Source organism: Eubalaena glacialis, chromosome 3, assembly GCF_028564815.1.
Source record: "Eubalaena glacialis isolate mEubGla1 chromosome 3, mEubGla1.1.hap2.+ XY, whole genome shotgun sequence".
NCBI lineage: Eukaryota > Metazoa > Chordata > Mammalia > Artiodactyla > Balaenidae > Eubalaena > Eubalaena glacialis.
This window is the reverse complement of record NC_083718.1, coordinates 93,351,354-93,586,375: the sequence shown is the minus strand read 5'-3', so window position 1 is coordinate 93,586,375 and position 235,022 is coordinate 93,351,354. Positions and strand designations below refer to the sequence as shown.

At 34.8% G+C, this 235,022-nt stretch overlaps 2 protein-coding genes across 3 annotated transcripts; both read left to right on the top strand.

The window, feature by feature from the left end:
• The first annotated feature begins 27,564 nt into the window (after positions 1-27,564).
• Positions 27,565-41,545, top strand: LOC133087097 (bile acid receptor-like). The gene is made up of 11 exons (XM_061183864.1): positions 27,565-27,628; positions 29,237-29,599; positions 31,600-31,740; positions 32,415-32,557; positions 32,652-32,756; positions 32,893-32,992; positions 33,642-33,773; positions 34,460-34,573; positions 37,701-37,764; positions 40,741-40,990; positions 41,336-41,545. Exons 1-11 carry the CDS (start codon positions 27,565-27,567, stop codon positions 41,543-41,545), a joined length of 1,686 nt encoding a protein of 561 aa, XP_061039847.1.
• A 477-nt stretch (positions 41,546-42,022) lies between these two features.
• On the top strand, positions 42,023-206,689 carry SYCP1 (synaptonemal complex protein 1). 2 transcript variants are annotated; one of them, XM_061186136.1, is made up of 31 exons: positions 42,023-42,130; positions 43,239-43,323; positions 43,500-43,543; positions 43,723-43,779; positions 44,916-45,080; positions 45,806-45,873; positions 50,974-51,047; positions 62,193-62,251; positions 63,499-63,568; positions 64,183-64,256; positions 66,991-67,099; positions 96,062-96,156; positions 96,661-96,845; positions 98,080-98,147; positions 108,439-108,500; positions 136,764-136,868; positions 137,676-137,779; positions 139,498-139,615; positions 140,330-140,400; positions 143,004-143,085; positions 148,961-149,023; positions 149,200-149,262; positions 175,972-176,088; positions 176,514-176,624; positions 177,769-177,861; positions 178,386-178,460; positions 187,667-187,726; positions 191,188-191,367; positions 198,249-198,392; positions 206,355-206,444; positions 206,552-206,689. In XM_061186136.1, the coding sequence occupies exons 1-31, from the start codon at positions 42,023-42,025 to the stop codon at positions 206,687-206,689; spliced, it is 2,937 nt and encodes a 978-aa protein (XP_061042119.1). The 2 variants fall into 2 exon arrangements, with proteins under 2 accessions (XP_061042119.1, XP_061042120.1); XM_061186137.1 differs by lacking the exon at positions 178,386-178,460.
• The last annotated feature ends 28,333 nt before the right edge of the window (positions 206,690-235,022 follow it).

Genomic DNA, 235,022 nt, shown 5'->3' with positions numbered 1-235,022 from the left:
AGCTGGACATTAAAGATAAAGGTGATCACCTCAATTCTGGAGAACTTGGGGAGAATTTGAAGGTTATACTTGTAAACCAAGGAACCTTGACTAAAGCTTACCAGGATATGTTAGGACCTTTTTAGAGGACAGAAATCTGGGGCAATCCTGGCTTTGTCAGCCTTCACAGGGTAGGTCTGACTGTGGGGAGTGAGAAGCTTCACCTAATGCTACACCTTTAAGTCAGTCTGGCATACATGATAATGTTAGCTGGAGACAGTCTGGTGCTGTTTGTGTCTAAGTATTAAACCTCGTTTCCTCTCCAACCCTATTTCTATCTGACTCTGATTCTTGGCTTCACTTCTTGTTTACAGTTCTGCTCCTACTCATTGGACTGTCATCAGTATTTGGTCTTCCCTGTTGGACTCTTGGCCCTTCCTTAAGGATTTGGATCAGAGCCACCTTAGTTTTTCAGGCCTCAGAAATCAAGCTTTGTTTTGGGGTGATGAGAGTACTCTAAAATTAGATTGTGGTGATGGTTGCACTACTCCATGAATATACTAAAAACCATTGAAATGTACACTTTAAATACATGAATTTTATGGGATATGAATAAATAAATATGTGAATAAAGCTGTTAACAATCAAGTTCTGGATCACTGGCTAGTCACAATAAAAATAATAATAGCTTGTATTTTTAGAACATTCACTATGCGCAGTGAAATGATCTTAAGGCTTTATTCATAATTCTCACAACAACCTTATGAAGTAGGTATTATCATTATCCCTACTTTAACAGAGAAGGAACGTGTAATGTTCTCTAGGTCATACTGCTTATATGTTCCAGAGCCAAGGTAAGAGTTGGGGGTCTGGCTTCAGAATCAGTACTCTTTACCACTACACTGTAGTGTGGTGTTAGGGCAGGGTGGGAGTTAAGTATGTTCGTTTTTCTCATTAAAGAAGGAGGTAAAATCAGGTGCTGAGAATGGTGGTAGGGGTGGTTATTAAATGGTGCAAGGGTTTGGAATAAAGTAATTACTGAAGTGAATCAGAGGGTATATCATTTATTTATTGCTGCATAAAAAACTACCCCAGAACTTAGTGGCTTAAAACAATAATCATTTATTTTGTTCATGAGTCTTCTGGGTAGTCCTTCTGGTCTGGGTCAGGCCTGGCTGATTCTAGTTTGTGATTGGTTGGTTGGCAGGAGGCTAGCTGGTCCGGGATATGTTCACTCACATGTCTGGTGGTAGGCCAGCTGTCAGCTGGAGTGATGGGGGTGACTGGTCATGTGTCTCTCATCCTTTAGTAGGCTAGCCATGGCTTGTTCATGTGGCTATGGGATAACAAGATCATTACAAGCCCAAATGTGCAAGTGTTTTTTCACCTCTGCTTATTCATGTATACTGCAGTGTCTCACCGGTCAAAGCAAATCATGTGGCCAGCCCACATTCAAGGGATGGAGAAACAGACTCCACTTCTTTCTGGGAGGGAAAGAATGTGTGTCATTTTTGCAATCCATCATAGGAGATTTTCGATCTCTCATAGAAGGAGAAGTACCAATGTTTAAAGATAAATGAGTGGTGTTAGGGGTCTGACTAAAATTAGAAATTATACTTTTGTGGTGGCACAGTCTCCATGATTTTACAATTTTCTGTAGTGTGGTTCAACTTCTTAGAGACAAACTGTAGTACTAGCAGTGGAAGAGAGTGAGGTCTTTGGGAATCTGTAATGAGGCCCAGCTGAAGAAGAAGGCAGTGGGCATGGGGGATGGTACTTGGTGGATGGACTGATATGCAACTGAGGGGGCAGTGGTGCTTGATAGAGGCAGAACCATGCAGTAGAGAGAACCTAGTAGAGACTACTGCTTTTAGTGGGATAAGAGGGGCAAAGCAACATGGATTCCAGATAGTCTTTGACTGGTCCTGTCTGTTACCATATGTAATACATTCTTTAGGACATCCATAAATATGAATGAATTTTGCTAGAAGACAGGTGTCTTAAAAGAGCAAGTGGAGCAAAGCTGGTGATACATTAGGTTTTTAAATTTCATACACAATATAAACCACAATTCCCAAGAAGATAGTGGCTTTAATTTTTGATATATTGGAAAGTTGGATTAAGTAGGCATGCTTGCTTTATTTTTCTTTTCTTGTTTTCTACTTGTGAATGGTATGTGTATGTGTGGGGAGTACTGGCAGGGTTATAACTTTAGCTTTGTTACTCCCAAATGGCGTAGTAGTGATTATGTAGTTGACTTCCTCCACTGGACTGATGCCAAAGTTTCAGCTTTTCCACTTATAAGTTTGTATATGCTTTTAATAAAGGTTTGGGATTGTAATGTTGAATTTCTAAACAATGTGAACATTTTTCAGATATCATTAGACATCTTCATTTCCCTTTAAAAAGTGCTATAGGAATTCTTTGGTGAATTTGATTTAATGGAACATCTTGTTAGAAAGTAAGTAGCAACAAAACCCAAATATATCCACCAAAAAGCACAAAAATATCTTTATAGTAATAGTCACAACAATAATAAACATTTATTGAGCACATTTTATGTTTTAAGCCTGTAATAAACATTTACAGATATTAGAACATTTACTCTTCACAACATCCCAGAGTTCTGAGGGTAGAATAGTGGAGAGAGAAAAAAAAAGCCTGAGAGAGGAAGAGAGAGAGAGAGAGAGAGAGAAATGAAAGAGTACTCTGGAGATGTGGAAATGACTGGGACTAGGGTGAGGCAAGAGATAAGTCCAGACCACAGACTTCAAGGAGGTACTTATTCTTAGGCTTTTGCTTGAGCCTGAGAGTGAAGGCCTCCTTAAATTTTGTTCCTGGGCACCTCTCTTGCCTTACCCTAGTCCCAGGCCTGGATCTGCAAAGTGTCATCCTAAATTCTTCAACCAAGTACTGATTAGCACAAGAATATTAGGAAACTGCCTGTGGCGGGGGAAAGAACCACCTAAAAGACTAGACAGAGGGAACCATGCTCAAAATTCCTGGATCAGAGATGAAGGGCAGTTTATTACTCTCTGCAATAACAGTAAGCAGAGCATCAGGACTTTCATGTTGGTTCCGCTATCTTCACTTCCCACAAAGTGATGTAAAGGGGGCAGGATGACACCTGCACATGTAGTGGGTTGATATAGGAGAACCTGGAGCTTAGGGAACATGAATCTTTTATAAAGGGTAGTAAGCATGCCTCCCTTTTGGTCTGGAGGGAGACACTATCTTATCCTTAAAGATTGTTTTCTAGTCAAACACCTTTGAAAAGACAGTATGAATAAAGGGAAAATGTGCATCAGTTGCAAGATGTGCATAAATGTTAGAGACCCTTGGAGAATTGACTCTCAACAACTACCTCCTAGTATTATTCCAAACACATACTATACCTTTATAGGAGTTGTAAACTCAAAGCCCAAGAGGGGCCATACAGGAATAGTAAATGAGTTAACTGAGCTAAGTGCTAATAATAGGGAGTGGAAGGCTCTGTGGTGAAGAATTCAAGAGAGTATGCCTCCCCCCCAACCCTACCTAAATACATTCAGGTTAAAAAAATTTTTAAATATAGTGCTTGCCAAATAAAACTATGGTCACTGCTCACACTCACTTAAAGATGAGCACAACCCTTTCCTTATACATTTGTGTTAGTAAAGTCTCTACAAGAATTTTGAAAAAAATATCAACCTACTTACCATTTTTAAGTTGTTTGTGATTTTTCACCATAAATATAAATATACTTTTTTATGACTTTTTTGAATTTTTAATTTTTTATAAAATGTTTAAAGGTTATACTCCAGTTACAGTTATTACAAAATATTGGCTATATTCCCTGTGTTGAACAATACATCCTTGTAGCCTACCTTACACCCTGTAGTGTTTACCTCCCACTCCCTCACCCCTACCTACCTTGCCCCTCCCCCCTCTCCCCACTGGTAACCACTGGTTTGTTCTCTATATCTGAATACACTTATTTTTTGATAAAATTAGGTAGGAAATAGTAAACATTTATAAGATGAGAATTAACTAACAGAAATATTTAATTATATGATTTGACAAATTTGGTTTTAATACTTAATTGAATAAAACACATCATTTATCTGTAGGTTTCAGTCAGTGTATCTCAAAAAATTTGGGAGTCTCCCAAATATTCCATTATACATAAATATATAACATATATTAAATATGTATTCTATTTATATTGAAAAGAAAAATCCTCACTAATTTATATTGATTCATCTGTTCTGAATTCAGAATATCCTAATGCGGGCCAAAATATCCAATATCTAATGCTAAGTCTTACTAAGCAAGATAGGAAGCCCTATGGGTTAGTGTGCTTTGATTTATTGTTAAAGGAGATTTCTCCCAAACTAGCATTTTCATTTATGCTCTTGTATGATACTCTGGAAATATAACCCAGGGGAAAATATCGTGCTAATATTTGGGTTGGATGAGGAATATGTACTTCTTTTGTAAAGTAGGATAATTATAATTATGAACATAAGCTCATTCTTACACAGATCAATTGTGAAAAAGGCTTCTTGAGATTCTTGAAATTGACTTCTCAAAAAATCCTTCAATGATGTAAGGATGTTTTCATGCATTTCCAGGGGTACTGGTATTCTAGTTTAGACACTGCTGGGGTATGAGTGAAATGGGTAAATGTGGACAAAGGGTAAACTTCCAGTTATAAAATAAATGAGTCTTGCAGATGTAATGACAGCATGATAACTGTAGTTAATAGTACTGTATTGTATATTTGAAGGTTGCTAGGAGAGTAGATCTTAAGGGCTCTAATCACAAGGGAAAAAAATTGTAATTATGTGTGGTAATGGGTGTTGACTGGACTTAGTTTGGTGATCATTTCACAATATATACATGTATCGAATCATTATGTTGTACACCTAAAACTGAAAATGTTGTATGTCAATATTTCTCAATAATAACAACAAAAAAGAACCATCAAAAAATAAATAAATAAAAAGAGGTCTCTTGGTCTCCAACCCTCTCAAAGTTCCAGGATATATGGCATCTAATCTAATCACTGATCTGACACTTTCATTCTTGCATATTTGCCTGAGATCCTTCAAGGCCTAAATCAAATGCCTTTAATTCTTCAGATCTCAACTCAATCTTTCATCTGGGAAGCTTTCTGAAATCTCTCGGTTTTTGTTTGGTTCTTTTATTATATACTGTCATAAAATTATGTTCTTTCACACATTTATTTATAGTGATGTTTCATCAGTATGATTATGAGATTATTTTGTTTCCCCACAAGACAGTAATTTCCACTAGAGTTGAGATAATGTTTGTTCTTGCTATCATTGATCCCTAGCACCTGCAGAGTGCCTGAAAAATAGTAGGTATTCAATAAATATTGTGGAACGAATGAATGATGCCATCAGGTCCTCCCGATCAAGTTCCATTAGCTTGAATTTGAAAGCTCCTCAGTTTGATTCCGATGGTTAGGCAGACTTGAGGACCATTGCATTACATATACTAGAAGGTCCTGTTTAACATCCTGGACTGGGTCAGCAGATAGAAATATGACACAAGAAAAGCATGCTACCATTTATTAAGTGCTGTGTCCACCAACATTCTTACATGCTAGCTATAGAATAAAATTATGGTCGGTTTGAATGGAGAATCATTTATTTTAAGGATATTGTGTTGCCTAAAGATCCACTAGGAAGACTGGAAAATTAGGTTCACCGTTGTGCAATCAGGAACAATGTTCAAAATCATGCTGAAGAACTTGTGTAGTGAGAACATTGCAACTACCATCTTTATCACTAGATGCTTCAGTTTGCTCTGCAGAGAGTTTTCAAATATCTCTACTGTAGTTGCTCCAGGAACTTTTCTTTCTTTCTTTCTTTTTCTTTCTTTCTCTCTCTTTCTGGCTGTGCGGGGTCTTTGTTGCTGCTCGCACGCTTTCTCTAGTTGCGGTGAGCGGGGGCTACTCTTCGTGGCGGTGCGCGGGTTTCTCATTGAGGTGGCTTCTCTTGTTGCAGAGCACATGGGCTCTAGGCGCGCGGGCTTCAGTAGTTGTGGCACTCGGGCTCAGTAGTTGTGGCTCACGGGCTCTAGAGCGCAGGCTCAGTAGTTGTGGCGCACGGGCTTAGTTGCTCCGTGGCACGTGGGATCTTCCCGGACCAGGGCTCGAACCCATGTCTCCTGCATTGGCAGGTGGATTCTTAACCACTGTGCCACCAGGGAAGTCTCTCATGTAATGTTTAATAAACCACGTCCTGATACTATCAAATCTGTAATCTTGAAATTCTGAAGATTAAATGATAATTATAATGATAATTGTTTCTTGAACAATTCCCTCTCCGACACTTCAGTTTCACCAGTCATAGATAACTAAAATTATATTAATTAACACTAAAACAACAATTTACGCTGTGTCTTCCTTCTAATGCTTTTACTTTCTGTCACATTTATTCTTTCTAGGCTGAAAAGGATAGATTAGTTGTTCACTCTAATTTTTAGTGTTTAACTTCAGTTTGATAAAATACTTAAACGAGGGTAGCAAGTGAAAAATGAGGTTGCTAAAGGTTAATGTTTTAATGCTTTTAATAACTATTAGCGCCACCTCTGCATCTTGTCAAAATGATACAAATTCATTCTGGCAGGACTCAGAAGAGCTGCTAACAAAGAATTACTCGATTTAGTTAAAAAAACAAGGAAGAGCAACTATCCTCCTCCATAGATAATTTTAAAAATTAATATAAGAGGAGGTGCCAAGTATTCATAAACACTGCATAAAAAATGTGACTAATATTTTATCCTAACAATAAGAGCCTGAGCTGATCTGTCAATGCCCCATTAAATAAAACAGTCTGATAAGGCCCCCCCCGCAAAAAAAGGCCTGCACAAATCATGTGCATTTCTGTAACATTATGCCAAACATGATATTGATTACGGAAAAGGGGAAGTAGAATGAAAAGAAGTCTTAGAAGATTTAATTCTATATTTTAAGGTGCATTTACACAAAATATCTGACAGTCTAAAACCAATGGTTAAATTTCCAGGTAAAGCGTGTCAGTATCGTAAAATGGTGACTCTCAAATTCTCTCTGATATTATTCAGCTTTTTAATTCATATAAAGGAGATTCACCTGGCTATTTAAACCAGGTGACTTTTTTTTTTTTCTCAAAATAAGAACCCTTAACAGGTGGTCCTATACCTTTGCCACTTTGGAGAAAAAATAATACTTTTCCCCTGCAGATTTTCACTAGTATTATGGGAAAATATTGAGCAGTATTATTTTACAAATTCTCTAGATGGGAAAGTTGTAACTAGAATACTTTAGAAAAATTTCCCACCCTTGAAATTGAGATTGTTGTAAGATTTAATTTTTCATTGGTTATTTTATTAAAATGATATTTAAAAATGTATAATATTCTGCAAAAGCGGAGTGAAGAAATTTCATAAATTATTATTTAACGTTAATTAGAAGCCATATATTTTTGGCGCTGTTTCTTCATAAACCAGTGCTAATCAATAAGATTTTAAAACTATATTAAGTATAAATTATAAATAGATAGAAATGTCCCTGCCATTATCTACAGTTTCTGTATTCTGAAAGGTCTGTACTACATTAATATACTAGAAACAAAATAAAAATGCAGAAGAAAATATTTTAGAGAAAGTATCAACTTTGGGTTCAACAAGCATTTATTGATTATCTCTTATGTGCAAGTGACTGTATTAAGCACTGGGGAAATAAAAATAAACATGGTCTCTGCTTATAAGGTATACATGATTAATTCATTAGGATAAATATGAATAAAAACAATTATAGCCCAGGGAGATAAAGCACTAATAGATTCATAAACAAAGTGTCAACTGCTAGTGCTCAGTTTTCCTCCCACAAAATGAGCATAAATAAATCTTGAATTATTCAAAACAGGAGGTATAAGATAATGAAGTCCTTAATAGAGTATTTTGACTTTCTTGAATGCCAGAGCCGTTACTTTATTACATCTTTACTTTCCCTCCCTGGATAGTTAGCTCGGCTGGTTAGCATAGCAGCCATTCATTCTTCATGCATTTATTCGTTTATTCAATCAAGAAATACTTATTGAGCATTTATTATGAGCCAAGCCCTGTGATGGGCACTGGGAACACAATAGTGAAGAAGATAGCCACAGACCAAGAGTCTAACAGAATAGTAATGAAAAAAGATCATTGACTGAATCACCCTAAGAACCTTTCCTGCTCTATAGCTACAGATTGACCCCCTTAGTCAGAAAAGTGAACTAGAAAAGAAGCTCAAACAACATGCTCAATTGATGATCAGCCAATAGCATCATTTATATATATAAAGTTTGCATCTCATCATTATCCCTTATATTTTGAAGTAGCATTCTAGTTTTTTGCCTTATTTTTCTAACATTCTCAACTCTACAAAATATGAAGACTTGAGGAGAAATGATTACAGGAGTGGAGCATATTTAACTGTAAACCACTTAAAACTTTGTGGCATTCTCATTAAATTCCAGTAGAACAGTCTTTTGGAATTGAATATTTAAATCTAATTTTGTTTTTGGATACACAAACTGATAATTTTGCTTGTGCAATCTCATAAGCATATCATAAACTAAGAAATGTGTTTTAAACTGTCTCCCACGCTCTTTTGTACTCAATCAACTGAAAACTAAGTAGACTAGAAAATGATGTCTCTAAAGGTGGTTTGATTAAATAGGAATCTGATTTTTATAGCTTATAGACATAAATAAGCAGCTGAAAACTCTGCTTTTCATATCAGTGAAAAGTATTGTTAAAATAATTACTCTTGTATAAAAGAATTCAGATAACTTTGCCAAGAGAAATGCTGTAGGTCTTCAAGATTCTTTCATAATAAATGGAAAACAACAACAAAATAACTTGGAACACTCCTATAATTAGTTGCAGTAGCTTTTAAAGAGATGTTACTTTGCCCAGATCCTATTCTTTGTTTAAATTTTGTTTGACAAGCATTTTTATAAATGATTAGAGGAGGTGGTTTCTGTTTCATTAATGAAGCTGATAATGGTTAAATACTAAAGTGGGGTAAACAGTTCAAAACCAGATCAAGAATGAAAAGCCAATTATGTAGAAATGATCCAGCTGTACTAAATATGATTTCCTTTTACTATTAAAAACCTCAAAAATGTTTTAAAGCACTTGAGGAAAAAAACCCAACCAAACCACCTACCTTGTAACTTTATTTCTTACTGTTTTGTTTAGAATTGAAAGCCACATCTAGTTTAGTTTTCAAATCCAATGAAACAGCTCCAAAAACACAAAATGGAATTTACTTGATCTTACCATAAAATGAAAATCAGTGCAACTTTAAGAGACAACCTTTCTGTTTGCTTAATATGAACCTCAACTATAGAGCCAGGCCTTTCTTGTTATTAAACAAGGTGAGGTGTGGTTCATGTGAGGTGAGGTTCATGTAACATAAAATTAACCATTTTAAAGTGAACATTCCAGTTGTATTTAGTACATTCAGTGCTGTGCAGCTACCACCTCTACCTAGTTCCAAATCATTTTCCTCACCCCAAAAGGAAAGCCCATGGCCATTAAACTATTACTTCCCATTCACCCCACCCCCAGCTGCTGGCAACTACCAATGTGTGTTCTTTCTCTATGGATTTACCTATTCTGGATATTTCATACAAATGGAAACATACAATATGTGACCTTTTGTGTTTACTTTCATTCACTTAATAATGTTTTTGAGGTTCATCTATGTTGTAGCATATATCAGTATTTCATTTCTTTTTATGGCTTAATATTTCATTGCATGTTTATTTTTAATTATTTATTAATTTGTTTGTTTGTTTGTTTATTTTGCGCACCAGGCAGCATGCGGAACTCCCCCAACCAGGGATGGAACCCATGCCGCCTGCAGTGGAAGTGCAGAGCCTTAACTACTGGACCACCAGGGAAGTCCTCATTGCATGTTTACACCACGATTTATTTATCCATTCAACTATTGATGGACATTTACATTGTTTACATTTTTGGCTCAAATGAATAGTGATGATATGAACACGTATTTATTTGAGTATTTGTTTTCAATTCTTTTGGTTATGTACTTAGGAGTAGAATTACTTGGTCATGTAGTAATGCTATGTTTAACTTTTTGAGGAATCACCAAATGATTTTCCACAACACTGAATCATTTTACATTCCCATCAGCAATGTAGGAGGGTTCTGGTTTCTCCACCTGCTTGCCAGCACTTATTTTCTGTTTTTTAAAAAAATCATTATAGCTACCCTAGGGGTTGTGATGAGGTACCTCATTATGGTTTTGATTTGCATTTCCATGGTGATTAATGAAGTTCAGTATCCTTTCATGTGTTTGTTGGCCATTTGTACATCTTCTTTGGGGAAATGTCTAATCAAGTCCTTTGCCCATTTTTTAATTGAATTTTTTCTTTTTGTTATTGATTTGTAAGAGTTCTTTATATATTCTGGATACTAGACCATTATCAGATATACGATTTGCAAATGTTTTCTACTATTCCATAGATTTTCTTTTCACTTTCTTGGTAATTTTCTTTGATGCACAAAAGTCTTTAATTCTGGTGAAGTCCAATTTATCTATATTTCTTTTGTTATGCATATTTTTGGTGTCATATCTAAGAAACCATTTTAAAATCCAAGATCATGACAGTTTACTCCTATGTTTTCTTGTAAGAGTTTTATGGTTTAGCTCTTGATATTTAGATCATGGGCCCATTCTGAGTTAATTTTTTGATATGGTGTGAGGTAGGGGTCCAACTTCATACTTTTGCAGGTGGATATTGAGATGTCCCAGCACTATTTGTTGAAGAGACTATTCTATCACCATTGAATGGTATTGGCACCCTGTCAAAAATCATAGATGTATGGCTTAAAGACTGGCTTTTAAATTCCTTCAAAACCAAGTGGACATTTCCATCTTACCACAGTGATTCTTAAAAATTTGATTCCAGACTAATGGGAGTGTGAGGATTTTCCAGGTGTTGTTAGATATTCTGGACTCCAGGTTTAGTCCTTATAGTAGAATGCGGTAGTGAAGAATTCTATAGTGGAAAGAGCATTCACTCTAGGCTGCCTAGTGTTTGATCACACCTCTGCCTTTACTTGTCATTGACCTCAGGCAAATACTATTATCTGCTTTTACAGGACAATGTCTAGAAGTTCCTTAGTTGAATTAATCATTTTGGTGGTCATCATTGGTATGTTGCCAAAAAAATGCAGTTATGCTTCTGAGCATTGTTCTTTTACTGCTATGACAACTGGTGGGGAAGGGGGTCCACTGGATCTTTTCTCCATGATAAAGGGTCTTGTACAAGAAAGAAGTTTGGTGTTTACTTTTTGATTGTACATGCTGTTCCCACCCTATACCTTCTACTTAATGGTGTGGACTCATACTAACTTATGAAAGCCAATTGTGTGCATCTCTTTCTAAATCTGCGTTCGTGGTGACATCATGTTGAGAGCTTAAAATTGGCCATGCTAGGAGTATATACACCAGGGAAATTACTGAATGCTACAAATCAAGTTTGTTTGTTTTTTTTCTAGTGAGCTGGCTCACTAGCTCATTGCTGCTTCCACTCCTGCCTTGCCTTATTAATTTTTAATAACTCTTCAAGACTCAGGTTAAGTGAAATCTCACTCCAGAAGTCTTCACTTGCTTCCTCAGGTCAAGTGTACCTCCTCTCTTCTTTCATAGAAACTAGTGCATAATTTTATTGCCTTTTCAAGGACTTTTGTGAGAATCAAATTCTACATCAGGATTCAATCCTAGAAGCAGAAGCAGGGATTTTAAGGGATTTATTACAGGGAATAAGTTGATACAATTGTGGAAGCTGGCTAGGCGAGTCTAAAGTCCAGGTGATCAGGAAGGGAAGATCACAAGCAGGCTAGAACCTATGGGCATGAGTTTTTTAGAGTCTTCCTTTTCATTCTCTTTCCTCCCTGCATCATTAGTCTCGCCCCTCCTCACAATGATCATTCTCATCATCTTACAAACATAGCCTACTACTTCATGTTAAAAACAATGACAATAAAATAAAACAAAAATTATCCCTGGACCTTATAACCCAATCTAGATACCATCCTACTTCTCTACTCCTCTTCGCAGCTAAACTTCTGGCCAAATGAATAGAAAATGTTTCTATTCATTGCATTTTGCTACCTCACCTCCCATTCACTCTTCAGTCCCCTGTAATCTGGTTTCAGTCTCACCACACCATTAAAGCTGTTGTTGTCGAGGTCATCATGGCAGGCACTTTTGATTGCTTAAACCATCCATTCTCAACCCCTCTTTCTTTTGTCCATTTTCACTGTAGAGGCTAGAAAACTTAAATTCTCACCTTCCCGGAGTTTCCCTTGCAGTTCAGGATGGCTGTGTTACATAGTTCTGACTAATGAGATGCAAAATAATTCCGGGGGAAGGGAAAGTTTTTCTACTCTTGATAAAGGGGCATATGTTGCTGGCACCACACCTTTGCTTTCTTTTCCCCCTGTCTTGTACATGAGTCCAGAACAATGACACCCACTTTCCAGCCATGAGAGACAGTCCAAGGGAATCACAAAGCAGCAAGCTCTGAGAATTGGCTCCCTAATGCCTTTAGCTGCTTATATCCAGGCTTTTTGTTGTGTGGGAAAAATAGCAGATTCCTATTTGGGGTTTAAATGGATTTTTTGTTTCTTGACTCTGAAATCAGTTCTAATTAATTCAATCATCAATTACTTTCATGCTGCTAAATTCAGTGGAAAATTTTTTTTCTTTATCTTATTTAGCTTCTCTCAGTAGCATTCTACACTATAGAATACCTTCTCCATGAAACACATATCTCCCTTTATTTCTTTGATGCCTCTTTCTTGGTTTCTCTCTTACCTTTTTAGCTACTCAATCTATTTTGTGAGTTCACTTTTCCCAAAGCAATACTTAAATATTGGAGTTCCTCAAGGCTGTGTCCAACTACTTTTTTTCTTCCTAGGTGATCTTATATAGTTCAACAGCTTTAAATGCTATCAATATCTTGACAACTTCCAGATTATTACCTCCAGAACTGACTTCTCTAAATTCCAGCCTCATGTATCTAATTCTTTGCTTGACATTCTAGATACTTCACAAACATTTTAATCTCACCATGTCCAAAGTTGAACTATCGCTTTCCCTTAAAAATCCATGTCTCTTCCGCTCTTACACATCCTAGCAAACTGTAATATGATTTGTCAACCAGAAACATGGGAGTAATCCATTATTCCTTATTCTCCATCATCCCTAATGTGGCAGGTACTCTGGGTTGGCTCACTTAGCGCCCATTGCAATAAACTTCTCCCTGCTTTTCTGTACTTTAGAGACTGGAAAATAAAATATTCATTTCCTAGCCTCCCTTGCAGCTGAGTGGCCAGTAACAGTTTTAATCAAGGAGATATAGATGGATGTTTCTGGAAGTGCTTAACTTTCTGAATAAAGTCTCACTAAAGGAAAATTTTTGCAATTCTATCTTTCTTACTGGAACTCATCTGTGATACCTAGAAGTACAACATCCATTTGTGACCATATGGTTCAAAGTCATATGTTAATGATGAAGGAGCAAAGAATAGAAGGATCTTGAGACATTGATGACATCAGTAGAACTGCTAACACTCAGACTTATTTTTGTATGGGGGAAGAAAACCTCTACTTAAGTCATTGTAGTAGGGTTTTCTGCTATTTGTAGCCAAATGCAATTTCTGACTAACCGTCCAATCCATTAGCAAGTCCTACAGATTATACAGCAAAATATATCTTGAATCTGCCCTCTTATCTCCTAGTCCATATCACTACCATCATCTTAGTCTAGGCTACCATCACCTCTCACCTGGAGTACTGTGATAGTCACCTTACTGGTTACCTCATTTATTTTCTTGCTCTCCTCCCATGTACCATCAAAATTATATGAAAATAAAATTCACTCATACAGTAGTTTAGTTAGGAATAGAGAATTACCTCCACTTGATAAAGAGCATCTATAAAAATCTTAATGATGAAAAACTGAATGCTTTCTCCCTTAGATTGGAACAAAGGTAAGGATGTCTGCTTTCACCACTCTTATTGAACATAGTACTGGAAGTTCTAGACATTTAAATAAGTGAAGAAAAAGAAATAAAAGGCATACAGATGGGAAAGGAAGAAATAAAACTATTTCTACTTGTAGATGACATGATTGTCTACATAGAAAATTCCAAGGAATAGAAAAATCACTTTAGAACTAATAAGTAAGTTCAGCAAGGTTGCAAGATACAAGATCAACAGAAAAATGCAATTATATTTCTATAAACCAGCAATGAAATAACTAAAATGAAAAACAATACCATTTAAAATCACTCCAAAGAAAATGAAGTACTTAGGTATTTACTTAGCAAAACATGTACAGGATTTGTATGCTGAAATTTATGATGAAAGAAATCAAAGACCACCTAAATAAATGAAGAGATATACCATGCTCATGGGTTGGAAGGCTCAACATAGTAAAGATGTCAATTCTCTTCAAACTGATCAATAAGTTTAATACAATTCTTATAAAAATCCCAGCAATTTTTTTTGGTAGAAATAGACAAGCTTATTTTGAAATTTATATGAAAAAGCACAGGTCCTAGAATAACTAAGACAATCTTGACAAAGAAGGATAAAGTGGGAAGATCACTCCACTAAACATTAAGTCTTTCTAGTTAGCTACAGCAGTCAAAACGGTGTGGTATGGTAGTTGTGGAGAGATAGACACATAAATCAATTGACAGAACAGAGAACCCAAAAATATACCCACACAGGTATGCCCAACTGAATTTTGACAAGGTGCAAAAGCAATTCAACAGAGGAAGGATCACTTTTTCAACAAACAGTGCTGGAGCAATTGAACATCCATAAACAAAAACAAAACAAAACAAAAGCTTAACTTAAACTTCACATCTTACAAAAATATTAACTAACAATGAATCCTAGACTTAAATGTAAAACTTAAAATATGAAACTTTTAGAAAACTACATAGAAGAAAATCTTTGGGATCTAGAGCTAGGTGAAGAGTTCTTAGACTTAACACTATAAGTACAATCTGTAAAAGGATAAATTGATAAATTATCCTTCATCAAAATTAAAAACTTTTGCTCTGCAAAACTGGACAGCTACATGTAAAAGAATGAAATTAGAACACTTCCTAACACCGCACACAAAAATAAACTCAAAATGGATTAAAGGCCTAAATCTAAAGCCAGACACTATAAAATTTTTAAAGGAAAACATAGGAGGAACACTCTTTGACATAAATCACAACAAGATCCTTTTTAACCCACCTCCTAGAGAAATGGAAATAAAAACAAAAATAAACAAATGGGACCTAATGAAACTTAAAAGCTTTTGCACAGCAAAGGAAACCATAAACAAGATGAAAAGACAACCCTCAGAATGGCAGAAAATATTTGCAAACGAAGCTACTGACAAAGGATTAATCTCCAAAATATACAAGCAGCTCATGCAGCTCAATATCAAAAAAACAAACAACCCAATCCAAAAATGGGCAGAAGACCTAAATAGACATTTCTCCAAAGAAGATATACAGATTGCCAACAAACACATGAAAGGATGCTCAACATCACTAATCCTTAGAGAAATGCAAATCAGAACTACAATGAGGTATCACCTCACACTAATCAGAATGGCCATCATCAAAAATCTACAAACAACAAATGCTGGAGAGGGTGTGGAGAAAACGGAACCCTCTTGCACTGCCGGTGGGAATGTAAATTGATACAGCCACTATGGAGCACAGTATGGAGGTTCCTTAAAAAACTAAAAATAGAACTACCATACGACCCAGCAATCCCACTACCGGGCATATACCCTGAGAAAACCATAATTCAAAAAGAGTCATGTACCACAATGTTCACTGCAGCAATATTTACAATAGCCAGGACATGGAAGCAACCTAAGTGTCCATTGACAGATGAATGGATAAAGAAGATGTGGCACATATATACAATGGAATATTACTCAGCCATAAAAAGAAATGAAATTGAGTTATTTGTAGTGAGGTGGATGGACCTAGAGTCTGTCATACAGAGTGAAGTAAGTCAGAAAGAGAAAAACAAATATCATATGCTAACACATATATATGGAATCTAAAAAAAAAAAAAGGTTCTGAAGAACCTAGGGACAGGACAGGAATAAAGACACAGACTTAGAGAACGGACTTGAGGACACGGGGAGGGGGAAGGGTAAGCTGGAACGAAGTGAGAGAGTGGCATGGACATATATACACTGACAAATGTAAAATAGATAGCCAGTGGGAAGCAGCCACATAGCACAGGGACATCAGCTTGGTGCTTTGTGACCACTAGAGGGGTGGAATAGGGAGGGTGGGAGGGAGACGCAAGAGGGAGGGGATATGGGGATATATGTATACCTATAGCTGATTCACTTTGTTATACAGCAGAAACTAACACAACAATGTAAAGCAATTATACTGCAATAAAGATGTCAAATAAACAAAACAAAACAAAACAAAACAAAAAAAAGGCCAAAAAAACTTTTGCTCTGCAAAAGACCCTGTAAAGAGGATGCAAAGACACACTACAGGTTAGGAGAAATGTTTGCAAACCACATATGCAACAAAAGACTGGTGTCTAAAATATATAAACAACCCTGAAAACTCAACAATAAGAAGATAAACAATTCAATTAGAAAATGGGGAAAAGACATGAACAGACATTTCCCCAAAGAGGATATACAGATGGCAAAAAAAAAAAATGTGAAAAGATGTTCAGGGGACTTCCCTGGTCGTCCAGTGGTAAAGAATCCGCCTTCCAATGCAAGGGACGCAGGTTCGATCCCTGGTTGGGAAACTAAGATCCCACATGCCGTGGGGCAAGTAAGCCCACGTGCCACAACTACTGAGCTTGCGTGCCTCAACGACAGAGCCCGCATGCCGCAAACTACAGAGCCCACGTGCCACGACTACAGAGAAGACTGAGTGCCGCAACTATAGAGAAACCTGAGCGCTGCAATGAAGAGACCACGTGCTGTAACGAAAAGATCCTGCATGCCTCAACAAAGATCCCGTGTGCCACAACTAAGACCCAACGCAGCCAAAAAAAAAAAAAAAGGAAAATAAATAAATAAAGTAAATAAATATTAAAAAAAAGATGTTCAGTATGATTAGCCACGAGGGAAACACAAATGAAAACCACAAGATATCACTACACATGTATCAGAAAGGCTGAAATTAAAAATAGTGGCAATATCAAATTCTGGAAGAGATGGAGAGAAATTGATTCACTCATACATTGCTAGTAGAAATATAAAATTATACAGTTATTTGGGAAAAGTTTGGCAGTTTCTGATAAAATACACAATTATCATAAAACTAGAAATTATACTTTTGGGCATTTACTCCAGAGAAATGAAAACTTATGTTCACACATAAATCTGTACATGAGTGTTCATAGCAACTTTATTTGCAATAGCAGAAAATTGAATTAACCCATGTGCCCTTCCAAGGGTATTTAATACTTAAACTGTGGTCTGCCCATAACCATAGACTACTACTCAGCAATGAAAATGAGTGGTTTGTTGATATACACAACAACTTGGATTAACCTCCAGGGAATTATGCTGAGGAAAAAAAGCCAATCATAAAAGGTTACACAATGTATGATCAATTGTATAACATTTTGAAAAGGCAAATTTTTAGAAATGGAGGACAAATTAGTGGTCGCCAGAGGTTAAGAGTGGGGAGAGGGAAGAAGGAGGTGAGTGTGGTTAAAACAGGGTGACATGAGGGATTCTGATATGGGAACTATTCAGTATCTTGACTCTGTGATGGCTACATGAACCTACAGGTGATAAAATTGTACAGAATTTAATTCACATACATAAATAAGCAGAGGTAAAATTGGGGAACTCTGAATAAGGTGGTTTTTATCAATGTCCATATACTGGTTGTGATATTGTACCACAATTTTGCAAAATGTTACCATTGGGGGAAACTAGATTAAGCACATGATCTCTCTGTATTATTTCTTAAAACTGCAAGTTAATCTACAATGATCTCAATAAAAATGTCAATTAAAAAAAATAACAGAATAAAACAAAACAAGAAATATACTTCAGATTATGTGTCTTTTCTGCTTAAAATCCTTTAATGATTTCCTGTTATACCCAGAATAAAATTCAGACCTCTCTAAGGCTCTTACAATCTGGTTTTATTTTCTCTCCAGTCTCATCTTGTTCTATTCCTGTCTTCTGTCACCATTCACCACACTGACCTTCTTTTGGTGTTACAGAAGCCAACACAGAACAGTGTGCTGTTCCTTCTAAAACATTCATCCCTCAGCTCTTCCTGTGGCTGGCTTTTTGTCATCCTTTAGGTCTAGTCTTGGATGTCACTTTCTCATAGAGCCTTCCCTAATGATGCTCCTAATTATACAGCAAACAAGTGGGTTAGATTTGTAACTCTTTAGATTATTTGTTACTGATAATGTAATGATAATATTTATTTTAAATGACATGTATCTATAAATATAGGCCGCCTGTGTATTGAGTGACAGTATAAAAAGAATAAATTTCAAGAAATTTCCTCATTTATGCATATTAAGGGGTATCAGTGAACCATGTGATTACAAGTAGAATGCTCGCTTGACAGTAGCCTGTGTAAAATTTGAAAAATATAAATCTGCTTTCCTTATTTTAAAATATCAGGATATATTTGCACATATCTTTAAGTACCTTGGAATGAGCACTATGCTAATGCCACTGTAAGTCTAGAGTATTATTATAAACCGGGCAAGAACATGTAAAAATTTGTAGCTGTAAAGTTCTGGATGAATCCTTTTTTTTTTTTTTTTTTTTTTGGCTGTGGCCACACAGCTTGCAGGATCTTAGTTCCCGACCAGGGATTGAACCCGGTTCACCACAGTGAAAGCGTCAAGTTCTAACCACTAGACCACCAGGGAATTCCCAAATCATTTTTTTTTTTTTAAAGGGATTGATAGATCCCTTCTTCTTCTTCTTCTTATTTAGTTATTTATTTGTGGCTGTGTTGGGTCTTCGTTTCTGTGCGAGGGCTTTCTCTAGTTGCGGCAAGTGGGGGCCACTCTTCATCGCGGTGCGCGGCCCTCTCACTATCGCGGCCTCTCTTGTTGCGGAGCACAGGCTCCAGACGCGCAGGCTCAGTAGTTGTGGCTCACGGGCCTAGTTGCTCCGCGGCATGTGGGATCTTCCCAGACCAGGGCTCGAACCCGTGTGCCCTGCATTGGCAGGCAGATTCTCAACCACTACGCCACCAGGGAAACCCCCAAATCATTTTTTGTAAAACTAAACAAGGAAGCTGATTGCCAATGAATTGTAATATCTCAGATATAATTGGGATGGGATTGAGGGTATGCGTGGTCAGGATGATATGAATAAGTGAAAAGTTTGAATCATTGAGCATTCAAAATTGTATTTTTTAAATACAGAAGCTAATAATTCTGCTTATAAACAGAGGTTAAAATTGGGAATTATCTAAGCAATAAAATTGTATACATTATCCCTGATGTTTGAATCCTAATAGTGAAAGGATTAAAGTTCTTTAAAAAATATGTTCTCTTAAGAAACAAATGTTCCGGATAAATATTTAGAAGTTAAGCATTGCTTTTAAAAAATATCAAGTACTATATGTTTGTTTTGCTATTTTTCTTTCTTTCTTTTCTTTTCTTTTTTTTTTTTACTTATTCTATCATTTATTGAGGAAAAAGTTTTACATATTAGGGTGAAGCAGTAGAAATTGACATAGAACCTCATCATTTCCAGGCTCATGTAGTTGTTTTGCTATTTTTCAATGTAAGGTTGCTAGTAGAGAGTACCTCTTTTAAGACATAATCTGGAGCCTATTTTTGGAATATTTTAGAATCAACACAAATGAATTATAATGGCATGATTGTTATTCTTTGGTTAACCAATTAAAATTCACAGATACAGAGCCTCTTATTTTAAAAAGTAAACAAAACTCCATGTGACATGCCTTGCAGATTTTATCATGAATTCTGCTCTGTAGTAGATGAAGACCCTTGAAGAATTCATCATCAGTATTATAGTTTGAAGTCAGAAACTGGAGGTGGACAAGATCAGATACCAGGAAAGGTAGAGGTGCATACTGAGGCTATGCCATGTTTACATGCAAGTGGAACTGGGCAGGACTGAGACAAGAGCGTAGAGTCAGATTAAAAAAGTCAGTCATCAGGTCAGAGATGGTGTGACCAGGAGAATGGAGTTTAGTGGTAGAAAACACATTTGTAAACTTGCCTCTGTAGAAATGCCTTAAAGGAATAAGACTCTGAGCCTGGAATAAGACTCTGAGCCTGGTATCTAACAGACTTTATTTATGTGACATTAAAAAAATCATAATGAAATTATTTATATATCCTGTTCAACTGCTTGGATTTTCATTGAGTTTCATCTCTGCTACTAACTAGCTATGAGAACTTGAACAAGGAGTAGTATCTATTTGTGTTGCAGTTTTTCTTAGCCAAAAACATGAGAGAGTTGGATTAGATGATTTGTACACATCTAACATTGCAGCAATCTATGAATTATTATTACACATTACTAATTGGTTTAACAAATTCCCTTTTTTATAGGTAATGAAAAGATAAACTTCAAGTTGACTTGTTATAGCACTGTATTAGTGGAGTTTGAATTTAATGAAGGGTTTTTTTCCTTCCTGTATATATTACTCAGTAGTTTGTAGAGACCCAATGTTTTGTAATCAGAATGGAAGAATGTCAAATTCAATCATGAAAACAAAGTATGTATTAAATAAACAATAAGGAACTCTGGGAGAGTGTGACCTCAAGGTCCCAAAGGCTTCTATCCCTGATGATCTGGTTATTATTTGATTTATGTCAGCTTGTAACTGCCCTTGCTTTGACCCGAGAGGATTGTGTGGGAAGTTTGTCTCTGAGATAGAGCTGAAGCATTGCTCTGCAGAGTGTCTAGAGTGTAAATGTATGCAGAGTGCCCTTATTTCCACTCCTTGATAAATAGGGAAAAGGCTCAGTTGCTCCAGATGGAAAGTTAAAGTCATTGCTAAATCTATCTATACTCATTCTGTGAGGAAAAGGACAATCTCTAGTAATATCTTTGAACTGTGAGTATTTTGTTCTCTCTAAAATAAGAACAATGTATTTTATACTGTCTAAATTAAATATGAATGCTAATTTTGTTGACAACTCACTTCATTATTAAACTGTAAGATATTAATAAATTAGAGGGTATTTTTTGAGATCTTTAGTTTCCACTAACATTAACTTAATTTTTGCAAGGTAAGACAATTGTTGTTACTATGATAGTCAAGCTATAAAGAGCATTTTCCTTTTGAAAATAAGAAATTTAATTAAGTAGATTATACAATAATTTGGTTCTTTCCTGAAGACTGAAAAGATAATTTTAGACTATGGTTGGACTTGACATTTGATGTGATAAGTCACTTCACAGTAATGTTTATTGTTATATTTTAAAAATTAAACTTGTTTTTAAATCAAGAACTTATGGATAAAATATTTTATTTTTTGAAGCAATAGGTTATATGTAAATTCAAACCACTTGAAATAAATTCTGATAAAGATATATTCAGGGAATTATACTTTTGTTGAAAATTTTATGATGATATAATTATGAAAATTATGTCAGATTGTGGAAATAAACACACAAATATTTCTATACTTCTGAAGTATATAAAATATTACTTTCATAGTCATGAATTTTCTAAATATTTAATCTATTTTCTTTCTGTCTTATGCTGTGAAAATTACTTAACATATTAATTAATACTTTTTTCATATAAAACTATGTATGGATTATATGATTAGATTTATATGAAATGTCTAGAATAGGCATATCCATAAAAACAGAAAGTTGCTTAGTGGTTGTCAGGGATTGGGGGGAGGATGGAATGAGGTGCCATGCTTACAGGTATGGGGTGATCATTTTGGGGTGATGAAAATGCTCTGGAATTAGATGATGGTAATAGCTTCACACTCTGAATATTCTAAAAACCACTGAACTGTACAGTGAATTTAAGAGGATGAATATGATGTTATGTAAATTACATCTTGATAAAGCTGTATGATAAAAGCATGAGAAGACTTCACAGTATAAAATCCTCCCTGTATTCAAAAGTTAAAGGACAGATACTTATGGAGGAATCAAGAAGCCTTAATTTGTGTTATTATTCAAATATATTCTTTTCATTTTTCCTGGTTCCAATAAGCTCAGAGAATTCTGGCTCAAAGAAGCACTACCATAAAAAACCTTTTTATAATTATGTGTCATATAGCACTATCACTCATTTTTTAGTAGATGCTACTAGGAAAACTAAAATGTTTTTTTGCGAAGCAATATACTTTTCAATTATGTCAATTATGTCAATAAGCAATGCATTATTCATGATTCAAATGACATATATTGCAAGAGTAAAAATGTGAAAACTGTAAAATTCTTTAACATATAGATATAGTTCTCAGTAATCAATATGTTTTTCCTGTTAAGGTTTTAGACATGAAGATTTACTAAGAACAATTTATGGTTAAAGCAGAGGAGATGCAAATTCGTTTGTGGGATTACTCATCTTTTCAGTAAAATAGCTATCATAATCTGTGAAAAATATGGTTTTTGATAAAGTTACATTTGTTAAAGAAAAAAATAGACTTTACGCAGGCCAAATTGATCCTCTTGATAAAATCTCCTCTCTTAACTAAGTTATTTTCTCTTTAAATAAATATTTACTAGGAAGGTAATGAAACAGAATCATTCCAAGCCCACTGTAATTTTTCTCTTTACTTTAATAGGATACGAAGTTTTTGATTACATACCTCTCTCTCTGTTATTAATAATTTGTTTTTAAACTAATTTTATAAGCATATTATTTCTGAAAGTTTTGTTTTACCATGCATACATATTATAATACTTCTATTAGACATTTAGAAATCTGAAGAAAAATTTAATTAGTGAACATTTTATGTAGAAAATAATGCAACTATTACTATAAGCATATAAAAGAGAAAAATAGTTCATATTTTAAAAGGCATATTTTAATCAATGGCCTATTTACGTTTATGTCCCACATATGCCCTGGATTATAACTACAAGCATACCTCATTTTACTCACTTTGCTTTGTTGCGCTTTGCAGATACTGGGTTTTTTACCACTTGAAGTTTTTTGGCGACCCTGCACTGAGCTAGTCTACTGGCACCATTTTTTCCAGCAGCAGTTAGCTCACTTTGTGTCTCTGTGTCACATTTTGGTAATTCTCTTAATATTTCAAACTTTTTCATTATTATTATATTTGTTATGTGATCTGTGATCATTGATTTCTGATGTTACCATTGTAATTGTTTTGGGGCACCATGAACTCACACCCATATAAAGTGAACTTAATCGATAAATGCTGCGTGTTCTGACTGCTCCACTAACTGCCTGGTTCCCGTCTGCCCGCTTCTCCTTAGGCCTCCCTATTCTCTGAGGCACAACTATATTGAAATTAGGCCACTGAATAACCCTACAATGACCTCTAAGTGTTCAAGTGAAAGGAAGAGTCTCATGTCTCTCACTTTAAATCAAAAGCTAGAAATGATTATGCATAGTGAGGAAGGCATGTTAAAAGCTGTGATAGGTCAAAAGCCAGGCCTCTTGTGCCAAACAGTTAGCCAAACTGTGAGTGCAAAGGAAAAGTTCTTGAAGGAAATTAAAGGTGATTCCCCAGTGAACACACAAACGATAAGAAAGTGGAACAGCCCTATTGCTGATATGGAGAAAGTTTTAGTGGTCTGGATGGAAGATCAAACCAGCCACAACATTCCTTCAAGCCAAAGCCTAATCCAGAGCAAGGCCCTAACTCTCTTCAATTCTATGAAGGCTGAGATTGATGAGGAAGCTTCAGGAGAAAAGTTTGAAGCTAGCAGAGGTGGGTTAATGATGTTTAAGGAAAGAAGCCATCTCCATAACATAAAAGTGCAAGGTGAAGCAGCAAGTGCTGATGAAGAAGCTGCAGCAAGTTATCCAGAAGACGTACCTAAGTAATGAATGAAGGTGGCTACACTAAACAACAGATGTACATGAAATAACCTTACATTGGAAGAAAATGCCATCTAGGACTTCCATAGCTAGAGAGGAGAAGTCAATGCCTGGCTTCAAAGCTTCAAAGGAAAGGCTGACTCTCCTGTTAAGGGCTAATACAGCTGGTGACTGGAAGTTGTAGCCAATGTTTAGTTACTATTCCGAAAATCCTAGGGCCCTAAAGAATTATGCTAAATCTACTCTGCCTGTGCTCTATAAATGGAAAAACAAAGTCTGGATGACAGCACATCTCTTTACAACATGGTTTACTGAATATTTTAAGTCCACTGTTGAAATGTACTGCTCAGAAAAAAGATTCTTTTTAAAATATTACCGCTCATTGACAATGCACCTGGTCACCCAAGAGTTCTAATGGAGATGTATAGTAAGTTTAATGTTGTTTTTATGCCTGCTAACACAACAGCCATTCTACAGCCCATGGCTTTTGACTTTCAAGTCTTATTATTTAAGAAATATATTTTGTAAGGCTATAGCTGCCGCAGCTAGTGATTCCTCTGATGTAACTGGACCAAGTAACTTGAAAATCTTCTGGTAAGGATTCACCATTTTAGATGCCATTAAGAACATTCAGGGACTTCCCTAGCGGTCCAGTGGTTAAAACTCCACGCTTCCACTGCAGGGGGCACAGGTTCGATACCTACTTGGGGAACAAAGATCCCACATGCTATGCGTTGAGGCCAAAAACAAAAAAACACAAAAACACACACACACCTTAAAAAAAAAAGAACATTCGTGATTCATAGGAAGAGGTAAAAATATCAACATTAACAGGAGTTTGGAAGAAGTTGATCCCAACCCTTATAGATGACTTTGAGGAGTTCAAGACTTCAGTGGAGGAAGTAACTGCAGTTGTGGTGGAAATAGCAAGAGAATTAGAATTAGAAGTCAAGCGTGAATGTGACTGAATTGCTGCAATCTCATGATAAAACGTGAATGGATGAGGAGTTGCCTCTTATGGATGAGAAAAGAAAGTGGTTTCTTGAGATGGAATCTACTCCTGGTGAAGATGCTATGAAGGTTGTTGAAATGACAACAAAGGATTTAGAATATTAAATAAACTTAGTTGATAAAACACAGGCAGGGTTTGAAAGACTGATTTCAATTTTGAAAGAGTTCTACTGTGGGTAAACTGCTATGAAACAGCAGTGCATGCTACAGAGAAATTGTTCATGAAAGGAAGAGTCGATTGATGAGGGAAACTTCATAGTTATTTTAAGAAATTGCCACAGCCATCCCAGTCTTCAGCAGCCACCACCCTGATCAGTCAGCAGCCGACAACACTGAGGCAAGACCCTCCACCAGCAAAAAGATTATGACTTGCTAAAGGCTCAGATAATGATTACTTTTTTTAGCAATAAAGTATTTTTAACAAGGTATTTTTTTTAAAGACATAATGCTCTTGCACACTTAGTAGACTACAGGATAAAATAAACGTAACTTTTAATATGCACTGGGAAATAAAAAAATGTATGTGACTTGCTTTATTGTGATATTTGCCTAATTTTGGTGGTCTGGAACCAATCCCGCAGTATCTCTGAGGTATGCCTGTAGTCCATAAACTGATAAAGACATTTCTGCTTTAGACAATATTTTGGGGCATTTATTTATCAGTATTGGAAGGACTTGGTTTGAGAACATTGTTATTTATGATATGAACCCTGACAGCAGCATTGTTGTAAGATAATTCTGTGTGTATTTGCCAGGATATTACCAGTTTTGTTTTAATGTGCTACCTCTAATTTATTCTATAATATTTCTTAAAAGAAATCTTGCTCAGCAAAATAAAGGAGTACCAAATACTTTTTAATTTTCAGATATTTATTTAATATTATATGAAGCCTAATGCTAAAAGCAGGAATTTTGAAGGAAGGGTGAGTAACAACCTCAAGTTTTCACATTCATTTGGAATTTTGTAAAATCAAATGGAGACTCAAAAGAGAAGTTTGGAAAGAACTAAACAGGATTATTGCTAAAGAGTATGACACAAATTAAACCGATAGCACTTAGAATTCTTTTCATATGGAGAGCTAATTAACCTGTTGTAATACTGATCCTATTGATTTTAGTCTTTACTTTTCAAGGAAAACTTCATTTTGAAAGTGCACTTATTTGGGGGCACCACTTTTGCTTCATCTGTTCCATTCAGCACTTCTTCTACATGACTGCTGCTATGCTGTCAGAGAGTGGGAGATTTAAGTACTTTTAAAGGAACCTAGAGCCTATTAAATAACACAGGAGACAAATTGCAGAGATATTACTATTTTAATCATCTTCACGAATGTAGAAACCTTTGCCACTACCCCATCACATGAGAAATAAATCTAAGTAAAAGATTTTTCAATATAATCTCAGAAGCTGTCTCAGAAGTTTGTCATGTATATCTTTTGGTATGTTTTAAAACCCATTTTCTTCTTTTTTGGTTCTTTTAAAAGGTGAAAACAGTCTTTACCTTCGAATAGAGAGGATAAAGCTATAAAATTTCATGGACTCTAGAGTGACCTTTATTTTCTTTTAATAATTTCCAATTTCTTTAACTGTGATTTCCTGTTTAAGTCTATTCAAAGATGCAGTATTCCTACCTAGGAAATAACAAAAATAGTTTTTTTTCCCATAAGGGATCATCTTAGATTTTGAATAATTCTCCCTCATAATAGCTTATGATTTTTAGTCCTTACTATTAAAAATAAAACACTTTTTCAGTAATCAAAAAACTATTTTCATTAGTCACATAGAACCAAAATTAATGTTTTAATGCTTAGCATATCATAGTGCTATGAAAAATATTTACAAAGGACTTAGAAGATTAAATAAAGTGCTATGAAAGCCATTCTTTTCCTACTCTTTAATTTCCTTCATGAAAAAGTGTATTTTTTCTTCCTAATTCATCTAAATTTAGAACACTGAGATCTAGCGAAACTATTAGAATAATGATTATAGGACTCAGTTATTAAGTCAAGAACTGTGCTGGATTTTAAACACATTAATTAAACTCTCCCAATAACTTGGCTAGGTGTGTTTCATTCTTTCTCTTCTACAAATGAGGAAACTAAGGTTCAGGGAGGTGTAAAAATGACCCATAAATAAGTGGTAAAGGCGGTGTATGAAGTCTAACTCCAAAGCTTGGTACCCTTTCAAGAGCCATAATGATTATTATCAAGATTTAAGTTATTTTAAAGAACTGAGCAATAAGAAATTGTCAAAATTAAATAATTTGGTATGTAGAGATATGAAAAATCAATATTCTTCCAGTTAAAGTGTAAATATAAATGTCTTGTATAAAGTCTGCTAAATTCTTTATTTTTCAAAAACAGTATTATACTTTTATAAAATCATACTGATTTGATAATCATACTTTCAAAAAGTCTACAAAATTTTTGTTTCCTTCAGGTTCTATTTTAGCACCTACTAATGAAGAAGTGAAAATTGGACCAGATAATGGCCAATACTTATGTCACTGCATCTGATGGGTATTGCCTTGCTGAACCAGTGCAGTACTACGGTGTGTAACAAAAAACTACCGTATAATAGTTAATAAAACTTTTTTTTTTTGGTGGGAATTATGGTTAATCAGAGGTTTTTTTAAAAAGAAATTAACAAATGAACCAAAGACTTTCAATTACTCCCTACCAGAGAATATAATTACTTTCAAAAATCAGAAATACCAAAATGCTGTAAGCCAGACTCAAATGTAAAGAAGAAAAACCACAGTAGTCTAAAATTGTATTCAATTTTAAAAAATAGAATTAGCATGCAAATTATAAGTTATTTTTAGGGGTTAGCTGAAGCTAATTCACATGCAATTTAGAAAATGTAGTTCAGAGTAGTTATTCAATGTACTTGAAACTTTAATCTTAATATAAGATTTTTATCAAAGGGAAAGAAATAGAAAACAGAGTGCAAGAGACAATAGGATTTTTCTCCAAAAAGACCAAGATTATAATCTGAATTGAATTTTAAATGCAGTTTTCTTTTATATTATACTTTGAACTCTGATTTCAATGCCAATGGAACATCAGCCAGTATTCTGCAGTCTTTTGATACTCAGCCAAGAAGGGCCCTCTTCTTTAAATAAAAGTTACATTGTTTTTACTGATAACTTTTCTTCTTATATCAGGCTGTTATTGTTATTTATTCAACACTTTGCATTGGATTGGATGCTATAAGATTGCAAATAATTTATGTGATTTAATAGAAATTATACTGTTTACCAATCTTGGGGGTAGAATTTTGAGGGTAAGAGTAGGTCTAATCACCTTGTGATTCAGCACCAGGAAAAGTACAAATATTACTAGATACAGACATAGAGCAACTAAGTATTCCTGGGTCTCTTTGGAGCCAATTTTCTGGATTGATTTCAGTAATCCTCCTGAAAACAGAAAGTAAGTTGGTGTTTGGGAGCTTCTGATAATAACAATAAAGATACTCATTAAGTATCATTTTGTATTTTATACATGCTTTTGCATATCACATTTTATTTCATTCTTACAGTCACCCTCCGAGGTAGGTGAGTTTATCACCAGATAATTGAATTGCTAGACAATAAAACAGAAAAGAAACTAGTAATTTAAATCAGGTCTACAAATGGCGAAGGAGAGTGTTAAGGTATGTTAAAAGGGGAGTTTAAAGAATTTTTTTTTTGCTTGAAATAACCAGGTAACTGGTATAATTGTATTTTAGTTTGATTTTTTTTTGGTGGGGGGGGTGGGATAATTTATTAATTCATCTCTTTACTGATCTGATTGCACTGAAAACAATTTTATTCACAACAAAGAAAATACAGAAGCTGGGGAAAAGCTTTCATTTCAAACTCTGGGAAATATTCATTTCTACTTAAGGAAATAGACTGCATTGGTATGTAAGCCATTAACAACGCTTTCTCCCAGCTCCTGAGCAACCTCTGCATACTTCTGCGGTGGCAGCATTTATCATGCATTGCAATTCAGTTTACTGTCTGCCTCTCATGCTGGAGAGCAAGTCCCTGGGATGTAGTGGACATTTTGAACTAACTCTGTTCTTTGAGTGTAAAACTCTTTGAAATTTGAAAAATAACTTGACTCTCACCATTTTTTTTTTTTTGTGTGTGTGTGTGTGTGTTAAAAAAAACTAGACATTTTGCCAGAACAAATCAATTATCAGCTGTATGACATTGATTTTCAAGAATCACCTTATTGCCAGTATTCTGCTGTCCAGTTTCCTCCAGCTCTACAGTCCCAATCTTTACAAAGTCATCTCAACACTTATAGTTTGGATCCACAGTTCAGTGGTGGAGAGTATGGACTTTTTTCCTGTGAATTAAATAAATCCACTTACGTGGTTGCCCACGATGCTGAAGATGGTTACCCTGGAATAAAGAGGTCCAGAATAACTCATTCTTCCATTCGTATTAAGGGACAGGAAGAACTCTGTGTAGTTTGTGGTGATAAAGCATCAGGATATCATTACAATGCACTTACTTGTGAAGGTTGCAAAGGTAAGGATAAAGTAAAAACTTTAATCCTAGTGTTCACTGAAGAGTCATGAAATTTTAAGCATGTAAGAGTACTCTCTTTAAAATGTGAAAAATAAAATCAAGGAGAGCCATTGATATGTTTAAAGGTGATCAATCTGTGGGATCAAAGATGTGAAAATGGAATTTAACGAAGTTTTGATTTGGTTTTCTTTTTAATTTTGATGAAGACTTTTACATTTAAATATAAAATTCAAAATATTTATGTGACAGAAAGTTTCCATGTTCCTAGGTGAATCTGATGTTGGAATAAAAAATGTCTTTTAAAAAAGATCTGAATGTTAACTATTACATCTCATATGGCTGGTATAATTCGTGAATTAGGAAGAAATTTCAATTAAATGACTTCTAAGATTCTATCTAAGTCTATTTGTTGGAAATGCTTTTTAAAAAATATTTATTTATTTTATTTTATTTTTTAATTTTTGGCTGTCTGGAGTCGTAGTTGTGGCACGAGGGATCTCCATTGCGGCATGCAGGACTTTTGTTGCGTTGCACGAGCTATTTGTTGTGGTGCATGGGCTTCTCTCTAGTTGTGGCGTGCGGGTTTTCTCTCTCTAGTTATGGTGCTTGGGCTCCAGAGCACGTGGACCCTGTAGTTCGAGGCACGCGGCCTCTCTAGTTGAGGCGGGAGGGCTTAGTTGCCCCGCAGCATGCGGGATCTTAGTTCCCCAACCAGGGATCGAACCCGCGTTCCCTGCATTGGAAGGTGGATTCTTTATCACTGGACCACCAGGGAAGTCCCAGGAATGCTTTTTTGAAAACATATGGGAGGTCTGCCACTGAAGATCATCATTGATATTGGCATTTTCGAAGAGTAAAATAGTCCTTGATGAAGTTTTGAGGTTTTGAAACACTTCTGCATTTTTAAAATTCACAAATGAAATATTGGAGCAGAACCAGGAAATGATTAGATCAATACAGCACTAGGTAAACGTGTCTAGAAGTTCAAGGTGAAGTCTTATTGTCAGAATCTCACACTCACCCCACACATAGAATAGCCAAACGAAGACTAAGGGAAAGGAGGTACCAGCTTTATGAGTAGAATAGCTGGGCCAGCATTTGCTTACTCTTAAAATGCAGGGCCTTGCTGTTAAAACTAAGTTGAAGAATGAGGCATAGTTCTGAAACCTAAGCTGAGCTTTCTATTCCCTTTGCTGAATCTAAGTCATGAAACTCCCACTCTCAAGCACGTCTACAGAAAGAGTATGGCAGGCTTCTAATTGGGGTATTGACTAACTTTGTCAACTTCACTTGGAATGGAATAAGAGGAAGATAGCAGGGATTATTGCATAGGAATGGGAAATGAAACAGGAAATGGGAAGAGACTGCTATGCATGGATTTAGGAAAATGTAGAATCTCCACACCTCTCCCCAGCACGCACGCACGCACACACACACACACACAAAACGGCCCATTCAACGTCTTGGACTAAATAAATTAGCAATATGTTCTCATCTGGGGAAGTGCTAAAAAGGAAGAAGGACAGAGGAGTAAGTTTGGAAGAATTATCTCTTCCTTTATGAGTTGAGGTAGAAATGTGAGGCGAGAAAAAGAGAGGCTTTCTTTATAGTTTTATTTTACATGAGCACATATTCCTTCTAGGGAACCTTGAGAGATGTGTCATGGAATCGTGATATTCTGTAAAATATAGTTTTAAAATGCTTTTAGATGGTATATTATAACCATAGAAAATAGAGAGTTGTTTTAATGTGTTGGGGTTATTTAGTTTAATTTCCAGATAGATTATTGACAGGAACAACCATGGAATAAGATATATCAAATAGGAGAGGATTAAAACAATTATCCAGATAAATGTATATTAAACCAAACCTTCTTACTGAGGGAAAAAACATTTTATTGAAATAATTTAGTTAACTTGATTACTTTTACTATGAAGGTTAAAAACAAGTAGCTAAGAATACCTAATAGTAAAATTTTAAAAACTCTGCTTTGTTATTAGGGTTTTTTCGACGTAGCATCACCAAAAATGCAGTATATAGTTGCAAGAATGGTGGTCACTGTGAAATGGACATGTACATGCGTAGAAAATGTCAAGAGTGCAGACTAAAAAAGTGTAAGGCAGTAGGAATGCTGGAAGAATGTAAGTGCCATTGTGGTTTTTTTTTTTTAGGGGGATTTTAGTTTTTCTTACCTTACTAGGAACTTACGTTCTCCAAGTTATTTTGAACATATGTGAACATAACATATTTGTCTGGATTTAAGCTATTTCTCCAGCAACTGCTAAATTAGGATAGCCAGTTACCAATCCAGGTAATTATTTCCATAAAATCTGTTCTACACTATATTGCTCTAACTTTGGTAATAATCATATTTTCTTCTTAACTGGAAATCCTTGTATTTTTATATTACTTAACCTAAAGTTATATAATTCATCTACAAAAAACAGAATTTTAAATTAGTGGTTTCCCTTCAATGTACCAATTCACATTCTGTTGCTTCCAAGATATAATTAATGTGGAAATTTCTCTAACATAAAAATGTCTAAATTTATAATTTGGAGATGCAAAATTAATTTTTAATTTATGTCTAGGATGACTGTGTAGTTTTAAGTAGACAGGTAGTTGTGGAAGGAAAAGAAGTAAGTAATGTAGCAAATTTAACTGCTGTTGTTCATGCTTACCAAAAAAGAAAGGTTCTTTGTGAAAAGGCAAGTTCATGATCACATATGTGTACAATGTAAGACAATTTTCATCAAATCCTATAATGTTATTTGTTGTACCCAAAATATTTTATGTGAATTTTGTAATATCACAGGTTTGCTCACAGAAATCCAGTGCAGGTCAAAGAGACTTCGAAAGAACTTTAAGCAGAAGAATAATTTTTACTCTAACATCAAAGTGGAAGAGGAAGGGGTAAACAACAAGCTTGTGTCACCTACCACTAGATCTGGAAAAGTGGCAAGACTCTCCTTAAAAAATTTCTTGTTTCTTTAATGCTGATGTCTTATTTAATAGGTATGCATTATAGTTTTCCCTCTATATTTTCTTACAGATTCAGGAGAGCATGGAACTAACTCAAGAGGAACATCAGCTCATTAACAACATTGTGGCCGCTCATCAAAAATATACAATTCCATTAGAAGAAACAGAAAGATTTGTATGTGTTCATTACTGGCAAGAAATAATTTGTAATTCATTATGTTAGAAAATAACAGCCTAATCAGAAAAGTTTAAAATTTAAACAGTTATTTGAAAGAAAAAAATTATTAATCTTATTTCTTTTTGTTGGTTAGCTGCAGGGATATGCAAATCCTGAACTGATCTTCTTGCGACTCTCAGAGACAGTTGTCCTACATATACAGAGGTTAATGGATTTCACCAAGAGACTCCCAGGTAATCACTTTATCTTTGGAAAAAATTAAAGTAATTTAATACGTAATTTTTAAAAAGTTCCTTGTTTTAAAAGAAGGTGGCATTTTAAGAAAACAAAACCCTCTATTTTTCTACCAAAACTGCTTCTAAATTTAAAAACATGTTTACTTTGTTTGCTTTAATCAATCAGTTGGATGAAAATATAAATATTTTAAAATATTATTCAAGTGACTTCAAAGACTTAGAGTTAAGACAAACTATGATTGGTTGTATGTTTTATTTTATTTTTATTTTGGGAAATAAATTGTTTTTGTTTTTTAGATAAAACATGAAACAAAATTCCCTGTACCATACCAAAAAAAAAAAAAAAAAAAAAAAAAGGTGAAGCCACTGTTGGCCAAAACTTAGCTATCTAGTTACGTGCACAGATAACTCTCTGTGAAAATAAATTCTTCAAGGCTCTATGTATAATTTGCTCTTGCCATAGGAAATTATTATTATCTGGTTCTGATGAAAGTGCCCCAAAATATTACCATGTGGAATCATAATTATTCTAAGGGAACAGTTAGGATTCATATCATAAGTAAATAATATAAAAATGTTAAATCCTATACCTGAAAATTATCTTTTCATTATTTATTTCAAACAATTATGTGATCTTTTCATAAAGGATTTGAAAATTTGACCAGTGAGGATCAGACTGCATTACAGAAGGGATCAAAAACTGAAGTGATGTTCCTTCATGTGGCCCAAATTTACAGTCAAAAAGAATATCTTTCATCAACTTCTGAAAGTGAAAAAGGTCAACTAACTCAATCTTAATGTTAATAGTTACTATTAAATTTAGCAACAGATTATATAACATTGAGCTATTTTTTATTATATTTTTATTGTACTAGTTAGTGTACAAATAAGTACTTCATAATAGTGGTTTATAGTTTTCCAATTCATTGTTCTAGCTTTTGTTTTTCTTTTAAAGAAAGCCATTCTTCTTATATAGCATCATAGAAAACACATTTTTGGAGGGTCTTCTATATAATGTTTATATAAAGCGTGAACTATTATTCTAGATTCATGTTTCAGTAATAAAAATTATAAAGATACCATTTGTTGGGAATGTTTCCTGTTTAACAGAGATTAGAGAGATTGACTTTACTATCCGAATAAAGATTTTTAAAAATCAGACTTTATATTTTTTCCCTTAACTGGGTACTATGAAAATATCAGATCATTCAGATCATTCACTGAATTGTCATGATCAAAGTGGTGATAGAAGTGCTATTTATCCCATGGAAACATTTTGCAATGAAGATTGTCCTTCTGCTATGCTGACTGGTAATATTATATATAATACAAAATATTGTATTGGATGGAAAAAATTTGTCAGACATGTTTCATTTTCTTATACTGCTTTGAGAAAATATGATAATGGCAATATGAGTCTGCACTGTGTTCTGATGAAAATACATTTGATATTAATCTTTTTAGGTATTGCTGAAGAATTTATTACCACACTGTATTACTTCTGTAGAAGAATGAGTGAGCTTAGTATTACTAATACTGAATATGCTCTGCTTGCAGCCACAACAGTGTTTTTTTCAGGTAAAAAACTATTTAGCAGTAAAAGTTTGGATTAAGTTTGGCAATGAAATCATGAAGATTGTGGTTATTTTATTACTCATTGATTCCAAATGTACCAATTTTCATCAAAATAGCCTTCTCTATAAGCGCATTCCCTTCAGCTTACAAACATGCTGTAATTTCTTGCATCTTAAAAAAATGCCTTTTTTGTAAAACATCTTTATTGGAGTATAATTGCTTTACAATGGTGTGTTAGTTTCTGCTTTATAACAAAGTGAATCAGCTATACATATACATATATCCCCATATCCCCTCCCTCTTGCGTCTCCCTCCCACCCTCCCTCTCCCACTGCTCTAGGTGGTCACAAAGCACCGAGCTGATCTCCCTGTGCTATGCGGCTGCTTCCCACTAGCTATCTATTTTACATTTGGTAGTGTATATATGTCCATGCCACTCTCTCACTTAGTCCCAGCTTACCCTTCCCCCTCCCCGTGTCCTCAAGTCTGTTCTCTACGTCTGTATCTTTATTCCTGTCCTGTCCCTAGGTTCTTCAGAACCATTTATTTTTTTAGTTTCCATATATATGTGTTAGCATACGGTATTTGTTTTTCTCTTTCTGACTTACTTCACTCTGTATGACAGACTCTATGTCCATCCACCTCACTACAAATAACTCAATTTCGTTTCTTTTTATGGCTGAGTAATATTCCATTGTATTATGTGCCACATCTTCTTTATCCATTCATCTGTTGATGGACATTTAGGTTGCTTCCATGCCCTGGCTATTGTAAATATTGCTGCAGTGGACATTGTGGTACATGACTCTTTTTGAACTATGGTTTTCTCAGGGTACATGCCCGGTAGTGGGATTGCTGGGTCGTATGGTAGTTCTATTTTTAGTTTTTTAAGGAACCTCCATACTGTGCTCCATAGTGGCTGTATCAATTTACATTCCCACCAGCAGTGCAAGAGGGTTCCCTTTTCTCCACACCCTCTCCAGCATTTGTTGTTTGTAGATTTTTGATGATGGCCATTCTGATTAGTGTGAGGTGATACCTCATTGTAGTTTTGATTTGCATTTCTCTAATGATTAGTGATGTTGAGCATCCTTTCATGTGTTTGTTGGCAATCTGTATATCTTCTTTGGAGAAATGTCTATTTAGGTCTTCTGCCCATTTTTGGATTGGGTTGTTTGTTTTTTTGGTATTGAGCTGCATGAGCTGCTTGTATATTTTGGAGATTAATCCTTTGTCAGTAGCTTCGTTTGCAAATATTTTCTGCCATTCTGAGGGTTGTCTTTTCATCATGTTTATGGTTTCCTTTGCTGTGCAAAAGCTTTTATGTTTCATTAGGTCCCATTTGCTTATTTTTGTTTTTATTTCCATTTCTCTAGGAGGTGGGTCAAAAAGGATCTTGCTGTGATTTATGTCATAGAGTGTTCTGCCTATGCTTTCCTCGAAGAGTTTTATAGTGTCTGCCCTTACCTCAAATCCCCTTTCAGCTATTCTCCTATTTCTCTGTTCTACATTACAGCAAAAAAAAAAATTTAAGAGTTGTCTATACTCCTGCCTCCATTTCTCTCTTCTCATTTACTTCTGAACCCAGTACAGTCAGATTTTGTCCCCTCCTTTCCCTTCCACCATAACTTATCAAAATCTTCAGTAATTTGGCATTGCAGATTCCAGTGGTCAATTCTTAGTCTTCATCTTACTTGACACGTCAGCTACATTTGACAGAGCAGATCGCTCCCTCTTTCTTAGAACACTTAACATTTGGCTTCAGTTGATCACTCCCTCCTTCTTGACATGATTTTTTTCCACTTGATTTCCAGGACATTACACTCTCTTGGTTTTCCTCCTCAGTTGCTGCTCTTTCTGTCTCCTTTGTTAATTCCCCCTCATCTCCCACACTGATAAATGTTAAAATGTCCCAGGACTCAGTTCTCTTTTTTCCTATGTACATTCCTTTGAAATTTCATCCTATCTCATGGCTTTAAATGCCATCTAGAGGCTGACAACTCCCAAATTATATACCAACCTGGACTGCTACCCTAAGCTCCATTAAATAGCCTACTCAAGATTTCAATTTGGATGTTTAGTAGGCATATACAATTTAACATGTCTGAATGTGAACTCCTGATTGCCCCCTGATTCTCCTATATTCTTCCTCCATCTCTACTAAATGGCATCTCCATCCTTCAAGTTGTATAAGCCAAAATTCTTGAAGTCATCCTTCACTTCTTTTTCTCTCATACCCATTATCAAATATGCAAAAAGTCTAGTTGGCTATAGCCTCAAAATAGATCCAGAACTCACCCACTTCTTACTGTCTCTGTCCCTGCCATCCTAATAAAACTACTAACGCACTTTCCTGTTTCTGCCCTTGCCTCCCTAGGGTCTATTCTTTATACAGTAGCCAGAGTGATTCTTTGACAACATAAGCCAGATTATGTCATTCCTCTGCTCATAACCCTTTAATGGCTTTCTATTTTACACAGTTTAAAGCCAAAGTTCTTTCTATCAGTGTCTATTACTATTCCTTTTGCTAATACCACCACAGCCACACTGCTTTCGATGCATATGTTCCCTGTAAATTTCAAGCAGGCTCCTTCCACAGCTTCTACTGTACTTGACAAATCTTCTGCTTGGAAAGCTCTTTCCTGGATAGTTTCATGGCTCCCTCTTCACCATCCTGGATCTCTGTTAAATGTCATCTTATCTCTGATTACCCTTTTAAAAATAGCTACTGCCCCCCCAAATCCTTATCCCGTACTCTCACTTATTGTTGTCATATATTTTTATTTAAAAAATGTGTATATGTCTCTTTCCTCCCCTACTCCTCCCAGACCCAAAATATAAGCTCAATGAGGGCAGGAAGCTTAGTCTCTGTTCACTGCTGTATCTCCAGCACAATGACTGGATGAGTGAATGCTGTCTAATCATTAAGAAATAACTCTTCATAGAATATTATGAAGATTAAATAAAACATTGCATAGAAGCAAGTTACCTGGCATAAAATCTGGCATATATTAAAGGTTCAGTAAATATTTGCTATTTTTATTATTTAAAACTGTATTGTTTTAAATTAATTCATTATCTTCTACCATTTTCCAATATTCATTAAGATATATGTGATAATGTTTTTCAGATCGTCCATGCGTTAAAAATAAGCAACATGTGGAAAATTTACAAGAACCAGTTTTACAAATTTTGTACAAATATTCAAAAATTTATCATCCAGAAGACCTACAGCATTTTGCTCGTCTCATAGGGAGGCTCACTGAACTGAGAACACTGAATCACAACTACTTAGAAATACTTAGCATTTGGAAAACAAAGGACTCCAAATTGGCTAGTTTACTCTCTGAGAAATGGAATTTGTGTTCACTTTGCTGAAATTTTAGAATGTTGTGGTTTGTCTTAAACTTCCTAAATCTAGATTGTTTACGCTATGATCACAGGATACTGATTTGAAAAACATGAACAGAACTGCTGTTACAAATATATCGCCATAAAATGGACATCATCAAGGGCTCATCAAATTTTGTGGAATATAGGACCACCACTAGACGGACATCTAGTATTCTTTTCAAGATTCGTCCCCAAAGAAGCAATGGTTATTGTTACTGTATGGTTCGTTCAGAAGGGAGTAGTACTAAATAGAGTTCTTACCTGAAGAAACTCTCCTTTTTTTCATTTAGTAGAAAATTGAATGAAAATATATAGATTATTTGAAGACATAAAAGAGATTATTTAGTGGAAAGAGTTGTAATCAGAATAAAAGCAGTTGTGAACCTCTTTAAGGCTAGATTGATGGATAAGGAACTAACATTTTAAACTTATTTCTGTTATAGCATTTTATAAATTATTAAAGAGGAACAAAGCTTCGTTCAACTCTTACTTTTTCTTAATGTCTTTTTTTTTAAGATTTTTTTTTTGATGTGGACCATTTTTAAAGTCTTTATTGAGTTTGTTACAATATTGCTTCTGTTTTATGGTTTTTTGGTTTTTTGGCCCCGAGGCATGTGGGATCTTAGCTCCCCGACCGGTGATCAAACCCGCACCCCCTGCATTGGAAGGTGAAGTCTTAACCACTGGACTGCCTGGGAAGTCCCTTAATGTCTTTAAAAAAGAGATCTTTTATAAGCCCCAATTAAAAATTTTGTCATGGCAAGATACTGAAAAAATTAAAATGACAAAATATGTTAACATATATTGGGAAATTCAGCACAATTTAATGCTCACTCTGGTAGACAATATTTTGACATTTTTGCCAACACCTTTTGCAGAAAAAATAAAGTTCTTTTTTTTTTTTTTTTTAATTGATGACATATCTGTCCTCCTTACTGGTCTATGAGCTCCTTGAAGGCTGAGAAAGAACTTGATCATCATTTTATCACCAGTGCCATGCACAGTCCTTAACCAACTAAGAGCTCAGCAAATACTCTGTGAACAAGTGAGTGAGTGACCAAATGAATAATTATATTTGTAAGCCTGAGTTGAACTGCCTGGCCAGCATCATTCTCCATATCATCGAAACTTTGATGTCATGTCAGGAACTCTGAGATGCTGTTGTTGGTGAAGCAAGCAAAAGCGGATTGGGTCATCTTGAAACTCCAGCCAAAACAGTTGGGGAAAGTTTTGATCTTAAGTGTAAGGCATCTCAGTTTTTATTCTTTTTCTGAAATGACACCCTCTTCGTAGTTCATGCATTTCCTACAAAAATATTTAAATAAACTTTTTTTTACTGAAGAATAGCATGCATACATAAGTGGACAGCATGATGAATTTTAACATAGCCAGGAAATCAGCACTCAGGCTGTAACAGACATCACTGATGTTCTGCATTGTGTCCCTTTAGTCCATCTACTTTCACCTGCACATGGGGAAGACAGTGCCTTGCACACTGACTGTTTTTCTTGCACATGGAAACTTGTCCACGAGAGGGCAAGCCTCAAACCCTCCTGGGCATGGGAGTCTGGTCATAAATGGCTCAGCCTCCCCATCTTCCAGAGGGACAATCTTGAGGCGTGTTCCATGTGGGTTCTCATACAGTGATTAGGTATTTCATGTATTTAGCTCAAGAAATTTCCCACATAAATTTTTGCTAAAAACATTGTGTTAAGTTTTGTGTACAAACACACAAAAATTTTGTTCTACATAAGCATCACACAAAACCATTTTACTGAGAGGTAAATATGGCTTATGAATTTTGGAAGAAAAACCTTTTGCAGAAAAAATAAAGTTCTTAAAACCTGAAATCTTACCACAAATATTTTAATCCTTGTAAGAATAAGATTAACGTTAAAAATTTTTCATGTGAAATACATGAAAATGAGAAATTCTATGGACGCACAATTGTTTTGAAAGACTGGATCTGATTAAATAAAATACTGTGATTTTAAGTTAATTTAATACTAGGAATAGCATTTTGTTTTCAATACAGAAAAAAGACCATAGTTGAATATTTCACTGTTGTAAAACTTAAAAAAATTGGAATATTGAATTTATACCCTCAACTTATAAAATATATTAATTAAATGTATCAATTATTCCCCCCAGGGGTTATCTTGTGCATTTATTCTTGGTATCATCTCTTGAAGGGAGTATTTTATCTTTTTTAGGGTATCTAGACTGTTTCATGTAAAATGAAAGCCTTACACTGGATCATCCTTTCTAGCTCAAAATGTAATTTTATCAGAAACTGTTCCGTCTGATAGGTTAAATTTATACAAAACAAAATGAGTTACTTAAAAATATTACTAAAGTCCTTTGGAAAAGCATCAATTATATTGTAGTACATGGAGAAAGTTAGAAAACAAAGTCAATATGTTGAAAACAGAACTCATTGTCTTATTGCTCAAACCTAGGTACCTAGCACCCACAATATTTATTGTGTCTAGTAGCCCAAGTCTGAAACCAGGGGGTCATCTTAGACTTCTCTCTTTTGCTGCTCACTTTTAAAAAGCCATCAAATCCTATTAATTTTTCTTCCTAAATATCTTTTACATTTGACACATTTTCTTCATCTTTACTGGCACTGTCATAGCTCAGGTCTCATACCTTACTCACCCAGGCTATTAAAACTGTCTCCCTAACTCCAGTCTCATAAACCTAAACCATTTTTCATACTAAAAATTTTCTTCTGAACTTGATCATGCCTCCTTTTCCGCTCAAACTTCCTCAAGATTCCCATCCATAAAGGCTAAAATCCAAAAGCCTTCGAGATGCCTTCACATCTGCTACGTCTCCAGTCTCATCATTTTCCCATTTGCGTACCCACACACCTACACCGCATTGCCTGGACTCACTCACTCTTGGACTCATCTCTGTCACGACTCCAGCGCCTTTGCCTACCGTCCCTCAGCCGGGAACACCCCTTCCCGCATTCACTATCTAGCCAACGCTCTATTCACCCTTCAGTTTTCTACGGAAGCAGTAACAAAAGTGTACCACATCCGTGAAGCTCTCTCCTGACTCCCAAGCCACTGTAAAGGCCACTGTCCCTTTCTAAGGGTCCCAACAACCCTTAGAAAATTACTACCATTAAATGATTACTGGGGGTTATAATTATGTTTGCACTTGTTTCTTCCCTAAGACTGTGAGCTCTTCTTAGAGGACAGAAATAGATTTTTCACTCTCAGCTCCATTCTATCACAGCACCTGATAGTTTTCCTCACATTCTCTAACAATAGGAGAAGCTTAAACAAGGCCAATTCTAAGGAGAAACAGTATCCAGGGAAGAATTGCTACTAAGGTAAAGGGAAATCTCGCGAGATGTAGGTCTTGCGCCCCCGGCCAACGGAGGCCGCCGACCGTTATTTAGCCGTTAAACCACCAACCGCCCGGCACCTCCCTCCTGGCCGCTCGGCTGGAGTGATTTCCCGCTTTTTCCGAGGTTCGGAGGCAGAAGTTCGTGTTGGTTCTTTCTGCTGCCCGAATAGACAGCAGGTGGCGGTTCGCGTGAGCACCGAGCCCGCGGTTTCCCGCTAGTTTTTTAAAGGTAAGCGCAGGTGTGCCGAGTTCCCTCCCTGAGAATCTAACCCAGAGCTGGGCGACGTTTTGTTACTGGCCCTGCCTCACGCAGGCAGCCCCCGGCGCCTTCTCCGTAGTCGTCTAAGCACTTCAACTAGTTCTTCCCGGCGAGGTGATGCAATTTAACAGGGCTGGGGGAGGTAACGGGCTTCTTCTCAGGCTGTCCCGGCGATGATGCCTAGTTCGAGTTTCTCGATTATCCATCGACGTCGCCAGCGTGGCCATTGGTGGTGGGGGTATGGTGGGGACAAATAGGGGATGTTTCTGCTTTGAACACCCCGGCAGTAAGGGACACCGTAGGCTTCCATGGTAACAAACGTTCCACGCATTCCTTTATATACCCATTTACTATAGAATAAGTAGTGCATTAATGAAACAATATAAAACACTTTCTCCCCCATCTTGAGCAATAGATAATTACGACTGGAAGAGAAAATGGAAAAGCAGAAGCCCTTTAAATTGTTTGTACCACCGAGATTAAGTAGCAGTCAAGTATCTGCAGTGAAACCTCAGACTTTGGGAGGAGATTCTAATTTCTTCAAGGTAAATTTGCATTTACTCATTAGGTAAATGAGGCAAAGTGAACTTTCTTACTGGTGATATCTTATAATTTTTTTCAGTAAATATGGTCTGACTTACCCAAGAATTTTGAATAGCATTGCTTTGAATGAATAATGAGCACACTTAATGTGTTTAGGCATCATTCATTTAAAGAAATAATCACTGGTGCTTTGGAATTCTGCGTACATAATGGGACCTGCTTAGTTTAATCCTCTTTCTTTAAATGATTTAAGGCAACTTATGAACATATACAATGAAATAGTAAAATATAAATTAGAAGAATATTAGGATCAAGGAAAATTAAGAAAATTTGGACAAATATGTTGACATACTGGTAAAAATCAGTGTTTGAGGTTAAAATTTGACTCTGAGCTTCCGGGTTGACAGGATAAAAGGGAAATTCGTACGTGTAGTAGGTTCTTATTGGAAAGGAGGAATAGAGCTTTTTTTAGTAATTTATTTAAATTTCTCATGTGGGGACTTTCCTGGCGGTCCAGTGGTTAAGACTCCGCACTTTCACTACAGGGGGCATGCGTTCAGTCCCTGGTCAGGGAACTAAGAACCCGCATTATGCACAGCGTGGCCAAAAAAAAAAAAAAAAAAAAAATTACATTAAAAAAATAAATTTCTTATGTGGAACTTTATGTTGGAAATAGGATGAAGCAATGAATATTTTAATTTTCTATGTTGTAGAAAAATTCTTATGTCTCTATAGCCAAAGAGTATAACATTAAAATGCTATTCAGTGAAGGAAATTCTCAATTCTACCAGGGGAAAGATCATAATGAAATTGAAGAAAACTAATATTCTAAGCTACTAATTAAAATCACTAAAATTATTCCTGAGTACTTACAAAGCATGTATCATGTAATTTTAGTTTAGCTTTCTCTTATAAGTGAAAATTAAAAATTTTTGCTTTGTTTACAGAGCAAAATCATTTGATATTTTTAACACTATGTATACATTAAAGGATTTACAATTATAGTCACTTTTTTAAGCAGATGTATACTGTATATGTAATTACATATTACACTGCTAGTTATTAGAGTGGTATGGGACAGTGTGTTTAAGAACTTCTTTGTGTTTCTAGGGTTTCAACAAGTGTGTTGAAGATGATTTTGGTTTTCCATTTGCAATGACTAATCTCTCCAAAAATGGGAAAAACATTGATTCAGGTAGGAGACTAGAAAAACAATGTATCACCTTACATAGAAACATTTTTAAAATACACATTGCTAGATATCAAATAAGAGTATTATATTGATAGCCTTGACATTAAAGCTAGCTATGATACTTAATATATAAAACAGGATGTTGGCATATTTAATTCCAGTTGTCTTTTGTCTTGCAGATCCTGCTTTACAAAAAGTTGACTTTCTGCCCATGCTTGAACAGGTCAGTTAAGTATAGTGTATATGGATATAACCTGTTTAGTTAGATATTGAATTGCTTGCTTGAAAAAGAAAAAAAAAATCTTTAGTTGTTGGATTACTAGTCTTCAGTATTTAATTGCTGCTATTTGGAAACTATCATCAGAAATATTTTCTCATAGGAAAAATTTATTCATTTTTTAGGTTGATAATTCTGACAGTTGTCATTACCAGGAGGGACTAAAAGACACTGATTTTGAGGTCAGAAGATTTCCTGTCCATATTAAATTTCTTGTAATTGGAGTATCATTTATTATTACTTGTATTTATCTTTCTTTTGAAGCTTCAAAAGGATTAATATTTAGTTAAGGTGTTAAGTTATATTCTTTAAAACCTTTTCGCCACTTTGCTTTTCTTTAGAATTTGCTGAAACACTAGGCCTCTGTATTTTCCTGAGTTATAAAAGCATGAATTCTTAAGGGGCAATTTAACTTTAAACCATAAAAATCAAGAATGGAAAAGGGGAGATGAATGCAATGTGTGAAAAGGTTGAGAATTAGGCCAGTATTTTACAAACAATTCTTGAATTAATAGGTATGATTGTTTGGCTGGTTTACTGTCTAAGGAATTTGTAGGATATACTGTACTTTTGATTTTAGTTATAAAAATCATTCTTTCTTATGGCACATAGATGTCTTTAAAACAAAGAGAAATTCCATGGCCTGGTAAAGTGCTATCTGTTTGTTGCTGGGATTATGGTATCACCAATTTAGAAATACGGAATTTATTCATGTATTTTGATAACAGAGCTACCAGCAAGGAGAAAATAGCATGATTTAAAAAAAAAAAAGAAAACCTCTGACATTTACCTTATAATGTGGAAAGGGATGATGCAGGAAATCCAAATAAAATCCAAATAAAAACTCAGGCTAAATGAAAGATCTTGTGTTCATTATTATTTTTCTTGTCATTGTACCTTAAACTTCATATCCTTTGGTTAATCCTTAAGCTGTTTGTATAACCAAAATATTTCAAGACCATTGCTAAAATTGACACATTTCATGTAGAGTGATTTATTTTAGCTTTTAACCAGCCAGATTCTCTCATTGACTTAAAGATTTCTAACTTCTGGCTTAGGCACATTTTGAAGTTATTTGATATTATTCATCAAGGAATAACTTAGTCAGGTGACCAGTAACCTTAGTGAAGTAGCTAATATTGCCTTAGTAGTTAGAAAAAAGTTAATATAGCTTTCAGCATGGTATTAGGGCATAAATTGAGGAGAGATTTGGTCTCAACTATTAAGATACTCATGGATGTTTTCAATAGGCAGCTGTAGTTTGGTTATACTAAAATTTTGAACTATTAACAGTCTTTGAAAACCTATTTTATAATAGAATTCAGAGCCAATGAGCAGACTATATTCAAAACTGTATAAGGAGGCTGAAAAGATCAAGAAGTGGAAAGTGAATGTAGAATCTGAACTGAAGCAGAAAGAAAACAAGTTGCAAGAAAATAGAAAAATAATTGAAGCACAGCGGAAAGCCATTCAAGAACTACAGGTATAATGAAATTTGTAATTGAAAATATAGTGTAGTAAATCTTATAATACTATTAAAACTAGAGTATTATTTCAGAGTAAGTTGGGTTTATCTTGTTTCTGTGATGTGGATTTTAAGAATGGTGTTTTTTGAAGTTTCATTAATATTAGTTGCATTTCAACTTTGGGATGAGCAGAAGACAGGCTGCATGAAACTTAATGCAAATGACTAGGGAAATAGTAATTTACTTTAGATAAAGATTGATTTAATGATTCTAATTATAGAATTTTAATTTTTATTAGTTCCTGTTACTGATGATGTTTTGTTTGATATGTCTTTTTTATTATATTAGAAAATGACATTGCAGATAAAACTTTAAATTTAAAACTGTTTCGCTTCAATTTTATGGCATAGTGAAAGAAAAATTTTGAGAAAATGCAACATTGGGTTAGGAGAAAGATAAAATATCATTTCAAAACGTTTAGGGAAGATAATATCACATTAAAATATTGTTGGATACATTTTGGAGATAATTCAGCAAACCTAATTTTAGACTGATGAAGGTGAGACCCATATTCTTATAGGATATCCATAAGTGTGACAAAAAAGTTCTTTTTTGTGTTCAAAGAAAATAATTCTTATAGACCATCATAGCATGTTAGCAAAGAAATGCTGCTTAATGAATATACTTATGTTTATTTTGCTAAGTAAAATGTGATGAACTGTTCTTCTGTCTTGTAAATTAGTTTGAAAATGAAAAAGTAAGTTTGAAATTAGAAGAAGGAATTCAAGAAAATAAAGATTTAATAAAAGAGTAAGTAATAATTTAATGAATTTGTTCTTTACAAATTTATTTTTTATTCCAAACTAATTATTAAAATAATTTCCAAAAATTGAATGAGCTCTTTCTGTTGTATAATATTAATTGATATATAGAATTCTATCTGGGTGCTGTGGAGAAAAGGAAGACATACCTATTTTACATTCTTGCATTTGGCAAACTGTGGTCACTGACTAATAACTTCTCACTTTTTAAAATGACAGGCAGGGGAAGCCATTACTTAGTGTTGAAAAAGGTACCTGATAATCCTATATCTACAACTGCCTATGTATATTGTATACCTTTTTGTTTGACTATTGTTTTAGGTGAAACCCTTGCAGAAGAGGGCTCAACTTAGTTCCAAGCTAATTCTCACTGTCAAATTCCTGTTTTTGCCAGTGGCCCAATCATTCTTCCATTAACTTTGGCTTAAAACTTTAGTATCATCCTTTTTTTTTTATTAATTAATTTATTTTATTGATTTATTTTTGGCTATGTTGGGTCTTTGTTGCTGCGCGCGGGCTTTCTCTAGTTGCGGTGAGCGGGGGCTACTCTTCATTGCGGTGCGCGGGCTTCTCATTGCGGTGGCTTCTCTTGTTGCAGAGCATGGGCTCTAGGCACACGGGCTTCAGTAGTTGTGGCTTGCGGGTTCTAGAGCGCAGGGTCAGTAGTTGTGGCACACAGGCTTAGTTGCTCCACAGCATGTGGGATCTTCCCGGACCAGGGCTCCAACCCGTGTTACCTGCATTGGCAGGCAGATTCTTAACCACTGTGCCACCAGGGAAGTCCAAGAATTAGGTTTGTAGTTACCTGTTTTGATTTTAAAAAACCAGTGACAATAAAAAGTTCCTCTCTCTAGAACAGTGGTTCTTAAGCTTTAGCAAGCTTCAGAATTACCTGCAGAGCTTGTTAAAACACATGTCGTTGGCCTCTCCTCCCCTGCCAGAGTTTCTGATTCAGTGGAGTAGACATAAGAATTTGTACTTCTAACAAGTGATGTGGATGCTGCTGGTGCAAGGATCATACTTTGAGAACTACTGATTTGTGGTAGAGAATAGTCACAGGCTTTGAAAACAAAACAAAACCACCTTTGATTTCAGTGACTTCTTAACCTTTTCATTTATTAGATTATTGAAAATGTTAAAGGATGTAGTTTATGTAATATTACAGCTTTTGCTCTTCATTAAACTAATATTTAGACTTAAAAATTATTATAAAATGTTAATCTGTAACAATTCATTTCTGCAGAAAAATTATACATTGGAAAATTGAAACTGGTGTATATGTTAGCACCTTCAAGACACCCAGAGGTCTTTTTTTTTTTAAAATTTCAATACCATTTAATGATATTTGGAAGATATGACTACGTTATATTGACCTTTAAAATTTTTTTTGGTTGAGATATAATTGACATATAACATTATATTATTTTTAAGTGTACAATGTAATGATTGATATATGTATATGTTGCAAAATGATCACCACAATGTCTAGTTAATATCCATTACCACATATAATTACAGATTTTTTGTTTTGACAAGAACCCTCAAGATCTACTCTCTTAGCAACTTTCAAATATACAATATTACTAACTATATTCATCATGCAGTATATTGCATCCCTAGGATTTATTTTATGACTGGAAGTTTGTACCTTTTAACTCCCTTCACTCATTTTGCCCACCTCCCACCTCTGTCTCTGGCCACCATCAATCTGTTGTCTGTATCTATAAGTTTGTTTTTAATTTTTTTTTTTTAAGATTTCACATATAAATGAGACCATATGGTATTTGTCTTTCTTCGTCTGAGTTATTTCATATAGCATAATGCTCTCAAGTTCCATTCATAATGTTGTAAATGACAGGATTTCCTTCATTTTTATGGCTGTATATATATTCCACACTTTATTTATCCATTGATAGTTAGGTTGTTTCCATGTCTTGACTGTTGTAAATAATGCTGCATTGAACATGGGGATGCATATGCCTTTTCAAGTTAGTATTCTTGTTTCCTTTGGATAAATCCCAAGAAGTAGAATTGCTAGATCATATGGTTTTATTTTTAATTTTTTGAGGAACCACCAAACTGTTTTTCATAGTGGCTGAACCAATTTATATTCCCACCAGTAGTGCACAAGGGTTCCCTTTTCTCCACATCCTCCCAACACTTGTTATCGCATCTTTTTAATAATAGTCATTCTAATAGGTGTGAGGTAGTATCTCATTGTGATTTTGATTTGCATTTCCCTGGGGGTTAGTGATGTTGGGCACCTTTTCATGTACCTGTTGACCATCTGTATGTCTTCTCTGGAAAAATCTCTGTCCAGATCCTCTGCCCACATTAAAATCAGATTGTTTTTTGCTATTGAGTTGCATGACTTCTTTATATACTTTGGATATTAACCCCTTATCAGATGTATGATTTGCAAATATTTTCTCTCATTTAGTAGGTTGCCTTTTAATTTTGTTTATGGTTTCCTTTGCTGTGCAGAAGCTTTTTAATTTGATGTAGCCCACTTGTTTATTTTTCCTTTTGTTACCTTTGCTTTTGGTGTTAAATCCAGAAAATCATCACCTATGTCAAGGAGCTTACTGCCTATGTTTTCTTCTAGGAGTTTTATGATTTCAGATCTTAGGTTCAAGTCTTTAATCCCTTTTGACTTTATTTTTGTGTATGGTGTAAGGTAGTGGTCCAGTTTTGTTCTTTTGCATGTGGCTGTCTAGTTTCTCCAACACCATGTATTGAAGAGACTGTCCTTTCCCCATTCTATATGTTTTTGGTTTCTTCATCATGAATTAATTGACTGTATATCTGTGGGTTTATTTCTGGGCTGTCTATTCTGTTCCATTGATTTATGTGTCTGTTTTTATGCCAGTACCCTACCATTTTGATTACTATAGCTTTACAATATAGTTTCAAATCAGGAAGTGTGATGCCTCCAGCTTTGGTCTCCTTTCTCAAGATTACTTTGGCTAATTGGGGTTTTTGGTGATGCCATACAAATTTTGGTATTGTGTGTTCTGTTTCTGTGAAAAATGCCATTGGAAATTTGAGTGGGATTGCATTGAATTTGTAGATTGCTTTCAGTAGTGTGGTATTGTGATTTATAAGAAAAAAATGTATATTTGGTCATTCAGATGACCAAGATATATTTCACATATATATTTAGTTTTCATCCATCTTTCCTGACTCACAACTCCTCAAACCCTTGGAATTTCCTAAATGTTGAGAGTGAAAAGGTTTCTTGTTATGCTAATGAGGTGACTTTTGGACCCCACCTAAGGATAGGGGCCGGCTGCCTGGAGAGCCAACCAAGTGGTTAGAAGATTGGAACTTCCAACCTCTGGGGACAGGCGAGGGCCTGGAGGTTGAATCAGTTGCCAATGGCTAAAGATTTAATCAGTCATGACTATCTAATGAAGCCTCTGTAAAAACCTGAGAGGTCAGGGTTCGAGAGGTTCCTGGTTGGTGAACATGTGGCGATTTGGGGAGAATGATGAGCTCGGAGAGACCATGAAAGATTCTCACCCTTTCCTCATACCTTGCCCTGTGCATCTTTCGCACTTGGCTGTTCTGAGTTATATCCTTTTATGATAAACCAGTACTCTAGTAAGTAAATTGTTTCTCTGAGTTCTCCGAGTCATTCTAGCAAATTAATAGAACCCAAGGAGGAGGTCATGGGAACCTCTGATTTATAGCCAGTTGGACAGAACCACAGGTAATGACCTGGGCTTGCAACTAGCATCTGAAGTTGGTGGGATAAGGGGAGGGTAGCAGTCTTTTTTTAATTTTTTAATTTTTTATTTTTTTTAACATCTTTATTGGAATATAATTGCTTTACAATGGGTAGCAGTCTTATAGGACTGAACCCTTAACTTATGAAGTCTGATGCTATCTCCAGGTAGATGGTGTCAGAATTGAATTGTAGGACACTCAGCTGTGGTGCCCAGAATTGCTTGTTGGTGTGGGGAACCCCCTTCCAAATTTGGAATTGGTACCAGACTCCATTTAGGTAGTGTGGACATTTTAACAATATTAATTCTTCTAATTCTTGGACACAGAAGATTTTTCCATTTATTTGTGTCTTCTTCAATTTCTTTCATCAGTGTGTTATAGTTTTCAGTGTGCAGGTCTTTTACCTCCTTGGTTAAATTTATTCCTAAGGGTGTTATTCTTTTTGATGCAATTGTAAATGGAATTATATTCTTAATTTCTCTTCTGATAGTTCGTTATTAGTGTACAGAAATACAACTGATTTTTGTATGTTGGTTTTGTATCCTGTAACTTTACTGAATTTGTTTATTAGTTCTAACAGTTTTTTGGTGGAGGCTTTAGGGTTTTCTATATATAATAACATGTCATCTGCAAATAGTGACAGTTTTACTTTGTTCTTTCTGATTCAAGTGCCTTTTATTTTCTTGTCTATTGCTGTGGCTAGGACTTCCAATACTATGTTGAATATCAGTGGCAAGAATGGGCATTCTTGTCTTGTTCCTGATCTTAGAGGACAAACTTTCAGCTTTTCAGGGTTGAGTATGATGTTAGCTGTGGGCTTGTTATATATGGCTTTTATTATGTTGATGTAGGTTCCCTCTGTACCCACTCTGTTGAGAATTTTTATCATAAATGGATTTTGAATTTTGTTGAAAGCTTTTTCTGCATCTGTGAGATGATCAGAGGTCTTATTCACATAATTAATGACTCTTCAGAAAATTACTTATTTTATGTTTTGAAGGTAAGATAGCTAGAATATTTCTGGGGTAATTAGTAATGAAAATCCCAATCCTCTCTTCTCATTTTATTTCTTAGGTGAATGTGGAACTGTTTACTAAAAGGTTATTGAAAGCTACTTGGGTAGAAACTTTTTAAGAGCTTTTCACTTTAAAAGGAGGCAGTTATTAAATCACCTTTGCTAATAGTACAGTCAGCCAATTTTTCCTTCATATAGTCACTTATGAACGATATGTGATATATATTAAATATTATGATGTTTTAAGAATTTCTTTAAAGTTGTAACAGTAATGTTTCATAACTTTTATATATGATTTTGCTTTGAGATAGATTACACTTATGCAAACTCTTTCCTCTGTTTCAGGAATAATGCTACAAGGCATTTATGTAATCTACTCAAAGAAACTTGTGCCAGATCTGCGGAAAAGACAAAGAAATGTAAATATCTTTCTCATTTTATATGATTTTATCAATTTATTGTTATTACTTTAATGGTGGGGGGTGGAGAGGGGAACAAATTGTCTTCATTTTTTGGAACCAATTAAAAAATTTTTTTTAAATTTTAAAATTTTTATTTATTTATTTATTTGGCTGCGTTGGGTCTTAGTTGTGGCACGTGGGATCTTCATTGCAGCATGCAAGGTCTTTTGGTTGTTGCATGCGGGGTCTTTTCGTTGTGGCATGTGGGGTCTTTTTGTTGCAGCACGCGGGCTTCTCTCTACTTGTGGCGCATGGGCTCCAGAGCACGCGGGCTAGGTAGTTGTGGTGCATGGGCTGTCTAGTTGCGGCACGTGGGCTCCAGAGTGTGCAGGCTCAGTAGTTGCGGCACGTGGGCCCTCTAGTTGTGGTGCGTGGGCTCTAGAGCATGCAGGCTCAGTAGTTGTGGCACGGCCTTAGTTGCCCTGCAGCATGTGGGATCCTAGTTTCCCGACCAGGGATTGAACCCGTATCCCCTGCATTGGAAGGTGGATTCTTAACCACTGGACCACCAGGGAAGTCCCAGGAGCCATTTTTTATTTGAACAAGTTATATGTGTCTCATACCATTTCTTTATATAAGTAGTAACTAGATTCTCAGTTCTTTGAGCTTTGAAAAGTTCTTCAAGCTTTTTGAAAGATAATATATTTTAAAAGATACATATTTACTTGGCATTTATGGTTAATTCTCATTTCAGTTAAAGTGTGATCTTGAGACTAACCTTCTCTTCTGTTTGGAACAACCAGGAAATTGAATCAAGAATGATATATAGCCATGTTCATAATAGAAAATACTGATGGAGGGCTATGCTGAAAGCATAGTGCTTAAGAATAGCAGTGTAGTATTTATTTATAAATAGAATTCTCAAATTTGTTCTAAAGAAACATTAGTTTAAAGCATTCTATTAAGGTTGTGGTATATATGTGAAAGTGCATGTTTTTATTTTATGCATATTTTGATGTTAATTGTAAAGTAGGAATTTTTTTCGTTTTGATGAAAAACAATCTGATTTTCAAAAATAATTGTTTTTGTCTTTGTCATTAATCTGCCACTAGGTCTACTTTGTTGTTTGTTTGTTTGTTTCTGCCAAGAATCTATTGGGAAATACTGTCTACCTGCTTTTTCGGGATAGCCTCTATTTTTCAAATTTTAATTGATACCACACAGCTTAAGAGCTTGGACTGAAGAGATAGATAGCCCTGTGCTCAAATTCAAACTTTCAGTTGTTATCTGCTTGACCTTGAATAATTTGAATGATTTATGTAATCTCTGACCCTCTGTTTATTAGTTAATAAAGTACCTCTTAGTGTTGTTTTGAGAATTAAATTAGTTAATAAATATAAAATGCTTAGAACAGTGCAAAGTGCTCAATAAATGTTAGCCGTTATTATTATTTCTAGTATGCAGTATTGCTAGTTATTTTATTCTTGGTCTCTGCCTAAAGTACTTTGCTTTTGTAACTATATATACCTTCCAGAATGTACTGCACCACTATCAGCTCTTACACGATACCCTGTTTATTCAACTTGCAAGATTAACTTTTCTGTCTAAATATAAAAAGTGGTGAAAAGTATTTGGATGGGGTAGAGAGATAGTATATGGACTGCATTGTAGACAGTCACCTGGGCTAGAGAGACAAGGCTGCTAGTTCTTTCTTCCATTTAGTTTTAAGCTAAGTCAGATATCAGATGGTGGGAGAGGTTTGAAGAACCTTTTAAACATTTTTAGGTGATCTCTTAAATGAACTAAAGAGTATATCTTTTTTTTTTCATATTTCAGTTTATTTATTTATTTATTTATTTATCGCGATGCCACATGGCTCGCAGGATCTTAGTTCTCCAGCCAGGGATTGAACCCGTGCCCTTGGCAGTGAAAGCACAGAGTCCTAACCACTGGACCACCACAGAATTCCCCTAAAGAGTATATCTTGATGTGACATGTAGATTCTTTTTTTCCTAAAACATCTTTTATTTATTCTATTATTATTATGATTATTATTATTTTTTAAATTTTTAATGGAGTATACTTGATTTACAATGTTGTGTTAGTTTCAGGTGTACAGCAAAGTGAATCAGTTACACATATACATATAGCCAGTCTTTTTTAGATTCTTTTCCCATATAGGCCATTACAGAGTATTGAGTAGAGTTCCCTGTGCTATGTAGTAGGTCCTTATTAGTTATCTATTTTATATATAGTAGTCTGTATATGTCAGTCCCAATGTCCCATTTTATCCCTTCCTCCCACCTTACCTCCTGGTAACCATAAGTTTGTTTTCTACATCTGTAACTCTATTTCTGTTTTGTAGATAAGTTCATTTGTACCTTTTTTTAGATTCCACATGTAAGCAATATCATACGATATTTGTCTTTCTCTGTTTGACTTACTTCACTCAGTATGATAATCTCTAGGTCCATCCATGTTGCTGCAAATGGCATTAGTTCATTCTTTTTTCTGGCTGAGTAATATTCTGTTGTATATATGTACCACATTTTCTTTATCCATTCCTCTGTGGATAGACATTTAGGTTGCTTCCATGTCCTGGCTATTGTAAATAGTGCTGCAGTGAACATTGGGGTGCATGTATCTTTTTGAATTATGGTTTTCTCCGGATATATGCCCAGGAGTGGTGGATCATATGGTAGCTCTATTTTTAGTTTTGTAAAGAACCTCTGTACTGTTTTCCATAGTGGCTGTACCAATTTACATTCCCACCAACAGTGTAGGAGGGTTCCTTTTTCTGCACACCCTCTCCAGCATTTACTGTTTGTAGATTTTTTGTTGATGGCCATTCTGACCAGTGTGAGGTGATACCTCATGGTAGGTTTTTTCTTTTTTCTTTCAGATGGTAAAATTTTTATTGGAAATACCTGATCTATATTTAGAACTCATAAACGTACAGTTGAAAAAAATAGATTCACATACCCAAGTTGTTCCAAACACACTTAAAAGTTTTCCAATCACTGAATCAAGAAATGAGTTTTAAATTTAATTAAAATGAAATAAAATGAAAAATCAGCCCCTCCATCTCATCAGCCACATTTCCAAAGGTCTGTTGCTCACCTTTGGGGGCATTGGAGGTCTAGATAATACTGTTAAGCCTAAGTCTGATTGTACTGTTGCTGTGCTCCTAATTCTCCAGCAGTTTCCCATCACACTCAACGGAAAAGTCAAAGTCCTGACAATGGTCCACAAGGCCTTTCATGTCTGCCCCTGCCTACTCTTCCATCCTCATCTCTTGCTTCTCTCCTCCTCATTGACTCCACTCTGGCCACCTCAGACTCTCCAGACCTACTCCCACTTCAAGTTCTTTGTCCCTGCTGGTCCCTCTGCCTGGGATGCTCCCACCCCTCCCCAACATCATCATGTGCTGCTCCCTCACTTCCTTCAGGTCTTTATTCAAATACCATCTTACCCTAGGTTCTAGCCTAGCCACTCTATTGTACATTGATGACCCCAACCCCTACTGACACTTCAAGTCCTTCTTCCCTGAATTGTTTCACTCCTGGGCAGTCAATCGCTATCTGACAAACTCTAGATTTTACTTTTTTGAGATGTTTATTATCTTACCTCCTCCCGCAATGGAATGTAAGCTCTATGAGATTAAAATTGTTGTCTGTTTATTCACTGCTGGATCCCTGGCCCTGAGCATATCACTTGTTGAATGAATGTACCTCATGGTAGTTTTGATTTGCATTTCTCTTATAATTAGTGATGTTGAACTTCTTTTCATGTGCTTTTTAGCCATGTGTATGTCTTCTTTGGAGAAAAGACTTTTTAGGTCTTCCACCCATTTTTTGACTGGGTTGTTTGCTTTTTTCATATTGAGTTGCATGAGCTGTTTGTATATTTTGGAGATTAATCCCTTGTCGATTGCTTCATTTGCAAATATTTTCTCCCATTCTGAGGGTTGTCTTTTTGTTTTGTTTATGGTTTCCTTTGCTGTGCAAAAGCTTTTAAGTTTAATTAGGTCCCATTTGTTTATTTTTGTTTTTATTTTCATTGCTCTAGGAGGTGGATCAAAAAAGATCTTGCTGTGATTTATGTCAGTGTTCTGCCTATGTTTTCCTCTAAGAGTTTTATAGTCTGCGGCCTTACATTTAGGTCTTTAATCCATTTTGAGTTTATTTTTGTGTATTAGGGAATGTTCTAATTTCATTCATTTACATGTAGCTGTCCAGTTTTCCAAACACCACTTATTGAACAGACTTTTCTCCATTGTATATTCTTGCCCTAAAAACATCTTAATACTTGCCTTATATTTACTGTAAAGTCCATCTGTATTCTTGCCGTAAGCCTTTATTTTTGCTATTGTGATTTTCTCTGTCTTTTATTTATTCATTCAACATTTTAAAAAGTGCCTACTATGTGCCATGAAATGTTCTAGATGCTGAGGGAAAACAGTAGTAAACAGACAAAATTTCTGCTATTATGGAGTATGCACTCTTGTAAAGGGACACATACCATAAATGAATAAATAAAATACATGTTGGGTGATGACAACTGCTTAAAAAGAGAATATTTTGGGATAGGGTATTTGGGGAAGTTTTTTTCTGATTAAGTGGTATTTGATTAGAGACCTGAATAAATGAGGGAATGTATCATGTAGCTATTTTGGGAATGAATATTTCAGGCAGAGGAAACAGCAAATGCAAAATCCCTTAGATGAGAGCCTGTTGAATCTTTTCAAGTCATAACAGTGAGGTCACTGTGCTGTTCCTTCCATATTTCTTACCTTTTTTGTATCTTTCATCTTCTTTTCTCATTGTGCTCCCTTCAGGATAATTTCTTCTGCTTTCTTCCAGTTCACTAATTCTCTATTTAGGTGTTTCTAAACTGTTTTTAAATTCATCTGTTAGGCCTTAATTTCTGCTCTTGTATTCTCTGGTTCTGTTCTTTAAAAAATATCTGTAGTGTTACTTTTTAGAGTTTCAAATTCCTTGCAGAAATTTTTAAACTCGTTTTTTTTTTTGTCTCCATGAGCATGGTAAGCTTAGTTTTATTAAATTTTTTGTCCAGCAATGCCAATATCTGGAATCCCTTGGGATCTGTTTCTGTGGTTTGTTGTTTTGTAGATTCTAGTTCTTGTTGTTTATCTCATTGTGTACTTCATTATCTTTGATTGTTTGCTTGAGACTTAGAATGATGTGACATTTTCCTAGTTCTTTGAATGCTGAGAAATTTTAGATTATATCCTGGACATGTTGTGAGATTCTGGGTCCTGTTAAAAATCCCCTGGAGAATGTTTGTTTGTTTGTTTGTATTTTAGCAGATAGGCAACTCAAGTTTAGATCACAAGTTCTGTCTTACCTTTTGTGTGCTGGGGTTCCATTATCAGTTCAGTTTTCAAAGCTTTTGCCATGTTACTCTGCGTCTGTTTCATGTACGCTCCACTCAAGATTAGATTAGTTCTGGGACTTGGATAGTGATTTCAGAGCCTTTGCTATATTTGCCTTGGGTCTATCTTGTACATGCACATCCTCCCTTTTCCCTATGGGACTTGTGCCAAGTCATACAAATAATTAGGGAATCCCCTTCTCCAGCTCTCTCTAGCATCGCCCCTTCACCCTCAGCCTTACAGGGGTTCCGTCCTCCTGTCCTTTGGTGAGAGACATGGAGTTTCTCCTGGGGTTTTATATGTCCTTGCTGCCATGGCTGCTGTAGCTCCACTACTGGAGCCACCCTTGGGGCAGAGCTGGAAGAGAAAAAAAAAAAGAAAAAAAAATCAGGATTTCCTTTTGCTTTTACAGTTCTGCTGGGCCCTTACACTTTAGTAATGCTAGGAGAGAAGGTAGGAAAAAAACTAAAGAAACAGGAAACTCACCTTCACATGAGTCACTTCTTCAAGATTTTATTTTTCTTCCCAATCTACCTGCTTTTGCTTACTTTTCAGATTCCTCGAGTAGTTGCTTTATGGATTTCATCCAGAGTTTTCAGTTGTAATCAATGGGAGAGAAAGGCTATAGTGGGCTTATTCCATCTTGACTGACACTGGAAGTTGGTTTAGGTTTTCTGAGTTATAATCCTCAACCTATTCTTGGCCTGATGATTCATCATTATCTTTTTAGATCTTTGATTCTTTCAATAATTCAAAAAATTCCTCCAGATTTTTGTCTTTAGGAGGAAGGTTGGTCAGAATTATTTAGTCATTACCATAAAACAGAGTCCTGGATGCTTTTTCAAAATACAGATCAAATAATGTCACTGTCTAATTTTTTCAGTGACTTTCCATAATTTTCAGGATAGCATGGTGTTTGCCACTTCCCTTCACCTTGCCAAATGTTTTCACATGTCCCACATACACAAGCTCATGGAGAACTACTTGTTAACCCCTAAACAGATTATACTTCTGAGTTTTTGCATATGTTTATTGGCTGATCCTCCTTCCTTCTTTATCTTGTTAATTCATATTTGTCCTTCAAAACTCAGAGTAATTACTATCACCCTTGGGAAATATTCCCTAATTTTTCACTCTGACTTAGATGCTCCTCTTCTTTTACTTAGTACCCTTAGTATACCTTTACCATGTATTTATGAATTCCTTCAACAAATATTGAGTACCTACTACATCTAGCTGTAAGCTTGCAGGCAAGGGATCATGTCTTATTTGACTCAGTATATTCAACACTTTGCACAGTGTCTGTGAAGATAGCAGGCAATAAATAAATTCATGAATGAATAAATAAAGAATAAATTTGTTCTTAGATGTACCTTAAAAAAAAAAACCCTTTAAATGGGTGTCTATTGCTCACATTAAGTACATTGGAATTCTTTAGCCTGCCATTTGAAGTACTGCATTACATTTTTTTTTTTTTCTGTAGCCTTATTCCTTAATCTAAATTACTTAGTGTTGAAAAGGACTTTAAAGCTTTTTGGTCTATTTACATATCCATTGCTTTAATTCTTTTATAGGAAATTAATAATTTCCTTTGTGACTACCAAGTGGTAGTCTTTCCTGGGTTTGAACATATTCAGTGTTGGAAACCCACTAACCGCGAGGCTGTCATTTAAGCACAGCTCTTATTTTTATGTTGAAATCTCTCTCTCTCTCTCTTTTTGTTTTTTTGGCCACACCACGCAGCTTGAGGGATCTTAGTTCCCCACCAGGGATGGAACCTGGGCCCCCTGCAGTGAAAGTGTGGGCCGCCAGGGAATTCCCTGTTGAAATCTCTTATACTGAAATCTCTTTGTAATTTCTCTCTTCTTATTGTAATTCTTCTCCTTAAGGCATACAGAAAAAGTCTAAGCACTTTTTTATCTCTTTAGATTTTTAAAGGTGGTTACTTGTCCTTTTTGAATCTTGTCTTCTTCAGCCTAGATGTTTCAAGATTCTTTGTACTTTTGTTATTTTGGTTGATCTGTTTGAATATTGTTGTTATATTTAGGAGTCCAGATCTGTATGAGGTAATCTAATGTGTAACTTGACCCGTATAAAGGACTATTTCTTGTCTAATTGTAGGTGTCATTAATGAACTCTAAAGTCAGCTTATTTGATAGTCACATTGTATTATAGGCTTTAGTGACTTCACTAGTAATTAAAATCTTTCACTTTTTTTTTTTTACGTCATTCTTTGCAAGTGCATTTAGATTTTTGGATCCAAATAACATTCTTTGCATTTATCTCTACTGGATTTCATTAGGCAGACCTGTGTTTTAATCATGTACCACCACTTATTATTTTGGGATCCTAGCAAATAACATAATTTTTCTGTGTCACACTTTTGTTATCTGTGAAATGGGGATAATCATAGTTCCATTTATCTATACCTAGATTTCTACCTAAATATATAGTATATGTATTTATGCGTATATTTTCCCCCTTGCCGGGACTCTGGCATTTTCTTGATCCTTATAATTTACAGTTTTGTCAGTGCAATCATTTGAATCTATGTGCACCAGTCTATTTCTTTAGACCAGGAAAGCCTTATGATATCTTTGGTCACTTATTCTGATTTCTGTTTGGGCATACTTATTATTTGTTTGTTGGCCCTCTGTTCATCATTTCTCTAATTGTTTTAATATTTGTTCCCCCACCCCTTCTATTTACGTTTGTTTCCTGTATTAGGAAACAATTTGACTTCTGAAGTATCAGTTCTTTCCTGTCCTGCCTCTAATCTCTAGTTCCTTTGAGTCTCTCATTATCTAATCCATTGCCCCTTTCCTCCTTATTTATTTTTTCTATTTAATTCACCCCATTTCTTGAATTTCTAACGTGGCCTGTTCTTTCTTTATGACTGTATCTTCCTCTTTCACTGAGACCATATTTTCTTGGTTCTGTTGAGAATACCAAATAGTTTTCTGAAATCTTCATCTGAATTCTCTAGAGTTCATTTTCAGAGATGGGCTGTTCCTTTTAACATCTTTCATGTTCCCTTTTCTTTGTTTGACAGTATTTTTTCATAGGCCTCGTGTAGGTTTTCTAACCATATACATCATTGAAAAAAGCAAGAACTATCTAGACTAAATAAACAAACTAGGTGATAAACTGAGCTTGGTCCTAGTATAGTGGTTGAATCCTCTTTTTATATTTATAGTTGTACGGCAGGTCACTGAGCAATTTCTAATGTTTTCACCTTGCATGGCTCTACTTATGGTAGCTGAATCTCTTTTCTGTCCCTTCTGTGTGGTTTTCTCGTACTCTGATAAATTTTGTAGAATATATGATTCTGAGTGATTTTAGTCAACAAACTCAAGTATGCACAAGATTTTTATGTCTTAAAATGTTAAAAAAATCTTAATTTTTAAGATTTTTTTATATCTTTATTTATATTTATATTTTATGTTTATTTTTTTTATATTTTTATATCTTTTTTATATCTTTATATCTTAAAGCCTTCATTCTGCTAGCGTGGAAGAAATTATCTCAGTAAATTTGGGAATTTTTCTTCTTTCCCTGGGATTGTATGTAAATTGGGGGGTGCCCATATAGTACCATGTGGTAGAGAGGGACGTTTGTTTCTCAGTCATCTATCCTCTGAGACTTTCATCATTTCGATTGGTATTCAGTTATTGGTCCACATAGATAGTTGGTGAGCTGTTCCTCATACCAGTCCTCAGGGCCTATTCAGGTATGCTGGTTCTCTGTGCTTTATCCCACCATGCTCAGTTGCACAACGTGTTGGAACAAGGGAAATTGTGAAGCTGTTTAAGGCCCTACCTGTCTATATATATTTCACAGGCATTTCGTCTCAGGTTTTGTCATCTTCCTAGAGTTATACTGAAGAAAAAAAAAAGCACAGCCCCACTCTACTCTTGGTTTGCCCTAACTCTCTGGGATTTCTGTGTTCCCCAACCCTGAGGCTTAGCTTGGTGAGGGTAGAGGGCTACAGAACCCTTTCTTAAGTACCTGCCAGAATCTAATAAGCTCTCTCAGCTTCCCCTTTTAAAGGCTTCTTCCTTACAAACTGGTAAATATTTCTTAGGTCTAGAGGATGGAAGCTTTGCTCTGACTTATATATTTTGAAAATCTATTACTTGTTTATACCTTGAATCTTTCCCCTAATCCCAACACTGGGCTTTTGAAACTCAAAGACATTTTCTTTGCTTTTGGTTGAATCATTTCTTATTTAAGATGATGAGTGCAGCAAGATCTAGTTGGCCAAATTAGGGCAAAGTAAGTGTGTGTGTGTGTGTGTGTGTGTGTGTGTGTGTGTGTATGAGAGAGAGAGGAGGGAGAGGGGAGAGAGAGGGAAGGGAGGAGGGAATAAGGGAGTGAGGTGGGGGTGGGGAGTTAGATAGATAGATACCAGGAAAACCAAAAAGGTAGGCTTGTATTGTTACAGTATTATGTCAGTACATTAGAACACTCTGCTACGAAAGTCCCTTCTCTATGCCACCTGTAGCAACTTGCTCCTGACAACTGTAAAGTACATCTATACCAATTTATTTTCTTTTTTGTAGTTTTATTTATTTGCTTTTTAGTACTTACCTATTGGAAGAATGACTGGAGGGTATTTTGGAAGTACTGGTGGTAGTGGTAATGGGAAGCTTGGAGGTGTTGGCAATAGAATGCAGTTCTTTGGCGCAAATAATTTCTGTGGAATAGAGAAGGTTTGTTGCTAAATGTGTTTGTTAGTGAATATGAGACAGTGAATAGATGGAGTGAGAAGGATGAACCATCTTTCTATTGAAATGCTGATGTGTTCTGTCTTTATTTCTTTAAATTTTCCAGCCCTTTAATATTCAAATAAAAGTGGTTTGGCTCCTGTTCCATGTGCTGTGATAAGTCTAGAGCTCTCTCCAGTATTTTTGAGGGGTTTAGGATACTTGTATTCTTCTAAAGTCAGTTCATTTGGCTCTTCATTGACATTTGAGTCTATCGTAGCTGCCGTTCTCTTGTTTTGCAGCTTGTTACTGAGAATATAGGACTAATACCCTCCCTTTAGTCTAATGTGGTTTCTGTGATGCTTGGCCTTACCTGGGGGAATGATGATGGGACAGCTGCATTTCTTTTCCTGCCTCGTGCCTTAATTCTCTACAGCACCACCTATCAACTCTAAGTTTTACTAACTTTACTCAAGGCTTGAGTATAGTTAGAGGGAATCATTGCTCAGGTTAAAAAAAAAAACAAACAAAAAAAAACCCTAAAAAATATTATAGAGGATTTACAGGAGATTTGTCCTTGGGGCTACACCTATTCTTAACTTGTTCCTCTGGTCTTGAGATTTATCCTCTTTCCTGCCTCCTCAGAGATAGAGCAGAAACAGGAGTGAGCTTTGCCTTTCACATGTACTTCATGAATCTTAAATATACAAAGGAAAAATACTTCATAGACTAATGGTTAAATCCCTACTTATTGTAAAGGCTAAAACTGTAAATATATTTTACAAAGTTTGAATAAATTAATGAATAGTAGTAATTCTATAAAAGGAAATTAGAGATAATTGAACAGCACCTAGCATTTGAGGTTATGTCATGAAGTATGACCATACCTTACTGTGAAGCTGCTTTTGATACTACTTTAAAAGACTCAGAAGATATACCAGTGCCCTTTACTAACACAGATTCTTAAATATTTTAATGTTTACCGGAGACATTTGAGTATTATCTTATTGGAAGTGTAATTGTTTTAAAATTTACTTTTGAAATATTTTATATTTATAATAGATGAATATGAGCGGGAAGAAACTAGGCAAGTTTATGTGGACCTAAATAGTAACATTGAGGTAAGTGGTATTGAAAATTTGAATATTTTAAGCAGAGGCACTTCTAAGCAAATTAGAGTGATAGCTACAAAGATATGAACACTTGTTCTTGCTAAAGGGATTATTATTTATCTTTTGATATATGATTATATCCAATAAAATTCCCAGGGTTCTATACCATGAGTATTAATGTTCTGTTTTTAGTATTTTTTGAATTTACATGTTGGTGACACCATTTAACTTAATTTATTAGATATTAACTCTGTGTCAGAGACTAGCACATTGTGACACTTAACCATTAATTTGAAAAACATACCAGTATTATCAATCTGTGTCTGGTGCCTGTTTACCTTTTTTACCCCATCCCCTGTCATTTTCCACTTTGCTTCTCTTCTATAGTTGTTCCTTTCTTTTTTGTTTCTCAAACTTGCTAAGCTCTTTCTGATCTTGCTTCTTTGAATTTGTTCCTTCTCTCTAGAACTTTTGTATCCAAGATCTTATGCAAACTCATAAGCTTCATTCTGCTTTTTTATTATCCCCTTTACTACTTTACCTAAAATGTCTTTCTATTCAATTATCCTCTATCTCCTCACCTTCTCTAACTTTTCTGAAGAGCACTTAAAACTACATGATATTTATTTGATATACGTGTGTGTGTGTATGTGTGTGTGTATTTGTGTGTGTATATATTCTTTCTTACACTGGAATATAAGTTAGTACCAATAGGGTAAGGACTTTGTCTTATATCCTAAGTGCTTAAAACAGTGCCTGGCACATAATTGACTCTCAGTAACTATTTATTAAATGAATAAATGAATTCATCCAATTTTACAAATCAGGATTTGTTGAATGTTGAATGAACTCATGCTGCCAGGTAATGGAAGTATAATTTGAACTCTTATGGGGAGAGACCTCACAGAGGTTACACTTTAGTGAAGACAGAAATACGTAAGCAAAAATCAACAGAAAATTACAGATTTTGATATGGGCTATTAAGTAAATGACTAGAGTACCAACAATTGTTTTGCTGCTGTTTGGTAATATATAACCTGTCTTCAGTGCCTTTAAGCGCCTGGGAAGCTACCTTAATAGGCACTCTTAATATTTTAGTAAATTATTTAATTGTTAAAAGTTATGGAATTTTTATTATTCAGAGTTGTATAGTTTTAAATATAATGATCACATGATACAAATTTATTATTTTCATTGTTTGAGGAAAGCTATTTAAAAAGTCTAAGTATGATTCTTAAAAGTTAAATATATTTCAGAAAATGATAATAGCTTTTGAGGAACTTCGTGTGCAAGCTGAGAATTCCAGACTGGAAATCCATTTTAAGTGTAGGAATACTTATTTTTTATATTACTCTTTTGCTGTTTATATTTTTATTAGATTCTGCTAATGTTTTCATACCTTCAGCTTGATGCCTAAACTATTGAAAATTTCTGTATTGTATATGGTTTTATAAGCCCTTCAAAATCTTGTGGAATGTGGCAGGGAATTGGTATATGTTAAAAATACCCTTTTGGCTTCAAAAGCTACATTCTCCCTGAAATCAAATTATGGTTTATATAATGGTGTGATTTGGTGACTTGAAGTGTGATTTGGTCTTATTTTTACATTTCTTGGTCAAGTTGCATGTTAAAATAATAATATACATACACATTTAAAATCTGTTATTTCAGACTAGTGTGTTATAAAGAAAAAACTTTTATATATCTGCTATTATAAGAATGATAGAATTTTTAAAAGTTATTGTAACTTTGACATTATTTAAATTCTTTATTTTACTAAACAGAAAGCAGCAAGAAAATAGCAGTTTTAACTTGTTAGAAACCTTTGGGGTTTAATATCTAGATAAATAAGGAAGTGAAATAAAATATCAGAAACTAAAAATTTTGTTTGTTATACAATTATGTTAAGATATTAAAGTATATTTGTTTTATTTTTAAAGTAAAGGAAGATTATGAAAAAATCCAACGTCTTGACGAACAATACAAGAAGGAAGTAAATAACAAGGAAAAGCAGGTATTTTTTAAAAATCAACTTTCTGTATTCTTTATATTCGCTAATTCATGAGATACTTAAAATTTCAAGAGAAATTTGTACTTGCTGCCTGCTTGATAAATTTCTGAGAGAATTTTAATATTATACATATTTAAATATATTTTCCATTTGCCTTAATTTCCATTGACTCAAATTTATACATACTAAATGCTAGCCCTTTTTTAAAATCAGTGAATCTTCTGCAGTATATTAGTGGGTTTTAGGACATTGCTGTAAAAATATATTATTTTGTGAGAAGTTTTGTTCAGACAAAAACCTCATAAAATACAAAGATGATGATGATTGACCACTCAACCCACATTTTGCAGTTTATTTTGAAATACACTATTTATGACACCAATGAAGGGGAACTAAAACATTCTTTTGCTTCTTTCTATTAATGACACATAGTGCGAGACTTGAAAATGGTGAGTCTGTGTGCTTTTGCAGTCACAAGAATGTTGATTTCAGATGATTATTATGCCAACTTTAACAGTTTCAAGCCTTCTGAATCCAGAATGGAAAATGAAATATAGAAAGGAGTCCTCATCTCTCTACTTCCCCCTATTTTTCCTGAGTTTTTATCTGACTTGCCACAGATACCTTGTAATTATAGATAATAAGGATATCTACTTGAACAATAATGGCAAATGTTAATTGAAAGTACAGAGAAGATTCTTAGAGTTTTCTTTAAGTTCTGGTTAAATGATAGAATTCTGATTTATGTGTTATACTTCGATCTTTTGAAAGAGTTAACAATTTTTTCTGTATTTTAACTGTATTTTTTAAACCAGATTTCTGAAAGAAGGAGGTCTTCTTAAAATTTAAAATTGTGCTTATTACTACAGAACACAAAAATAGAATAAAGTGCTAAGAAGCTTGTTGGAATCCTGGGTACATGAGCAGAGCTTACAGATTTGGGGGGTTCCCTGTAAAATTATGCTGTGGCCAGCTAGTGTTTTTGTTGGGGACTCCTAAATGTCATTATTTGTAAGGCTTTTTTTTTCTGGAGTTCTCCAAATTCCTGCCGGGGAATGTAAACTTTGCTGATGGCATTTTGGGGCTGGGTTGGCAGGGTAGGAAGGACAAGCTGAGTCTCATCATTCCATATGCTGACTTCTCAATTATATCCTTTGTCTCCACCCCTTCCTGTGCCTGGAATACCCAGGTTTAGAGATTCTGTTTTTCAATTTGATCATGCCAGTGTCTCTTATAAAGATGGAGTAGGTTAATTCTCTGACTACATTGGCTTTCAGGGAGTAGAGTCCAGGGAAGGAGGGTTAAGAGGGCCTAGGGAGGTCTTACTACTCTTTGCAGACTTCCAGTCTCCTTATACTTAGTCTCCTGTTTCATACCTACCTTCCACAGTGTCTGTTGCTTCTAATTCTTGAAACATTCTGTTTCTTTGGGATTGAATTATCTTGCTTCTCTTTTGTAATCTTCCCTGTGTAGACTCTTAGTTTTTTTTTTTTTAATTTTTTTTTAAAAATTTATATTTATTTATTTATTTATTTGGCTGCGCTGGGTCTTTGTTGCTGCGCGTGGGCTTTCTCTAGTTGCGGTGAGCGGGGGCAACTCTTTGTTGCAGTGCGCAGGCTTCTCATTGCGGTGGCTTCTCTTGTTTTGGAGCACGGGCTCTAGGTGCGTGGGCTTCAGTAGTTGTGGCACATGGGCTCAGTAGTTGTGGCTCATAGGCTCTAGAGCGCAGGCTCTGTAGCTGCAGCGCATGGGCTTAGTTGCTCCACGGCATGTGGGATCTTCCGGGACCAGGGCGCGAACCCGTGTCCCCTGCATTGGCAGGCAGATTCTTAACCACTGCGCCACTAGGGAAGCCCCTAGACTCTTAGTTTTGACCTTGCTTTTCTATGCTAAATCATTTTCTGTTCCTTCTAACTGCTTTCCTTTTTTACATGTTGTGGTTTGGATTATAGAAGTCTCGTGGTTTCATGGAAGATGAAGTCCATCTTTGTTGTTTTCCTGGTTATTTTTTGGGTGATTTGAAGATGAAAATAGGGCAGAGAGGTCTTTCTGCCATGTTGAATCTGCAAGTCTTCAGTCTATCTTTATGAGTTTATCTTTCACCTTTTCTTTACATGCACTCTGTATTCTAGCCATCTGAATATTTTCAGTTCTCTGAATAGAAGCATGATCTCTTGATCCTTTGTGTTCTCATACAAGTCTAGAATGTTCATTTCCCCCACAGCCTGATTAATTTGTACTTGTCTATCGAGACTCAGTTCAGTTCTCTGAGAAGGATTAATTTTTGATTACCTCCCCCAGGACTGATTTAGGTGTTCCTTTCTTGATTCCTATAACATTTTTGTCCTATTACTAATAATATTCAAGTATAGTTGTTTGTTTCCTGGTCTAGGCTGTGAGTTTCTTGAAGGTGAGTTCCATCATCTCTGTATATTCAGTGCATATTATGGTTTCTGGAACAGATTAGGTGCTCAATAATATTTATGGAATAAATGAACGAGTAGATTTCAATATATAATCTTCTAAGTGATAACTGTAATATTGGGTATATTGCATTAGTTTGTTCATTCCTTCATTCAATAAATGTTTATTGTGCAGGCACATACTAAATGCCAGGCACAGACAGCTGAAAAGCATATAAGCAAGTACATAAAATAATCACAGATAATGATAAATGCTAAGGTGTCATATTTAATTTTTCATATCTATGATGTATTATTTAAATATTTCATTTTAGGTATCACTGCTATTGATCCAAAGTACTGAGAAAGAAAATAAAATGAAAGAGTTAACATTTCTGCTAGAGGAGTCCAGAGATAAAGTTAATCAATTAGAGGAAAAGACAAGTAAGAATTTATATAAGAAAATATAACAATGTCTTTTGTATTGCTCTTGTTATGTTTTAAATTTAGCTTTCATTACAATTTTTTTGTAATGCTTTCTAATGCTGTAATTCTCCACCTAGGTTAGAACAGTTGGAGGAGGGAATAATAGTCACTTAAGAAGATTTTTCAAAGTATATGTGCTCCTCTTTTCCCTTTTCATACTGTCACCTTCTTCAGAGTTTCAATGAGGTGCTCCATGAAAACAGGGATCTTTGTCTTTTTTTGTTCATTGATGCATTCCAAGTGCCTGGCATATATTAGGCACTCAAACATCTTATAAATAAATGAATACTCTGGGAGCACTATGGAGGGAATTATTAATTATTCTTGGAGCAAGGCATTTGGAAAGGCATTAAGGAAAAATTGTTAAACTAAACCTTAGATGATTAAAAGTTCACTAGACAATGAATTGGAGGAGGGAGTGTAGGCAGAAGAAATGGCTTGTGCAGGTCATGGAAGTGTGAAAATTAGGGTATATTTGAAACACTGATTGGTGTGTCTGTATATTTGAAACACTGATTGGTGTGTCTGTATCTTAAAGAACTCAGGTAAATGAGACTGGAAAAAAAAAGTTTGGATCAGATTATGAAGGATCTTTAGTGTCATGTAGTGTTTAGACTATCTTATTATTGAGTATTTTTCAAACTTGTTCAACTAGTAAGGCACTTGAAAGGCATACACTTTGTGAAATACTATGTCCCTTTCAGAACATCATAGAGATCTTGTGACATTTTTCACCTTTCTCTTAAAAATGTGGCAAATAATTATCTAGTTCCTGCTAACCTATGCCTGCTCATTTCACCTTACTGTCACTACTATATCCTATACTCCAGATATACTGAAATTGTTTAACTTCCTTACCTTTTATGTTCTTCCTATCTCACCATCATGCTTTTGGCTACTTACTCTGTCCAAAATGAACCTCCTACCTCCTCTCCAAATCTACTGGCTAAATTCTAGTGCACTCCTTATTGTTAAGAGTGGCTTAAGCATTACTTGTGTGTCTCCTGTGACCATGAGTGTCTTGAGGGCAGGCACTGTGTCTCACTAAATATCTTTGTAACTCTAGTGCCCAGCATATTGCTATGTATATATAATAGGAGTTTAATAGGTGTTAGGATGAATGAATGAATATTTAATCTTATATAAACTGGAAACAACTTATTGGTAATAAATAACTAATACAATGTGATTCTGCAGACTCATAACCACTGAAATATATTCATTTAAGTTACTTTTCATTGTTTCCCATATGTATGTATCTTCCATTTGTTTTTCTCTTTGTTTCAACTTAGAGATCTTCTATTGACCTGTTACCTAACCCTGCCTTCTGCTGTGTCTAATTTGGTTTTAAACTCATTTACTGAATTCTTAACTTTAATCATATTTTTTCCTTCTAAATTTCCATTCAATTATTTTTCTTAAGATTCCAATTCTTTGGTTAATTCTCCTCTTTTACAAATGACATTTCATCCCTTTTGAGTATATTAATCATTGATATTTTATAGCTATTCTCTTTTTATTTCAATATCTGGCTCACCTGTTGGTCTGTTTCTTTTTTAAAAATGTGATAAAATACATATAACATAAAATTTACCATCTTAATCATTTTTAAGTGTACAGCTCAGTGGTATAGATACAGTCACATTGTTATGCAGTCATCACTAGTATTTATCTCCAGAACTCTTGCAACTCTTTTCATGTTGCAAAACTGAAACTCTGTACCCATTAAGCAGTAACTCCCCTTCCCTCCTCCCCTCAGCCCATTCTACTTTCTATTCCTTTACAGTCTTACTTTTTATTTCTATTCCTTTACAGTCTTACTTTTTAGTGATTTGTCCTTATCTTTTGGTGTGCCCAGTAATTTTTTGATTGAATTCCATACATTGTTATAAGAAAAGTTAGAGGCTCCGGATGATATTGTCTTCTGTTTGCTAGGGAGAAATTGGGAGTGTGGTGGGCTGATTACTATAATGCAATTAGAGGCTGAGCTGAATGAAGGGAAATAGTCAAGTTTATGAGGTCTTTTGAGTCTTCAGTTTTGTTTCTTCAGCTCTTTGAGACCCAATAAAACTATGCTCTTTTTTTTATCCCCTGGCATTGGCCCTCTGCTGGGACCAAGCCAGCATTTAGACCTCTTGCTCATAGCCAGAATCAGCAGATGTCAGCTGCACTTTGTCAGTTCAGTTATCAGGAGTTCTTTCTTAGGAATTCTTAGCCTCTTTAGTCCTTTCTGTTTTGGTTTGTTTCGTGTTTTCTAGTTATTTTCAGCATGAGAGTTGTTCTGTTACAGACTACTTCATTCTGCCTGGAACTATCCATTTAAATGAATTATGATCAGCTAATTTTTATTTTTAATATTTTCTTGCTATTACCTAATTTTTGTCACTTGCCAATACTTTTTGCCTGCTAAAGAGTATCAGTGATCAGAGATTTAAGAAATAAATTTAAGGGGAGAAAATTTTGATTATTTTCTTTCTGTGTATTAAGAGTACTATACTTTTAAATAGGATTCTGTTTGGAGGGGGCTTGGGTTTTTTCATGAGGCCACATATCAGTCATCCTTGATTAAAACCCATTACTTTTTTTCATTCTCTTATCAACGCTGGCTTTTCTCCCTGTCTTAACCTCCTATTGTTCCTCTACTTTCCAAACTTTGTCTTTGAAACCCTTGCTCTTCTTATGTAGCATATAAAAATTTTTTTCCCTCAAAACCTATTAATGCAAGTTTTCTTTACCTTCTGGCTTTAACAAATTTGAGGTCTCTGCTTCCTCTGCTATCCTTTTGAATGGAAGCTGCACATTGTCCTACATTCCATGTATAATGCAGTTGGAAGGCAGTTGGAAACTTTCTTTTGGATGTATATTACCACTTTCAAACCATTACTCATTCTTTCATCCGTTCAACTTTTATTAACCTCCTTTCTATTCTGTGTCAGGCACAAAGCTAATTATGGGGAATGCAATTATTTATTATTGCATCCCTGCTTTCTGGAAGAGAATTACTGTCTGTTTCTAATATGTCAAAGAGTTTTATAATGGATATTGACTTATCAAATGTGCTTTTTTTGGGCATATATTGAGATTGTCATATGGTTTTTTTCCTTTAATTTATTAGTGATTATTTTCTAATGTTAAACCTAATTTTCTAATGTTAACTTTTTACCCCTGGTTATGAATCTACTTTTATTATTATTTTTATATGTTGTTTTATTCAATTTTACATATTATTTGATTAAGGTTATTTTTAGGACTTTTTTGGCATCCACATTCATAAATTAGATTGGTTTGTAATTTTTTTTCTCATACTTTCTTTACCAGATGTTAATATTGAGTATATCGTAGCCTAAAAATGAGTATAGAAGTGTTTTCTTATTTTGTATATTCTGAAAGAGGTTAAGTATGGTTTGGGTTATTTATTCCCTGAATGTTTGGTAGAATTCACTGGTCAAGTAATCTGTCCTAGATTTATTAATTTTAGGGGGAGTGATTTTTAAATTTCTGGTTTCATTCCTCTAATGGTTTGGAAATATACAGATTTTCTATATCTTCTGGAATCAGTTTTGTTCCATTAGTTTTTTCCTAGGGGTTTTTACTTTTCTTATAAATTTTCTAAATTTTTTTGCATAAATTTGTTTTTGGTTTCTCTTTAGTCTTTTTAATATTTTGGCTTTGTAATCTTCTCTAGTGTATGTTTGATTTCTATTTCATTATATTTGTAATCTTATCATCATTATTTCCTTCCTTCTACCTACTTTGTGTTTATTTTTCTAACTTCTTCAGATAAATTTTTAGCTTATTTATGCTTATTTTAATATATGCATTTAAGTCTGCAATATTTTCTCTAAATACTATGTTTTAGGTGCATACACATTTAAAAATGTTATATGTCCTTGGTGAATTGTACTTTTTTTATCATTATGAAGTGAATCTATGTATCTTTGTAATGCTATTTGTTGTAAAATTTTTTTCCTTATATTAAAATAACTCAGCATGTTTTATTTCTGACTTCGTAGCTCTGGGATGAATACCCAGGAGTGCAATTGCTCAGTTGTATGGTAATTGCATATTTAGTTTCAAAAGATACTGACAAAGTTTTCCAGAGTGGCTATAACATTTTATAGTTTTATCAGCTATGTGTGTGCCATCCTGTGAGAATTTGGTGTTGTCAATTTTATTTTAACTATTCTAATAACTGTGTAGAGATATCATGTGGCTTTAATTCGCACTTCCCTGATGGCTGATGATCTTGAACATCTTTTTGGTGCTTATTTGCCAGTTAATATCTTCTTCAGTAAAATCTCTCTTTGTGTCTTTTACCCATATTCTAATTGGATTATTTGCTTTTTTATTGTTGAGTTTTCTTTATATATTCTAGATAATAGTCCTTTGTTAGAATTGTGGTTTGCAAATATTGTCTCCCAGTCTGTAGGTTGTCTTTTCATCCTCTTTTAAAACTATGCATATTTTTAATATCTTTCCAGTATAAGATCAAGGTCTATATCATTTGGTAAGTGTTACACCTTATGCTATAATTTCCTAATTGACTTACACATTTATTTATTTATTTATTTATTTATTTTTGTCTGCATTGGGTCTTCGCTGATGCGCGCGGGCTTTTCTCTAGTTGTGGTGAGTGGGGGCTACTCTTCATTGCGGTGCGTGGGCTTCTCATTGTGGTGGCTTCTCTTGTTGTGGAGCATGGGCTCTAGGCGCCACGGGCTTCAGTAGTTGTGCCACATGGGCTCAGTAGTTGTGGCTCGCGGGCTCTAGAGTGCAGGCTCAGTAGTTGTGGTGCATGGGCTTAGTTGCTCTGCGGCATGTGGGATCTTCCCAGAGCAGGCTCGAATCCGTGTCCCCTGCATTGGCAGGTGGATTCTTAACCACTGCGCCACCAGAGAAGTCCCTACACATGTACTTTTAATAAATAATCAATTCCAATGTTTTCAAACAAACTATACATTAAAATGCCTGTTTTACTGCACACTTGCTAAAACTGAATGTAGTAATTAGTTTGTACAAATGTGATGGGTGAAATATATATTATAGTAGGTTTTAATTTGCAAATATATGATTTGTAATGAAATTGTGCATCCTTACCTATTATTACAGGTATTTCATTTCTGTTTTGGGAATTATATTTCTCCTGGTATTTATAATAAATTGTCTTTTTATTGAGTTGTAGAGGCTTTCTATATATGTATGGTATTAATCTTTTCATTTTTTAACTGCCTTTATTGTTAACTTTATTGTTTAACTTTCAAACTGCCTATATTATTAAATGTGAAGTGAGTTTCTTATAGCCAGCTTGTAGTTAAAGAAAAAATTCTGTCAATCTCTTTTAATTGATGTATTTTAGACCATTTAAATTTAATGTAATATGGGGATATATGTATACATATATAGCTGATTCACTTTGTTGTACAGCAGAAACTAACACAACATTGTAAAGCAGTTATACTCCAATAAAGATATTAGAAAAAATTAAAAAAGAAATTAAATTTAATGTAATTATTGATATGTTAAGGCTTAAGTCTGCCTTTTTCTTTTCTTTGATTTTTGTTTCTGTTTTCTATTTTCTGCCTTCTTGTGTGTTACTTGAAAATTTTTTAGAATCCCATTTTGACTTATGTATATGTTTTTATATGTATTTCTCTGTAGATTTTTTTAGTGACTGCTCTAGGTATTTTATATATTTTATATACATATATATTAATGCAGTCTACTGGTGTTGTCATTTTACCAGTTCCAGTGAAGTAGGGAGCTTTCCTCCCTTTTATGCTTTTACTCTCCCCATTTATGATATAATTGCCTTAAATATTTCCTTTACATACATATAGAACCACCTGAGGCAGTGTTATATATATTTTTTAACATCTTTATTGGAGTATAATTGATTTACAATGGTGTGTTAGTTTCTGCTTTATAACAAAGTGAATCAGTTATACATATACATATGTCCCCATATCTCTTCCCTCTTGCATCCCCCTCCCTCCCACCCTCCCTATCCCACCCCTCTAGGTGGTCACAAAGCACCGAGCTGATCTCCCTGTGCTGTGCAGCTGCTTCCCACTAGCTATCTATTTTACATTTGGTAGTGTATATATGTCCATGCCACTCTCTCACTTTGTCCCAGCTTACCCTTCCCCCTCCCTGTATCCTCAAGTCCATTCTGTAGTAGGCCTGCATCTTTATTCCCATCTTGCCCCTAGGTTCTTCATGACCATTTTTTTTTTTTTTTAGATTCCATATATATGTGTTAGCATATGGTATTTGTTTTTCTCTTTCTGACTTACTTCACTCTGTATGACAGTCTCTAGGTCCATCCACCTCACTACAAATAACTCAGTTTCGTTCCTTTTTATGGCCGAGTAATAGTCCATTGTATATATGTGCCACATCTTCTTTATCCATTCATCTGTTGATGGACACTTTGGTTGCTTCCATGTCCTGGCTATTGTAAATAGAGCTGCAATGAACATTTTGGTACATGACTCTTTTTGAATTATGGTTTTCTCAGGGTATATGCCCAGTACTGGGATTGCTGGGTTGTATGGTGGTTCTGTTTTTAGTATTTTAAGGAACGTCCATACTGTTCTCCATAGTAGCTCTATCAATTTACATTCCCACCAACAATGCAAGAGGGTTCCCTTTTCTCCACACCCTCTCCAGCATTTATCATTTGTAGATTTTTTGGTGATGGCCATTCTGACCGGTGTGAGGTGATACCTCATTATAGTTTTGATTTGCATTTCTCTAATGATTAATGATGTTGATATAATATTTTGCTTCAACCATCAAATGCAATTTAGAAAACTCAAGAGAAGGAAAGCTCATTGTATTTACCCATATTTTTGTTTACCATGTTCTTCCTTCCTTCTTGATGTTCCAAGTCTCCTCTTTTCATTGTTTCCTTTCTGTTTAGAGGACTTCTTTAGACATTCTTTTACCGTAAGTTGGCTTGCAACAAACTCTCTTAGTTTTCCTTCATCTGAGAATGTCTTGATTTCCTGAATGTCTTTTTTTCTGAAAGATATTTTTGCTGGTTAGAATTCTGGTTGACAGTTCTTTTCTTTTATAACTTGAAAAATATTGTGCCACTTCCCTCTGGCTTCCATGATTTCTGATAAGAATTCCATTGTTATTCTGATTGTTTTACCCTGTATTTAAGATACCTTTAAGACATCTTTTTTCTCTGGCTTCTTTCAAGATTTTTTCTTTGTCTTTAGATTTTAGAAGTGTAAATATAATGTGTCTTGGAATGTATTCTTTTGGTTTATTCTCTTTGAGGTTCGCTGAGCTTCTTGCAACTGTAGCTTGCAAATGTGTTTTGCCAAACTGGGAAAATTTTAGCCATTATTTCTTTGAGTACTTTTTCAGCCTCATCCTTTTACTCTTCTTCAGGTACTTCGATTACATGAATCTTAGATCTTTTGTTATACTCACACAGGTCCCTGAGGCTCTGTTAATTTTTTAAAAGAGCATTTTTAGGCTCACAACAAAATTGAGAGGAGGGTACAGAGAATTCCCATATATCCCCTTGTTCCAACATATGCATAATCTCCCCCATTATCAACATCCCCCACCAGAATGGTACATTTGTTGTAACTAATGAATCTATTGATACATTGAGATGTCATTAGCACCCAAAGTCCACAGTTTACATTAGGGTTCACTACTGGCGTTGTACATTTTATAGGTTTGGTTAAATGTATAATGACATATATCCACCATTACAGTATAATACAGAGTATTTTCACTGCCCTAAAAGTCCTCTGTGTTTGGCCTGTTCATCCCTCCCTCCCTGCTAACCCCTGGCAAGCACTGATCTTATTGTCTTCGTAGTTTTGTCCTTTTTGTAATGTCATATAGTTGGAATTGTACAATATGTAGCCTTTTTATATTGGCTTCTTTCACTTAGTAATATGCATTTAACTTTCCTCCATGTCTTTTCACACCTTACTAGCTCATTTCCTTTTAGCTCTGGTTAATATACCATTATCTGGATGTATACCATAGTTTATTTCTCCTTTTACCTACTGAAAGACATCTTGGTTGCTTCCAAGTTTTGGCAACTATGAATAAAGCTGCTATAAACATGTGTGTGTAGGTTTTTGTGTAGACATAGTTGTGAACTCCTTTGGGTAAATACCAATGAGCACATTTTCTGGATTGTATGGTAAGAATATGTTTAATTTTGTGAGAAACTGCCAAACTGTCTTCCAAAGTGGCTGTGTCATTTTCCATTCCCACCAGCAATGAATGAGAGCTCCTGTGCTCCACATCTTCACCAGCATTTGATTTTGTCAGTGTTCTGAATTTTGGCCATTCTAAGAGGTGTATAATGGTATCTATTGTTGTCTTAATTTATATTCCCTGATGACATATGATGTGGAGCATCATTTCATATGCTTACTTGCCATCTGTGTCTTCTTTGGTGAGATGTCCCTTAAGGTCTTTGTCCCATTTTTATATTGCATTGTTCGTTTTCTTACTGTGAGTTTTAAGAGTTCTTTGTATATTTTTAATAATAGTCCTTTATCAGATATGTCTTTGCAAATATTTTCTCCCATTCTGTGAATTTTATTTTTATTCTCTTGACAGCATCTTTTTCAGAGCAGAAATTTTTAATTTTAATAAAGTCTGGGTTACAGTTCTTTCTCTCATGGATTGTGCCTTCGGAGTTGTATCTAAAAGGTCATCGCCAAACCTAAGGTCGTCTCGATTTGCTGCTATGCTATTTTCTAGGAGTTTTATAGTTTTACATTTTACATTTACATCTGTGATCCATTTTGAGGTAATTTTTTGTGATGAATGTAAGGTCTGTGTCTAGATTAATTTTTTTGTATGTGCATATTGTTCCAGCACCATTTGTTGAAAAGGCTATCTTTTTTTTTGTTGATTGCCTTTTCTCCTTTGTCAGAGATCACTTGACTATATTTATGTGGGTCCATTTCTGGGTTCTCTATTCTGTTCTATTGATCTGTTTGTTCTTTTTCCAATACCACATAGTCTTGATTACTGTAGCTTTATAATAAGTCTTGAGGTCAGGTAGTGTCAACCTTCCAGCTTTGTTCTTCTCCTTCAATATTGCATTGGCTATTCGGTTTTTTTTTGCCTCTCCATATAAACTTTAAAATCAGTTCTTTTTAATTGAAGTATAGTTAATTTACAATGCTGTGTTAGTTTCAACTGTACAGCAAAGTGATTCAGTTATACATACATATATACTTTTCCAGATTCTTTTCTATCATAGGTTATTACAAGATATTGCATATAGTTCCCTGTACTATACAGTAGGTCCTGTTGTTTACCTATTTTATATATAATTGTGTGTATATGTTAATCCCAAATTCCTAATTTCTCTTGCCCCCCCTAAAATCAGTTTTTTAATATTCACAAAATAAATTGCTGGGATTTTGATTGGGATTGTATTGAATTTGTAGATCAAGTTGGGAAGAACTGACATCTTGACAATATTGAGTCTTCCTATTCATTAACGTGGAATAACTCTTCATTTATTTAGTTGTTTGATTTCTTTAATCAGAGTTTTGTAGTTTTCCTCATATAGATATTGTACATATTTTGTTAGATTTATACCTAAGTATTTCAGTTTTTTAGGTGCTGATATGAATGATACTGTATTTTAAATTTCCAGTTGTTCATTGCTGGTATATAAGAAAGCAGTTGACTTTTGTATATTAACCTTGTATCCTGCAACCTTGCTGTAATTTCTTATTAGTTCCAGTTTTTTGGGTTGATTCTTTTGGAATTTCTACATGGACAGTTATGTCATCTGTGAACAAAGATAGCTTTATTTCTTCTTTTGCAATCCGTATACCTTTTATTTCTTTTTCTTATCTTATTGCATTACCTAGGACATTGAGTACGGCGTTGAAAAGAAATGGTGAGAAGGGCTTCCTTACCTTGTTCCTGATCTTAGTGGGAAAGCTTCTGGTTTCTCCCCATTAAATATGATGTTAGCTGTAATTTTTTGGTAGATATTCTTTGTCAACTTTAGGAAGTTCCCCTCTATTCCTAGTTTACTGAGAGTTTCTAACATGAATGGGTGTTAAGATTTTGTCAAATGTTTTTTATGCATCTATTAATATGACCATGTGATTTTTCTTCTTTATCCTGTTGATGTGATAGATTACATTAATTGATTTACAAGTGTTGAACTATCCTTGCATACTTGGGATAAATACCTATTGGTTGTGTATAATTCTTTTTATACATTATCGGATTAAATTTGCTACTTTTTGTTGAGGATTGTTGCATCTATGTTTGTGATAGATATTGGTCTGTAATTTTCTTTTCTTGTAATGTCTTTATGTTGTTTGCGTATTAGGGTAGGGCTGGCCTCATGAGTTAGGAAGTATTCTTTCTGTTTTTTGGGTTTTTTTCTTCTGAAAGATACAGCTTTCTTTTGATTAGTGTTAACATGGTATATATTTCTCCATTCATTTTCTTTTAATCTACTGTGTCTTTATATTTAAAGTGGATTTCTTGTACATAACATAGAGTTGGGTCTTGTTTTTTGCATCCATTCTGACACTCTCTTTTGATTGATTTATTTAGACCATTGATGGTTAAAGTGATTGTTGATACAGTTGGATTAATATCTGCCATATTTGTTACTGTTTCTATTTGTTTCCCTTGTTCTTTGTTTTCTGCCTTTTGTAGTTTTAATTGAGCATTTTATGTGATTCTGTTTTTCTCCTTACTTAGCATATCAGTTACACTGCTTTTTTTTTTCACCTTTTTTTAGTGGTTGCTCTAGATTTTGTGATACACATTTGCAGCTAATCTAAGTCCACTTTCAGTTATCACTGTACCAAAATGATCCTAATTTCTCCCTCCTGTACCTTGTATCATTTCTGTCATTCATTTTTCTTATATATAAGCATACACACAACGACATATATATAACTGAATACATTGTTGCTCTTCTTATTTCAAACAAAACTATCTGTTGAATCAATTAAGAAGAATAAAAGTTTTATTTTGCCTTCACTATTCCTTTTTCTATGCTCTTCCTTTTTTAATGTAGAACCAAGTTTCCAACCTATATTATTTTCCTTCTGTATAAGAACTTCCTTTAAAATTTCTTGAAAGAGAGATCTGTGGCAATAAATTCCCTCAATTATTGTTTATTTGAGAAAGGCTTTATTTCACCTTCACTTTTGAAGGATAATTTTGCAGGTACAGAATTCTAGGTTGTGGCTTTTTTCTCTCAACACTTTAAATATTTCACTCCACTCTTTTCTTGCTCACGTGGTTGCTGTGGAAAAGTTAGATGTAGTTCTTATCTTTGTTTCTCCACAGGGAAAGTGTTTTTTACCTCTAGCTTCCTTCAGGATTTTTTCTTTATCTTTGATTTTCTGTAGCTTGAGTATGATTGCCTAGGTACAGTTGCTTTTTACATTTATCCTGCCTGCTGTTCTCTGAGTTTCCTGGATCTGTGGTTGTTGTGTGACATTGATTTGGGGGAAATTATTGTTTCAGATATTTCTTTTGATCCTTTCTTCTCTTTCTGGTATTTCCGTTATGTGTATGTTACACCTTTTGTGGTTGTCTGTAGTTCTTGGATAGTCTATTCTGTTTTTGGTTTTTTTTTAATCCTGTTTCTCTTGGCTTTTTAGTTTTGCAGGTTTCTATTGATACATCCTCAAGCTCAGAGATTCTTTCTTCAGCCATGTCCAGTCTACTAATAAATCCATCAAAGACGTTCTTCATTTCTTTTTAAAAAATTTTTAAAATTAAAAAAAAATTTTTATTTTATATTGGAGTCTAGTTGATTAACAATGTTGTGTTAGTTTCAGGTGTATAGCAAAGTGATTTAGTTATACATATACATGTATGTATACCTTTTCAAATTCTTTTCCCATTTAGGTTATTACAGAGTGTTGAGTAGAATTCCCTGAGCTATTTGTGTCTTCTTCAATTTCTTTCATTAATGTCTTTTTTTTAACCTTGATTTGTTAAAAAAAATTTTTATTGGAGTATAGTTGATTTACAATTTTGTGTTACTTTCTGATGTACAGCAAAGTGAACCAGTTATAAATATATATATATCTCCACTCTTTTTTAGATTCTTTTCCCATATAGGCCATTACAGAATATTGAGTAGAGTTCCCTGTGCTATAGAGTAGGCCCTTATTAGTTGTCTATTTTATATATAGTAGTGTGTATATGGCAGTCCCACTCTCCCAATTTTACCATCCTCTCCTTCCCCCACCTCCCTGGTAACTATAAGATTGTTTTCTACATCTGTGATTCTATTTCTGTTTTGTAAATAAGTTTATTTGTACCCTTTTTTTAGACTCCACATATAAGTGATATCATACGATATTTGTCCTTCTCTGTCTGACTTACTTCACTCAGTATGACAATCTGTAGGTCCATCCGTGTTGCTGCAAGTGGCATTATTCGTTCTTTTTTCTGGCTGAGTAATACTCTGTTGTATATATGTACCAGATCTTCTTTATCCATTCCTCTGTCAATGGACATTTAGGTTGTTTCCATGTCCTGGATATTGTAAATAGTGCACAATGAACACTGGGGTGCATGTATCTTTTCGAATTATGGTTTTCTCTGGATATATGCCCAGGAGTGGGATTGCTAGATCATATGGTAGCTCTATTTTTAGTTTAGTAAGGAACCTCTATACTGTTCTTCACAGTGGCTTGTACCAATTTACATTCCCACCAACAGTGTAGGAGGGTTCCCTTTTCTTCACACCCTCGCCAACATTTATTGTTTGTAGATTTTTTGATGATGGCCATTCTGACCGGTGTGAGGTGATACCTCATTATAGTTTTAATTTGCATTTCTGTAATAATTAGCAATGTTGAGCATCTTTTCTTGTGCTTTTTGGCCATCTTTATGTCTTCTTTGGAGAAATGTCTATTTAGACCTTCCACCCATATTTTGATTGGGTTGTTTGTTTTTTTGTTATTGAGCTGCATGAGCTGTTTGTATATTTTTGGAGATTAATCCCTTGTCAGTTGCTTCATTTGCAAATATTTTCTCCCAATCTGTGCATTGTCTTTTTGTTTTGCTTATGGTTTCCTTTGCTGTGCAAAAGCTTTTAAGTTTATTTAGGTCCCACTTGTTTAGTTTTGTTTTTATTTGCATTTCTCTAGGAGGTGGATCCAAAAAGATACTGCTGCGATTTACGTCAGAGGGTGTTCTACCTATATTTTCCTCTAAGAGTTTTGTAGTATGCGGCCTTACATTTAGGTCTTTAATCCATTTTGAGTTTATTTTTGTGTATGGTGTTAAAGAATGTTGTAATTTCATTTTTTTATATGTAGCTGTTCAGTTTTCTCAGCACCATTTATTGAAGAGACTGTTTTTTCTCCATTGTATAGTCTTGCCTACTTTGTCATAGATTAATTGATCATAGGTACGTGGGTTTATTTCTGGGCTTTCTATCCTGTTCCATTGATCTATGTTTCTGTTTTGTGCCAGTATTATACTGTTTTGATTATTATAGCTTTGTAGTATAGTCTGAAGTCAAGTAGCCTGATTCCTCCAGCTCCGTTTTGCTCTCTCAAGATTGCTCTGACTACTAGGGGTGTTTTGTGTTCTCAAACAAATTTTAAGATTTTTTTGTTCTAGTTCTGTGAAAAATGCCATTGGTAATTTGATAAGGATTACATTGAATCTGTAGATTGCCTTGGGCAGTATAGCCATTTTGACAATATTGATTCTTCCCATCCAAGAACATGATATATCTCTCCATCTGTTTGTGTCATCTTTGATTTCTTTCATCAGCGTCTTATAGTTTTCAGAGTATAGTAAGACCCCTACATATGAATGAGTTCCTTTCCAAGAGCATATTCATAAGTTCGATTTATTCGTAAGTCCAACAAAGTTACCCTCGGTACCCAACTAACACAATTACTGTACTGTAATAGGTTTACAATACTTTTCACACAAATAATACATAAAAAACAAACACCAAAAACAAAATATTTTTAATCTTACAGTACAGTACCTTGAAAAGTACAGTAGTACTGTAGAACAGCTGGCATACAGGGGCTGGCATCGAGTGAACAGGCAAGATGAGTTACTGACTGGAGGAGGAAGAGGAGGTGGGAGATGGTAGAGCTGAAGGATCGTCAGCAATAGGAGATGGAGGACAAGCTGCAAGTTCACTCATGCCTGACATTGTTGGAATGCACATTCACATCTTTGAAAGTTCACAACTTGAAGGTTCATATGTAGGGGACTTACTGTACAGGTCTTTTGCCTCCTTAGGTAGGTTTATTCCTAGATATTTTATTCTTTTTGATGTGATGGTAAATGGGATTGTTTCCTTAATTTCTCTTTCTGATCTTTCGTTGTTAATGTATAGGAATGCAACAGATTTCTGCGTATTAATTTTGTATCCTGCAACTTTACCAAATTCATCGATGAGCTCTAGTCGTTTTCTGGTAGCATCTTTAGGATTTTCCATGTATAGTATCATGTCATCTGCAAACAGTGACAGCTTTACTTCTTCTTTTCCAGTTTGGATTCCTCTTTTTTCTTTTTCTTCTCTGATTGCTGTGGCTAGGACTTCCAAAACTATGTTGAATAAAAGTGGCAAGAGTGGACATCCTTGTCTTGTTCCTGATCTTGGAGGAAATGCTTTCAGTTTTTCACCATTGAGAATAATGTTTGCTCTGGGTTTGTCATATATGGTCTTTATTATGTTGAGGTATGTTTTCTCTGTGCCCACTTCCTGGAGAGTTTTTCTCATAAATGGGTGTTGAATTTTGTCAAAAGCTTTTTCTGCAGCTATTGAGATGATCATGTGGTTTTTATTCTTCAATTTGTTAATATGGTGTATCACGTTGATTGATTTGCGTATATTGAAGAATCCTTGCATCCCTGGGATAAGTCCCACTTGAACATAGTGTATGATCCTTTTAATGTTGGATTCAGTTTGCTAGTATTTTGTTGAGGATTTTTGCATCTATATTCATCAGTGATATTGACCTGTAATTTTCTTTTTTTTTGTGGTATCTTTGCCTGGTTTTGGTATCAAGGTGATGATGGCCTCATAGAATGAGTTTGGGAGCGTTCCTTCCTCTGCGATTTTTTTGGAAGAGTTTCAGAAGGATAAGCGTTAACTCTTCTCTGAATGTTTGCTAGAATTTGCCTGTGAAGCCATCTGGTCCTGGATTTTTGTTTGTTGGGAGTTTTTAAATTGCAGTTTTAATTTCAGTACTTGTGATTGGTCTGTTCATATTTTCTGTTTTTTCCTGGTTCAGTTTTGGGAGATTGTACTTTCTGAGAATTTGTCCATTCCTTCTAGGTTGTCCATTTTATTGGTGTATAGTTGCTTGTTGTAATGTCTTATGATCCTTTGTATTTCTGTTGTGTCAGTTGTAACTTCTTTTTCATTTCTAATTTTATTGATTTGAGCCCTTTCCCTTTTTTTCTTGATGAGTCTGGCTAAAGGTTTATCAATGTTGTTTATCTTTTCAAAGAACCAGATTTTAGTTTCAATGATCTTCTCTATTGTTTCTTTTGTCTCTGTTTCATTTATTTTCACTCTGATCTTTATGATTTCTTTCCTTGTACTAATTTTGGGTTTTGTTTATTCTTCTTTCTCTAGTTGCTTTAGGTTAGGTTAGGTTGTTTGAGATTTTTCTTGTTTCCTGAGGTAAGGTTGTATTGCTATAAACTTCCCTCTTAGAACTGCTTTTGCTGCACCCCATAGGTTTTGGATCATTGTGTTACTTCTTCTATTTTAGCTGGCTTCCTTTTACATTTATCTGGCAGGGAAGAGGAGGATGTTGTCTTGTTACTGCTTGGTAGAGGTTGAAGTTCAGGTTTCCCACTTGACCTTGGTTGACACCTGAATGCACTGGGTGGGGGGGCAGTCCTTGTTAGTGCTTGTTGGGTTGGGAGTTCTGGCTACCTGTGTAGCCTTCAGTGACATCATGCATGGATGGCCTTATTACTGTGGGTTTAGTGAAAGTTGTTGCTCTTTACTAGGCCTCCTGTGACACTACCCCAGTGTGGAGTGGGATGAGTGCCTTATTATTACTGGGATGGAGGTGGATATCCAGGCTCCCTATGTCATCTCTGCTGCCACTGCTGGAGTTGGTGGGCTCACTACTGGTTGGTGGGGATGAAAGATGGCTCCCTATTTGACCTTCTCTGACACCACTTTGACGGGGGTGTTAAAGTGCCTCATCACAGCATCATTAGGTTGGAAACCTAGGATCACCACTTGGCCTTTGTTGGCATGGGTAGGGTGGAGGCCACAGGCTTTTCTGTGGTGTTTGGCTGGGGTAGAGTCTTGTTAGGCTGTCCCTTTCCTTTTCCTTTTGCTGGAGAGGGCAGACGTTTTGGGGAGCTTTTTTGTCTGTGCCTATTGGTGTTTCCAGTTGCTGGCTTTGTCAGCTCTGAGTCCTGGGATATGTGAGGCAAACAAACAATCACAAGACAAAACAAAACTCCATCCCCACCCCCACCCCCCACCAAATCCAAACAACTCCCTACCCCCAGGTCTTACCCCACTATGTTGTTACCCCACTTTTTCCTGGGGTATTTAAGGACTTTGAACATTAATTCCATTTAGTTCCATCCCCTTCTGCTTTTGTTGTGTATTTTAATTCTATAAACGAGACATTATTATTACTGGTTTATGTAAACAATGTTTATTTGGTTTTACCTATATATTAACCTCTTGCTTTGGTTTTAATTCTTTTTTTAAATTGAGGTTTAGTTGATATACGATATTTGTTTCAGGTATACAACATCTTGATTCAATATTGTAGATCACACTCCATTTAAAGTTATTATAAAATAATGGCTATATTTCCCTGTGCTGTACAATATATGATTGTTCCTTATTTATTTTATACATAGCAGTTTGCATCTCTTAATCCCCTACCTATATCCTTGCCCCTCCCCCTTCCCTCTCCACACTGTTAACCACTAGTTTGTTCTCTATATCTGTGAGTCTGTGAGTCTGTTTCTGTTTTATTATGTTCCTTTGTATGTTTAATTTTTTTAATATTCCACATATATGTGATAACATAAAGTATTTGTTTTTCTCTGTCTGACTTATTTCATTAAGCATAATACATTCTAGGGCCCTCCACATTATTGCAAATGGCAGAATTTCATTCTTTTTTATGGCTGAGTAATATTCCATTGTATATAAATGTATCACATCTTGTTTATTCATTCATCTGTTGATGGACAATTTTTTTATAGTGTCTTTGGTTTTGATATCAGGGTAGTGGTGGCCTCATAGTATGAATTTGAGAGTGCTCCCGCCTCTTCATTTTTTGGGAATAGTTTGAGAAAGATAGGTACTAGCTCTTCTTTATATGTTTAGTAGAATCCCCCTGTGAAGCTATCCAGTCCTGGACTTTTGTTTGCTGGGATTTTTTTTTTTAAACATCTTTATTGAAGTATAAATGCTTTACAATGGTGTGTTAGTTTCTGCTTTATAACAAAGTGAATCAGTTATACATATACATATGTTCCCATATCTCTTCCCTCTTGCATCTCCCTCCCTCCCACCCTCCCCATCCCACCCCTCTAGGTGGTCACAAAGCACTGAGCTGATCTCCCTGTGCTATGCGGCTGCTTCCCACTAGCTATCTATTGTACATTTGGTAGTGTATATATGTCCATGACACTCTCTCACCCTGTCACATCTCACCCTTCCCCCTCCCCATATCCTCAAGTCCATTCTCTAGTAGGTCTGTGTCTTTATTCCCGTCTTGCCACTAGGTTCTTCATGGCCTTTTTTTTTTTTTCCTTAGATTCCATATATATGTGTTAGCATACTGTATTTGTTTTTCTCTTTCTGACTTACTTCACTCTGTATGACAGACTCTAAGTCCATCCACCTCACTACAAATACCTCCATTTCATTTCTTTTTATGGCTGAGTAATATTCCATTGTATATATGTGCCACATCTTCTTTATCCATTCATCCGATGATGGACACTTTGGTTGCTTCCATGTCCTGGCTATTGTAAATAGAGCTGCTATGAACATTTTGGTACATGACTCTTTCTGAATTATGGTTTTCTCAGGGTATATGCCCAGTAGTGGGATTGCTGGGTCATATGGTAGTTCTATTTTTAGTTTTTTAAGGAACCTCCATACTGTGCTCCATAGTGGCTGTATCAATTTACATTCCCACCAACAGTGCAGGAGTGTTCCCTTTTCTCCACACCCTCTCCAGCATTTATTGTTTCTAGATTTTTTGATGATGGCCATTCTGACCGGTGTGAGATGATATCTCATTGTAGTTTTGATTTGCATTTTTCTAATGATTAATGATGTTGAGCATTCTTTCATGTGTCTGTTGGCCATCTGTATATCTTCTTTGGAGAAATGTCTATTTAGGTCTTCTGCCCATTTTTGGATTGGGTTTTTCGTTTTTTTGTTATTGAGCTGCATGAGCTGCTTGTAAATCTTGGCGATTAATCCTTTGTCAGTTGCTTCATTTGCAAATATTTTCTCCCATTCTGAGGGTTGTCTTTTGGTCTTGTTTATGGTTTCCTTTGCTGTGCAAAAGCTTTTAAGTTTCATTAGGTACCATTTGTTTATTTGTGTTTTTATTTCCATTTCTCTAGGAGCTGGGTCAAAAAGAATCTTGCTGTGATTTATGTCATAGAGTGTTCTGCCTATGTTTTCCTCTAAGAGTTTGATAGTGTCTGGCCTTACACTTAGGTCTTTAATTCATTTTGAGTTTATTTTTGTGTATGGTGTCAGGGAGTGTTCTAATTTCATACTTTTACATGTATCTGTCCAATTTTCCCAGCACCACTTATTGAAGAGGCTGTCTTTTCTCCACTGTATATGCTTGCCTCCTTTATCAAAGATAAGGTGACCATATGTGCGTGGGTTTATCTCTGGGCTTTCTATCCTGTTCCATTGATCTATATTTCTGTTTTTGTGCCAGTACCAAACTGTCTTGATTACTGTAGCTTTGTAATATAGTCTGAAGTCAGGGAGCCTGATTCCTCCAGCTCCATTTTTCGTTCTCAAGATTGCTTTGGCTATTCGGGGTCTTTTGTGTTTCCATACAAATTGTGAAATTTTTTGTTCTAGTTCTATGAAAAATGCCAGTGGTAGTTTGATAGGGATTGCATTGAATCTGTAGATTGCTTTGGGTAGTAGAGTCATTTTCACAATGTTGATTCTTCCAATCCAAGAACATGGTATATCTCTCCATCTATTTGTATCATCTTTAATCTCTTTCATCAGTGTCTTATAATTTTCTGCATACAGGTCTTTTGTCTCCTTAGGTAGGTTTATTCCTAGATATTTTATTCTTTTTGTTGCAGTGGTAAATGGGAGTGTTTTCTTAATTTCACTTTCAGATTTTTCATCGTTAGTGTATAGAAATGCAAGAGATTTCTGTGCATTAATTTTGTATCCTGCTACTTTACCAGATTCATTGATTAGCTCTAGTAGTTTTCTGGTAGCATCTTTAGGATTCTCTATGTATAGTATCATGTCATCTGCAAACAGTGACAGCTTTACTTCTTCTTTTCCGATTTGGATTCCTTTTATTTCTTTTTCTTCTCTGATTGCTGTGGCTAACACTTCCAAAACTATGTTGACTAATAGTGGTGAGAGTGGGCAACCTTGTCTTGTTCCTGATCTTAGTGGAAATGGTTTCAGTTTTTCACCATTGAGGACAATATTGGCTGTGGGTTTGTCATATATGGCCTTTATTATGTTGAGGAAAGTTCCCTCTATGCCTACTTTCTGCAGGGCTTTTATCATAAATGGGTGTTGAATTTTGTCGAAAGCTTTCTCTGCATCTATTGAGATGATCATATGGTTTTTCTGCTTCAATTTGTTAATATGGTGTATCACGTTGAGTGATTTGCATATATTGAAGAATCCTTGCATTCCTGGGATAAACCCCACTTGATCATGGTGTATGATCCTTTTAATGTGCTGTTGGATTCTGTTTGCTAGTATTTTGTTGAGGATTTTTGCATCTATGTTCATCAGTGATATTGGCCTGTAGTTTTCTTTCTTTGTGACATCTTTGTCTGGTTTTGGTATCAGGGTGATGGTGGCCTCGTAGAATGAGTTTGGGAGTGTTCCTCCCTCTGCAATATTTTGGAAGAGTTTGAGAAGGATAGGTGTTAGCTCTTCTCTAAATGTTTGATAGAATTCGCCTGTGAAGCCATCTGGTCCTGGGCTTTTGTTTGTTGGAAGATTTTTAATCACAGTTTCAATTTCAGTGCTTGTGATTGGCCTGTTCATATTTTCTATTTCTTCCTGGTTCAGTCTCGGCAGGTTGTGCATTTCTAAGAATCTGTCCATTTCTTCCAGGTTGTCCATTTTATTGGCATAGAGTTGCTTGTAGTAATCTCTTATGATCGTTTGTATTTCTGCAGTGTCAGTGGTTACTTCTCCTTTTTCATTTCTAATTCTGTTGATTTGAGTCTTCTCCCTTTTTTTCTTGATGAGTCTGGCTAATGGTTTATCAATTTTGTTTATCTTCTCAAAGAACCAGCTTTTAGTTTCATTGATTTTTGCTATTGTTTCCTTCATTTCTTTTTCATTTATTTCTGATCTGATCTTTACGATTTCTTTCCTTCTGCTAGCTTTGGGTTTTTTTTGTTCTTCTTTCTCTAATTGCTTCAGGTGCAAGGTTAGGTTGTTTATTCAAGATGTTTCCTGTTTCTTGAGGTAGGCTTGTATTGCTATAAACTTCCCTCTTAGCACTGCTTTTGCTGCGTCCCATAGGTTTTGGGTCATCGTGTCTCCATTGTCATTTGTTTCTAGGTATTTTTTGATTTCCCCTTTGATTTCTTCAGTGATCACTTCGTTATTAAGTAGTGTATTGTGTAGCCTTCATGTGTTTGTATTTTTTACAGATCTTTTCCTGTAATTGATATCTAGTCTCATAGCGTTGTGGTCGGAAAAGATACTTGATACGATTTCAATTGCTGAGATTTTTAAATTACAAATTTTATTTCACTAGTAGTGATCAGTCTGTTTAGATTGTCTATTTCTTCCTGACTCAGCTGTGGCAGGCTGTATATTTTTAGACACTTGTCCATTCCTTCTAGATTGTCCAAATTTTGGCATATAACTGTTCATAGTATTCTCTTATGATCTTTTTTGTATCTGTGTGGTATCAGTTGTTATTTCTCCTCTTTCATTTCCCTTTTTGTTGTTTTGGGTCCTCTCTTTTTTCTTTATGAGCCTGGCTAAAGGTTTATCAATTTTTAAAATCTTTTAAAAAAATTCAGCCTTTGGTTTCATTGATCTTTTTCATTGTTTTTTTGATTTATTTATTTCCTCTCTGATCTTTATTATTTCCTTCCTTCTGCTTAATTGGGCTTTGCTAGTTCTTTTTTTTTTTTTCTAAATCCTTTAAATGGTAGGTTAGGTTGTTTATTTGAGATTTTTCTTATTTCTTGAGGTAGGCCTATATCACTGTAAACTTCTCTCTTAGAACTTCTTTTGCCATATCCTGTAGATTTTGGAAAGTTTTGTTTCCATTTTCATTTGTCTCGAGGTATTTTCTGATTTCCTCTTTGATTTCTTCATTGACCCATTGGTTTTTTAGTAGCATGTTTTTTAGTTTCATGTGTTTGTGTTTTCCCCATTTTTCTTCCTTTAATTGATTTCCAGTATCAATTGTGGTTAGAAAAAATGCTTGATATAATTTCTGTCTTCTTAAATTTGTTGAGACTTGTGACTTAGCATGTGGTCTATCATGGAGAATGTTCCACGTGCCCTTGAAAAGAATGTATATTCTGCTGTTCTTGGATGGAATGTTCTGTATATATCTATTAAGTCCACTGGGTCTAATGCATCATTTAAGACCACTGTTTCCTTATCGATTTTATGTCTGGATGATCTGTCCATTGGTGTAAGTGGGTTGTTAAAGTCGCATACCATTATTGTATGATTGTTAATTTCTCCCTTTATGTATGCTAATATTTTTGTCATATATTTAGGCACTTCTGTATGAGGTACATATATGTTAACAAATGTATCATATTCTTGTATTGATCCCTTTATCATTATATAATGCCCTTTGTCTTTCGTTATAGACTTTGTTTTAAAGTCGATTTTGTCTGAGTATTACTACCCTTGCTTTCTTGTCATTTCCATTTGCATGAAATGTCTTTTTCTATCCCCTCAATTTCAGTTTGTGTGTGTCTTTAGCTCCGAAGTGAGTCTCTTTTAAGCAGCATATAGATGGGTCTTGTTTTTTGTCTGATCTGTCTTTTGATTGGAGCATTTAGTCAACTGACATTTAAAGTGATTATTGGTAGGTACACACTTATTGTCATTTTAAAATTTGTTTTCTGGTTATTTTTGTAGTTCTTCTGTGTTCTTTTAGTTTCTTCCTTTGTGATTTGATAATTCTCTTAATGATATGCTCGTGTTCCTTTCTTTTTAGTTTTTGTGTATTGTAGGTTTTTTTAATTAATTTTTTTATTGGCATATAGTTGATTTACAATGTTGTGTTAGTTTCTGCTGTACAGCAAAGTGAATCAGCCATACATATACATATATCCACTCTCTTCTAGACTCCATTCCCATATAGGTCATTATAGAGCACTGAATAGAGTTCCCTGTGCTATACAGTAGGTTCTTATTAGTTATCTTTTATGTGTAGTAGTGTGAATATGTCAATCCCAATCTCCCAATTTCTTCCCCTCACCCATTGTAGGTTTTTGATTTGTTGTTACTATGGGGTTCATACACGTTGACCTATAACTATAGCTAATTCTTTTAAACTGGTAGTCGTTTAAGTCCAAACATATTCTAAAATGTCTACTTTTTATTACTCCCCTCACCCATATTTTATTTTTGATATCTTATTTTACATCTTCATATTTATCCCTGTACTGTTTATTGTAGTTATAGTTGATTTTACAATTTTTTGTTTTTTAATAATCATACTAGCATATTTGAGTGGTTGAATCTTAGCCTTTACTATATATTTGCCTTTACTCTTGGGATTTCTTTTCCTTCCTGTCAATACTTCTTGTTGTAGCCTTTTCTCTTCCACTTGATGAAGACCCTTTAACATTTCTTTTAGGGTAAGTTTAGTATTGGTTAATTATTTTAGTTTTTGCTTGTCTTAGAAGTTCTTTATCTCTCCTTTAATTCTAAGTGATAATCTTGCTGGGTAGAGTATCTTAGGTTGTAGATTTATCCCTTTTAGCACTTTAAATATATCATGCCACTTTCTTCTGGCCTGCAAAATTTCTGCAGAAAAATTAGTTGGTAGCCTTATGGGGGTTCCCTTGTATGTGACTCTTTGTTTTTCTCTTGCTACCTTTAGAATTCTCTCTTTATTTTTAAATTTTGCCATTTTAATTATGATATGTCTTGCTTTGTGTCTGTTTAGGTTCATCTTGTTTGGGACCCTCTGTGCTTCTGTACCTGGATATTTCCTTCTTTAGGTTTGGGAAGTTTTTAGCTATAATTTCATCAAATACATTTTTGACTCTTTTGTCTCTCTTCTCCTTCCTGGACCCCTATATGTGAATGTTGGTTCACTTGATGTTGTCTCAGAGGTCCCTTAAACTGTTCTCATTTTAAAAAATTTGTTGTCTTTTTGCTGATTGGGCGATTTACATTTTTCTATCTTTCAGATCATTTATGCATTCTTCTATATCACTTAGTCACCTGTTAATTCCCTGTAGTGTGTTTTTCATTTAATTATTATATTATTCAGTTCTTACTGTTTCTTTTTTATATTTTCTTGTTTCTTGTTAAAATTCTCACTGTGTTCATCTGTTCTTTTCCCTAATTCAGTTAGCATTCTTATTACTAATGCTTTAAATTCTTTATTTGGTAAATTATTTATTAGTTTCATCAGTTGTTTTTAGAGTTTTTCTCTTGTTCTGTTGATTGAAACAAATTCATCTGTCTTCTCATTTTGCTTAACTTTCTCTGTTTTGATGAAATTAGGTGAAAAAGTTACCCATTGAGGTCCTGAAGGGGTATTCTTGTATGGGAGAGTCTGAGTGTGCCCACTGGCTGTGGTGGGAGAGTGGAATCTGATGTGAGCATGAGTCATGTTTTTTCCCAGCATGTGCTGGCAGCTATCACCTTGGTAAGAGGTTGGGCTGGAGATGGAGGGACTAGAGCCAGAGCCAGGTGTGAGCCGGGGTTTCTTTTCTCAGAGGCCAACACCACCCTACTAGGGGCAGGGTCAGGTCTCAAGTTGCTCAAGCAGAGAGCCTAAGGGTTTGGTCTGATCTGTCTTTGTTCCTTCTAAGTGTGTGCTCTTCCCTCCCAGCACTGGCACCCTTACCCCATGCAGAGCAGTGCTGGAGCAAGAGGGGCCAGTGCAGGTGCTCAGCGTGGGTCTGGGTACGGTCTGTGGCATCCCTGGTCACAGTCAGAGTCTGGACTGCTTATGATGTGCTGCATCTGTAAGCACCATTAATAGCTGTCCCTGCCCCATTCAGATGGGTCTAAAATGCCTTTGCAACCCTCACTCTAGTTTGGAGTTGGACTGCAGAGTAGGCAGGGCTGGTGTGAGTGCTCTGTGTGGGTCTGGGTGCAGGCTGTGGTGGTGTCAGCTGTAGTCAGAGCCTGGGACCACTTCTGATGTACTGCTGCTTTAAGCGCTGATAATGGATGCCCCTCCCTCTTCCGATGCTGTTTTGTGTTTGGGCTGGCATAGTCCCTCACAACTGAGCACTCCCCTCAGCCACAGCAGCCCTTTCCCTAGTGTGGAGTTGCACTGTAAAGCCAGCAAGGCCTGAGCAGGCACTTGGCTCAGGCTGGGTAGCACACCGTGGAAGTTGTGGGAAATGGGACAGAATACAGTGCAGTTTCAGTTTGCTTTCTCTGCCTTGTTTCAGGAGTAAGCAAGTGTTGCACTTCTTCACATGTTGAGTTTAGGTTTCTTACAGCCCCCTTGTTAGTCTCACTGGTTTTCTAACCAGCTTAGGGGACTTGTCTTCCTGCTTTTGGACTTGAGAGCTGGGGTGCCCAATACGTGGTTTGAACTGCTCACTCCCCAAGGAGGATTCCCCTCCTCTTCCGTGTCCCTTCACAGGGGCACAGGTCCCGATCTGATTGCTTCTCTTTCCTTTCTACTGGATTCCATGTAGATCTTTCTTACAGCCTTGGATGTACAAGAGTTTTTCTGACATTCTTCAGTTAGTTTTCAGTGAGAATTGTTCCACGTATAAATGTGTTTTTGATGTGTTCCTGGTGGGGAGGTGAGTTTCGTGTCCTCCTACTCTGCCATCTTGATTTTGATCCCTCCTCTTAATTCTCAGATCTTTTGTTTGGATCATATTCTTTCTACCTTGAAGAGTAATACTTAGAATATGCTTTAGTGAGAATATTCTTGTGATGATTTTGTCTGAACGTTTGTTTATCCATTCTCATCTGGAAAGGATTTTTTTGTTATGTATTTCTAGTTGGCACACTATATGTTAAAACTATATGTTTTAGAACACTGAAGGTAGCATCTTGCTTTCTTTTGGCTTCCTTTGTGTCATTTTTCAACCTTACTGTTGAACCTTTGAAGATAAGTTATCTTTTCCCTCTGTTGTGACTTTTTAGATTTTCTTTGCCTTTGATATTTTAGCATTTTCAGTATGATATGTTAAGATATATGCTTAATCTTATTTTACAGCTTCTTGAATCTGTAAATTAATGTCCTTTATTATTGCTTTCCTTCAAACATTATATTTGCTGTATTCTCTGTTTCCTCTCATTCTGGAACTTTGAATAAAAATCATGTTAATTTTCTCTATCTTCTGTGACTCTTAATTTCTTTTCCATCTTTTCACAGTTTTGCCTTTCTGTGCCTTATTCTGGACGATTTCTTTTCACCTATCTTGTCATTCACTAATTCTCTCTTCATTTGTTTCTCACCCACTATGAACTCTTCCAATTTTATTTTCAGTTATTAAGATGTTTAAGATGTTATTCTTACTTATTTTTCAAATCTGCTATTCTACTTTATGTAATTTTCTGTTTCTTATTATTTTCAAGGTTTTTATTCTTTAAATATACTAAGAATAGCTATTTTATAGTTTCTTTCTGATAATTCTTTATCTTAAATGTTTGTGGGCCTCATACTGTCTTTTGTTTCTGATATATTTTAGTCCAGATTTTGTTTTATTTATTTAGCCTTGTTTTATTGGGTGCCTTGTTGTCTTTGACTACATGTTTATTATTTTTCTTGAAAAAATTTGTAAGTATTGTAAGGCCTGCCTAGTATGTAAGTAATTTAACTTCCTCTTTGGAGGATTCCTATTTACTTTTACCATGTGCATGGTGGCTCTACCCACCTTAAGTCCGTTTCATGGCTTGGGATTAACTGGACCACTCAGGTGATGTGAACCTGTGCTGCAGATTTGCTTGAGGGCTTGTTTACTTTTGCTTCCTCCACATATAATGATTGTTCTAGCTTATTGTACAAAGGTTTAATTCTTGGGCTTCTTACCTTATATAGTCTTCGGATTTTCATATGTCTTTTTCTCATTTCATCATAACTTCAAATCAAAAGTCCAGCTTTGCCAGGACCTGCAAATTCCCCTGGGGCAAAAGCAGGTTTTGTGCTTATCTTACTTCTCTAAGTTTCTAGTTTCCCTTCACTTTGTACCTGGTAATTTCTTATTATTTTGTTGGGAGTTTAATGATTTTAATGTTCTTAATATTTGATCCTGAATTTTTATTCCTTTTTAGAGGAATGTTTGTTTGAATGACATACCTCACTATTTCCCCAATGGAATTTTCAGTTTCAATTTTATATGTCATTTCTAGATAGTTTTAGTTTATGGACATCTTCCTTATTTCTTTTAGTATTTTTGTTTTTTTAAAATTTTTTGTCTGCACCGCACAGCATGTGGGATCTTAGTTCCCTGACCAGGGATCAAACCCGTGCCCCCTGCATTGGAAGCATGGAGTCTTAATCACTGGACTGACAGGGAAGTCCCTTCTTTTAGTTTTTAAAAATGATATAATACTTATTTTTTTAATTCTACAGCCAGTAATTCTAACATCTGAAATCTTGCAGTCAGGTCAAAGTCTGTCTTTTGTTCATTCTGCTGACTTTGCTCATAGTGCTTTGTTTGCTCTTGTGATTTTTGATTGTGAGGTCATGTAATTTCAGCTGTGGAAATTCTTTAAGGCCTGAACTGGAAGTATATTTTTACAGAGGAAATTTACATTTGCAGCTTCTGGAATCCTGGGGGAACTTAGGGGAACTTCAAATTAAGTTTTGGCTTGGAGCTTTTTAGGATATTCAAGCAGCATATATTCTGTTCCCACACAGGCCTAAGTACTAGTTTGTGATTATGATTTCTCAGAGGAGACACTTATTGACAGACCATTATAAATAGTATTATAATAGACAGTGTTTAGTTATCATTGCCCTCTCTCCAGATCTACTTTTCCTATTCTTTTCTGAGAGTTGGAGCACTAGCCCCTTCATTTCTACACAGATTTTGAGATTGGAATTTAAAAAAAATATAAACCTGGAACATTATTCTGTTGTTTAACATCCTTCATTGTTTTTCATGACTTAGGAAGCGTACACCTCTGAGCAAGTTATATGAATCCTGCTATGATTTTGTCCTTATTATTTTTCCAATCATATCTGCTATGATTTCTCCCTCGTACTTTAAGTTTCATGCTATTGAAATATATTTCCTTTAGACTTCAGAATGTGTCATCCTGTCTCTTCCATTTTTGCCTTTGTATATGCTCTTTCACATCTCTTGTGATTTTCCCCCAACTCCCATTACTCTTGTTAATTGTTACTGGCTTTCAGATGTTTCAACTCAGCTGTCATTTTCTGGAACTTTCCCTGTCTATGTCTGTCTCCCCTTACCTCTAACCGTTACTGGTCCTATTAAACTTTGGTGTCCCCTCTATGTATTGATATATTCCCAGAATTTCTAGTGAGTACCCATCAGCGCTTATCTTTGATTATTTGTCTGCCTGCCCAGTTGTACTGTAAATACCTTGAATTTTAAGGTCCAGTTTCTGTATACACTATACCATCATTACCATCATCATAATAGTATTTAACATTTGTTGACTATATGCTAGAAAACACTGTGGTTAAATGTTTTAAGTGCATTATCGTGTGTAATCCTAACAGGAACTCTTCAAGATATGAATAACTATCATTTTACATGTGGGAAAAGTAGAGAGAGATTGGTTAAGTATCATGCCCAAGTGTAGGTAACTAGTAAAAGGAAATAGAATAATTTGAACCCAGAGAAGGGCATGAACTTTTTTCTCTTAGTGTTTTTTATGAGGTTGAAAAGTGAATGCATACGTATAAAGCATATAAATTAGCACCTGGCACTTAGGATTTAGTAAATATTTAGCTATCAAGTGGAGTCAGTAGCTTTTTTTCATAATATTTAAATAAGTAAATGCAATTATTTAGAAAAATATAAAAATCAAGATAGGGAATAATGAAAATCATGAATAATTTCACCATTAGGAGAAAAATTACTTTTGAGATTTTTATGTGTATTCTTTCCTTTCACATGCACTATTTATATAAATACTGTTTTTAACTTGACCTTTTTATTCTATGAGTTTTATGAATATCCAAATTAGTAATAAATAAATAAACATCTGTATCATCATTTACAGTGGCTGGCTACATGATATACCATTGTATCACCATAATTTAATCTGTCTCCTTTTGGATATTTAGGTTGTTTCCAATGTTTAGCTACTACTAAAAAATGTAGCACAAAATGTCCCTATATATTCACCTTTGAGTCCTTGGGCAATAACAATCTTGAAAGGTCAGTAAAAGGTGATCATATCAGTGCATCTGTATATGCATAATTCTCTCTCATTTTGGAGTATGTAATAGAGGAAAAAGTAATTGTTACAAATAATTTGTTTCCTTGGTATGTGTTTTTTATTAAGTATTACCTATCTACAACTTTCTCTTTTAGAATTACAGAATGAAAACTTAAAAGAATCAAATGAGAAGCAGGATCATTTGACATCAGAACTAGAAGATATTAAAATGTCTTTGCAAAGAAGTGTGGTATGATTTAAAAACTGATTAGTGTGTGATAATTCTCACACCATCAGTCAGTCAACAAATATTTATTGAATGCTAATACTATGTACAAGGACCTGAAGCTTCAAATAGAGAAGATACAATCTCTGTCTACAAATGCTTATAGTTTAGAGACATTTGATAAAAACATATCAAAAGTATAACAAATACAAGACTATGCTAGATACCAACATGATTCAGGCAAAAATTCTACAATATTTCTAAGAATTGAAAGAACATTATGGGGTGGATTGGTTAGGAAGACTCCATGGAGAGGTTGGGAGTATAGGTGGGCTTTGGAGGAATGGTGAATTGAAATAAGAGTAGTGGGTGTGGCACTCCAGATTGGCCAGGGTGGAGTAGAGGAGGGGTGAAAGGATAAGGAGAGAGGGAGGGAGAGGCAGTGAATTACAGAAAGCAGATGAATTCAGCCTTTTTTCTTAAGGCCCTTGGTTCATAGGGGTTTTTTTTATACTTTATTTCATTTAGAGTACTCAAAAGGCTTTAGAGGAAGATTTACAAATAGCAACAACAAAAATATATCAGCTCACTGGAGAAAAAGAAGCGCAAATGGAAGAATTTAATGAAGCTAAAGCTGCCCATTCATTTGTGGTTACTGAACTTAAAACTACTACCTGCAACTTGAAAGAATTATTGACAACAGAACAGCAAAGGTAAAAATACTTCTTATTTAGCTGAATAAAAGCAATTTACTTCTAATATTCAGTGCCATTTTCTATTCATTGACAACTGATTTGTAATTCCTATAACAACTATAACCAAGTCTCTTTTTTATATATAAAGTGGGAACACATTTTAAGAGTTTGTATTGCATAGGCAGGTATACCAGGAAAAGATAGCAGGTATTCTCTAGGATAGTTCCCATGCATGCTTTTCATAGAGTTAAGCAATATAGACAAGCTCATAAGGGCTGATGCAGTGATATCACATATTTAATTAAACTGTGGGTTATTATATAGAAATAACTTCCTAGGTTGTTGGTTTGTTTTACTGGGGTCTGTAACCTTCTTTCTGATTTATAAATTTAGCAGCTAGCCTGGTACAGAGTAGGTACTCAAACATTTTTAATAAATCAATGGATTAATGAATATGGTTAGGTATATATAAAATATTCATCTGCATTTCATCTAAATAGTTTTTCTAAAACTTGAGTTAAAAACTTCCTCTGTTTTCCACTACTTTGTATTAAGGAAATGTTCATATAAAGTTGTGTTATGAGGCCTAGGTAATTATTTTTGTCCCATTAGTATAAGGGTTAATTAAGTCTGGAAGATGAAAGAGAGGAATAAGCTTCTCTCTGAAGTCATGACCTGGGCCTAGTAGAGTTTCTTCTCTACTGCTTGTGTATAGTGAAGGAAGGAAAACTAGATATTCTAGCTCAGCTAATCTTGTATATTCTTGATTGACCTATCCAGGTGATTTTCAGATTTTCAAATTTTAAGTGACCTTGGATGTCATCTGTTCCAATTACCTCAGTTTTATAGATGAGGAAATGGAAAGCCAGTGGAGTTAAGTGAATTGGGTAATTCTCATATTTATATTTTTCCTAAGGCAGAATTCAGTATAATAGTAGTTATATACTCAATCTCTTTCAAAGTTCTAGGATGCATTAATTTGATTATCATCGATAGCTAAGAGATAAATCATGACAATAAGTTTGAGGTTTTATGTAGATGTAATTAATATACAACTGTGTATGTATAATAGTAATATCTTGTTTTGAAATGTTACACTATCTGGCACAAAGTAGGTTGTCAAGAAATGTGCAATAATTGAATGAGTGAATCTATGATAAGATATACTGTTGCTAAATTGCACCAGTTTTAGTTACTAGATGAATTCTGACTAAAAGAATATTTTACATTATGAACTAATATATTTTACAAGATTGGAAAGAAGTGAAGATCAATTGAAAGTACTTACCATGGAGCTTCAGAAGAAATCAAGTGATCTGGGTAAGTTTTAGAGAATAACATATATACATGATAATATTAGCCAATTATAAAACCATCAACATTATTTCAGAATAAAATATAGTTTCTCCTCCATCATTTACCAATAGTGATTATTTGATAACTATTAATTTGATTTTTCAAAGATAGAAAATTTAAATCTTAAGAAAGACTTTTCAGTTTCATTATGCAGCTCATAGATACCTAGAAGTGTAAGGAGCCTAAGAGATGTTTTTGTAGTCTTTTTTTTTTTATATATATATTTTTATACAGCAGTTTCTTATTAGTCATCAGTTTTATCCACATCAGTGTATACATGTCAATCCCAATCCGCCAGTTCATCCCACCCACAGCCCCACCCCCCGCCGCTTTCCCCCCTTGGTGTGCATACATTTGTTCTCTACATCTGTGTCTCAACTTCTGCCCTGCAAACCGGTTCATCTGTACCATTTTTCTAGGTTCCACATATATGCGTTAATATACGATATTTCTTTTTCTCTTTCTGACTTCACTCTGTATGACAGTCTCTAGATCCATCCACGTCTCAACAAATGACCCAATTTCATTCCTTTTTATGGCTGAGTAATATTCCATTGTATATATGTACCACATCTTCTTTATCCAGTCGTCTGTTGTTAGGTTGCTTCCATGACCTGGCTATTGTAAATAGTGCTGCAATGAACATTGGGGTGCATGTGTCTTTTTGAATTACGGTTTTCTCTGGGTATATGCCCAGTAGTGGGATTGCTGGGTCAGATGGTAATTCTATTTTTAGTTTTTTAAGGAACCTCCATACTGTTCTCCATAGTGGCTGCATCAATTTACATTCCCACCAAGAGTGCAAGAGGGTTCCCTTTTCTCCACACCCTCTCCAGCATTTGCTGTTTGTAGGTTTTCTGATGATGCCCATTCTAACTGGTGTGAGGTGATACCTCAGTGTAGTTTTGATTTGCATTTCTCTAACAATTAGTGATGTTGAGCAGCTTTTCATGTGCTTCTTGGCCATCTGTATGTCTTCTTTGGAGAAATGTCTATTTAGGTCTTCTTCGCATTTTTGGATTGGGTTTTTTTTTTTTAATATTGAGCTGCATGAGCTGTTTATATATTTTGGAGATTAACCCTTTGTCTGCTGATTTGTTTGCAAATATTTTCTCCCACTCTGAGGGTTGTCTTTTCATCTTGTTCATGGTTTCCTTTGCTGTGCAAAAGCTTTTAAGTTTCATTAGGTCCCATTGTTTATTTTTGTTTTTATTTCCATTACTCTAGGAGGTGGATCAAAAAAGATCTTGCTGTGATTTATGTCAAAGCGTGTTCTTCCTATGTTTTCCTCTAAGAGTTTTATAGTGTCTGGTCTTACATTTAGATTTTGAATCCATTTTGAGTTTATTTTTGTGTATGGTGTTAGGGAGTGTTCTAATTTCATTCTTTTACATGTAGCTGTCCAGTTTTCCCAGCACCACTTATTGAAGAGACTGTCTTTTCTCCATTGTATATCCTTGCCGCCTTTGTCATAGATTAGTTGACCATAGGTGCATGGGTTTATCTCTGGGCTTTCTATCTTGTTCTGTTGATCTATATTTCTGTTTTTGTGCCAGGACCATATTGTCTTGATTACTGTAGCTTTGTAGTATAGTCTGAAGTGAGGGAGTCTGATTCCTCCAGCTCTGTTTTTCTCCCTCAAGACTGCTTTGGCTATTCGGGGTCTTTTGTGTCTCCATACAAATTTTAAGATTTTTTGTTCTAATTCTGTAAAAACTGCCATTGGTAATTTGATAGGGATTGCGTTGAATCTGTAGATTGCTTTGGGTAGTATAGTCATTTTCACAATACTGATTCTTCCAATCCAAGAACATGGCATATCTCTCCATCTGTTGGTATCATCTTTAATTTCTTTCATCAGTGTCTTATAGATTTCTGCATACAGGTCTTTTGTCTCCCTAGGTAGGTTTATTCCTAGGTATTTTCTTTTTGTTGCAATGGTAAATGACAGTGTTTCCTTAATTTCTCCTTCAGGTTTTTCATCATTAGTATATAGGAATGCAAGAGATTTCTGTGCATTAATTTTGTATCCTGCAACTTTACCAAATTCATTGATTAGCTCTAGTAGTTTTCTGGTGGCATTTTTAGGATTCTGTATGTATAGTATCATGTCATCTGCAAACAGTGACAGTTTCACTTCTTCATTTCCAATTTGTATTCCTTTTATTTCTTTGTCTTCTCTGATTGCTGTGGCTAGGACTTCCAAAACTATGTTGAATAACAGTGGTGAGAGTGGACATCCTTGTCCTGTTCCTGATCTTAGAGGAAATGCTTTCAGTTTTTCACCATTGAGAATGATGTTTGCTGTGGGTTTGTCATATATGGCCTTTATTATGTTGAGGTAGGTTCCCTCTATGCCCACTTTCTGGATAGTTTTTATCATAAATGGGTGTTGAATTTTGTCAAAAGCTTTTTCTGCATCTATTGAGATGATCGTATGGTTTTTATTCTTCAGTTTGTTAATATGGTGTATCACATTGATTGATTTGCGTATATTGAAGAATCCTTGCATCTCTGGGATAAATCCCACTTGATCATGGTGTATGATCCTTTTAACGTGTTGTTGGATTTTGTTTGCTAGTATTTTGTTGAGGATTTTTGCATCTATGTTCATCAGTAATAATTGGTCTGTAATTTTCTTTTTTTGTAGTATCTTTGTCTGGTTTTGGTATCAGGGTGATGGTGGCCTCGTAGACTGAGTTTGGGAGTGTTCCTTCCTCTGCAATTGTTTGGAAGAGTTTGAGAAGGATGGGTGTTAGCTCTTCTCTAAATGTTTGATAGAATTCACCTGTGAAGCCATCTGGTCCTGGACTTTTGTTTGTTGGAAGATTTTTAATCACAGTTTCTATTTCATTACTTGTGATTGGTCTGTTCATATTATTTTCTATTTCTTCCTGGTTCAGTCTTGGAAGGTTATACCTTTCTAAGAATTTGTCCATTTCTTCCAGGTTGTCCATTTTATTGGCATAGAGTTGCTTGTAGTAGTCTCTTAGGATGCTTTGTATTTCTGCAGTGTCTGTTGTAACTTCTCCTTTTTCATTTCTAATTTTATTGATTTGAGTCCTCTCCCTCTTTTTCTTGATGAGTCTGGCTAATGGCTTATCAATTTTGTTTATCTTCTCAAAGAACCAGCTTTTAGTTTTATTGATCTTTGCTATTGTTTTCTTTGTTTCTATTTCATTTATTTCTGCTGTGATCTTTAGGATTTCTTTCCTTCTGCTAACTTTGGGTTTTGTTTGTTCTTCTTTCTCTAGTTCCTTTAGGTGTAAGGTTAGATTGTTTATTTGAGTTTTTTTTGTTTCTTTAGGTAGGCTTGTATAGCTGTAAACTTCCCTCTTAGAACTGCTTTTGCTGCATCCCGTAGGTTTTGGATCATCGTGTTTTCATTGTCATTTGTCTCTAGGTATTTTTTGATTTCCTCTTTGATTTCTTCAGTGATCTCTTGGTTATTTAGTAACGTATTGTTTAGCCTCCATGCGTTTGTGTTTTTTACGATTTTTCCCTGTAATTCATTTCTAATCTCATAGCATTGTGGTCAGAAAAGATGGTTCATATGATTTCAATTTTCTTAAATTTACTGTGGCTTGATTTGTGACCCAAGATGTGATCTATCCTGGAGAATATTCCATGTGCACTTGAGAAGAAAGTGTAGTCTGCTGTTTTTGGATGGAATGTCCTATAAATATCAGTTAAATCTATCTGGTCTAGTGTGTCATTTAAAGCTTGTGTTTCCTTATTAATTTTCTGTTTGGATGATGTGTCCATTGGTGTAAGTGAGGTGTTAAAGTCCCCCACTATTATGGTGTTACTGTCGATTTCCTCTTTTATAGCTGTTAGCAGTTGCCTTATGTATTGAGGTGCTCCTATGTTGGGTGCATATATATTTATAATTGCTATATCTTCTTCTTGGATTGATCCCTTGATCATTATGTAGTGTCCTTCCTTGTCTCTTGTAACATTCTTTATTTTAAAGTATATTTTATCTGATATGAGTATTGCTACTCCAGCTTTCTTTTGATTTCCATTTGCATGGAATATCTTTTTCCATGCCCTCACTTTCAGTCTGTATGTGTCCCTAGGCCTAAAGTGGGTCTCTTGTAGACAGCATATATATGCGTCTTGTTTTTATGTCCATTCAGCAAGCCTGTGTCTTTTGGTTGGAGCATTTAATCCATTCACGTTTAAGGTAATTATTGATATGTATGTTCCTATGACCATTTTCTTAATTGTTTTGGGTTTGTTTTTGTAGATCCTTTTCTTCTCTTGTGTTTCCCACTTAGCAAAGTTCCTTTAGCATTTGTTGTAGAGCTGGTTTGGTGGTGCTGAATTCTCTTAGCTTTTGCTTGTCTGTAAAGCTTTTGATTTCTCCATCGAATCTGAATGAGATCCTTGCCAGGTAGAGTAATCTTAGTTGTAGGTTCTTCCCTTTCATCACTTTAAGTATATCACGCCACTCCCTTCTGGCTTGTAGAGTTTCTGCTAGAAAATCAGCTGTTAACCTTATGAGAGTTCCCTTGTATGTTATTTGTCATTTTTCCCTTGCTGCTTTCAGTAATTTTTCTTTGTCTTTAATTTTTGCCAATTTGATTACTATGTGTCTTGGCGTGTTTCTCTTTGGGTTTATCCTGTATGGGACTCTCTGCGCTTTCTGGAGTTGGGTGGCTATTTCCTTTCCCATGTTAGGGAAGTTTTCGACTATAATCTCTTCAAATATTTTCTTGGGTCATTTCTCTCTGTCTTCTCTTTCTGGCACCCCTATAATGCGAATGTTGTTGCATTTAAATGTTGTCCCAGAGGTCTCTTAGGATGTCTTCATTTCTTTTCATTCTTTTTCTTTATTCTGTTCTGCAGCAGTGAATTCCACCATTCTGTCTTCCAGGTCACTAATCCGTTTTTCTGCCTCAGTTATTCTTCTGTTGATTCCTTCTAGTGTAGTTTTCATTTCAGTTATTGTACTGTTCATCTCTGTTTGTTCTTTAATTCTTCTAGGTCTTTGTTAAACATTTCTTGCACCTTCTCGATCTTTGCCTCCATTCTTTTTCTGAGGTCCTGGATCATCTTCACTATCATTATTCTGAATTCTTTTTCTGGAAGGTTGCCTATCTCCACTTCATTTAGTTGTTTTTCTGGGGTTTTATCTTGTTCCTTCATGTGGTACATAGCTCTCTGCCTTTTCATCTTGTCTATCTTTCTGTGAATGTGGTTTTCATTCCACAGGTTGCAGGATTGTAATTCTTCTTGCTTCTGCTCTCTGCCCACTGGTGGATGAGGGTATCTAAGAGGCTTGTGCCTGAAACTGCCTTTTACCCCTTGCTCTCTTTCTAGACAGTTGCCATGGGTTTTTAGGCTCTGCATATGGGAAGAGAAGATTCCTTCCATAGTGTTACAAACGTGCGCTTGATGCATTCTCAAGATTGTAGTGGCTGGCTAGGGAAGTCTGAAATGTGTAGGGTAGGTTGGAACTCTGGAGCATGGCCTGAAGCTGCTGCCCACGGGTGGAATGTCTTCCTCCTGTAGTCTTTTTGTTCTTAATTTAGGATTCAGAGGCCTTAATAGTAATTCTTAGTGGGAAATGTCTTATATTTTGATTGAATTTTGAAATTTCATTTATTAGCCATGTTGGATTATGAACTATTTACAGGAAAATGTGACCCTATTTTATCATGTGGTGTTTTTAATACTCAACTTTCATGGCTAAAAGAGAGAGAAGTTTGTAGTTATTTTGTGAACTTATGACCATTTAGTTAGCTAATTCTAATAAGTCTATGCTTCATATTTATAAAGCTTCATATTTACAATTGTGGAGAATTATAAACATTTTTTTCCAATTTTGGTGAAAAGCATTATTTTATAAATTAAGATAATTCATGGATTGGCAGGCATTTTTCTGGAAATCTCTATAAGTTTCTATAATCTTTATTATTAACTTTGAATACTAATATAATTAAAATAATTGTAAGCAGTAGTGCCTGTTAGGATGTTTGGTTGAACTTTGAAACCCTATTTATGATTTTCCTTTTGCAATGCTTACTTTTCCATTATAGACTAGACTCACAGTTTTGAACATCCAAAATTGTACTATCCAATGGTAAATAATATTTTTAGTTATTATTTTACATTAGAATGATTGTGAATGCATTTTTCACCCATTTTTTAAATCTTCCTTTAGAGCATAACATACTGTCTTAAATCACTGCATATACCTATGTTCTTTAGAATTGGTCAATTGAATGTTGTAGACTAAGGAATAATTCAATCTGATATTGAATATAAGTGGCTGTTATTGTCATATTGAAAGATCGAATGCATAATATGATTTTTCTCTTAGTAGAGCAATATATTATGAGAAGTTTGGTTAAGGAATTCCAGAACTGTGAAATAGTTCTATGTGTGTTTCTTAGCACTATCTTAGGTGGAAACATATACAAGAAGTGAAATACCATGTTCTTGAGAAATCTCTAATTATTGTAGGAGAAAGTTTGAATTCATAAAATCATTAGAACCATGTTTCAAAAATTAAAGGAGTGAGAGAGACTTCGATTTAGGATTAGGGAAGGAAGTATTAGAACTTCTATTTCTATTTATTTTTAATGCTTTATATATGTTTTATAATGAATAATATAGTATATGTATTTTATGTAAATTTATAAAATATAAATATGTATTTGTATTGTATAAATATTTATATATTTGGAGTGAATGCTCACAGATTTCTTATTGATGGAAATGTGTTAATGCTGTTAACAAGAGGAAGCCAAAGGTATCAATGTGGACTGCAGAGTTGGAAAAGGCTTTATAGAAGAGGTAGATTTAAAAAACAAAGTAGAGTTTAAGGTATAGAGAGGATTTGGATAGTTGTAGAGAATGATGGAGTGTGCAAAGTATTATGTTTAGGAGAGTATCATTAACAATGATGTAAGTACTCAACATTAGTTTGTTTCCTTCTTTGGTTGATCGTATAATTCTCAAAACCAAAAAATCTTCTTTCTCCCTTATCTTTCACTTCTAATTGGTTATCTAATGCTGTTGTTTCTAACTCTTAATATCTAGCTCTTAAAATCTAACTAATTTAAGAATTTTTAACTCTTAAATATCTTTTGAATCTTCCCCCTTTTCTTCATCTCCACAGACCTAGAACAGTTCAAGTCCTCATTTCCTCTTTCCTGGTTTTTAGAGTTTCAAGCACATTCTCTTAGCCTAGGAGAGGGATGCATGTGAGTAACATAATGGAACACAAATTGTATCTGGGACATTATCATCAAACCATGCTTCATATTACCCTCATTTGTCCTCATCTTTGTTCATCTCTTTTTGTGTTTACTAGGCTTCTATTTGCTTTGGCCTTTATTCATAACCTTCTTTCTTACCGCAATAGCCCTCATTCTTACTGCATTGTTTCCTGGCTACACTTTGCATTCTTCCTTAATGATATTTTCATAGGCTTACATCTTGGTTAGTGTATGCCTCCATTGTCCCCTCAGGAGTTACAATCATTGACCTATCCTAAGACCACTGTTATTCTGTGCACTCCTCAGATACAGCCTACTCTACCCCTTATATCTTGACATTAGATTGGAACCAGACATCTCTGACCAGAACTAATTGCAGTATCTTTAGAATCAATCTTTTTGTTTCCAGTCTTGTCTACCTTTTGTTCATTCTCTGCATTTATGCTAGAGTGTTCCTTTAAAAATACAAATCTGACTATTCTGTGTTGCAGATTTAAGAGCCATCTAATTGCCTAAGTTCAAACTCTTTGTCTCTTCATTGTTCATTTAAAGAATGAGGTAGTGCATACCAAGTAAGCTAAAGGCAACTGTAAATTCAGGATCTTTGTCAAATAGTTTTTTGTGTTTCTTTACTTGGTACAGTTTTCTTTGCTTCTTCATGTGTCTCCCATCTTCAGTTCAGTCTAATATAGCTCTAAACAGGTTTTACTCCTGTGGTCAGTTTTCTATCTCTGTGCCCACATTTATTTTCACTCTGGTTGTATAATAGATTCTCCCTCTAGTTTTTTCTATTGCTTCTTCTTTGTTTATTAGATACTACAATAACTATTGAAATTAGACTTAGATGTTTCTCATTTAGCTTTGGATATTAATTAGGAACATAACAGACATGGTCTTTGTTCTCATGAGATTTTGCACTCTACTTGGAGACACATAAAATGAATAATTACAAATAAATATTTAATTACAAATTGGGATAAGTGCTATGAAGGAAATGAAAATGACAAAATATAAGAAAATAATAAGGCCTAATCTAGATTTGGTGATCAAGGATGGCCTTAAACTGAGACCTAAATAAGTGAGATTTAGTTAAGGGAAAGCATGTGAGTTGGAGAGAGCTTTTCAGTCAGGAGGAAAAGCATGTAGAAATGCCCTGAGGTGTGAAGGAGCTTGGTTAATACATGTGAGTGAATGAAAACCTTTGTGACTAAGTGTAAGAAGAAATATGGAAAGGGGAATGAAGTGAGTATGGGGTGATAAGGACCAAATCAGGTAGGGCCAAGGAAAGGAATTTTGATTTTATTCTGCTGGCAAAGGAACACCACTGAAAGATTTTAATTAGATGAATGACATGATCTTGTTTGCATTTTTAAAGGATCATTGTCACTTCTGTATGGAAGGTAAATTTGATGTTGGGTGGGGAGTGTTGGTAGTGAGGAATAGAAGTGGAGAAATCAGATTGGAGGCTATTCAAATGGTACAGCTATGAAAGAATGTCTTTTAAAAATGGAATCATCACACTTCTCCTAGCATTTGGTGAGCCCATTAATCTGAGGACATTTTGTCTGTCTTCAGCTCCGAAAAATTTTCTTCCCTTTTTTTTTCTCTTCTCGTGTCATTGTTCTCTCTCTCCCTCTCCCTCTCTCTCCGTAAGTCCCGATAAGTAGATTTTGCAACTTCTGGATCTATCCTTCATGTTTTAAAGTTTTTCCCTTACACTTTCTACCTTCTAGTTCTTTTTCTGCAGAACTTGGGGAAAAATTTTTTTTTTGCATCCTCCTCCTAATTCAATCTTCAGGTATGTTTGTTTTGCTATTTTAAGAATCTTAGTTGTCTAATTTAAATTTTTAAAGAGCTCTAGGTAATTTATTTCATGGCTATAGTATCCTGTTGGAACTTAACTATACTTAGCAATTATAAAATTTTTTCTCCTTGGATTTTATTTTAGTTCTCTTAATTGAATTTGTACCTCGCTTTCATGGTTTTGCTCTTCTTCACTAATTGTTGATTCTTGATTGTTTACTCATCTAAGTATTTGAGAGTCCATATTCACCCACGTGTGTGTTACAATCTGATTCTTCTGATTATGGGGAGAGATGGGAGGTGCTATAAGGAAGGGTGGGCTTGGTAGCCTGTCTTTTGGTTATAGGGAATGCTTATTCTGCTTAGAGTTTATGAGCTGGGAATTAGTCCCTTTGGGTCTAACTCCCAGAATCCTTGATTTAACCTGAGATGGGCTGTGTGGTGGGGGGTGTGGTCACCTGGTATAGTTGTTCACATAACCTGATTGAATTAATATGAGTTCTCCCCCCTCAGCCTCCAAGGATTCTTCAACGTTTTGGTTTGTTAACATTAGGCTGTCTTGTTTTGTTAATATGTGTGTGTGTGTGTGTGTGTGTATATATATATAAAATTTTTTTTTTTAATTTATGGGATTGGGGGTGAGAGAGAGTGGACACATGCTCAGTCCACTGTCTTTATTTTATTTTATTAAAAAAAATTTACTTATTTATTTTGGTTGTGCGGGTCTTGGTTGTGGCATGTGGGAACTTTTAGTTGCGGTGTGTGGACTTCTTAGTTGCGGCATGCATGTGGGATCTAGTTCCTTGACCAGGGATCGAACCCGGGACCCCTGCATTGGGAGCATGGAGTCTTACCCACTGGACCACCAGGGAAGTCCCAATCAGTCCACTATCTTTAACCAATCCTTGAGTTTTAAAAAATTAACTATTTTTACCTAAGCTGTGTGACTTCATTTTATATAGATCCATTGCTTATTTTGTTTAATGAAGTTTGGGCTCATTTGGTTGTGGAATTAATTTTATAGAAACAGTACTATTAATATTTATCCATTATTATTTAGCATAGTTCCATTTGGACTTCCTCTATGCTTTACAGCACTCTAGTTGCATTAACCCATCTCTTTTGGTTTTTCCCTTTCAAATGGAATTCTTATTTCTTGTCTCTCCTTTCCCATTTTTTAAAATCCAGCTTTTAACGCGTTTATATTCTTTTGATTTTTTTAGAAGAGATGACTAAGCTTAAAAATAACAAAGAAGTAGAACTTGAAGAATTGAAAAAAATCTTGGTAAGTGTATGGTTTCCCTTATTAATATGTAGCAATTATTTTTCAAAATAGTATTAAATCCAGTGACTTAGACTCTCATCCTATAGATGTCTTATGGTAGTTTTTCAACTAAAATATAAAAAAACTACATTTGGTTTTAGTGAAGCCACATTTCTTATCTCTATCAATTTTTATAGTATATTTTGATAACTGTCAGTGTAGGTGTTTATATTACTTAAGCATGTGTTGACAGTACATTTAAGTGAGATCAAATATGCCTATTATGTAGCTGATTGTAAATTTGGTGTGCGTTTGATAACTTTGAGCCACAAAGCTGCAATTTTGAGAAAGATATGTATGATATCTATTCAGTACCTATGTTTAGTATTCAAATAGAATCATATTTAATGAATTTGTTAGGGTAAGGCTTCATTATGTTTTACTTGATTATAGTGTGTAGAGCATGGGTTGGTAAACATTTTTGTAAAGGACTAGATAGTAAGTATTTTAGGCTTTGTGGCTATATACAGAATGTTAATTTTCTCCTCCCCCTCCATTTTTTTTTCTTTTATTTTTAACAATCTTATAAAAATGTAAGAACCATTCTTAGTTCAAGGGCCTACAAAAGAAGGTTGTGGGCTGATTTTGTCTCAGAGGCTGTAGTTTGCCAACCGTTGCTTATAGAAGACAATATTGTTTATGATTACAGATCTTTGATTTTGGGTTTAACCAATCACATCTCTACCTGATTTTGCAACTCCTAATTCTTCCATCTCTTGGGAAGCACTATTTCCAATGCTTATCCTTTCTTCAGTGAATTGCTTTTGCACAAATTCTTGCAAATAATAATATTTACATTTCTTTCAAATTTGATAATGTAAACTTATACTTCAGGTCTAAGCTTAAATATCAGTTCTTTAGAAATCTCTCTTGACATTCCTAGCTAGTTTAGGTCTCTATATAGCTTGTTCCTATAGCACCCTGAATTTTTCCTTTATAGCACTTATCACAAATGAAATTTAATTTATTTTTGGTATAATTATTTAAGGCTTTATTCGCCCTTTAGAGTCTCCTTTACTTAGCACAGTAGATGGCACATAGTAGGTGGTCAATAAATAAATAGTGGAATGCTCCAATAAGGGCTAAGAACCTTTGTCCTGTTTGCCCTGTAACCTCACTACTTAGCACAGTAACTGACACTTTGTAAGCACTTTATAAATATTTGTTGAATGAATTAATACTAAAGTATTATTTTTACAATCCTACATGGACAAGGATTGGTTTAGGTTTTGTTATATTTGAATAGCCGGTAGAGCATAATTAATATCTTGGTCCTTAGAATCATAATGCTTTGATGGTATCCAGCTTTTTACTTCTTAACTGTATGACCTAGAGCAATTTACCTAAATTCTTGATGCCTTGGTTTTTCCATGAAAATGGTTTTTCCATTTCTATGAAATGGGGGAAATAATTGTACATATCTCATAGGGTGGTTGTGAGGGATGAATAAGATACATTTATTCATTTAACAAACATTTGTTGAGTTCCTTTTATGGTATACTCTGGGGATGCACTGGGGAGCAAATGAATGCATATCCTGTTTTCATGGAGCTAGTCATGAAATAATCACACTTAAATACAAGCAGTCATTCAAAGGTAATAATACAATGGTGTCAAGGGCAATAAAGGATTAGTTCACAGTGTAATAAAGGGATTTGAACTATTTAGAGAGTTTAGGAGACGTTTTTTGAAAAAGTAAAGATTGAACTGGAATCCAGAGAAGGAAGGGAAGTGCTTATCAGGTGGAGAAAATATGTGCAAAGGTTCTTTGATAGGAAGGAGTATGGTGAATACAACATGGAGTGAAAGAAAGAGTGTGGTGCAAAATGAGGCTAGAGAGGTAGTAGGAGCCTGTTAATTCATGGCCCTTTAAAATCATATCAACAGAATTTTATGTTTATCCTAAGAGGAATGACAAGCTCTGAAGAATTTCAGCAGGGAGTGAATTGGTCAGATTTGCAATTTGAAGAGCTCATTTGGTTTGCAGTACGGAGAACACAATATATTAAGATAGAACAGTTAAGAATAGACAGACAATCACAGGAGCCAGAGAAGAGAACTTAGGCTGGGAGATGATGGTAGTAGTGAGATACTACTTTGAGAGATATTTAAGATTTAAATACTTTGGATTGATGTAGGGTATTGGTAATACCATTTGTTGAAAAGACTCTCCTTTTTCTTTATGTATGTATGTGTGTATGTATGTATTTATTTTTTTGGCTGCACCAAGTGGCTTGCGGGATCTAAGTTCCTCGACCAGGGATTGAACCTGAGCTCTCGGCAGTGAAAGTGCGGAGTCCTAACCATTGGACCGCCAGGGAATTCCCAAGACTCTCCTTTTTCTATTGAGTTACTTTTGCACATTTATAAAAAAAATCAATTGACCATATTTGTGTGGGTCTACTTCTGGGCTATTTCTGTTTCATTGACTTTTGTGGTCTATCCATTCACCAGTGTTTTGTTTATTGTAGCTTTATAGTGAGTCTTAGATTTGGGTAGTGTGATTCCTCCAGCTTTATTATTCTTTTGCATATAAATTTTATTTTTTAAATGTATTTATTTTTTGAATCTAATTGTATTTTATTTTATTTTTTCTTCCGGTTTTCTTGAGATATAATTGTCATACAGCACTGTATAAGTTTAAGGTCTACAGCATAATGATTTGACTTACATACATTACAATAAGTCTACATCCATCATATATAGATACAAAATGAAAGAAATAGAAAAAAAATTTTCCTTGTGATGAGAACTGTTAAGATTTACTGTCTTAACAACTTTCATAAATAACATACAGCAGTGTGAATTATATCACATTGTACGTTACATCCCTAGTACTGTTTATCTTATAACTGGAAGTTTGTGCCTTTTGGCAGCCTTCATCCAACTCCTTGTCCTCCCTTATTTTCCCCACCCCCATAACCATAAATCTCATCTCTGTTTTATGACTTTGTCTGTTTGTTTTGAAGTATAATTGACCTAAAACAGTATGCTAGTTCCTGTTGCACACCAGTGATTTGATATTTCTGTACATTTTGAAATGTTCACTGTGATAAGTCTAGTTACAGTATGTCACCATACAAAGATATTACATGGGTATTGACTATATTCCCCACACTGTACATTTCATACGTGTGACTCATTTATTTTGCAACTGGAAGTTTGTACCTCTTAGTCTTCTTTGCCTATTTCTTTCCTACCCTCACCTCTCTCCCCTCTGGCAACCACCTGTTTTTCCACTGTATCTATAACTCTGTTTCTGTTTTGTTGTGTCTGTTCATTTGTTTTGTTTTTTAGATTTCACATATAAGTGAAATCATACAGTATTTGCCTTTCTCTGTATGACTTATTTCAACATAATACCCTCTGGGTCCACCTATTTGTTGCAAATGACAAGATTTCATTTTTTTTATGGCTGTTATATATCTATCTATCTTTCTCACATATTCTTTATCTGTTCATCAATTGATAGGCATTTATGTTGCTTCCATATCTTAGCTATTGTAAATAATGCTGCAGTGCACATAAGGGTGCATATATCTTTTTGAGTTAGTGTTTTTGTTTCCTTCAGATAAATTCTCAGAAGTGAAATTGCTAGATCATATGGCAATTGTATTTTAAAATTTTTGAGAAACCTCCATCCTGTTTACCATAGTGGCTGCACCAATTTACATTCCCACCAACAATGCATGAGGGTTCCCTTTGTTCCACATCCTCACCAACACTTGTTATCTCTTATCTTTTGATAATAGCCATTCTGACAGATGGGAGGTGGTATCTCATTGTGGTTTTGATTTGCCTTTCCCTGATTAGTGGTGATGAGCATCTTTCATGTGCTGGTTGGACATCTTTATGTCTTTGGAAAAATCTCTCTTCAGATCCTTTTCCCTGTCCTATTTTATAATGGGGTTGTTTGTTTTTTTTGATGTTGAGTTGTATGAGTTCTTTGTTCCTTTGTATATTGTGGATATTAACCCCTTTTGGATGTATCATTTGCAAATATTTTCTCCCATTCAGTAGGTGGCCTTTTCATTTTTTTGATAGTTTCCTTTTCTATGCAAAAGTTTTTTAGTTTGATGTAGTCCAATTTGTTTATTTTGCTTTTGTTTCCCTTGCCTGAGGAAACATATCCAAAAAAAATATTGCTAACACTGATGTCAAATAGTGTACTGCCTATGTTTTCTCCTAGGAATTTTATGGTTTCAGGTCTTGCATTTAAGTCTTCAGTCTATTTTGAATTTATTTTTGTGCATGGTGTGAGAGAGTAGTCCAGTTTGATTCTTTTGCATGTAGCTGTCCAGTGTTCCCAATACCATTTATTAAAGAGGCTGTCTTTTCTGCATTGTATTTCTTGCTCTTTTGTTGTAGGTTAATTGATTATATAAGCATGGGCTTAGTTCTGCGCTCTCTGTTCTGTTCCATTGATCTATGTGTCTGTTTTGGTGCCAGTACCATACTGTTTTGATGACTGTAGCTTTGTGGTAGAGTTTGAAATCAGGGAGCATGATACCTCCTGCTTTGTTCTTTCTCAAGATCGTTTTGGCAATCTGAGGTCTTTTGTGTTTCCATACAAATTTTAGAATTATTGTAGTATAGTGAAAAATGCCATTGTTATTTTGATAGGGAATGCATTGAATTTATAGATTGCCTTGGGTAGTGTGGTTGTTTTAATGACATTAATTCTTTGAGTCCATGAATATGGTATATCTTTTCATCTTTTTTTTGTTTGTTTTCAATTTCTTTCATCAGTGTCTTATAGTTTTCCAGGTAGAGATCTTTACTTCCTTACTTAGAGTTATTCATAGGTATTTTATTCTCCTTGATGTGATTGTAAATGGGATTGCTTTCTTAATTTCTCTTTCTGATAGTTTGTTGTTAGTATATAGAACTGCAGCAGATTTCTGTGTATTAATTTGGTATCCTGTAACTTTACCGAATTCATGGATGAGTTCTAGTGGTTTTTTGGTGGTGTCTTTAGGATTTTCTGTTTACAGTATCATGTCATATGCACACAGTGACAGTTTTACTTCTTCCTTTCCGATTTGGATTCCTCTTATTTCTTTTTCTTGTATGATAGATGTGGCTAGGATTTCCAATTCTTTGTTAGGTAGAAGTGGCGAGTGTGGGCATCCTTGTCTTGCTCCTGATTTTAAAGGAAGTACTTTTGACTGTTGAGTATGATGTTAGCTGTGGGCTTGTCATATATGACCTTTATTATGTTGAGATATGTTCCCTCTATACTCACTTTCTGGAGAGTTTTTAACATAAATGGATATTGAATTTTGTCAAAAACTTTTTCCACATCTATTGAGATGATCATATAATTTTTATTCTTCAACTGGTTAATGTGGTGTATCACATTAATTTGCAGATATTGAGCCATCCTTGCATCCCTGGGATAAATCCCACTTGATCATGGTGTATGATCCTTTTAATGTATTGTTGAATTTGGTTTCCTAATATTTTGTTGAGGATTTTTGTATCTATGTTCGTCAACGATATTGGCCTGTAATCTTTTGTTTTTGTGATATCTTTGACTGGTTTTGCTAATAGGATAATACTGGCCTGGCAGGATTAGTTTGGAAGAGTTCCTACCTCTGCAGTTTTTTGGAATAGTTTGAGAAGGATAGGTGTTAATTCCCCTTTAAATGTTTGGTAGAATTCACCTATGAAGCCATCTGGTCCTGGCCTTTTGTTTGTTGGAAATTTTTTAAATTACTGATTCAATTTCATTACTGGTAATTGGTCTGTTTATTCTTTCTGTGTCTTCCTGGTTCAGTCTTGGAAAATGTACAATTCTAGGAATTTGTCCTTTTCTTCTAGGCTGTCCATTTTATTGGTGTAAAATTGTTCATAGTAATCTCTCATGATCCTTTGTATTTCTGTGGTATTGGTTGTATTTATCCTTTTTTATTTCTGATTTTATTGATTTGGGCCCTGTTTTTCTCTTGATGAGTCTCTTATTAAAGTTTATCAATTTTGTCTATTTTTTCAAATAACCAGCTCTTAGTTTTGTTGATCTTTTCTATTGTTTTCTTAGTCTCTCTTTTTAAAAATTTAGTTCTGATTTTTATGATTTTCTTCCTTCTACTAACTTTGGGTTTTGTGTGTTCTTTTTCTACTTCCTTTGGGTGTAAGTTTAAGCTATTTATTTGAGATTTTTCTTGTTTCCTGAGAGGTAGACTTGTATCACTATAAACCTCCCTCTTAGAACTACTTTTGCTGCATTGCTTAGATTTTGGATTGTTGTGTTTTCATTTTCATTTGTCACCACGTATTTTCTGATTTATTCTTTGATTTCTTCAGTGATCCACTGGTTGTTTAGTAGCATATTGTTTAGCCTTCACATGTTTGGGATTTTTTTTCCTTGTAGTTTTTTTCTTTGTAGTTGATTTCTAGTCTCATAGTGTTGTGGTCAGAAAAGATGCTTGATATGAATTGAATTTTCTTAAATTTACTGATTTTTTTTGTGGCCTAGCATGTGGTCTATCCTGGAAAAGGTTCCATGTATACTTGAAAAGAATGTCTATTCTGCTTTTGGATGGAATGTTCTGTATAGATATATTGAGTTCTTTTGGTCTAATGTGTCATTAAAGGCCAGTGTTTTATTGATTTTCTGTCTGGATAATCTGTCTATTGATGTAAGTGGGATGTTAAAGTTCCCTGCTATTATTGTGTTACTGTCAATTACTCCCTTTATGTCTGTTAATGTTTGCACTATGTATTTAGGTACTTCTATATGTTGGGTGCATATATATTTATAATTATTATATCATCCTTTTGATTAATCCCTTGATCATTATGTAATGTACTTCTTTGTCTCTTGTAACAGTCTTTGTTTTACTTTGTCTGATATAAGTATTGTTACCCTGGCTTTCTTCTGATTTACATTTGCATGGAATACCTTTTTCCATGCCCTCACTTTTAGTCTGTGTCTTTAGATCTGAAGTGAGTCTCTTGTAAGCAGCATATATATGGATCTTGTTTTTTTGCCCATTCAGGCACTCTGTGTCTTTTGTTGGGAGAATTTAGTCCATTAGTCCATTTCTTTTAAAGTAATTATTGATAGGTATGTTCTTATTGCTGTTTTTAAATTGGTTTTGTTGTATTTTTCAAAGTTAGACAGGTTTATTTTTTTGTAAGACCTGTCAGAACTTTCTTTCTTCCTCTTTTTTTTGTTGAACTATAGTTGATTTACAATATTGTGTTATTTTCAGGTGTATAGCATAGTGATTCGGTTTTTTGCAGATTATATTCCATTATAGGTTATCAAAAGATATTGGGTGTAATTCTGTGTGCTATACAGTATATTCTTGTTGCATATCTATTTTATTTATAGTAGTTTGTATTTGTTAACAGCATACCCCTAATTTGCCCCTCCCCACTTCCCTCTCCCCTTTGGTAACTACAAGTTTGTTTTCTACATCTGTGATTCTGTTTCTGTTTTGCATATACATTCATTTGTATTATTTTTTAGATTCCACATGTGATATAATATAGTATTTGTATTTCTCTCTCTGACTTATTTTACTAAGCATAATATTCTCTAGGTCTGTCCATGTTGCTGCAAATGGCAGTATTTCATTCTTTTTTATGGCTGAGTAATATTCCATTTTGTGTGTGTTGTGTGTGTGTGTGTGTGTGTGTGTGTGTGTGTGTGTGTGTGTGTGTGTATACATCTTAATCCAGTCATCTGTTGATGGGTACTTGGGTAGCTTCTGTGTTTCTGTGTCTTGGCTGTTGTAAATAGTGCTCCTGTGAACATTGCGGTGCATATATCTTTTTGAATTAGTGTTTTAGGTTTTTTGGATATGTGCCCAGGAGTGGAATTGCTTCATCATATGGTAATTCTGTTTTTAGTTTTTTAAAGGAACCTCTGTACTGTTTTCCATAGTGGCTGCACCAATTTACATTCCCACCAACAGTGTACCAGGGTTCCCTTTTCTCCACATCCTCTCCAATGTTTGTTATTTGTAGACTTTTGATGAGAGCCATTCTCAGAGGTGTGAGGTGATATTTAATTGTGGTTTTGATTTGCATTTCTCTAATAATTAGTGATGTTGAGCATCTTTTCATGTGCCTGTTAGCCATTTGTGTATCTTCTTTGGAGAAATGTCTATACAAGTCTTCTGTCCATTTTCTGATTGGATTGGTTGTTTTTGATATTGAGTTGTATGAGCTGTTTGTATATTTTGAATATTAAAACTCCTTGTCAGTCATATCATTTGCAAATATTTTTTCCTATTTTGTAGGTTGTCTTTTTGTTTTGTCGATGGTTTCCTTTACTGTGCAAAAGATTTTAAGTTTAATAGGGTCCCATGTATTTATTTTTGCTTTTATTTCTTTTGCCTTAGGAGACTGATCCAAGAAAATATTGCTATGATTTATGTTAAAGAGTGTTCTGCCTATGTTTTCCTCTAGGACTTTTATGGTTTCCAGTCTTAAATTTAGGTTTTTAATCCATTTTGTGTTATTTTTATATATGGTGTTAGAGAATGTTCTGATTTCATTCTTTTACATGTAGCTGTCCAGTTTTCCCAGCACCAAAGAGACTGTCTTTTCTCCATTGTACATTCTTGCCCCCTTTGTCGTAGATTAATTGACAATAGGTGTGTGGATTTATTTCTGGGCTCTATTTTGTTCCATTCATTTTTGTGTCTGGTTTTGTACCAGTACCATACTGTCTTGATTACTGTAGCTTTGTAGTATAGTCTGAAGTCTCTGAGGATTATACCTCCAGCTTTGTTGTTTTGTTTTTCAGGATTGCTTTGGCAACTCATGGTCTTTTGTGGTTCTATATGTATTTTAGGATTATTTGTCCTAGTTCTGTGAAAAATGTCATGGGTATTTTGACAGGGATTGCATTAAATTTGTAGATTGCTTTGGGTGGTATGGCCATGTTAATAATATTAATTATTCCAATCCAAGAGCACAGGATATCTTTCCATTTCTTTGAATCATCTCCTATTTCCTTCATCAGTGTTTTATAGTTTGCAGAGTTTTCACCTCCTTGTTTAAGGTTATTCCTAGGTATTTTATTATTCTGATGAAATTTTAAATGGGATTTTTTTTTTACTTTCTCTTTTTGATATTTCATTATTAGTGTATAGAAATGCAACAGATTTCTGTGTATTAATTTTGTGTCCTGCAACTTTACCGAATTCATTGATGAGCTCAAGTAGTTTTTGGTAGCATCTTTAGTACATCTGAATCTTGTATTCTGCAGTCTTGTTGAATTCATCTCTTAGTTCTAATAGTTTTTGGGTGGAGGCTTTAGGGTACTTTGTATAGAGTATCATGTAATCTGCAAATAGTAACAGTTTTACCCCTTTCTTTCCAATTTTGATACTTGTTTTTCCTTCTTGTCTGATTGCTGTGAGTAGGACTTTCAATACTATGTTAAATAGATGTGGTGAGAGTGGGCATTCTTGTCTAGTTCCTGAATTTGGTGGGAAGTCTTTCAGCTTTTCACTGTTGAATATTACTTTGGCTGTGGGTTTTTCATATATGGCCTTTATTATGTTAAGATATGTTTACTCTATACCAACTTCGATGAGAGCTTTTATTGCGAATGGATGTTGAATTTTGTCAAACATTTTTTTCTGCATCTGTTGGAATGATCATGGGGTTTTTTTGTCTTTCCTTCTGTTAATGTGGTGTATCACATTGATTGACTTGCATATGTTGAACCAGCCTTGTGGCCCTGGAATAAATCCAACTTGATCATGGTGCATGATCTTTTTATGTATTGTTGATTTTGGTTTGCTAATATTTTGTTGAGGATTTTTACATATATATTCATAAAATATATTTTCTTTTTTTTGTAGTGTCTTTGTCTGATTTTGGTATCAGGGTAACAGTGGCCTTGTGGAATGAATTTGGGAGTGTTTCCTCTTCAATTTGGGGGAATAGTTTGAGAAGGATAGGTCTTAGCTCTTCTCTATATGTTTAGTAGAATTATCCTGTGAAGTTATCTGTTCTGGACTTTTGTTTGCTGGGAGTTTTATTACAGATTCAATTTTGCTTTTAGTGAGCAGTCTGTTTCAACTGTCTGTTTCTTCTTGACTCAGTCTTGGCAGGCTGTATGTTTCTAGGAATGTGTCCATTTCTTCTAGGTTGTTCAGTTTATTGGCATATAATTGTTGATAATATTCTCATGACTTTTTGTATCTCTGTGGTATTGGCTGTTATTTTTCCTCTTCATTTCTTATTTTGTTTGTTTGGGTCCTCTTTTTTTTCTTCTTGGTGAGTCTGGCTAAAGGTTTATCAATTTTGTCAAAAAATCAGCTCTTGTTTTTATTGATATTTTCTTTTATTTTTGGTCTCTTATTTATTTCCTCTCTGATCTTTATTGTTTCCTTCCTTCTGCTGACTTTTGTCTTTGTTTTTCTTTTTCTAATTCTTTTAGGTGATAGGCTAGGTTGTTTGTGATTTTCTTTGTTTCTTGAGGAAAGCCTGTATCACTATAAACGTCTCTCTTAGAACTGCTTTTGCTGCATCCTATAGATTTTGGAAAGTTGTGTTTTCATTTTCCTCAAGGTATTTTGATTTCCCCTTTGATTTCATTGGTGACCCTTTTTTTTTTTTAGTAGCATGTTGTTTAGTTGCCACATGGTTGTTCTTTTCCCATTTTTCTTTCTGTAGTTGATTTCTAGTTTCATACAATTATCAGAAATGATGCTTGATGAAATTTCTGTCCTCCTAAATTTGTTGAGGCTTGTTTTGTGATGTAGTATGTGATCTATCCTGGAGAATGTTCTATGCCAACTTGAAAAGAATGTGTATTCTGCTTTTTTTTGGGTGTAGCATCCTGTACATAGCAATTAAGTCCAACTGGTCTACTGTGTCATATGGGACCTCTGTTGCCTTATAGATTTTCTGTCTGGATGATCTGTCCATTGATGTCAGTCAAGTGTTAAAGTCTCCTATTATCATTGTATTATTTTCAGTTTCTCCCTTTATGTATGTTAGTATTTAAATGTTTAGTGCTCCTGTATTGGGTGCGTATATGTTAACGAGCGTAAAATCCTCTTCTTGTACTGATACCTTTATCATTGTATGATGCTCTTCTTTATCTTTTGTTATAGCCTTTGTTTTAAAACATATTTGGTCTGATATGAGTATTGCTACCCCCACTTTCTTGTTTCTGTGTGCATGAAATCTTTTTCCATCTGCTTACTTTCAGTCTGTGTATTTCACTCTGAAGTGAATCTCTTGTAGTTAGCATATTGAAGGCTCTTGGTTTTTTTTAATCCAATCACCCACCATATATTTTGATGGGAGCATTTAGTCTATTAAAATTGAGCATAATTGACCAGAGGGCAGACAGCAGAAGCAAGAAAAACTACAATCCTGCAGCCTGTGGAACAAAAACCACATTCACAGAAAGATAGACAAGATGAAAAGGCAGAGAGCTATGTACCACATGAAGGAACAAGATAAAACCCCAGAAAAACAACTAAATGAAGTGGAGATAGGCAACCTTCCAGAAAAAGAATTCAGAAAAATGATAGTGAAGCTGATCTAGGACCTCAGAATAAGAATGGAGGCAAAGATCGAGAAGATGCAAGAAGTGTTTAACAAAGACCTAGAAGAATTAAAGAACAAACAAACAGAGATGACCAATACAATAACTGAAATGAAAACTACACTAGAAGGAATCAATAGCAGAATAACTGAGGCAGAAGAACGGATAAGTGACCTGGAAGACAGAATGGTGGAATTCACTTCTGCGGAACAGACTAAAGAAAAAAGAATGAAAAGAAATGAAGACAGCCTAAGAGACCTCTGGGACAACATTAAACACAGCAACATTCACATAATAGGGGTCCCAGAAGGAGAAGAGAGAGAGAAAGGACCAGAGAAAATATTTGAAGAGATTATAGTCGAAAACTTCCCTAACATGGGAAAGGAAATAGCCACCCAAGTCCAGAAAGCGCAGAGAGTCCCATACAGGATAAACCCAAAGAGAAACACGCCGAGACACATAGTAGTCAAATTGGCAAAAATTAAAGACAAAGGAAAATTATTGAAAGCAGCAAGGGAAAAACGACAAATAACATACAAGGGAACTCCCATAAGGTTAACAACTGATTTCTCAGCAGAAACTCTACAAGCCAGAAGGGAGTGGCATGATATACTTAAAGTGATGAAAGGGAAGAACCTACAGCCAAGATTACTCTACCCGGCAAGGATCTCATTTAGATTCGATGGAGAAATCAAAAGCTTTACAGACAAGCAAAAGCTAAGAGAATTCAGCACCACCAAACCAACTCTACAACAAATGCTAAAGGAACTTTGCTAAGTGGGAAACACAAGAGAAGAAAAGGATCTACAAAAACAAACCCAAAACAATTAAGAAAATGGTCATAGGAACATACATATCGATAATTACCTTAAACGTGAATGGATTAAATGCTCCAACCAAAAGACACAGGCTTGCTGAATGGATACAAAAACAAGACGCATATATATGCTGTCTACAAGAGACCCACTTCAGACCTAGGGACACATACAGACTGAAAGTGAGGGCATGGAAAAAGATATTCCATGCAAATGGAAATCAAAAGAAAGCTGGAGTAGCAATACTCATATCGGATAAAATAGACTTTAAAATAAAGAATGTTACAAGAGACAAGGAAGGACACTACATAATGATCAAGGGATCAATCCAAGAAGAAGATATAACAATTATAAATATATATGCACCCAGCATAGGAGCACCTCAATACATAAGGCAACTGCTAACAGCTATAAAAGAGGAAATCGACAGTAACACCATAATAGTGGGGGACTTTAACACCTCACTTACACCAATGGACAGATCATCCAAAATGAAAATAAATAAGGAAACAGAAGCTTTAAATGACACAATAGACCAGATCGATTTAATTATTTATAGGACATTTTATCCAAAAACAGCAGATTACACTTTCTTCTCAAGTGCGCACAGAACATTCTCCAGGATAGATCACATCTTGGGTCACAAATCAAGCCTCAATAAATTTAAAAATATTGAAATCATATCAAGCATCTTTTCTGACCACAACGCTATGAGATTAGAAATGAATCACAGGGAAAAAAATGTAAAAAACACAAACACATGGAGGCTAAACAATATGTTAATAAATAACCAAGAGATCACTGAAGAAATCAAGGAGGAAATCAGAAAATACCTAGAGACAAATGACAATGAAAACACGATGATCCAAAACCTATGGGATGCAGCAAAAGCAGTTCTAAGAGGGAAGTTTATAGCTATACAAGCCTACCTCAGGAAACAAGAAAAATCTCAAATAAACAATCTAACCTTACACCTAAAGGAACTTGAGAAAGAAGAACAAACAAAACCCAAAGTTAGCAGAAGGGAAGAAATCATAAAGATCAGAGCAGAAATAAATGAAATAGAAACAAAGAAAACAATAGCAAAGATCAATAAAACTAAAAGCTGGTTCTTTGAGAAGATAAACAAAACTGATAAACCATTAGCCAGACTCATCAAGAAAAAGAGGGAGGGACTCAAATCAATAAAATTAGAAATGAAAAAGGAGAAGTTACAACAGACACTGCAGAAATACAAAGCATCCTAAGAGACTACTACAAGCAACTCTATGCCAATAAAATGGACAACCTGGAAGAAATGGACAAATTCTTAGAAAGGTATAACCTTCCAAGACTGAACCAGGAAGAAACAGAAAATATGAACAGACCAATCACAAGTAATGAATTTGAAACTGTGATTAAAAACATTCCAACAAACAAAAGTCCAGGACCAGATGGCTGCACAGGTGAATTCTATCAAACATTTAGAGAAGAGCTAACACCCATCCTTCTCAAACTCTTCCAAAAAATTGCAGAGGAAGGAACACTCCCAAACTCAGTCTACGAGGCCACCATCACCCTGATACCAAAACCAGACAAAGATACTACAAAAAAAGAAAATTACAGACCAATATCACTGATGAATATAGATGCAAAAATCCTCAACAAAATACTAGCAAACAGAATCCAACAACACATTAAAAGGATCATACAGCACGATCAAGTGGGATTTATCCCAGGGATGCAAGGATTCTTCAATGTATGCAAATCAATCAATGTGATACACCATATTAACAAATTGAAGAATAAAAACCATATGATCATCTCAATAGATGCAGAAAAAACTTTTGACAAAATTCAGCACTGATTTATGATAAAAACTCTCCAGAAAGTGGGCATAGAGGGAACCTACCTCAACATAATAATGGCCATATACGACAAACCCACAGCAAACATCATTCTCAATGGTGAAAAACTGAAAGCATTTTCTCTAAGATCAGGAGGGAGACAAGGATGTCCACTCTCACCACTATTATTCAACATAGTTTTGTAAGTCCTAGCCACGGCAATCAGAGAAGAAAAGGAAATAAAAGGAATACAAATTGGAAAAGAAGACGTAAAACTGTCACTGTTTGCAGATGACATGATACTATACATAGAGAATCCTAAAAATGCCACCAGAAAACTACTAGAGCTAATCGATGAATTTGGTAGAGTTGCAGGATAGAAAATTAATGCACAGAAATCTCTTGCATTCCTATACACTAATGACGAAAAATCTGAAAGAGAAATTATGGAAACTCTCCCATTTACCATTGCAACAAAAAGAATAAAATATCTAGGAATAAACCTACCTAGGGAGACAAAAGACCTGTATGCAGGAAACTATAAGACACTGATGAAAGAAATTAAAGATGATACCAACAGATGGAGAGATATACCATGTTCTTGGATTGGAAGAATCAATATTGTGAAAATGACTATACTACCCAAAGCAATCTACAGATTCAATGCAATCCCTATCAAATTACCAATGGCATTTTTTACGGAACTAGAACAAATCATCTTAAAATTTGTATGGAGACACAAAAGACCCCGAATAGCCAAAGCAGTCTTGAGGGAAAAAAACGGAGCTGGAGGAATCAGACTCCCTGACTTCAGACTATACTACAAAGCTACAGTAATCAAGACAATATGGTACTGGCACAAAAACAGAAACATAGATCAATGGAACAAGATAGAAAGCCCAGAGATAAACCCACGCACCTATGGTCAACTAATCTATGACAAAGGAGGCAAAGATATACAATGGAGAAAAGACAGCCTCTTCAATAAGTGGTGCTGGGAAAACTGGACAGCTACATGTAAAAGAATGAAATTAGAATACTCCCTAACACCATACACAAAAATAAACTCAAAATGGATTTGAGACCTAAATGTAAGACCGGAAACTATAAAACTCTTAGAGGAAAACATAGGAAGAACACTCTTTGACATAAATCACAGGAAGATCTTTTTTGATCCACCTCCTAGAGTAATGGAAATAAAAACAAAAATAAACAAATGGGACCTAATGAAACTTCAAAGCTTTTGCACAGCAAAGGAAACCATAAACAAGACGAAAAGACAACCCTCAGAATGGGAGAAAATATTTGCAAACGAATCAGCGGACAAAGGATTAATCTCCAAAATATATAAACAGCTCATTCAGCTCAATATTAAAGAAACAAACAACCCAATCCAAAAATGGACAGAAGACCTAAATAGACATTTCTCCAAAGAAGACATACAGATGGCCAAGAAGCACATGAAAAGCTACTCAACATCACTAATTATTAGAGAAATGCAAATCAAAACTACAATGAGGTGTCACCTCACACCAGTTAGAATGGGCATCATCAGAAAATCTACAAACAACAAATGCTGGAGAGGGTGTGGAGAAAAGGGAACCCTCTTGCACTGTTGGTGGGAATGCAAATTGATACAGCCACTATGGAGAACAATATGGAGGGTCCTTAAAAAACTAAGAATAGAATTACCATCTGACCCAGCAATCGCACTACAGGGCATATACCCAGAGAAAACCGTAATTCAAAAAGACACATGCACCCCAATGTTCATTGCAGCACTATTTACAATAGCCAGGTCATGGAAGCCAGCTAAATGCCCATCGACAGACGACTGGATAAAGAAGATGTGGTACATATATACAGTGGAATATTACTCAGCCATAAAAAGGAACGAAATTGAGTCATTTGTTGAGACATGGATGGATGTAGAGACTGTCATACAGAGTGAAGTAAGTCAGAAAGAGAAAAACAAATATCGTATATTAACGCATGTATGTGGAACCTAGAAAAATGGTACAGATGAACTGGTTTGCAGGGCAGAAGTTGAGACACAGATGTAGAGAACAAACGTATGGACACCAAGGGGGGAAAACCACGGTGGGGTGGGGATGGTGGTGTGCTGAATTGGGTGATTGGGACTGACATGTATACACTGATGTGTATAAAATTGATGACTGATAAGAACCTGCAGTACAAACAAACAAACAAAACAACTAATCCTAAAAAAAAAAAAAAAAGGAATGAAATACTGACACACACTACAGCATGGCTGAACCTTGAAAGCATGGTCTCACTGAAAGAAGCCAGACATGACAGGCCACATATTGAATGATTCCATTTCTATGAAATGACCCAAAGAGGTAAATCCATGGAGACAGAAAGCAGAGCAGTGGTGACCAGGGACTGGGATGACAGGAATGAGGAATGACTGCTTATGAGGGGGTGGGATTATCTCTTGTGTTGATGAAAATGTTCTAAAATTGGTTCTGGTGTTGGTTGCACAAGTCTGTGAATATACTAAAAACCACTGAATTGTGTACTTTAAAAAAAAAAATTGAGCGTAATTATTTATATGCATGTACTTATTGTTATTTTTTTCCTTGTTTTCCAGTTGTTTTTGTAGTTCTTTTTTTTTTTTAAAGATTTATTTTATTATTGATTGATTGATTGATTGATTGATTGCTATGTTGGGTCTTTGTTTCTGTGCTAGGGCTTTCTCTAGCTGCAGCAAGTGGGGGCCACTCCTCATCGCGGTGCGCAGGCCTCTTACTATCTTGACCTCTTTTGTTGTGGAGCACAGGCTCCAGACATGCAGGCTCAGTAGCTGTGGCTCATGGGCCTAGTCACTCCGCGGCATGTGGGATCCTCTCAGACCAGGGCTTGAACCCATGTCCCCTGCATTAGCAGGCAGACTCTCAACCACTGTGCCACCAGGGAAGCCCTGTAGGTCTTCTTTTTTTATTTCTTCTTTTTGTTTTTCCCATTGTGGTTTGATGATTTTCTTTTGTAATATTCTTAAGTTTCTCTCTCTCTCTTTTTTTTTTTTTTTGGTTTTTGTGTATCTATTGTAGGTTTTCGATTTGTGGTTACCATTGGGTTCATCTGTGTTGACCGTAATCATATCTACTTGCTTTAAACTGATAGTTATTTAAGTTCAAGCACATTCTAAAAGATCTACATTTTTTTTACTCCCCTCCCCCAAATTTTGTGATTTTGATGTCCTATTTTACATTTTCATGCTTATCCCTTTACTGTTTATTGTAGTTATAGTTGCTTTTACAATTTTTGTTTGTTTTTTATTATGTGTACTAGCTCATTTAAGTGATCTTCAATCCTTGTTATTTATCTGCCTTTCCTGTTGGGATTTTCCCTTTCCTGTAGATTCTTACTTCTTTTTCATTTAGAGAAGTCCCTTCAACATTTCTTTTAGGATAGGTTTAGTATTGCTGAATTCTTCTAGTTTTGCTTGTCTGTGAAATTCTTTATCTCTTCTATTGAAGAGATAATGATATACAATGACTATTCAATAGATAATGATATTCAAGACTATTCAATGATAGTCTTGCTGGGTAGAGTATCCTAGTTTGCAGGTTTTTCCTTTTCAAGACTTTGAATATATCATGCCAGTCCCTTTTGGTCTGCAATGTTAGTGTAGAGAAATCGGCTGATAGCCTTATGGGGGTTCCTTTATACGTGACTCTCTTTTTCTCTTGCTGCCTTTAGAATTCTCTCTTTAACTTTTCCTGTTTTAATTATGATATATCTTGGTGTGTGTCTGTTTGGGTTTACCTTGTTTGGGACTGTCTGTGCTTCCTGTACCTGAATATCTGTTTCCTTCTTTAGGTTAGGGAAGTTTTCAGCTGTAATTTCATCAAGTACATTTTTGACCTTTTTCTCTCTCTCTTCTCCCTTCTGGGACCCCTATAATGTGGAAGTTGACATGTTTTATATTATCCCATAGACCTTGTATGTTGCTTTCATCATTAATTTTCATTTGTCTTTGTCTGCCGTTCTGATTGGGTGATTTATATTTTTCTGTCTTCCAGATCACTTAAGAATTCTTTTGTGTCATTTAGTGTGTGAGTCATTACCTCTAGAGTGCTTTTTATCAGAAATTGAATTGTCTATTTTTGATTAGGTCTTCTGTATAATTTCTAGTTCCTTGTTAACATGTTTAGATCTATTCTCTTTCTTAATTTAGTGTTTCATTACCAACATTTTGAACTTGTGTGTTGTACTGATTATCTCTGTTTCATTATTTTTCAGGGGATTTCTCTTGCTCTTTCAATTACGAGTTGTTCCTCTGCCTTTTCATTTTACTTAACTTTTTCTGTCTCTATGAATTTAGGTGAAACAGTTATCTGTTGTGGTCTTGAAGGGGTGTTTTTATGTGGGAGCATCCCTGTGTAGACTGCGTGTGCCCAGTGTTTTTGGTGTGAGGGCTGGATTTTGTGCGGAGACCAGTCACATCTTTCCCCAGGGTGTGCCGGCCACTATCACCTTGATAGGGGATGTGGCTGGTGTTTGAGGAGCTAAAGCCTGCACAGGGTGTGAGGTGTGACTTCTTCTCTGCTCAGTGGCAATCCCCACCCTTTCAGTTCCTAAGTTGCAGGAGTGGATGCCCTGAGGGTTGGGATAGAGCTGGCTGTGTTCCCTTAAGTGTGTATTTTTTACTTCTCCTCATGCTGGAGCCTTTGCTCCAAAGGAGGGGAATGCTGTATAGAAAGTGGGGCTCGTGGGCTAACAGAGGTCCAGTCCGCTACCTGCATATGTGTCTGTGGCTCCACTCACTCAGCCCAAGGTCACGTCTTTTCCCCTGTTGTCACTGTCCCAGATCTAGTGCAAGGTATGGCATGGAGTGGGCAGGGCTGGAGCATTAACTTGATTGACACTGGAGATCGTGGCGTTATGGTTGCAGGAATTGAAGTGGCTGTGCTGCCATCAGAAGCCTGGGCTACTTCTGTGGCGCTGTTTGAGTAAGCACCAACAATGGCTGCCGCCACCCTACCCGGACCACACCCCAGGCTCCTGGACTGCCTCTGCATTCCTAGATCGAGTCTTTTCCCAGGACCTGGCTTTCCTAGATCCAGTGCCAAGATGTTGCATGGAGTGAGTGGGGCCAAGGTGTTCACTCAGCTTGGACTGGGGAGTGCTCAAGGTGCCAGCCTCTAGGGCAGACCTCTCCCTGCCCTGCCTGGTGGCAAGCCAGCACCCACTCACTCCTCACAAGTAGAGTCTAGGCACCTCCAGCCTTTCTCTCTGTCCCAGCAGTTCTCCAAATAGCCAAAGGGGCTTGTCTCCTCTATGTAATACCTCAGGACTGGGATGCCCAGTCTGTGGCTCAACCCACTTACTCCCCACAGCGAGTGTCCCCCCATGCAATTTCCCTTTTCTTCTTAGTCCCCTCCCAGGGGCACAGGTCCCAACTTGATGCTTTTCTTCCTGTCCTACCTGATTACATGGGACTCTTTCTTGCATCCTTGGTTGTATAGGAGTTCCTCTGTCAGTTTCCAGTTTTCCATGAGAATTGTTCCATGTATAGATGTATTTTTAATGTATTTGTGGGGAGAGGTAAGTTCCATATCCTCCTACTCCACCATCTTGGTCCCCTCCTTGAGTTGTTTTTGTAGTTCTTTTTTGCTCTCTTCCATTATGATTTGATGGCTATCTTTAGTGTTATGTTTGGTTTTTTTTTCTATTTTGTGTGTATGTATCTATAATAGATTTTTGGCTTGTGGTTACTATGAGGTTTATATATAGCAGTCTATCTATCTATCTATCTGATTAACTTTTTAATATCTTAAGTTCAAATGCATTTTAACAACCCTACATTTTTACTCCCCTTTCCCCATGATTACTATTTTTGACATCATACTTTTCATCTTTTTGTTTTGTGTATCCCTTAACTACTTATGGCAGATAAAGTTGATTTTATTACTTTTGTCTTTTAACCTTTCTACTAGCTTTGTACATGGGCTGGTTTGGTGGTGCTGAACTCTTTTAGCTTTTCTTTTCTGTAAAACTTTTGATCTCTTTATCAAATCTGAGTGAAAGCCTTGCCAGGTAGAGTATTCTCGGTTGTTAAGTTTTTCCCTTTCACCAGTTTAAATATATCATGCCACTCCCTTCTGAGCTGTGGAGTTTCTGCAGAAAAGTCAGCTGATAGCCTTTTGGGAGTTCTCATGTGCATAACTTCTTTTCCATTGCTGCTTTTAATATTCTCTCTTTATCTTTAATTTTTGCTATTTAAGTTACAGTGTGTCTTGGTGTGGCCCTGTTTGGGACTCTCTGTTCTTTCTGAACCTTGATGTCTGTTTCCTTTCCCAGGTTAGGGAAGTTTTCTGCTGTTATGTCTTCAAATATGTCCTCTGGCCTTTTCTCTCTCTGTTCTCCTTCTGGGACCTCTATAATGCAGATGTTAATACTCTTGATGTTGTCATGGAAGTCTCTTAACTGTCCTCATTTCTTCTTATTCTTTTTTCTGTTCATCTTCAGTAATTTCCACTACTCTGTCTTCCAGCTCACTGATCCATTCCTCTGTATCGTCTAATCTACTGTTGATTTCTTCTAGTGTATTTTTAAAATTTCAGTTATTGTATTCTTCATCTCTGTTTGGGTCTTCTTTATATTTTCTAACTTTTGGTTAAAAACTTCTAACTTCTCCCCCTGTTCATCCAATTTTCTCCCCCGTCCTTCGAGCATTTTTCAGTCATTACCCTGAACTCTTTTGGGTAGATTCTTATCTCCACTTCACTTTGTTGTTCCTACATTTAGAACATATTCCTCTGTTGCCTCATTTCGCCTAATTTGCTGTTTTTATTTCTATGTATTTAGAAGGTTGGTTATATTTCCTGACCTTGGAGATGTGGCCTTTTATAGGAGACATCCTATGTGTCCCAGCCACATATTCTCCTCTGGTCATCAGAACTATATGCTTTAGGGGTGCCCCCTATGTGGGCCATGTTTTTGCTTCTGTTGTGGTGGGCTGCCTACTTTGGGTGGTCTTACAGGTGTGGGTGGCCCTGGTCCAGTTGGTTGCCAGGCCCTGCCTTGTGTGGAGGCTGCTGCCCACTGATGGGTGGGGCTGGGTCACAAGGTGGCTGGCTGTGGAGCCTCAGGAGATCCTAGGGCTAGTGCTGACTTACTGGTGGGAAGAGCTGGGTTCTGGGATGAGTAGTTGTATTGCTGGGGTCTTGCATCTAGTGTCGGCCTGCTGGTGGGCATGGCTGGTTCCTGACACTACTGGCTCTGGGGTCCGGGGTATCCCAGAGCTGATGTCAGCCTGAAGGTTGGTGGGGCTGGATCCTTGGATGGCTGGCTGAGGGGGTCCAAGGCATCTCAGAACTGGTATTGGCCTGCAGGTGGGCAGGGTCAGGGCCCAGGGGGTCCTGGGACTGGTGCCAGCCTGCTGGTACGTGGGCTGGTTTTTGACAAGGCAGGCTGTGTGGCTGCAGTGGTCCTGTGCCTGGTGTTCGCCCACTGGTGGGCAGGGTGGGAGCCCAAGGGATCCTGGGGTTTGTGCTCACCAACTGGTGGGTGAGGCTGGGTCCTCGTGTTTGTGCTGGCTCACTGGTGGGTAGAGCTGGTTCATGAGATCTCTGATTGCAGGGCCCTGGTGGTTCCTGGGCTAGTGCTGGTGCACTGATGTGTGGGGCTGAGTCCTCTGCCTTCTTGTGGATAGGGCCATGTCTTGGGGTGGCTGTGGGCTTTGGGGCTCTTAAGGAAGTTGGCCTGTTGGTGGGTGGGGCTGTATCTGGCTAGTTGCTTGGCTTGAGGTTCCCAGTATTAGAGTCTTCAGACTGTTGACGTGGACTAGGTCCTGGCACTAATAAGCTAGAGGGAGGATTCCAGAATGTTGCTTGCCAGCACAAGTGTCCTCGTAGTAGAACGAGCTCCCAAAATTGGCTGCTGCCAGTGTCTGTGTTCCCCGGGTGGGCTCCACTTGCCTCATGCCTCTCTAGGAGGCTCTCTGGTGTCAGCATGTGGGTCTGATGCAGGCTCCTTTCAAATTACTGTTTCTTTCCCTGGGTCCCAGAGCATGTGAGATTTTGTGTGCACCCTTTAAGAGTGGAATCTCTATTTCCCATAGCCCTTTGGCTCTCCTGAAAGTAAATCCCACTGGCCTTCAAAGGCAAATGTTTTGGGGACTCATCTTCTGGTGCAGGGCCCCTAGCCTGGGAGCCCAGTGTGGGGCTTGGACCCCGTGCTCTTTGGGGAGAATCTCTGCAATTTCAATTATTCTCCCGTTTGTGGCTTGCCCACCCTGGGGGTATGGGTCTTGACTATACCACATATCTGCCTCTCCTATCCATCTCATTGTGGTTCCTTTTTTATTTCTTTAGTTGTAGAAGATCTTTTCTCTAGTCTTCTGGTCTTTCTCATCAACAGTTTCTGTGTAAATAGTTTAACTTTGGTGTGCTGATAGGCGGAGGTGAGCGCAAGGTCTTCCTACTGTGCCATCTTGGCCACACCCCCAACCTTTTCCACAAAATATTTATTTATTTATTTATTAAAGATGAATTATTTTGTGTATTTTTTAATTCTTCCATACTTGCAGTGTGATATTGAATAAGAGTGATGATTTTGTACATCTTTGATGTCCTGATTTTAAGGGAAAAACATTTAGTGTTTAACTATTAACTATGATGTTAATTATAGGTTTTTTGTAGACTTTTCCATGTATTCCTAGTTTGTTGAGAATTTTTACTATGAATCTGTGTTGAATTTTGTCAAATTATTTTTACATGTCATTTGATATGATCATGTGGTTTTTCTTCTTTAGACTATTAATATGGTGTTTTACATTGATTAATTTCCAAACATTGAACCAGCCTTGTATTCCTGGGAAAAATCTCACTTGGTGTGGTGTATAGGCATACTTTGTCTTATTGTACTTCACAGCAGATAATTGCATTTTCTGTAAATTGAAGGTTTGTGGCAACGCTGCCTCAAGCAAGTATATTGTGGCGCTATTTTTCCAACAGCATTTGCTCACTCTGTGTCTTGGTGTCACTTTTTGGTAATTCTCATGGTATTTTCAAACTTTTTCATTATTATTATATTTGTTACAGTGATCTGTGATCAGTGATCTTTGTTACTAGTGCAAAAAGATTACAAATAATGTAATGATGGTTAGATTTTTTTAGCAATGAAGTATTTTTTTTTCCCTCTCCCACCCACCTACCCCTGGCAACCACCAGTCTATTCTCTATATCCATGACTCTGTTTTTGTTTCTTAGGTAGGTTCATTGGTGTCATATTTTAGATTCCACATATAAGTGATATCATATGGTATTTGTTTTTCTCTTTCTGACTTACTTTACTTCGTATGGTAATCTCTAGGTTCATCCATGTTGCTGCAAATGGCATTATTTTGTTCTGTTTTATGCCTGAGTAGTATTCCATTGTATATATGTACCACATCTTCTTTATCCATCTATCTGTCGAGGGACATTTAGGTTGTTTCCATGTCTTGGCTATTGTGAATAGTGCTGCTATTAACATAGGGGTACATGTATCTTTTTGAATTATAGTTTTGTCTGGATAGATGCCCAGGAGTGGGATTGCTGGATCCTATGGTAATTCTATTTTTAGTTTTCTGAGAAAACCTCCATACTGTTTTCCACAGTGGCTGCACCAACTTACATTCCCACCAACAGTGTAGGAGGGTTCCCTTTTCTCCACACTCTCTCCAGCATTTGTTATCTGTAGACATTTTTAAAAATTAATTAATTAATTTATTTATTTTAGACTGTGTTGGGTCTTCGTTTCTGTGCGAGGGCTTTCTCTAGTTTCGGCGAGTCGGGGCCACTCTTCATCGCGGTGCGCGGGCCTCTCACTGTTGTGGCCTCTCTTGTTGCGGAGCACAGGCTCCAGACGCGCAGGCTCAGTAGTTGTGGCTCACGGGCCTAGTTGCTCTGCGGCATGTGGGATCTTCCCAGACCCGTGTCCACTGCGTTGGCAGGCGGATTCTCAACCACTGTGCCACCAGGGAAGCCCTGTAGACTTTTTAATGATGCCATTCTGACAGGCGTGAGGTGGTACCTCATTATAGCTTTGATTTGCATTTCTCTAATAATTAGCGATGTTGAGCATCTTTTCATGTGTCTATTGGCCGTCTGTATATCTTCTTTGGAGAAATGTCTCTTTAAGTCTTCTGCCCATTTTTCGATTGGGTTTGTTTCTTTATTGTTGTTGTATGAGCTGTTTGTATATTTTGGAAATTAAGCCCTTGTTGGTCACATCGTTTGCAATTATTTTTTCCATTTCTGTAGGTTGTCTTTTTGTTTTGTTTATGGTTTCCTTTGCTGTGCAAAAGCTTGTAAGTTTGATTAGGTCCCACTTATTTATTTTTGTTTTCATTTCTATTACCTTGGGAGACTGACCTAAGAAAAAGTTTGTATGATTTATGTCAGAGAATGTTTTGCCTATGATCTCTTATAGGAGTTTTGTGGTGTCATGTCTTATGTTTAAGTCTTTAAGCCATTTTGAGTTTATTTTTGAGTATGGTGAGAGGGTATATTCTAACTTCACTGATTTACATGAAGCTGTCCAACTTTCCCAACACCACTTGCTGAAGAGACTTTTCCCATTGTATATTCTTGCCTCCTTAGTCGAAGGTTAATTGACCGTAGGTGTGTGGGTTTATTTAGCAATGAAGTATTTTTAAAAATCTTTATTTATTTATTTATTTTTGGCTGCATTGCATCTTCATTGCTGTGCACGGGCTTTCTCTAGTTGCAGCGAGTGGGGGCTACTCTTTGTTGTGGTGCACGGGCTTCTCATTGAGGTGGCTTCTCTTGTTGCAGAGCACGGGCTCTAGGTGTGCGGGTTTCTGTAGTTGTGGCACGTGGGCTCAGTAGTTGTGGCTCGTGAGCTCTAGAGCGCAGACTCAGTAGTTGTGGCATACGGGCTTAGTTTCTCCGCGGCATGTGGGATCTTCCCGGACCAGGGCTCGAACCCATGTCCCCTGCTTTGGCAGGTGGATTCTTAACCACTGCTCCACCAGGGAAGTCCTGAAGTATTTTTAAATTAAAGTATGTACATTGTTGTTTTTAGACATAATGCTGTTGAACACTTAATAAACTAAGAATAGTGTAAACATAAATTTTATGTGCACAGAAAGTTCCTGTGCCTTGCTTTATTGTGATATTTGCTTTATTGCAGTATTCTGGAATGAACCCGCAATATCTCTGAGATATGCCCGTATTATTCTTTTTCTGTATTGTTGAATTTGTTTTGTTAATATTTTGTTGAGGATTTTTGTTTTTGTGTTCATGAGAGTTATTGACCTATAGTTTTCTTGGATTGTCTTTCACTGGTTTTGGAACCAGGCTAACACTGGCCTCATAAAATGAGTCGGGAATCATTTCTTTCATTTCCATTTTCTGGAAGAGATTATATAGAATTAGTATTATTTCTTTTTTAAATGTTTGGTAGAATTCTCCAGAGAAATCATGTGGACCTAGAGATTGCTTTTTGGCAAGATTTTTAACTATGAATTTTATTTATTTTTGCTATAGAATTATTCAAGTTACTTGCTTTATCTTGGGTGATTTTGGTAGTTTGTGGTTTTTAAGGAATTAACCCATTTCATTAACTTTGTCAACTGTCTGTGCATAGAGTTGTTTGTAGCACTCCCTGCAATTATCTTTTTAATGTCTTTGGAGTCTGTAGTGCTACCCTTGTTTTCATTGCTAATATTGGTGATTTATGTCTTCTCTCTTTTTTCTTTGTCAGTCTTGATAGAGTTTTATTACTTTATCAGTCTTTTCAAATAACCAGCTTTCTATTTCATTGATTTTCTCTGTTGGTTTTTGATTTTCAGTCTCACTGATTTCTTCTCTTTATGTCCTTCCTTCTGTTTGCTTTGTGTGTATTTGCTCTTTTTCTAGGTTTTTAAGGTGGAAACTTAGATTGCTGTTTTGAGACTTTTCTAATGTAAACATTTAATGTTATAAATTTCCTCTAATCACCTCTTTAGCTGTAGCCCACAAATTTTGATATGTTGTATTTTCATTTTCATTTATTTTCTGATTTCTCTTGAGATTTATTCTTTGACCCTGGGGTTATTTATAAGTGTGTTATTTAATTTCTGTGTATTTGGAGATTTTGCTGTTATATTTCTGTTATTCATTTCTAGCTTAATTCCATTATGGTCAAAGAATATACTTTATTACTTAAATTTGTTATGGTTTGTTTTAGAAATCATGATATGGTATATCTGAGTGAATGCTCCATGTGCACTTGAAAAGAATATTTTCCCTGCTATTGTTAGGTGGAACATTCTATAAATGTCAATTAGGTACAGTTGGTTGATGGTATTGTGAAAAATCTTTTGGTTTTGATTGATTTTTGTCCAGTTCTATTGTTTACTGAAAGATGGGTATTAAAATCTCTTACTTTGATTTTGTAATTGTCTGTTTCTCTCTAATTCTGTCAATGTTTGCCTTGTGTATTTTGAATTTTGGTTAAAGGTTTTACATTTATATATAACTATTATATCTTCCAGCTGAATTGACTCTTTGGTCATGATTAAATGCCTGTCTTTATCTCTGATAATACTCTCTCATTTTGAAGTCTGTTTTAACTGATATTATTATAGCCATTAGTTTTCTTATGTTTATTGTTTATGTGGCATATCTTTGAGTCTTTATATTTGTAGATATTTGTACATATCTATATAGGTAGCCTGATTATAATTGGGTCTTCCTATGTACTATTTCTATAGTTATCTTTTTTAAATCACAAATATGATCATGTTATATTGCTGTATCAAAACTTTCAATAGCTCTACATTGCTTATAGATAAAATTCAAACTCTATAACTGCAATTAGTAGATTTTATAGTTTTTAATCTTGGACCTCTTATGGGCAAGGCTTTAATAAAATTATTATAATCTCATGCTTGAGTAAACAAAATAAAAATTGAATTCATAAACTTATGCTCTGTTGGATAACAGGAGGAAGTAATAGAAATTAAGCACCCATAACTAAAGAGTTAATGGTTAGATTATAGTTTGTTTTGCTCAGTAGCTAGAGCTATGCTAACCAGTATGGTAGCCACTGGCCAAATGTGTTATATTTAAATTATTTAAAATAAATCAAATTAAAAAGTCAGTTTCTCAGCTCCAGTAGCCCACATTTGAAGGACTAATAGCTACCATATTGGACAGGATGGAAAATGTTCCTATTGTTGCAGAAAGTTTTGTTGTATAGGACTTGTCTAGAGCAGAGGTTGACAAAATTTTTATGTGAAAGGCCAATAGTAAGTTTTTAGGCTTTGTGGGCCATATGGTCTCTGCTGCAGCTATTCAACTTTGCTGTTACAGGGCAAGACAGGCATAGATAATATGTAAACAACTAGGTTGGCTATATTATGGTAAAGAATTATTAAAAACAGGCAGTGGCTGGATTTGATCTGTGAGCTGTAGTTTGCTGACCCATGGTTGTCTAGAACATTGAATTAAATTCTTGACACCTCATTTAGAATGGTATGTTGACAAAGTGAGCCCATCCTGAAGGAATGAGGCAATATAAAACCATTCCATAGGAATATATAATTAAAATAATTAGAAATTTTAGAATAGTTAAGAGAAAAGTTCAGGAGTGATGATAACTCTTCAAATATTTCTCAGCTATCATGTGAAAAGAGGAATTAGACTTCTTTGTGATTAAGGAACACAGAACAATGACCATTGCATGAAAGTTACAGGAAGAGCCTTTTAGTAAAATGTAAGTACAAACTGGGTTGTTAGAATAGTGAGTTAAGTAATAAGTGCTAATAAATTAAAGTGATTTATGCATAAGGTGAGGTTTGAATTCAGTGACCTGTATGACTTTTTTTTTAAATAAAAAATTCCAGGGCTCTGCCCATTAAATCCTCAGTTATCATATTTAGTTTGGGAATTTACTTAATGACTTGTTTTCTCTTTTTAAAAAATTTTAGCCAAAGGGAAATTCATAATTCTCTTCACAACTCTATTTGAGCAGTTTGATTACTTTGAATGTGTGTGTGCTTTGATTGTCATGATTTGTTTATGTCCTTAAATAGGCAGAAAACCAAAAGCTTTTAGATGAGAAGAAACAATTTGAGAAGATTGCTGAAGAATTAAAAGGAGCAGAACAAGAACTAACTGGGCTTCTCAAAACCAGAGAGGTTTGTTTAAAAAGGATACATTTTTTTCTTTCAAGTGTTTTGTTAGTAGGCTACAGATTTACATTGTAGATTATGGTGTGGCTATTACATTTGTGCAAGATTGCTTCACAAAATTCCTCTGGAAGATGTGTTCCTGCTACATTTAGTATGCTAACAATTGATTTAAAGCACATTTAAAGAACCTGCATATTATAATGAGGAAGAGAAAGGTCAACATTTTAGATACCAATAGTATACCTAATGCCATGGCTTATAACAATTACATTTCTTGATGTCTTGAGTATTTCTTAATTGATACATTTAAATTTTAGCCTTTATTAAGTTCTTAGCTTACAGTAGTTTTTATAGTGCTCATGTTATAATTTTAGAATGTCTTTTATTTTTAAAAGGTATGTTTTCAGTCTATTACAGTATTACATTGTAATTGTCTTTCTAATATAGTAAGAACAGCTTAGTTTTTCAAGTACTGCCTGATTTCATTAACTAATGCATTTCTTCTTAATAATGTGACATTTTAATTGAAATTAATTACTTGGTAGTATAAAATTGACAATAGTATTTTGTAATATGTAAATATAATTTTACTGGTTGAGCTTCAAAATATCAAGATGGAATTTACTTATAGTATTGCATTTGTCATTGCTCATTGTTTTAAAATTATAATGACTATGGCATTAAATCAATTTAAATTTTAAAAATTTGACATATTTTTGCCAAAGATATAACTTGCTTACATAAAGTGACCGTACTTTTTAAGTGAGAAAATTGTAAAAACATTTGCTGTGATAATACATGTTTATTTTCCAGAAAAAAGTACATGATTTGGAAATACAGTTAACTGCCATTGCAACAAGTGAACAGCATTATTCAGAACAGGTTAAAGAGCTGAAAACTGAGCTTGAAAATGAGAAGTATGTTTTCTTTTTTTTTTTTTTAATTTATTTATTTACTTATGGCTGTGTTGGGTCTTTGTTTCTGTGCGAGGGCTTTCTCTAGTTGCGGCAAGTGGGGGCCACTCTTCATCGCGGTGCGCGGGCCTCTCACTATCGTGGCCTCTCTTGTTGCGGAGCACAGGCTCCAGACGCGCAGGCTCAGTAATTGTGGCTCACGGGCCTAGTTGCTCCGCGGCATGTGGGATCTTCCCAGACCAGGGCTCGAACCCGTGTCCCCTGCATTGGCAGGCAGACTCTCAACCACTGCGCCACCAGGGAAGCCCGAAAAGTATGTTTTCTATCTATAAAGTAGCTTATGTATTCAATTCCTAAGCTTTCTGTAATACTGTAAAGTATTAACTACTTTCCGAAGTAGGTAATACTAAATTAGTAAATTATGTGTAATACTTTTTTGAATAGGCTTAAAATTGTGTTTTATTTCTGATTAAAGATCAAAATAATGTGTCAATTTCATTGTTAAAGGAAGTATATATTATTGACATAAGAAGAGTATATCACAAACTTGAGAACTGCATGAGAAGAGCGATATGTTCTTTTCTTGGAGATTATTTAGTTCCTCATAAAAATAATCATTTGTAGTTGTAACTAGTTATTTTGATTGTTTTACTAAATTACTACGTAAGTTTGTATTGATGAAATGACAAAATATAAATTCATTTCTCACATTGTCCAAACATAATATTTAGTTGTTTCACCTACTTAGTAAATTTAATTTCTAGAGAAAGTGGGAGGAAATGATTGTTGTGTTGTTACTCAGGGAGAACTAAACTGAAGTAGGCAATCTAGTGGTGAGCATGATTTTTGCTTTCTGGTTGCTTCTCAACTCTAGATAAAAATGAGAAATAAGTAATTTACTCAGCATCTTGTCACTTCTCTTTCAACTCCCATTCTCAGCTTTCTGGTACCTTTGCAACAGTACTTTTGTAGGGGCTCTGGGTAAAATTCATCTATTAACCAAAATTCCTTTTAATGAATGAACTGATTAATATAAATTTGTGTTATCCTTGGTATATTTGCTTTTTCAACTTTTCATTTTTTAATTAAAACTCTTTGATGGGTTTCCAGTAACAGTAAGTAGGAGATAATAGGTGCTTCTGAAATCATTCCATAGAGCCATACACTCCCCTTCCCTCATTTAAAATTGATCCTGGCTGCAACCAGTAACAGCAGTAATCTCTCTTCCAATGTAGAATATTTGAGACCTTGTAAGAGCAGTTTAAGTGTTGTGCATGTGCACAAAGTTTTATTTATTTTAATAAAAATATTTTGGTTAAAAATAGTTAAGGTCTCATGTACTATTAAATCACGAGAAATTTGAAACAGTTTCTAAGAGACAGTCTACTAGAAAGAAAATATTATATGAAAAAAATAAATACTTTTCAAAATTTGTGGAAAGATAAACGGGGAAGTGGTATGGAGAATATGCAAGGAAATATGTAATATCTTGAAAAACTTACTATAGAAAATTTTCAAATATATACAACGTTGAGGGAATATTGTAATGAACCAGCATATACCTATCACCCAGCTTCAAAAATTTTTAACTAATGGCCAATCCTATTTCATTTGTAACCCCAGCCCTTCCCTTCTTTCCCCTAAGATTATTTTGGATAAAATTCCACATCATATAATTTTATATGTAAATATTTTGGTATGACATGTTTTTTAAAATACAGGCTTAAGAATACTGAACTAACTGCAAGCTGCAAAAGGCTTTCACTGGAAAACAAAGAACTAGCACAAGAAACAAGGGATATGGCCCTAGAACTCAAGAAACAGCAAGAAGATATTAATGTGAGTAGGAAAAGAAAGTCCCAGTGACTTAGTTTTCTTACTGTAGAGTTAAGGGGTTAGAATAGATTACCTCTAAAGTTTCTTCCAGCTTTAAAAGTCTGATTATTTTAGATTATCTGATTATCTTTTTCTTCTAAATACTTTGTTTTAGAAGAAAAATATGCATATTGAGGTAGTAATAATATGCATACAATGATGAATAAAATATCATTCCTCTTTAGTTTATGACTCAATAAAAAAATAAATGCTCAAATAACTTAAAATAGTATATCATATGTATTGTTTGGGGGACAAAGTGTTATCAGAGTTCACAGGATCACTTCTGCCTTGGGGAAAGAGAAAGAGAAGGCTTCAGAGAGAATACAGCATTGATTTTTGCCTTAAAAAAATGAATAATTATCAGTTCAGTCGGTAGCAATGAGTGGAAAAGCATTCCTTGAAGCCATAGCAATATGAACAAAGGACACAAGTCTCAAAGTATCACTGGGAAACAGCAAGTAAGACTTGTTTTTTTAGCTACTATATAGAGATTATTAGGGGAATAGAGTAAGGCTGGAAAACTAGTGTGGAACTATATAAGTTAAATAACCCATTCTCTTGCTTTATATATAACTAAATGAATTTTAAGACAGATAAAGGTCTTGAATATTAATTTCAATTTTATTTTTGTTGAAACAAAATAATTAATATAAACCACACTGATTATTTCTTTAGAACAGCAAAAAGCAAGAAGAAAGGATGTTGAAACAAATAGAAAATCTGGAAGAGACAGAAACACAGTTAAGGCAAGACTAATGCATTGGCCTTTTTTGACTGGCCCAAAATAGTATTTCTTTTCTATTAACTTATTGTAGTTAATTTAGATTAATCTTATGTTGACTATAGTATAAAATAAAAAATTAGACTTAAATCATTGCTTTGGAATCCTGCTTAAAAATAAAATTGTAATAATGTCTATTTTATACTTAGTTTGAAATAGTGATATTAGATGTAGAAATTAATTTTAAAGTATCATAAACTTTCTAATATTTAATATTTATTTAAGAAAGTATACTAGTCATATGCCAGAAAATTTAGAAGAGATATTTTAAAAATTTAATATTACTTTAAGCATTATCTGTGTTTCTAGTTGTTTTCACAATCATCTATTTTAATGCTTGTATGCCAGTCAGTCATGTGGATATAACAATATTTTAGTTTGGATATTTACATTTTCCAGTTTTTCACTATCATAAAGAATACTGTAGTAAACATTTTGGGACATACAGATTTTTTTCTTATAGGATAAATTTCCAGTGTGAATTTATTGAGTCATAGGAATAATTATTTCAATTACTTTTTATAGACCAATGGTTTCTAATAGGTTTTATCGGTTGTAAACCATGCAATACAACCAATATTTTATGAAAACGCTGGTTCCAAATGTTTTAATTACTTTTGGGTATTATCATTAATTTATTCGATAATATAACAGGTAGAAACAACTCATAGTTCTTATGATTTATAATTTTCATGTTTTTGGTAAGCTTTGGAATTTTTCGTGTGTGTTTGCTAGAGTTTCTTCTCTGTAAATTGCTTATACCTGTTGCCCACTAATATTTTGATATCTTGATTATTTTCTTACTCATTTATTTAAGCTTTAAAAACCATATTAATCCTTTATCTTATTTTATTTAAAGCACATATTTTCCCTAACCTGTTGTTTTCCTTTCACTTTGGGTAATTTTTTTGTTATACAGAAGTTTTAAAAAAAAATTTTGTATTAAATCTAATTCTTTCCTTTTGAAATTTTTTCCCATTGCTTTTATACTTACGAATCTTTTTCCTGCCTGCAATCAAATATTAATATTTTCTTTAGTTACTTTAAAAATTGATATATTTAAAAATCAATATATTGATATTTGGTTTATCTTTCTCTTTTTCAAATAATGAAAAACATTTCAAGGTATCAATTTACTTTCTAACACTACTGTAGATCTGTGACCTGGTTTTTGATATGCAGTGTTTTCATGTTTATTCTTTTCTAAATAATCTGTTTTTGTATTTTAAGTTTCCTTTTAATCCATTAGTAATTTAGACGATTTCCAAATATTTGGGGGATCTTGTTTGTACTTACATTCTGATGTATTAAGTTTTGATTTGTTTGATTAAAGAATGTGGTCATTAAAACTTAGCTATTGTAAATTATTTGATATTTCCTTAGACCTAATATATCTCCCTCATAGGACTGTCTGGGGATTACATGAGGAAATGTGAATAAAGTGCTGAGCACAGTGCCTGGCACTTCACTGTTACTATTTCCCATATTTGGAAAGTCATCTTTTACTATGCTTCTAAAGATTACTTATGTCCTTTATGCTTACTTTTCTTCTTCAGAAGTAACTGTTATTTATAGATTAAATCTGTGATTAAGCCGCTGTACATTTTGGGGATAAAAAGTGAAGATATTTTTTAGGGAAAGGCTGCTTTTAATTTAAGAGAATTCAAGTTGTTTGGAAAATATCTTTTTGTACATCTGCCTACTCTATGGACTTACAGAACTGTAAATAAAAATATATTTAGGAAAAGTAAGAATATGCCAATTAAAAATTTTAAACTCAGTTGAAGAGTAAACATCCTAGATTCAGTTTTTACAAGGCCAAGTTATTCCACGTGATTGAATACTATTCCATGCATTTACATTAGACCCAGTAACATATCAGTTGTAGTAACAAGAGAGTCTACAATTAGAAATAGCTTTAAATATCCTTCTGAGACAAAACACCATTGTTCTCATGTGCAACAGACAGATTTTAAATTGAAAAAAATTTGAAAGGATAATACATGCATGTGGTGTAAAAATCAAAAGGACAAAGGGACATGGGGAAAGAAAACTGTTTTGCTTGCCTTTTGTCTTCCTGATACCTAGTTTCCCTCCCCAGAGGTATCATGGTTTCTTGTGTATGTTTCCAGAGATACTCTGTACGTATATAAGGATACAGGTATATGCAAATATCTCAGTCATGTAGTTCTTCTTTAAAATCACTGGTATGTATGTCCCTAATTTATCTGTACAACATTATGACTATGTCTTAGAATGATGACTAATTTATGACTAAGAAAACAGTAAAGTGAAATTTTGACTTAAATAAGAAATAAGTTGTCCTATCTAGGAGTTTCTTTTTTTATGGAAAAATGGCTATGAAGATCTAAGTAATTTCAAAATAAATGTATAAATTAATTTAAATGTAGAAGTGTGCTTATTGACATTAATGCATGAAAAATTATCAAACAAAATGAAAATATAAACCAACAAAAAATTAAATAGTCAACCATTTTAGAAATTCCAGAAAGGGAATAAAATGAAAATATAGATTTTATTACAATGTCACTCTTCCATTTCTTTAAGGAATGAACTGGAATCTGTGAAAGAAGAACTAAAACAGAAAGGAGATGAAGTTAAATGTAAATTGGACAAGAGTGAAGAAAATGTATGTTGTATTTAATAAAAGGTTCTATCACAAAATTTTAAATCATAAAAGCAATACCACGTGTCAAAAAAAAGTATACTATTGTATAAATAATTAGTGGGCCAAGGGCTGTTGTAAGCTATTGACCTTAAAAATATGGGCCATGTTGGGTTATTTTGCTTATGTGGTTTATATCTAGAAGAAATAGTGGCATGATTCTAAATTTCTTTAAATAGTGAGCATTTATAAATGTTGATTTATATTTTAGGCTAAATAAAAGGCTCATGCTTTAGTAATATGAAATATACTGATAAATTGATTAATAAATTTGTGTTGTGCATTGGTGGAAATGATTTCAAAGAGTTGAGATAGGAAGAAGGCTTTTAGGGAAGATTATCACAAAAGTGGAATAGTATAAAGTATGTGATGTGATTATAGTATATAACATACGTAGAGGGAGAAAAGGGTGCCAAAATAGATTGTGCTGATCAACCTAGATTGTGAAAGCCTTGACTGTGTTTTTTCACTCATTCCACAAATATTATTGACTACCTACGATGTGCCAGGCACTGTTCTGGGTGCTAAGTTTGGTTTTAATTTGTTTTGGTGGACAATAGTGATCTAATTAAGTTTTTTTTATTAGACGAGTAACATCTTTAATTTTTAAGAATGGAATAGGGAGAGGTGAAAGGCACTGGAATAAGTTGGAAGGCTATAAAAAATAGTCTTGAAAGCTCTGAAAAAAATCTTAGAGAGGACTCTGGCCTAGTTTAGCTCACTTATACCTGAGCCATTCATTGCAATTAGGGGATAGAGTAATCTGTCTAAGCCTGACCTGCATTGCCATCCTTGGAGACATATCAGTCTCCATCAAGCTTTATGAACTAAGCAGGATTACTGTGAAATTTACACTGAAAGAGTCTTTGCAGGGAAGGATGCTGGCCAGACCAAAACATAGATCTTCTATGTAATTGCTGTTGGAGCCCATGGAAAGGGCATCTATCTAAACTTGAGTCAGGACAAGCTTCCTGGAAGAAGCAACATTCATTTTGAAACCTCTGATTAATAGGAATTAGTGGAAGGCAGAGGTGTGGGCACAAGTATATCAGGGAGAAGAAGAGTATTCCAAGTTACAAACACACACACACACACACACACACACACACACATACACACATTGTATATGAAGTATGAGAGAGCCCATCATATTTAAGCAACTAGACAAAGTTTATCTTGGCTGAAAGGTGGAGTTTAAGATAGTGGTGAGAGTGGAGAGAGGAGGGAAAGATGAGAGACGAGGAGATGAGAGTGGAGAGATGAAGATGGGGAAAAATGAGGGTGGGGAAAAATGAGGGTAGATCATTTAAGGCCACATAGCTATATTTAGGAGTTTGAGGTTATTGAAGAGTTTTCACCTGAGAAGTGTCATAATTTTATTTATACGTTGGAGAGTTTTAAGACTATTGGAATAGTCTAAGGCTGAGATGAACTATATTTTTAAGGGCTTGCAATGAGCAGGAACATTCTAGATTATGTATGCTATCTTAAACTGGAAGTCATTTTTGTCCTCATTTTATGAATTAGGAAGTCGGGCCTTCAAAGGGTAAAAACTTGAAAAGCTACCTGACTAAGAAGTGGTAGAGCTGCCTCTCTAACATTCTTTAGACTATATCACATTTTTTTCTCAAAAAGCTATTTTTTCTTTCAGTTTCATATTTATTAGTTAAATTCAACCCGAAAAAAATGAATTTAATCTCCTAAAGACTTGGTATGTAATTCACTACTTTAAAATTTGTATCAGAGGCTGCTTCAAAACACTAATTTTGTTGGTGTAGGGAAAAACATGAATTTGATGTTTAATGTAAAATAAAAATCTTCCACTAAGAACTTAAATTTATTTTACCAAAGTAGAAAATATTAATGATGAGTTAAGGAAAAAAAAAACGAAATGCAAGACAAATTGATAGCATGTTTCAGCTTTCCATGGTTGGATTTCAATTTACCTACTGAAACAGTTTCCTGGAAAGAATTCAAATTGCAAATATTTCTTGGATATTTTGCCTGACATTGAAATTCATTACACTCTTCTTTTATCCCAATCCACTACATTAGTTCAGACATTTATTATTTCATACGTAGTTTATCTGAGCCTTTGTTTTCTCATCTCTAAAGTGGGGATAATAATACCTACTTTTCTATATCATTGGATTGTTACAAAGTTCAGTTTAACAAATGTTTGTGAAAGACATATTTAACAGATTATAAACATTTATATATAGTTTTAAAAAATTCAGTATAAACTGGGAAAGCTAATAAAATATTGTAAAGTGATACTACGCTAAGATAAGAATAATGAACATTGACATATAGACACAAAAAGAGTTTCTTTTTTAAAAAAGGTTACTGAACTAAACTGGGAGAGCTGATAACTGTTTTTGTAGAAATATAAGACTAAGCTTTATAATTCCATGTCTAAAAGATACTCAGAAAATAGAAATTCTGTTAACATTTTTTTAAAATCTGATGTCAAATAATATTTTTTAGGCTCGAAGCATTGAATGTGAAGTCGTAAAAAAAGATAAACAAATGAAGATATTAGAAAACAAGGTATTATCAAATGTGAAAAATATTTAGCAATAGAGACTTTGTAACAAAATATGTATGGCTAGATTCTTTAGGGCCAACCTTTACATTGTCCTGTACAAAGAAATCTCAATTCCACTTTGAAGGCTTTCAGGAATAGTATAGGATTTTTTTTTTTAACATCTTTATTGGAGTATAATTGCTTTACAATGGTGTGTTAGTTTCTGCTTTATAACAAAGTGAATTAGCTATACATATACATATATCCCCATATCTCCTCCCTCTTGTGTCTCCCTCCCAACCTCCCTATCCCACCTCTCTAGGTGGTCACAAAGCACTGAGCTGATCGCCCTGTGCTATGCGGCTGCTTCCTACTAGCTATCTATTTTACATTTGGTAGTATATATAAGTTCATGCCACTCTCTCACTTTGTCCCAGCTTACCCTTCCCCCTCCCAGAGGAATAGTATAGGATTTTTACTGCAGGTTTCTTTGAAGAGGCTCTGGGATTAGGAGTTTTTGCATAATGCTTCAAAGAGCAAAGCTTCATTAAACTGCTCTTTAGCTATCTCTTCCCTTTCCCCAAATTTCATTCTCTCATCAGCTGCATTTGTTGTGGTTATCTTTAGAGTGGCAAGATGCTTTTAAAAATCATTCTTAGATATCTCTCCAATTCTTACAATCAAGGGAGCTGCAGAAAAATTTCTGCTTTCTTTATGTGAAATGTTTTTACTGCCTGGCTGGCAATACCAATTCACTTTTCCCTTCTCTGCCCTTCACCACACACTTGTCTTAAACTTGACCTTCTGTATAGTGAGTCAGTGAGTAGTCCTTTGGAAAGCATAGTTCACTTTCTGAAGCTCCGACCTCTAATAATTAACACTATTTTCTTCTACCTAGAATTCTGGTGAATAAAATTCTTTGATTTTTTGTACATGAATTATTTGACTTAAAAATAACTGTAATAGTTTAAAATCTTTTCAAGAATTTCTGGGTATTCCACCAAATATATTAATTAGTCCTAAATTTGGATATTATTTAAATTTAAAAGGATTGAAAACTTAAGTTACTTTAATTTTCATTAGTTTATTCAGAAATAGGGGACACTGAGATGGGCCAGTCAAAATGACAAAGTTGATAGATCTGATGTCATTATCCTTTTAGTAAAATATACATATTTTTTTGAACTGTCATAATTACAGTTATAAAGATGGTTTTTATAATATGTAGTAATGTCAGTTATAAAGATAGTTTTTTAGGAAAAGCTGAGTAGCAGAAAAATATGATCATCAATATTAACTCTCAAGGGAATAAGTTTTGATGGTCTGAAGAACGGAGAAATACATAAAACATGTGCTTTTTTGGGCAAAGTTAATAATCTGGTGATACTTCAAACTGATATTTTAAAAATTTGTTCAGCATTCATGTGGTAAGGCCAAGAAGTAACCTATTTTCCTGTCTATTGAGTTTTAAATTTTAATTACATTTTTCATTACTGAAGTTTTAATTAGTTCTTTTTAAAATCTGCTCAATTGTCTTTTATGGTCTCTCATTTCTTTTTCATAGTTTCAAGTCTTTAATTTTAAAAAATATTTAATATATTTTAATATGATATTCTTTGTCTGATAATATCAATATCTGAAGTCTTTTTCAGGTCTGATTTTGCTCTTTGTTCTTTCTGCTGACTTTTTATTCTTTGAGCCTTATTTATGTTTTTTGATTCCTTGGTTTTTTACCTGTGGTAATTCTTTGAGGCTTGTGTTGAAATTGGTATCCTCCCAGAAAGATTTTCTTGGGGACACTACTAACGAGGAGCCCATTTTAAAGTAAATTCTCCATTTGAAGTTTTTTGAGATTATAGAGATAGCATGAATCCAGCTATAAATGACCGCCCCGCTCCCCTCCCCAGTATAAGGCCACTTCATGGCTACAAATTTTCAGGACAGTTTTCATACCGTTCACTCAGTGCCAGGATCAAGACAGACAAGTTTCCTTACTGTACCCTTCTGTGTGGCAGATTTATTTCTTGTTTACGCTTTCACTGAGTAGGTAGTCCTTTGGGTTTGTGACTCTATGCAGGGTTCTCTTATTGGATTCTCTACCTTTAGTGAGCCCTGAGTTTTATTTCCTATCTCTTTTACCCTAGGTAGGTTCAGCAGATACCCGTAGGCCAAATGCTGGCTTTGATGCTAGCCCCAAACCTACTGTTACTACACTTCAAAGTTGTAATTTCAAGTAGGCAGATACCTTATGTTTTAGACATTTACTTTTAAATAATTTTTATCAGGAAAGTTGTTCAGAGTATCTAGGTGATTTTTCTGTCAAAAATGGAAGTCTTTGATTTTTTTAATAAATAAAAATTGTATACACAAACAGTTTCACCTAATATGTTTATACCTGCCAATTGGCACGATAATGAGTAAAATGTTTCTCACTTTTCTATGGCTTTTCTTCTTCAGTTTTCTTTTGAGTTTTCTGAAATAGACCATTGAGGGGGATGGTGCACATTAAAATTTAGATAAATCACTTGTAAACCTCAGTATCATACCTTATTCAGTTTCAGAATAGTTGCTGACTATGACTACATATGACTGTTTCAAGAAAAATATTTAACACAGCATTTTGTGCTAATGGTGGATATTAAAATTTTTTTCCGTTGGATTTTCTTTCTACTTTGATGGAAATTAGAACAGCTTATATATCTGTGATGTTTTAGGACCCTTTAGAAATCTGTGCTGCTTTTATGGTACTCCATATATTTCTTGGGCTAGTACCTCTTAATCCAATTCTATACGTGTAGCCAGGTGAAATAGTCCCTCAAAGTGAGATATTAAAAAAAATTGATTTAGATGGTATTTCTGTAAGAGGAATTAGAATATATTTAGGAGGAGATAGAGTATTATATTATTCCCCTTCCCCAAATATAATAAGTAAAAGAGATCTCATAAATGATAAATGGGGAATAATGAATAAGAAAGAAGACAAATTATAGTTAATCCTCTGGCTGGTTTTCCAAAATCCAATTAATTATATAATTCAGCCCTCTGTATGGGATTACGTAAAAGGTACTTTTCCCTTAAAGTAATTGAATTCATGTGTTCTTTAAGTAGATTAAGACATTTTAAGAATTTCAAATTTGTACTGAGATAATCTATTGAAATTTGTACTTGTTCACATAATTTTTGACATTAATGGAATTATTTAACGACATGATTTTTGAAGTGATCTCTATGCTAATATTTTTGTTAGTTTGAAATTATTTATTTTGACTGGAATATTGAATAAAATATTTTAAATTTCTCTTGATTTTTTAGTGTAACAATTTAAGGAAACAAGTTGAAAATAAAAGTAAGTTTATTGAAGAACTCCAGCAGGAGGTATGTACTGATTCTCAAAATAAAACTATTAAAAAAAAAAACAAACCTATGTTTTCACTACAGTTTTAGAGAATAATGCTTTCCTTTACTTTAGTAATTTTAGTCTAAGTCAGTGACAGTGCAAGTTTGAATCACTTTGATATTAAACATAATTCTTTATTTTTAACTTTTAACAGAATAAGGCCTTAAAAAAAAAAAGTACAGCAGAAAGCAAGCAACTGAATGTTTATGAGATAAAGGTATTTGGAATCCTTATTTTTATTTTAAAAATACTAGCACATAGATGAGAATTTAGGAATTTTAAGCCCTTTATTTATATTGTAGCAATTATTTTTAATCATTATCTTTTGAGATTGTGGGGATCAATCCTTTTAGTTGTAGTAGAGTGCACGTCTTTGGTTTATCTATGTTAAAATCATCTAAGCAGCTTAGAATATATGTACGTGTGTGTATATATATGTCTTCATATTCCTTACCCATACATTGAAAATTGAGCTTGAGTAGGTTTGGGGTGGAGCCTTGGAATTGTTAGTCTGGATAAAAAAGTCAAGGCCACACTATATGCTCCCTGCAAGAGACACACTTTATTTAATATAAAGATAAAAGGAAGTTGAAGTAAAAATATGGAAAAAGATATATCATATACCATACAAACAGTAAGCATAGAAAAGCTGGGATGACAATATTTATAACACATAAAATAGATTGAAATACAAGGAGTATTATCAGAGATCCTAAGGAGCATTTGGTAATGATAAAGGTATCAGTTCATCAGGAAGATATAACAGTCATGAATGTATTTGTTCTTAATAGCAGAGCTTCAATATACGTGAAGCAAAAACTTAAAAAACTAAAATGAGAAATAGATAATTTCATTATTATATTTGTGGGTTGTAATAACCCTCTTTCAGCAACTGATGCAACTAGAAGAAAATTGGTAAGAATATACAAAATTTGAACAACATTATTAACTACCTTGACTTAATTGACATTTGTAGAACATTATAGCTACAACTGTAAATTCTTTTGAAGTGCACTTAGGTTGTTTACCAAGATAGACCATATGCTGGGCCATACATTTAAAAATATTAAAGTCTTATAGAGTATATTCTCTCACTACAACAGAATTAAATTACAAATAAGTAACCATAGGATATCTGGAAAAGCCTAAATATTTGGAAATTAAGCATTATACTAGTAAATAACTCATAGGCCAAAGAAGGAATCACAAGGAAAATTAGAAATTATTTTAAACTGAATGATCATAAAAATACAATATGCCAAAATTTGTGGGATGCAACTAAAGCAGTTCTTGTAGGGAAATTTATAAATAATGTTTATTTTAGAAAAGGAGAAATGACCTAGGTTTTCATCCAGATACTGAAAAGAGGTGAGCAAATGAAACCCATAGAAAGTAGACTAAAGGAAATAATAAAAATGAAAAGAGAGATCAAAGAAATAAGAGAGACAAAGACAAAAATTAATGAAATCAGAAGTTGGTTCTTTGAAAATATTAATAAAATTGATAAGCCCCTAGCAGGGTTGATTACAAAAGGAGAGAGAGTAAAATTCACTGAAGGCAGGAATAAAATAGGACATTACCATATAGATACTGTAAATATTAAAAGGATAACAAAGGAATGTCATGGACAATATTATATCAATAAATTTGAAACTTAGATGAAATGGGCAAATTTCTTTTTTTTTAAATTTAATTAAATTTAACTTTTTTATACAGCAGGTTCTTATTAGTTATCGATTTTATACATATTAGTGTATATATTTATCACCCAATTCTTCCCACCGCCACCACCACCCCCACCCCCGCTTTTCCCCCTTGCTGTCCATACGTTTGTTCTCTACATCTGTGTCTCTGTTTCAGCCTTGCAAACCAGTTCATCTGTACCATTTTTTTCTAGATTCCACATATATGCGTTAATATATGATACTTGTTTTTCTCTTTCTGACTTACTTCACTCTGTATGACAGTCTTTAGGTCCATCCGCATCTTTGCAAATGACCCAATTTCGTTCCTTTTTATGGCTGAGTAATATTCCATTGTATATATGGGCAAATTTCTTGGAAAACCTAACTTCCTAAAAACTGACACAAGATGAAACAGTACATCTGAAGAGCCATATATCAGGGAAATTGAATTTGTCATCAAAAATCTCCTAGAGAAGAGATATACCATGTTCTTGGATTGGAAGAATCAATATTGTGAAAATGACTATGCTATGCAAAGCAATCTACAGATTCAGTGCAATCCCTATCAAACTACCAATGGCATTTTTCACAGAACTAGAAGAAGAAAATCTTAAAATTTGTATGGAGACACAAAAGACCCTGACTAACCAAAGCAATCTTGAGAAAGAAAAATGGAGCTGGAGGAATCAGACTCCCTGACTTCAGACTATACTACAAAGCTACAGTAATCAAGACAATATAGTACTGGCACAAAAACAGAAATATAGATCAATGGAACAGGATAGAAATCCCAGAGATAAACCCACGCACCTATGGTCAACTAATCTATGACAAAGGAGGCAAGGATATACAATGGAGAAAAGACAGTCTCTTCAATAAGTGGTGCTGGGAAAGCTGGACAGCTACATGTAAAAGAATGAAATTAGAACACTCCCTAACACCATACACAAAAAAATAAACTCAAAATGGATTAAAGACCTAAATGTAAGACCAGACACTATCAAACTCTTAGAGGAAAACATAGGCAGAACGCTCTATGACATAAATACAGCAAGATCTCTTCTGACCCACCTCCTGGAGTAATGGAAATAAAAACAAAAATAAACAAATGGGACCTAATGAAACTTAAAAGCTTTTGCACAGCAAAGGAAACTATAAACAAGACAAAGAGACAGCCCTCAGAATGGGAGAAAATATTTGCAAACGAATCAACAAAGGATTAATCTCCAAAATATATAAAGAGTTCATGCAGCTCAATATCAAAAAAACAAACAACCCAATCAAAAAAGGGGCAGAAGATCTAAATAGACATTTCTCCAAAGAAGACATACAGATGGCCAAAAGCACATGAAAAGATGCTCAACATCACTAATTATTAGAGAAATGCAAATCAAACCTACCATGAGGTATCACCTCACACCGGTCAGAATGGCCATCATCAAAAAAATCTACAAACAAATGCTGGAGAGGGTGTGGAGAAAAGGGAACCCTCTTACATTGTTGGTTGGAATGTAAATTGATACAGCCACTATGGAGAACAGTATGGAAGTTCCTAAAAAAACTAAAAAGAGAATTACCATATGACCCAGCAATCCCACTACTGGGCATATACCCAGAGAAAACCATAATTCAGAAAGACACATGCACCCCAGTGTTCATTGCAACACTATTTACAATAGCCAGGTCATGGAAGCAACCTAAATGCCCATTGACAGACGAATGGATAAAGAAGATGTGGTACATATATACAATGGAATATTACTTATCCATAAAAAGGAACGAAATTGGGTCATTTGTAGAGATGTGGTTGGACCTAAAGACTGTCATACAGAGTGAAGCAAGTCAGAAAGAGAAAAACAAATATCATATATTAATGCATATTTGTGGAATCCAGAAAAATGGTACAGATGAACCAGTTTGCAGGGCAGAAATAGAGACACAGATGTAGAGAACAAATGTATGGACACCAAGGGGGGAAGTGTGGGGGGGTGGTGTGGTGGGACAAATTGAGAGATTGGGATTCACATATATACACCAGTATGTATAAAATAGATAACTAATAAGAACCTGCTGTATAAAAAAAATTAAATAAAATTCAAAAAAATCTCCTAGAGAAAATCCTGATCTGGAAGTTCTCAGGTGAATTCTAACACACACTTCAGGAAGAAATAATGCCAGTGTTCTACAAATTCTTTCAAAAAATAGAAGAGGGGAAACAATTCTCAACTAGTTTTTTGATACAAAATCCTGATAAAGATATTACAAGAAAAAAAAATTACAGACCAGTATCCTTTATAGAGACGTAAAACCCTTAACAATATATGAGTAAATATAATCTAGCAATATATTAAAACTATATTACATTGAATAAGTGGGGGTTTTAGAAATGTAAGTTTGGTTTAAAATTTGAAACTATCAGTGTAATTTACTGTATCAAGTGATTAAATAGAAAAATATAATCAGCTCAATGATTGCAGAAAAACATTTGACAAAATTCAGCACTCATTCTTGATAAAAAATTTTCAACAAAACTAGGCATAAAAGGAGACTTTATCAGTCTAATACAGAATACCTACAAAATACCTAGAGCTAGCATCATACTTAATGATGAAAGACTGAATACTTTCTCTTTAATATCAAGAACAGTGTCTGCTCTTACTACCCCATTCAACATTGTATTGGAGGTTCTAGCTAGTACATTAAGGCAAGCAAAAGGAATAAAGTTATGTAGATTGTAAAACAATATGTAAAACTGTTTCTTCTTAAGCGATGTGATGGTCTACACTGAAAATTCTAAGGTTTCTACAAAGTCACTAGTGTACTAGTGACTTAAGCTAAGTGAACTAGCACTATTCATAAAAATATAATAAATTAGACTTCATCAAAATCTGAAAGATCTGCATATCAAAATGTATCATTAAGAAAATAGGCAAAGTACAAAGAAGGCGAAAATACTGACAAAAATATTTGTTTGACAAATAACATATATCCAGAATATATAAAGAACTCTTAAAACTCAACACTAAAAGACAAATATTCCAATTCAAAATTGGCAAAAGACAACTACAAACAACCTGGATTGGAAATGGGCAAAGGACTTGAATAAATATTTCTCCACAGAAGATGTATAAATGGTATATAGGTACATGAAAAGATCTTCAACATCACTAATCATTAAGAAAATGCAAATCAAAACCACAATGAGATGCCACCTCACATCCATTAGGATGGGTACTATTAAAAAAAAAACATAACAAATGTTTGTGAAATTGTAGAGAAATTGGAATCCTTGTACACTGTTGGTGGGATGTCAAATGGTGCCATTGCTATGGAAAGCAGTCTGGTGGTTACTCAAAAATTAAAAATTGAATTAACGTATGATCTGGTAATTCCACCTCTGTGTATATACCTAAAGAATTGAAAGTAAGGTCTGAAAGAAATATGTATACACCCGTGTTTTTAGCAGCATTATTCACAATAGCTGAAAGGTAGAAGCAACTCAACATTCATTGACTAATGAGTAGACAAACAATATGTGATATATACATACAATGAAATTTTACCCAGCCTTAAGAAAGAAGGAAATTCTGATATATGCTACAGCATGAATAAACCTTGGGGACATAAGCTAAGTGAAAGAAGCCAGTCACAAAAAGACAAATATTATTCTACTTATGTGAGGTACCTAGAGTTGTCAAATTTATGGGCTAGAGAGTGGTGGTTGCCAGGGGCTGTGGGAGGGGGGTAGTGGGGAATTATTTAATGGGTATAGAGTTTCAGTTTTATGAGATAAAGAGTTCTGGGGATTGGTTGCATAACCATGTGAATGAACTGTATGGTTTAAAAAGGTTAAGATGGTAAATTTTATGTTATGGGTATTTTACCATAATAAAAATTAAAAAGTGGGCAAAAGACTTGAATAGACACTTCACAAAGGAAATATACTAATGACTGATTAGCTCATGAAGAAATATTTAACACTATTAGTTACAGAAATAAAAATAAAATCACAATGGGATATCACTACACCCCTAAGCAGGACTAGCCACATAATATGTAAGGCTCAGTGCAAAATGAAAAGGTGGGGCACCTAGTTCAAATATTCTTAAAAAATTCAAAATAGGCTGGAAACTAATCGGAGAGCATTGTATGACTACACAGGTCTCACACCTATGAAAGTGGGCCCTACCTACAAGAATGGTTGAAATTTTATTGATTCATCTGTTGATGGACATTTAGGTTGCTTCTATATCTTGACTATTGTAAATAATGCTACAAGGAACATAGGGGTACATATATATTTCAAATTAGTGTTTTTGTTTTCCTTAGAAAAACACCCAGAAATGGAATTGCTGCATTATAGGGTAGTGTTCTTTTTTAATTTTCTGAGGAACTTCCATACTGTTTTCCATAGTGGCTGTACCAATTTATATTTCTACTGACAGTGCATGAGGGTTCCCTTTTCTCCACATCCTCATCAATGCTTGTTATTTGTTGTCTTTGAGGATAGTCATTCTGACAGGTGTGAGGTAATATCTCATTGTGGTTTAAAAAATTTTTATTGGAGTATAGTTGATTAACAATGTGTTAGTTTCACGTGTACAGCAAAGTGAGTCAGTAATATATGTATATATAGCATACTGTATTGTGTATATATATATATATATATATATATATATAAAATGGTTGTACCAATTTACATTTTACCAATTTACATTCCAACCAACAGTGTAGGAGGGTTCCCTTTTCTCCACACCCTCTTCAGCATTTGTTTATTGTTTGTAGATTTTTTTGAGGATGGCCATTCTGACAGGTGTGAGGTGATACCTCATGGTAGTTTTGATTTGCATTTCTCTAGTAATAAGTGATGTTGAGCATCTTTTCATGTGCTTTTGGCCATCTGTGTGTCTTCTTTGGAGAAATGTCTATTTAGATCTTCTGCCCAGTTTTTGATTGGATTGTTTGTTTTTTTAATATTGGGCTGTGTGAGCTGTTTGTATATTTTGGAGATTAATCCCTTGTTGGTCACTTTGCTTGCAAACATTTTTTCCTGTTCTGTGGGTTGTCTTTCCATTTTGTTTATGGTTTCCTTTGCTGTGCAAAAGCTTTTAAGTTTAGTTAGGTCCCATTTGTTTATTTTTGTTTTATTTTAGTTACTCTAGGAGGTGGATCCAAAAAGGTATTGCTACAGTTATGTCAGAGAGTGTTCTGCCTATGTTTTCCTCTAAGAGTTTTATAGTATCCGGCCTTACATTTAGGTCTTTAATCCATATTTAGTATATTTTTGTGTATGGTGTTAGGGAGTGTTCTAATTTCATTCTTTCACATAAAGCTGTCCAGTTTTCCCAGCACTGCTTACTGAAGAGGCTGTCTTTTCTCCATTGTATATTCTTGCCTCCTTTGTCGTAGATCAGTTCACCATAGGTGCGTGAGTTTATCTCTGGACTTTCTATCCTGTTCCATTGAGCTATATTTTTGTTTTTGTGCCAATATTATACTGTTTTGATTATTGTAGCTTTATATTGTCTGAAGTCAGGGAGCCTGATTCCTCCAGCTCCATTTTTCTTTCTCAAGATTGCTTTGACTATTTGGGGTCTTTTATGTTTCCATACAAATTAAAAAATTGTTTTGTTCTATTTCTGTAAAAAAGGCCATTGGTAATTTGCTGGGGTTGCATAGAGTCTGTAGATTGACTTGGGTAGTGTAGTCATTTTGACAACATTGATTCTTCCAATCCAAGCACGTGGTATATTTCTCCATCTGTCTGTGTTATCTTTGATTTCTTTCATCAGCATCTTATAGCTTTCAGAGTACAAGTCTTTTGCCTCCTTAGGTAGGTTTATTCCTAGGTATTGTATTCTTTTTGATGCGATGGTAAATGAGATTGTTTCCTCAATTTCTTTTTCTGATCTTTTGTTGTTAGTGTATAAGAATGCAACATTTCTGTGTATTAATTTAGTATCCTGCAACTTTACCAAATTCATTGATGAGCTCTAGTAGTTTTCTGGTAGCATCTTTAGGATTTTCTGTGTATGGTATCACGGCATCTGCAAACAGTGACAGTTTTACTTTTTCCTTTGCAATATGGATTCCCTTTATTTCTTTTTCTTCTCTGTTTTCCATGGCTAGGATTTCCATAACTATGTTGGATAAAAGTGGCAAGAGTGGACATCCTTGTCTTGTTCCTGATCTTAGAGGAAATGCTTTCAGTTTTTCACCATTGAGAATAAGGGTTTCTGTGGGTTTGTCATATATGGCCTTTATTATGTTGAGGTGGGTTCCCTCTATGCCAACTTTCTGGAGAGCTTTTATCATAAATGGGTGTTGAATTTTGTCAAAAGCTTTTCCTGCATCTACTGAGATGATATATGGTTTTTATTCTTCAGTTTGTTAATATGGTGTGTCCCACTGATTTGCATATATTGAAAAATCCTGCATCCCTGGGATAAATCCCACTTGATCATGGTGTATGATCCTTTTAACGTATTGTTTATTGGATTCGGTTTGCTAGTATTTTGTTGAGGATTTTTGTGTCTCTGTTCATCCATGTGTAATTTTCTTTTATTGTGGTATCTTTGTCTGGTTTTGGTATCAGGGTGATGGTGGCCTCATAAAATGAGCTTAGGAGTGTTTCTTTCTCTGCAATTTTTTGGAAGAGTTTCAGAAGGATAGGTGTTGACTCTTCTCTAAATGTTTGATACAATTTGCCGGTGAAGCCATCTGGTTCTGGACTTTTGTTTGTTGGAAATTTTAAAATCACAGTTTCAATTTCAGTACCTGTGATTGGTCTGTTCATGTTTTCTATTTCTTCCTGGTTCAGTCTTGGGAGATTGTACCTTTCTAAGAATTTGTCCATTTCTTCTAGGTTGTCGATTTTATTGGTGTGTAGTTGCTTGTAGTAATGTCCTAATTTTATTGATTTGAGCCCTTTCCCTATTTTTCTTGATGAGTCTGGCTAAAGGTTTATCAATTTTGTTTATCTTTTCAAGGAACCAGCTTTTAGTTTCATTGATCTTGTTTTCTTTGTCTCTATTTCATTTATTTCTGCTCTGATCTTTATGATTTTTTTCCTTCTACTAACTTTGGGCTTTGTTTGTTTTTCTTTCTCTAGTTGCTTTAAATGTAAGGTTAAGTTGTTTATTTGAGATTTTTCTTGTTTCCTAAGGTAATATTGTATTGCTGTAAACTTTCCTCTTAGGACTACTTTTCCTGTGTCCCGTAGATTTTAGATTGTCATGTTTCATTGTCATTTTTCTCTAGGTATTTTTTGATTTCCTCTTTGATTTCTTCAGTGATCCATTGGTTGTTTAGTAACATATTGTTTAGCCTCCTCGTGTTTATGTTTTTTACAGTTTTTTCCTGTAATTTCTTTCTTTTATTTTTATATTTAATAAATTTATTTATTTATTTATTTACTTATTTTATTTTTGGCTGCTTTGGGTTCTCGTTGCTGCTCACAGACTTTCTTTTAGTTTCGGTGAGTGGGAGCTACTCTGTTGCGGCGCGTGGGCTTCTCATTGTGGTGGCTTCTCTTTGTTGCGGAGCACAGGCTGTAGGTGTGCAGGCTCAGTAGTTGTGGTACGTAGGCTCTAGAGTGCAGACTTCAGTAGTTGTGGTGCACGGGCTTAGTTGCTCCACGGCATGTGGGATCTTCCCGGACCAGGGCTCAAACCCGTGTCCCCTGCACTTGCAGGTGGATTCTTAACCACTGCACCACCAGGGAAGCCCCTCCTGTAATTTATTTCTAATCTGAGAGTGTTGTGGTTGGAAAAGATGCTTGATATGATTTCCATTGTCTTAAATTTACCGAGGCTTGATTTGTGGTCCAAGATGTGATCTATCCTAGAGAATATTTTGTGTGCATCTGAGAAGAAAGTGTATTCTGGTGCTTTTGGATAGAATGTTTTATAAATATCAATTAAGTCCGAATGGTCTAATGTGTCATTTAAGGCCTGTGGTTCCTTATTGATTTTCTGTCTGGATGATCTGACCATTGGTATAAGTGGGGTGTTAAAGTCCCCCACTTTTATTGTGTTACTGTCAATTTCCCCTTTTATGGTTGTTAGCATTTGCCTTATATATTGAGGTGCTCCTATGTTGGGTGCATATATTTTTACAATTGTTATATCTTCTTGGATTGTTCCCTTGATCATTATGTAGTGTTCTTCCTTATCCCTTGTAACAGTCTTTATTTTTTTATTATTTTTTTTAACATCTTTATTGGAGTATAATTGCTTTACAGTGTTGTGTTAGTTTCTGCTGTATAACAAAATGTCAGCTATATGCATACGTATATCCCCATAACCTCTTGCTCAAGTGTCTCCCTGTTATCCCACCCCTCTAGGTGGTTGCAAAGCACCGAGCTGATCTTCCCCTGCCATGCAGCTGCTTCCCACTAGCTATCTGTTTTACATTTGGTAGTGTACCTGTGTCAATGCTACTCTCTCACTTTGTCCCAGCTTACCCTTCCCCCTCCCTGTGTCGTCAAGTCCATTCTCTACGTCTGTGTCCTTATTCCTGTCCTGCCCCTAGTTCATCAGAACCATTTTGTTTTTTAGATTCCATATATATGTGTTAGCGTACGGTATTTGTTTTTCTTTTTCTGATTTACTTCACTCTGTATGACAGACTCTGGGTCTATCCACCTCACTACAAATAACTCAATTTCGTTTCTTTTTATGGCTGAGTAATATTCCACTGTATATATGTGCCACATCTTCTTTATCCATTTATCTGTTGATGGACACTTAGGTTGCTTCCATGTCCTGGCTATTGTAAATATTGCTGCAGTGAACATTGTGGTACATGACTCTTTTTGAATTATGGTTTTCTCAGGGTATATGCCCAGTAGTGGGATTGCTGGGTCATATGGTAGTTGTATTTTTAGTTTTTTAAGGAACCTCCATACTGTTCTGCATAGTGGTTGTATCAATTTACATTCCTACCAACAGTGCAAGAGGGTTCCTTTTTCTTCACACCCTCTCCAGCATTTATTGTTTGTAGATTTTTTGATGATGGCCATTCTGACCGGTGTGAGGTGATACCTCATTGTAGTTTTGGTTTACATTTCTCTAATGATTAGTGATGTTGAGCATCTTTTCATGTGTTTGTTGGCCATCTGTATATCTCCTTTGGAGAAATGTCTATTTAGGTCTTCTGCCCATTTTTGGATTGGATTGTTTGCTTTTTTGATATTGAGCTGCATGAGGTGCTTGTATATTTTTGAGATTAATCCTTTGTCAATTGCTTCATTTGCAAATATTTTCTCCCATTCTGAAGGTTGTCTTTTCATCTATATTTATGGTTTCCTTTGCTGTGCAAAAGCTTTTAAGTTTCATTAGGTCCCATTTGTTTATTTTTGTTTTTATTTCCATTTCTCTAGGAGGTGGGTCAAAATGAATCTTGCTGTGATTTATGTCATAGAGTATTCTGCCTATGTTTTCCTCTAAGAGTTTTATACTGTCTGCCCTTACATTTAGGTCTTTAATCCATTTTGAGTTTAATTTTGTGTATGGTGTTAGGAAGGATTCTAATTTCATTCTTTTACATGTAGCTGTCCAGTTTTCCCAGCACCACTTATTGAAGAGGCTGTCTTTTCTCCATTGTATACTCTTGCCTCCTTTATCAAATATAAGTTGACCATATGTGCATGGGTTTATCTCTTGGCTTTCCCTCCTGTTCCATTGATCTGTATTTCTGTTTTTGTGCCAGTACCGTATTGTCTTCATTACTGTAGCTTTGTAGTATAGTCTGAAATCCGGGAGCCTGATTCCTCCAGCTCCATTTTTCTTTCTCAAGATTGCTTTGGCTATTTGCGGTCTTTTGTGTTTCCATACAAATTGTGCAATTTTTTGTTCTAGTTCTGTGAAAAATGCCATTGGTAGTTTGATAGGGATTGCATTGAATCTGTAAATTGCTTTGGGTAGTATAGTCATTTTCACAATGTTGATTCTTCCAATCCAAGAACATAGTATATCTCTCCATCTGTTGGTATCATCTTTAATTTCTTTCATCAGTGTCATGTAGTTTTCTGCATACAGGTCTTTTGTCTCCTTAGGTAGGTTTATGCCGAGGTATTTTATTCATTTTGTTGCAATGGTAAATGGCAGTGTTTCCTTAATTTCTCTTTCAGACTTTTCACCATTAGTGTAAAGGAACGCAAGAGATTTCTGTGCATTAATTTTGTATCCTGCTACTCTACCAAATTCATTGATTACCTCTAGTAGTTTTCAGGTAGCATCTTTAGGATTCTCTATGTATAGTATCATGTGATCTGCAAACAGTGACAGTTTCACTGCTTCATTTCCAATTTGTATTCCTTTTATTTCTTTTTCTTATCTGATTGCTGTGGCTAAAACTTCCAAAACTATGTTGAATAATAGTGACGAGAGTGGGCAACCTTATCTTCTTCCTGATATTAGAGGAAATGGTTTCAGTTTTTCACCATTGAGAACCATGTTGGCTGTGGGTTTGTCATATATGACCTTTATTATGTTGATGTAGGGTCCCTCTATGCCTACTTTCTGGAGAGTTTTTATAAATTGGTGCTGAATTTTGTCAAAAGCTTTTTCTGCATCTATTGAGATTATCATATGGTTTTTATCTTTCAATTTGTTAATGTGGTATATCACATTGTTTGATTTGCATATATTGAAGAATCCTTGCATTCCTGGGATAAACCGTACTTGATCATGTTGTATGGTCATTTTAAGTATTGTTGGATTCTGTTTGCTAGTATTTTGTTGAGGATTTTGGCATCTATGTTCATCAGTGAATTTGGCCTGTAGTTTTCTTTTTTTGTGACATCTTTGTCTGGTTTTGGTATCAGGGTGATGGTGGCTTTGTAGAATGAGTTTGGGAGTGTTCCTCCCTCTGCTATATTTTGGAAGAGTTTGAGAAGGATAGGTTTTAGCTCTTCTATAAATGTTTGATAGAATTCGCCTGTGAAACCATCTGGTCCTGGGCTTCTGTTTTTTGGAAGATTTTTAATCACAATCTCAATTTCAGTGCTTGTGATTGGTCTGTTTATATTTTTTATTTCTTCCTGGTTCAGTCTCAGAAGGTTGTGCTTTTCTAAGAATTTGTCCATTTCTTACAGGTTGTCCATTTTATTGGCATATAGTTGCTTGTAGTAATCTCTCATGATCCTTTGTATTTTTGCAGTGTCAGTTGTTACTTCTCCTTTTTCATTTCTAATTCTGTTGATTTGAGTCTTCTCCCTTTTTTTCTTGGTGAGTCTGGCTAATGGTTTATCAATTTTGTTTATCTTCTCAAAGAACCAGCTTTTAGTTTTATTGATCTTATCTATTGTTTCCTTCATTTCTTTTTCATTTATTTCTGATCCGATCTTTATGATTTCTTTCCTTCTGCTAACTTTAGTTTTTTTTTTCTTCTTTCTCTAATTGCTTTAGGTGTAAGGTTAGGTTTTATTTGAGATATTTCTTGTTTCTTGAGGTAGGATTGTATTCCTATAAACTTCCCTCTTAGAACTGCTTTTGCTGCATCCCATAGGTTTTGGGGCATCGTGTTTTCATTGTCATTTGTTTCTAGGTATTTTTTGATTTCCTCTTTGATTTCTTCAGTGATCTCTTGGTTATTTAGTGCTGTATTGTTTATCCTCCATGTGTTTGTATTTTTTACAGACTTTTTCCTGTAATTGATATCTAGTCTCATAGCCTTGTGGTCGGAAAAGATAGTTGATATGATTTCAATTTTCTTAAATTTTCCAAGGCTTGATTTGTGACCCAAAATATGATCTATCCTTCAGAATTGTTCCATGAGCACTTGAGAAGAAAGTGTATTTTGTTGTTTTTAGGTGGAATGTCCTATAAATATCAATTAAGTCCACCTTGTTTAATGTGTCATTTAAAGCTTGTGTTTCCTTATTCATTTTCACTTTGGATGATCTGTCCATTGGTGAAAGTGGGGTGTTTAAAGTCCCCTACTATTATTGTGTTACTGTCGATTTCCCCTTTTACAGCTGTTAGCATTTGCCTTATGTATTAAGGTGCTCCTATATTGGGTGCATAAATGTTTACAATTGTTATATCTTCTTGGATTTATCCTTTGGTCATTATGTAGTGTCCTTCTTTGTCTCTTTTAACGGTCATTATTTTAAAGTCTGTTTTGTCTGATATGAGTGTTGCTACTCCAGATTTCTTTTGATTTCTATTTTTATGGAATACCTTTTTCCATCCCCTCACTTTCAGTCTGTATGTGTCCGTAGATCTAAAGTGGGTCTCTTCTAGCATATATATGGGTCTTTTTAAAATTCTTTCAGCCAGTCTGCATCTTTTGGTTAGAGCATTTAATCTATTTACAATTAAGGTAATTATTGGTATGTATGTTCTTATTGCCATTTTCTTTTTTTTTTTATAAGCAGATATTCATTTTTTAAATTATTATTTATTTATTTATTTATTTATTTATTTTGGCTGTGTTGGGTCTTCGTTTCTGTGCGAGGGCTTTCTCCAGTTGCGGCAAGCGGGAGCCACTCTTCATGGCGATGCGCTGGCCCCTCACTATCGTGGCCTCTCTTGTTGCGGAGCACAGACTCCAGACACGCAGGCTCAGTAGTTGTGGCTCATGGGCCTAGTTGCTCCGCGGCATGTGGGATCTTCCCAGACCAGGGCTCGAACCCGTGTCCCCTGCATCGGCAGGCAGATTCTCAACCACTGCGCCACCAGGGAAGCCCTTGCCATTTTCTTAATTGTTTTGGATTTGTTTTTGTAGGTGTTTTTTCTTCCCTTCCTCTTTTGTTCTCTTCTCTTGTGATTTGATGACTATCTTTTAGTGTTGTGTTTGGGTTGGTTTTTCTTCTTTGTGTGTGATTCTATTGTTTTTTATTTGCAGTTCCCATGAGGTTTTGATATAGCAATCTTTTTTTTTTTTTTAAACATCTTTATTGAAGTATAATTGCTTTACAATGGTGTGTTAGTTTCTGCTTTATAACGAAGTGAATCAGTTATACATATACATATGTTCCCATATCTCTTCCCTCTTGCATCTCCCTCCCTCCCACCCTCCCTATCCCACCCCTCTAGGTGGTCACAAAGCACCGAGCTGATCTCCCTGTGCTATGCGGCTGCTTCCCACTAGCTATCTATTTTACATTTGGTAGTGTATATATGTCCATGACACTCTCTCACCCTGTCACATCTCACCCCTCCCCCTCCCCATATCCTCAAGTCCATTCTCTAGTAGGTCTGTGTCTTTATTCCCATCTTGCCACTAGGTTCTTCATGACCTTTTTTTTTTTTTTTTTCCTTAGGTTCCATATATATGTGTTAGCATACTGTATTTGTTTTTCTCTTTCTGACTTACTTCACTCTGTATGACAGACTCTAACTCCATCCACCTCATTACAAATACCTCCATTTCATTTCTTTTTATGGTTGATATAGCAATCTTTATATATACAAGGTTGGTTTAAGTTGCTGGTATCTTAATTTCAAATGCATTTCCCATTTCCTGCTTTTGTACTCTCCTCACGGTTGCTGGTTTTGATATATTTGTATGTGGATGAATTTTTACTTTTACTGTATGTTTGCCTTTACCAGTGAGTTTTCCCATTTGTGATTTTCTTGTTTCTAGTTGTGGCCTCTTTTTTTCCCCCCACCTAGAGAAGTTCTTTTAGCATTTTTTGTAAGGCTGGTTTGGTAGTGCTGAATTCTCTTAGCTTTTGCTTATCTGTAAAGCTTTTGATTTCTCCCTGGAATCTGAATGAGAGCCTTGCTGGGTAAAGTATTCTTGGTTGTAGGTTTTTCCCTTTCATCACTTTAAATATATTCTGCCACTCCCTTCTGGCCTACAGAGTTTCTGCTGAAAAATCAACTGATAACCTTATGGGGTTTTCCTTGTATATTATTTGTCACTTTTTTCTTTTTGCTTTTAATATTTTTTTCTTGGTATTTAATTTTTTTCAGTCTGATTAATATGTGTTTTGGCATGTTCCTCCTTGGGTTTATCCTGTATAGGACTCTCTGTGCTTCCTGGCCTTGAGTGAGTGTTTCCTTTCTCCTATTAGGGAAAGTTTTGACTATAGTTTCTTCAAATATTTTCTCAGGCCCTTTCTCTTTCTCTTCTCCTTCTGGGACCCCTGTAATGCAAATGTTCGTACATTTAATGTTGTCCCAGAGGTCTCTGAGACTGTCCTCAAATTCTTTTTTCTTTATTCTGTTCTGTGGCGGTGATTTCCACCATTCTGTGTTCCAGCTCACTTGTTCATTCTTCTGCCTCAGTTATTCTGCTATTGGTTCCTTCTAGTGTGTTTTTCATTTCATTTGTTGTATGTTCATCTCTGTTCTTTAAATCTTGTAGCTCTTTGTTAAACATTTCTTGTATCTTCTTGGTCTGTGCCTCCATTCTTTTTCTGAGATTTTGAATCATCTTTACTATTGTTACGCGGAATTCTTTTTCATGTAGGTTGCCTATGTCCTCTTCATTTAGTTGTTCTTGTGGGTTTTTATCTTTTTCCTTCATCTGAAACATATTTCTCTGTCATCTCATTTTGTCTAACTTTCTGTGTTTGTGGTCTCCTTTCCGCAGGCTGCAGGATCGTAGTTCCTCTTGCTTCTGGTGTCTGCCCCTTGGTGGAAGAGTTTGGTCCGGGGCCTTGTGGAGGCTTCCTGGTGGGAGGGACTGGTGCCTGCCCTCTGGTGGGTGGAGCTGGGTCTTGTCCCTCTGGTGGGCAGGACTGTGTCAAGGGATATGTTTTGAGGTGGCTGTGAGCTCAGTACTCCTTTAGGCAGCCTGTCTACTGATGGGTGGTGTTGTATCCTATCCTGCTGGTTGTTTGGCCTGAGATGTTCCAGCGCTGGAGCCTGCATGCTGTTTGTGGGGCTGGGTCTTGGTGCTGAAATGGGAACTTCCAGGAGTGCTTATGCTGATCAATATTCCCTGAGGCCTCCGCAACCAGTGTCCTTGCTTCCAAGTGAGCTACAGCTGACCCGTGCCTCCCCAGGAGACCTTCCAAGACCCCTAGGTAGGTCTAGCCCAGCTTCCTATGGAGATACTGCTTTGTGCTGGGTCCCAGTGCATATGAGACCCTGTGTGCGCCCTCTAAGAATGGAGTCTCTGTATCCCTCAGCTCTGTTGGGCTCCCGCACTCAAGCCCCACTGGCCTTCAAAGCCAAATGCTCTGGTGGTTCTTCCTCCCGATGCCAGAACCTCACACTGTGTTGGAGGGCTATTTTTATGTGGGAACGTCCTTGTGTAGTCTCTGTGTGTTTAATATTTTTTGGTTTGAGGGCTGTTTTTAGTATGGATGTCTGCCACCTGTTTCCTAGTGTATGCTGGCCATTATCCCCTTGATAGGAGGTTGTGGTGACCAGAGCCTGCACTGGATATTGAGTGAGGCCTCCCCTTTGCTCTGTGATTGTCACAGCCCTGTCAGGGGCAGGGTTTGCTCCCTAGTTCTTGGAGTAGAGGCCCCCAGATCTGTTTTGGAGCTGTGTTTCTGATCTGCAGTGCTAGGTAGGCAGGATTGGAGCATTCCCACTGGGAGAGATGCCGCTAAATATTACTCCTCTGAAACTGTTCACCTGTGAGCGTGCTCTGTTGTGTCACCTTTTACCCATTGTGTGGGCTCACAAATTACATTTTTGTTGGCAGTGCTCGTGGCCCACCTTAACTGTGGGTATGCCGGCAATTGATTGGCCCTGGTGTCTCTTAGGCATTGTTTTCACCAGGCCGCCACCGCAGACCTACTGAAGTCAGGTCCAAGGACTGCAGTAATCGTGCACCTGGACCCACTGTTGGAGCTATGGAGGCTGCTCAGACTCTGGCCTAGCCTAACTCCTGCGTGTATGTGCCCACAAACCCTCCACCTGCTAAAGCTAGACCTGTCTCATCTGCGGGAGCACTCATTGTCCGTTCAAATGTTCCACAGGTGCTGAATTTACAAAGCTGGCAACGGGGGTGTAAATCTCTGGTTTGCACAGCCTCAAGGAGAGATTTCAGCTCTTCTTCCTTAGTCACACAACCCCTGGGGCTCAGCTTTGGTTTCAGCTCCACATCTGCATGTGGGTCACCCACCGGTGTCTGCTCCCGAGGCTGCCCCAGAGTACATGAGCCTGCCCTGGTGAGAGGGGGCTGGGGTGGCGATTTGGGTATGTGAGCCCACCCAGACAGGTTGGGGGGAGCTGAGGCGATGACCAGGGCATGCAAGTCCGCTCAGGCGGGAGCTCCTCCTAATGCCCACGGAGGCAAGGGCCAGCACGTGGGGAAAGAGGCTGCAATGACAGCCCCGCCCTTCATGTGCCACTCAACAACGATGCTTCGCTTTTATGGTGCCCCAGACTTCTTCCACGAACGTTCCCAGTTGCGGAGTTCCTCACTCCCGTCCCTTCAGGCTGTCTCCTTGCAGCCAACAGCAGACCTCTCCCTGGGTCTGCTCTCCAAGCCCCATGTTCCAGCACCCAGCCCCCGCCTGCAGTGGCAGACACATGTCTGAGGCTGGGGCTTGCAGGGCTGTGGCATGGACCATCTGTGTAGGTCTCACTCTGTGCTGCCTGCCACAGACTGGTTGCTGTGCTCTCCTTCGAGCCCCTGAAGTTCCCCTTGTGTCCCAGCTGATTTCCCCACTGGTGAGGGGCTTCCCTGGGTGCAGGAACCTCTCCTCTTCTTCAGCTCCCCACCAGGGGCACTGGTCCCATCCCACTTCCTCTTTTTTTCCTTTCTTTCGTCCTACTGAGTTATGCAGGAATCTTTCTTGTCCTTTTAGGTGTCCGAGGTCCTCTGCTAGTGTTTAGCAGGTGCTCTGTGAGAATTGTTCCATTTGTGGATGTATTTGTTGGGAGAGGTGAACTCCATGTCCTCCTACTCTGCCATCTTGACTCCTCCCCACCTCATTGTGGTTTTGATTTGCATTTCCCTGATGATTAGTGATGTTAAGCATCTTTTCATCTGCCTGTTGACCTTCTGCATGTCTGTTTTGGAAAAATGTCTATTCAGGTCTTCTGTCCATTTTTTAATCGAGTTGCTTGTTTTTTTTGATGTTGAGTTGTATGAGTTCTTTGTATATTTTGGATGTTAATCCCTTATCAGATATATTGTTAGAAATATTTTTTCCCATTCAGTAGAGTGCTTTTTCATTTTGTTGATAGTTTCCTTCTCTATGCAAAAGTTTTTATTTTGATTCCCATTTGTTTAAGTTTTGCTTTTGTTACCCTTGCCTGAGAAGACATATCCAAAAAAAAATATTGATAAGATCAATGTCAAAGAGCATACCGCCTATGTTTTCTCCTAGGAGGTTTATGGTTTCAGGTCTTGCATTTAAGTCTTTAATCTATTTTGTTTATTTTTGTATATGGTGTGAGAAAGTAGTCCAATTTGATTCTTTTGCATGTAGCTGTCCAGTTTTCTTGACACAATTTATGAAGAGGCTGTCTTTTCCTCATTGTGTGTTCTTCTTTTGTTGTAGATTAATTGACCATATAAGCATAGGTTTATTTCTGGACTCTCTATTCTGTTCCATTGATCTATGTGTCTGTTTTTGTGCCAGCTCCTTTGGTTACTGTCACTTTGTAGTACAGTGTTGAAGTCAGGGAGTGTGATACCTCCTGCTTTGCTGTTCTTTCTCAAGATTATTTTAGCTATCTGGGATCTTTCATGTTTCCATACAAATTTTAAAATTATTTGTTGTAGTTTGGTGAAAAATGCCATTGGTATTTTGATAGGGATTGCACTGAATCTGTAGATTGCCTTAGGTAGTATGGTCATTTTAACAGTATTAATTCTTCCAATCCCTGAGCTTAGTATATTTTCCCATTTTTTCTGTGGCGACTTCAATTTCTTTCATCTGTGTCTTATAGTTTTCTGAGTACAGGTCTTTCCCTCTTTATTTAGATTATTCTTAGGTATTTTATTCTTTTTTTTTTGCAATTTCAAATGGGATTTAAAAAAAATTTTTCTTTCTGCTTGTTCATTGTTAGTGTTTAGACATGCAACAGATATCTGTATGTTCATTTTGTATCCTACTATTTCTTTCAATTTTAGTAAATAATATTTTGGGGGGATTTTGCCCTGTTAATCTACATTTTCTATATTTTGAAAATTGTAGCATGTATAGTATTGTCCTCTTTTCAGTCCTGATGCTGGTTATTTATGCCTTTTGTTATTCTTGGTCAGTCTTACCAGGCATTTATCAATTTTGGAAGTTTTAAAAAAACACAACTTTGGATTTTTTTATCTTCTCTGTAGGGTGCTTGTTTTTGTTTCATTAATTTCTGTTCTTTATTATTTTCTCCTCCTTTTATTGTTTTTTCATTATGTTCTTTTTCCAATTTGATATTAATTCTTTGATAATTAATTTTCAGTCTTTCCAGTGTACACATTTTAAGGCAATGTATTTCCTTCTAAGCTTGTTGTAGTTGTGTCTCGTAGGTTTAGATATATATTAAATTAGTATTGTTTTGTTCAATACCTTCCTATATTTCTCAGTTTCTGAGCTTAACGGCATGTTATGTTTTTGGAATTGATTTCTATCATAAGCACATTGTAATTAGAGAACACACTCTGGTATGACTTCAGTACTTTGGAATTTATTGACATTTGCTTGATGGCCCAATATAGGGTTACTTTTTATAAACACACCCATATACCTGAAAATAATGTGTATTCTACATTGTTGTTCTACAGTTGTTGGGTGAAGTGTTCCATTTGGTCAAGATTATAGTCATATTCTTTAAACTTCTGCATATTTATTGATTCTATATCTTTACTTCTTTTTTCTTCATGTTTTATTACTTGAATGAGATTGATGTGTTAAAAAATCTCACTTGATGATTGTGGATTTCTATTCTTCCTTGCAGTTCTGTCAATTTTTCTTTCAATACCATGTTATTAGGTACATACTATAATATACATAATTTTTTATTATACAATGTGGAACTTTATATATATACTTAATATATATTCTATATATATTCTGTATATTCTATACATAATAGAACTTTTTTTCCACTTTAAAGACACTCACTTTATCTATGTAATAGTGTTTTCTTGCCTTAGAGAATAATTCTTCTTTTTTATTGTTATAACTATACCAGTTTTCTTCTTAGTGTTTAGTGTTTGCAGGGTTTTATTTATTTATTTAAAATTTTTATTGGAGTATAGTTGATTTACAATGTTGTGTTAAGCATGGTATTTTTAACAACCTATTTACTATTGTGCTTTCTATATCTTTGTTTTAGATGTGTCTCTTATGAACAACATACAGCTGGAGTTCATAATTTTTGTCCTTTTTACTGGTACATTTTAGCTTCAGAATACATAATCTCCTTTCTCTCTCATGTCTAACTTATATGCTATCATACTCTTATTATTGTCACATATTTTAATGAATTTGTTTTTATAAGGGTTTTATATTGCCCAGGAAGAAGGAAAGAATAGAGTGAATTGGGGAGAGGCAATAAATACTAAGAATGTTTAGAATTGATGAAATACATGAATTCATAGATATAGGAAGACTGATGGATACCTAGAAGGAAAAGTTAGAATAAATCCAGAACTAGACTTAGTATAGTAAAACTACAGAATGTTAGACACACATAGGTCTTAAAAGTAGCTAGAGAGAAATGAGAGATCACCAATGAAAGAATGACAAGAGATTTACCGTGGACATCTTAGCAAGCAACAGTGGAAGTTAGAAATCAGTGAAACAGTATTCTCAAGTACAGAGAAAAGAACAACCTTGAATTATGTCCACAACATGTCTCTCTTTTACGTTGGAGAAATAAGGACATTTTTAGATCAAAAAGTGAAGGAAACATATTTTTCAATAACACTCAGATAGTTAACAAAAATGATCATGTATAGGGCCACAGAATTCAAAGGCTTGAAATCATACAGAATATGTCCTCTAACCACAATTCTATTAATCTAGAAATTACAACATGTGTTTTTTTTAATGAAGGTCTGAAGTTAATACCTTTACTATGAACATTATTATGCCAATATATTTGAAAGATATAAAAAATATAAAGTGAAGTAGATTAACCAAAACAATCTCAAAAAGAATAATTAACCTGAATAGTCCTATTAAGGAGATTGGATCAGCAGTTTAAAATCTTTCAACAAAACAAACTTCAGACTCAGATGGTTTTAGATTGGAGTTGCATTTGTAGAAAATCTATAAGAATCTCCAGATGAGTTAATAAAGTATTGAGTTGTTTAGTAAGGTTGATAGATATATAATCATTACACAGAAAAAATTACTAGTCTTAAACATCTGCAACAAGCTATTAGAAAATGTAATTTTAACAATATACCATTTATGTGAAAATGCTGGTTCTCTCCAAATTGATATACATATTCACACACTGTTGCTGGGAGTTTAAATTGGTACATGTACTTTGGAAAACAATGTCGTTATCTTGTAAAGTTGAACATGCAACCTGCAATTTCAGATCTGGATATAGAGAAATTTATACATTTGTACCAGGAGACAATGTTTTTGAGAACAGTCACACCATTATCGTGTGTATTATCTCCAAGTTGGAAACAATTCAGTGTCTGTGAACAGTTGAGTACATAAGTAAACCATGGTATATTCATACAATGGAACACTGCTCTGCAGAGAAAATGAAGGAACTGTACACACATGAATATGTAAAACCTACTGCTGAGTGAAAATGCAAGACAGAAAAATATACATACTAAGAAAACATTTATATAGAGTCTGAAACAAAAAACTCTGAAATACTGATATATCATTATGCAGTAAAGCTATAAAAAAGGGGAAGGGACTCATGAATATTAAGAATCTTTGTTACACTTGAGGGAGCAGAAGGGGAAACTAATGAACAGAGGCATTCAGAAGCCTTTGTCAACATTGATAATGTTCTGTGTTTTAAAGTTGGTGATTGTGGGACTTCCCTGACGGTCCAGTGGCTAAGACTCTGTGCTCCCAATGCAGGGGGGCCGGTTTGATCCCTAGTCAGGAAACTAGATCCCACATGCCACAACTAAGAGTTCGCATGCTACAACTAAAGATCCTGCATGCTGCAACTAAAGGACCCATGTGCCACAACTAAAGGTTCCTCACGCCTCAACTAAAAGATCCCGCATGCAGCAATGAAGATCCCACATGCTGCAACTATGACCCGGCGCAGCCAAATAAATAAATAAATAAATATTAAGAAAAATAAAGTTGGTGGTTCTTCCATGGGTACAGAATACAGTCTGTTTCATTATTAAATTACCCATGCCTCCCTTCCCCAATTCCTGTCACTGTCCTCTACCCACTCCTCAATTCTAATTCAGTCCTAATGCCATAAGTGATTCTGGAGAGTGGGTGCTAATTAAAGGTCCTCTTTTTTTAAATATTTATTTTATTATTTATTTTATTATTTATTTATTTTATTTTTGGCTGCATCAGGTCTCAGCTGCGGCACACGGGATCTGTTGTTGCGGTGTGCGGGCTCTAGAGCACGTGGGCTCTGTAGTTGCAGTATGTGGGCTCTCCAGTTGCGGTCCATGTGCTCAATAGTTGCAGTGCACAGGCTTAGTTGCCCTGAGGCATGTGGGATCTTAGTTCTCTGACCAGGGGTCGAACCCACGTCCCCTGCACTGGTAGACGGATTCTTAACACTGGACCACCCGGGAAGTCCCAAGGTCCTCTTTCTTTTGATAATTATTATATTAGTAAATATTTGTATAAAATATATGGAAAAAATAGGACTTGAAGGTGTTGATTCTTTATAGAAAATTAATCTCAGTAATACTGAGTATGCTTTTTAATGGAATCCATTTTAACTGTTTTTCTTTAGTTGCTTGTGTTTTTAGTGTCATATCTAAGGATCTATTGCCAAATCTATTGTCACGAATTTTGACTCCTATTTCCTTCTAAGAGTTTTTGGTTTTAGCTATTACATGTAGATCTTTAATCTATTTTGAGTTATTTTTGTAATGTGATATGAGGTAAGAGTCCAACTTCATTCTTTTCCATGTGCTTATTATTTGTCTTAACAACATTTGTTAGAAACTGTTCTTTCTCCATTGAATTGTCTTGTCATTCTAAGTTGATGATAGTTGTATGGCTTTATTTCTGGACTTCCTATTCTATTCCATTGATCCATATGTTTACCTTATGTCAGTACCATGCTGTTTTGATTACTGTAGCTTTGTAGTGAGTTTTAAAATTGGGGATTATGTGTCCTTCAACATTGTTCTTTTTCAAGATTGTTTTGGCTATCCAGGGTCCCTGGGAATTCCTTGTAAACTTTAGGATCAATTTGTTCCGACAAAAGGCAGTTGGAATTTGGGTAGAGATTGCAATGAATCTTTTCACTCTATTGATAATATTCAAGAGGACACTATCAAAGGATGAAAGGACTCTATCAAGGGAGTGAAAAGACAAACCACAGAATTGGAAAAAATATTTGCAAATCATTATTTAGTAATGATCTAATATCCAGAATATGTAAAGAATACTTACAATTCAGCAACAAAAGCCAGTCACTGAAGAACAAATACCGCATGATACCTAAAATAGTCAAACACATAGAAGCAGAAATTAGAAAAGTAAATACCAGGGACTAGGGGAGAGGGGGAAATGGGGAGTTGTTCTTCAATTTGTGTAGGTTTCAGTTATGCAAGATAAAGTAGTTCTAGAGATCTGCTGTACTACATAGTGCCTGTAGTCAACAATTCTGTATTGTTTACTTAAAGCAATCTACAGTTTCAATGCAATCCCTATCAAATTACCAATGGCGTTTTTCACAGAAATAGAACAAAAATTTTTACAATTTGTATGGAAACAAAGGACCCTGAATAGCCAAAGCAATCTTGAGAAAGAAAAATGGAGCTGGAGGAATCAGACTCCCTGACTTCAGACTGTACTACAAAACTACAGTAATCAAGACAGTATGGTACTGGCACAAAAACAGTAATATAGATAAATGGAACAGGATAGAAAGCCCAGAGATAAACCCACACACCTGTGGTCAACTAATCTATGAAAAAGGAGGCAAGAATATACAATGGAGAAAAGACAGCCTCTTCAATAAGTGGTGCTGGGAAAACGGGACAGCTACATGTAAAACAATGAAATTAGAACACTCCCTAACACCATACACAAAAAATAACTCAAAATGGATTAAAGACCTAAATGTAAGGCCAGACACTTTAAAACTCTTAGAGGAAAACATAGGCAGAACACTCTTTGACATAAATCACAGCAAGATCTTTTTGGACGCACCTTCTAGAATAATGAAAATTAAAACAAAAATAAACAAATGGGACCTAGTTAAACTTAAAAGCTTTTGCGCAGCAAAGGGAACCATAAACAAGACAAAAAGACAACCCTCAGAATGGGAGAAAATATTTGCAAATGAAGCAACTGACAAGGGATTAATCTCCAAAATATACAAATAGCTCATGCAGCTCACTATCCAGACAAACAACCCAATCAAAAGTGGGCAGAAGACCTAAATAGGCTTTTCTCCAAAGAAAACATACAGATGGCCAAGAGGCACATGAAAAGCTGCTCAACATCACTAATTATTAGAGAAATGCAAATCAAAACTACCATGAGGTATCACCTCACACTGGTCAGAATGTCCATCATAAAAAAATCTACAAAAAATAAATGCTGAAGAGGGTGTGGAGAAAAGGGAACCCTTTTACACCGTTGGTTGGAATGTAAATTGATACAGCCACTATGGAGAACAGTATAGAGGTTCCTTAAAAAACTAAAAATAGAACTACTATATGACCCAGCAATCCCACTACTGGGCATATACCCAGAGAAAACCATAATTCCAAAAGATGCATGCACCCTAGTGTGCATTGCAGCACTATTTACAATAGCCAGGTCGTGGAAGCAACCTAAGTGTCCATCAACAGAGGAATGGATAAAGAAGATGTGGTACAATGGAATATTACTCAGCCATAAAAAGAAATGAAGTTGTGCCATTCACAGAGGTGTAGATGGACCTAGAAACTGTCATACAGAGTGAAGTAAGTTAGAAAGAGAAAAACGAATGTCGTATATTAACGCTTGTATGTGGAATTTAGAAAAATGGTGCAAATGAACCTATTTGCAAAGCAGAAATAGAGACACAGTTGTAGAGGACAAATGTATGGACACTAAGAGAAGGGTGGGGTGGAATGGGAGATTGGGACTGACGTATGTACACTACTAGGTATGAAGCAGTTGGCTGGTGAGTACCTAATGTATAGCACAGGGGAGAAAAAAAAGAAGGTACAATCTGTTTGCAGGACATATATTAAGTTAGCCTTAAAAATACATTCCAGTATACATTACGTGCAGACAAGTACTGTTTGATTCCACTTATACGAGGTACCTAGAATAGTCAAATTCATAGAGTCAGAAAGTACATTGGTAGATGCCAGGGGCTGGGGGGTAGAGGGGGTGGGGAGGGAGAATGGGGAGTTAATGTTTAAAGGGGGCAGAGTTTCAGTTTAGGAAGGTGAAATATTCGGGAGGTGGATGATGGTGAGAGTTGCACAACAATGTGAATGTACTTAATGCCATTGAACCGTACAGTTAAATATGGTTAAAATAGTATGTTTTATATCATGTGACTTTTACCACATAAAAAAACATTTAAAAAATGTATCAGGGTTAGGAGGATAGGAAGAACTAGGCATCAGTTAAAAAGAACCTGAACACTATCTATTAGAAGGAATAAATATGCACAAAATTAAAAAAAAATTTGTTAAGAGAGTAGTCTCATGTAAGTGTTCCTATGACAAAAAAAACGGGACAGAAGGAAACTTTTGAAGGTGATGGATATGTCTATTACCTTGATTTTGGCGATGATTTCATGGGTGTATGCATTTGTCCAATCTCATCACACTGTATACATTAAACATGTGTAGTTTTTTTGCATATGTTATACCTCAATAAAGCTTTTTTTTTTAATGGTTTTTCTTTGAATCGCATGTGTGTTCTGTCCAAATGGAATAGTTACTTACTGTAATAAAACAGCAAACTGAGACTAAATAAATATTGTTGAAAAATTCATTAAAAATAAAAATATGGCTGCTTTTAAAATATTACTTGTCAAGACTAAATATGTATTTTAGGCAAAAAGATAGATATTGTGAAAAATAAAGCACATCTCACCATATGAAAACTGTAAGTAAAACGATCCAACTATAATATCTATGAATAAATCATCTTTTTAGAGTCACAAAACCACAAAATGAATACAGAATATTTTCAAGTAATCCAAACAATTTATTAATGTTCATGCTGTTTTCTTTATTCAAAGGTCAGTAAATTAGAGTTAGAACTAGAAGGTGCCAAACAAAAATTTAAAGAAAAGACTGACAGCTATCAGAAAGAAATTGAGGACAAAAAGCTATTAGAAGAAAATCTTTTGGGACAGGTAGGAAAAACTAAATATGTTTGAGAAGTTGTTATACTAAAACCCTATATTTGTATGTTTGCATTTTAAGAGAAAAGTAATAATTCTTACTTTTAACATTATGATTCTTTAGAAGATTTAATAAATTTATACTAAGGATAATTAGTTTTTTTAATAGAAGCTAAAAGTATCATTGTTATTCTAAGTATTTGAGTTTTGGGTAGTATATAATCATTTTGAAAAGATTAAATGATCTTTACAGTGTTATACTGTCATCTCACTTGGTAGAAGACCCTAACTAAAATAAACCAAAACAATAATTTATTTTCTACTTGGCTTTCCTAATTTCCTGGTGTTTGATTTCTGCATTTTAACTTAAATTTAACATTTAAGTTAAATTTGTTTTTTGTGCATTAATTTTAAAAAACTTTAAATTTATTTGATAGGTTGAGAAAGCAAAAGTAATAGCCGATGAAGCAGTAAAATTACAGAAAGAAATTGATATACGATGTCAACATAAAATAGCTGAAATGGTAGCACTTATGGAAAAACATAAGGTAATTTTTTTCCTGTTGTGTAATGAAAATTATTAATTGGAGCCATATTTATGCATAAAAATGGTAAAATATAGCATTCTGATTTGTCAGTGAAAATTATTGTCTATGCAACAATGACTAATTATAGCTGGAATACTCTTGATCTCTCATTTCTCCAAGTTCAAGTCTTAGCCACATGAAGCTGAGCCTGGGTGTCACTTCCTTGAGGAAGTCTCTCCTTATTGTCTTGATGGATAGGCGTAATCACTCTTTTCCTCAATTTTCATAGTAGTCTCTTATAGACTTTTCCACCTTGTATTTATTTAAATACATACCCAGGATATGTATTTAAATAAATATAACTGTATAAATATAATATTTTTATTCTCTACCTGTGTCTAACACATACTAGGCTAAACAATAATAAATAGATGAAAGACAATGTTTGTTGTGTTTGTGAATGTGCTCTATTTTTTATTGTTGTTTGAAAGTAATCATTCTCTTAGGGAATTAAGCCCTATACTCTTCAAGATTTGGAGAGGAAGTGGGCTATACCTACCAATTAATCTTTATAAGTTGTTGCTAGGATATTATTATGAAGTAACCAATGAGGATTTTAAAAAATATTTTAAGTAATATTGTGAACTCATAGATTTAAGCATATTTGGTATGTCTTAATCCAGTACAGTTTTGATCCTTGTTGACACTTAAATTGTCCCAACTTTGGCCAGTGGGAGCCTCTTCGAACTGGTTGGCAGGTCCCTTTGATTTGACCCTAATAATCTGTGACAGCTTTCTTGCTTTCTGTTATGACAAAATGTTCAAGACTCATTTTGTATTCCCTGCACAAGATCTGGAATCAGCCGTTTTTCGAAGAGGTCCTATGTTTCTAGCCTTTTTATAAATTATGAAATTCAGTGTCTCTAATTTAAAAAATTATTTCTTGCTCTTGGGTTATTTCCAAGACAGTTATCTATGTTTCATTGCTTTTATTGTTAGAATTTAAAAATGTAGTTGAAACAATTTAAAAATAGCTCAAATATGTATTACTGAATTCATAAACATCATTTTTTATAAATATTAAATGCATAAGGATACCAGTCATATTAAAACGTAATCTTTTGGGCTTCTAATATACCTAAAATGGTTTCTCTTTTTAATATAGCACCAATATGATAAAATTGTTGAAGAAAGAGACTCAGAATTAGGACTTTATAAGAGCAAAGAACAAGAACAGTCATCAGTGAAAGCATCTTTGGTGAGAACAAATAGCAGTAGAAGCCAATTTTCATGTCAGCATGGCTGGTAGTAAAGAATAATAAATAAAACCATAATTTTGAACTATAGAATCAAATAATCATAAATATGAAAGGGATGTTATAGATCTTATAGGTAGGTGGTTTTCTAATCTTTTTTTGAAATGGTAAAATGAACTCTGTTTTTCAAATGAAAAGTTATAAACTCCAGTTACGAATAAGTTTTGAGCTCTGATTGAGGTTGGGAAAGGAGGAGTGAGATAGATTGGGAGAGAATGAGAAGGAGAGGTATACATAGTGTTAAACATTTCTTTTGAGCAAACTATACAAAATTTGTCTAAATGAAATCTTCAGTTATATTCAACTAGGAGCCTTCATATCAGTAGGCTTTTAAAAAGTGTATATATTTCATGAGTGAATTTATTTCTGTATAAAGCTAAATTTTTTTTGAAACACTAGTTTGCATTTTTATTGTCTTAAGAAATATATGGATGCACTTATAAGCTTCATATTCCTTTTTCTTTAGGAGACTGAACTATCCAATCTCAAAAATGAACTTCGGTCTGCTAAGAAACAACTTGAAATAGAAAGAGAAGAAAAAGTAGGTTTTGTGGCATTATAGATAAAGTAACTAATTTTAAGTTTTAGGTGTAACTTAAGTTTTTATAAACATGTCATATTAGAAAATAATAGGATAAATTTGAGTAAGGATTAAAAATATAATTTTCCCCATTAGCTTTTTTTTCAGAAGTATTTAGCATATTCCCTTGTTTAAATATTAAAGACGTATAAATATAAGTATACTTTAAGAGTAGGAGCGCTTTCAGATATAAATATTTGAGAAATATTATTTCATATATTATAAAGTGCTTATGTATTTGGATGTGTTTTTTAGCTATTGATCATGTTTCAGAAAAAAAATAATGCCTTATATTTGTATAGTGTTTTGGAATTTACAAAGTGAATTGACTCACACTTTAAAATGACAAATACTTTTTTTTTCTTTCTATATGACAGCTCACTGTGCTGAGTATCCTACTTATATATAATTTAATCCTTATAACAGTTCTATAAACAATACTTATTATTATTTCCATTTTTATAGAGGTTAGCTTATTTATTCAGGATCACATAATAAAAAAAATAGAATGGCTTAGAATTCAAATCTAGGTTTATTTTGCATGATTCCAAATCCTGCTCCCTAATCACTCTGCAACATGCCTAGGTAACATACAATTTCAATTTCAGACCTCTGTGCATTTGTTCACTTTGTTTCCTGCATTTAATTCCTTTCTTCCTTTCTCCACCTATGGAAAACTTCACATATCTTTTGTCTTGCAAAGGTGAGCTGACTGTATATAAGTATTCTCATAGTATTTTGCTCTTATATTAAAATAGTTATGTCACTCTGTGCCCCATTATATTTCAAGTTCCTCAAGGGCTGGGGTTATGTCTATTTGTCTTTCCTTTATTTGAGCATAGTGCTTTGAAAATTTTCTGTTTTTGACAAATGTTTGTCAAAGAAATGACTAAGTGGCTTTCACTTCACCTGCGATTGTAGCATACATATTTACCTTTATCCTACTGTTTTAGTAAAAGAGGAATAATACCTCCTTGTATTAAACCACTCCTAATGTTCTTTCTTCCAGGTTCTTTTTCCAATTTTATTGAGATATAATTGACAGCACTGTATAAGTTTAAGTTGTACAGCATGATTTGACTTACATACATTGTAAAATGATAACCACAATAAGTTTAGTTAACATCCATCATCTCATATAGATTAAGAAAAAGAAAGACAAAGAAAAAAAAGGTTTTTTCCTTGTGATGAGAACTCTTAGGATTTACTCTCTTAACAACTTTCAAATGTACCATACAGTAGTGTTAATGATAGTCATCATGTTATACATTACATCCCTAGTACTTGTCTTATAACTGGATGTTTGTGCCTTTTGACCACCTTCATCCAGTTCCCCATCTCCCCAAACCCTGCATCTCGTAACCATAAATCTAATCCCCTTCTCTGTGAATTTAGTTATGTTTTGTTTTTTAAGATTCCACATATAAGTGATATCATATAGTATTTATCTTTCTCTGTCTATTTCAGTTAGCATAATGCTCTCAAGGTCTATCCATGTTGTTACAAATGAAAGGATTTCCTTCTTTTTACGCCTGAATAATACTCCATTGTATATATATACTGCACTTTCTCTATCCATTCTTCGTCTATGGACACTCAGGTGGTTTCCATGTCTTGGATGTTGTGAATAATGCTACATGGGAGTACAGATATCTCTTCAACATAGTAATTTCATTTCCTTTGGATGTAGTCTCAGAAGTAGAATTGCTGACTTGTATGGTAGTTCTATTTTTAATTTTTTGAAGAATCTTTATACTGTTTTCTGTAGGGGCTGAACCAATTTACATTCCCAGCTGTAGTGCACAAGGGTTCTATTTTCTCTGCATCCATGCCAGCATTTATCTCTTGTTTTATTTGATAATAGCCATTCCAACAAGCATGAGGTAATATATCTCGTAGTACTTTTGATTTGCAGTTCCCTGATGATTAGTAATGTTGAATACCTTTTCATTTACTTGTTGGCCATTTATATATCTTCTTTGGAAAAATGTCTACTCAGGTCCTTTGCCAATTTTTAAATTGGATTGTTTGGCTTTTTGCTATTGAATTGTATGAGTTCTTTATATGTTTTTGACATTAACTCTTTATCACATATATGGTTTGCAAATATTTGGCAGTGTTTTGCATAGTTGGGGAAGCTAGGTGCTTACTTTCATGGTCTCACTTTTCCCCATGGGAAAAATTGCTGACTGACAGGTTCTCTCTGGGAACTGTGCTGTATTTTCTTGGGAGAGGGGGTGATGTGGGTAAAATGAAACCATTCTTCTTATCTTCTTCAGTGTGTTCAATCTGGGATTTTTTTTTTTTTTTTTTTTTTGCTCTAATAGTATGCTGGAAGTTCTCTTTTGGACTCCAGAACTTCCACAGAGGTATTCTCATCTATGGATGATTGTCAAAATCTGTGTTCTTGATGGGGAGGATGGTAAAAACGCCTATTCTGCCATTTTGCTGAAATCACTCTCCCCTTTTTCCTAAAGTAAGCATTTAGTACTATAAATTTCTCTCTCAGTACTGCTTTGGCTGTGTCCCGTATGTTTTGATATGTTGTGTTTTTGTGTTCATTCAGTTCTTATAATTTTATTTTTCTTTGAGACTTCTTCTTTGACCCATTGATTATTTAGAAGTTTGTTTTCAAATTTTCATGTGTTCAAAGATTTTCCTGTTGTCTCTCTGTTACTGATTTCTAGTTTGATTCCATTATGGTCAGAGAATACAATCTTTATGATTTCTGTATTTGTCTGTGGGATACTATAACAAAAATACCATAGATTGAATGGCTTAAACAACAAATATTATTTCTCACAGTTCTGGAGGTTGTAAGTCTGAGATCAGAGTGCCAGCGTGGTAAAGTTCTGGTCAGGGCCCATTTCCTGGCTTGAAGACAGTTACTTTCTTGCTATGTCCTCACATGGCTGAAAGAGAACGCTGGTTTCTTCAACTCTTTATAAGGGTACCAGTCCCATCGTGAGGGCTTCACCTCTATGACCTCATCCAAACCCAATTACTTCTCAAAGGCCCCACCTCCAAACACCATTCCACACTGGGTGTTAAGGCCTTGATATATGAATTTTGGGGGGATACAAACATTTAGTCCATAGCAGTTTCATTCTTTTAAATTTGTTGAGGTTTGCTTTATGGCCCAGAATATGGTCTGTCTTGGTGAATGATCTATAGGTGCTTGAAACAAATGTATGTTATGCTGTTGTTGGTGGAGTATACTATAAATGTCAATTAAACCTAATTAGTTGGTTGTGTTGTTCAGGTTTTATACATTTTTGCTGACTTTCTGCCTAGTGATTCTATCAGTAGCTGAAAGAGGGGTGTTAAAGTCCCCAACTTTGTCTGTTTCCCTGCTCAGCTCTGAAAGTTTTTTAAAACAGTTTCACTGACATATAGTTTATGTACTATATAATCATCCATTTAAAGTGTACAATTCAGTGGTTTTTAAATACATTGACAGTTACTGACAGTTGTGCAACCATCACTGCTACGTAGTTTTAGAATATACGTATCAACCCCCCAGCAGCAATTATACCTGCCCCTTTGCTCCCATCAACAAATTCACTAGCTCTAGTCAATCAATGATCTACTTTCTGTTTCTATAAGATTTACCTCTTCTGGATATTTCACTTAAATGAAATCATATACTATATGGTCTTGTTTCACTGAGCATAATGTCTTCAAGGTCCAACCATGTCCTAGCATATATCAGTACTTCATTCCTTTTTATTGCTGAATAATATTTTGTTATATGGGTATACTGTTTTATTTATCCATTTATCAATTGATAGGAATTTGGGTTTCCATTTTGACTATTATGAATAATGCTGTTAAGAATATTTGTGTACAAGTTTTGTGAGGATATATGTTTTCATTTCTCTTGATTATATATGTAGGAGTAGAATTGCTGGGTAATATGGTGTCTCTATGTTTTATATTTTAAGATACTGCCCAATTGTTCTCTAAACCAACTGTACCATTTTGGATTCCCACTAGCAGTGCATGAAGGTCTCAATTTTTCCACAACCTCACCAATACTTGTTGTTGTCTTTTTTTGATATAATCATCCAGGTGGGTGTGGCATGGTATATCATTGTTGTTTTGATTTGTATTTCTTTAATGCCTAATGATGTTGATCATCTTTTCACATGCTATTGGCCATTTGTGTATCGTTTTTGGAGAAATATCTATTCAGATACTTGCCTATTTTAAAATTAGGTTACTTATTTTTTTAGTATTGAGTTTTAAGAGTTCTTTATATATTCTAGATACAAGTCCCTTATCTGATATAAGATTTTTAAACATTTTCTCCCATTCTTTGAATTGTCTTTTCAGTTTCTTGATGGCATCATTTGTAGCACAAAGTCTTTAATTTTGATGAAATTCAATTTCAGTTCTTGGGAGAAATCCTACTTTGTCATGACATATAATCTTCTTTGTATTCTGCTAGATTTGGTTTGCTAGTATTTTGTTGAGGAATTTTTGCACCTAGATTCATAACAAAGATTGGTCTGTAGTTTTTTTGTGATGATTTTTTCCTTAGGCTTCACATCTTTTAACCAACTCAGGCTGAAGCCCTGGAGCCTATGTGTCTATCCAACAGGATAAGCTATGGTTATTCATTTTTGCCATTTTTCCAATCTCTCTTCCAAGCTGTATTTCCTCACTAACCAAATTTTATGAGGGAAAAGATAAGAATATCATGATTTGGTATACCTCACTTACAAGGTGATGAGAGGTGGACCCAGGGATTAGGACAAAATTCACGTGGTTTTTCAATGAATCTCATATTTTTTATGTTTTCTGCTCCTTCAGGGGAATCTTTTCTTCTTTTTTACATTTTGTGTTTTGACTTTATTTCTAATATGTTCTATTTATTGGCAAGGATAATTAATTCTATACGGGTATGGTTGTTATGCTTTTTTGTCCAGACTAGAGAGACCAAAATGATAAGATTTAGTCATTTTTCATGCATTTCCTAGGCTTCTTTTTCCTGGACTGCCTGCTTATCCCCTCAGATCTCTTCTTACAAATTCAGGTATATTAGTGACAATTCTTCTCATTATTATATGTGTTCACTTTCACCAATACCATGTAAGTAGTGATTAGATTAGGAGACACATTGAGTCAAATCAGCACAGCTGTACTCTGTATCTTTCATGCTGAACCTTCACTAGAATCAGAGATTATGGCCTGATATGGTATGTTTCTGTTGTTGAATTCATTTTTGCCAGTTCTTGACTACTTATCTTTCCTCCCTCCCTTTATACTTTTTTGTTAGTGTAGGGAGAGGAAGATTTTATAATCTGCCTTCACTCTTCCACCTTTACCAAACAGTTTGATCTACTGTATCAGTTTTTTTTGACATCTACTTTAACTTTGTTATATATTTTTTCTGTTTGATCAATCATGAGCTGAAAGAAGGAGTTAAGGTTTTATTACTGTTATATTTCTCTTCTTTGTGAGTTCTCAGCCAATTTTGCTTTACATGTTTTGATGAATACTATTCATTGTGTAAAAGTTTATACTAATTAATTGCTCCTTGGAAACTGTATCTTTCATCTTTGTCCTTTTTGCTTTGAAGCCAGCTTTGCCTGATATTTATGTTGTGATCCTAACTTTCTTTTTGGACTTGTTTGTCTTATATGTTTTTGTCCATTTCTTATTAACCCTGATGGAGTCTAATCTGAGAGTCTCTTTTTATTTAGTAGCTTATTTTTCCCGATAGTATTTATTGATATGATACGTATTTTTAAATTATTCTTGCATTTCTGGAATGAACTCCATTTGGTCATGAAGTATTTTTAATGTGATGCTGGATTCTGTTTGCTAATATTTTTACTTAGTACCTTCATATTGATATTCATAAGATAGAATGGTTGTAGTTTTATTATTTTTAATCATGGTAAAAATATGTATCATTAAATTTACCATCCATCTTAACACTTTTTAAGTGTATACAGTTTAATAGTTTTAAGCATATACATATTGTTGTACAGTAGATCTCTAGAACTTTTTAATCTTGCAAAACTGAAAGTCTAAATCCATTAAACACTAATTCCCCTTCCAACCACCTTTTTTCTGTTTCTATGATTTTAACTACCTTAGATACTTCATATGAGTAGAACCATGCAGTATTTGTCTTTCTGTAACTGGATTATTTCAATTAGCATAATGTCTTCAAGGTTCATCCATTTGTAGCATGTGACAGAATTTCCTTTTTTTTTTTTTTTTAAGGCTGCCTAATATTCCATTGCATGTATATACCACATGGATGAATATCCATTCATCTGTGATGGACATTTGGGTTGCTTCCACCTCTTGGCTATTGTGATTAATGTTGTAATTAATGAACATGGGTGTGCAAATGTCTCTTGGAGATCCTGCTCTGAATTCTTTTGGATATATACCCAAAAGTGGGATTCCTGGATCATATGGTAATTCTATTATTAATTTTTGAGGAACCACCATACAGTCTTCTGTAGCAACTGTACCATTTTACATTTCCGCCAATAGTGTGCAAGGGTTCTGATTTCTCTGCATCCTTGCCAACACTTATTTTCTATTATTTTGATATTGGTCATCCTCCTAAGGAGTGTGAGTGATAGCTCATTGTAGTTTTGATTTGCATTTCTCTTATAATTAGTGATGTTGGGCATCTTTTCATACACTTGTTGGCCATTTGTATATCCTCTTTGGAGAATCATCTATTCACGTCCTTTGCCCATTTTAAAATTATTTGGTTTTTTTTTTGGTTGAGTTGTGTGAGTTCCTTACATATTCTGGATATTAACCCTTATCAATATGATATATATTTTAATCATGCTTTTGTCATTTTATTTTACATTACATATTAATATTTATTTTATTGTCTTTTTCTCTAAATTGTATGTGTGTGTATTTTTGGTTGATTTGGGAGGTGTGTATAGTTTTTTAAATTATTTTACTCGTTACCTTTATATTTTTAAACAATTTATCTAACACTTTCTCCTACTGCCTATTCTTTTGCATATACAATTTTTATGTTTTATTATTTTACATTATCAGGATTAATAAAAACACATATTCTATTCTGTAATCACAATTCCATTATTTAAGTTGAGCTCATGTTTTGTATGAAACTTTTTCTTAGTTTTCAATTTTGATCCTAGTCAATATGCCAGTCCCGATTTTGACCTATTTTACATACCAGTTGGTATGAAGAAATTGTTACCGAATGACAGTCTTAGCTTCCACTTAAAATAGGTTGGCTTTGTGAGACTGTACTAAATCACCTTTCCTATATCTTTCATCTCTTGATGGTGCCTTAATCTCTGCCTAGTGAGGTGTGGTATTTTGTATATTTGTTTACATTCTTGATATGGAAGGAGAGTTTTAAAGTCTTCCAATTGGTCCTTCCAAATATAAAAATCTCTCACTCTGTAGTCAGAACCAATATGGGGATTTTGCCACTTATTGAGTTTATCTATTCAGCTGTATACTCAGGATCTAAAGAAATGACCACAGGATAGGTTTATGGTTCCATGGGCTCACCATGAGGTGGACTTGGATTAAGTGCTATTTATCACCTGACCCCAGTATACCTGCGCTCAAACTAGTGAAAAAATAATAACATTATGGGTTACAAGAATTGGTGTTAGCTAATAGTCAATGCCCAATTACCCATAAGTCTTAGTATTTCTCTCAGTGCACATGGTAGTAGGAAGGATTCAGTATGAATTTGTGATATTATCGCAGAATCCTTCCACAATAGTACCAGGCTTTTGTTTAATTTAGAGGGTTCTAGGTTTGTAAATTTATTCAGGTCTGAAGTTTGGGCACAGGGCTATCATATTCTAGTCCTGTGCCTCAAGTCAATCCTCTCTTTACCAGACCGTATTACAGGCATCTTTTAGTTACTCAGATTAAATAGGTACCTTAGTGGACTGCCCATCACTTTTGTCTTAGGGAACTCATGATTAATTAGACACTACCAAAGATATACCTTTGTATATGAGCTAATTCACACCTTGGAAACCCATGTTGTATTAGAACAGACTGTACTAAGATCTCCAGAGTAGCAAAAGTCAGAGTTGTAGAGAAAGTGCAGTTTTGGGAGGTGCTTTCTCCCTTCCGTCCTCTAGAAGCCAAGATATGTATTCTGAGAATCAGTGTAATTTAGCTAGTTTAGAGGGTATACTTTATCCTAGAAGACAGCATTTCATCCCCATAGAGTAGACCCCAGTTGTGATAACTGAAGATTAACTATTGGTAGTTGATAGGATACATAATAAGAGCAGTGACTACTGTTACATCAGCTTATTGCCAGCTTCTTTCATGGTGAAGTGTGTTCTCTGGTTAGGAGCAGCACTTTGGGAGAGATACCATGGTGTACACAGACATTCAGTGAGTGCAGGTATTGGCATAGGCATCATGGGCAGGCAAGGCGAGTTTGCCTAAAGTTGTGCTTATTGAAACTTTTTCTTCTCTGAGACCTTTAAGGCTCCTTGGAGCTGTAACCATTCTGTTTTCCAGATGACTGTCATATTAAAGGCATTGCACATATTCTTTTCTCTAGGCCAGGGTTAATTTTTCTTTTCTTCCCACTGAATACACATGCCCTAATCTCCAGCAAAATGTATTATTTCCTGGAGTACTAGAGAAATGATGTATTATTTTGTAAGTATTTTGTACTTTTTTTGTACTTTCTTTTTCTCTCTCATACCTGTTTATCTCAAGTTGAAAATTGATTATTCAGTGTCCAACTGAATTGCTTTTCTCCATACACAGAGAAAAAGGGAATTCTGCCTCTAAAGGCTCACAATATTTTGGATCTCTTTGCAGCTCTTTACAGTTAGTTACTTGTATATACCCTTACTTTATAAGCTGATCCATCCACTTCATTTTACAAATGAGAAAGCTGAGATTCAGCATTTTAAAGGACTTAACGAGTCCACAGATAACTGCTGGAGACAGATCAGAATTTTTTAAAAAGATAATCAACATCAAATAACATACCTTTGTAGAAAGGAACTAATTTGTTTTTCTTTTTTCTTTTCATTATTTTATAAGATTTAGAAGGCAGTATTCTTTGTTAATACTTCTTAGGAAAGATTTGATAATAGGAACATTAATTTTTTATAATAGTAATGACTACATTATATGTACTTGATATTCTTTTTTAATAGGCAAACCTCAAAAGAGAAGCAAAAGAAAACACAGTTACTCTCAAAGAAAAAAAAGACAAGGTAAGAGTTTTATATAACTCTCATAGATTTCTTTATAACCATTTCACTTTCTAACATCTTGGTAAATTTTTTTTGTTCATAAATGGGAAAATAACATCAAAAATATATCACACAGAAGATGTGGTACATATATACAATGGAATATTACTCAGCCATTAAAAAGAACAAAATAATGCCATTTGCTGGAACATGGATGGACCTAGAGATTATCATGCTAAGTGAAGTTAAGTCAGACAGAGAAAGACAAATATCATATGATATTGCTTATATGTGGAATCTACAAATGAACTTATCTACAAAACAGAAATAGAGTTACAGATGTAGAAAATAAACTTATGGTTACCAGGGGGTAAGGGTGGGGGAGGGATAAATTGGAAGATTGGGATTGACATATACCCACTACTATATAAAAATACATAACTAATAAGGACCTATGGTATAGCACAGGGAACTCTATTCAATACTCTGTAATGGCCTATATGGGAAAAGAATCTTAAAAAGACTGGATATATGTATATGTATAACAGATTCACTTTGCTGTACCCCTGAAACTAATACAACATTGTAAATCAATGTTGTATACCCCAATAAAAATTAAATATATATATATCACACAATTTCATTTCCAAAATTGTTTCTTTCTATTTATTAATTCAAAAGCATTAGCTAAAAAATTTCAAAGCATTTGTCATTTGGAAATTTAGAGATTTTATTCTTTTATAGTTTTTATTATAGCATTAAATTAGTTAGGTACTTCTGTGTTTCTTGAGAAATTTCCAACATTGGGGGAAAATATTTCAATTAAAAATTCTAAAGCTCATGTTTAGATTGTGTTTAATTTTGAGGTTTGAGAGGGCTAAATAAATGACATCTTGCTCTCTTAAGTCTAAGCCAACTGAGAAAGGCAGTGAAAATCAACATAATATCTTTATTATTGACAAATAATATTGGACAGTGTGGCTTATATTTGAAGGCAACAGGATTTCTTAATCCTGAAATCCTAAATTAAACAAGTTTATCTACTCTATCACAGGTAGAGCTAGACTGGGACAAGTGTACCTACTTGAATGGCCTGCTCTTGTAAAATGTATGGCATAGAGTAGAATGTGTGCTTCCTCTGGTACCCAAGAGGAGGAGTAAGGAAGGGGCTGAACTATATGTCCCCCATTACTCCTTCCATATTCAACAATCCCATTAAGTCATTGCTCTTTTCCTAAGGAAGCAGAGAGAAGTTAGGAATGTTCCCTGTACATAGAAGGAAGCATCAGGTATGAGAAAGGGAGGTTATATTCAGCTTCTAATCCAGTTGGTAATATAGAATTATTACAGAAGAGTTTTATTGCAAATTTTAGTTAAAATGATTAAATATTCCTTATACACAGTGATGTAGTCTCCTAAGTCCCCACAGAAGTTGCTTTAACTATAAACTGAAAGTAACAGAGTATATTGTTTGTCTTGTTTGTATATTGTTTGTATATGTTTGTCTAACATAAGAGTATGTTGTTTGTCTATACCAAACAACAATGTTCAATTTTTTGGTATAGACAGTGCTATAATTTTGTTACATTTGGGTTCAAAGAGAAGAAAAAAAGAAATATTGTACCTGTGAGTGAATATTAGGTGCTTCATATGTCCAGACACTGATAGACATTTGAAAACATCATATTTGGAGAAATTATTGTCATATTAAAATTAGCCAGGAGGGTTAGATATAGTCTAAGCGAAGTGTCTGATGAAGATAATAAATTGGTTAAACTCCAATATTTATTTCTAAATATAGAATGTGTTCATATTATGAAAGTATATATCACATAGTCTTATAGAGTTGTTTTGATTCATGTATAATTCCAGTAATATATGTCTATTATTTATATATGTTATCAAGTAGATTAGTTAGGTCCCTATATTTTATCTGGGTGTCTAGATATATATATTGCAAATAATGAGAAAATGATAAAAGAAATGAAAAGATTTAAATAGACTTTTGTGTGCTATGCTTTATTCCAACAATATTGAAGTATCACAAGCCTTATATATAATAATCATTAGGTTTATCAAACATTTCTGAGGTTGGGAATGTTACTTCTTCATGCTTCAGTTTTATCACCTAGGGATAATAATAGTACCTTTTTCCTAAAGTTGTTATGAAGATTAAATCTCATTTAATCCTTTGTGAAGCATTTAAAATAGTGCTTGGCACATAGGAAATGCCAAATAAATGTTTGTTTAAAAAGAACAAGAGAAAATCATGAATGTTCTGTATATATGCATCATTGGAAATGTAATATTCAGAAAAGAATGTAACTTGTAGGAAAGTATATACATTTTCATGATGTATTACAAAGAGGGTTATTTCAGTAGTCTAGAATGCTGGTGCATTTTCTTTTAGGCTACCAGGGAAATGTTAGATTCCAAGATATGACCACAAGGTGGTGTAGTTGCCATTCTCAGTCCTTTTGGGTAAGAAAAATTTGTCCATGAAAGCAGTTACATTTTGGAGATTTTGAGGATGACTCCTGATGAGTCCAGAGAGCAGAAGAAAATTTGCTTTCATCAGAATTGTGTTATCAACTATGATATAGAAATATTTATGGAAAAGGATATAGAAATATTTATGGAAAAGGATATAGAACTGCAACTCTGTGGAAAAAATGCTGTCAAAATTCATACCTATTGGAAAAAGGATAATGAAGTGAGATCACTAGAACTGGGCAAGAAACCTTCAAATTACCTCATTTAGCTCCTTTTTAAAAATTTATATTTTATTTTTTAATTGAGGTATAGTTTACTTACAGTATTATATAAATTTCAGGTATACAACATAGAGAGTCACAATTTTTAAAGGTTATATTCCATTTATAGTTATTATAAAATATTGGGTATATTCTCTGTGATGTACAATATATCCTTGTAGCTTATTTATTTTATACATAGTAGTTTGTGCCTTCTAATCAGCTACCTTTATCTTGCCCTGAAAATTTCTCTAGTTCTTTACTTTCATAATTTTTCTTCTCTATTTTTTTTTTTTGGAGGGGGGAATGAAGCTGGTGGATAGGAAAAGCTGATATTTTTATAGATGATAGAGGAAATATGAAAGCATAAAAGAGAATGCCCTTTGGCTGTTAGGCTACTGGAATGAACCTCAGATTAAAATTTTTTTGCCACCAGGAATAGAGATTTTTCTCTGGAGAATTCTCAACTTTTGGTCAAATAGGGAGTTGAGATGTCTTACTTGTTTTCATAGCAGCTCTGTGAAGACAAAGAGGGGCAGATACCATTTTCATCTTAAATGGGAAAATAAAGTGACAAAGAAGATAAGTGAAATTTATTCAAAGTTATCTAATCAATACTAAATTTGGGGGTAAATTCTAGTTTATTTCAGTGATATTTCTACTAGTTGCTGTACTTTAATTAAAATGACATTTAATGATGACTTTATTCACTTTTGTTGTTCAATATAGAAAACACAGACATCTTTATTGGAAACACCTGAAACTAGTTATTGGAAACTTGATTCTAAAGCAGCTCCTTCACAAAATATATCTGGAAACTTCCCATCAGCTGATTATGGCAAATCAAAAGATAAAAGAGACTGTCTGTGGACATCTGCCAAAAATACTTTATCTACACCATTACCAAAGGTTTGTTGCTAAAATTTCTAAGAAAGTAGTAATTTTTTTTAATAAAAAAGAAGTCTCTGTTATCACATACCATATATCTGGTATCACACACATAGACATGAAACCATTTTCTTTAAAGTTTCAATTATTTGTTATACCAGCACGAAGTGGTTTCATTTTTTTAATCTATCACTGTTCACAACTTAATGACATCTTGGGCAAATTTTATCACTTTCTGGCATTCACCAGTGCATAGGTCCCTGATGTACAAAATCTGGTTTTGACTTGCATTTTCCAGTATGACCTCAGTTACCTCCCTTTGCTGTTTACTCCTCATCATCTTGCTGCTGGAGTCTTTTACTTAGCAGTCAGCCCTGTGGAGCAGGTGCCACTAACAAGGTGGCTCATTTCTAGCTATCTTCGACATGTCCATTTAATCCATGGGGAATTCATTCAACCTTTCAGTGCTAAATGGTGGTGCATAATGCTCTACTTCTGACTCCCCCTTTCCCGCTCTCTGCCATCTATCTCTCCCTAATTTCTTTTTACTTTGCTCAGGCAGACACAAAGACAGACAGACAAATTTTCTGCCTAGGTTTATATCCACTTAGGGAATGAGATGCCACTCTCCCCTTCTTATAAGGCTGCTTTTTAAAGTTATATCCTCACTTGTCTTGGGAGTCGCGGGGAAGAGTATTTCAACCTGTCTTTACCCCCTAAGCGGAAATTTTGTGCTTTCACCTCCCAGTTTCCTTAAAATAACTGGGAATAAGAGAGGTATTTGGTGATTGTTGGGCCTGTTCTATCACCTTTTAACAAGCCTTAGAGAAGGAGCTGGCCTTAATTGTAGGTAGCTTTCTTTAGAATATGTGTTACTGGCACTTTCCCCCAGCTTTGTGCTTTAGTTGACAATTCCAGAGCAAAAGAAAGAGTTCCACTCATATCCTGTTATATATACAATATTATGCACCTCGTGGAATTTATGAAAATTAGTAAAGTACATAGCTTAGCGAGGCTTTTAAAAAAAAGATATATTGTTTTTATTTTATTTTTATTGTATTTTTAAAAAAAGAATAGTTTTTTTTAGCAAGACTTTTATATAAAATTATTTTGTTGTATTTACTATTCTGTTATTCAAAATATGAAATGATCTCTGTTGAAGAATGACCTTACTTAAAAAAACTTTTTATTGAAATATATGCAAGAAAAATGCACAGATCATAATTATACAACTTGATGAATCTTTACAAACCAAACTTAACCTTATTACTAGCACTCAGATTAAAAGAGACTATTACTATCACTTCAGAAGAGCTGATTGTTTCCCCTTCCAGTCACTAGCCCTTCCTCCAAGGCCAGCTGCTGTCCCAAATTCTAGTATTAGATGTACCTGTTTTTGCATTTTCTATAATTAGAATCATATTCTTTTTGTTTTGACATTTTCCACTTAACATTATGTTTATGAGATTCATCCACATTGTTGCTTCAAGTTGCTTTATTTTTATTTGGTATTTCATGGTGTGACTGTACCACAGCTTATTTATCTCTTGTAATGTTAATGGACATTTGGTTAGCTTCCAGAGTGGGCTTTTATGAATAGCATTGCTATAAAAATGTATTGCTTGACATGTACACATCTTGGTTGGGTATGTCCATAGAAGTGAAATTGCTGGGTTACAGGGTTATGCATAATACATTCCATGTTAACAGATACAGCCTGAGCTGTTTTTACTCTGATACAAAATGTGTGTGTGTGTGTTTTCCCACACCAGCCAATTCTCCAGTTCTCCAGACACCAACTAGGTGTCCTGCAATTTGATTCAATTCTGACACTGTAGTTAATGTAGTTAATGTAGACCCCACAGGCTAAGGGCTCAGTCCCACAAGGCTTCCATTTTAGACACCGTCCTGGCTTGCCACTTGTACTACTGACCAACTGGCTATAAATTGGGGGTTCCCACAACCCCCTTCTCAGGTTTAATAATTTGCTAGAATGACTCACAGAACTCAGGAAATTACTTTACTTGCTATTACCAGTTTTTATAAAGGATACAATTTGGGAACAGCCAAATAGAAAAAATGCATAGGGCACAAGGTATGGGGAAAGGGGCACAGAAGCTTCCATGCCTCTCCGGGAGTGCCACCCTCCCAACACCTCCATGTGTCTACCAACCTGGAAGCTCTCTGAACCTCATTGTTTAGGGGTTTTATTCAGGTTTCATTACATGGCATGACTTGTTAAATCATCGGCCATTGGTGATTAACTCAGTCTTTAACCCATCTCCCCTCCTAGGAGTTCAGGGGGTGGGGTGAAAGGTTCCAAACTTCTAATCATGCCTTGGTCTTCCTGGCAACCAGCCACCATCCTGAAGCTATCATGCTGAAGCACCCCCTACCACCAGTTATTTCATTAGCATAAACTCAGGTAAGTTGAAAGGAGCTCATTATGAATAACAAAAAACTCTCCTATCAACATCACAGGGGACAAAGACCAAATATTATACCAAAAGATGCCTCCTGTCAACCCTGTCACTCAGGAAATTACAAGGGTTTTAGAAGTTGTGTGTCAGGAACCAAGGACAAAGACCAAATATATATATATTTCTTATTGTATCACACTGCCAATCATGTTTTAAAAAAAATGATTGTACCAATTTATTGTACCAAATTATTGTACATTCTGGCTACCAGTGAATGAGAGTTCTGATTGCTGTGCATCCTTGTCACCACATGGTATTTTTCATCTTTTAGATTTTAGCTATTCTGGTGGTGTGGTGACCTTACTTTTTATTTCAAATAAAGTTTTATTTTGCAATTAATTTTAGATCTATAGAAAAGTTACAAAGGTAATACAGAGAATCCCTTTATATTCCTCACCCAGTTTTCACCATTGTTAACATCTTACATTACCAGGTACATTTGTCAAAACTAAGAATCATTCATTGGTACATTACTATTAACTAAACTTCAGACTTGATTTGGATTTCACAGTTTTTCCGTTAATGTCCTCTTTCTCTTCCAGGATCCAACTCAGTGTACCATACTGTATTTAATTGTCATGTCTTCATCGTAATTTTTAATGTAGACATTTACATCTATAAACTTCTCTCTAAGCACTGATTTCACTGTATCCCATAAGTCTGTTGTATTTTCCTTTTCATTCTCTCAAAGTACTTTCTAATTTCCCTTGTGATTTATTTTTTGACCCATTGGTTATTTAGGAATGCATTGTATTTCCAAATTTGTGATTTTGCTAAGTATCCATCTAGCTGGTTTATAGTGTTGTTCAAGTATTATATTTCCTTGCTGATCTTATGTCTGGTTGTTCTTTTCATTATTGAAAGTGGGGGTATGGAAGTATCCTACTATTACTGTTGAATTATCTAATTTTCCCAGTTTTTGGTTCATGTGTTGGGGCTATATTGTTAGCTGCATGTATACTTAATACCAATTATCTTTTCTTGATGGATTGACTCTTTTACCTTTATAAAATATTCCTTTTGTCACTAGTAATCTTTTTTTTAAAGTATATTTTATCTGATATTAGCTCTTTTTGTTTACTATTTGCATGGTTTATCTTTTATCACCCTTTTACTGCCAACCTATTCATGTTATGGAATCTAAATTGTGTCTTTTGTGGACATCATATAGTTGGATCATGCTTTTTTCCATCATTCATTCTGACAATCTCTGCATTTTGATTGGAATGTTTAATTGACTTACATTTAATGTAATTACTAATAATGTAGAACTTAGGTCCACCATTTTGTTCTTTGTTTTCTATATGTCTTATGTCTTTTTCTTCCTGTATCTTTCCATTACTGTCTTATTTTGTGTTAAATAGGTATTACCTAGTATACCACTTTAATCTTTTTGGTTTTTACTATACTTTTGGAATAATTTTCTTAGTGATTAGCTGAAAAGTACAGTTAACACCTTAATTTAAATTTAGTTTGAATTAATGTCGGTGTAATTTCAATGGTATATAAAAACTTTGCCCCAATATATCTTTGTTCCCTCTTTCTCTTTTGTGCTATCATTGTCACATAAGTCACATATTTATACATTTTAAGCCCATCGATACAGTATTATTGCTTTATATATCTGTGTCTAAAATCAGATAGGAAAAACAGAGTTACAAACAAAAATATATTTATGCTATGTTTTATAATTATCTATGCAGTGTCCTTTTCTGGTGCTCTTTATTTCTTCATATGAATTTGAGTCTTGTGTTCTTTCATTTCAGCCTGAAGGACTGCCTTTAGTATTTCTCGTGGGGAAGGTCTGCTTGTGACAAATTCTCTCAATTTTTGTTTATCTAGGAATATCTTAATTTCTCCTTCATTTTTGAAGGACAGTTTTGCTGGATATAGAATTATTTGGTAACGGTTCCTTTTAGCATTTGGATATGTCAATCTTTTATGGACTCCCTGGTTTCTGATGAGAAATCAGCCGTTAATATTATTGAAGATACCTTGTATATGGTGAGTCCCTTGTCTCTTGCTACTTTCAAGTTTCTCTTTGTTTTTTGACATTTTGGTTATGATGTGTCTAGGTGTGGATCTCTTTGATTTTATCTTCCTTGGAGCTTGTTGAGCCTCTTGGATGTACAGATTAACGTTTACATCAAATTTGGGAGGTTTTCAGTCATTATTTTTTCAAGTATTATTTCTGCCCTTTCTCTCTCTGCTCTCATTCTTTTTTTATTTTTATATTTATTTTTTGGGGGCTGTGCCACGTGGCTTGCAGGATCTTAGTTCCCCAACCAGGGATTGAACCCAGGCCACTTGCACTGGAAGCACAGAGTCCTAACCATTGGACCACCAGGGAATTCCCTCTGCTCTCATTCCCATTATGTGTATGTTGGTATGGTTACTGGTGTCCCACAAGTCTGTGAGGCTCTTTTCATTTTTCTTTTTTCTTCTTTCTGTTACTCAGATTGGATAATATCAGTTGAACTATCTTCAGGTTCATGGATTCTTTCCTCTACCTGCTCAAATCTGATGTTGAGCCTCTTTAGTGATTTTTCATTTCAGTTATTGTACTTTTCAACTCCAGAATTTCTATTTGGTTCTTTTAAAAATAATTTCTATCCATCTGTTGATGTTCCATTTGGTTTGACATTGTCTTTATACTTTCCTTTAGTTCTTTGGACATGGTTTTTCTTATCTCTTACTATAATATGACTGTAAGATTACTATAATATGTTCACTTTGAACATATTTAAAATAGTTGGTTTAAAGTCTTTGTCTAGGAAGTCCAATAACTAGGTTTCCTTAGGGATAGTTTCTGTTGATTGCTTCCTCACACATGTATGGGCCATTATTTCTTATTTGCACAGCTTATAATTTTCTCTTGAAATCTGAACATTAAAAATAATGTAAGTGACAAATCTGGAAATCAGATTCTCCCTTCTCCTCAAGGTTTGTTGTTTCTGCTTGTCATAGTTTTTACTGTTTGTTTAGTGATTTTTCTAAATTAATTCTGTAAAGTTTGTATTCTTTGAGTGCCACTAAAGTCTCTACTAGTTAGCTTAATGTTCAGCTGTTTTAATAGAGATTTCCTTAAATACCCGGATCAATAAGTCTCACAATCTTTGCCAAAGGACTATAAGTTAGTGTTAGGGCATGCTTTCAACACTCAGCCAGACAGTAGAAAACTCTGCCTTAGCCTTCAGTTTCTGCTTTTGCAGACCCTCAAGATGAGCCACAGGTAAGAGCTTAGGGCCTTCTCATGTCTTTCCTGTGCTTACTCACAGCCCTGTCTGTGAGCATGGCTTTCTGTATTTCCAGGAATATATCAGAGTTTTTCAAAGCCCCTATGGACATCTTATTTCCTAGCTGTCCTTTTAAGGTTTTTGGTTAGTCTGTCATTCACCCAACTGTTAATCATTGCCTCAGGGAGCTGCAAAGTTAAAACACTTGTCTTTAATTGTTTTTGACAAATATTATTCCCTACCCTACACACATCAAGGAGAAAGCTTTTTTTTTTTAACTGAGTGAGCTCCGAGTTGGGTCAAATACCGACAGTCCTGTAAATGAAATCATCCAGAGAACCACTAGGCAGGTCAAATAATGACAACTCTTTGGGAATAAAACTTTGAAAGAGCTCCCAGTTCTGTTTTGCTGTGTCCAGTGGCTGCCAGGCTGGACCAGGAATGTGGGCTGTTACTTTTTAAGGGTACCGTAGAGCTAGAGAGCAGGGGATGAGATGAGGAAAAGTTAAGATACTGCTAATTTTGCTCTTCTTACAGAAGTTCAGCCATTGACGACAACAACAAAAAAACTCTCCAGGTTGTTGCAAGCCTTTTGTTAATTTCCACAGTTCTAAACAAGCTGATTCTGACCACCTTTACCAGCATTTTTGTTGCTTTGTGGAAGAGCATATTTTTGGAGCTCCTTATTCTGCCATTTTTGCTGATATCAGTGCCCTTACTTTTTAAAGATACTTTTTAAAAATTATAAAACTTACATATTCCATATTACAGGGTAATATGGAATACTAAACATTGACTAATGGAATTACTTTGTCAACAAAACATAAGCAAACTTTTTGTCAAATAAATCAGGAAGTATTTTTATGGAGTGAGAAAAGCTTTCAGGTCTTGGGTCTTAATCATTGTTAGAAAAATTAAAGTCTCTCTTAAGATTGTTGACTGCTGATGCTGGAGTGCCTCTTTTCTCTCTCTTTCTCTCTCTCTGCCCCTCCCTCTCTTTCTCCCTCTCTCTCCACCATGATTGTTTTCAAAAACTTCTGAATTAAATTCTTATCCAAAATTTCTACTTCATATACATGCCAATAATAATGGAGAGTTATTATTGATTGCTAAAACCTCAACTTGCCTTTATTAATAACATATGTTTTATTTGATGGGATAACATATTGTTTTTCTTTTTGAATAGGCATATACTGTGAAGACACCAACGAAACTAAAAATTCAGCAAAGAGAAAACAAGAATGTACCCATTGAAGAAAGTAGTAAAAAGAGAAAAATGGTCTTCGAGTTTGATATTAATTCGGATAGTTCAGAAACTACTGATCTTTTGGTAAAATTATTACAAATAATCAGCATTTATTATTTGTTTACATTATTAGATTTCTACATTTCTTGATGTATATGTATAATATATATGCATAGTATCTATTATTGCAATACTGAAAAAAAATAGAACTCTACTATAACACAGAACCCTCTACTTTTGCAGCATTTTAAAGAAATTAGGGTTAAAAAATCTCCCTAAACTTCAGAAAACATGATATTTTGAAATACTTGATATAACATAGTTGTCATATGAGAGGACTAACCCTCTTGTTTCCAGAAGAGTGTTATTTCTTTTCCTTTTTTTTTTTTTAAAGAAAGGCTAGGTGAATATCTTTAATCTTGCTGCAGCCAAATTTGTTATTCAAGACCCCTCTTGATTTTGCATATTATACATGTTCTTTTATTTTATACCACTTACTGGTTGAAATCTATATCAATGTATTGGTTGAAAACTATAACATTTCTATGATTCTTAATGGGATAATGTGTTAAAGATGACATGTTTAAGGAGGATAGTTCCCCTAGCAGTTTGTATCACCAATTACTCCCTACTATGAGTATATTAACACATATCAGTATTTTCTAAAGGCATAATAATGATTTATTGAGAATAATTAAACTTATACTCATTTAATTTAAAACCAGATAAACCTTATTACACGAAATGGAGCAATTTACCAAAGATTCTTAATTACAAAATTCCAGTTAAAGTCATTTGTTTCATTATTCCAACTCATAGCTATGAGATCCTTCAAGCTTTTATATTCCTTTGGGATCCTCTACTTTCATTTGTTCTGGAATAATGAGTAGCTGAAGTCTTAAAATTGTAATTATTGAAGTTAACTTATAGAAAATCCCTACTCTAGTATCTCTTTGTTTTGTAGATAATGATTAACATTTTAATGATTAAACTGTGAACCAGGCACTACTGTAAAGACTTTACACAGATTACTTCAGTTATTTTTTGAAACAATCTCATGCTTTAGAAGTAGAGACAGGGTTGTTATTCTCATTTTACAGATGAGGAAACTGAGTCACACTGTTACTTTGCCTAAGGTCACACAACTAGTAAGGCATGGAGCCAAAATTTGAACACCAACAGTCTAGCTCCATAGCCTATGTATGTCATTGTACATAATAACTGCCAGTTCAAACTGAAGTCCAGATATTAAAAGAATGTAATGAGAATTATTAGAAAGAGCATGAGCTATGGAATTAGATATTCCAGGGCTAGAATTCATGCTGTTTTTCTAGTAGTGTGAATTTAGGCTAGTTTCTTAGCTTATCTGAGATTCGGAATGACTCATGATTTCATTTCATTTTTAAAAGGAGCATCACAACTTTGTAGCACAATAAACATACTACAGTATTTTATTTATTTTTATTTTATTTATTACAGTTTAAACTAGTCTAAAGACATTTCATAGTGGGCTTTATTTGTTATAATTATCACTTGAAGTTAGTTATTTTTGTAATTTTCTTAGCTGTTGCATTTAAATTTTGGTGAACATTCAAATTATTATAAAAAGTAAGATTTAAAAATGTATTGTCTAGAATGACCTTAGAGAAGATAGTGGAGTAGGAAGTGCCAGGAACCCATTTCTCCACCTAGACAACAATGGTACTGGCAGAAACTGTCTGAAGTAATTTATTTTGGAACTCTAAAGACTATTTGAATGCTTGCAACTTCCAGAGGGAAACTTGGCTGGTAAGTTATGGTTAATTTTGGTCAATTTCAGCCTTAAAAGTGGTAATGGCTACCTATCACCCAACCCATAACCATGTGGTAGGGCCATGCTCATGTCTTGCTGGAACCAGGGTGAACAATAAGGACCTTGTCCTCTGAAGATCAAGATTCAGTGTTCTGACTGCTGATTCTGATCACTGAGGTACAGGTACAGAGTCTGGCTGCCATTGTTTCAAACGTCACTGGCTGAAGTGTCTTCCAGAAGATTTGTCTTCCAGAAGAACAAACTGCACTTTTATCTCTCTCTTTTTTTCCCCTCTTTGGAGAGCCAGATGTTCAAGCATTAGAACATTCAAAATCAATCACATTTACAGGGCATTTAGAAAGCCATGCCCAGGGAAAGACACAGGCTCAGAAAAAAAACCAAGAAGATCTCAAATTTTCACCACAGGCTTATCCAATGCACAGAGACACTTTTAATAGTAAAACAAAAAGCAAAACAAATCTAAGTAAATAAACAGCAAACCCTGGGGAAGGGGAAGAATCTGATTTGCAGATGTATCAAATTATAAGATTAAAGTGGCTAGTTTTCAACAACAACAACAACAAAATCACAAGGCATATGAAGAAAAGGAAAGTATAGCCTATCAAAGGAACAAAACAAATCAACAGAAAATGTCCATGAGGAAGCTCAGATATTGGACTTACTAGACAAAGACTTTAAAAACAACCATCTTAAAGATGTTCAAAGAGCTAAAGGAAGACATAGACAAAAACAGAAAAATGTATGAATAAAATGATAATAACAATAAAGAGATAGAAATTATAAAAGGAACCAAGAAGAAATCTTGGAATTGACAGTACAGTAATTGAAATGAAAAGTGTATTATAGGGATTCAAAAGCAGATATAAGTAAGCAGAAGAAAGAATTGGTAAACTTGAAGATAGGACAATAAACTATTGAGTATAAGCACAGAAAAAAAGGAATGAAGAAAAGTGAACAGAGCCTCAGAAACTTGTGGGACACCATCAAAAAATCAATATATGAATTGTGGGAGTCCCAGAAAGAGAAGAGAGAAATGGGAAGAAAGAATGTTTGAAGAAATGGCTGAAAACTTTTCAGATTTTGATGAAGTTAATGAATCTACAAATCCAAGAAGCTCAATGAATTCTAAGTGGATAGATTCAAATAGACTCACATCAAAATACATTATAATCAAACTGTTGAAAGACAGAGAGAATCTTTTTTAAATATAGCAGTATATACATGTCAATAGGAGACTCCCTAACTATCCCTTCCCTCCACCCTTCCCCACCTGGTAAACATAAGTTCATTCAAAAGACAGAGAGAATCTTGAAAGCAGCAAGAGAGAATCAACTCATCACATATGTTACCCTCAATAAGATTATCAGCTGATTTCTCATTAGAAACCTTGGAAGCCAGAAGTCAGTAGGTTTACATATTCAAAGTGCTGAAAGAAAAACATTGTCAGCGAAGCATTTGCTATCTGGCAAAACTGTCCTTCAAAAATGAAGTGAAATTAAGACATTCCCAGATAAACAAAAGCTGAGGGAGTTGTCACTAGACCTTCTCTTCAAGAAATGCTGAAGGAAGTTGTTCAGGTTGAAATGAAAGTATGTTAGACGAAGAAATAAAAGATCTGTTATAAAGTTAAATACATTGGAAATTATAAAAGCTGAAATGATTGTAATTTTGATTTCTAACTTTACTTTTTATTCTCCACATAATTTAAAAGACAAATGCTTAATTAATCTATGTTGTTGGGCACACAATATATAAAGATGTAATTTTTGACATCAGTAACAGAAAAAGAATGGAGCTGTATAAGAGCAGTTTGTGTAGGCTATTGAAGTGAAGTTGGTATAAATTCAAATTAGGTTACTATAATGTTTAGTCATTAAATGTAATCCCCATGGTAACCACAAAAATTATCTATAGAATACACACAAAAGGAAATGGGAAGGGAATCAAAACATTTTACTAACAAAAAAGTCACCTAAACACAAAAGAAGAGAGTAATGGAGGAAATGAGTGACCAAAACCAAACAAACAAAACACCTATGAAGCATATAGAAAATGAATATCAAAAAAGGCAAAAGTTTGTCTCTCCTTATCAGTAATTACTTAAATGTAAACATGTTATACACTCCAGTAAACAAAAAGAGACTCATGTTAGCTTTAAATTGGTTAAATGTGAAAGGATGGAAAAAGATATGCAAATAGTAACCAAAAAGGAGGTGGGATGGCTATACTAATATCTGACAAAATAGACTTTAAATCAAAAAGTACAAGAAACAAATAAGGACATTATATATTAATAAAAGATTCAATACAGCGGGAAGTTATGAGAGTTTTAATCATTTACACATCTAATAACAAACCCTTAAAATATATGAAGTAAAGCTTTATAGAATTAAAGAGAGAAATAGACCATTACCCATTAATAGTTGGATACTTCAATACCTCACCTTCAATAACGGTTAAAACAGCTAGACATAAGATAAGTAAGGAAATACAGGACTGGAACAACACAAACCAAATGGATTTAATAGCTATGTATAGAACACTCAATCCAACAAATCCTTCTCAAGTGCACATGGACATTCTCCAGGATAGACCATATAGGTCCCAAAACAAGTCTCAATAGATTTTAAAAGATAGGCATCATATAAAGTATAAAGTATCTTCTCTGAATACAAAGAGATGAAGTTAGAAATCAATAAGAGAAGGAAAATTAGAAAATTCACAAACTTGTGGAAATTAACACACTTCTAACCAACCAATGGATCAGAGAAGAAATCACAAGGGAAATTTGACTTAGAGATGTATGAAAATGAAAAACACAATACACCAAAACTTATGTAAGACAGAAAAAACAGTGCTCTAAGGGGAATGTAATAGCTGTAAATTCCTACATTGAAAAAGAAAGAAATCAATAAACTAACTTTATACCTTAAGGAAATAGAAAAAGAAGATCAAACTAAACCCAAAGCTGACAGAGGAAGGAAATAGTAAGGTTAGAGTGGAGATAAACAAATTAGAGAAAAGGAAACAACAGAAAATCAATGAAGCCAAAATTTGTTTCTTTGAAAAGATCAATTAAATTGACAAACCTTTAGCTAGACTGACAAAGAAAAGCAAATACCTAAAGTCAGAAGTATAATTGGAGATGTTATTACCAACATTTTAGAGATAGAGAATACTGTGAATAATTATATGCCAACAAATTAGATAACCTAGAAGAAATATACAAATAGAAAAACTACTTGAAATACACAAATTACCTAAATCTGCTCAAGAAGAAACAGAAAACCTAATCAGAGCTGAGTTAGTAATCCAAAACTCCCAACAAAGAAAAGTCCTGGACCAGATAGCTTTATCGATGGATTCTACCAAATATTTAAAGACTTAACACCAGTCCTTCTCAAAGTCTTCCAAAAAATTGAAGGGAGAACACTTTGTAACTCATTCAATAAGGCCAGCATTACCTTGATACCAAAGCCAGATGAAGACATCACAAGAAAGGAAAATTGTAGACCATTATTCTTTCTGAACGTAGATGCAAAAATCCTCAACAAAATATTAGCAAATCAAAACCAACAGCATAGTAAGAGGATCATTTACCATGACCAATGAGACTTATCCAAGAAATGCCAGAGTGGTTCAATATAAGAAAATCAATATAATACACCACATTAATAGAACGAAGGAAAAAAAATCCAAATGACCGTCTCAATTGACATGATAAAAACTCATAAAGCTAGGACAGAGGGAAAATTCCTCAACATGATAAAGGGTATGAATGAAAACCAAAGCTAACATCATACTCAATGGTGAAAGACTGAAAGCTTTCCCCCTAAGATTAAGAATAAGACAAGGATGCCCACTTTCACCAATGTTAGTCAGCATTGTACTGGAAGTTCTAGCCATGGCTTTTAACTATTAGACAAATACAAAAAACAAAGAAAAATAAAAGGCATGCAAATGTAAAAAAGAGGTAAAACTGCCTCTAATTTGCAGGTGACATGATCATATCTATACATGGAAAATCACAAAGCCTAAACAAAGCTTCTAGACCTAATAGATAAATTCAGCAATGTTGAAGGGTATAAGATCAACATATGAAAATCAGTTATGTTTCTATACACCAACAATGAATAATCCAAAAAGGAAATTAAGAAAACAATTTTATTTACTATACCATTAAAAAGAATTAAATACTTAAAAACAAATCTAGCCAAGAAAGTAAAATACTCATACACTGAAAATTACAAAACATTGCTGAAAGACTTAAAAATAAGGAAAAAAAAATTCTGTGTTCATGGATAGGAAGACTTAACATTGTTAAGATGTCAATACTACCAAAAGCAGTGTACATATTTAACACATTCCCTCTCAAATTTCCAACAGCTTTTTTGGCAGAAATGGAAAATTTGATACATTTATACAGATTTGCAAGGGGCCCCAGATAGCTAAAGAAAGCAATCTTGAAAAAGAAAGACAACATTGGAGGACTCACAGTTCCTGACTTTGAAACTTATTACAAAGCTAGTAATTGAAATAGTATAGTACCGGCATAAAGACAAATATATACACCAATGTAATAAAAAACAGAGCCCAGAAATAAATCTTCACATATATAATCAATTGAGTTTTGACAAGAGTGCCAAGATCATTCAATGGGGAAAGGACAGTTTTTTCAACAAATGGTACTAGGAAAACTGGATATCTACATGCAAGAGAATGAAGTTGGACTCTTACCTTACACCATGTACAAAAATTGACTCAGAATGAATCAAAGACCTAATCGTAAGGACTAAAACTATGAAACTCTTAGAAGAACATTGGGAAAATCATCATGACATTGAATGGCAAGGACTTCATGGATATGATGACAGCAAAGCACAGGCAAAAAAGAGAAAAAAATAGGTAAATTGGACTTCATCAAAATTAACTTAAATGCATCAAAGGACTCTATTAAGAAAGTGAAAAGACAGGTTAAAGATTGGGAGAAAATATTTGCAAATCATATCTCTGACACGAGATTAATATCCAGAATACATAAGCAACTCCCGTAACTCAATGACAAAAAACAAGCCAGTTGAAAAATGGGCAAAGGACTTGACCAGACATTTCTCCAAAGGATATATACAAGTGCCCAATAAGCACATAAAAGATGAATGCTACAGAGATATAAGGACAGACAAGTTTTTTTTGTTTTAAATTAGGTTAATTTATTCTTTTTATATAGGCAGCCATTAATGAACATTCAGTTACCATGCACTAAGCAAAATTTTAATGATAGTTTACAATATGATTTTTAAAATAATTTCTCTTTTCTAAGTTGGTCAGTTGGTGCATACTGATTTGAGTGTATCTGAAAAGTCAGCTCTTTGTGACTTAGTGAATTCTGCTGAAATCTTAGAATTCATGAAAATGGCTGAATATTTTCATCCATGAAGCTTCTGAAATTTGTGTTAAGTGTGACTTTAATGAGCAGGAAAAGATAATGTGAACTGATTGCTTACCTGACTAAATTTATGTAACATATTCATTAAGGAAATGGATTCTGGAGCCAGCCTACCTGGATTTGAATCCTGGCTCCACCTCTTACTAGCTGTATAGTCTTGGGCAAGTTACTTAATATTTGTGTGTCTCAGTTCTTCACCTTTAAAATGGGGATAATAATAGTATTTGTGTGTCATAAAAATGTTGTGAGGATTAAAACTAATTAAAATATGCAGAGTGCTTAAAGTAGTGCCTGACATAAAGAAAATACTGAATAAGTGTTAGCTATTATTATTTGGGAAAATATTCATAAATTGATAATTGACAACATTTATAATTTTTATAGGATTATGAATGCTTATTATAAGGCCTAAGTGTATTTAAATAAGTAGGTTGGGGAGAAGGGGTGGGGAAAGTGATAGTATGAAGACTCTGAAACTGAAATAGAAATCAGTAGAAAAACACTATTCATACACATCTTGTATTCCACATAACCTTTTAGGTATATAGTTAATAGAATCAAAATCTAGGTCCTTGTTTGACAGATTGAGGATTTATTTTGTCATTGTCTTCTTTCTTCAGTCTTTTTTATTTTTTTTCCTCTTCTTTTCCTTTCCCCTCTCTCCTCTTTTATTCTCCCTCCTTGTACTCCTCCATCTCCTTCTCATATGTGGGATGTAGACAAAAATTTAATAATATAATATTAATGGTGGCAGCCTCCAAATTATATTTTTATATTTCTCTTTAAGAGCATGGTTTCAGAGGAAGAGACATTGAAAAAACTATACAAGAAGAATAATCCACCAATTTCTCAACTTTGTGTTAGAACACCAAAAAAGGTAGTTTTAAAATTTTATTTCAGAAAGCAAATTTCAAAAGCTGGATTTAATTCTTTTTTTTTTTTTTTTAGTTAAACATATTATGATTTTATTTATTTTCTATTCAGACTCCTTCATCTCTAACAACCCCTGGATCTACGCGGAAGCTTGGAGCTATGAGGAGAATGCAGGAGGACCGTTGGGCTGTAATTGCTAAAATGGATAGGAAACAAAAACTAAAGGAAGCAGAAAAGCTATTTGTTTAATTTCAGAAAATCAGTGTGATTAAGGAGCCTAAATAACAGCAAATTTATAGTTAATTTTTTTATTCTTATTTTCTACAGAGCCAAACATTTTCTGAAATTGAGACTTTTTTGATATTTTCATAATTAATTTGTTTCTTTATATTTTAATATTTTGGCCTAAATGGGAGATAACCACATGTTACTTAAAAACTTGTAATTCTATTCAGATAATTAGATGATTATATTTTGGTTTTACCTTTTCTTGTGTTCATGAAAGCTGTTTTGGCTAAGTTTTCACACCTGTAAAGTTGTCCGTTGAACACTAGGAACACATTACTGAGATTTACTATTTATTCTTTACTATTAAAATATTTTAGATGCAAATACTTCTCATTGATTCTGTGAGGTAATCTGGACAGCTAATCATTATAATTTTGCTAATATTATTTATTTTTAAAATCTTGAGGGCATTTAAGTTTCACGGTTCTGAAGCAGCTTTGATTTATCTATTTATAAAATTGACAAATGGCTTTAAGTTGTGGGAAAAAAGGCTCCACCAGTATGCCTACCTAAAATACTTCATTTATTCAACATTCATTTGGCAAATATTTATTGAATATCTGCTAAGAATTAAGCACAGTTCTAGATACTGGGGATATAAGAATGAATGAAACAAAAATAAGCCCTCTCTTCTTCTAGAGCTTACATTTTAATGGGGAAAATAGACAATAATAAACTATATAAGCAAAACACAGAGTATATTAGTTAATGATAATCGCTAAGGAGAAATAAAACAGGTAAGAGTATTAGGGAGTATTGAAGAGGGTTGAAATTTTATGTAGAGTGGCCCTCAGCGCAATGACATTTGAAGATCTGATGAATAACTAGTAAGCCTGTGGCTATCTTGAGGAGAACATTCCTGATAAAAGGAACAAAAAGTATAAAGGCCCAGAGGTGGAGGTGTGCTTAGTGTATCTGGGAAACAGCAAGGAGGCCAGTGTGGGTAGAGGATAATGAGCAAAAGAAGAGTATAAGGAGAAAAGACCTGGTATTTAACAGGATAGGGAGTTTGGGTGGGCAGATTATGTAATGCTTATAGGCTACTGTAAGAACTTTGGCTTTTACTCTGAATAAGATGTGAAATTAGCACATATTTCTGAGCAAAGGAAACTGTGATCTGACTCATGTTTTAAAATAAGGATCTTTCTGACTGCTATATTGAGAACAGATTTTGAAAAGAGGACAAAAGGTTAAAACAGAGGAAAACAGGTTATTTTAATAATACATATGAGAGATGGTAGTGGCTTGAACAAAGCTGAGAGCAGTAGAGGAGTAAAGAGGTCAACTTCTGGATCTATTTTTAAGATTAGATGTGGGATGTGATAAAAAAAAGAAAAGGCTAAGGATAATGTCAATATTTTTGGCCTGAGCAATGTAATTTTGGACATATTAGGTCTAAAATGTATATTAGACATCCAAACAGAGATGGTAAGTAGGCTTAGAGACAGATCCAGGATAGTGATATAAATTTGGGAGTCAACAACATATTTAAAGCTATCAGAGTGGATGAGAACATGTACAATTATGAGAGTGACTGTACCTAGAAAAGAGAAGAGATCAGAGATGAGAAGGAACCATAAAAGGTTTAACAAGGGTAATACTGAAGTCTAGCAAGAAGGTATTTCAAAGAAGAAGGAGTGATAAATTGTGTTAAATACTGCTCAGAGATAAAATTGATTAATGTGTTATTAATGGGGAGGTCTTTGGTGATCTTAACAATGGCAGTTTCAGTGAAGTGGAGTTCGATTGGAGGGGGTGGTTAAGGAAAGAATGGAGGGAGGGCTTCCCTGGTGGCACAGTGGTTGAGAATCTGCCTGCCAATGCAGGGGACGCGGGTTCGAGCCCTGGTCTGGGAGGATCCCACATGCCGCGGAGCAGCTGGGCCCCGTGAGCCACAATTACTGAGCTTGCGCGTCTGGAGCCTGTGCTCCGCAACAAGAGAGGCCGCGATAGTGAGAGGCCCGCGCACCGCGATGAAGAGTGGCCCCCACTTGCCACAACTAGAGAAAGCCCTAGAGCAGAAACGAAGACCCAACACAGCCATAAATAAATAAATAAATAAAAATTAAAACAAAAAAAAAACAAAACAAACAAAAAAAGAATGGAGGGAAAAAAGTGGAGACAGCTATCTTCATTAAGAGTAAGAAAACTAAGAAGTTATACCTTAAAGGGAAGAAGATAAATGAGATAGCTACTTGAAATGGAAGTGGGTCAAGAGAAGATTCTTTTTTAAAAGATGTAAGAATTAATAGCAAGTTTAAATAATTAAGGAAAGATTCAGGATGATGGGAAATGATTATGCCGAAGAGAAAGAAGATTTTTTTTTTTTTAAGTAGAATGTCCTATAATAAATAGGCAAGAGGAATGGAATCTGGTGGAAGATTAAAGTGCTGGGCCTTAGCTAGGAGAATAGACAGTTCTACCATAGTAACAAGGGAAAAGGAAACATATATCACAAGATGATGGTGGATGGGAGTTTGTAGAACTTTTGGTTTCATAGCTTCAATTTTTTTAAGTGAAGTGAGAATTAAGATCATCCACTGAGAATGAAGGTGGAGGGGAAAGTGTTGCAAGTTGTGAAGAGAAGAGTAGGTATGAAAGACTCATCTAATAAAGTAAGGGAGTGAATGAAGTTTATAAAAACAACTGGCAAATGGATAAAAATAGTCTTAGAGTTGTCTATAACAATTTTGGTATAGTAGAATTTTAATTTCCTTATGGTGGGGAAATGTGTTTGTAGGAAAGGCTACCCAGGAAAAAATGGAAATGCTATATAACATTATGGAAATTATGTTCCTCCTTCAATTTGTGTGCCTATAACTGTACTCTGAAAACTGGATATAGTCTTAGGATTTCTAGCTTTTGATCTAGAAACTTTAATTGGAACTTTATAATTAGTCTCCTGAGCAAGTATTTTCTTTGGAGGATTATTAGTATTGATGACATGATATTTCACATTTGAAGCTACTATATATTTTCAAACATTTTAAAATAAAACAAGACTTGTATTAGTTAACACTAGCTTCTCTGGCTAATCATCAACTTCTCACTTAAATGCTACTATTTAGTAAGCAGCATTTCTCCAGGTGGTGATTTAGGAACCCTGGCTCCTTCCAACTTCTAGCTCTGCCATCTTCAACAACTTGCTTCCAAGGTTGTTGCAAAAGGGGAAATACCATGGAGGATCCATGTGGGAAGTTTTTAATGACCCAGGTCTGAAATAGATGTACATCACTTCCACCCACATTCTACTTTCTGGAACCAAATCATATGGCCACACCTAATTTCAAGACAGACTGTGATCCATTTCTAGTTATCTCTCAGGAGATCAGGGAAGAGGGTCAGGTGAACAACTAGCCAGTCTGTCACAATTAGTTTGCACTCTTTAAATTTTCAAATATTGTTCTTCCTAGCTTTTAATTTAAAAAGATGAGTTAGGCTGTTAAGTTTTGAAAGATTGCTACTTGCTGGTTTTGAGCATGCTGGGCATGCTTCTTTCTTGGAAACTTTCCCCTCTCTCCAGTACTTCTGATTCCCCTTACACTGCTCTTTTTCTCCCCATGGCACATATAATCTTCTAACACACTATATACTTTACTTAGTATTTTTATTATTCATTGTCTTCACTCACTAGAATGTAAACTTCACAAAGACAGGGATTTTTGTCTGCTTTGTTTATTGATGCATCCAGAGTACTTAGAACAATGCCTGGCCCATTGTAGGTACTCAGTATTTGTTGAATTGATTAAATAAAAATTTAATATATATTTAAGAAAAACTTACATATACCATACTGATGATTCTTATAGTAAGTAAAACTTCAGAACTAAAATGTTTAATACATGATTTAAAAATAAGATCAGAAACTAATACAACATTGTAAAGCAACTATGCTCCAATAAAAATTAATTTAAAAAAATAAAAATAAGATCAAATATTGGAAATTAGAAAAACATAAAATTTCCTAAAAGCATATTGTTATAGTAGCCTATATTTGTGTCTTCTGTTTTGAGCTTTGGAGAGTCAGTTTTGGTTTAGGTAACTCCTGAAAAACACCAGAGTAAGAAAAATAATTTATCATTCTAAATTTAGGGATCAGTGCACTCATTTGTGGTAACCTAATCAAAAAAAAAAAAAAAAACTCACAAAGAAACTCATAAAAATAATTTTAACTAACATTAATGAACAATTGGAAAATTTATAATTTAATTATTATGAAAATTTTATAAGCTAATTACATAATGTTTAATACCTTTTTAAAGCGTATTAATTTAAACTGAGTGCAGTTTAGATATTATTATAAGAAGAAGCTTTTTGTCATAGCCCATTTTAGGTTGGTAGGAAATACTTCCTGCCCTTTAGTCACTCTTTGAAGGAGTGACAATATGATCCATGAGTTTAGGAAAATTGGGCATAGGGGACCCAGCCTTCTCTACTCTTTTCATCATGAAGCTTCTTGCAGGAGGCATGTGATCTGCTCCATGCTGTATGTTTTACAGAGCAGGCTTTGCCCTGCAGATGAAAGGTCCTCTAATGAGGGGATAAATTCAGTAGAGCATTATCAAATCCCAGTAATTTGATAAGTAGGCTGGATACTTTGAGAAAAAAATAGAGTAGAATTTGGGGCTTCCCTGGTGGCGCAGTGGTTAAGAATCCACCTGCCAATGCAGGGGACACGGGTTCGAGCCCTGGTCCGGGAAGATCCCACATGCCGCGGAGCAACTAAGCCCATGCGCCACAACTACTGAGCCTGCACTCTAGAGCCCGCGAGCCATAACTACTGAAGCCTGCGCGCCTAGACCCCGTGCTCTGCAGCAAGAGAAGCCACCGCAACGAGAAGCCTGTGCACCGCAAAGAAGAGTAGCCCCCGCTCGCCGCAACTAGAGAAAGCCTGCACACAGCAAAAAAGACCCAACAGAGCCAAAAATAAATAAAATAAATTAATTTTTAAAAAAAGCTTTAAAAAAAATAGAGTGGAATTTGGGGGAGCTAAATAACACTAATATTGAAACTCTGATGTGGCTTTGGTGGTCCTGTTCTGGACCATAGCCCCATAGGAATTTTCACTTGGTGAGTCATGATAGCCTATGGTAGCTTTGCTTTTACATGAATTACTGTTTTTATAGAAATAGGTTGCAGGTTCTGGATCTTAACTGAATGATTTGTAAGCTTTGTCTGAAGCAAAAATGTGTACTTCAGTGTGTCTACAGGCCATAACGCTCCAGCAGAAGCATGGGCTGAGGGAACCTCAGCCAAATTTGGGCTGTAAAAAGAGCATATGTTAGCCACACTAGACTGAGCAAGGGTGTGGGGCTCAGGGGTTATATTTTGGATATATTTTGATAGTGGAACCAAAAGAATGTGCTGACAGTACTGACAGGTTGGCTGGAGGGATGAGGTGGAAGAAAGAAAATGTGTAAGGTTGGGTTTTCACGTTCTGTTTTGGGCTATGTAATATTTGAGATAGCTTAGATATCTAAGTGGAGATGTTGAGAAGGTCATTGGACAAATGAATCTGGAGTTTTCCAGAAGGGTCAGTATTTAGTAATCATTGGCATAAACATGCCATTTAAAGCACAGGATTGAATGCACTCTCTTTACAGATAGTGAGTGTGTAGTTACAGAAGGGAAAGGAGTTAGTACTGAGCCTTGGGATACTGAAACATTGTCAAGCAATAGAGAGGTTGCTGTAAAGACTAATAAGGGAGACAAGTGAAGTGTAAAGGATCATGGAAACCTAGAGAACAAAGTGATTCAAGAAAGGAATATTCTGTATCATATTCTGAGTGGCAATACCTGAAAGTATAGAATAAATAGTTGGATTTTGGGGTATCAATATGATAAATGATACTCTCAATGACTTGCAGTCTAGTAGCAAATATAAATGTGTAAACAAATGAGTCACTTATAAGTAATTCAGCAGTATACAAGTATGAAATATACAGAGACATAAATGATAATTTCATGTCTTGACTTCAGAGAAGGCTTTCTGGAAGAGATGGATTTTGCACATAAATAGGAATTCTACAGGTGTATAAGAAGGATAAGAGGAAATCAAAGCAGAAGAAATAGCAAAGTAAAGGTTGAAATGAAGAGTAATTAGTAGAACCAGACCATGGTCTCTTCATATAGAATGTTGTATATTATGTTGCAAAGCTTGTACTTTTTTGGTATGGAAAATGGAATAGAGTTTAAACAAGGAAAATAAGACTTTATTACTTAAAATATGGTATTTTAAAATTAAAACTTTACAAAAGGATATAAAGTATATGGTTTCCCAACTTTATCATCCATCCTCTCACTTGAAAAAGACTTTTGTTTTAGAAAGATCATTAGATTTAAATCAGAACAGGTGAGGTTATTGAAGATATTAAAATAGTCCAGGTGAGAGATGGGAAAATTTCTTAGACTGATAGTTTAAGTTATAGACTTTTAGATTAGACCTAATACCTGTCCTAAGAAAAATATCCATAACTTTATCACTTTAGCAGTAATAAAATGTCTCCTACTTCATGTAAATGTAAATTAATGACGTCAAAGAGCAAGTTGCTTCGGTTGATATAAAGGTTAGAAATAAATTATTCATAATTCAGGCAACCTGAATTCAGTATAACTCAGTATAATTAATAGTCCACAGGCTGTAGTAGTACATCAAGAACTTTAATCAGTAGCAGGTCAACTGTGGGTTAGAAATAGGAAATGACAAATAGAGACAGATAAGACTTATTTAAGTTATGAAATCATAGAGTTTAGAGCTGGGGGGAAGTGAAAAGTTCATTTAATTTCAACAGATCAGTGTTTTGAGGGCTATAAAAGCAATCAAAATTATAAGGAAAAAATTAAAAATGACAGTTTCTATATTCATATATATAACTTACATCAATGCATAAATATAATCATACAAATTCTTAGTGCCCTACTTTTTTCCTTTTGCTTTCTTTTTCACCCTCTCTCTTCCCCTGTCTACATATATCAGGGTCCCCCTCCACCAAATCCCCCTCTCCTAGGTAGTAACCCTTGGGAAGAACCCTATTTTTCTCCATGACAGATAGATATAGATATAATGTATTTAGTTATATTTTTACATATACATGCATACATACAGGGTTCTCTGATCATGGTTAGTTTACAAAAATGAGATAATATATACTTTTTGGATTCTTGCTTTACTCGTTCATTATCTCATGGAGATCTCTCTAAAACATGGTATACCTCCAATTCATTCTTTTAAATTGCTGTGTAACATTTTATGAATGTACCATAATTCAGCTATTTATCTACTAGAGTATGGTAGAGACTTTTATGATCAGCTGTATCCAGTTCTTCTCTCCTTCCAGGCACATGAGAAAATTATACTTCCCCTCTCACTTCGGTAAGGCTATATGATAAGTTCTGGCCAATCGATTTTAGGTAGAAGTGATGTACGTTAATTACTTCCATGCCAGAGTATTTGGTTAATAACATGAGACCCTCTGTTACACTCTTCCTCCTGCTGCAGCAATTTGTGATGTTACAAATGATGAAACCTCTGTCATCCTAGGTCTGTGAGTGAAAATTACATGGAATAAAGTTCTCTGATTAAGCACATCATGGTCATGTAGTGTGAATAAGTAATAAGGCTTTGTGGTGTTAAGCCCCTGTGAGTTTGGGGTTGTTTGTTATTGTTGGCATAACCTACTCTATCTTAACTGATGTAATGGGATTTCTCTTTGTTTCCAGTTTTATGCACTATGAACAATGGTAATGTTAGTGCTTTTATTTCTATAGAATAAATTATTAACTTGGAATTCATGGGCCTATGGAGATGTATATTTAAAATTTTAATAGACGTTGCCAGACTTCCCTGGTGGTCCAGTGGTTTAAGACTCCACGCTTCCACTGCAGGGGGCACAGGTTGAATCCATGGTCGGGGAACTAATAAGATCCCACATGCTGCACAGTGTGGCCAAAAAACAAACAAAACCTTAAAAAACCCAAAGTGATAAGCCTGTAGTGCAGATCCTCTAATTATTCTAATAATTTCTAAATTGTTTTTAATTTAAAAATCATTGCTGTGTTATTTGCTTGATGAGGCTGTCTGTAGTTAAAAGAAGCCCGTGTCTGAACTATGATTCGTCAAAGGAAAATGCATCAATTTTTAAAAATGATTTTCCCAGTAAATTGATAGTCATTGGATGACCTAGTCTCAATAGGTAGAAAATTCCTTTTTGTCAACAATATTGTTCATAGTGCCAAATCCTCTCTCAACATACACTAAGTTAACAACTATTACATTAAAAGTTTTCTAGCTCACATATTAACAAATTGAAGGATAAAAACCATATGATAATCTCAATAGATGCAGAAAAAGCTTTTGACAAATTTCAACACCGTTTATGATAAAAACTCTCCAGAAAGTGGTTATAGAGGGAACCTACCTCAACATAATAAAAGCCATATATGACAAACCCACAGCCAACATCATTCTCAATGGTGAATAACTGAAAGCATTTCCATAAGATCAGGAACAAGACAAGGGTGCCCACTCTCACCACTATTATTCAACATAGTTTTGGAAGTTTTAGCCACTGCAATCAGAGAAGAAAAAGAAGTAAAAGGAATCCAAATTGGAAAAGAAGAAGTAAAACTGTCACTGTTTGCAGATGACATGATACTATACATAGAAAATCCTAAAGATGCCACCAGAAAACTACTAGAGCTAAGCAATGAATTCGGTAAAGCAGCAGGATACAAAATTAATGCACAGAAATCTCTTGCATTCCTATACACTAACAATGAAAAATCAGAAAGAGAAATTAAGGAAACACTCCCATTTACCATTGCAACAAAAAGAATAAAATACCTAGGCATAAACCTACCTAAGGAGGCAAAAGACCTGTATGCAGAAAACTGTAGGACACTGATGAAAGAAATCAAAGACAATACAAACAGATGGAGAGATATACTCTGTTCTTGGATTGGAAGAATCAACATTGTGAAAATGACAATATTACCCAAAGCAATTTACAGATTCAATGCAATCCTTATCAAATTACCAATGGCATTTTTCACAGAACTAGAACAAGAAATTTTATAATTTGTATGGAAACACAAAAGACCTTGAATAGCCAAAGCAATCTTGAGAAAGAGAAATGGAGCTGGAGGAATCAGGCTCCCTGACTTCAGACTATACTACAAAGATATAGTAATCAAGACAGTATGGTACTGGCACAAAAACAGAAATATACATCAATGGAACAAGATAGAAAGCCCAGAGATAAACCCATGCACATATGGTCACCTTATCTTTGACAAAAGAGGCAAGAATATACAATGGAGAAAAGACAGCCTCCTCAATTAAGTGGTGCTGGGAAAACTGGACAGCTACATGTAAAACAATGAAATTATAACACTTCCTAACATCATACACAAAAATAAACTCAAAATGGATTAGAGACCTAAATGTAAGGCCAGACACTATAAAACTCTTAGAGGAAAACATAGGCAGAACACTCTTTGACATAAATCACAGCAAGATCCTTTTTTACCCACATCCTAGAGTAATGGAAATAAAAACAAGAATAAACAAATGGGACCTAATAAAACTTAAAAGCTTCTGCGCAGCAAAGGATACCATAAACAAGAAAAAAAGACAACCCTCAGAATGGGAGAAAATATTTGCAAATGAAGCAACTGAGAAAGGATTAATCTCCAAAATATACAAGCAGCTCTTGCAGCTCAATATCAAAAAAACAAACAACCCAATCCAAAAATGGGCAGACCTAAATAGACATTTCTCCAAAGAAGACATACAGGTTGCCAACAAACACATGAAAAGATGCTCAACATCACTAATCACTAGAGAAATGCAAATCAAATCTACCATGAGGTATCACCTCACACCAGTCAGAATGGCCATCATCAAAAAATCTAGAAACAATAAATGCTGGAGAGGGTGTGGAGAAAAGGGAACCCTCTTGCACTGTTGGTGGGAATGTAAATTGATACAGCCACTATGGAGCACAGTATGGAGGTTCCTTAAAAAACTAAAAATAGAACTACCATACGACCCAGCAATCCCACTCCTGGGCATAAACCCGGAGAAAACCATAATTCCAAAAGATACATGCATCCCAGTGTGCACTGCAGCACTATTTACAATAGCCAGGACATGGAAGCAACCTAAATGTCCATCAACAGATGAATGGATAAAGAAGATGTGGCACATATATACAATGGAATATTACTCATCCATAAAAAGGAATGAAATTGAGTTATTTGTAGTGAGGTGGATGGACCTAGAGTCTGTCATACAGAGTGAAGTAAGTCAGAAAGAGAAAAACAAATACCGTATGCTAACGCATATATATGAAATCTAAAGAAAGGTACTGATGAACCTAGTGGCAGAGCAGGAATAAAGATGCAGACGTAGAAAATGGACTTGAGGACACAGTGGGGGAAGGGGAAGCTGGGATGAAGTGAGAGAGTAACATTGACATATATACACTACCAAATGTAAAATGGATGGCTAGTGGGAAGCAGCTGCATAGCACAGGGAGATCAACTTGATGCTTTGTGATGACCTAGAGGGGTGGGATAGGAAGTGTGGGAAGGAGGCTCACGAGGGAGGGGATATGGGGATATATGTATACATATAGTTGATTCACTTTGTTGTACAGCAGAAACTAACACAACATTTTAAAGCAATTATACTCCAATAAAGATGTGAAAAAAAATAAAAGTTTTCTAGCTCTTTTAATAGTATCTGAGATTTTTGTACATTCTGTTTATTAGCTAAATCACAAATATAGTTTATTGGATTATCATGTTTAATTAAGTCAAAACTAATTCTTCAGGCCTACCACAGGTGATATGATGTGTATATTAAAAGTATGGCGTTTGTTTGGCTGACTAAGTTTGGAGTCCTTGCTCTGCCATTCAGGTTCTGAATAACCTCTCTGTGGCTCAGCTTTCTGGTCTGTAAAATGGTGATAATTATAAACAGAAAAAAATGAGTTAACAGACATTTTGAAGGGTATCTAGCACAAATCAAGTGCTAATAATTACCTCTCATTTTTATTAATAAAATCAATGTTATGAATGCCCATGATAGGTGGGCGTTCAGTGGGTTTTAATGAATTTGACTCACTACATGAAGGTGAATTCAACAGGGACAAGGAAAAAGGAGGACTTGTATTCTAGATGTTCCCTAGCTCTAAACTGGCCCCATGGACTCTCTCCATCCTTAGAAGCCTCCTTCCTGTCCTGGGAGTAGCTGAAATGTCAAGAGAACCCATATTGCCAGGCTGGTGCCTGCAGTAGCCATTATTATTACCCACCTGCTTATCCCAGGTCCTTTGAAAACAGGTTAACTTGGAGGCTGCAGTTCCTACAAATGGACACGTGAGGGCCACCCAAGGCAGCTCTGGTCAGTAATAGGTGGCCACAGTCTATGAAAGACCAGGTTGGCATGGAGCATTGGTATTTTGGTGCCAGCTCTACTGATTGAGTGTTCTCTGCCTTGCTAAGGTCTGCATTTGCTTTGGAGGACTCAGGGAATGGTATTTGGTACATGGGAGTCAAGGCAGGCTAGCTGGCAGACCAGCAAGTAGATGAACCCAAGGATGGCCACCTAGCAGTAACCATCTGTGGTGCCCAGGACCCAGAAAGAGGGCATGAGTGTAACATAGTCTGACCCTCCAGAAACCTTGTGGCAGAAGGAAGATAATGATGCCTAGGGAGGTGGAAATTTTTGTCTAATGAACTTGATTCCTGCAACCTTGATAAACCTGCTTACTAGTTCCAGTAGCATTTACTAGTTCCAGTAGCATTTTTGTAGATTCCTTACAATTTTCTGTATAGATGATCATGTCATCTGTAGATAAAGACATTTTTACTTCTTCAATCTCTATGCTTGTTTTCCCTTTTTATTGCCTTGTTACACAGGCTAGTATTTCTAATACAATATTGTATACAAATGGTGAGAGTGGACATCCTTGCCTTTTCCCCAATTATTTCACCTTAAGTATGATGTTAGATATCTTTTATCAGGTTGAAGAAGTTCATTGTATTACTAATTTGCTGGAAATTTTTATCATGAATGAATGCTGATTTTTCTCAAGCTTTTTCTGCATATTTTGAGATGAATATATGGTATTTCATTTTTAGTCTGTTGACATGGTGAATTACATTAATTGATTTTCCAGTGTTAAACCAACTTTGCATTCCTGGGATAAACCCCATTTGGTCATGACATATTATCCTTTTTATACATTATTGGACTTGATTTGCTAAAATTCTTGTGAAGAATTTTTGCATCTTGACATTTTTTGAGAGATGTTGGTCTCTAGTTTTCTTAGTCTGTAATGTTTTTGCCTGGTTTGCCATCAGGGTTATGCTGGCCTTATAACATTGACTGAGGAGTGTTCTCTGAACTTTTGGAAAGACATTGTGTTAAATTGGTATTATATCTTTCTTAAATGTTTGAGAGAATTTACCAGTGAAATAATCTGGGAATGAAGTTTTCTTTGAAGTAATATATTTAATTATGAAATAAATTTATTTGATAAATATATGGCTATTTAGAGTTACTATTTCTTCTTGAGCGTCTTGAAATATTTAGTATTTCAATTACTGAGAGAAAGGTGTTGAAATTTTCAACTATAATTGTAGATTATTTATTTCTCCTTTTAAGTCTGTCAGTGTTTTGTTTCATATACTTTTAAGTTTGTTTTTATGTGCATACACTTTTAGGATTGCTTTTTTGTTCTTGATGACTTCATCCCTTCATCATTGTAAAGTGTTCCTTTTTATTCATAGAATATTCATTGCTCTGAAGTTTACTTTGATATTAATATAGCCACTACAGCTTTCTTCTAATTAATGTTTTCATATTTAATCTTCTTCCACTCTTTTGTCTTTATCTGTCTGTGTTTCTATATGTAAACTGGGTTACATGTAGACAGAATACAGTCAGTCTTGATTTTTTAATCAAATCTGATCATCTTTGCTTTATAATTTGAATGATTAACCCATTTACATATATATTTTTAATTGAAGTATAGTCGATTTACAGTATTTTAATTGAATATTGACTTACAACAATATGCTGTTACAGGTGTACAGCATAGTGATTCAGTTTTTTTGTAGGTTATATTCCATTATAGGTAATTGCAAGCTATTGGATATAATCCCCTGTGCTATACAGTAAATCCTTATTGCTTATCTATTTTACATATAGTAGTTTGTATATGTTAATCCCATACACGTAATTTGTCCCTCCCTCCCTTCCCTCTCCCCTTTGGTAACCGTAAGTTTGTTTTCTTTGTCTGTGAGACTGTTTCTGTTTTGTATATAGATTTATTTGTATTATTTTTTAGATTCCACATATAAGAGATATCATTTTTGTCTTTTTCTGACTTCACTAATATAATATTCTCTAGGTCCATCCATGTTGCTGCAAATGGCAATATTTCTTTATTATAGCTGAATAATATTCATTGTATATATATACCCACACACACAATCGTCTGTTGATGGGCACTTGGATTGCTTCCACGTCTTGACTATTGTAAATAGTGCTGCTATGAACATTGGGGTGCATGTATCTTTTGAATTAGTTAAACCATTTACATTTAATATAATTATTGATGCACTTGGGTTTAATTTTACCATCTTGCCATTTATTTTCTATTCCATCTGTTCTTTGTTCCTTGTTTTCTCTGTTTCTACAGGCATACTTTGGAGATAGTCAAGGTTCAGTTATAGAACACTGCAGTAAATAAGATATCAAAATAAAGTGAGCCACACAAATTTTTTGGTTTCCCAATGCATATAAAAGTTATGTTTACATTCTGCTATAGCCTATTAATTTTGCAATAGCATTATGTCTAAAAAAATAATGTATACACTTTAATTTAAAAATAATGCTGTTGGAAAAATAGTGCTGATAGATTTGCTTGACACAGGGTTGCCACAAACCTTCAATTTGTAAAAAATACACTGTGAAGTGCAATAAAGTGAAACACAGTAAAATGAGGTAAGCCTGTATTTTCTTTTGGATTATTTTAGTGTTGTCATGATTCCATTTTATTTTCATCATTGGCTTTTTAAAAAGTAGCAGACTTAATTTTTTAGAGTAGTTTTAGGTTCACAGCAAAACTGAATGGAAAATACAGAGATTTCCCATATGCACATGGTCCCACACATGCTTAATCTCCCCCTCAGTTAACATCCTGTATCAGAGTGGTACATTTGTTACAATTGATGAAGCTTTATCAATTCATTATTACCATCCAATGTTCATAGTTTACATTAGGGTTTACTCTTGGTGTTCTACATTCTATGGGTTTTGACGAATGTATAATGACATGTACCCAACATTATCGTATCATACAGAATATTATCACTACCCTGCAAATCCTCTGTGCTTTGCCCATTCATCCCTCCTTCCCCCAACCCCTGGTAACCACTGATCTTTTTAATGTCTCCATAGTTTTGCCTTTTCCAGAGTGTCATTTAGTTGGAATCATACAGTATGTAGCCTTTTCAGATTGCCTTCTTTCACTTAGTAATATGCATTTAAGGCTCCTCCATAATTTTTCATGGCTTGGTAGATCATTTCTTTTTAGTGCTGAATAATTTTCCATTGTCTGAATGTACCACGATTTGTTTATCCTTTCACTTCTTGAAGGCCATCTTGGTTGATTCCAAGTTTTGGCAATCATGGATTAAGCTTCTATAAACATCCATGTGGAAATTTCTGTATGGACACAAACTTTTAACTCCTTTGGGTTAATACCAGTGAGCATGATTGCTGGATCTTATGATAAGAGTCATGTAGTTTTGTAATAAACTGCCAATCTATCTTCTAAAGTGGCCGTATCATTTTGTATTCACACCAGCAATTAATGAGAGTTCCTGTTGCTCCACATTCTTGCCAGCATTTGGTATTGTCAGTGTTCTGGATTTTGGCCATTCTAATAGGTGTGTAGTGGTATCTTTTTTTTTAATTTGCAATTCCCTGGTGACATATGATGTGGAACATCTTTTCATATGCTGATTTGCCATCTGTATGTCTTCTCTGGTGAGATGTCTGCTCAAGTCTTTTGTCCATTTTTAAATCAGGTTGTTAGTTTTCTTATCATTGAGTTTTAATATTCTTTGACTATTTCTGATAACAATGGTTTATCTGATATATCTTTTGTAAATATTTTCTCCCAGTCTGTGTCTTCTCATTCTTTTGAACTATTGTCTTTTTAGCTATATTTTATTTTTTGGTGGTTGCTCTAGGATTTTCAATATACATCTTTAACTTATCATAGTTTACCTTCTAATAATATTATAGCACTTTACATATGGTATAAAAACCTTACAGAAATACATTTCCATTCCCCATTCCTGTCCTTTTTTCTGTTCTTGACATACAATATACTTCTACATGTATTACAAACACCACAATGTGTTGTTAATATTTTTGCATTAAGCTGTCAGTTGTCTTTTTTAAAGTTATTATGTGAAATTCACATAATAAAAATAAACATTTCAAAATGAACAGTTCTGTGGCATTTAATACATTCACACTGTTGTGCAAGCACTCCCTTATCTAGTTCAAAATCATTTCATCACCCCAAAAGGATACCCTTTACCCTCTAAGCTGTTATCCTCATTTTCTACTCCCCCAGCCCCTGGTAACCACCAGTCTGCTTTCTGTCTCTATGAATTCACCTGTGTATTTCAAATAAGTGGAATCATACAATACGTGATTTTTTGTGTCTAGCTTCTTTCACTTCAACTGTTTTTTACACATGTGTAGTGAAGGAAGTTAACTATATTATTAGTTTATTATTCCTTAGCTACCACAGATTAATTTGCTAACAATCTTCTATTGATTTTCACATATAACAATACTGTGAACTTCTTTTAAAGTAAAAGGTCTACTAAACAAAGATGAGAAAAGTTAAAATACTTTTTGGTGCATTAATAACATATTGTTGATTAGTTCCTGAGAAGTGGTTACACGTGTTATTGTGAGTACAGTTAATACTGCTCATATTATTTAGCCAGAGAAATAATATCTAATTACCAAGAGGTTATATAAAGTAACAAAAATAGAGTGAAAGATATTATACTAAGGGTTAGAGAAATAAGTTTTGATATATAGGAAAAACAACTTGGCATTGATCTGACTTTATAACACTACAAATTTTATTACAGAAAATGTTAGCAATTCCTATTAACATTTATATATGACCTTAATTTTAAAAATGTTTTGAAATGGATGGGACAAGCTTGCATAAATTCATATAAATCTGTCATATTAGGGGCTTTAACTGGTTACCAAAAGAAAGCAGCAAATTGACATATTTTTTATACATATTAAATCAAAATTGTCTCTTTACTTCGGAGCTTCAAGATAATAAAATTATCAATACGCCCATTAGGTCCAGCTCTTCTTGCTCTCAGTTATCTGTATTGTTTAAGAAAAGAGGATTAAAAGGCGTTTAATAAACAAACAGATTTTGTTTCAAATTGCAGACTATTGTAATTTGATTCTTATAGATAACTCAGAGTTCAGATGGATAAACTGATGTTTAAAAAAATATCTGTTGCATAGGATTTTAGAATTTTATGGAACTAGAGCATCTTGCAAGCTAGAAAAGTACCCACTCTTTGAGGAGAGGAAAGTATTAGTAAATCTGATCCATATTCCAATGTCATTCCTCTGTTTAGTTAATTGAAGATTGTGGATGGCTTTTTTTACCTTTGAAAGTGAGTGAAATTTTTAATGTGATAAAAAGGATATTAGGAAACTTGGATTTTAGCCTGGCTTTGCCTGTAATTATCTATAGAACATTGAAGCAGTTAATAACCTCTCTATGTATTGAATTATACACTCTGAGATTAGCTCTATATGTTCACTTATTTATGTGTTCAATAAATATTTATTGAACATATAATATATACAGTAGGCTGGTTTGAAGTCTGAGGATATAGTGATGACAGATGAGCCCCTCCATTTATGGTGTTTACATTCTCTTTGGAAAGGGAGAAACAGAGAAAAGTGTGTAAAGAAATAGTACAATATCAGAAAGTTATAAATGCTATGAAGAAAGTACAAGATAGTGGGATAAAAAGTGATGGGGGCAGTGTGAGACACTAGATTTGGTTGTCAAGGAAGACTTTTCTGAGGAAATAATTTTTAAGCTGAGATAATGAGGAAGCCATTTGGAGATACGGTGAAAGAGCTCTTCATAATGAACAAACAGCAAATACAAAGCCCTGCTGCAAGAAAAGTTTAGAATGTTCAAAAGAACATAGTAAAAGGAAGAGTGAAAGAGTGGTACAACATGAATCCAGATAAGGCACAGATCGTTTCTATCTACTGGAGTTTTAAAAACAGCTTTGTTGGGGGTATGATTGACATACAATTAACTGCATGTATTAGTTTCCTAGGGCTGTTATAAAAAAGTACCACAACTGAATGGCTTAAACATCAGAAATGTATTGTCTCACAGTTATAGAGGCGAGAAGTCCAAGATAAGATATTGGTAAGGTAGGGTCATGCTACTCTGAGAGTGCTGGGAAAGGATCTGTTCTAGGCCTGTCTCCTAGTTTCTGGTAGTTCCTTGTGGCAAGGAGCTCCAATCGTCACATGGCATTCTCCCTGCTCATATGTCTGTATCCAAATTTCCCCTTTTTATAAGGATACCAATCATATTGTTTTAGGGGCCTAACCTACTCCATCTTAACTGATTTCATCTGCAATGCCCTATCTCCCAAATAAGATTACATTCTGAGTTACTAGGGGTTGGGACTCCAACGTATGAATTTTGGGGTTACACAATTCAAACCATAATGGTGCATATGTTTAAAGAGTATAATTTGATAGGTTTTGACATATGTATATCCTCTTAAATCATCACAATCAAGATAATGAACATATTCATCACCCCTAAAAATTTCCTCTGTCCCTTTGTAATCCTTCTCTCCTGCTCTTCCTTGCATTTCCCCATCCCCAGGTAGTCACTAATTGGCTTTTGCTCTAATGATTAACTTGTATTTTCTAGAATTTTATATAAACAGAATCATATGACATGTACTTTTTTTGGTCTGGCTTTTTCACATAGAATAATTATTTTTATTGAGGTAACATTGGTTTATAACATTGTGTGTTTCATGTGTACAACATTATAATTCAGCTTCTGAATACAAAACAGCATGCTCACCACCAAGAGTCTAGTTTCTATCCGTCACCATGCAGCTGACCCATTTTGCCCTGCCTCCAATCCTCTTTCTCCTCTGGTAGCCACCAATCTGTGCTCTGAATCTATGTGTTCGTTTTGTTTTGTTTATTTTGATTTTTAAAATTATTCCACATATGACTGAAATCATATGTTATTTGTCTTTCTCCACCTGACTTATTTCACTTAGCATAATGCCCTCAAGGTTTATCCATGTTGTTGCAAATGACAAGATTTCATCTTTTTATGACTGAGTAGTATTCCATTGTATATATATACCACATCTTCTTTATTTATTCATCCATTGATGGGCACTTAGGTTATTTCCATATCCTACCTTTTGTGAATAATGCTGCCATGAACATAGGGGTGCATATATCTTTTTGAGTTAGTATTTTCTTACTCTTCAGACAAATACCTAGAAATAAAATAGATGGATCATATAGTTTTATTCTTAATTTTTTGAGGAATCACCATATTGTTTTTCATAGTGGCTGCACCAATTTACCTTTCTACCAAGTGTATGACAGTTCTCTTTTCTCCACATACTCTCCAACACTTGTTATTTTTTTCTCTTTTTGATAGTAACCATTCTGATGGGTGTGAGGTGATATCTCATAGTGGTTTTGATTTGCATTGACCTATTAATTAGTGATGCTGAGCATCTTTTCATGTGTCTGTTGGCCATCTGTATGCAAAAATGTCTATTCAGGTTCTCTGCTTATATTTTAATTGAGTTTTTTTTTTTTTGATGTTGAGTTGTATGAGTTCTTTATATTTTTTGGATATTAACCCCTTATCGGATATATGATTTACAAATATCTTCTCCCACTTGGTAGGTTGTCTTTTAGTTTTGTTGATGGTTTCCTTTTCTGTGAAGAAGCTTTTTCGTTTGACATAGTCCTGTTTGTTTATTTTTGCTTTTGTTTTTCTTGCCTGAGGAGACATATCCAGAAACATATAGCTAAGACCAATGTCAAAGAGTATACTGCCTGTGTTTTCTTCTAGGACTTTATTGGTTTCAGGTCTTACATCCAAGTCTTTAATCCATTTTGAATTAATTTTTGTGTCTAGTGTAAGATAATGGTCTAGTTTCATTCTTTTGCATGTGACTGTCTAGTTTTCCGAACACCATTTATTGAAGAGACTGTCCTTTCTTCATTGTATGTCCTGTACTTTTGTTTGTTGGGGCGTTTTTGATTACTGATTCCATCTCCTTACTAGTGATTGGTCTCTTCAGATTTTCTATTTCTTTATAATTCAGTGTTGTTAGGTTATATGTTTCTATGGGAATTTCCCATTTTTTCTAGGATGTTTAATTTTTTGGCCTATAATTGTTCATGGTAATCTCTTATGTTCTTTTGTATTTCTGTGATATCAATTGTAATATCTCCTCTTTTCTGATTTTATTTATTTAAGTTTTCTTTTTTCTTGGTTAGTCTAGCTAAGGGTTTGACAATTTTGTTTATCTTTTCAAAAATTGAGCTCTTATTTTCATCAGACTTTTCTATTGCATTTTTAGTCTCTATTTCTTTTATTTCTGCTCTGATCTTTGTTATGTACTTCCTTCTACTAACTTTGAGGTTAGTTTGTTTTTCTTTTTCTAGTTGCTTGTGGTATAAAGTTATGTTGCTTATGTTGCTTATTTGATATCTTTCTTGTTTCTTAAAGTAGGCATTTATTGCTATGAACTTCCCTCTTGGAACTGCTTTTACTGCATCATATAATTTGATATGTTGTATTTCCAGTTCCATTTGTCTCAAGGTAATTTTTTATTTCTCTCTTGATTTCTTCTTTGACCAATTGGTTATTCAGTAGCATGTTTTTAATCTCCACATATTTGTGAATTTTACAGTTTTCTTGTTGTAATTGATTTCTAGCTTCATACCATTTTGGTTGGAAAAGGTGCTTTATATGATTTCAGTCTTCTTAAATTTATTAAGACATGTTTTGTGACCTAACATATGATTTATCCTGGATAATGTTTCATGTGTGGTTGCATTGGATAAAATAGCCACCTTTCCTAGTCTATAATGAGTGGCTTCATGTAGGAGATGAATCTTATTGTTTAACCCTGCCCTAGCTTTTGGCTGTCTCTCAAACCTTTTTGACTGTCCAAGCAGCTTAATTTATTCTTAGTTGCTCCTAGTAGTTGGGAGGTGGGGGGTGCAAAGACCTGTCATGTCCCAAACAGGAAGGTCTCAGACAGCACCTAGATTCAGGCTAGTTGGAAGCCAGACCCTCAAGCAGCAGTTTTTAAAGTATGCAAATATAATATACAATCCTTTTAAAATTTTGATGTTTATGTATAGAAATACAACTGATTTTTTGTATATTAATCTTGCTGAACTCTATTAGTTTATTAAGTTCTATTAGTTTTTGTAGATTCAATAAGGTTTTATATATAAATAATCATGTTTTTTGTGACTAAAAATGTTACTCCTTCCTTTCCAGTCTCGATGCCTTTTTGTGTTTCTTATCTTATCCCCAGTGCAGTGTAAAATAGAAGATGTGAGAACAGACATTCTTGCCTTTTTCACTGTCTTCAGGGTGAAGCATTCTATCTTTCGATATTAAGTATGATGTTAGTCATAGTTTTTTTGTTGATGCCTTTTATTAAGTTAAGTAACTTTCCTTCTATCCTCAGTTTGCTGATAATTTTGTCAGGAAGAGATGTTGGATTTTGCCAAATGTTTTTTGTGCGTGTACCTGTATTGAGATGATCATATAGTTTTTATTGTTTAGTCTTCTAGTATAGTGTATTTTTTTCTGTGCCCCTTGCCTTCAGGGGTACAGTTACGCATAAATTTGGAATCTCAAAGTTGTTCCACAACTCAATCATTTAGTGTTCATTTTTTTTCAGTCCTTTTACCTCTGTAATTTATTTAGAATAGTTTGTATTGCTATGTATTTAACTTTACTAATCTTTTTCACTGTAATGCTTTATCTGCTGTCAACCTACTTCAGTGTATTCTCATCAGAAACAATGTTGTTTTTATCTTTAGAAGTTCAATTTGGACATTTTATATCTCCATGTCTATATATGTTTAGTTTTTCCTCTAACTACTTGAATATATAAAATTTAGTTATAATACCTTTTTCCAACCTTATTTATTAAGGAGTAATTGACAAATATAATTGTATATGTTAAAAGTATACAACATGATGATTTGATATACATATACATTGTGGAATAATTACCAATATCAAGATAATTAATATATCCATCATCTAACACAGTTAACTCTTTTTTTGTCTGTCATGAGAATGCTTAGTATCTACTCACAGAAACTTTCAAGTTTACAATACCCTATTATTAACTATAGTCACCATGACACACATTAGATCCTTGGAATTTATTCTTCTTGTAATTGAAAGCTTATATCCTTTGGCCTACATATCCTCATTTTCCCCTAACCCCAGCTCCTGGAAATAAACATTTTATTCTCTGTTTCTATAAAATCAGCTTTTTTTTTTCTATTTGGCTTCCATATATGATACTGTACAGTATTTGTCTTTGGCTTATTTCACTTAGTACATCCTTTAGGTTCATCCATATTGCTGCAGAAGGAAGGATTTTCTTCTATTTTATGCCTGAATAATAATATTCCAGTGTGTGTATGAGTGTGTGTGTGTGTGTGTGTGTGTGTGTGTGTGCATGTAAGACATTTTCTTTATCCATTCATCTGTTGATAAGCACTTAGTTTGTATCCATATCTTGGTTATATGAATAATGCTGCCATGAACATGGGAGTGCAGATGCCTCTTTCAGATTCTGATTTCATTTCCTTTAGATATATAACCAGGAGTAGGATTACTGGCTTATATGGTAGTTCTAATTTTATTTTTTTGAGGAACTGCCATACTGTTTTCCATAATGCTTGTACCAATTTACATTCCCACAACAGTGTATAAGGGTTCCATTCTCTTCATCCTTGCCAACATTTTTCATCTCTTGACTTTTGGATAATAACTTTTCTTACAAATATGAGGTGATATCTTACTGTGGTTTTGATTTGCATTTTCCTAATGATTCCTGATGTTTTAGCACCTTTTTGTGTACTTATTGGCCATCTGTAAGTCATCTTTGGAAAAATGTCTATTCAGATCATATGTCCATTTTTAAATTGGATTATTTGGTTTTTTGCTATTGAGCTATTAGAGTTCTTTTATTTTATTTTTTACCATTTTCCTCCAGCTTGAAGTACAATTGATAAAAAATTATATATATTTAAGCTGTACAACATGATTTTTGAAGCGGTAGAATGTGATGATTTAATATATATGTATAAATTGTGAAATGATTACCACAATCAAGTTAATTAGCACATCCACCACCTTACATAGTTATCATTTTTGTGTGTGTGTGGTAAGAACACTAAAATTTACTCTTTTAGCAAATTTCAAGTCTATAATACAGTAAAATTAACTGGATTAATTATTATTAACTATACTGTACATTAGATTCCCCAGGACTTATTCACCTTATAACAAAAATCTTGTACTCTATGACCAACATCTCCTAATTTTCCCCAACTCTTAGTCCCTGGAAACCACCATTCTACTCTCTGCTTCTATGAGTTTGACTTTTAAATTTTATTATTTATTATTATTATTTTTTTAATTGAAGTATACACAATTTACATTATTGTATTACATTCAGGTGTACAACATGGTGATTCAATATTTTTATAGATTATACTCCATTTAAAGTTATTACAAAAAGATGACTATATTTCCCTGTGCTGTACAACATATCCTTGTTTCTTATTTATTTTATACATAGTAGTTTGTGTCTCTTAATCCCATACCATTATATCACCCATCTGCTCTTCCCTCTCTGTACTGGTAACCACTAGCTTGTTCTCTATATCTGTGAGTTTATTTCTGTTTTTGTCATATACATTTGTTTATATTATTTTTTAGATTCTACATATAAATGCTAACAGAGTTTCTGTCTTTCTCTGTCTGACTTATTTCACTAAGGATAATACTCTCTAGGTTCATCCACATTGTTGCAAATGGCAGAATTTCATTCTTTTTTATGGCTGAGTAATATTCCATTGTATATATACTACATCTTCTTTTTACATTCATCTCTTGATGGGCACTTAGGCTGTTTCCATATCTTGGCTATTGTAAATAATGCTGCTATGAACATTGAGGTGCATGTATTTTTTTGAAACAGTGTTTTTCTTTGGATATATACCCATCAGTGGCATTGCTGGATCATATGGTAGTTTTATAAGGAACCTCCATACTGTTTTCCATAGTGGCTGTACCAATTTACAACCCCACCAACAGTGTACTAGGGTTCCCTTTTCGCTACAACTCTGCCAACATTTTTTATTTGTAGACGTTGATGATAGCCATTTTGATAGGTATATTGTGATATCTCATTGTGGGTTTGATTTGCATTTCTCTGATGAGTAATTATGTTAAGCATTTTTCCATGTCCTGTTAGCTATCTGAATGTCTTCTTTGGAAAAATATCTATTCAGATATTCTACCCATTTTTAAACTGGGTTGTTTGGTTTTTTTGATATTGAGTTGTATGAATTTTTAAATAAATTTTGGATATCATCCCTTATTGGTCATATCATTTGCAAATATTTTCTCCCATTCAGTAAGTTGTCTTTTTGTTTTGTTGATGGTTTCCTATGCTGCACAAAAGCTTTTAAGTTTAATTAAGTTCCATTTGTTTATTTTTGCTTTTATTTCTTTTGCTTTTGGAGGCAGATCAAAAAAAAAAAAATATTGCCACGATGTCAAAGAGTGTTCTACCTATGGTTTCTTCCAGGAGTTGTATGATTTCAGGTCTTACATTTAGCTCTTTAATCCATTTTGAGTTTATTTTTTTGGTATGATGTGAGGAAATGTTTTCATCTCATTCTTTTACCTGTACCTCTTCAGTTATCCCAGCACCACTTATTGAAGAGAATGTCTTTTCTCCATTGTATATTCTTGTCTCCTTTGTTGTAGATTAATTGACCATGTGTGTAGGTTTGTTTCTGGGCTTTCTATTCTGTTCCATTGATCTATATGTTTGTTTCTGTGCCAGTACCATACTGTTTTTTATGACTGTAGCTTTGCAGTATAGTTTCAAATCAGGGGGCGTTTTTAGTTTGATGTAGTCCCACTAATTTCTTTTAGCTTCTGTTGCCTGTGCTTTTGGAGTTATATCCAAAAGACCATTGCCAAGACACAAATCAAGGAGATTTTCCCGTATGTTTTCTTCTAGGAACTTTATGGTTTCAGGTCTTATGTTTAAGCTTTAATCCATTCTGAGTTAATTATTGTGAGTGGTATAAGATAGGGGTCCAGTTTCATTTCTTCACATGTAACTGTCCACTTTTCCCAACACCATTTACTGAAGAGGCTGCCTTTTCTCCATTGTATATTCTTGCCTCTTTTGTTGTAGATTAATTGACCATAAGTGCATGGGTTTATTTTGGGGTTCTCTGTTCTGTTCCATTGATCTGTGTATCTGTTTTTGTGCCAATACCATACTGTTTTTATGACTACAGCTTTGCAGTGTAGTTTGAAATCAGGGAACATGATGCCTTTGGCTTTGTTCTTCTTTCTCAAGATTGCTTTAGCTATTCAGGGTCCTTTGTGGTTCCATACAGTTTTAGGATTATTTCTATTTTTGTGAAAAATGCCACTGGAATTTTGATAGAGTTTGCCTTGAATCTGTAGATTGCTTTGGGTATTATAGACATTTTAACAATATTAATTCTTCCAGTCCATCAACACAGCATATCTTTCCATTTATTTGTGACTTCCTCAATTTATTTCATCAGTGTTTTTATGGTTTGCAGTGTACAGGTCTTTCACCTCATTAGTTAAATTTTTCCTAAGTATTTTATTGTTTTTGATGCTATTTTAAATGGGTTTGGTTTGTTAATTTCTCTTTCTGTTAGTTCATTGTTAATGTATAGAAATGTGATTCACTTTTGCATGTTGATTTTGTATCCTGCAACTTTACTGAATTCATTTATTAGGTCTAACTTTTTTTTTTTTTTGGTGGTGTCTTTAAGGGTTTTGTGTATAAGATTACGTAATCTGCAGAGATCACTTTACTTCTTCTTTTGCAATTTGGATGCCTTTATTTCTTTTTTTCCCTAATTGCTGTGAGTAGGACTTCCCTTACTATGTTGAATTAAGGGAAGTGGCAGTAGTGAGCCTGCATGTCTTGTTTTCATCTTGGAGGAGAAGATTTTTAACTTTTCACCACTGAGTATGGTGTTTGCTGTGGACTTATCATATATGGCCTTTATTATGTTGAGGTACATTCTTTCTATACCTTACTTGTTGAGATTTTTTATCATGAAATGACATTGAATTTTGTTGAATGTATTTTCTATTTCTATTGAGATGATCATATGCTTTTTATTATTCATTTTGTTAATGTGGTGTATTGCATTGATTTATTTGCTCATGTTGAACTATCCTTGCATCCCAGGGATAAATTGTGCTTGATCGTGGTACATGATCCTTTTAATCTGTTGTTGAATTTGGTTTGCTAACATTTGTTTAAAATTTTTGCATCTATGTTCATTTAAGATTTTGGCCTATAGTGTTCTTGTCTTTCTTTTAGTTTCTAAAAAATCTTTATTGAGATATAATTAACAATTAATGGCACATATTTAAAGTATTCAATTTAATAAGTTTTAAAACCATCATGGTATCAAAATAATGAACATATCCATATCCACCAAAATTTTGCTCATAATCTTCATAATATCATCCTCTGTCTCTCCCCTTGTCGCCAGGAAACCACTGATGTACTTCATGTACCATAGGTTAGTTTGAATTTCATAGCATTTTATACAAATGGAGTCATAAAGCATGCACTCTTTTTTGCTTGGCTTCTTTACCCAGAATAATTATTTTGAGTTTCATCCATGTCTAATATCAATAGTTCATTCATTGTTATTGCTGAATAGTATTCTATTATATGGTTATACCACAGTTTGTTTACTCATTCACTTGTTGAAGGACATTTGGGTTGTTTCCAGGGTTTGGCTACTACCAATAAAGCTGCTAAAACATCTGTATACAAGTTTTTGTGTTGACATGCACTTTTACTTTGCTTGGAAAAAGAGCTAGCTATGGAATGGGTAGGTCACATGGTATGTTTATGTTTAACTTTTTAAGAGGCTTCAAAATATTTTTGAAAGTGGTCGCCATTTTACATTCCCATCAACAATGTATAAGAGTTCTAGTCTTCCACATCCTCAGTAGCACTTGGTATGTTCAGTCTTTTTAATTAAGCCATTCTAATGGAGGCATAGTAGTATCCCATTGTTTTTGTTGTTTGTTTTTAAAATTTTTTATTGAAATATAGTTGATTTACAATGTTGTGTTAGTTTCAGGTGTACAGCAAAGTGATTCAGTTGTACATATACATATATCCACTCTTTTTTAGATTCTATTCCCATATAGGTCATTACAGAGTATTGAGTAGAGTTCCCTGTGCTATACAGTAGGTTCTTATTAGTTATCTATTTTATATATAGTAGTGTGTACATGTCAATCCCAATCTCCCAATTTATCTGTCTCTCCCCTTTCCCCCTTGGTAACCATAAATTTGTTTTCTACATCTGTGACTATATTTTTGTTTTGTAAATAGGTTCATTTGTACCATTTTTTTAGATTACACATATAAGCGATATCATATGATATTTGTCTTTCTCTGTCTGACAACTTCACTCAGTATGACAATCTCTAGGTCCATCCATGTTGCTGCAAATAGCATTATTTCGTTCTTTTTTTTTTTCTTTTAAGGATGTTGAATTGTTTATATTTTCTCGGCTTTGGAACTCTATAACAAAAGCTATAACATTTAAATTTAATTCAATAAATGAATTTGTAATTAGTGTTAAATAAACTACTATGCTCTAAAACTTAACATACTAAATGTGGTCATTTGAGAACAAACCACAATATGCATAATGCATTTTAATATTTCTAAATTAAAAAGAGACTTGAGATGGGTAAAAAAGAAATAGTACTACCGTATTTACATTTTCCAGACTGTTCATATTTAATTATTCCTCCAAATTAATAGGTCCATCTTAACTCCATGTGAATTTCAGCATAAGTTGCACTATTTATCTACTAATGGGCAATATTAGACCATTAGAACTTGGATTAGCTTTATCCTATTGGTGGTGGTGTTCTCCCGATTGCTTCTTGGTGTTGTAACAGAGTAAATTCTTTGTTTGTAATTAATTTTGATTGGAGTATAGTGGCTTTACAATGTTGTGTTAGTTTCTACTGTACAGCAAAATGAATCAGCTATACATACATGTATATGTATATACTTTTTTAAATATATGTATATATAAAAATCCCTCTGTTTTGGATTTCCTTCCCATTTAGGTCACCACAGTGCATTAAGTAGAGTTCCCTGTGCTATACAGTATGTTCTCATTAGTTGTCTAATTTATACATAGTGTCAACAGTGTATATGTGTCAATCCCAATCTCCCAATTCCTCCCATCTCCCACTTTCCCCCTTGGTATCCATACGTTTGTTCTCTACTTCTGTGTCTCTATTTCTGCTTTGCAAATAAGATCATCTATACCATTTTTCTAGATTCCACATATATGCATTAATATATGATATTTGTTTTTCTCTTTTTGACTTATTTCACTCTGTATGACACTCTCTACGTCCATCCACGGCTCTACAAATGACCCAATTTTGTTCCTTTATATGGCTAATATTCCATTGTATATATGTACCACATCTTCCTTATCCATTCCTCCATTGATGGACATTTATGTTGCTTCCATGTAGCATTATTTACAATAGCTAGTTTTCTTGTCTTTAGTGTCCTTTTACGGCTTAATAGCAGTGTAATGCTGGCCTCATAAAATGAATTTGGAAGTTTTCTTTCCTCTTCAATTATTTGAGAAGAGTTTGAAAAGGATTGGTATTAATTCTTTTTACAATGGAATTCACCAGTGAAGCCATCTGGTCCTGGGCTTTTAGTTTTGGGAGATTTTTGATTACTGATTCAATCTCCTTACTCATTATTGATCTGTTCAGATTTTCTATTACTA

Excerpts from the sequence above, each read along its gene's own strand:
- LOC133087097 (XM_061183864.1), top strand. The coding sequence starts at position 27,565 with ATGGCCAATACTTATGTCACTGCATCTGATGGGTATTGCCTTGCTGAA. Across the intron at positions 29,600-31,599 it reads TACTTGTGAAGGTTGCAAAG|GGTTTTTTCGACGTAGCATC; the intron begins GTAAGGATAAAG and ends CTTTGTTATTAG. Across the intron at positions 31,741-32,414 it reads AGTAGGAATGCTGGAAGAAT|GTTTGCTCACAGAAATCCAG; the intron begins GTAAGTGCCATT and ends GTAATATCACAG.
- SYCP1 (XM_061186136.1), top strand. The coding sequence starts at position 42,023 with ATGGAAAAGCAGAAGCCCTTTAAATTGTTTGTACCACCGAGATTAAGT. Across the intron at positions 198,393-206,354 it reads CAGAAACTACTGATCTTTTG|AGCATGGTTTCAGAGGAAGA; the intron begins GTAAAATTATTA and ends TTTCTCTTTAAG. Across the intron at positions 206,445-206,551 it reads GTGTTAGAACACCAAAAAAG|ACTCCTTCATCTCTAACAAC; the intron begins GTAGTTTTAAAA and ends TTTTCTATTCAG.